General features: G+C 39.7%; 1 protein-coding gene across 1 annotated transcript; it reads right to left on the bottom strand.

Annotated features, from left to right (window-relative positions):
* Positions 1 to 34,377: 34,377 nt before the first annotated feature.
* GLIS3 (GLIS family zinc finger 3) lies at positions 34,378 to 212,217 on the bottom strand. Its single transcript, XM_030005895.2, has 10 exons — positions 211,813 to 212,217; positions 172,646 to 172,853; positions 166,436 to 167,561; positions 86,688 to 86,849; positions 85,112 to 85,222; positions 66,076 to 66,217; positions 56,276 to 56,438; positions 45,526 to 45,707; positions 36,415 to 36,597; positions 34,378 to 35,210 (listed from the first exon to the last, which is right to left on the bottom strand). Exons 1-10 carry the CDS (start codon positions 212,195 to 212,197, stop codon positions 35,074 to 35,076), a joined length of 2,799 nt encoding a protein of 932 aa, XP_029861755.1. The 5' UTR covers positions 212,198 to 212,217; the 3' UTR covers positions 34,378 to 35,073.
* Between the last annotated feature and the right edge of the window lie 65,384 nt (positions 212,218 to 277,601).

Below are 277,601 nucleotides of genomic sequence, written 5' to 3'. Positions count from 1 at the left end.
CGTATTTCTTTCTCATTCAGTTTCTGCCTCTTATATCTCTTCCTGTTCTTTATTCCTTTCCTCTCTTGTGCAATGTTACTGTTTCCTCTTCTGTCTTAGTAAGAGAGTTAAGAACTTGAATTTTGGTGTTAGCTTATGTTCTGTTACCATTAAGTCACAGTGTGAGATAGCTGAAGTTATTGTAGGTCCACTGACCCCTAGATGCTACTGCTCCAGAAGAAAATGTGGACCCATTGCTAGGGACTGTAATGAAAATGAGGACAGTAGTCTATTGTCCACTGCAGTTTGATTTAACAACTTCAGAAAGGCTCTGGAAATTATACTATTACATCATTAGCTGTTGAACAATTCCTGAAGTTGGTGGGAATTTGGCGCAGAGAAGTAATGAAGACTAAACTTCTTAAGTAAGTTTACTTTCTACTGCTTATCGTATGACATGTCAAGAAAAGGAGAGTGCAAAAATTATTTCTGCATACGTTTGTAAAAATCCTTTTTCTTTTGTTCTCTCCTCCTCTCACCTCCCAAAAGACATAAGATTTTGTGGTTTTATTTGATACTCCGACTTTTCCAGGCCTCAGTTTCTTGAGAATCTTTAAACTACCAACAACATGAAAATAGTTTGTTTAATCTGAAATCATATTTGAAATAGGTGACAAAGAATCACACTCTAAAGTGTGTACAAATTCTAAAGTGTGTACTCTGTCATTGTTTAAATTCCCATTTGATTTTCTGTTTTGTTTCCCTGTTTTATTTTTTTCCATTTTTGCACATAAGATTGTTGGTTGTTGCCATAGTAATTCCAATTGATTTCTTTTTACTGTTTTTGCAGCCTTTCAGAAGAGAAGCCCTTGTTTATACCCTTTTTAATTACTGTAGAACAAATGATCATACTGACTGCTATTCAGGTCTATAATGTGGCACCATCTTCAGCATAGTCTTTTGTTTAGATCCCCAAATTCTTGTTACGACTAACTCTTGCATACACTTCCTGAATAACATCTGAGGTAAGGCCTTTCTTATCTACCCACAGAGGTAAGAAATGTCTTTTGGGACTCAGAGCCATCCTCATTTTCAACTGTAATTATGTCAACACTATTTTCTCTTAGAGCAAAGCAAATGTTGTTTCCGCTAATATCCCTTCAGCATGCTAATGCAAACACACTTTTACTGACTTGCGGTTTTAATCACCTACCTGTGCCCTGCCACACTCTGGAAATCTGTCTCCCTTTCATGAACCATAAAATATTGTTTTTCTTTTTTATGGCTCCTTCCAGTCTTACCCACCATGTTTTACTTCTTCACCCTCAGGAATTCAGCTCCTTCATCTAATCTGCCCATAGTAGTAACCTTTGCTGTCTATTATTTACACATACAAATAAACATTTTCACATACTTCCTTATGCTTGGAAAGAACTTTCAGTAAACATCTAAGGCTAATCTCCATTGCAAATGTAATGATAAAACTAAGGACATCTTCACAAACCTCTGTAGAATTGTCCTTTGTCATTCCTGGTTTTAAAAATGCAATTAAACATGAGTATTTTTTTTTTGGTATTATTTCAGGCATCAGATAACAGAAGGGAAACAGAACATCTTGTGTTGTGCTGCTGTCCACACTTTGCAATCAATTGTGATCAGTCAAGCACAAGCATTCTAACTTTGTATAATGTACACACACGCATATATATAATTGTAGCTACTAATATATGTGTATATAAGTATATATCTAAAATATATCTCTATGTATCTATTTTTAATTTTTTTAAGTTCTATTTTAAGTATACATTTAAATGTTTTTATCTCAGCGAAGGAAAAATATATGAGGAAAGTGATAATTTTCTTATCCTTTTTTGTAAAAATAAAAAGAATAGAGCAGGATTCCTCAACAGAAGAGCCTAGAAGTTTCTTGAAAAGATGTTGTAGTTGCAGTAGCATAATAGCACCAGAAGCTGTGGAAATGGCTTTGACGATAGGCAGCATTTTTTTCTTCATTCATTGTCTCAGAAAGGTGAAACAAAACCAGGGGAGTCTCGAGACAGCTCCACAGATCCAAAACCAAACCAGTACAGAAACCAGCTCTCTGTCTCTTTGCTAAGCCACAGTCTTTGCTTGCCTCCAAACCCATCAACACAGGTTTATGTTTGCTTTTCTCCTTAGCCCTATCAGACTGGTGCAGCTCCATTTCAGAGAACTGTCTACCTGGCTTTCATATTCTCAGCTCTCACCATGAATTAGCGTTACCTCTCTTGTGCCACAGCAGCAAAATGGTAGCTTGTGAGCAGCTTGCAAGGGTAAGTGTGGTTAATGTCCTTGTGCATGTTAGCTCACTGAAAAAATTCAGGACTCCCTTGTCGCTTCCCACACAGAAAGCACAGAGCACAACAAATCTCTTTTTGTGGCATATTGAGGTTTTGCTGCACTATGACCCCTCTAGTTTTGTTATCTTCTATTTGTGCTGCAGAAACACTCTCTGGCCAGTTATTGCATGGGCTCGTTTAGAACAGGCAATGAAGAAGCTTTAACACCATTAGTCACATTATTTTTCAATATGTGAGGATAATTCTTTTAAGATTCACAAAAGTTAGCAAGGGGCTTTTCTAAATAGAGCTTGAATGTCTTAAAAATAAATGCGAGAGTTTAATGCTCTGTAATTATCTTGTCTATTATCTCATCTGCCACTTAATCTTTCATACTTTCTCCTGATCTTTTAACTATATTGGGGGGGGGGGTGTGCTGTTTTTAAAAAACATATATCTTCAAACAAATTCTGGGCATTTTTGAAGGTTTTTTTTTTCTCTTCTGAAGCTTCATAAAATTCACTTGAAGGAAACTAGTTTTGAACCTTCATACAGAGAAGATCACTGACTATTTTAAACTCGAAAATAATACCTATTTATGTTACAGCATAAGAGTTCCTGAATTTAAGGCAAAAATATTTTTCAACTTGCCTAAACTACAAAATAGTAATTCTATTACTTTCCTGTGTTAAAATATATACATAGTTTTTCTGCCAAGACATGGCAGCATTAAACTGACTTTGGAAGGTAGGTTTGTGGGGGTGAATTTCTAGATTTGCATTGGTTCATCAACCTTGTCTTAGTGCCAACACATCTTCCAAGAACCATAATGTGGCTTCCTTCTATGTTTTAGTGCATTTTTCACTCATATTTTATAATAGGTAATCTGTAATCAGTGATAAGTTCATCAAAGCTGTTGTTAGAAGTGTAAGGGGCCCAATACTTGGTTCCTGGCTTATTTTGACATGGTAGCCCTTCACAACCATGTACCTACTGAGATGGTAGAGGGAAGATTACCTTCTGCTTGCCATTTTCTTCATGATACTGAAGGCTAGAGATGGTGATTAAATGTATAGACAGTTTATTCGACAATTTCCCAGTCTAAGACCACCCTCACGGTAAAAAAGGTTCGTCTTATGCTTAAATGAAAATTTGTGCATTTCACTGTGTGCCCGTTGCCTCCTGTTCTGTCACTGGGCACCACCAAGACAAGTCGAGTTCCCTCTTCTTTATTCCCTGCATCTGGTATTTATAAATAACGATGAAATCCCCCTGAGCCTTCTCTTGTCCAGGCTGAACAGTCCCAGCTCTCTCAACCTTTCCTTGTAGGAGATACTCCGGTCCCTTCATCATGTTTGTGGCCCTTTGCTGGACTCTACCCAGTAGCTCTGTGTCTGTCTGTACTGAGCAGGCCAGAACTGGACCCCAATACTCCATGTGTGGCATCACCAGTACTGAAGAGAAGGCAAGGCTCAGCTCCCTGGAACCGCTGGCAGCACTCCTCCTGGTGCAGCCCAGAGAACCGTTGGCCTACTGTGCCACAGGGGCACACTGCTGGTGTGTTTTCCATTTTGGTGTCGCCCAGGACCCCAGGTCCTTTTCTGCAAAGCTGAGACGGATCACCTGCAGAAATGCTGCGCAGGGGCCTTGAAGGCTGCAAGGGGGGTCTCTGCAAGCAGGGCTAGGGGAGTCCTTGCAGGATGCAGGGCAAGAGTGTGTGGGGATGCCCAGACATCATGAGAGGATATTGTTGAGGGGCCTGTGGAAATGTGCAAGGCTGGTGCTGGTGTGTCTGGGCAAAGGCTTAAAACCCAGAGACTGGGATGGGTCCAGCAAGATGCAAGGGGAGGCAGCATGTTTCAGCCCATGGCACAAATGTGCTTTGCTTGAGTGGCAGTCTGCTTCTGGATTGCTCCTGGAATCCCAGGATCCTGGGGGTTTAGAGCTTTGCTGTCGCAACAGAGACCAAGCCAAAGCATGCAGATCAACAGATGGGCCTCATGCCCCTGCAGTGTCTTTTGTGAAGCAGGCATCCTGTCCCCAGAAGAGAAGAGCGACCCCTCCTGCCTCCCAGCCATGACCATGGGGTTTGGGGCTGGAGGGGTCAGGCTGCTTTTGTAGAGAATTGTCAGAGAAAGGCTCAGAGGGCTGTGACTGGAGGATGACAGGAGGCATTTTGGTGTGGAGGCACCAGCAGGAAGCACCAGCAGGGAGAGGGCTGTCGGCATGGCTTCTGTCCATGGCACCTGGCTTTGCTTCAGGGAAGGTGGCCTGGCTGATGGCCAAGGTGCTTGGACAGCCTTGCTCTGGTGCTTGGAAGGGGGAGGCTGGTAGAGTGTGAGTGAAAGGGGCCGTGTTGCAGCGTTTACTTTAAAGAAGTTCATGGCACACTCCAAGACATTCTCCCCTTTTGCTTTCCTACACTGTTGAGACCCTGCTAGAAAGCATTGCGTGCAATGGCCTGTGCTTTGATTTTGAAAGAAATGCACTCTGAAAAGATTCTGGATCTTTATTCAATGTCCATGAAGCCACCGATGTCAGCTTGCAGGGCCAGCATGTCGAAGCGGAGAACAGGTCCATCAGCATCAGCAGGGCTGGCTGGGTGCTCCCCTGCAGCCTGCTGGGCAGAGGCGTCGGAGGCCCTTGGAGGTGTGTCCCCCAACACCGCTAGCTCTCTCCCCACAGGCCCCCTTCTCCCAGTGGCGGGCTCATTGTTGATGGGCCTTGGGCGCAGGTCGTAGCGCCGCTGTGGGGATCTGTTGTACACTCTCTGCCTGGCCGCGGTCCTCTGACGGCGGGTGGATGAGCTGACCAAGTACTCCTGGTAGTCGTTGTCTGCCCTCACCGTGTGCAGGATGCGGTTGAAAGGCCACCTGCAGAGCGGGCATGCAGCTGTCATGGCAGCCCACTCCCGGATGCAGTCAAAGCAGAAGACGTGGAAGCAAATGTCGACATAGGCTGCGTTGTCCACGGTGTCCAGGCAGATGGGGCACCGGCCACCTGCCACTGCCTCCTGCTGCCTTGCCTGCTGCAGCTGGCTCGTGCTGGCCGTTGTGGCAGAGCTGCTGTCCTCCAGAGCCTCCTTGGCGCCTGATGCCATGTCCTGCCAAGAGATGTGCAAAGTGCCTGAGATTTTCTGGCGCCAGGAATGGAACAGCAAAGAAAGCTCCCAAAAGCGGTGAGAGAGGGGAGGTAAGGGCCACCCGAAGGGCTTCCTTGCAGGCTGGAGAGTGGCCAACCAGCCCCACAGGCTACCCTCCGCATGTGCCTGCCCCCCTCGACTCCCCCAAGCACGCTGCCTCCGTTCCAGGACCCCCACCCCCTGCACTCCCCCCCAGACAGCCAACATGACTCCATCTAGCACAGGGTACCTGCAGGAGGTGGTCAGGGAAGGCAGAGGAGCTGGCTGGGAGACTTCAGTAGTGCCAAGGGCCCCTGCACCCTCCTCAAGCCCACAGCCCTGGGACAGCCACCATGTGGGACCCGCAGCACCCACGCCAGCCAAGTCTCTGCACAAGGGTAGCACTCCGAGCAGACGTCCACAGTCCTGCTGGAGGTTACATGCTGTGCATGTGCACTTGCAGGAGGCCTGGACCAAATGTGCTGGGACAGAGCCTGCAGCTACTGAAGAGCAGTGAGGTTGGGGCCATCACAAATGTCCCTTGGCAACATCACGGGAGTCTCTGGGGCTGCACCCCATCCACCACCTAGTAAGGACAGCAAGCACCCCAAAGGGGGAAGGCCCTTGCTTCACAGGTTGTTGGCCATGTTTTGGTGGCTTTAAATCCCCCAGTTTAACTTCAGGCTCATCAGATCCTGTGATGAGAGGCTGGTGCCTCTGAGCCTTCTCTTCTCCAGGCTGAACAGTCCCAGCTCTCTCAGCCTTTCCTCATAGGAGAGATACTCCAGTTCCATCAACATCTTACTGGTCCTTTGCTGGACTCTGCCCAGTAGCTCCTCATCTCTCTTGCACTGGACAGCTCAGAACTGGACACAGCACTCCAGGTGTGGCCTCACCAGTGCTGAGCAGAGGAGAAGGCTCACCTCCCTGGACCTGCTGGCAGCACTCCTCCGAATGCAGCCCAGGAGACTGTTGGCCGCCTTTGCCCACAGAGGCACACTGCTGGCTCATGTTCACCTAGTGTCCCCCAGAAGCCCCAGGGCCTTCCCTGCCAAGCTTCTGTCTGCCCAGCTGGCCCACATATTGGTGCATGGGTTTATTCCTCCCTAGGTGCAGGGTTTGGCATTTCCTTTTGCTAAACTGCACAGGGTTCCTGTTGGCCCATTTCTCCAGCCATGTAAGTAAAATTGTTAAAAGAAAACAGTTGTTTCAGAAAATGCGAATGAGAAGGCAATGGTAAGAATGTCTAAATTAAAAGGTATGATAAGGTGGGGAAATACTATCTTTTCCTTCAAGGGAGACCAGAGGAAAGAGGAACAAGAATGTAGAATTTATTTTTCGTTCTTTTCATAGGCAAAATGGTAGAAGGGTTTGGGATCCAGCCATATTCTCTGCAGGGTGAAACAAAGCAATTTTCCTAGTATTTCATTGCTTTCTTTAACCTGACTTTGAGAGAGTTCTTCCACCTCACATTTGGCCTTCAGAAGACAGAGACATCACTAAGTTAGACACTGGACCCCCTGTGTAAGTGTCTTCCTTAGACCTCTCCTTCTTCTCCTGTTGACCTGAAATAGGAAAACAGTTGATTATGTCCTAGATGCCATTGGGTCTTTTGTTACGGAATGACAGAAACTCACTGAGCTCTACACTGTTTTAGAAAAAACAAGCAGGGATGCAATCTCAGTCAGTTGCAACACATGTTATACCAGCTGCTGCTCCTAAATCTAACATCTGCAGTTTGGGTGACATTTGTTTTAAATCCAGTAGTACCAATCTTTTCAGTAAACAAAACCCAGTTTTGCTCTGGGTCCTATATCTAAGAGCTAGAAGTCCAGACAGACAACAGTGAAGGTGTCCTGCAGTGAGGATCACCCCCTCCAAGTCAGGGCTGATGAACACAGGAAGGGCCATGTGTAGGAAAGCTGTTAAGAATGAAGACAGAAATACTGCAGCTTTCAGAGTACAGTCTGTCACCTCTCATAACAGTAAATTATCAACAGATTTTTATCTATCTATCTATCTATCATATATACAACTTTGGTAGTGCAATCTTCGATGAGTGAGGCTGTCTACACTGAGAAAAAGCGTACATTTTGTGTTAAAAAGAAGCACCACAAGTTGACCATCTAAACATAAATCCTACTTGAGACAAGGCATTTTCAACCTACTACCTAAACTGTGATAAAGGCAGCCTGTGTCATATTTCCTGTGGGACTTTACACTGAGGCAGCTAATTTGTCTTAGCTCACTTAGAATTAAAGCACGTCTTTTGCAATAAAGATTTGATGTTAAAGGTGATAGAACTCCAGGTAGCCCACAGCGCAATGGTAGCTTGATAACAGTTAATAATTAGGATGATTTAAAAAAATGTTCATAAAAGCTTTATGACAGAAACTCAGAATGAGGGAATTCCAACAAAAAGCTGATGAAAAAAAGAGGTTTGACAAAAGGGAAAGGAAGGGGAAGGGGAAGGGAAAAGGGAAAGGGAAGGGATGTTTTTTCCCAGATAAATTTAATTTTTTCACCAAAATCTGAAATTTGGGGTTTGGGGGTGGGTGGCTTGTTTTCTGTTTTGTTTGGTTTGGGTTGTTTTTTGTTGTTTTGTTCTGTTTTTTCCTAAAAGCTAAGACATGTTAATTTTTCATTATAAAGATTTTTGGCAGGGGGCAGAATTTCTCACTAGTTCAAATAATAGGTTTAGCCCCACCTATCAGATGTACCTTCAGTCTTCAGATCCTCCCATTCTATTATCACAGCATGATCCTTTTACAGTTACAATTTATGCAAATTAATACTGTTAAATACAATGTACATCAGTGACAGTGGTAGATTATACCTATAGCATGTGAGTCATTCTGCAGCCTGTATCCTGTAGTGAATTCTTGAACTGGGCTTACAGTCTACCATATATTTTGAGGTTTAAACTTCATGAAAATAAACCTGAATGATAGCAACTGACAGGGAAAAAGCAAACCTTTTTAAAATATTGTTATACATACTGAAAGATTTATGCAGGCTTAAGGTTGAACCCAGATCTTTTTCTAAATAATAAGCATCTATCTGGAACAGTGTTCTGCATCTCTGGAATGTTCTTGCTTCAGAAAAAAAATCCCTTCAAATTTCAAAGTTGATTTCTGAAAAGCATTTAGATAATGTATGGAAGTCCTGACTTACAATTTGGCATGCATCACATGAAAATACAAATTTGATGATTTCTCCCTGAGGTTATATAATAACAGTGTCCCAGACAGCTACAAGACCATTTATTACCTGTATTCCAAGAACATTGTGGGTGAGTATTAAGGTGCCTTCTGCATGAGCAATGGCCTCATAATAGGAAACCATGTTTCTTGGCACATGCCAATGTACCGATCACTTTGGAGTGACTTACAGATGACATTTCATTTTGTCCTGGAGCTAAAAGCAGAACATTGCAGCTGACAATCAAATAAAAAATTTATCATCACCTTATCATGGTATCTCAAAATTTGTTAAGTTGCATTTGTTGTCTGTCTTGTCAAAAACTTCTTGTCACTTAGATAGTATGTGAAAAAATCCCAGACACATTAAGAAGGCATGAGAGAGAGCTAGTTTTAAAAAGAGGGGGGAAAAAGGGAAAAACCACGAAGTACTTTCAGGTACTACAAGCAGCTACTGATACACATCACTAATTCTTGTAGTTTTGCAATAACAATTTCTTATCCATTTTAAGTACTCTGTACAAGTTCCATACAATCAACAGGGGAAACTGAAATCAATAATGAGGAAAACAAGGTAATAAAGTAGGATAAAATATATCACAATAGTGAAAAAGAGTCTTTCTCACCTTGCTAGTTTAAAGGATATTCAATGATACTTGCAATAAAAATGCATTAACATTTGGGGATTAATTATAATACGTATTTAGAGTTTTAAAATATTTGAAAAACAGTTTGTAATAGTAGAGTGTATTGAAGGTAAACATATTCCTGCAGGGGATTTCAGCTCAAACACCACAATATTGTATTACCACGTGAGACAGCATGTTAAAATGAATACACACAAAAATGAGGCTGCCTGGTCTGCTTTTATTTTTCAAATTGAATGAAAAAGAAAAAGAGAGAGCCAGCAAAAGTGGTGCAAATAAAAGGTATTTTTATTATGGAAGTTTTTACAATAGATTTTTAAAAATACGGGGTTTAGTCTGACAGTGTGCCTTTCAGTTTGTGAGATCAGGCAAAAAAACTTCTTACACCTACACATCCTTATAAGTATCAACACAAATTACACTGCCCTGAAGGGTGGTAATTGGTAAGAGAAGTAGATTTCCATTCGTAAACATGTTTTTTCCACTTTGGATTTTCTAGAAGTTTCAGAGAAAGGAATTATCTATATGACTGAAATATTACATTTTACTTTTCTTCACCAAGTAGAGCACACTATAAAAGAAATTGAGGGAACACTATTTTTCTTTTCACAGTGGGCTATAAAGACAAAAACTAAAACTGATCTACACAAGTCATATGGAGGTGATACAAATAGCTTGTATCTTAGGCATGCTTAATTCAAACTACTACAAAATATAAACCTACTGTCAAATTACAAGAGAAAAACTCTTTCTAGCTGTAAGAGAGGCCTAGCATCTATTCAAGGTAATGGCTGCCTTATCGAGCAACCAGACAATATTAATTCCTGTTACTAGAAGCATCAAATTGTTTCTCAGAGTAACTGAAAACAGTTTGGTGTTTATAAACATCTAACAGTGTGTATAAATATCAACTCACAGTGTGTTTGGTGCATGAAAGAAAATTTATGTGCAGACAGATACAGATCTAAAAAATATGTAAGTTTTTATTGATGAAGATTGCTGGGTCTTTAGGGCCTTATTTCATGGCATTGGGCTGCAATGCTTATCTAATTTAAATGTGGTGAGATATTTTGGTGAGGCCAGCAAAGAGATCTGTTTGGAATCCCTCTGCCTTTTCTTATGTATGTATCTGGAAGTCTTTTACCTTTTTCCTATTGGTATTGAAAAACTGCAAATTCCTGTATCTTCACTGATTTTGCTCTCATCCTCAGGTGGCCCAGTGCCTATCCATGTAAATTAATCATGTGGACAACATATTATTAGTGGTGCATCTGTATCCTAAACCACTGGCCACATGATAACGCAATCCTAGCGTCTTGATTGATGAGGTACTTTCCCGAGGCCCTTATTCTCACCTTTTAGTTATGCCACTACCTCTGCTAGTAGGTCAGTGCTTTAAGTCACATGATGTAACTGATTCAAGTTGGAAAAAAAATCCTTAAATATAATAAGAAAAGGTTTCTTCATCACCCTTATTACGTTATTGATCTGTTCTTCAGAACATCGGCAGGTCTTTCTTGTAACACTTTTACACATAGGGTTGGATCACGTGTAACTATTACCTACAGCGTCAAGTGACAGCCCAAGACAACAGTGGCAAATGATGTATATACATATAGCATCACAGGCTGTCTTTGAATTGTTCCTTACAGCTGAAGGACACCCAATGGTTAATAAAATTGGACAGATTAGCCTGATGTAGAAAGGTTTCTTTTATGTTTGGGACTGGCTTCAGTGTTAATTTTTGGAGTCATGGTTTTCTGAATCTGAAACACTTTGTGTCTAGGATAGAGGCAAATATGTTGTATTTTGATGAAGTTTTGACAGAAGTATGAGCTTCTTGTGTTCCCTAGAGCTGCCCACCTTGAACTGGTGCTTACCTAGGACAAAGATGGAAGGCAAGCCTTCCTCAAGAGATGTGGGAAACTGATGCCCCAACACTCCTTTCCACAGTTCAGCAGAGCTAGAAAGGAATATGCTTTTGCCCTGCCATTTCAGGGATGCTCTCCTTCCCAGCTCCACCTGCATACCTTCTCCTGAAAGGAGCTGCTGGGCTGGAGGTAACAGCATCTTCCATGCTTTTCACAGCATCTGCTGGAGGTGCAAATGATCCTTCACCTTTCCCAGTTCCTGCCTTCCTAAACAAATTGATTAATCCCATGGTTTATTCCTTAGCTTTCTTTAAGATTTCTGAAAGTCTTGGTCAGAAATAAATTTGTCTGGCTTTGTTAGACTGGAGTCTAAGACAATGGAGAAGAGAGAGAGGAGGAATTTAAAACCGTGTGTAAAGCTCAGAATTGCCTGCAAAGATGTTATTGACACATTAAGAAATTCTTCAGTCCCTTTACTAGTTTGAATGTTATTGATAAATTATACAAGTGGTAAAAAGAAGTGCTATGTCTAAACTTTGGTGCTTTAGTGCTTCCCCTTTTGTTCTGGTGCAAAAGTAATCCTTCACTTCAGCTTTAAATTAGCAGTTAATCTTGTGTCTTCTACTCATGGGCTAGATTTCATTGCCAAAAGACCATGAATGGTTGAGAAATCTCTATGTCTGGTCTATATTGTACATCAAATACTTGAGTTTAGGACTTATCAGAAGCAAAATATATTTCTTACATATAATAAACTATCTTAGATATAAGACAGACATAATTTTGATTTTTCTGGGTAGGTCTAGGTTAAACACTTTCTACTTTATATGCATTTCCATGACAAAATTACAGCTATATGTGATTAATTCTCACATTTCAGCTTCTTTCTTAAAAAGATGAGATTAATTTAAATTTTCATTCATAGTGTAAAAAATTCCAAATGGGTATGCCTTTGTTTACTACAGCCTATGCAGAGCAGTTTGTGAGACAACAACCTACATGATGGCGTCCTTTTAAAGAGGAGTTTATATTCTGTGTTATTTTAGTCATTGTAGGGATTGGTATACTTAAGGAAAAAGTCAGAGATAAATAATTCTGTAACTGCATTTCACTTAACTATTCTTCAGAGCAATGCACAGCCTTATTTACAGTTACTGAGTCTGTTTGAAGAAGGACTTTCCATCACTAACACACTACTCCAAAAGCGACAATTTAACACAGGCTTAGCCCAGAGCATATGCAGAAAGAGCTGGGATGGACGAGGACGGTGTGAGCCTTCTCAGTGCCCTGAGCAATGTCTGACAGTGCAGGAAGTGTCTGGTTTCACAAACCTCCTTGTGATTGCTGTACTATTTAAAGCTTCCCCTTCCGTGGGTCATAAAAGAAATAGGGTATTTGTACAGTAAAATTATTTTAATCTGATAAGCTGACCCTTTTTTTTTTTTTTTAATAGGGATGCAGGAATGTAGTTCATTAGCTTTAGATCTGCTTAAGATGGCCTAATATCTCATACATCTCTCAGGTCTGGTGCTAGTCCAGCTGCAAAAGAGCTGTTTTCTTTGGCATGCCATAAAAGAGCTTTGTCCTTTTCTTTCTGCTTTTTACGGGAATAACTTTTCTTTGTTTTTTGATTATAGTGAGAATTGACTGGACTATTCTTCCAAGTACATCTTCAGCTATCATTTCAATGCAGTGCTTAGTTTATTCACCAGGGGTCATCAAAGGTCTGGGTTTTCTTTGTCTGTTGAGACGAACTGAATGGTGGCATTTCACAGCTTGCTTTGGGACTTGGCATTTGGAAATGTTCGTGTACCCTCTTGCTGAGCCCTCTTGCTTAGTCTGTGATAACTATACAATGCACTCTGAAGACTTATTTCAAACATTTAAGACCACGGTGGTTGTTTTGGCAGACAACTTAGTCTAAGAGTCACTTTTTTATTCACTATTATTATTCTGTTAGTGAGTTTAAATTTCCCTTGTGTGATATTTAAATGAAACTACTAGCAAATGCAGGAGCAATAACAGCTATTTGTTCCTTGCAGATATTTGTAAAGCAAATACAGGGTAAATACTTGCATTAGGTACAAATCTGGTTTTCCTCTGAACCCTGGACTGTTTAGGGAGCAGACTTTTCAGACCTGCCTACATTATAGCCTCTCACAAAGGCAGCAACAATGAAGAAAGCAAGTATGAATTTTCCTAATGAAGCACTTCTAGGAATTATTTTTTCAGCATTGGGTAAATTGCATACTGCTGTTGATAAAAGATTCAGTATAATCTGAGGATAACTCATGTTATCTATAGACTTGGTTCATTAAAAAACTGTAAGAAGTGCATATTGTCCTGGACAAAAGTTGTCGATACTGAAATATCAGGTCAAGTATGCTCTCCATCAAATTCAAAGACTTTTGGACATAAACTGAAAACAGTTTACTTCGCTTTGCCAGGCACTTCAAGATCTACGTCCTAATCCAAGCCAGACAACAGAGTCAGTGAGAGGTAAGTGCTGGGTGGCAAGAGCAAAACCAGCAGCTGCAGATACTGAGTCTGAGGTGCTTTTGTCTCCCTGTTTCTGCCAGTGAATAATGGCAACTCCCTACCCCAAGAATCTATTGTACAGAAAATGATTTCCAAAACGCTGATATAGTCAGGTAGTGTAATTAAAAGATGCACGTTTGCATGTCAGGTAGAAAAACTATGTTGGAGATTCAGTGACCCTGACAGGCCATTGTTCAGAGGGTAATAAATGTCCTGGCATTACTCTGTCATGCTAAAAGTCTGAGGTAACCTACTGGCTGCTCTAAACTTTGTCACTGCTTCCCCTTATAAGTGTATTTAGCAATCACCTCACTTCCATTAGGCTAAATACCAAACCTGTGTCCCATGGATTAGTGTCTTTTCACAGGATCTCTAAATTCTTTGAAAATCATACCTTCCTCCCAAGTAATCAGCCACTTTCACAATTTCCCCACTTTTAAAGCATCCAGTTCCACAAGCAGTAAATCATTGTTTCCTATGCTTTCTGTTTCATGCTTGTATTATCATGTATCTTGAAAGAGATGCACTCATATTAAAACTTGTCCTATAAGGAGAGTTTTTCTCGTTCATGCTGTATCTTGTCAGTGGGTCACTGGACCACTGATATGTTTTCTCTTCCTTGCATGATTTTAAGTGCATCTGGAAGAGCTTTTACTATTGGTACCCATGTCACATTTGTTTGAAATTGACCAACAGAGTTCAAAAACTTTCAGGGGACACTTGAGTGACAGAAACATTTACAGATAGCTAAATTAGAAAAGTAAAACTTAGTGTTGCCATTACTCCCAGAAAGATGCCTCAAGAAAGAGACATCTAACACAGCTACACCGTTGGCTGAGAGGGAATTTTTACACTCATCTTTTTTGCACTTTTGTGCTCTCATTTGTAACATATTCATGACAATTACCATATAAATGCTTGCTACCACTTTAGGTTTCTGTCCTTATCTACCTATTTATATATTTTTGTCTTCATATATCACTAAAATCTTCAAATGCTTTTATGATAGGAAGCTTGATAGGAGAAAAAATAATTTAAATAGTAAGATAAGAGAGCCGTGTGTAAAGGAATACTTAAAATATGGAAAAAAACAACTAAAATCTTGCTTTTGAACACAGTTGCTCTATGTTCCGTATGTTTCATAACTTGCCTTGTGGCCTTTTTTAAAGTCTTAAAAAGACGACATACTCTTATGTCTGATTTACAAAGATGATTATGACAGGCTTAAGGTAACCAGACAGAAAATTTACATCCTTTGCCTGAGATCAGTGCAGCAGTATTGATTTAGGCCAGCTGATTAACCATTCCTAATTCAATAAAGGATTATTAGGTCTGTTTAATGAATATTATTAATGCTTATTTCTGGACAGTGTGTTAAGTAGTTTTCAAGAGAAAAGCATCTACTTAATGGGCTAGACCAGGAGTAAGAGAACCGAGGCAGGATACAGCAGTGTGAATACCAGCACTGATACTGTTACACCTCTCTTTTAAGACTAATTTCAACACCTTTTCCAATAGATAATCCACTTTGTTGGAAAGATAATGAAATATAATTTAAGTAAAAATCTAGAGCTTACCTGATTCTAATTTCATTTTCCTTAGTATGAAATAAGTATGTCATCAGAGACATAAGCAAGAAGGGGTTCAGCAAACACAGTCTCTGTGACTGAGTAGGTGTCATGAAGTACACTGAATATGTATAAGAACACCCTAAGAATTTCCCACTGGTTTTTCCCATCTGCTCTGATCTTTACCTGCTCAGAATTCCCCTCTTACTTTTCATATATATCTATATCTATCTGTATCTGTATCTATATCTATATCTATATCTATATCTATCTATATATACAAATGGTAGCAATACAGTCTCTTGTTCCCAAACAGGGAAACACTAATTAATGTACTTTTAATGCCTTTAATGCTCTAAAGTTAGTGGTCACCTTCTTTGATGCTGTTGATAGACAATGACATCTTTGTAAGCTTAAGCGTTTTCCATAGTAACCCTAAGAGAAGACCACTGGAATACTCCAAAATCACACCCAGGAAAAAATGTTTTGCCAGCAGTTTCTTACCTGGTTTTATCTTGCAGATCTCAGAATAGTTACTTGGCAACACCAAGGAAAAAGCTTAACGAGTGTCAGTACTCCTTACACACTTGTGAAGCAATTTTGCCTCTTGATGGATAATGACAGCAATTAGATATCTGAAGACTCTGCTACTCTAATCTTTTGTAAGCAGGCCTTGGTCAACTCAGCTGTGAAAAGTCACTGTTTATAAATTTAATTTTTTGCAACTATGACTTGCAAAAGTTGGGGATAGAGAGAAGGCCACAAGCTATTGGTGTATCTGCACTCAGCTCAGATTTAGCCTGCCTCATTTTGTACCTGAAGAACTTCTACAGTCAAGGAACAGATACACATGCATGCCAGGCTGCAGAATCAGGCTCACCGAGTTTACCATAGTGTCAGTCTCCACAAAAAAAAAAAAAGCTGTATTGCATTGTTTAATGGATACATCTGTCAGTCACACTATGCTGTCTGGTTTCTTCTGTTGGACCTAACAAAGCTTAGACTGAATTCTTTCACATACATGTTGTGGAAAAACATTTCTAAGAATAGGAAACATAATGAATGACCAAAAAAACCCTCTTTCTCCCAGTCTAGCTGCACAATATTCTTAGTCATATTCAATGAAATATTCCCTTCTCACCTCCTTCTATATTCAAATAAAGTGAAGAATGGCAACTAGTTGAAATAAATTTCTTTTAGCAAAGGGAGAACGTCGTATTACTCTTTGTAACCATCTCCGAGGCAGCTAATTTGGAGCAACAAATTTGATCTTTGCCCTAGGAGTGACTCAAGGCAACTTATTATTAACATGTGTATAGACATTTACAAAACATTCCTAATTTACAAACACACAGATAATCTGGGGTTTGGGTTGGGGGGGGGGTGGAGGGTGGGTTACTTTTTTGTTGTTTTATTTTTTGTTTCCTGACAGGCAGGCAGTCTGTCTATAATTATCTTTCATTTATGATAATGTAAAAAACTCAAAAGTAGCGCACTGATTCACTATCAGTGTTATCAATTTTACTTACCTATTTCATTGTAAGAATGGGATACATTACAGACAATGTGTCCTAAGTTTTGAATTATCCATTAAATTTGGAGTGCAATAATACTGAAGTTGACAAATGGAGGCATAAGGATGCTTCTGTTTGGGGCTTTACCATCCCTTGCCATCTTTGGAATGGATGTAAGTGATTCAGTATTAATTTCTTTCTTCAATCTATTTAGAAGACTGTTAAAAGAGTTGAGTAACATTTACATCCTTTCACAAATAGGTATACTAGTATGTAATCCTCTGTGCACTCCACAGAGTAAAAAAAGTTTCTCTGTTAGAGCAGGAAAAAAAAGCGGAAAGAAAACTATAATAGTAACACAGTATAATACCTGCTATGATAAAATGACTCTCTCTGATTAAGCAAGTGTTTCACAATGCCTTGCATTGCCTTGCAGAAAAGCAATACTACAAGTGAAACTGCTCTTCAGAAAGAGCAATGCTATGAGACCAGACTTGTTTAGATGCTGTTATCTATTTTGTTCTGTTTAATAAAGATGTTACAGTTTTCTTAGTTGAAGCTACATTTAGAAAGCAATTAGTATATTGATTTTAAGACTGCTGTTTTCCTTGATTGCCTTTAGAAAACTGCTTAAAATTATTCAACTTTACATTTCATACACATAATTTTTTTTAACTGGGATAAACAACAACCATAAGTGCAAGGAATCAGACTAAAAGTAGCCTTTAAATTCATTGCTCCAATTCTATGCAAACAAGTAGAGTAGAAAAAGATTTGGAAGGTTTTCGTTAGAGAAATGTGGAAGCCAAATTAAGCAAAAGAGTAAGTTTACTTTTTAAAAGTAATTAAATAAGTAGACTATTATCCCTATAAATGGATGGATTATATGAGGAATAGGTAAATATACCATAGTAAAACCTTTTGAAGTTTATAGGCGGACAAAACAGATAAAATTACTTGTCAGAAGCAAGCAATAGCATTAGAAACTATGATAGCACAACACAGTAAGTAGTCATAGTACCACTTCCCATTCACAATCTTTGCCGACTCTTACAGAAAAACCCTCTAGGTTTTTGGCTTTTTTCCCCCTATGGTATTTGTAGAAAAATGTATAAGGTTCTCTGAAGTACTTGTGAAATCTGTTCATTTTATGCATTAAGAACCCATAACTTTGGTTTGAAAGTTTCATCTTAAGTTTTAAAGAAAGAGGAAGGGTGAGAAGATTTTTAGTGCTGTAAATCTGGATTCTGCCATCTATCTTTTGCATGTCCTTTACTTGAAGTGCCGCATAATTCCCCTCATTAAGTGCTATACAGTACTGGAATTCCTTCAGCTGACTGCTAATACCTGGCAAACATGCAACAGCACATTTTCACATGCATCATATATCCTTACCTTCCTTTCCAGATAACTTTGAATATAAGGTGTTGTTGAACTCTGACAAATCTTGGGTTTTCATAATGTGTTTAAAAGTAATTTTCTGAGGCATTTGCTTTTAAAAGCATTTAGGCACCTATCTGCTTCTTGAGTTGACTTCCAAGGCAGAAATGCATTTAGAATTGAAGATTAGTAGTTTATTCATTAAGTTGTAATTTAAGATAGTCAGTGCAGCTGGTGCCTTTCCAACTTGCGCTGTTGTTCCCTCCCAAATGTCCTCTTTGACTGATAGTTTACTGTTAAGGTATGGCAATTGTATTTCTTTGCTTTTAAGTAGTGCTTCAGTTAGAATCTGCTGGAGTTTCCATTAGATTTGCTTTTTTTCATAAACAATTATTAGTTCTGCTGTTTGCAGCACTGCAGGGTCCTTTGTTATTTGCTTACTAGCTGACAGAGCCTGTATTTTAAAAAACTGTTAATCAGGAAACTGAAAATGTCTCTCCTAATTTGCTGTTATTATGCCAAGCACTGTTTGTGTTAACTCTGTCTAAGCAAGTTTTTCATAATAAATCCAATGGCAAAAGTGAGAAATGAGAGACTGGAAGGTTGATACCAAACCCTACATTGAAGCTCATTGTGTTTGCTTTAAAAGTACTTGCTGTACCTGTATGTAAAGTCTCGACATTGTTAATTGGTTTTGCTAGCATGTAATAACATTCCAAGTTGTTTCAGGGATATGATGTTCATAAATTTGATAAAGGCTCTCAAGTGCTTTCTTCAAACCCAAATGTCTATGGTGAGACATTTTTGCTATTCAATGCTGTCTGTTATTAATATTGCTAGGATGAAGATGTTCTGGGTCAAAAATCTAGCCTGCTCTTCACCTCAGCTACTTCTTTTATTCTGCTTTAAAGAGTTTTCCTGGTGCTGTACTTATAAGATATGAGTGATTTTCCTGTTCTTATTGTTGAAAGCTTTCAACGCTTCCCTAATCTTGATCTTCACCTTCAGCTTTCCCAGATTTTAATTTTCTGTTTCTATTTTTACCTCCTTGTGACTTGAAACAATGCACTGGTTTGTTTTGGACATTTAAATTCTTTTACAGAAGGATCACAGCATGTTAGGGTGTTGGGTATTTTTACATTGGGCATTTACTATTACTTGAAAAATCTGTTTGTTGCTTTCTTGTTTAAGGTGTTTCTTGATGTGGTAGATAGTGCAAGCGTGCCCATTAAAAACTTGCTAAGCTAGATTTTACAACTTCACAGCCAGAACTTTCAGTAATCTCTTCAACATCCTGGCAATACGATTCATTGGTGTCTGATACACAAATGTGCCTACAGAAGATGTGCCATTCAGTGAACAATGAGAAGAGAAAACTAAAGTTAAGAAAAAATTAAAAGTTTCCCCGATTTATACAACGGAGGAAAAATGTGATAAAAAACTTGAGCTTCTGGAGAATGAGATTAAAGATGAACACTTTTTAGCTGGAGTCACCAGCTCACAACCAGGAGTCAAGCTTCTAAATTTGTTCAGTGGGAGGAAGCTGCCTGCTTGCCTGAAAACTGTCATCTAGTTTTATTTCATGAAAGGGGAAGGAGCATCACATGAAGGAGCATGCTGAGTTATAATTCACAGAAAAAAACAGGTCTTGGCATCCCTAACAGAGTGTGCTGGCCACATTTTTTGCTTCTCATCCAGAAGAAATTGTACCTGTGTTTTCTGTCACCACTGCCTGTTTACCCAGCCAGAAAAGTCCCTACTTTGACATCTGTTTCTGATTGCACTGCATCTATCCTGCCTTCTTTTGAGAATGTCCTGAAGCCCAGGGCACTTCACAAATCCAGTAAAGGTTTTATTCCATATTTTAATAACTCTATATTTTTAGGATACAGCATTGTAATTAATAATTCTGAATACTGATGTAGCTTGAATATGGTCTGACTTGGGGGTCCTGACAAAACCTATTTGCCATGGGGTTTTTCATTTCAGGGATTGTCCAGGGAAGACCTTGAGACTTGGTATCTAGCTACCACTGGTTACTTGATATCCTGGGGTTGACAAGTGGGCCAAGCACAGAGTTTCAGTGACAGCAAGTAGGTCCGCCCTGGACTCTGCTCTGAAGGGACTGACCAGGGCCACTCTCTAAGGTGCTCTACAGCAGCTGGAAGAACACATTAGCAGGAAGCAGCGTGTTTGGAAGGCTTTTGGGGCCTATTGAAGTTATAATATTAGAGCAGAGCTATACCAAGTGAGCTGATGGTTTGTTTTATTTTTAAAGGAAAACCTAGACATTTTCCACTTACAACAAAATGGTAGAAACACCTCCAGCCTACACAGCTTTAAGGCAGCTTGCATTCCTTCTGAAGCTCTTCACACACTAAACTGTGACCTGTACCAGTGTGTTTTGGCATCTTAACCACAGATCAAACCCTAGGGTGTCACCACTCTGCAAGGCATAAAACCATACCAGAAAAACACTTTGAAAAAACTATCAATAATAAGTCTTACATGAAAAAAAAGAAGTTTCATTGCTTTCTCATGGTTTTCTTCTTTGTGTAAAGTCAGCCACCACCAAAAAATGCCTGTATGTGGATTAGTAAATAGCTTCTTGAGTAACCACTGATGTGCTGTAATCTTCTGGCATGAGGTAGAAGATTCTGCAAAAGAAAGACTGGAGAGACTTTTTATTTAATATTTAGGTGTATTCCAGTACTAAATTGTTTAGGGATTTTAAGTCTCAGCATTAATCATTTTTCATTTGGTTTGTTGGTTTTTTTTCTTCGTGATGTTTCCTCAAAAGTGGGGGAGTTTGTTGCTTTTTAAATCTCTTTTCATTGCTTTCCCAGATAAAAATCTTGTCCTCTTCTCACAAGGAAATCGAGCAGTCTGGTATAATAGGGACAGATCAGAAAGAGCAGGTGTTAAAAGGTTTAAGAATGAAACAGCAGAGTATAACAGTTTGATCCAAAGATCCATTATGACACAAACTCCCTGGGATTTCAATAGTCTTGTTCTTTTGTTAGAAACTGTAAATATAGGAAGGAATTAAGATTTGGGTTTTGCACTAAGAAAGATCAGTTAAGAAAAATAGTGAACTGATGTAATTACATTCAAGTGGTTTAAATGACTAGACGTTAAAAAATCATAAATAGTGTAGGAAACAGAGTAGAAAACAGCTATCATTAGGGAAAGGCTGTTGCAATTAAACTAGACCAAGTTTAGGGTAAGATTTAGTCTTGGGGCTTAGTCAGCATGAGTTATGCTTACAGACCAATGGTAGTAAAGTACCTCAGAAGTTTCTGTGAAGCTTTTGCCAGTGAAAGATAAAAATCTTTCATCACATCTTGAATGATATCCTTCATGGCTGAGAAAAAAATATTAAGTGTGCTTGGTCAACATTTGCAAAAATATGCTTACGAATAGTTACAACTGTTCAAAAACTACAACAGAGAAGAAAAATAATAGGCTTTATTGTTTTGAGATAATAGGAAAAAATAAAAGTCCAGCATTTCTTGGAAGTTTTGGAGTGGGGTCAGAATGCATAATGAAAGGACTGGATCCAGGTTTACTACGGCTGATCAGGAGTCAGCCAGAAATTTCAGGAAAAAATTATAATTTTCCCATCACTTGTCATATTGGAGATTTTTATCTTTGGATTCTCTTCCAGTTGCAGCCATCTTACGAATACATACAGCCAATTTGCACTGCTTTACAGTACAAACTGTGCAAGAATATGCCTGAAATTAAATCTAAACAGCTCTTAGAAAAAATAATTGTGTTAAATTCTGCTCCAAGATGCATGACTCAAATATTCATCAGCATCTATGGCTCTTTCTAAATCTCTCTTGCAGAGATTTTGGCACAATGAGAACTCATTGGATTTGACATCTGCATTTTCAAATCCTTTTAGTTTATAGTTAATGGATTGTAGACAAAGATGTAGGATGCCCAGTGTAAGTAGTTTCTCTCAGCGTTTCGAAGAGAATTACTTAGACATAGCATTACTATCATACAGTGATCACAAAAATAGGATTAATGATTAGCCATGAAGCATATGAGTCGTGAAGCTTTCTTCTGGTGCTTACTTTAGAGCCTGTTTTCCATTGGTGTAACATATGAGAAGAAATCTAATTTATGGGATCCCTATCTAAGGATCTAATTAAAAAAAAAAAAAAAAAAAAAGGACCAGTAAGAGAGGTCTTTGTCTCTGAGAAGAAATTACTAACAGTTTTGATATGAATTCTCTTTCTCAGCTGAATTTAGGAACACATAATCATGTCAGTCCGGACTTCACTGTAGTTTCACTGTGGAAATGAACCCATTTTATCCCCACCTCACCTCACTTTTTAAGACTGTTAAGCAATAAATTTCTCACTTCATTCACTTTTAAGTCACCTTACGCTGCCACATGTTCCTGTGGCAGGTTTGCTTTTGGGAAGTAAAGAACATGACATTGGTGACAAATTTCTATGCATCTGCTTGCAAATAGTTTGAAGTTTCTTTATACTCTCTCTATGTTGTTATCCACAACATCATCGAGAAGATTCTCAGAGCAAAGTATAACTGCTACCAGCCATCTTAAAGACCAGAATTCATCTATATATTTTTACACTAGAAGGAGTGTTGAGTACTTAGAGTCGGCACTCCAAGGGAGTGGATCTGTACAGACTTTCCAGCACAGTCACCCTCTGAGCCTGAATGCCTGATTCTAACTCTGCTAATACTGATTTATGTCAATCTAATTCCAGGCACTTCAGAGAAACTGCTGTGGGATGATAACTGCCCTCATTAAGCAAGTACATACATGGTCAGTACCAGCTTAACACGGAAAAGAAAAAAAATCCTGTGAGCTCATTTTAAGATATCTCCTGATGTTTGACTGTACTTTCCTTGTACTGCTCTAACCTGTTTTCACTTCTGGGGAAAAAGAAAATGGATCCTTCAGTCTATTGGTACTCATAGGTACCATATCAATTTTCCCAATCTTTTTATTAGTGCAACCTTTCAAACATCAATAAAGCACTTAACACGTTTGTGCTAAACAAAAGCAGTCTATGTCTTCCCAGTGTAAGCATAGAATTAATTGCTTTGCAACAGATAGACTGCCACCACTTCAAAAATAGGGTAACTTAGCTCAAAATCAGGACCATCAAACATAAAGAGAGGATGTCAGCAAACAAAATTACCATTGTCGAGCAGTACTTGGGACTGAGAGGGTCAGCAAATTTAGAAAGATCACATACCAATTAGATGAGGCACATTAGCAGTTTCAGGAGTGATGGCACAGTTTCTTGGAATTCTTGGAATTCTGTGACTCTGCAAGGTTATTTGGGTTGGCATAAGATTGGATTTTTTTAAGAATTTGTATATTTTTATGTATCTTGTGCAACTGCCACATGTGTTACCAGGGCTATTGCTCTAAAACAGATAGGGGCCTTATCCCCTGATTTGTTGATGTGTACAACTTTTTTCTTGTTTTTATGTAAAGTAATAAAATCTCTTGAATGGTAGAACAAATGCTTGCAGTTGATCTGCTGCTGGAAACATGCCTGTTGCTAATTTCACTTTTTCTTTTCAGCACAGTATTGAAGTAACTCAGTGGCCAGTACCAGCTCAGAGGGGGCTTTTATTCTCTTTGTTGTGGATGCTTTTAAAATTGTTTTACAGAACAAAGAGTAAGAGTCTCTGTAGCTCAAAAAGGCATGAAGAGACTTTTCCTGACATTACCAAGAATATGCTAGAAACCCATGACCCCAAGGGAATAGGCAGGTATGGGGCCTGGATCCCTCCTCAGCAAATGCAAAGCCTAGGCAGAACTTGCTGTTACTTTTTTCGGTGCTCTCCTCTTACTGCGGCCAGTTGGAAGGTATAAAGCCTCAAGGTAGTTTCACTCACCTCCTGCATTTTAGACAGAAGTTCTTACTGTTTCAACATGTTATTCCATAACAGAACTTAATTACCTTCACTGAAGAGTAGCTGATACACTCACCAATGTCCCTGAGTTTTCTTCAGCTTCTAACCTTGTAGTAACATGAGTGGCTCATAAAAGATGGTTTTGTTATTTTTAGAGCTGCTTGATGGTGATGAGCTTGTATAAAGACACTGAGTCCAGAAGATAATCTGGGCAATGTGTCTTTCCAATGTATCCTCACTCAGTAAATGCACAATGGGAGTCATCTTTGAATCGGGTCTGGAGCATAACTTGATTCTGCTTTTCTTTTTTTTTTTTTTCAAGCTATGGCATATATATATTTTGGGAGACCATCACACTTATGCTATGCAAAGAATTCATTAAGAATGTGACCTCTTGGAGAAGTGTGGTCTGGCATCCTTTTTCACTCTGTTGTTTCTGGAGTGCCCTTGCACCCCATTACATTTTGTCACTGTGCAAAGATGCATGTTTTGAATTCCCAGGTACAATTTCCAGGATTAATTACCGAAAGCTGTAAGGAGACTCAGTGAAGCAAAGAACCTCCTGATTCTTGCATGTAAAATACAACCCTGCAGCAGCAAGGCTTTACACAACTACGCAGGTTAAATGATGTACAAACAGGTAACACACTTCTAACACACTTATTAGCTGCAATTTTTCACCAAGTACTTCATCTCCTTTGCTGAGAAATAAGAGCCTATTTCAGAAGCTCATGAAACGTTATTGCACAGAAAGCTTATGTTATCCTAGACATCTAGGTGACTTATTAACACAGCATCATGTCAGGTGCTCTTTGTCCCCTTTTTCTCTCACTCCTGATAATTAGTTGAAACTCAGCATTCAAGAATACTGCCTTTGTTAAATGCCTGCAGGATGAGGTAAGACTATAGGATTAATTTCAACATTTTATAGATGCCCACACATAGTCTAGCAGGGAGCAGCCTTGAGAGGCAAAAAAGTAGATTACTTACTTTTTCTCTCCTTTTCACCCAAACCCAAGTATATGAAATTTAGATGAGCTTTTACTGTGGCAGATACTAGGCCTGATTGGGTATTCATGCTCATGACATGCTCTATCTCTATAGATTTTAGCAGAATCACTCCTTGTTCACTTCAGTGCAAATGGGGCCTGAATTAAAGTTAACATTTTGGTCACTCTTTTATAGACTTCTCTATTAACCCCCACTCCAGAAAAAAACTGGAAGGGAGGATGACAGATGTTCTTCCTGACTTTGGGGTGAGATTTTCCCTTCTTCCTGTATAGAGAGAGCTTGACAGTGAATCTCAGGGTATTCAGTAACTCCCAAGGCAATACCAAGGAAGACTGCATAGCTGGTATCAGTTCTCTTTCAAAGAATGTGAGACAAATAATAGAGAGGAATAAAAGAATAGGAACCAGTGAATGCAAAATTCTCCTTTGCAGTATAGTTTGTGCAGTCACTTATGTCAGGGAAGAGTGGATGTACAACTCTGCTGTGCCAAAATGGTAGTACTTTGTGACCATGGCAACTTGGAATTAACAGGTACATATGGTACAGTGGCATTGAGAATCTGCTCAAGAGTTTACATGGAAGTGGAACAAGGCTCTCAAGTGCTGTGAGCATAAAAGCAAGGTGAGTAAGACAAATTTAGAAGGCAACAAACCATCACTGGAAGGTCTTCCAGATTATAAGCAATATACACCTTCCAATAAGTCCTAGTTTCTGGTTTTGATGATGTTTGCAATGGCTTGACCTGGATTGAAACTATATTATTGATAGTATTATAAATGTTACTGACAACTACAACACCAAATTAAGGTTTATGATGTATTCTCCTCTTGTTTTAGGAAAGAGAGCTTGAGAGCTTTGAAAGGCAAAAGCTTTTCTCAATTCCTGCATGTCCTTGTGTCTCTGTACATTTATAGTTTATAGGCATATTGTACTATGACTGTTTTTATTCTTTCCTTCACCATTTTTTCCTGAAAAATTAATGCTTATGAGCCTTTTCAATCAACATTTAAAATTAGTTTCAATTGCCTGTGATCAGTTCCCTGCTACTGCTAGCTTGCTATAATGATACTTCTGTTTGCAACTGAAACCAAGTTATTAGGACCTTTTCATTGCAGGCTAAATGTTACTGTATTCAGGTGAACTGGGTTATATATCTATCATCTTCTTTTCCCTTTGATTCATTAAAGACCTATGTGTTTACAACCCACCTCATCCTCATCAGAGCAATGATGCCTCCTATGACACAGCAGGACACACTTCACATACTGAGCAAGCAAGGGGATGTACTTTTTCCATTCACAGGACCACTGTTCCCAGTGGATCTTGGGAAGAGCAGCATAACACTACTCATTGTGTTTGGGGTTTCTAACAGCACGCTGAGCTTGATTCCACAATTAGCTTAAACTGTATAAAGTAATTGGATAGAAATTCCATGTCTGCCTTCAGGTGATTTAGTCGTAGTATGTTTTGAGCAAATTGGCAAAAAGCACCTGAACACGTCAGTGACTTCTTCTTGCTTTTAGGTTAAACCCAATCTTCAATTCAAATTTAGACTTGAGTATGATTCTTGAGCAGGACATACAACTTAGGGCAACATCCGTTATCCTACTTATGTTTTTTTGCAAGCAGAGAGGGGTAAATTTACCCTCATTCACATTTGTGCAGCCCGCAAATGAGTAAAATGTTTAGTACACTTTGTCAGGAAGATTTTCTGAACAACAAGAAGAGAAAAGATACTATAGGAAAAGCCTTTTTCCTCTCCTTTCTTAGTATTGATTTCAGCATAAAAGAATATCCTAAAGCCATTAAACACAAAGAAACAGCAGTAATAATAATAAATATTAGACTGTCCAGTGGGAATTCATTTGATGCAATCTATTGCATTAGTTGGGCAAAAAACAGATAGTAGGCTTCTCCTTCAGTTTTTCCTTAGTACAGGTGGTCAGAATTACATCCAGCAGGTTTGGCTTTGCTCAATAACCATGACACTCCCAAGTCCAGTGTAAAACTCAGCTGGTCAGCTTCCTGAGGATCTTTTCTGTGGTGGGATTCTCAGGTGGCATAGACTCACCAAAGCCATTGATCTCTGTAGAGATCATGTTTGGGAGAGGCGCAGGCTGCTGTCAACTCTGGGCCACAGTGGTCTCCAGTTGCTTCAGCAAACCTCTTGCTATTAGAGTGCTCCAGCTTGCATGACCAGCAGGCCCAACACCAGTGATCCCTTGGTCCAAAGGAGCATGAAGATCACTTTTTGTCATAATTTCCCTTAAGGCCCTTGTTTCTCTGCTAACAGCTTTCATTGTGTGTGATGACTTGAACAATAGCCTTGCCTAAGGCTATACTTCATACAGTGAAAGTAACAACTCCATCAGTAAGGCATGAAAAACTGCTTAGACCAAGCAGTTTGGCTTCAGCTTGTTCCTGGACGTTAAATGTCCTGTTGGAGGTCACACAGTGATGTGAAACTAAAATGAGGACCAATGGGATTGGCAAGCTCAATTCTTTTTGTCCTTTGCGCCATTGAGCATTGAGCCTCATTGACTGTCATGTTGGGGTTAGGGATCAAAGACGAAAGTATAAAGTAAATGCAATGAAGCCACTATTATGTAAGTCCCTTTTAGCTAACAACCAACCACTCCCACCTTTAGTCAAAGTAGGTTTGCTCAGCAATGTACATAGCATGCGGTTTCCATGAAGAAGGCCCACCAAGATGAAAAGCCCAACTGTCAGCACAAATTCTGCATCTACCACTCTGTACAGTGAAACAGGGCTCTTGAGTAACTGAGACACACAACTGCAAGTTGTAGAAAAAGTGTAGAAACAAGTAAGAGTACTACAGTGGATTTGAGTGCCACTTTTTTTCTTTCTGGTTCAACCTTTAAGCAGCATTTCCATCAGTTAGGTAGTCTTGCCTTGTTGTAAATGTTGGTTCAGCTTTGGTTTGAGTAATTATGATAGAAATTACTGGTATTGTGCAGATTCTATTTCAGCAGGTTCCCTAAAATTAGTTTAATCATTTTAATACAGTTTCTGTTCAATACGTATCTAGATCACAAAATTGCTACCATATTTAATACTTTTGTAGACTGTCTTAACAAAGTCCCAAAAGAGATAATTGGCATTGAAACCAGGCAACTTTTACCCAGCATTCTTTGGCTTCTAAAGAAGGATTGAAAAAAATGTGTATGATGGAATGCAGCTTCCACAGATTTTAAGCTTCCAGGGTAAATAATCTCAGTTTTGCAGAAATGTTTTGACTTCTTATTGTGTAGAAGTCAAATTGATCATGAATAAAGGTTTAGTGCAATAATGGTGCCACGTAACACTATTGCCACTTCCTTGATGGATAAGCTAGTCCAGTATTACTACTTTAACTTTTGCCTAGGATCATCACTCAGGCACTACTAATTTAACCTCCATTAAAGCAAAGTGTCATTCCTCTTTCTCCAACCAAAGATAGATACAGCATAATTACAACTGTGTGCTATGCAAAGTGGTGGGTTAACAAGTGACATCACAATGCTGTCAGTCTTGTCATTGTGATTGTAAATATGTCAGCCACAGTTCTAGCAGCAACTTTATTTTGTGTTTTTCCAACAGATTTATGCTGGAATTTTCAGAGAATTTTCAGGGAATGAGATGCCTGGTCACCCTGGTTTTCATGAACTTAATCAACCTCACTGTGTCCATTCCTGGAATAGCTGAAGTCGGATGATTACGTGTGTAGCCAAGCCTGCAGTTTGCCCACTGATTGGCAGGTTCAAGTAAATTTTTGGTCAAAAGGGAAAAATGCATGTTATTGAGGAAATGGTTACATTTTCTTCTGTCTACCTAGATCCACTTGTAATGCTTTATCCTGTGTACCTAGTTGCAACCATGCATGAGATTTGCATTTTCTAGTTATAACAAAGGTATGTTGGAACTTTTAACTAGACACATAGAAAGGTGTTCTTTGTTACAGTTCACTGAACTAGCCTATCTCATTTGTGAATCATTAATGGTACTGACTGCTGGGTAAATTTACTTTGGTTGTAAATCTATAAATGGCATGGGAAGATGTGGTAGAATGATTTTTCATACTTAGCTTTTAGATGAGAACATTATAGTTTCAAGGAAGGTAGAGGTAAAATATAAATTAACATTTTGGAAGGAGACACAGCAACCTTAAAAACCTAACATTTTTGTTCTCTAATATTAATTGTACCATTCTGTTTCCTGTAGCTATATATTGCAGTGAGTGAGTATACACAGTCATGCAGAAGTTGTTCACTTTAAGACTGTCCCTTATGGGAGAAGCTTTTTAAAGCTGCATCCTGGGGACACTTATTTACAGTGGTTTGCAGAAAGAGTTTAAAAATCAGGTAATTCAAAATGCATTGGATGTTATTCGGGGTGATAAAGTGATCCAAGGTAGCAAACAGCAAGTCTGAACCTGAAGAAGCATTTTCCTGAGGATCATGGCCTGGGAAAATGGACAGCTTTATTTTCATACAGACATAGTGTAACTTCAAATACAAGGTATCCTGTAATTAGGTACAGTAAATATGAATAGATTCATATTAAGAATGGAAGAATGCTGTTTGTTTTTTTCCCCTCTTATTGAAGGAGGTAGCTGCATAGGAAACAGACCTTTATTGAATTATTTTTCACTATGGTAGAGTTGGTATAAATTCGGGAGTACACTGTGGCTTTGGCACAGGTGCATGAGAGAACCCCTATAACTACATACAACCAAAGAAATAATAGCCTCTCCCCTGCCCCCCGCCCTGAATTTCCATCTTCTGAGAAATTCTGATGTTTCAAAATGGGTTTTGTTCTCAAATAGGAAAAAAACAAACACCAGCACTGCATAGAATAAAATGTTCAGGCAACTTTCGTTCAGAAATTACCAGTTCTTTGGAGGAATATAGCTGTCACATAATTTCTTTACTACACTTCACTATTTTTCTACAGGAGGGTTTGCAGGACATAATGGAAAACTGATCTAGCTCAGGCACCCAGAGAAATGCACATGGCTTTGAGGTATTTCAAGCCATGTTACTCCCCACTGCATATGGGATTTCTATACTTCTCATTTTAAGGGCTCTTTCTCTCCATCAAAAAGAAAAATTAAATTCTGAAACATCTGAATTCAGCAACTCTCAGTTCTTCATGGTAGCTTGCAGGATTCAGTAACAATATTTGCTAAACCATGGGGCAAGTTTCTTACATTAAATTAAGATGCAGTGTAAATAAGAATGCACTGGGCAAAGTTCATTTTTAGAAAAGCTCTACTAATCTCACATGTATACCAGTCAGTGAATTTGGGCTTACTAGTTTTTGTTCAGCTCATGGCTGACTCAGAGACAACCTTACTAATAATTTCATAGTAAAATCAGCTTGGACCATTATTTTCAAAGATCTCTTTGCAAACATATAACAGGATTTTTTTGCACTTAATTAATTTATTAGTTTGTATTTTGTCCTTAGACTTCTAGTCTAATTTATGGGTGTGGTAAAAGGTAACCTTTTATTTCCTAAGCATGCTGGATTCTTAGGAAGTGTTTTGGACAATATGGATTTTACCATGCATTAACTTCTGTCTCTATCTTTTGCTAGCATTTTGCCTAGTGCACAGTAAAAATAGATGCTCTTTTCCTTACATTAAATGCTCTGAAATAACTTAATTGGTTGAGTATGTTAGAAACAATAACCAGACAGAAAAGCAAAAGCCCTTTACATGTTGTATTGTAGAACCACATGAACAAAGAAACGAATAAAAATTATCACAGCACAAAAATGTAATTAAATGTTCTTCTTTTATTTGTGTCTCCACCCAGGGTGTAAACACACACTGAGGCATTCATTTATCTCTACAAATCTCTAGCCTCACTATAACAATAATTAAATCCAGACTTAAAACTCTGACCCAAGTGTTCTTTAGAAGAAAGCTTTGAGATTCTTTTTTCTATTTCTGTTTCTAATTATACTAATCCATACAAATACTAGTAGTTTTATGGTGAAGGACAATGGCTGGAGCAGTCTTCTTTAAAGGCATCTCACAAGACATTCTACTGGTCATGTCATTGAGTTATAATTTTCCAGTTTTATTTTGTACCATGCACATACATCTTTCAATTTTACCTTTTACATAAAAAAGAATTTTATGAAACAGGACAAAAATAACTTATGATTACATGAAAAATAACTGTAACAAATCACAGAATTATACATACTAGTAGAGAAAATAGTGTAACTAATTCTTTTGAAAATTTATTTTTCATGGTATGCAACAGATATGTTTTTAGAGCAAATATCAGCCAGATATACAGTATGGCAAATGGAGTTCATATGTGTATATGTAAGCATGTATAAATACGTAGAATACTCTGTAAGGTTTAGGAAAAACATACTCCCACTTTCTTTCCTCACCAAAGTGCTTTGTGTAAAGAATATTACACAAGATGCTGCTTTCTGTACCGAATAAAGGGATTTTTTTTTCTTTTTCTTAAATAAAAACCCAGTCCGCTAATTTTAAATTGTGGGTTTTTTTCTTTTGCTTTATCTGTTCCTAGGAAATATTAAAAAAAAAAAAAAAACCAAACAAAAACAACCCCCCAAACCCAACAACAAATCCAAACACAAACCCCCAAACAAAATTTCACACAAAGAACAAAAAAGTGCTGCTTAAAAAAAATCTGCTGTAAAATTACACAGGGAAAACAGGGAATAAACAGTTAAAAATGTAATTTTTATACTCATTCACACCTCTTCAAAGAAAGTTGAAAACAAAATACAATGTAACAGATGGCCATAGCACTGCAATACTTCAGCATCCAGTATTAGTAAACCATAATGCCTATATATATGTGTGTATATATACATGCATATATATATATAGAAAGAGATCCAAATACACACATGCACTCTCATACACTCACACATGTACACATGCACTTTGAAACTATTTTAAACTCCAGTGTAGAACATTTCTAATGCAGACATAAATAGACCATTTGAGTCTGAAAACAAGAGAATTGTATAAAAGAATGATTGTAAATAATTTTGTTAGAATATTGTTTAATGTCCATAGTCTAAAATAACTTCATCTCTTAGATATGAATCCCTTTAGAAAGTTAACAATCCAGCAAGTAGAATAACAACACAAAAATCACCGAGGCACAACTATTCGCATATAAGTCAGTAACTGGCATTACGCTATGTATTTTCACAGGCACCATTTTTCATTGTAACATGTGATAAACACGATTCCTTATTTAAATATCTAAAATACATGAGATAAAATGGTTCTTTTTCATACAATTGCTTATATCAGTGATATAAGCTTATCCCCCAAAGTCAGTCTGACTCCAAATAGAATAATGAAATAATCACGAAGAATCCTCTTTGTCTTTGATACAGAAGTAAACAAAGGCATACCTTTTTACAGACTGGTAGCCTACTCTCATGTGCTTAATTTAACTGTACTCTACCTCCTTCTTTTTTAAGATTAAGGCTCATAGAAAGCTGTAAATATATATATTATATAAGTATATATATGAAAGAAAGAATAAATGACTTGCAAAAGTTTCCTTTTTTAAATGTAACTGATGAACCCCCCCATTATGAATACTCTTTTTGAATTCTGCATTCCCACTTTCCCTTTGGTCAGGATCTTTCAGGTGTATAAGCCCCCTCTTTACTGGACAGCTTGTATATTCAGATACTAGAAAAAATATTTCAAAAGATTTAAAAGTCAAGGCGGTACAGATCTGAAGTCAGCAGAGTATTTCAGTTTTGTGCATAGCAACTAACAAATTCTGGACAACCATGTGGTTAAAAGAAGCTTGAAGGATTTCTAGATACAAAAGTATGTATGTACATATACGTGCATATGTACACATTGGGCCTGATCCTGCCCTCACTGACTTCGGTGGAACAAAACATAGTCCTACACATTTGAAACTGAAGTGTTCAGCATGCCTAATTACTGCTGCTGAACCAAGTTAGGCATGTGCAGTGACCACAGAATGGGCTTTAAGATAGCACAAAATTAAAGCTTTCTTAAAAAGCAAAACTCGCTGACAATGCACTGGGCCAGATCATACATTAATGCAAAAGGACTGCCTTTTTGCCTGTGTATGTATAGCTGTGTAGAGAAGCCTGATGTCATGTAACTCAATGCAAACCACATATAGTAACAACCAGACCTACTATTGCAAGCTGAAGCAGAGGGACACATTCACTTGTGATGTGAGAAGCAGAATAAAAGGGGGAAGAATTTAGTACAGAATTATCTGTGTTTAAGCCATATTACTTCTTTTTGCACATCATTTATGTGCATGGTTTATCCATATATTCTTTGCATTTATTGGATGAAGATCTCTCCATTAAACATATAAGCACATATGGCTGTATATAAGCATATACTTCATGAATATAAACCTACAAAGATTGCCAGTGTTTATAAACATCTGGACATACATTCATCTATGCAACATAATCACAAATTAAATTATGAATTTGACCCAAACTGCATTCAACAACTCTCAAAAGCTTCTCAGGATAAAAAAATGTTTGTATAAACATTTTTTTTAAATTCATCTCTCTAGACAAGTCATTTCAGAAGCATAGTTATGGTCTAGCCTGTAAGAATGAACTTTGGATTTTTGTCCTTCTTATTATATCATGTCATGAGAATATTAAGATGCACACTACACAGTAAGAAGTCCACAAATGGATGAGCAGGGATGAATAACCTGAAAACTCAGTCTTACGTAATGTAAGGGTTGCTCCCAGGTATATAGGATCATAGTGATGACACATCTCCACCGCAAAATACTGTTTTTAATTCATTCCCTTGTACCTTTCATAAAGGGCAACCTCATTTGCTTGCATCCTGGACTAAATTCAAGGTCCAGAGCCTGTCATTGAGTAGAAAAATCAAACCCACCAAACCAGTTCAGTTTTACATCTCTAAATAACCAGAGGGAACATAGCAAACTTAAGAGTAGGTCTTCCTCCTGAAAATGTGTTATGGAACTGAAAAATGTTAGGGCAACAAAAATTTAATTGAATCAGTACAGATTGCTTTTAAAAAAATCTGTGGAATTTAAGGAATAATCTTTTCTACAGGGTATTTTAAACCTTCCTACGGAGTACTATAGCACATACAGCAATAAAGCTCTACAATATAATTAAAAATCAACAGAAAGTTAAAGCATACTTATTCTTATCTAGCTGCTGTGCTAAATATAGCTAAAGTCTATGTACCTTCTCATGTAGTGCACTTAACCCTTCTTATTCATTGCATAAAGCACTGGGTCAGAAGAAATATTGGAAAAATAGCAATGGCCATATTGTATGGCTTAAAATACAGAGGGAAGGAACAGACACCTAAACCGAGGCCCGTAAGAAATCCAGTACCAATGATCTTTGGCTCCAAAAAGAAGCCACACCAATGCCTCCAATGGGTAGTGCCAGGATGTATGTCTAATTTCTCTCCCTTTTTGATGCTGGTGTGTGTTTAACTTTGGAAGCATCACATGCGAACAAGTTGTGCAAAAAGCTGTGTGCCTTTGAAATGTTTGCAGTATGCTCTGGTTTTACTTCTTTTCCTTTTTTTTTAAAAAAGGAATTTTCTAAAGCTGTGTTCTTCAGTAAGTCCATGCATTCAGCTTGAAAGGATTACAGCCAACAAGCAGTTGCCTTATTCAGTTTGTGAATTCCCTTTGAGAAATTAAAAGAAGAAAGAACAAAAAAAAGTAGAGTTGCTGTGCCACAGATGAAAAGAAAATAAACAATTGCTAAGGTTTTGGCAAAGCTTGCTTTCTCCAAACCTTCTCCTTCTCAGTTGACTGCTGATTACATGATGAATGCTCGGTGATTGCTTTTTTTCCTCTCCATTACGTATGTATATCAACCCATATCCCCATACATACATGGCAGTTTCATGGAGAGAAAAATTTTGTAGAGAAATATCAGATGGGCAAGATGAAATGGAATAAAGTTCTCGTAACTAGATTTATATTGCTTTAGCCTTCAGTGTAGACAGAAGAAAGCTGGCTAGAACAATGATCCACAGCATTTATTTGTAGAAAACTGCTATCCTCTGGCATGCTGCGAGCTGAATCACCAAAGATACCCGTGGACCCTGCTGGAAAGTCATAAACTGGAAAAAATACAAAAATAATTAATTAACTAGGATAACTATATCATGGAGAATGTCCTAATACTTATGCACAGAACTGGAAATGGCTTTGAACCAAATAGACAAACAAAACAAACAAGACAACATATGTATGAAATTAATAATTACATAACTTACTGCTTACCAAGGGATAAATCTCAGTTCTGGCAGAATCAAGTCTGAAGTACGGCAAATTTCATCACAACTAACACTTGCCCATTTAATGGGTGCAAAATTTGTCATAATTTTAAAAATAAACTTCATGCTTGCTTATGAAATTTCATCATACCCAACATATGATAAGAGCCAATAAAGTATTGCAGAACTCATCTGCTGTAAAGCAGACCCTGGAGCAGAAATTACTAACTTCTACAAGTGATAGTAGTAAGCACAAGAGTAACTGTTTGCAGAAAATTCCCATCATTTGGATTACATCTTCACATACCGTGAGATGCCTGTTAGATGTTACAGGTGCCTTGGCTTTTTAATGCAATACTGAAAGACCAAGATGTAAAAGAGATTTCAAAGCACAATAAATGTTAAGTGAAATCATCCTGTGTGGGAGGACAATAAAAGACTTGGGCATCACTTGTGCTTAGGCCCTAAGATTAGGCCCACTCTCTTGTGCTGATCCTCCGCTCAGAAGTAACTTCCACCCTTCCAGAGCAGCATGCAAGCCCTGTATATAGTTTTCAGCTAGGCAGAGACTAAGTCAAGTGTGCACAGAAAAGCATGCACCCAGGCAGTTCTTATCACAGAAATGTGAATAAATAAAATTCAAGACTAAGAAAAATCAAACACACATAAAGAAAAATCAGTGGTTTGAATCATCCTGGGTACCTGCTACAATACTAGAGCAGAGTGTAGCAGCTGGGCAAATATCACACAGGGCTCAATGGACTGTATTTCAAAGCAAATACATGAGCTACTGACTGTCTGAGCCCCAGAGGTTAGTACCCTGACAAGCCCTCAACAGTGTGCAGTCTGCACAGAGGCCAGATGTTACTGTGACCCATGGTGATCGGGTCCCAAGGCCAACTACTCCACAAAGGTCTGAAAAACATCTTCTCTTTGTGAAGAGTCAAGCCTGTCATGACAGGTCCTAGTCACATACACAGCTCAAGCATATCTGTCAAAGTCCACAAACTGTACACAACCATCCACAAAGTCCCCAGCTGTCATTTACCTGTAATACCTGAATGAGCTGAAAAAGTTCGATGGAAAATGCCAAGCCCTGCCTGGCCTGCTGATGTGGGAACTAAGCAGTCTTCAAAAGGAGGAACCACATTGCAAGAAACACCATGATGTACATTCTTCTGAGTGTCAGCATAATGTGGAGGGCAGAAAGTCTGAAGCTGCCCATAAAAACCTACAACAAGGAGAAGAAAGTGGTCAGTAAGAGACTTGGACAGAGTTACAAGAGATAGCATGTGGAACTGTGGCCATGAGAATGATAAAAACCTTGACTGCAGTAGCACCAGGACTTCAATTATTTTCCACCAATAAAGCAGCTTTGATATGAAGCTCCCTAAGACTTGCTCCAGTTGCTACTAATTCCAAACACAATCTGCAACATGGACATCCTGATTCCATTATGACTTGTGAGAGGCACTGACTGGCTAGAAGCTGAAATTTTTCAGAAAATTTCTCCCTTTATTCTGCAGTCCTGCTGTCTGAACTGGTACTCTCCAGATTTCACACTGGGCTGCTGCCTGAAAAATCTAAGAAAATGCTTAATTCAAAATAAATGAAGTTTACTCAAGTAAGGTCTGAATAAAATCTGAGGGTCTGTCACTGATGCCAAGACAGCTGGCTAATAGTGGGGCGATAATGAGACTCAGAAGGGTGGTTAGGTGATGATCCATGGGGCCTGCCCATTGTAAGGACAGGGTGAGAGTCTAACCCACTCATTGGTAGCAATGAGTCCACATGGAAGAGAACTAAGACCAGTGTGTTACATGACATGAAAGATCCCCATCAGTTTTTTTTTTCTTTCAGTTGGTTTTTGTTCCTTAAGTGACATTGGAGAGAGGCATATAAGCACTGAGTAAATTCACATTGAAGTACATGCCAAAATATGTACTTATATAACTAAAACCACTTGTCTTGGTAAAACAGGGACATGTATGCAATCTAAGAGGCACAAACAGATGTTCTGCAGTAGGCTGGCCTGAATATTTTTCTCATGGAAGCAAGGTCTTTTCTCCTCCTTAAAAAATTGCTGCTAAGTCTAAGCTTTGGAGATTTTGCTCAGAGTCTGAAGGATGGCTTTCACAGGTATAAGACTGTGGTATGCATTTAGTTCTGTTTTCTGTAGTATATTCTTAGAGTATATGTCACAAATGAAACCATTATAAATTCAGTATTACAATATATACATATCTTTCTTTTAAGAAAAACTGTGAATCAAGCTCCTCTCTGCCACTGCTTTGGCTCCTTGTTCTCACCACTCTCTTTTCATGCATAAAGGAAAAAGACAGTGCATTACCTCTAAGGTGTTATATAGAAATTGTAGGCCTAGGAGTGATACAGTCTCTGACGATTTTATTAGCAAACAGCTTATTGCCTAAGGGCTGGTGTGCTATTCTCCTGATGAAGAATATGTTATGGTAAGTCATAACAAAAAGCCACTGTCAGAAAAATGAGCCCCTACCTCAGAGAGTATCTTAAGGAATTTCCTGTGTCTCAAGTTTATTCCAGAGACATTACTGTCAATAAAAAAAGCTGATGTGCAGGGCTGTCTCCTCTAGCCAGTCTAGTTAACCAACATCCATGTGATAAAGTCCTTCCAGCTGAATTTCCTTTTAGTGTAGAAAGATCAATAAAAAGAAACAACAGAACCTTGCCTAAACCCTTAAAACATCAACATCAGAAAACAAGGAAAAAAGGTGAAAAGAGGGATTGAAAAACATCTTTTAATGCATCTTCTATATATAAACTCTATACTGCTGATACTGGCTTACAATTCAAGAACTTAAATGACTCCCCTCCCCGTAGGCATCTGTTTATTTTCTTTCGGATATTACAAAAAAGGAGGAAACCTTGTTACTTTCAGTGATAATAAATGTTCACAGATTTGACTTCAAAGAGCATTTAGTACTAGGAAAGAATAAAGTATCCTAATCTGGATAGTTACAGGGACAGCCAGCTCAATTTCATCCTTCCACATGTTCAGGAATTAGCCTCAGTACATCCATACTGTGTACTTAGGAAAGCATATTTATACCACACATTCAGCTTTCATGCCTGGGATCTACTGATGTCCACGAGCAGCAACAAACCATGAGCAGTAAGCAAATTAGTTGACAGGATTAAAAACTCATCTCCCTCCCTAAAGGTAATGGGATGTTTGGGTGAGCAGCATATGACAAAAGGCCTTTGGGTACCATTTAACAGTTCAGAAAGGATCAAGGAGATATCCCAGACAATAGGAGATTATAAGCAGAGAAGATCCTTTTATGGGAAGCATGAAACATGGAATCAGAACCCATCGATATTTGAGAGGGCGATGTCTAAATATCTTGGGTATTATATGATACCTGAACATAACTATTGGCCTATTCATTCATTACTAGCAATTAGAAATGCCTTGCATGGGGCATCTAGTTTTGACTTATGAATAAAAAGTATATTAAAAATAAAAATTTTATATTGGTGCAGTTCTGCACCCCAACCCAAACAAACATTCCAACCTCAAATCCCTTTACAGTGATAGTCTATGCTTCGAAACATGTTATGAACATAAGGCATTTGGCAAACTTTTTCTGGATTGTGGCTAGGAGCTAGGTGTATTTCCATTAACTTTCCTATGGAATTGTGCACATGGGACCATTGTTTGCTAAAGCTGCACTGAGTGTGTATGTACAGGTAATGCATTTCATAAATAATAGGGATGGAGAAAAGAGAAGGACGCACTGGAAAACATGCTGTATCACTTTCTGTGATGTAACTGATTTTCTGCCAAGCAAGAGGAAGGATGCATGATTTAGGAGTTTCATGATTCTGATTATTTTTCCTTTGAGACTAATTTCTGTGGTCTCCATGAAGAAACATACAAATGTTGGCATGCATAAGATGTGCTTGAATTCAAACAGAAAACTCAATATTTAAAAGCATGAGAATAGGCCAGGACTATGGACAGAAAAAGACAGTCTGAACCTGCACCCGGGAACTCAGAAGAGACCTAATGGGGAGGTCTAGGTAACAATGGTGAGTGAATGGTCTTTGCATTTTATTTAGTAGTCTTGCAAGACACTTCTGTGTGCACACACAATGAGATAAATGCCTAGTTTTCACATACATAATGAAAGTTTAGATCAGGCAAATAGTTTCATGAAAGAGCACTGAAATACTTGTCAGTGTTGTGTCTGAAAACTTCCATGAAAAAAGAATATTTGATTTCACATAAAAGAAGGGGGGGGAGGGGGGGGGCGGAGAAAGAAAAATAAAAAGCAGAAACATTCTTCGTCTTCCACAGCAAGCACAAGTTGCAGACTCTGCTCACTCTAGGGAGGCTGAACACTCACAGATTTCATTGTCTTTTGCAGGGGCTGTGGGCACTTTGCAGCCCTAGCTGCAAGATGACCATTTCAATCTTTTTTTTCTTTAAAAGTTTAACTGCAACAAAACTGAGTCAGACTGGAAAGCATGTTAGGAATTTACAACCTGGCAATCTTTAAATGTTCAGTCCTGACATTTAAGAATCAACTGCAGTAAAATAAAATAAAATGAAAGAAAAAACAATAGCCATCCAAAACTTGACTTAGAAGCTACATAGCTATTGACAGTTTTTGCCTCCTTTAAAAATGCTTTTAAAATAAACTTTTCTCTCAACCAGCAATAAGACACACTGTGCAAGTTTACTGTTGAATCAGACTAGTTACCAGAAACAACCATTTCACCCTATAGTGGTCTAAGCCAGCTGGTGAGACCTTTCAAGACACATGCTAAGATGTCCTTTCACGTTGCTCTGTGCTCATTCACTATTTGTGCCTTTCTCACAGCATCCTGTTCCCCATGCAGAATGATCTGGCGGTAACTTTGACTATTGCTCCCTGAAATCTGCCAGAAAAACTACTTACCTTGGGGTTGAGCTACTGTAAGTCACATCCTCTTCCCTACTTAAGCAAAAGAATATTGTCTAGCAAAGTCTTACAAGCTTTGACCCATTGGTATGTTAACCACTGTCTTGCAGAAAGAACACGGGAAGTGCACAAAGCACTTTCATTAACTGATGAACCCCCAAATAATTTTTTTAAGATGGAAAGAGAGCACAGAAAAATAATTCAACTTTCCTAGATACATGTTCTGCTTACAATTCAGTGTCATAAATATCCATCTTACAAAACGGAGAGCCATAAACAGGAAAGAGTAGAACAGAGCATACATCGCTCTCTTCGCCTCAGTTATTTAGCACTATTCTAAATGTCTTTGTCCACGTCTGTAGTGCATCAGGTCACAGTGCAGAGGTCTTTGAACTGGAGCCCAAACATGATACAGCAAAATCTCCTAGCTTGGTATCAGGAGCTCTTCCCTTTATTCACATGGTGCCATGCCCAAGAAAATCTGCACTACTGCTGAATGTAGGATAACATGGAACCATATGCAATTCAGGCCCTAGACCCTGACCATAGCTGGCCCCTCATTCGAGATTATCTGTTAGAGAACTACCTGTAGTATCAGTTTTCTGTGTTTTCACGCAGCACTGGAAAAATTAAAACGGCAAACAGGTTGGCTGATGAAGTTCTGGCATTTCTTCTCAGGACTGCAACTCTGGATTGTATCAGTTGCTCTCTTAATAAACTATTTAAAACACACACATGCACAAGGTTACGTTAATTGTGTTTCTTTGAATCAGTACACTATAGCCAAGATCCATGACGTCAAGATACAGAATAAACAGTTACTTCTCTGTATGGCATGACAGCATTATTTCCTGAGGAAAGTGAAATACTTTAAAATATGATAAAATAGCTGTATACTGCAAGAATCTCTTCTAAAAGCAAGAAGCTCTTGCTCTTTATCACATACAGAGCCTCATCCTGAAACATGCTGAGCATCTGAAAATCCCAGGTACACAACCCATCTCAAATTCACAGCTGAAATCATGGTCCACATAAGTTTGTGATAGAGTCCTGATCCCATTGAACTGATGTGGACAAAGACTTCATTACAGATATGTAATGCATGATTGCCACAGTTATCATTTCCATAAGGTAGGAACTTTCTGATGGACATTTATTTCCTCCTCAGTCAGCTCGCTGCCTGGCACCACGAAGAGAGAATATTTTCTCAAGAAAATCATTATAACTGCTATTAAAAAATATACATCATGGCTGAGTAGTCTTTACTGCTGTAGTATATAAGAATTCCAGCTGGTTTAGGCCTGAACTACTTCAAAACAGTGCTCCTCTGCAGTATAATTCTATAGTGCCCACAAAGTGAATTACACAAACGTCAAGTAATCATTTGGTACCATCTGAGCATGAAGAACAAAAGGAAAAGAAAGAGTAAGACAGATGAGTCACATGTACTGCCAGACTGCAAATGTGAAAAACTAGAAATATTTCTATTTACTTAAATCTGATTATTTGTAATTAAAAGATAACTGTTACTAGTAAAGCTGCCTGTATAGATACACTAGTATAGCTAACTCATATCAGCTAGCAATTTTTTTAAGGAAATGTTGACTTTTATTTTTACTGAATATTTTGCATGACTTTTTATTTCTTCCATTACTCAGCCAGCATTGGTCATCAGCTTAACTCACAGACACATATGACATGAGTTACAGGCAAAATTTTAAGGGAGTGTCAGCTTTCTAGTGCAAAAATGTTCACAGTATCGGAAGTATCCAAAATCAAGTCATCTATGTCCATGCCTAAAGGAGCTTTACCTCACTCTATACTATAAACACAAGGAGCTTGCTCACTATGAAGGAGGAGTTTCTATTGCTGTTCTTTTCTTTCCTGTCTCACACACCTCTTCTGACTTGTCTCAAAGAAATACGTTATTCTTGCAGCTGCCTGCGTGCTGCAGATGCCCGTGACTTCAGGTACCTCTGCTGAGATCCCTGTAGTCGTTCTTGGCTGTAAAGACTCACCAGTACAATACAGGTCCCGGGCCAATCGTTGCAGATTTCCAGGACCTGTACTGTCTTCTGTTCTGCCTACAAATATGTAGTACAATGGTGTACAATGGTGTCAAGCTGGGAACTCGTCAATCCAGTCTCCCATCCAGGAGAGTTTCAGATTTACTGCCTATGGTAATCCAATCCAATAAAATCCAATCCAATAAAATATACTACCGTCTAATGAAAGGGGAAGAAAAGCTCCACTTCTGCAGCTCAGTGAGTCATCTAACATCATGACTTCCAAACACCCATGCAGCAAAGGAAACTGTGAATTTCACAAAAGGAAGGAAAGGGAATATTTAGTCTATTATATAATATTATCCAAGGCAATAAAAAGCCCTCAGATATTACTGTGTATCTGATGCTGAAAATCACTCAGAACAAGTAATGAAATCTGAACGGTAGACAACGTTCTTCCAAGACAAAGCAGTTTCACAATACTAGTAGCTATTAGATATAAGAGGCTTGTCAGTCTTGGATCTCCTATGTAATTTATTTCTAAAGGATAGTGCTCTGAAGTCTCCATGAACTTTTCAGATGCTCAGGCTTTCAGTAAGGGAGTTTGTTTAGAACTTGTTTTCTTCAAAAAGCTTTTGGGCAATGAAACTCTTTCTTCCTCAGTACAGCCAATTTAAATGGATTTGACAAGTTTAAGACTACACATTGAGACAAAAATGTCACCATTGTTTGGTAGCGGACTCAGCTGAAGTGGCTATAGCTACAGCACTTTAAGTAATGAAAAGGCAGGTTATGAACTGCAGGAGACAGAAATTAACAGAGCTTCGCACAGACACTTCTTGTATACCAAATAGTCCAGGCTGGTGAGATAACTCTGTGGTGTTTTTCTACATTATAATGATGTGACCAAGGAAGATGGTAATCTTTGTATTGCTGCTGGGAAAACATGACCATGAACTCTTGAAACATTTGCTTTTCAGAGAGAGAGTTTAGGCAAGCCTTTCAGGCACACAGGACAAACAAAGCTTTCAGTGTAGCACATAGAAGTGAGACAGCTGTGCTTAAGTTGGAGGGAGTACATTCTGACAAAATACCTCTTATAGTGACAATAGGCTATTTAATCTTTGAAAGAACATTTAATACCCAAATGTAGCTATTGTATTGCAATGTATTATATCTTTCAATACTAAAAAAAAAAAAAAAAAAAAAGAAAAATATTAGAGTTCAGCCTGCATTGTCTTCCTACCAGTTTTAAGTGCAGAGTTCTTTACAATTGCAACTTTGAGTTGCTATCTATGTGTATATAATTCCTGTCAGCAATGTCTATTTTCAACAGAGGATTTCCTAGGACAGGGAGGCAAACACACTAATGCTAATATGGGACTAAGTAAGGTATGGGTTTAAGGTCCCAGCCCTTGAGGTTATCCATTTTTTGATCCACTCAGAAGATAATATTAAGCTTTATCTTAAATTTGGATGTGGAGTGGGGCTTCAGCCCACACGTGACATCCGCCTAGGTAAGTCTCTATTGGGCCTTCCTCTTATAATGGTTTTAATGATGCATGTCTTTTGTCCTTTTAAATCCTCTTTGGACTGTAGGAGGGGGAGATGGGAACACAGTAGCATCACTCTGGCCTGCCCTAAAGAGAAGATGCCCAAGCAGATATGGAGCTAGCTGCACCAGCCAGTGCAAGTCCTGTGTGGAGCAGTAACTAATCTGAGGTGATCTGGGAGCCTCTGGGAGGCACGATTCTTTGGAAACTGTTCAACTTTGGAGCAACTGGTTGTGATCCCAGATTCTGCAATTACTGAAGATCCCATGACCTTGAAAGGAAGAGGTTGGTAAAGCCATCTATGCACTCAAAGACAATTTTTGTTTCAGGCAAGAAGACAGACCTTAATGTCTGGACGCCCTTCTGGAAGACGAGTTCTTGCCAAATATTCAGCAAAAAAGGAAATTGAGTAAAACGTATTGTCCTGTGGAAATAGGAAGGCTAACCTGATCCCTTCATGCCCCATATGCTAGAAATTTATTGGACCTGCACTGGCATGTCTTTGCATATGTCATATGACAATGAACAGTACATGAAAAAATTTCATCATGTACTCTGTTGGCCCTAGATTATTAGTGACACTTTAATCAGAGAATAGAGAAAGCCAACAATAACTGTTTACATCCATTGGTAAATTGCATGTTCTTCTAGTACTGATCACAGCTCTACAGGATTACCAGTGCTTCGAAGAAAAGCACCTGGCTCAGATCCTGCTCACATGTGGTCTAGTATGATAAGAAGAACAAAACAGGACTGGCACCTTCCTTTCTCCTCTTCACACTCATGAACTCTGGGAGATGACTTAGTGTCCCTCTCATCCCTTTGACTAGAGAGATGGCTTCCATCAGTGCAACAAAATAAAAGAAGCTTTAGTTTTCTCAAGATGTTTCCTATGATATCTACTATGATAATTCTCAGGAAGCCTGATCAAAAAGCAGAATCCCAAGGCCTATAAAAGTCCATTATGCTATGTACCTTGTGTATGTAAATACGGCAAACCATATATTTAAACAGTTGAGAGGAAACAGCATTACTGGTGTCAACACATTTCTGAAACGTTAAGATAATTACCATTCAGACTCCATACCAGCTAGAAGAAAAACCCCCAAACAACCCAACATTGTTTTCAGCTGCTGTTTATTTTCTTCTTGGCTACAGAAGTTTATATTTGATTGAACAAAGAGGGAGAGAGAAGTCTTGTTGAAGCTGTTTACACAGCACAAGTGGGAACACAGCTGTAAAAGACATCTATGCTTATAAACAAAGAGGTCTCCATCATTCCACAAGTGCAAGGGAGAAAAATATTACACCTCTTGAAAACCTGTTAACACTTTATGTGTAAAGTCAGGCAGGATTAGAAGCATAGCATTAGAAAATCAAAAGCAGAGGCCATCACAGAATTATTTGCAGTTCTATTTCTACAACAGCTCTGAAAATCAGTCTGAAGAGAAACGTGTAACTCCATAGTAAGATGAATAACAATCAGCTAAGCTAAGAATTTTAAGGAAGTCTGAAGGCAGGGTGTTGAAGGCCAGAGTCTTTCAAAAGGAAAGGTGCCTTAAAAATACAAGCACCAGCCCTTGAAGCACTTAATTTTAAATGAAGCAGCAGTGATAAACAACTAACATCAGTGATGAAGATTCTTCCTTCTTACCTTGGATGTGGAGGCTATTTGGTTGAAAAGAAGGGTTTGCTGCTGGCTGGTATGCCTTCAGAGGCATTTCCACAGGCTGTTGAAGGTGGGGAGGTTGTGGAGTCCGTCTCTGCATCATGTGATGGGGAACTGAAATTCTCTGGGGGCTGATGTGGTGAGGAGAAGGAGCCAGAGCAACAAACCTAGGAGTTCAGAAACACAAACTAAAATCCCCAATAGATAAGAGCTAAAGGTTGTTTCTATTTTACTTAGGTCACTATAATGTTTAGCAGTTTGCATAGATACAGACTTCCAAAAGAACAGTGTGCAGCCCAGATACAGAGAAGACACATTTTCAAGTGGTGACATATCATTAGATTGGACAACTGGGAAATTAAAAGGCTGAATTGCACCATTATCATGGAAAACTCCTTTTAACTTCTGTGGGTGGGTTTAAATCTTACTGGGAGGACATACCTCATGTGGATCTGATTTCTGAGGCACTGCCAGCTGTCTCATTGTAAGGCTTTGTATCAACTGTATCTGTCAATAAATAGTTGTCCTTCCTCACTGGAAGTGAGCAGTCAGTTCTGGTCATTGGACATTGAGGAGTTAGATATTAGGTTCAGGTCCAGGTTCAGGTTTCAAGTTCTAAAAATCTTTGTATGTTACATAGAGCTATTTGAAAATAAACAACTGAAGTCAATATAATGTATATAAAGGGATGGGTTAAATTGGTTCCAGTTGGGCAGAGTCTGACCACATCAAAACTTTGATCTGGACTCAAAGTATAAACTTACAAGCTTGGCAGAGGAGGAGAACCATTCAGACTGAACCTGGTGATGCAGCTGCCACAGAGGTTCATCACTTCAGTGGTTTGTTTTGCATAGCTGTCACTACTGGCACTACAAGGATACAAACTACTTTGAGGTTTTTATACAAGGGTTTTACAGACTTTCTAAGTTTAACTTTTTTCTACATTTCCTTAATATTGCATATCCCAAAGTACATTACAAATAGGTGCTACAGTCATTTTCACAGAAGGAAAGCTGAGATTATAAGAGCTCTGGTCCATACCCCTGATGACCAAACTACCCACTAGACCAATGGGATCTGACTAGTAAATGAAAGCTCAGCCTGGGCTCAGGAATAGCTCAGGGCCTCTCATCCATGAGACGAGAGCCGGGAAGGCCAGCAAAAAAGAGCCAGGATATTTCTGCAAGAAGGTGCATGAAAACTGATGTGGTATTCTTGTCACAGATCAGCCTCTCTCTCCACTCCTAAAAGCAAGCTGCACGTCTGTGCCGAGCAAGAGCACCCACCTACCCTTCTCTGTGGTGGGGGTGCTTGGTACCTGCTGCTAGGAGGGATTAGTGCTTGCAGTTAACACAGTCTGCCAGGATCCTAAAGCATGAGTCTGGTCCCTGTTCTCCTGAGACTGGACCTCAATACAGTAAATGACTTTTTTTTAACCTAGCAATAAGAATGTTTTTCCTGCAGAAGTGTAAGGAAGCTGTAATCTCGCCCTGAATACAACAGCAGGTGCAACTGTGGTAGTAGCTCTACAGAACACCTCTGGACAGGGTCATCATACAGGTTATAACCGCATTTAAATCCAAGACACCTGAGCTCTTTTATGCTGTAGCTCAGAATCAGTATTTGCCACACATTATCTGTGTGATTTTGACATAAGTCGAAACCTATATTTAGTACATTTCTGGTAGATCCATAATTTACTTTTGGAGTACAGCAAGTGTCAAGATGAACTTTGGATGATTTACTGCCTATTCAGTTTTCTTTGAGAATTGCATTTTTAGGCATATTAGATAGGGTTTGGATGGTCTTTGTGCTGATTTCATATTAACTTCATAAACACATTCATTACTTCATATATGCTATATAGACAGAGAAAATAAAGATGTCACTACTGAGTCACTGAGTCCTTAATGTGTCAAATATTTCATTGTTCCAGATAACTGATGCAGTGTAGACTTAAAGACATACTAGGGAGGAGGAGAATAGAACAAGCCTGTGTTTCACAATAATACTAGACAGTAATTTTTTAAAAAAGAGAAGTCAGTAGCTATATAGTGATAAAAATATCAGAGGTTTTTAAAAAGTGCTACAACTACGTGGTTATATGTCTCCTGAGTAAGGACTGGAGTTAGTTTTTTGTACAGCGCTCACATGGAAAGACTGTTATTTGCTGCCAGAGATTAAGAGCAATGTACTGTCTTTTATTACTACTATTATTTAAAAAATCATGGGAAATCATATTCTGTGTTTGCAAAGTTAATTTGTGAAAATTAATCTCTGAAAAATGTTTTTAACCAGCAGCGAACAACAGGGAAAAAATCCTTTTCAAAACACAAAGTGAAAAGCACAGTTTTAAAGGTTTCATATTTGATTTAACATCCAAAAACCCCTCTTAGTAATAATGCACTACTTTGTATAGATAGACAGGACTCCTTTTTAGTAGACTTTAGTGGTCTTTATAATGATTTATGAATCACTTCATGAATTCCTGGCTTACTTATATGGGTGACTATAGTTATCTACTTTTAGTTCCCTTCTGCCTAACAAAAGAGAAACTTGGACTTGTCTTAGTCCGGATTTGTCCCTGAACAAATCATAGTGTGTTACTGGGGGAATTGCAAATTTAATTTTGTTCCTGAAACAATCAGGACCAGCTTGTAACCACTCGGAAACTGCCATCAAGAATTGTGACCAAGCCCTGGAGCCAATGCAATCAGGAACCAGCCAGATTTGTAGAAAGGTGCCCTTCCCTATGCTTGCTGGGCACAAGATCAGAGCAAGAACATTTCCAGAGCCATCAAGTAGCCTCTCCCTTTCCAACAGTAGCTAGGAAAAAGTGTCCTGCTGGGGAATGACTAGATATGGTAGTAAGCAAGATAGATGACAAAGTTACCAAAGCTTACCCGGTTTGATGAGCTAGTTAAAATGGCACATAAATAGGGTTTTTGTTAATAACCAGTACTGGTCATGGCTACATGGAAAAAAAGATTTTACTCTAGCATTTGTTAACTGGAGCTGGCCCAGATGTAAACTACATGTACAATCTAAGCAATGTGTGGAAAAGGAAGGGAAGAGGAAAGCTAATAGTAATCGTGTATTTAGATAGTATAAATAGTGTATTTATATAGTATTTATAACTATGCACATATTTTATTTTAGCATGGTTGGCCACCTTTAAACGAGCCTTTGGTGTGGGGAAACAACATTTCGTGTCTCTGTAGCAAGTATATATATACACAAGGTGTTTATTTGCCTAGAATCTCAAGTGCTTTGAGACTCCTTGATTGAAGAACTGGCTGTGCCAAATCGTCTGGGCATCAAAGGGTTGAAGGGATTATTTCTGTAGGTGGAGAAAATACAGAGAACTGGATGGTAGAGAAACCCTTATTTGTTAAACTTCCCACCAAGCAGAACTGCCACTGCAATCCAACAGAGTCAAGACAGGTATTATAACTGTGATATCAAGTTGTCACTGTTCAAGCTGATTGGAAACAAGGAAAGGAAGAGAATTATCATTCAAAGCTCTGCCTGACCTACGGCTTTTTGATGTTGCTCCCATTTTTCCATGGGAATTGGAAAGACTCATCACCTTAGAACTATCTTGGCTGCTGCTCTTCTAGGCTGGCATTCTTTCATTTGATTTCACACTCCCGATCTCAGGAAGCTCATGAAAGTACGTGACTGGCCCGGCAATATTGGACATTGTGCTTATACAGGAATCGCTCGGTGGGTTTCTCCCACCTTCACTGCTTGATGTCTCCAAGAGTTATCACCTGCATCCACTTCACAGAGCTCTCTGTTGCTAAGTAGCCAGCTCCCCTTCCTAAGGGGAGAAGGGAGAGCAGGAAATTGGTCCAAGACTGGGGCCAGCGTGCTGATGACAAGAAAAATTCCAGGTTTCTCAGGGATTTCAGTCCCATCTTAAAAGGAAACCCTTTTGACTCACTGCCTGCTTCACTTACCCACCTTCTGAAAGAGAATAGCAACTCTGAGCTGCGACAAGAAGCTGAGTTTTCCTTGCCTTTTTTTTTTCAGAAGATAGGAAAAGGGCAACAGAAAGAACACAAGGCAGCATCCCAAGTCTTTCTGCTCTTCTATCCTCCTCCCTCAATGCTTGAAACCTTACCCAGCAGAAGCAAGGAGCACAGGAAGGATGGGAAGGATGGGAGATTGGCATTTTGGGGGCAGAACTGGGGAATGATTGATTGCAAGATAGACTTAGAAGTGAGAACCACTACAGCAAAGGAAAGCTGGAGTTACATACCTTCTTTGTGAGGAAATCTGGAAGAAGTGGCTAAACTAATTGCTATATATGCACACACATGTACATATACATACATGTGGTGGAAAGGAAAAGTGATACCAAGAGTTCAAATTTCAAAATGCAGACAAAAATTGTGTGCAGTCATTAAAAAAATCTATAATTTGGCAGCAAATCACATTGATTTGGCTTCTGAGATATAATTTCTGAACTATTGTTTTTAGGACTAATGGTACCATGAATTCCCCCTCATGCTTCTGGCTTTCCTCTCTCTCAAATTCTCCTTCCAATGTAGCCATATTCATAGGATATCAGAAAGCTCATTTCTCATGTGGGTATAAAGATTACCTTGAATCACCAGAGAAAAGTGTAAGGGCAAACTACTTTTTTTTAAAAAAAAGGTGTAAGGTAAACCTACTCTGACTTCTTTTTGTAGTCAAAGAGAATCAACTTTTCAAATCTTTGAGAGCTGCTAATCTATTCTAGGAAACAAGACTTGAGACTTTTTACCACCTTTTGGTAAATAAACCAGATTACACCAAAAATGTCTGATACAGACAATTTCTCTTTTTAACAGAAAAAACTTGTTAAGAATGCAAATACCAAATAACCACTTGGGCTGCAGGACAACAGCTCTGTCAATTTCATATTGAAGCAGGAGTTAGTATATTCCTGCTTTTGCTGTTTGTACTGTTTCAGAGCTGTAGAAAAAAAAGTTGATTTTTGCTAAATCTAGCAGAAGATCATAATTTCATATTACATCAAATTCTGTGTATCACTTTTCCCACCTAGTACTTTTCTGGGAAAAACGTTTATTCCAATTATTCTACAGTTTCAAATAAATTCTGCAGGGGACTAGGAGCCTGACAAAAATAACGATAAGAGCATATTGTACTATAGTAGTAACAATAGCAAGTGAAGGGAGTATTTTCTTTTCTTGGGTACAGCAAAGAAAATATTTTCATTGCAACTAAATATTTGTTAAAAATATATTGAAAAGAAAGGAAACTGCATCTGCATATAAATGAGGAAAGAGGAGAAGACATAGTTTGCCTACCACTAATCCATGCTACACTATGGCACAAAATGCTACTAGCAGGAATTATTTGAGATAGGAACTATGTAACTATGTTGGATGCAGCTATGTTTTCATTCTCTGTTTTTTCTCAACTTCACACTGAAAAGTAAAGCATGTGCCATCATCTAGACAACATCAATCCTTTCGGTTACTCTCAATATGCTTCCAAAATGGAAATGGAACATTAAAGTTGAATGCTTTGGTCTTTTTTTTTTTTTTTTTTCAGAGGTCAGAGTTTTCATTGAACAATTTTAAAATACAATTTATTGGGTTGCTGCTCTGTTAACTCACTGAATTCTAATCCTTTTTATTGGGCCGCAACAGTTTGGGAACATATCCAGATATTATGCAGTTGACACAGCCAGGAGATCAGGCTTTCATCTTATTACAGTTGAAGTTTTGGCTGGAAAGAGGACAAAACCATAAGCTGCCTGTAGCAAGTTGCTGTCTCCAACAGTGTCCTGTACAGTGCTGCACTTTCTGACAATGTTCAGTGAGAAATAATCTATGCTCACTCCCTCTTAATTGCCTTCGTATTTCTAGGCAAGTCCAGAAAATCTGGGGTGATCTCTCCATTCTCTGCTTTAAACACCCCTGTCATTCTGCTGTGATCTCACTTTTTGGTTTGACTCCACACTTCATGCTGTGTGCTAGTGACTTTGCAGCTTCTCAGTCCACTGTCAGTGGGGGAAACATTCTGTTGTAATACAGTATTCTGTAATTTAACATCTTGCACTGTAAGTTAGTCCAGCTAGCTATCAATGACAATCAAATAAACATGGTTTAAAAAAACTTGTAAGGAAAGCATAGCTTTTGCCAAGCACAATTTTGAAAAAATCAAATGTTTTCCCCAAAAGTCTTGAACACATTCATTTGACCAAAATAACAAAACCTTACATGTTTTACCTACCTGTAATGTAACATGTTTCTCTCCAATTATTTTTCTGTTACAAATAATTATTTTTTTTTAGGGAAGGGAATCTTCTCCCATAACAGAAATTTTATGGCCAACACAAAACAAAATTTTTGTCCATAGTTTTGTTCAGCCACCAAATTTGCACTCAGGCTCTGCCTTAGACCCTGCACAGCAATGATCCCACAGCAGGTTTCTATCCCTGTGGTGTCTTGGGGGAGTACATTGCATATGCCAGCAGACTTTACTTTTATATCCTTTTCAGTCATTAATAAGTGTCTAAAACTCCTTTTCATGCTCAAGCTTTAGGAACACAGGAACTGCTATTTCAGATCAAACCAGTGTTCCACCTACACCAAAGAAGGGACAGCAGGAAGAAAGAACAGCCCCTCTGACCAGCACCACATGCTCTTTGGTGAGAAGTGGAATTTAAGGAAGGAAGCTGTGAGCGGCCACCTCAATATACATATTCTCTAGAGACAGAGATACGTAACTTTAAAATCTCTCGGCATTTTCTGTGGCTGTGTTGTATTAGAGAACTGAGTTTCTTGCAAATGCAAAGAAAAGAGTGCCTTTGGAAAAAAAGAAGTGTGGAAACAGGCTGGAGAAAAATTCCAAGCTTTGCTAAGTTGGTTCTGAAAGGAGGTTGTAGCGAGGTGAGTGTTGGTCTATTTTCCCAAGTAACAAGTGATAGGACAAGAGGAAATGGCCTCAAGTTGTGCCAGGGGAGGTTTAGACTGGATATTAGGAAAAAATTCTTCTCTGAAGGAATTGTCAAGCATTGGAACAGGCTGCCCAGGGAAGTGGTTAAGTCACCATCCCTGGAGGTATATAAAAAAGGTGTAGAAGTGATGCTTAGGGACACAGTTTAGTGGTGGACTTGGCAGTGTTATGTTAACGGTTGGGCTTGGTGGTCTTAAGGGTCTTTTCCAACCTAAATGATTCTATGATTCTATGGCTCAGGTTCAGGGTTAGACCTGCTGCCACCTCCACTCTTTAGCGTCTGTCATTTATATGTGTCATTTGCTCACTAACGAAAAAAGTGGTAATGTTTTAGGAGACAATACTCTGAAGTATCCCACATCTGGGAAGAAATTACTGTACTGATTACAAAACCTCACTGTTAAGGTCTTTAACTTTGAGGCAGCCCCTTGTATGCCACATACAAAGGGCTTCATCATATGTGAAGATTGGATGTCCTGACTTCTTAGAACTACTCAGAGGCTTTTGCTTCTGGAAGTCTTGCTTAGAGCTACTTATTATTTTACAGCAAAAGCATAAAAGGAATATAATCACACACTCAAATAAGGAGAAAGAAGCACTGTTGCAGAGCTTATTACAGCATTACAGTAATGCCAAACTGAACAGTTCAGACCTAGTTCTTTCCAGCTTTACCCAGTCTCTAGAAATTCCTGTCAAGCCAGGATGTGTCATGCTTCAGGGACATACCACTAGGCCTTGTTCACAGGAAGGTGAAAATCATCTGGAACATCAAGTCCAAATGAAAACTTCTGTTCTGGTCTCACAATGGTTAACAGGCTACTTCCTGCACAAAAGCAAGCCTTAAAAAGTAAAATGCATATCTTGCATAATTCAATTAAAAAAAAAAAAAAATCCAGCATTTGGCACCATCAATTTTGGGGCACTGAGCTGCACGTTAACTACGCCATATAAAACCAACATTTTTTATCTGGGTGTTCTTTCAGCTTCTTTGAATGTCCATGTCTTCTTTTATTACAAAAATGAGTGAAAATGAAGCCAAGTACATATTCCCTTTCATACGTATGCTTTTGGGTACCATTACCATTTGGTACCTTCATTGAACAGTTGCGGTATTTCATATTAGGGGAGCACTGAAAGTTAGTATAAAAAAGCTGGAACAAAGAAAGTGTAAATCTGCATTTTTATTATGCATGTTCTCTCCTTTGATAAATGAAATTGCTTCTTGCATCCAAACTCTCTATCTGACTTGCACTCTCTGTACATTGAGTTTTGTACACAGAATGAAAGCAGTGTAAGATATGTCCCATGTTTGGTTCGGTTTCTCACATAAATAAGGCTTAATCAAGTCCACACTCTCCCTTCCATTACCTAGGTGGAGAAAGACACAAAAGAAGCCCTCCAATTATTTCTCTTCCACATGGTACCTGCAGATGTAGGGAACGTGCTTATTTCCTTCTGCTTCTGTCACTGACAAACCTGAGTCTGCTTTTCAAAGGGGCACATGACTGGCTCTAAGAATCGCCAAAGCAGCCAGGCCAGCTTGGATGGGTTTCAGCCCAACCAATGCAGGCTATCACAGGGGCGAGTGCTAATCAGCCAGTCCAAGCTCTGGAATGACCCCAGGCATGCACAGCGTGTCAGGAACCCCACAGCATGGGGGAACAAATCCCCCGCTTGCAGCCCTAAATCCTGCAGTCCTCTCAGTGACAGGATTGGGATAAACAGGGCGATTCACACCTTTCGAAGGCACTATCTATCTCTGCCACTTTGTATATTGAAGTGTTGGTTTGTTCAGTTCAGGTTTTCACAGCTATCATCACACCCATGAAGTGGTGTAAATGACATCTTACTTGCAGGGCCCCTAGGGGAGTGAACTGTATTCCAGTCAAGATGCAGATTCTGCTTTAGTTTTTCTTTTAAACATTTCCCACAATTTGTACTCTATGTTCTGTAATCAAACCAACACTGCTGTAATACTTTTTTTCTTCTCTGGATTTAAATTTCCACTTGTCAAACTACCTAAATGAAGCTACTGGCACCTTTTTTTTTAATCCAAAGTAGCTCCACGTATGGAAATTAGCACTTAAAGCCTTTTTAGAGACAGTGTATACGGTTAACATATGAGAATGTATCGCACTAGCTTTTTATTATTGTTATTCTGTAGAGTACTCTGATATCCTGAGGTCTGTAACACATTCAAGAACTTAGAGTTAAGTCATACTCTAATTGTGTCTGCTATGGTCCTTACACCACTAACTGCCTCAGAAATGGGCTAATGAAAAGAACACTGTCTTTCATAATGAAATTTCTACCTGTAATAACTACTGATCTGTCCCTGCCTGTCACCTCGTGTTCTGGCAATTGTTGGATATGGATGTTGTGTTCATGCACTGGACAGAAAACTATACTGGGAAGGAAAAGCCTCTGGGTCAGGCAAGAGAGCACGGGCAGCCCCCGAGTTTGCACAGAGGGCCGTAGCCAGGACAAGGCAAAGAGTTCAGGACCATGTGGCCAGGAGCAGGGGGGAAGGACTGAACCACCAGATGAGCTCCAATGATCATGAAATGCCCAGTTTCATCTCAGACTGGTGTACAAAAAGGTCAACAACTTCCAGTGGCTCCAGGACTAGCTGAATTCACACATGCAGTCCGAAATCAAAAAGTACTTTCACCTGTTGTCAATTCCCCGAGCCATCATGTTCTTCCATCTTCCTGATACAAGGCAGAGTGAGTACTGCTTTCCTCCAAAGAAATTATGCTCATTTATAAGTAATTAAAATCTAGTGAATGCTCTTCTCAGGTTTATAATCGGACACTTTGTACTCTCCAAATTACTGGCATTTCTGTCACTCAAAGAAATTAAACACTTTGAAATACATTAATGAAATACAGCAATGTATCATTTAGAGCACTGAAAAATAGGGAAATTAACAAAATAATGTTTAAGCATCCATATACATATAGTACGAATCCAGTATTTTGTGTTATGGTGCATCTTTCTGACTTTTCCACTGAAAACCTATTTGCTTAGGCCTCTTCAGTCTTGTGATCTGGTAGACTTCTGGTTCAATGAACTAAGCGGAAATCTATAATACCATACACTACATAAATAATTGGAAAGATTGCTGAAAATAATTTAGGGATTGGCTAAACTTGAAAATTAAACCACTTCCAAGCAATCTGCTTTCACATCACTGGAATATCTAAAAACATGGAAACAGCAAAGGTCAAGGGGTTTGTTAAATAAATCCTGACTATAAATCAAGCTCTCAAACCAGTGTATTAAAAATTCTTTCATTATCTCTTGGTCTTAATAAAATGCCAAGGAAAAAAAAAAGTAAATTTCCTGCAGAAATATTTAGTATTGAGAGAATATTGACAGAATATGACTCTCCTACCACAAGTAAACAGAAGCATGAATCTCAAGGGCCCCATTCTGTACAGTATAGCTGGGCTCCTCTGAAGTTTAGTGTCCCAGCCAGTATGACTCTCCTTGCTCGGGCCATTGGTGGAGATCAAGGGGGGATTGGAGGAAGTCCCTGAAATGGAGATGGATGGAAAGCCTCCTTGCCCAGGCTGGGATAAATAGAGTTCCCTTCACCCCTCCTTCCCCTGGTAAATCCATATCCAGAGCAATTGTTACCTGGTGGCTTCCACCAGTGACTTTCAGCACACCAACAATTCAGTTTCCACCCATCCTGGCAGCTCTGAAGGCAGTCCTGCCACAGGCTCAGAGTGAGAAAAGCAGGCGCTGGTCTTACCTCTCTGAGTCCGCAGCTGAGAGAACAGATAACTGGGGGGGAGGATGGAGAGGACTACCCTGTATGTTACATCCTGGGGAGGGGTGGCTGCTGGGCTGGGACAAGGGCACTGCCCCAGCTGCTGTTGCACTTCGACTTGTCCGTGTGCTGGGGAACATGGTGGCTGAAAGCAAAAGGAGAGAAATAACCCTCATCAGGCAGGCAACCGCATTCATAACTGACCAAATACTAATGGGTAACACCTCCCCTAAAGCTGTAGTGCCAATTCTTAGCAACTAACTTGTTTTTCTCAAGTGTTGTTTTCTGTCTGAAGAGAAGAAAAAAAACGCACATAAAAATAACCTTTGCTGCTCCCAAATGACACTTTCATAAAACTAGGAATGACATAGCTGTACTCCTTGTCTTGGGAATTTTGTCTGAATAAGGCTGCAAATCATCTATAGCTTCCTGTTGTGGAAGAGGTGTCAAATACTTCCTAAGATACATATTTTTAGATCTAGTGAAGAGAAAGCACAGTTTTGTAAATAGTGAAATACTTTCTACATTTTCCCCTCAGCTGTAAAAATCCCAGATTTCTTGAAGAGGTCAACCCAAACTCAAATATTGCTGTTATTGCCCCTAGACTCCCCAGTAATCCATACAAAAATTTTGAACTAGCATTAACAGTTTCATGATTTTCTATGAGGTTGCTCTTGTATACATTCCAAATAAGGAAAGGTTCTGGATGATTAAACAAAAAGCAATACAGGACTCCCTCCAAATGTCCTAATTAGTTGACCTCAAATGCTGTAACCTTGCTTTCAGAAGTTCTTTAAATCAGGCAGTCAGAAGGTAAGACACTGATTACTATATCCCTCTGAAAACCTAGTTCCTCAATTATTTTTACTGACATCTGTGTCAGGTAGCTTATGTCAATGTTGAATGGCAGCCAAATACATGCTCTTAAATATTTTATGAACCCTGAGAATGAATTAGATAGATAGGCTGTCTACAACATGAAACTGATCTCTCACTGTTTGGTTGTCATTTCTTCCAGTCTCTTTATAAAGAAGTATTGCTTAGACCTAGTTTACAGAATAAAAATTTACCCATAAAACTAATGTTAGTGAATATGTTGGAGCTAATGATTCAAATTTATTGATGTAATCCTAGAATTTAAACCAGTTACCCAAAGAGCATTGTCACTGGTAAAAGATCTTTCTAGTCTAAAATACCTGCACGGATGCTGCAGTTCTAGCAGAACAAACACTGCTTTAGGAGTAACCCCACCATAGATCAGTCTTCAAGAAAATGATTTCACAGGTCACAATTTTGAATGTTGCTACCCAAGATCAAAAGGGTGAGAAGTCCACCTCATCTCCCAAGTCCTCTGGAAAGTCTCTATTCATCCTCACAAGCCAGCCTTTGTGACACACTAGATATTCACCAGAGGCAGAGTTATGGAAAGGCTTAGGAGTTTAATTATTCTGTAGCCTCATTAAAGAGCAGTCTTGGACATCTTTCAGCTGGTGGAGATGACAGACAGTGCAAGGTGACAGATAAGGAAATCACTTTGTGAAGAAAAACGTCTAATATAGATGCTGCAGAGGTAATGTCAAAGTTTAGGGAAAGTTGGCATGAGCCACACTGGTGGGCAAAGCTGGAGCAGTGGAGGCTGCCCTACCATATGGCCATGAGGACATGAGGACAAAAATGCCTGCGGCTGGCCTCGGCACTAGCCTCTACTGTTTGCTAATTCTTGGATGGACTAGAGCCTCCTAATCACAACCCAAGTGACAACAGACGTCTGATAGTAGAAGGCATCCCAAGCCTTAAGAGAGGTACAGAGGATGCATATCCCACAGGGAGATGAGAAATCACTTAAGCCAGCAGAGTAACTCACTAAGAAAGGGCCAAGGAAGAACCCCTGCTAACACAGGGGAAGGTAGCTTCTCTTGTACTTTCACTTTGCTCACGCACCCCAAAACCCACTCTCTCCACAACCATCTCTCAGAGTAGCATCAAGACAAATGCAGAGGGGAAAACAAAGGAATGACCTTTTGAATTTATTATTTCATGCTTACATGCATCATGGAAGAAAATACTGAAAAACAACCAAATGCACATGCTGGCAGAATAAGAAGAGAGAATATTTAACAAATCAGTACATTGCAAAGGAAAACCCTCATTATCTAAATAATAACAGAGGCTATTTAAATTATTCCTTGCAAAAATAGGGTAACTTGCAGCATTTTTCCATGAGAAAAACAATAAAATGTCTAAGAAAATACAATGACTTTGTTTCCCAGTACTGTGATCTTTGAGTTTAAAACAAATTTCTTCAAGGCTGTGGTTGATCATGAGTAAAAAGGCTGGACTATGGCTGGGTTCCCAGCATAAGATAGCAAGGGTTGTTCTGCCCTGTCATAGCTCTTCTCTGCCACAACCATGGTAAGGATTTTAGGCAAGTATTTTCTAGGTTGTGCTTGCACATTTCTAGCTGGTCCAGGCTGCAGAGGTAGCATGGGTTCCCACAGCACTGCCCAAGACTTGGTGACTTTGTCCCTGGGAAAAGGTTGTCTGCAGCCAGGCATAGGCAGCCATCTGTCCTTTCTCTGAACTAGAGCAACCTAAAGCTTACTGTGATATGCACCATCGTAGCAGTGTCTGCTACTTTAGTACCTTTTGGCTTGGTTTCCTAGCAATTTCTCTGTACTTTTTTTCTGTTTCTGATGAAGAGACAGTACACGGTGTAAAGTAAGAGCTAACTATGGCAGGGACCAGAGGTGCAGGTAGGATATTTAAGGAAGAAAAAGCTGCAAAATATGTATTAGCTGCAAAAACGTATTCCTGTACACAGGGTAAGTTAAATGACCACAGCAGAGTGTACCTGGGCTCCCACAGTGCCTTGTAATGAAGCCTCAAAAAGCAGCACCATGAATGATGATGTGGATCCATATAACACCCGTGAACAGCACAACACATCTTTTGTCACTGTAGCTTCTTGGTCCATAGAGGTACTGTGCTGACAAAAGCACCTCTGTGGGCACCCTGTGAAGTGAAATCGCAGTGCTGGCAGCTGCTTCCCAGTGGAAATGCTACTACTAAAACTTCCTAGTGTAGACAAGGCATTGGTCCAAGCTACTACCTGAATCTTGTAAATACCAGTTGAAAGGAAATATTGTCAGCCTTTGGCAGTCTACAGAGTTATGGCAGTCAGCAAGTATTGACAGTGACAGGTCATTTCACTAGTAGAGCTAGTCTTAAGAGATTGACAGAAAATTTTGGACACTATTTAAGAAACTGCTAGATAACTTGACCACTTTTTCTTGGGAGCTGTGTGTGTGGCAAGGTTTTCTAGTGGTTTAGCTGTTAAATGTGAGTTGCTTGCTCAAAGTGCTGGCAGGAAATATCTACACAAAGGAATGTCTTTTCAGTGCCTGATCCCATTAAACACCTGATTTGAATAGTATGAAACTGAACAAATGTTCATGCTCACTAACTCCAATATACCATGACCAGGTAGGTCCACACAGAAAGATGCAGAATCAAGTGTAAGTATTACTTAACAAAAAGGCTTCCTACAACAAGGCTTTTCTCCCTATCAATACAAGATAAACTAACACACTTAAAGTAATTTTTAAAAGATTCAGATATTCTGAAAAAAAAACCCAAACAAAAAAACAAAACAAGGAATTGTTGATGCTGTTCCTCTGTGTACCTTAAAAAGCCCAGGCTACACCATGATTTACAAGACGGCAAGATGGTTATAACCTGTTAGTCCTGAATGTGAACCTTGGATTAGGTTACACCCACACAGTTTCAGCCGCAGAGAGGGAGGAGCCATGTTTTCATTTTTGGAGTCTCATCACAAATCAATTTATCAACATATAAGAATTTTCCATGAAAATATCTCTGCAAAGGCTTCTCTATGAGAAGCTAAATTCACATGCATTCTCATGATGCATAGGAAAAAATTAGGTGGTTAGAAGAGAAAAAGCTGATTCTGAATAAGGTTCCTTTTAAAAAAAAAAAGACAGAAAAGCAGTATTTAAAAAGTTGTAGAACCCAAAGCCTAAAAAAAAATTTATTTTTGAATGGAGCCAGAAACCTGTAATTTCATGGAACATTTTTTAAATGCAGAAGAATCACCCTCCCCTTTGCAAATTACCAACAATGGTATAATTTACTATCTTGGATTCATTACTGTCAAATCAGCACTCTGTCAATCTATTTCTGCCCCCAAAATACCTCTCCTCTTACCACTGCCAGCATGAATTTGGAGTATGGCTGAGAATTCTCTCCATACAGAATAAGGCAGTGTGAAGGTTTCAATTTGTAGCTCAGTCAATTAAAATTACATACATACATACATTTGCAAGAGTGTTTTTTTTTAATTACTATGTTTAACCTTCCATTTCTATAACAAATATTTATGCAGTCCTTGTGAACAAGTGATTTACTAGTGCACAGAAGGAAAAATCTGAAACGCATTTTGCACTTGGGAGCATCACCTCCATATAGTCTCCCCTCTCAGCTCCCCTAGGGAGCCCACAATTCCCTACAGGATTTTGTGGCCAGGAATATGTGGGCATGTACTGTGTTGAGCCATAAGTTGTAAGCCCAGCAAATGTAAAACATGCTGCCTGTGTTGCCTTGATCCTGCCCAGCTCATCTGTAAATCTGAAGACTCCAGTATGCATGGAACTTAAGATCCCATCATGCATTAAGAAGTAGAGCAGAAGTCAAAATCACATTATGAAGATAATAAGCCTGTCTCCAAAGTGGGTCTGTCGCATGGACCATCTGCATTGATGGTCCCTGTATCTTTCTTCAGATGTTCTGTAGGCAGATCAGATATACTGGAAGCATCCAAGTACTGGAGGCACCTAGAAAGCTGGAGAGTTTACAAAGTCCACCCCCTCAAGACATTTAGATAGAAGAAGAAAACAAACTGGGAAAAACTGGGAAAGCACTTTCTACAGTAAATCCAGTCTCATTATTTGGAGACCTGTTCAATCAATCTCTGTCTTTTGAGATCCCTTACCTCAAATATTTAGAAATCGAAATGCTTAGAACATAAAGTGCTTTTGTGGTAAAGGTCTTCCACGTGTAAAAATTGTCCTGAGACACCACACCACCTACAAAGAATCTTTTCCCCTACTCCACAGCTCAGAAAATAAGAGAGGAAAATTAAGAAAGTCATTGAAGAACTCCAGCTGAATCAGAATAAAAATACCAGAGTTAGTTTATAGGTAATTATAGGCCTCTCATAAAAATGGTAAAATGGTGCTTGCTAAAAGCCTCCCAATTACTACCCCAGATATTCCCAAAGCAGCCTATAATATAAATAAGAAAAGGTGTGTGATTCTAATTTTTTAACATCCTTTGGTCTCTTCTCTGAGCTGGACACAACAAACATTTTCTATTCTTATTGCTGGATACTTGCAATGATGGGCAGCTGGACTGATTATTAGTTGAGAAAGGTGGACATCCTGAAACTCCTGTAGTTTCTGAGATTAAGAAATAATTAAGTCCCTGAAGCAATGAGGTGGGGTCTGGACTGGGATTTAAAGTTGTTGCTGCTATGGCATCTTCACATCACATCCCTGCCTTTCGAGACAGATTCTTCTCTTTCCATGGACTGCAGTTTCTGAAGTTCTGTCTCATCATGAAAAAAGGAACTATAAATCGTACAGTTGCCTTGCTGCTTACAATGTTTGTACCAATTCATCAATAAATGGTCTCTTCTTCACAATGTGAACCCAACCATTACATCAATTCTTGGAGAACCACTAAGCTGTCTCAAAATGGAAATCATAAACTCATTATTAAAACTGGTGAATAAAAGGACAAGTCTGAAGGGAAATAAACTATCCTCCTTAAAATAGGTAAGATAATAATATTAACACTTTTCAACCCTCTGTAGTATGTGTATGGTCCTACCTGGTAACACTTCTTTAGCAGGAGTTCTGGATATGTATGCCATACTTAAACTGAGCTCCAAAAGTGACAGCAGAGATCCTCTTAATTGTTGCTTACCCTACATCACCTACTCTTTTGCATCCATTCCCTATGTGTCAAATACAACTCTGTTTTTCATTCATATCTCAGTTCTTCTCATCCTTTTTTTCTTCCAGTAATGAGCCATAACTAATTCCCAAGGCTGTCAGCTTTAAAAAACAGACTGCTTTTTCATCAGATGTCTCCCACACTGCCCATGGTGGCTAATGGTTAGGGAGCTCACTCACTGGGACAATTGCTTTAATAAAATTCTTTCATTTTTCCTGTGTGAATCCTCTATCCTCTACCTGCCTCTTGTATCTACCGACTGCCCTAACATTATCTTAGATATAAACTGCTTTGGGAATGAATTCATTCTTTCTTATTATGTGTGTAGACTGCCTAGCTCAGTACTATTTCATTGGGAAAAAAACCCCACACAAGGAAAAGTGTTACTTAAGTAAAGCACGTCTTAAGTCACAGGCATAAAAGTAGTTAGGCCAAAGTTTCACAGTACTGGAGCATAAGATATTACTTAAAATACACTTAGAATTGCAAAATCTTCTATAACTTTCCTGATGCAACTTTTAATTTCCAACTTGCAAAGAAAATTATGCACTTGGCAAGCTTTAGTAATATCGTTTGCTTGCCCTGGAGCAGAGCAGAGTGTGGTATTCAGTAAATATTTATAAATGAATGACACATTCTGGTTTATTCTTAAATATGAAATTGTCAAGTTTTAACCAAACAGCACAGTAAAACCAAAATTTTTTTGTATTGCATTATTTATGATTCTTTCAGCCTTAGGGATTCTAGATTGCACTACACAAAGGAAGCTGATATGATTTCATAGTAGAAAAAACATCATTCTTATATTCTTGTTATGAATGAATTGCTCATATCTTCATTCTATGAACTGAATAAACCCCAAAGCCTATGTATTTTTAAAAATTAAAACCTAGGTGCTACCAGAAATTTCATGCTTCAATACAAACAGACTTTGAATTTCTGTTTTACAAAATATCACTATGCTTAGCCCTAGAACAGTATGCATGCTTGCTTAACTTTAGACCTGTAAATATAATTTTGTGTTAGTTTATAAGCAAAGGATCTGTCATGTTACTGCACTGTATTAATAAGATTGTACTCAGTTCAGATTTCTTTTATAAAGTCACAAAGGCCACAAGATAAGAAAAAATATTTATGCAGTCTTAACTTTAAGTGATAGATACGTAAACAAAAAGATTATTGTTGTATTTCATTTAAATATATCTGTGTTTGCAGATTCTGTACTTTAACAATACAGAGAAATGGTGATCATTACAGGCATTGTTGTACTTTGGTAAGTGGAAATGGACTAGCACCTAAAAGTCTACTTTTGTAATCTTTTACATATTTCTAATAGTTTGCTTTCAAACATTTATTCTGTAGATCTCTTAGGAAAGTAGAAAACCTACCTTTGCTTTAAATGTGCATAAATGGTAAGAAAAGTATCCTTCAAGTGAGAAAAGTTTGATTTAAAGGCATTGGAAGAATGGAAATCTGTTCCTGTTTCTACTTGAAAAGTAGCACAGACATTTCAGCTAATATGCTCTCTCTAACAGTTCCCAGTAAAAGTTACATATTTTATTTTTCAGAAAAGTCTCAAAGTTTTTCTTTATAATTAAAAAATATGTTCTTTTCAGAGAAGTTTAAAGGGTAGCTTCTCTCAGGCAGGACATTTAAGCTTTTGTGTTTTGTTTTTCTCTCCTTGGGGCATGAATAATTTTCATGTTGCCATTTCAATAAAATAATTCCCTCCCTGTTGGAGTTATCTCACTTATTTACATAGTATATTATTATGTAGCAGCTGTAATGAGTAGTTAATGAAACAACTCATTTCAACTGGTTGTCAAAATGAAGTGACATGGATTCATCTATACCTGACGTAATACCCTTAGTTAATTGAAGTGAAACAACACAAGCGAATAAACTACGAGAAATTTACCAAGTTATAGATAGCTGTGAACACACAAAAGGGAAAGCAGTTACAGTTCACTTACAGAGAAATTAATGCTGATAAAAGTATGTTGATCAATGCTATAAAAATTGCTGCAAAATAGAAAGCAGTGCCAAGTAAGAAAAAAACCAAAATAATTAGATCAAAGAATGTCCATAGTTAGTAGTGCTGTAAACCCCAAGTATTGTAAGACAAGGCATGAATGAGATTACAAAAAGTAATGCCACAGTCTCAGAAGCTGTCTATGGGACATTGTGACTGTAGACAATTGCCAGCTAAAGGCTGGCTGGAGGCAATAGCTTTACTTGGCTTAGGATCCTGAGATGTCATGGAGCAGCAGCTTGTTCAAGCTGCTGTCATCCTAGGTTTGGATTGACCCAGCAGCTGGAGTTTGACGCTTAATCATAGTCTGGAAGCTAGACTGGTAGAAGAGCTGAGTGCTCAACAGATTCCAGTGGAAATCTCCTGTGAGAATGTCCTAGATTTCTGAAAACCTGGTCTCAGCTCATCTGACACACTGTCCCCACCCAGTTTTCACCCCATCTAGGGAATTGAAAGGAAAAGGAAAAGCTCAGTCTTTTATTCTCAGTTTTGCACATTACACTGGGTAATGCCAGTAAATAATTTTTTAATTTTCAGCATTCCTCACTATCCAACTCCCTCTCAAATTACAATATAAAATAAGCAACTGTAATGAACACCATGTCGCTGGAGGTTCCCTGGCCAAAATCAAATCTTTAAAATCTGAAATTTCCTTTAGCTTTCAAATAACAGATGCCACACTCAGTCTATACTCAGACTAAGGCATTTAACAGTTAACAGCATACAAATAATACCAACTATTTTATAAATTAGGATACAGTCAATCACAGCTTTAAATTTTCTGATTTTTTGTAATATAAACCTACATGATCACCAACTAGCATGTAGCTCACAACAGGCTTGACAAAAACATATTATAGAATTGATAGGTTTACAAGCCTCTCCGTAAAATAAAGCCACTTATTGAAGTGGCCACTTCATATAATGTCATTTTCAGCTCTGCATATAACATTCAGCCAATTCTTTCACTTCCTACATCTGGTTCTCAGTTAAAGGTTGAACTGCAAGAAGATGTAACACATTCTGCCTGAAAGATAAAAACAGATGTCTTCACAACTACTAAAATACAGCATTAAAAAATGTTAACATCCTGCCCATCATTGTCTTGAGCTCTGAGAAGTATTATCCTTCATAACTTATCAAATATTTTAAATTTAGCTGAAATGTGAACAACAATTGTACATTTAGGAAGGTATGACAGTTACGTATTTTAATATGAAAATCTCAAATACTTAACTGTAACAATAAAATAGGATTATCACATTTATAGCATAAATGTGTTTATTGGTGTATTTATAGTCATAATATGACAGCTTATAATGCAGCACTTAATTTCATTAATGTAGATCTATTGGAAAACTCATAAGTGATCCACAAATAAGGAAAAGGAAAAATACTCCTTTGACTTTAAATGAAGCTTAATGAATTCAAGATATCTACAAGGAATGGTAGAAGTGAATTGCTAGCAAAGTCAAATGCCTATAGAGCAAAAATATTGGTCTTTGTTGCAGTAGGTCTTTTCATGGATAAAATATGATTTGTCCTGCCTTCCTTAAAAAATGTGTAAAAATCTGTTCAAAATCTATCTTTTTATCTTTGCAGATCCTACCCTTCTCATGAGATATATACAGATTTCAGAGTACATTCTACTCTGCAAAATCTTCTCTAATCTTAAGAGCGCAACAATACGACAGGCTGTTTCTGTCTTTTTCTATACCTGGGTAAATACCGTGAGCAGGCCCTGGGGAGTGTCCCATGGTATTATCTCCATCATCATGTGGTGATGGGGCTGGCTGGAGGGGCTGGATTACGAGGCAGTCATTCAGGATGTCCTGGCCAAGCTCTGAGTTCAATCGCAACTGAAACACAAGAGATAGAAAAGGAGAAATGATTATAGCCTGGGCAAAAAAAAAGGAAATAAATCACAGAAATTCTTAAGACACTGAAAAATTACAATGAGGAAATGTTGAGGGCTTAGAGAAAGAAATGGAGCACAAGCAGAATTCTTCTCTTTTAAATCCTGGTTAATATCCTTCCATTATAGCAGGCATTTTTCAAATCTGAGGAAGGAAAGTCTTCCAGATGCTTAACAAGACTGTACTCAGGACAAGGGCTATTTGTACAGAGGACTTTGGACAGATGGACTTACGTGTGTTCTCTTGTCATACACTGCAAAAGAGAGAAGTTTGTCCTGATTCATGGATAATGTCTGACATCTCTTGTATCAGCAGAGGGGTACTATAAAAAATAAAAATATTTTCCTGCTGGTTTAGTGCCCTGAACTAGCTCACTGAAGGACCAGAAAAGCAAAGATGCTCATGGCAGTGGAAACAAGTGACTGGGAGCGAGCAGCCAGGAGTAGTATCATTCAGGATGGTCAGGATGGAAGTGGTACCACTTTATATGGACCAAAGCTGTCTCGAGTCCACATTGCTAAAGTGACTAGGACTGCATTTGTTTCACATTATGGCTGAACTGATCTGAAAGTGAGTGCTCCATCACTGCCACTAATCCCAGCTGCATGCATGGCCACTTGCCTGGTACCTGATCCATCAACAGCAAGCCTGTTTTTCTGGCTGATCCAGCAGAAAACTCACTCTGCAAACAATTAATAAACAAATTCATAAAAAGAATTTTCCTTTGGACGAACAATCTCACCCTAAGGCTACAATACAATACAATACAATACAGTAAAACTAAAAAAAATACAATTAAAAAAAAATCTCAAAACCAAAATATGGAAAAGCACCCTGACACAAGGCTGTCCTAGCTGTAATGCAAAATTGCACCCTGAGTTTTCTGACAGATGGATGCTGCTGCAGGGTGCTGGCACTGCTGCCTGTCCCAACCCCCTGCATGATGTTACTGCTATATGTAACAAAAATTTGCCTGTTCCTTAGGGCCATCTCGGCCATCTTGGCTCACAGGCTGGTGCATTCATATAAAAGCATGAAAAAGGAGGGTGTGTGCTTATACGCAAGTGGGCCACTGCAGTGGCTGAGATGCAGCTAAATATCCTGTCCTGTCACCCATGCTGATGAAGAGGTAGTTCATGCAGCATGATGGACAGAAACCTGACCTAGTGCTGTAGGATTTGCTGCTCTCATGCATCAGAGTCCCAAGAAGCAAATTTCAGAGATGCAACTGAGGCTTCTCCTCTCTGGTGCCATGAAAAGTGAGCAGGTAACAGTAACTAGAACATAACCTAGCACCTCTAACAAATTCCTAAAGGGAGGAAAAGCAACAAGAGAGAATTCTGTCCATCCTTCAGAAATGAAGAAAAAAAGAGTAAGAGCAAATGATTCTGAATGCAACTGTAGAAAGACCCATTACTGTGCCACAAGATGCTGATGATCATTCAAATGACTTCTGATGATAGGCATTAGTATAAAACTGTTGCAACAGAGTGGAGAGTTGGTCTTACACATCATAAGCACCTGAGGCTGGGTGACTCTAGTAAGAGATACTACACAACCCATGATACCAATGCACAGACTGTGCGTGCTGTAGATTATTCCTTCTCTTAAAAATTTAGTGAGTCATTATTAAGCCCAAAGGTATGCTACATTTGTGAGCTGTATTTGTTATTGTAGAACTGTATAGAGAGAGAGGGAAGGGGGGGGAGGGGAGGGAGGAGAGAAAGAGGGAGAAAAGGGAGAAAGGGAGAAAGAAAGGGATGAATACACTGACAAACGCTTTTCATTTGTTATCGATATTTACAACCTGCTGTAAGTACAAATATTTCTTCCAGTGTAGCATGTATCATTGTCTCCTATTATCCACTAATTATTCTGTTTTTACTGCTATCACTAGTAACATGGCTTTTTCATGAAATTAAAGTGAAAGTAATGCATGTGAAAGTAAATGCCAGATATATCCAGATTCAAATTCATATCAGTTACATTATTAATGAGCATTATGTGACTTTAAATTTCTATGGAATCTAAGATGAAAATAAATATGAAAAAAATCTGACTTCTATTAAAAAATCAGGGTTCTATCACACAGAAAACAAATTTACAGAGGTTGCCTGTGTGAAGTTGTTTGTTTGTGCAGGGTTTTTTTGTGAGTAAGAAACTGATCAATTTTCTATGATCAGCTAGCACTCATATAGATGAAACAGTGAGCAGAACAAGGAAATGAGAGCTAAGTATGTACACATTAGTTACAAGTATAAAATAACAGCAACTGCCTATTTTATACTTTTTTATTTTGCACTGTTCAGGAGGTTTGTTCCGCATTTGCAAATCCTTTGATACCGAGAACACATCTATCACGACAACCCATGCTGACATAAATTTCCTAGCTTGCCCAACAGTCAATGCTTATAAAACCAACCAAAACCCAGGATCAACAACAGAAAACCAAAAACAGTGAAACAAGCACTGGGAGACAGCAGTGATCTCATTTCTGGAGATAGTTCTTAATCCATGCATTGGCTGTTATTGATTCATATTTACAACCACAAGGGCTAGAAATACAGATTTTACAAACTTACACAGACACATGCATACACATATCATAATACCTAATTTTAGAATGGCAATATATGTATTTAACATTCATATAATGAAATATTCTGAGCAAGGGGTGGTATTACACTGATTTGTGCAACTGCAGACACACACTGCTAATTCAAATTGCCACTAAAAATACTACCACAGGCCTATAAACCTCACCAGATAATAGGTGCTGGGAATAACTTTACTCTCCTTTACTACAGGGTATGTATGCGAGTTGCTCTTTAAGAGTAATTACTGTTGCAGTATTGGAAAGCATAGGGAGCAAGGGGTAGAGGACCTCTTCTCTACTCTACTGCTTAGCAGAGCAGGACCAGAAATGGGTAAGCTTCCTTTAGCAGAACCAGCCATTAAATCACAGCTGCTTCCCAAACTAGACACAACTTCTGTAAAACTCCTGCTGGGTCCTCCTTCCTCTGCTATCTAAAGCTCATACTCTGTGCAATGTTTTTCCAGATGTTCTGTATCATTAACAGGGCTGGCATAAGCTGTGGCCTTTTTGGAGCAAAACAGACTGCAAAAACCAGACTGGTTCAAATATGGCAGATTAAGGCATTGCTTTTTCCTGTAAAGACATTCAGGGTAAAAAAAAAAAAAACCTCTATCTCAGTCAAATATTGTTGCATATTTTAGAGAAAACTTTTAGTAAAAAGTTTTAACTGAAACCAATGTTTTGCATTTTGTCAAGAGCAGGGAAATCTGAGTTACAATTTGTCTTTAGTATCTGAAGAAACAGAACAGACAATGAAAAAACAGATGATCTTAAAAACATGCAAATAAACCAACCATTCATTGCATCCATAAAATTTTATCTTCAGTTAAAAAAGCTATAAAGGAGAAATAATAATTGACCAGATCTAATTGCTGCAGTCTGTTTCTTGCTTTGCTCTAAACAAAATGTATTTCTTTTCTGGCCTAGACTGTAGACTCATCAACCAGCTGTAGAAGACAGTTGACACTCTCTTCAACTTCTGTATAAATCATATCCCAGCACAAATCTCCCAGGATCCTGGCTGCAATAACTTGCTTCCCCCATGATCACCTTGCTTCCCTCATGATCACTCAGCTGAGCACCAGTACAATCACACTGGTACTGAAAACTTGCCAATCTATTTTTGAGAACTATAAGGTTAGGAAGTTACCTTGTTGAATGATGAAATCAGTAACTGACAGTTTTGCCATGCTGAGCACTGACATTTTGTGTGTGCTGTAACGTAGCCTAAATTTATGGCTGGCCAAGGTGCAAGTTAACAATCAATGGCTCAGCTCACTGATAACTTCCCGGTATGAAATATTTGTTCTAAATAATAGATTTTCAAGTTTAATAGTTCAGTTGTATGGTAGACTAGTGAAGTTTTATATTTGAAAATCTGAGACATTCCCATTATCACAATGCGGCAGTTTTTTCTAATACACAAAACAAATCACCGTCAGTCATGATTTACAATTGTTTTACTTCTGTGACAATCAACTAATGTTTATCAGCTTTCAGAACAATGGATGGAAGTTCTACTCCTGTACATTTTAGATATGATTAAATAATTACCCAAGATTAAATGTTACAAGGAGAAGTAATTAGAAGGGAGTAAGATTCTACATTCTTCAATTTTCAATTTTGTTATATTTGAGTCCAAGAGCAGAGACATGCTGTTGATTTGATGCATGACATAATTCCAGAGAAAATGTCTCCTTAAAAGAAAAGATAATTTGTTTTCTATTTCTCTAACAAATGTGTGTTTTATCTGAGATCTGCATGTTTTTGTACAACCTGGCTAGTTTCTGCAACATTATTCCTGTTCAATAGAAATCAGACACCATCAACAAAACATCAGAAACGTGTGTTTACGAACACACTTAGTCAGAAGAGTAGTAGTTTAGGATTTCTCAAACGTTACTAGTTTGTTTCCAAACCACATAAAATAGGATCGCAGTAACTTCAAAGCCTGCCTATATGTACTTGGATTAACTCTACTGATTCTTCAGCAAAGTCTGGACTCCTCCAGTCATTCAAACATGCCAGTTATGTCATGAAATTACAGCATTTTAAATCTTGCTTTTGTGATAACAGGTTTAATGGACTTTACGTATACTGTGCACCTAGTAGAGTACTTCCTTATGTAAGGGAGACACTGGTTGTAGTCTATTTATTTTGGTGCAGGTTAGATCTGTGTCTGCCATGTCTAAAACCAGCAAAACCCCCTTAAATACTGCCATGTTTCATTGAGAGGAATTGTTTTACACTAACTGTAATAGCTTTATAAATATGTTTCTGTTTTCATTATAAAGCTAAGGAGGAATTTCTGTTATTCACATAGTCTGTGTATTAAGTTTACTAAGTGCTATTTGTCAAGTAGAGAATAAGCCAGTAGTCCTCCATGCATTTTTATTGCCCGTAAATTAAGCTGGCATTTGGAGAGGGAAGTATGACCTGTCTACATAGAGCTACATATCGTACTAGTTTTTCTGAAGGAGTAGCCAGAATTTAATATTTGCTTGTACAGTTAGAGTAAAATTATGTCCTGTTAGCATCATGACACTGACATTAGACAGATGTGGCCACTAGAAAATTACAAATTCAGGATGAAGACATGCTATGTGACAGTGTTTACTCATATTACAGGTTTGCTTGCTAGATCATCCCTTTACTCATGCAGATCAGCTTCAAGGTCCAGTGCTTTCTTGCACAGTACTAAACCTTTTTGAGAGCAGACAATAAAAGTTTACACTTGCTAGAAGTTTACGCTTGCTAAGTGTCCTAATTCTTGCCTCTGGAGGCTACAGACATCTTGGGGCAAAGAAGCAATGCAGACAGAAGAGATTCCTCAACAATCTTTGTTTCCAGTGAGTCATCTCGGCAGGATTTCTAGAAAGCCATAGCATTCATTATTCTGCTAATTGTCTACCACAGCTTTCAGATATGTGTGCATGCTATTTGCATCTGCTCTTATATTCTATTTCAATTAAATGTTTGGCCAGGAAAACACAATAAAAATCAAGTTAAACTAGCCTATCTGCACAGTAGGGATGTTAGGTTCTATACAAGAAATAGTTAATTTTGCTCCTCTCAAAGTTTTACAACAAACATTCGAGTTCAAATACAAAAATGGCTTTCATCTTTGTGACATAGAGTAAATCAGGAAAACATACCAAAAATGTTTTTCAGCTTCTTGCACTAAAAATCAAAAGGACCTGGAACATACGCAATCAGCAAATTTCAAGTCAAGAAGAAATTCTGGTTTTGAAGCAATACTACAAGTGGAAAGCACTGTTAAGTTAAGATTGATGAGACTGAAATGAATTCTACCTTTATTACATATAGAACAGAGAGTTTTCTTTTGATTGGTATTAAACTAATATGAGGAATAGTTTGGGTTATCTCCTCATTAAAATTATATAGAACACCAAGAACACCATTTTAAGGGGAAAAAATGCAGCTGGGACAGATCTGAAAGGAAACTTTGAATAAAAAAATCAAACTGAAATCTTACTGTAAAGAAGGGAAGTACAGTTTGAGTGAGATGTATTGTAAATGGCCATTTTCTGAAATAAACAAAAAAGCTGGTTCAGTCAGAGTTCTGTTGAAAACTGATTATAATTTTGCTCTACATAGTTGGAAGTAATATGTTTTAACATAAAAGGCTCCTAAAGATGCTCCTTGTTGTGACATCTGCTGTCTTAGAGAAGTCCACATTTTCACGAATTTTACTTTTATTTCTTTCTCACTCTAGTCATAGAACTGGAAAGCACCCATATAGATGCATGTGTGCGGACACATACACACACATATTACATCTCTCCCTGCCCCATATCAGATTTTATCAAATCTGAAAACATACAACTATCTTATTAAAAATGCTACCTACATTATACCTGTGATCCTTCCTATTTCATCCTCTTTTTCTTGCAGTTCTTAGAGGCTTGTAGCTGGTTTTTGTGTGAACAGCAATCTAAGAGCTGAGCTGTGCCATTTGAAAAGCAGGAAAAAATCACTCTTTTGTGCCAGACTGATTTGGAGATATAGCTAGTACATGATACTGCTAAACATCAGCTTTTCCAAGTAAATGTGGCTTGACAAAGAAACCACTTGTACTGCAGAATGATTTACTGTCCCTTTCTGAAACTACATCTGTTTGGCAAATTTTCACTTCATGAGTGGAAAAATGTAGAAAATAAACAAGCACTCATCCACCTGGTGCTTCATTTACCACAAACATATTTCTTTCCCTGTCACATGTTACCAAAAATTGCCATGAAAATCTGTAGATAACATCAGCAATTTTTAGTATACAGAAACAAAGATTTTCAGATTTCACATTCTTTTTTTAAACTCTGCAGCATCCTTTATATAACACTGGCCTTCACTTTAAATATTTGTTTTTGTGTTAATCTCCACTGGAACTTAAGTTCATGCATGTACCAGTTCCTGCAAGGAAATCTTATCTGTTCAAAATAATACCTTGATTAGCACCTAAGACTAGAACTGAAAAAAAACTCTGCCAGCTTTACCAGTAAGAGATCCAAATTATCAGCTTTCAGGCATATGATTTTCACTTTGCAAAGATTCCTTAGGACATCATTCTACAGTTTCACCCACTGTCTGTGAGTTGTCTGTTTAGTGTGTTGCCTGGCTAGATGATGATGTGATGAGATGGCTGGGCTGGCAGTGCTAACTTTCAGAGTTGCTACAGCCTCCCATTTATTGTGGGGCATTTCTGTTTCAGGTTGGGGTTTTTTTTGTTGTTGTTAAAGCCTAAATTCAGCTTACAGTGCAGTCTCACAAACAACTGTGTCAGCTGATGGGGCAGAGCACTGCAGCACAGGGAGGAAACAAATGGGCAGATGGAGGCCCTCCTCATAAGGGACTGCCAGTGAAGCCAGTGTATCATGGCCTCAGGAGCAGTACTAAGGACTCCAAAATCAGTACCTGTCAATGCAGGCCAGCTGCCAATTTCCAGCAGTGTGAAATCTGCATGCCAACTACGGAGGCAGAGGAGGTCCCAGCCTGAACAGGGACACTTAATGAGGACAGTCTTAATGACTTGAAGGGTGTTTGGGCTGCTATCAGGGCAGTTAACTGCAACCTCTTAGGCACGCTTTTTACAGCTTCAATCTTTCTTGGTCAGATACTGGTGATGCTTAAGTAGCATCATGGACAGGATAGCACATTTAAAGCCCAGACTGAAGGGCAACTGGGTAATGAGAATCATAGAATTATAGAATCATTTAGGTTGGAAAAGACCCTTAAGATCATCAAGTCCAACCATTAACATAACACTGCCAGGTCCACCACTAAACCATGTCCCTAAGCGCCACATCTACAGGTCTTTTAGATACCTCTGGGGATGGTGACTCAACCACTTCCCTGGGCAGCCTGTTCCAATGCTTGACAGCCCTTTTGGGGAAGAAATTTTTCCTAATATCTGTTCTAAACCTCCTCTGGCACAACTTGAGGCCATTTTCTCTTGTCCTATCACTTGCTACTTGGAGAAGAGACCAACACCCACCTCGCTACAACCTCCTTTCAGGTAGTTGTAGAGAGTGCTAAGGTCTCCCGAGTCTCCTTTTCTCCAGGCTGAACAACCCCAGTTCCCTCAGCCACTCCTCACAGGACTTGTTCTCTAGAAGCTCCATTCACCAGCTTCGTTGCTCTTCTTTAGACATGCTCCAGCACCTTAACGTCTTTCTTGTAGTGAGGGGCCCAAAACTGGACACACTATTCGAGGTGTGGCCTCACCGGTGCTGAGTACAGGGGGATTATTACTTCCATAGCCCTGCTGGCCACACTATTTCTGATACAGGCCAGGATGCTATTAGCCTTCTTGGCCACCTGGGCACACTGCTGGCTCATATTCATCCAGCTGTCGACTAACACCCCCAGGTCCTTTTCTGCCGGGCAGCCTTCCAGCCACTCTTCTGCAAGCCTGTAGCATTGCACGGGGTTGTTGTGACACTTAGACTTGTTGAACCTCACAAAACTGGCCTTGGCCCATTGATCCAGCCTGTCCAGATCCCTCTGTAGAGCCTTCCTACCCTCAAGCAGATCAATGCTCCCACTCAACTTGATGTCATCTGCAAACTTACTGAGGGTGCACTCAATCCCCTTGTCCAGATCATTGATAAAGATATTAAACAGAACTGGCCCCAAAACTGAGCCCTGGGGACCACCATTTGTGACCGGACACCAAGTGGATTTCACTCCATTCACAACCATTCTTTGCACCTGGCCATCCAGCCAGTTGTTCACCCAGTGAAGAATACGCCCATCCAAGCCATGAGCATCCAGTTTCTCCAGGAAAATGCTGTGGGAAACGGTGTCAAAGGCTTTACTAAAGTCTAGGTAGACAACATCCACAGCCTTTCCCTCATCCACTAAGCGGGTCACCTTGTCATAGAAGGAGATCGGGTTAGTCAAGCAGGACCTGCCTTTCAGAAACCCATGCTGACTGGGCCTGATTGCCTGGTTGACCTGTACATGCCACGTGATGGCACTCAAGATGATCTGCTCCACAACCTTCCCAAGCACCGAGGTCAGACTGACAGGTCTCTAGTTCCCCAAATCCTCCTTCCATCCCTTATTATAGATGGGTGTCACATTTGCTGACCTCCAGTCAACTTGGACCTCCCCAGTTAGACAGGACTGCTGATAAATGATGGAAAGTGGCTTGGTGAGCACTTCCACCAGCTCCCTCAGTACCCTTGGGTGGATCCCATCTGGCCCCATAAATCTGTGTGTGTCTAAGTGGTGTAGCAGGTCGCTAACCATTTCCTCTTGGATTCTGGGGGCTTCATTCTGCTCCCTGCCCCTGTCTTCCAGCTCAGGGGGCTAGAAAAAATGGTCTTACTCTTAAAGATGGAGGCAAAGAAGGCATTAAGTACCGTAGTGTTTTCCTCATTCTTTGTCACTATGTTTCCCTCACATCCAATAAAGGATGGAGATTCTCCTTAGCCCTCGTGTTTTTGCTAACGTATTTACAGAAACATTTTTTATTGTCTTTTACTGCAGTAGCCAAATTAAATTCTAGTTGGGCTTTGGCCTGCGTAATTTTCTCCCTGCATAATGTTATGACATCTTTGTAGTCCTCCTGAGTTGCCTGCCCCTTCTTCCAAAGGTCATAAACTCTTTTTTTCTTCCTAGGTTCCAGCCAAAGCTCTCTGTTTAGCCAGACTGGTCTTCTTCCCTGCCGGCTCCTCTTTCAGCACATCGGGACAGCCTGCTCCTGCTCCTGTTCCTGTTCCTGCTCCTGCTCCTGCTCCTTTAAGATTTCCTTCTTGAAGAATGTCCAGCCTTCCTGGACTCCTTTGCCCTTCAGGACTGCCTCCCAAGGGACTCTGTCAATCAGGCCCCTAAAGAAAGAAGGGTTCTGCTCTCTCAAGCCCACCTTCATGCATGTGCTGTGGCAGGGAAGTGAAGACATACAAATGGAGAAAAAGATATTGTTTGCTACCAAAAATGAACCTGAAGAATAGAAAATGCTATGGGCATGCGCTGACAGCTGTTTACAGAGTTTTGAGACAATCTGGATATTTTTTGGCATATGTGTAAATGTAACAAGGGTGACAGCACTTATTCCTTTTGGTGTACTTTTCAGCACATCATGCTGCTGAAGCTCACAGGACTACAAGCTCAGGGCAGAAACCAAGTGCAGGGAGGAATCATGACGTGAAATAGAAAATGTTAACATCAGAGTGAACCAACAATCTCCTGGTTATAACAACTGCCACAGCTGCCAGAGCACCATGAAAACCATAGGGGAGTTTTGACGTTTCCTCGCTGGAGAGCACAGACACACACCACTGGCAAAGCATATCCGCCACGATGGAGCTTCCTTGCGTGGTACGCCTCATGCATCCCACCACAGCACACAGCACTGCCGCTGCAGTGGCGGGAGGGGGGGTCAGCCACAGCCAGTCCTCCATCGCTTTCAGGGTCTGTTTTCCTGTTTCTCACTGACCACACTCAAAAGAACTGGTCATTCGTAGTCTCAAAAGTTTTCCAACAAATTGTATGATTAAATTCCTTAAACACTGCTGCCCATTCCTAATCCCTTTTTGCCAACATCCCTTTCAGGAAAAATTGCTTCACACCATGGTGCCTGATTTATATTTCATTTTGAAAACAGGAAGTAAAGGGATTAAAGTTGGGGATTAAAACACTTACTCTTTACTGCATTTTTTCTGCAGAATAGTTTCTTAGTTGCCATGGGCACTGCTCACTGACCCTTTGCCCCTGAATGCACTTCTTTTTGCATTAGTGACATCTTTTAAATGGACTCCATAGAGAACAAATGAGGGAAAATATCCTTACACTCTCAAAGCAAGAAAATAGATTTGCTTCCCTTTCAAGCCATTCTCTCCCTTTTGCAGTTTTAACAGTGAAATCTGAACTAAGAGTTTGAATAAGGGCAAGTGAAACCTGAAAGATGTAGAAGCAAACTGGGCTCATACTGTAGGATCTGGCTGTTTGCTCCCCATGAGGCAGGTGTTCACAAACAGAGCAGTTTCTCCAGATTAATATAGTCACATAATGGACAATGTCACTGGTAACTAGCTTAGTGCCTGAATAACCTGCTGATGTAATATACCAATTGTGTAATGCTCTAACCCTCGACCCCCTCTTTCCTCATCAATTAAACATTCTGAGTTAGAAAAAATAAAAAATAAGTGAATTTATTACCTGTAACAAACACATTAAGCATTGTGTTTCTTGATTCACAAAGACACCTAGTTGAAATACTGAGAAATGAAAGGAAATGAAAGGAAAAACTGGAAACAAGTGTTGCAAAATTAAATAAACCAAAGATACTAGCTAAAGAATATCACCAGACATTTTTTTCTGTTCATGTTCTCCACTAAATCTAAATGCTGGTGTAAAATTTTGTTTATTCCAAAATATTTAAACAAACTGGTAGCTTCACCGATTGTGTGGTAAAATCAACATGTAGTCATAACAAAAAAGCCAGCTTTTACTGTAAAACAGTATAAACAATGAACAACCAGGAAGTGTGCAGCCCTGTAAGAAGCAAGAGCTCTGTATTATTTTGCTGACATGACTTACAAAATACAAACGTAGAGAATCTCTCAAAACTTTACAGAAAACTCCACATTAACATGTAATGGAAATAACTTGTATGTCTTATTTCCAGGGAAATACTGTTCAATAGGGTGATATCATGTCTTTAAGCACTTGGGTCTTCTCCCATTTCTCTTAATGTTTTCAGTGTAAGACGGACAGGTTTATAAACATTAGACATAACAGGGCTCTAAAAGAGAAGAGGTGAACTGTTAGAAAAGGGATATAAAATGACTAGGCTTCAGAAGAATTTGGTTATTGATATCTGCCTCTAAAGGTGGAGATTTTATATCCCCTTTTTGCTACTATGGGGTTTGCACAGTGGTAGAAGAGCAATACCTGCAGGATCATTACTAGCTGTGCAAGGTGGCTTCTGTAAAGCCCCTCAGTTCAGATGGGAACCCTGGTCATGGTCAGCACAGGCCACTCTGCAAGGCAGTTCCAGGAACTGCTTTGGCCAGATGATCCATATCCTTATTTTATTATTTCTGACATTCTCCACACCTAGTGTGGACTGCTATGCTCTGCTAGCCTCTGCTACAGTCCAAAGTAGTCATGGATATGGCTGAGGTTTCATACAGCCTGCTTCATCTCAAGCAGTGCAGTGTAGCACCTTTTTTCTTTATTGTAATCAGGAAAAGTATTCTGAAAACTTCCAGACATTGCCAGCTGATCAGTTTTCAAAAGAGCAATAAATGCAACATGGAAGAAATCATGCACAAATACCAGCAGGATTAGAGAGACCCTGATTGCCTTTCCTTTATTCCTCCTCACCACAATAACACCTGAAAAGATCTCCTTCCAACCAGACAGCACAGGAACAAAACTTGGAAGAGTCCATCCTCACTGGGAGAATGTTTTGACAACTCCCCAAAAGCCACTGTTCAGCCATCATTTTACTAGTGGCCAGCCTGTGTCAAAAAGGAGTATTATTAGGCAGAAATGAATCAAGCCGGAAGCCTGTGCGCATATCCCTTATCTCCTGAGGTCTCGCCACCCCCCTCACTCCTTAGTGATTTGGTAGATGTACCATATACACTACAATTTGAAAAAAACTCCACCAAGTGTAGACAACCTTCAGAAATGTCCTTTGGACTGCCTTTCCCAAAGCTATGCCTCCATGATATTTGCTTTCTGCCAGAGACAGTACGAAAATTCTGTCACCGAAAAAGCCAGGAAAATAGACACAAGCACAATTGCTATGTTAGACTAAGACTAAGTACAAATTGAATACATAAATAAGGAGCAAAATATAGTTAAGACTAAACACGCTTTAGCTGATCTAGGCTCCTCTGCACAGTATTGAAAAATCCAGTAGAGACCTAAGAGTATCACCTACTATGTTAAGCATGTGCTCAGGTGTTAAGCTATGTGTCCGCTGAATCCATGCATGGTTTCCTCAACACCCATTTGAATGAGCTAAGGAGACAGACAGCTTTCAGAGGCAAATGTCAGGTAGGCATTCAATATCTCAAAGCTTGTCTGTATAATGTATCTGATCCATAACTAATTTACAAGAGATCAAAGACAGGGTCTGGGCACTGTTAAAACTGCCAAAGAATCAAAGACTGATCAGCTGAAAGATGGTATTATTTGGTATAAATTGTCTTTCAGTTCAAGGCCCAGACTAAGATGTTTACATTCCCTTTAGCTGGTCTTGTTTATCTGAACTGCTCAAATTATCTTTTCCTTTTTTCCACAAAGATGGAGCTAACCAGCTGTATCCTTATCTATTACACTTTCTTGTAATTAAGTGGAAACAATCTTTTAAATCTTTTTTTTTTGGCAGGACACACTGGCTTGAAGAACTATTATACATGACAACAGCTGTTCACTGGTATAATTATGGATAAAATTAAAACCGTATCTAAAAGCATAGCCACTGCTATGATAAGGTAGATGTTACTGAACTGATCTTGTCCTTGCCAAACAGCTGTACAAAATCAAAGCAATTTTTTGTCCTTTTTAAAAATTATCTCTTATCTATGTGAAAACGCACTTTTTAAAAAGAGAAAACTTTTTAAAAAGGCATTAGACATTGCAGATGTTCATGACAAGATCTACACACCAGTGGAGGGTTCATTCCATTCACAGTGGGATTTGCACTTTAATACTTAAAAGTGAATTAAATATTTTCTTTAGATTTACAAATACAGATTTCTTCAGGAAGACTCCTGCAAAAATAGCAAATTGGTTTTTGCGGTATACTTGTATGAAAAAGATAATGTTCTTATACTTGTACAAGGCTGAGTGCTAGCTTGCACAACAAACAGATCTTCTTGAAGAGCATAATGGTAATATTCACCTTCTATATAGGTTTCAAATCACTGGATTTGTAATAGTGCAGGCTCTGGATTTTGTTAATGATATGATGCATAATTTCATTTTCACTAATGTCAATAAAAAGACTTACAAACTAAAAGACCTATGGACTCATGTTTTCCAATACAGTATTGTCAGTTAAGAAATGAAAGAAATTTGCTGTTTACTGAAAACACAAAGTGTAACCAACTGAAAATAAGCTTACTTGTGTCAAGTAGTGCCCTACTTTTTGGCTAGTCAGAGACTCCACAGGATGACTCATGGAACAAAATTACTCAGCCCTCTTGAAGATACCAAAGCAAAGCTCTCAACTGTAGCCCTCCTTATTAAAGCTGTTCTACAGATAAGAACTATAGGATCTAATAGGCATAACGATTCACCCTGACTTCATGTAGACAATATTTCTACCATTAACAGCTGCACTTAATATCGCAGGCTGGCAATTTTCAGAGTCAGTCTATACTCAGAACAAAAAGTATCAATGCATAAATGGTTTTCAGATTTTAAGAAGTCAGAAAATAGTGTTAGTGTTTGGTAAGAAGAATAAATAATATGAAGATTAGCTGAAGCAAATACTTGCCTCACTCATCCTTCTGCTGAAGCAAATACTTGCCTCACTCATCCTTCTGTTTTTCTAACATTTTCTTCTGATTCCCTGCAGTTCCACAAAGCAAGCCAAGTAACTATATTGCTTTTACTGGGTATTTGAAAGAAGAAATGGAATACTAATTTCAATCCATGAATTCTTCCTCCTTGTCCTTTTCTTTCAAAAATCCTTCATGTTTACCATTGATTCTGGGAAACAATCAGTTTAGGCTGCTATAGCCCCTCTTCATATTAAAGCTGCTAGTTCAGGAAATGACTCAGCTAAAAACTGGATTTCTCTCCTTTTTAGAATTTCCCAAAAAGAAAAAAACCCACTAATTTCTCTTCATGGTCCTGGTGTTCCCTGAAAATGCATGGAAGATTGAAAAAGCTGAACCATTGTTAGGTAATTATTGATGTGAGGTGAAAAGGTAAAAGGTTCATGAGATCCTAAATTAATATGAGTGCCAAGCTAGATAAAGATTAGCAAACATATGGCATGTCAAATGTTTAAGTGGCATTTGCCTGTATGTACCAATATGCTATCTAAATTGACAATTTAGTTGAACTCTGCATGTGGAAAAAATGAAGGAAAGAAAGAGGGTGAAAGATGAGACAATATAGGAGTACCTGGGGTGGAAGAAAGTCCTGGGACTTGTCTTACCATGGCATACGCACCTCAGCTGCCTACACATGTTCAGTCTGGGTTGCATATCCTAAAGACCCAAAGCTACAAAGGTGGAAGATAGAATAAGAAAGGAAACTGAAAGAGAAAAGGATTATAAAAATGGAATGAGAGAAAGAAAAAAGCAGGAGAATACATAAATTAAGACTAGGCAGCCTGAACGTTATTTAGTATCAATTTAGAAGCAGGTGCATCTTCCAGATCAGGCCCAAGATACATTCAGACTGCTTTATGTACACTGTGTCCACCAGTGGCTGGCATTCCAGGAGAAAGAGTAAGAAACTGCAAATAAGCAGTACAGAATAACCACACTTTTCCCTAATCTATTTAGCTTGATGCTGACTTCTACCTTGAAGCATGATCTTGAAGCATTGATACCCCTTGCTAATCTCATGTCTATTTTTTAACCCTGTCTCATTACCCACAGAAATATTCAGTTCCCTTTGAATCCCACATGGCTCTTAGCTTCCATTATGTGTTGTAGTAATAAGCACCACATGGTAACTGTTCAACTTACAAAAAAATCTTTTAAGTTTGTTGTCCTTTCAAAGTTGAAAAGAAGAGATGACTCAGAAGAGGGCAGGTTTTAAAAGTAATGGTAGTCCAGGGGCATGTTGTGCCTTAGCATTCCTCTCAGCATCACTTTATGCTCTCATTTTGGGTGCTGCCTAGTTTTCTATCACTGACTTCCCTGCTTAGAAGGAGCTCCATCCATCTTCCCCAAGGGAAGATGAAACCCAGGCACAGTCAGCCATTTTTACTTTTTAAAATAAGATAGGAAGCACTGCTTTTTAATCCACCAAAACATTTTAAAATTTTTTAAAATTTTAAAAGTACAGACTGTATATTATGATGCAAACAGATTACACCTAAAATGTTTTGCTAGACATTTTCAGCACCTGTTCCCAGGTGTTTGCATGGTATTTGTGTACATGTTTGCCCTCATGTTTATGAAGAATTTTACAAATTACACAAAGGTGATTAAAGCAGGCATGGCGCTCTCTACTCTTCTGCTTTCCTTTGAAAAGAAAATGCAAGTTTATCATACTATCCACTAAATTGCTTGCATTAAATGTATTTGTGTTGGGATCCTCTTGTTCTATAGGATTTCATCCCATTACCTGGAGAGATTCCCAGTTAAATGTATTTGGTGGATGGCTGGAGGTTGGGAGGAGAATAGTGGCTGGGAGGTTGGGAGGAGAATAGTGGCTGCCTTACAAGATTTGCAGAAAATGCACTTTTGCCTTACAGGGTAAGCCATAAACATGTATCAACAAAGGTTGCTTAAAATAATTTAGATGGAAATTTATCTATATCACATTGCATAATCTGGCCCCACCTTAGAGGGCCAAGGAAAGGGTCAAAGCTTTGAAAAGAGATCTAGAAAATCTGGGCTGAAGACTCAATGTAATTTTTAGCACAGCAAGTAACTGATTCTGCTGTTATGAATATACTTCATCCTGCTATTTTAAGTCTATGCAACATCAAAGATACATTTGCAGGTACAGTCTTGGAGAGCCAGCAACTTAAGACACCACAATAATGTCACTTGGTGTGTAGGGGGAGGTTAAAAGGAGGATTAAAAGCAGTCAGGCACGATATATTAAATGAATCCATGACTAACGGGGTGTGACAGCAAAGGGTTTCATTCTTTTCAACAGAAGAGATCCCTAGGGCTGGAAGTATTACTCCACTGTGCCTTTACCACCTTGGAATTTTTATGGTTATTTTTGATGAATTCACATTTTTGTAAAGACTTTTTTGACATTAAGCCAATTTTCACTTTTAATTAAAGCCATAAATAACCTTAATTCTGCATTAAAAGGTTTATTGTTTCTTACTTTTTATTATTATTATTGCCAGGAAATATTTCAAATGCCAAAGCATGATGTTAGTTAGCAATTATAAGTTCTCAAAGGTCCAGTAACTATGCTGTGCATTGTAAACATTATACACTGCAAAGTTTATCCATTCTTTAAGTATCTGCCTTGATAGATGCTACAATTTTTCTTTTCTTTTTGTGGAGGTTTGGCTTATTTCCCCTTCCATATATCAACATACCTCAGGTGACCAATAAGCATAAATAAATCCTTATCAAACAGGGATGAAAAAATAAGCAATTTTAAGTCTAGAATATGCCCACAGAGAGTCAAGTGAGGAGTAAAAAGGGCCAGGTTTAAACTGTTTGGCACAAAGAAGGAATGGAAAATGAGCAAAATCAAATAGTGAATGAAATGCAGGAAGGAAAACCCCACATAGTATTGCAATCTGACAAAATGAGAGAGGGGAGATAACACATTATTTCACTTTCAATGACAGTAATGTTACAGTGCAGTTTAATACCTGTGTTCAGGTCCATTATGCCAGTTTTAGTTGAGGCACCACACAAGTTTCTCAGAATGCAATGTCTTGGTTGGCATTTACTTCACATGCTTGTAAAAGACAGTGTCTGGATAGCTGAGTTGCCCGCCTGGGATAGGCAGGACAGGGGTCACAGACCTCCTTTGGCAGTCCTGCCTGTGGGCAGCGTGCACACAAGCAAGGGAGCCAAAGCACTACTTATTAAGGTGAAAATGAATGCTCAGTTACTTTGTCTCTGGTACAGGAGGGGGCACTCATAGGTTTAAAGGAAATTCCTCGTGCAAGCTGACATGCAGGTCTCTGCTGTCATGTCCTGCTTCAACAAACTATTGAATCAAAACTTACTCTTCAAATTTGTATACTGCAGCTTTAAAGACTGCCACTTAGTGCTTCCAGTGCTGTACGAAGCAGGTTTTTTGCTTCTTTCTATGAATGGCTGTGCATTTACTTTTAAAACTTCTAAACTATAACTTGTTTTACATGGGGCTGACATGTCAAAGGTTTATCTATCCCTACACCAGTTCACACATGTTCCCCTTTTATCAGGACCAGTTTCCTTTAAAATGAAAGCTTAGATTTTTATCCTCAATGATCTAAACATCTAATGAAATACTGCCAGTGATTAATAGGAGATATGATGAAAAATGTTCAGAAAAAAAAAAATCATTCCCTTAGGTTGCAACGCAGCTCTTCAAAGATGTGCTTACACATACAAACAACTGTTCACTCATGGACTTGACATCCACAGGGAACTGGTGTTATGAAATGTCTTGGTATTTGGAAGTGTCTGGCATATGGAAATATAATTTAGAGCTTAATATCACATACTGTCCATCTGCCCTCAAAATCCATCCTTCCATCTGAGACTGGCTATGTAAACTGGATTTTGTATTCCTATGTATTTGCCAAGTGGCAGAACTTTAAAACCAAAAATTTCTGTTTTCAAAAATTATTTTTGATTTGCCTCATTATGTATCTTTAGTGATTAATCATCACATCAAAAAATAAAAAGCATTGAAGCAGGCAGCCTAATTAAGTCAAAGATGAAATTATTTACATAAGAACCATACCTGTTATTTCCCATTAACATTTTTTCTAATCAACAGTCTGAAATCGGCACAGGTACTTGAAGGTGCATTGAAACATCTAATATTAGAACACTAAATTCTCCACATAAGCTTTACACCAGTCAACACAGTAGAAAATTTACCTTTTTCCTGACTTGTTGGTCTTTGGAAGAATGAGCTTTCACATGCTTTCTCAGGGAACTTGGATCTGTGTATCGTTTAGTACATCCTTGAATCTGACATGCATAAGGTTTCTAAGTCAAAAAGAAAAAGGATACAGCAGCTGTCATATCACAGATTATTTTAACTCAGGAGAATCCCTTTTGAGCCTTGAGGTGCTACAAAACACATTACTACATAACACAGAAGTTGTACATTATTACAGGCAGAATGCTTGGTAATTTATTAGAAAGGGAAAGGAGAAAAGTAAGGATTATAAGGAAGGCAAACCAAAGGAAAGCTTTCATTATGGCACCTTCCATTGTTACCTTTTTTTTTTTTTAATCAGTACAATTAATATTGCTAGTTATACTCACAATTCTTCCACCCTCAGAGCAATCTTTGACTTAATCAGAAATTACATTCTTTAGTGAATCAGGTAAAGAAACTGCAGTAAAGGCCCAGATAGACTGTTTAGGATTATAGAAGAATCTGCTTCAGAAAAAGAGAACAAGAAAAAGTGTTAGTTTACTACATTACAAAGAGAGCAAGCAAAAACCAAAGCGAGCATTGAATACTGAAGTTTCAAAAATACTACACAGAAAACCACACATTTTAATGTGAAGTACAAGACAAACTCCTCCAGCTGACATTTTCCAATAACACATGTCATTTTAGAAAGATACCAGTCCTATAATACCTTTATAGTTTTCTTAAAAGAAAACCCAATAAATCTAACTTAACAAATAAATACGTATCTCTATAAGTATCTCCTTCTGACTAACCTGTCTGCCTTCCCTGATGACTTGTACGTCTGCAATACAGAGTATTAAATGAACATTAGGTCCAACTAGCTGAAATTAGCTATTTTGCAATTTAGCCATTTACATTTCACAAAGCATTTCCAAAAACAAACTTGTACAAATGATTAACTTAACCAGCCATACTATCGACTATTTGAAATGGATAGTTTAAGTTTTGTGACAGCCATTTAATTCAAATGGCATTGTTCTTGTTTTCTTTCTCAACTTCTGCCCTTTGGAAACTGCTTGTCTCTGATGAAACATGATCTTTTGTTACAAAACAAAAGTTTTTAAACAAATCTCAGCTGTGACTCAAATTCACAAGCAACAATTTATAGGCATGAAAATTTTTAGATTTACAAAATTATTCTTCCTCTCTTGACTTTCTGCTACATGCTTCAGCCTTAAGTTTAACGGAATTTTTGTCAGAGAATAGCAATTATTATCGCAGGTGGGTTCTGTGTCTTTGCATAGTAACTTCAGCTTCCCTAAAGATCACCTAAGTGGGAGTAAGTTACTGCCTCTACCTGCAGCAAAGCCCATGGAGCTGTGGCCTTTTTACCAACTAGTTTGGTCCATCTTCATCTGTGCTTACATTACTGGGTCACTTCTGACACAGCTTAAACACCCTCATCAGACACTTCTCATCAGACACTCCTATCTCTAAGGTTTTGGGCTACCTGCTGCCACCAAACTGGAGGAAAGGAGCACATGGCCTAATGTATAGGGGACTGCAATGGGACTTCTGCTTCCTTACAGTGTCCAAGTGTGTCCTCTGGTGCTTGGCGCGGTCGCTGGAGTTGCTGAATGCTTTCTGGCAGCCAGGGTGCTGACACAGGTACGGCTTTTCACCCGTATGGCTCCTTAAGTGAATCTTGAGATTTTCTAGTCTGGAAAAGGCTTTCTTGCAACCCTCAAACTAGAAAAGAGAAAGAAATTATTTGAAAGGAAAGTACACACAGCAAACTGCAACAGCAAACACCGGGCAGGAGGGTGGTAGGGCTTGCAGAGACCTCCAGCCTGCTATGGCTGGATGCCTCTTCAGAGCTGAGGAAAGCCTGGCTTCTCAGTGTGGGTGCTGCTGCAGTTTGAACCATTTAGACCATAAGAATGTATTTATCCTCCCTGCACATGGCTGAATCAGGAAACTATGTCCCACTCCCATTTTACAGATGGTCTTATCACTAAGACCCCAAGAGACAGGTCAGCTCAGAGTGCAGCACCACTCAGCCTACCTGGGAAACACAGCCCCAGCTCATTCTCCCAATAGCACACAGAAAGCAAAATGGTCACTGTAGGGTTCCCAAGTCCTGCGCTAGCTGCCCTTATTTCAGCTCTGGGCTTGTTTGGATATTAGCAACTGAACCGAACACAGGCATCTCCCAACCTACCAACCCGACCTACAGAGCAACAACAAAATCATGCAGGGAAATTTCAGTCTGTTCTGCCTTGCTGATGGTGATGTAAAAAGTAAAATGATTTTTGAAATATTTCTTTACCTTTCTGTCATGAGTAAATGTATGAGGCACTAAAAATAATGGGAGCCCATCAAAACAGGATTTAATCCCTACAGGTAACCAATAATCATGTGGCACAGTATTTCTAACCTTAATCAAGTACTGCATCTGCAGAGAAACCTATGTGTATATCAGCAGAAAACCAGGTCTTCATCTATCATGTTCCCGTAGCATACTTTATCCTAAGGGAAACTAAAAGACATCAGTTCTATCTGACACCAGCATTTTAATGTACATTTGATTTCAATCAGACTTGAATATTTATGAATATTAGTTAGAAGTATAGACTTCTTGCAAAAATAATAATGCATTAACAGAGACGTCAATAATTTCTAATGATAACACAGAATTTTCCACCATTTCTTTCCCTATCCATTTTACTCACTTGAAAAGAAATGGGCCATTTTTCACTGATGTTAGAATAACACAAATAAATTTTATAATATATTATTCAATGCAGGTATGTTTACAAAAGTACAGGTAGGAAAACACTGACATAATTCTGATAATAATTAGCATGCATTTCTTACAAATCTGTAAGACCATCAAAAAAGAGAAAAACAGGTTATAAAATTTTCATCACTTAATTTTAGGCACTTCAGTTTTTCGGATTAAAGCAAGAGAGAGTTACAACTTTGAAGAATAAAGTGCAGGGAGAAAATACAGGAAAAAAAAAGTTTCAGCCTCCCCAGACAAACTGGGAAGGTTGAATTTCTGTGCAGCACTCCCTAACAGCTTTTGTTTAGTTTTAGCAACAGAAGGAAATATAGACTGAATGTTGCCCAGGAAAACAAAGTATATATGAGAAAACATACATCACCTGTAAAATAGCAATATTAAAATTAAGCTTAAGAAATTAAAGCTGAAGAAAGGGGATGAACCACCCCCCACTATAACATAACTGCAATTTCATCTTTCACACATATCAATTTCAGAAAATTTCTCCACCCATGAAGCTTTTTACTTATATCCTATCCCTTTATCCAAAGCAAACCTACAGTGCTTTTCAGATTATCCAATTTTGATTGCTAAACATTAATTTATTCTTGTACACATAGTATTGCCTTTATGTTTATGAAGGTTTAGTATGCAAGCAAAATATTGTTGCAAGTGTCAAAATATTATTACTTTTAGTGAACCATTATTAGAACATATTCCAGGATAAATTAAAAAAAAAAAATTAGACAGATATCTCTTACAATTGCCTGGCTAAAAATACCATGCTTTTTTAAGGAAAAAGTAAAGAGTGGAGAAAGCATAAAAAAATTAAGAGCTAAAAGACTGATATAACAAATGACCTTTGAAAAGCAAAATAATTCAAGAGCAGCTATGTTAAAATAACAAAGAAACCTACTGATTAGCCCATCTTATGTGGACAAGTTATTATTTCTTATTAAATTCATAAACAAATAACCACCTATTCTAATGACAGTAACTAAGCTGTACGTAAGTATGAAATAAATGGTAGTATCTCAAGCAACCTTCAATTTCATAGGGTAAAACTCAGCCCAGTGAAAAAGTTCTAAAAGCAGGCTCTCTGTTTTGTCCATTTCACAAGTTATTAAACTTTGACTCTTCAAGCAAGCAAACAAAATTAAATATTTTTAAATAGTTGTTTATATGATTGTAAAATTAGTGTTGAATTTAACTGGGCAAAAATCTTTAACTGAGCAGAACTGGGGAACGTTATCTTACAAATTTAAGAATTGTGATTTCTCATGACTCCTGCATTGCTGATCATAACTTGGAAGCAGAGAAGAGAGTCTGAAGTTCTCTCTCCCCTACACAGCCCTAAATTTCTGTATGTCATATTCTCAAATCTATATATAGTTGTGTATTGCAGAAAAGGTTGTTCCTGCAAACACAGAAACTACAAGCCTGTGTTATTAGAAAGACCATCTTTACACAACAGTTAATGAATGTTTACTCTGAAAACTAGACTTTGTGAAGCCTTGGGAATCTCTCATGCATAAGATAAAAGGAATGAAATTATATTATTTCCAACAACACAGAACATATATTCTTTCCTGATAACCAGATTTCAGTGAATTATTCCAGAGAAAACACAATTACCTATGGGGGGAAAAAATCAGGTGGATGGTAGTTGTATTTTGAAATGGAACAATTCGTAGTTTCTAAGTTATTAACTGTTGTAGAAAAGGAGGATGTAACACCTTTATTACAATTACTCACTTAAGTACATGGCATGCATGTGGCATTCTGAAGCTGTTTAACACATAAACATACTCCTGATTAAACCATATTTTTTGGAAGTATTATGTGGAATTAATTGTGTAATGTTTTCCTAAACTGCAATACAGAAATCATAGTTACGGAACATTTATTTTTACTGTTGCATGCAAATTTAAACAGTTAAGTAGTTCATAAAGAAAATTTTGTCTCTGTACTTCCTAAACTTGGGAGTTCTTTTTAAAATATATTCATTGGGGTGTCCATATCCATGTTTACTTTATCTTTTTATAAGGATAACTGTCAAAAGTAAGAAATTATGTATTTACAGTGAAAGGTAACTGCAAAAGCAGTGCTACGACTTTAAAACACTCGTGTTCCCATGAGTGTGCTGTTCATGTTTGTATACACAGAGACAGTGTTCAGTGTACCGGGCAATCATCCTGTAAAATTATAATATAATTACATAGATCTATATAAAATGATCTGTGCAGCATGTAAAGCCCTGCTGGATGCACCATGCACTTCTTAGCCCTGTCTGGAATTAGACAGCAACCTTCATTGTGAAATACATTGAGACCCTTACACTGTATGAACAGCATGGTAATACCTGTGTGAATACTTTGTTAGTAGCAGATATTCAGTGGCCAAGTGTTTAAGAATTAAGTCAGTTTTCACTGTAGAAGGAACTGCTCTGATTATCTCAGTTGATCACCAGTGTAACAAAGACTGAAGACCTTGCTCTGGCAAACAGCTGTGTGAGATCTAATTCACAGAAAAGTATCTAGTCTTGATTTTAACAATGACAGACAGCCCAGCTTCCTCTTAATCCAACTATCCCCTAATATTATCTGGTATTAAACATCTTCACTTTTTCCTATCTGAATTTGTTTTGCTTTAGCATCCAAACAGTATATTTTCTTTTGTCTTTTTCTGCTATACTAATGTGATAAGTAATGTAAAAGATAACTTCTGATTCTAGATATTTTCTGTTATTAAGTCATTTAACTTTCTCCCAAATAATTTATACACATAAAAATTATTTGCTTTTTCACTATAAACAATGCTTTCTCAGACCTACTTTGAAATTGATTCTAAAACCAAAACAAATAAAATTAAATATTCTTAGAAATATTGACACTTGAGCAGTATTTGATTTTACAGTAGTGTTCCATCCAATATACAACATAATGTTACTGTCCTATTCTGATACTCTCACATGTAGGCTTTTAGTATCTTTTTTTATTTGAATCAGTTATACACAGTGATCCTCAAATATTTTTCAGCATCACTGCATTTGGGGAATGATCATCTTTTATTTTTTAAGTGTGAAGGATAAGCATTTCCCTCGTCTGTTGCCATGTGTGGGGAAATATTTATAATGAATGAATGAATATGCTTCATTACATGTTCCCAATCTCATCACTCTCTAAAGTTACGGGGAGAGGGGTGTTCTTAATTTTTAAATTTGACTTTGCTAAACATTAACTTTCCTATAACCATTAAATTACAACAGGTGGCTTTCTGTGTATCAAGAGCTAGCCAGTGTCCAAAGACTCAGTAAAAACCCTAGATAGTTCAGTGACAGAATACATTTTGTTCTTCAGTAAAACAGGATACATGCCTCAGACAAGAAGTAGAAGAGACTGAGAGGCCCCCAAATGGGTGTGATATAGGGAAATGATTGGATGAGATACACCCAAATGATCTCAGAAAGTTAGCTGTGACCTATGCAGACAGAAAGGTGAAGAACTGTCCAAATCTCTGCCAAACTGACTTGAAGAAAATCAACCTAACCCAATGTACACACCCAGGATGTACTAACTAGATGCTTTAAATATGTTCCTACACAATTGCAGAATACCAGTTCGTTTGGCTTAGTAGCCTGTTCAGCCATGGTGAACCTCTGATGATGCAAAAAGAGAAGAAAAAAGTGCACTGAGAAACTAAGATACATATCAGAGGGGAGAAATTCCCTGATTTTACAAGGTCAGCAAGATAAGAAGCTTCATCCTAGCAAATATGCTTTCCACGAAAAAGTACTGAAATGATCAACATCTCTACCTTCCCTGTCTCTTCTTCATTAAGCACAATGGATGCTCCTTCTGGTCCAAGGACACATGGCATCATAACAGTGTAGGACTGGGCCTTCCCCACTACATCTGCACAGGCAGGAAAACTGGCAGTTTCACAGATGTACAGTTCAGATAAGACATAGCTCTTCCTTTGCCAGCTAACCCATGATTAACCCACATTAATCCATGACTGATTGCACATGACCACAGAGATGCATACTCTTAAAACTCTTCACAAAATACGGTTTGGTTTTCCATTGATAATTTCTGTGGTCCCCTTCTCACTACTCCTACATTCACCTGGGATACAAAATACAGGATCAATATTTCAGTAGCAGGCTTACCAGTGCTAGGCATTCAGGTAATGTCAATTTTCTGAAACAAACCCTCTTTTTCACTCATTCAAGGATTGTGTTAGCCTTGTTTAAGTCATAGCATTTTACAGAGGGTTTTCATTATGGTTGGTAATATTAAATTCCCACTCAAACTCACTTTTTGCTAGGCAGAATTTCTCATCTTGTAAATATAAACTATATGCCTTCATGACTGCTTGTATTGCTTTGCATTTGGCTGTTTTACAGTGCACTTTCTTATAACGCAATAATTCAGCAAAGTCAATCAGATCATCTCTAACAATGTGATATTCTCAGGATTTGTGGCTCTACTAGTCCCTGTTAAATGTACAAAGTTTACCTATGTAGCACCACTATTTTGAGAACAAGTGAAGCACTCTTTATCTAATATGTGCCCTACTAATGGAATTTAATACAAAAAAACTTAAAATCATAGAATCATTTAGGTTGGAAAAGACCCTTAAGATCACCAAGTCCACCCGTGAACCTAACACTGCCAAGTCCACCACTAAACCATGTCCCTGAGTGTCACATCTACACATCTTTTAAATACCTCCAGGGACGGTGGCTCAACCACTTCACTGGGCAGCCTGTTCCAATGCTTGACAACACCTTCAGTGAAGAAATTTTTCCTAATATCCAATCTAAACCTCCTCTGGCACAACTTGAGGCCATTTCCTCTTGTCCTGTCACTTGTTACTTGGGAGAAGAGACTGACACCCACCTCGCTACAACCTCCTTTCAGGTGGTTGTAGAGATCTCCCTTCACATAAGGTTCAACAATGTCATGTACTTCAAACATGAAAAGCCTTGGAGAAACCCAATTATAGTGTGTACTGTCTTTTTCAAAAAGAGAACCGCAGGTGTTTCACCAGCAGTTTTTCATATTCCATTCCACACTGATCCCCATCAGCACTGGGACAAAATTCAGTGCAAAACCTCCTTTGGAAACAGCATTATCTGCCTATGATTGCAAATTTGAATTACTTTTAAGATCTATTCATTAATAAATTATTAATAAATAATATTGGACTATTTTAAAATATTCTGTGCTTATCATTTACAATTTTATTTAAACTTTTTTTTCAGTAAAATAACAATACATAAACATAGTACTGTTTTTCAACTTTTTCCTTCTTCCATCCCAGACTGTAGAAATAACAGCTTTATAACACATGCTCCCTCAAAGAGCTGATGGAGATGGGAGAAGAAAACAAAACAAGTAGGACTCTACAAAGGCAAAGAAGGACTCCAAGATGTTTTATGTAGCATTCTGAGTCTTTGGAAACAGCGAGGTAACTTGCTATAAGGTGTGCTGAAAGATCCAAACTGCTATGAGTCTGCCTGCTTGAAGACAGTATAAAATGTTGCCACTGCCTCATGCAGATGTACTTTCTGGGCACTGACCTGATCCCATTCACAACACAAAGTTACTGTCTGAAATTGCTTTGACAAGCTGCTTGACTTGCTTACTTTAGTAATATTTATAAGCTGATCATAAGCATGACAAATATAAGTTTTAAATCCTAGACTTTGGAGACAGTTATCTGAATGAAAATATAAGCCATTTCTGAATTTTAGGGAATGCTGTCATATGTGAATGCATATACACACAAATGGAGGGAATGGTATCCCTAAAAACTGTAAAAGAAAAAATAAATCCAGAGTAGCATATATATATAAGGCTCCAAACCAAATCTTTGAATTGTTCGATAGTCATGTAGCATTTTTAAAAGATTTATTAGCAGATAAAGGGCAAATTATTTAACAATGTTTTATGCCTATCTCTCAATTAATTTTGAATGCTCTGATATGCTGACCAGGTAGGTTCTTCTGTGTCAGCACCAAGGCAGGTGGTGTGACAAGGACAAAGCATCTTACCCCAGCTTTGCATTTATCACATGAACAGATATAAAAGCTGTTCTTTATATGGCTTTCAAACAAGAGATGTAAGGGCTTTCAAAAAATTGAGAGTAAGGCATCTTATGAAAACCTTTAAATAGGTTTTTATTCCCCCAGACTCTCCTGCCTGGCAATCTTGTGAACGGCACATAATTAATGTCAGACATCATTCAAACTGCTGACATCAGGTGCTCACCAACAAGGAGTGCCACGGCTGAGATTTAAAAGTCCAGGTTCATTTCATGGAAAATAAGTGCTGTGCTTTTAACCCTTAAAGTGTTTAAATGGGGGAAAATGTAGCATTCATAGCAGACTTCATTACAGTGCAACCATTTCTATCTGAACAGAAAACATTTTGTGACATGGTAACTGAATGCTTTGGTGGATGTACTGTACTTATATAAGGCTATATTTTCCTCAAAGCTATGCAAAGGCTGGGATTTATTTTCTGCTTTTATAGCTAAGCTTATGAAATGATACAATGTCTTGGAATTCTTTGCTCCAGTAAATGATGACGGACTATGTTTATATGTGTTGCATATGATTATAGTAGATGCTTGTTTGCCCAACCATTCAATGACAATTTGGTCCAAAGCTTATTAAGTCAATAGGTAATTACTCTCTTTTTTTCCTCTTAAAAAAAGAAGGTCCCCTCCACTGCAATATCTGCACTTCAGGTATTTCTGATAGATTCCATTAAAATTTTACGATCCAGCATTGCATAAGTATAAATGCAAACAAAAGATAATTACAGACCATGACAAGGCCTAAAGTAAATTGTTATTTATCTTCTTTGTACTTCCTACTTCAAGCTAAAAGACTTATTACACTCAACAGATGTACAAGAAAGCTCGTATTATGAGTCAGATGTAAGACTTATGGGACTAGTCAGTGCTTATGGCTATAAGGCTTGTATTTTAAGAGCCTTTGACTAAGAAGCATATAATGCTTTTTCTGTGTGTGTGGATAGAACAAGATTAATAAACTATAGCCTCATCTGATTTCAGTTTTCCACTACATCCATCTCTTGGGGTATATGTTAAGTAAGAAGAGCTACATACTGCTGCTGTAACTGAAAAATGCAATGAAATCAGTGGAAAAAAAGCAGATATTAATGCAGAGCAAAAAGTTACACATTGGTTAACATATGAAAAATTGAACTGGGCTACTTTTTCAGACAGACACACAAGAGAGGCTAGTCTTTTGCATTCTCTTTGAACAAAATCTCACTTTATCAGTCACACTGTACACACTTGGCTGAGTATTTCCATATGTAGACAGATTACTTGAATTTATCAAGAAAATTTAATTTTAGTCTCCTTTCCAAGGAGATCAGTATTCATGGAGAACACTCTGGTGTCAGCTCTGACAGGACAAACAGGAGCAGTAGATTAAGGATGCCACCAAGTCACAGTAAAAGTGGAAGAGGAAAACAGGTAGGAACTGTCCCCACCCACAGTACTCTTTTATTGGTGAGAGGTCTCTTTACACATGGCTCTTTTTATTTATGTGCTCGTGATAAATACAGCATGCTCATTTCTCTTTTTATTTCAATACTCTGGAGATCTTCATACTTCTCACATTCTAGAGATCTGCACCACAGCGTATATTCTTACTTTCTAGGTAACACCATGCCTAAAGACACAAATACCTCAGCTGAAATGAAGCACAGTACATTGAATGTTGTTTATCCCCTGAAATAATGGTGTCAAGAGATTCACTCACCATGGAAATGTCTCTTGTTTTCATTAGTTTTAGTAAGCATGGCCATTTCAGCCTTGGAAGCTATTTCTGTTGCTGTAGAGAAGGTAAATATTATGACAAGTCCCTTCAAAAGAAACTATTACTGAACACATCAGCTGCTACTGATTCAAAAACCATATGGTACAGAAACCATTAGAGGAAGAATGAACAATTTGGGAATTCTTCCATTGCTTCCTTTTGGAAAACGGTGCTCCTGATTTTTTCTGTTTTTTCTCCTTTCTTTCTCTTCTTCCTTGGCTTTTCTAAAAGGTTGTCTTTGATCCTCTTGTAACCGAGGTCACCATCTGTATTCATGCAGATTTCTCTACTAAAAGTCGACACAGTTCTAAAACTGTTCACTGTTAAAGCAGCTACTATTATTGCTAAACTCCAGAGAAGTCATATAGATTTGAATACTTGTTCCTTCTAGTAAACTTGCAAGAACTAAATAATCTTTTGTCAAGTAAAAAACCAGTTATTTCCTTGCAGGTATTTTAAAAAATTAATGCAGGAACACTATCTTCCCCTCCAATACAAATTCAAACATGTAGCTACATCTCATTTCTGTAGTTCAGATCTCTATAGGATCTCATGCCAGAGATATGTTATAAATTGAGACCATAGGCTTTCAAACATGGAGATGAGGGAGTGTAACCCACATTCTCACTGGGAAGATTCTGTTGTTTTAGAGCATTTTGTTCTTTGTGAATTTCACAAAGGACTAAATTTTGTTCTCTATTACACTAGGGGGAAAAAAGGAATAAAAGATCAGGGAACCTCTGAAACCATAGAGCAAAGAAAGAAACATGAGTCTAGACGGTTCTTCCTCACCAAACTCTGTGTCCAAATTCAGATTATTCATGATTTATTCTGTTTTCTATATATAGAAATAGAACAGAATTATCTATACATAGAAATTGGAATATTCCACTCTGTTCTATTCCATCCTATGCTATCCTATGCTATCCTATCCTATCCTATCCTATCCTATCCTATCCTATCCTATCCTATCCCATCCCATCCCATCCCATCCCATCCCATCCCATCTATAAACATGCAAACCGGGACTGAAAAATTCAAACAAACACGCAAGCTGTTCTACAAATACTATTGAAGTATTTCTTCTTACAGTTATTTGAAAATATATCACTTGATTGCCATTTTTCACAGATACACTGACATTAGAGACAGGAAAGCACTAAGACAATCCTCTAGACTAGACTATTTGTAAACTCTCACACTTATGGTACATAGCTCACAGCTGACACTGTAAAACTTTTAGCACAGCTTTACAGACCTGGGTATGAGGCTCTTTCTACCCCTAGCATATGTACACAAGGCCAGGTGCTATGTGGCATAGGCTTTCTTAGTAAACTCCATCTATACTTTACAGAGCCAAAATTAATTTTTCTTAGAATTTTTTTTAATTGAAAAAAGCCATATAGATCACCGCCAAGAGCAAAATAGGCAGTGGGAGATCCATCTGATCTTTCATGAGCGTAGCATTTGCCTAGAGAAAATATGCTAGAGTACAGTGGAACAAGTCCATAAACACTAACTTCATGTCCAAAGAAATTATGTACTTAAGTCATCCTGGGAAAAAAAGTTTGAATGGCTCCAATTTTAACAAACTGACACTGATGTTAACTAAAGGTCCTAGTTAAAGTGATTTTATTAAAGCAAAAGCACAAGGCATAATTTAATTGGTTGCTTGTTTATGTAAAGTGCTGTTCAACTTAAAAGTGCCTAAGACAGAAAAGCACAATGCATACAGGAAGCATCATTAGGAGAAAGAAATATGCTTGGCCAAACCTTGAACTGCATTTAGAGGTTCAAGATTCACTGGAAAAATGTACCAAACTATATACTGAAAAAGCCAACTCATCCTATTTTAATACAATATTTGCATACCTGTTGCACTTTTTTTCTTTTTCTGCCAAATTGGCTCAATCATATGTAACTTCTTGCATCTTGCAAACACCATTTTAATTTACACATATAAACAGAATATTTTATTGTTAACAGAAGATTAAACTGTGTTGCTGTTCCAATTTGTAATGGTGTGAGGAGTATCTTTTTCCAAGCTGTCTCATAAGGATACACAGAAGCATACTGTTTGATTTCAAGAAGTCTTAGATTCTCCATTATGCAACAACCACCTCATCAGGGGACAGAATTTTTTGCAAATTTCATATGACGGAATTTATTTGACATTTTTCCATCAGGGAGGTAATGTTTCTTGAATGACTCTTGTTGAATTAATGAGAAGTTCATTCTTCATAATGTAGAAAGGACTGTTTCTGTTACTCTCTGGCACAACCAAGAAATTTTCAAAAAGACAGAAAAACCTCTTGGATAATAGTTCTTTTTTTCTCTGTATTATTAACAATTTATAAAAGCACGTCTGTGAACCAACCAATCTCACTTAACTGGCAAAGAAACAATAAGAAAATTAGAATCATGCCACAAGTCTATGAAAAAAGTAAAGCTAAAATTAGGACTTTTTTTCATTTTAAATTCTATATTTTGACAAAAAGAATATATTTTCCTCTATATTTAAAGGAAATATATTATTGTAGCATTAAGTCCAAAGAACAGGCTTCCCAACCTTCTTCAGCTAGTTTCTTCAGAAGGATGAGGGAAACTTGAAAACATACATCCTTTTCATTGGATGCAAGTACTCTCTTTTATTAGAGGATTTAATTTTTTTAATTCATTGAGTAATTCAGGTGTTTCACTATGGAACAGAAAAAGGAATTTAGCTGCAATGTCAGAGCCACAATGCTGTTTTAAGGAAAAGCCATAGAATCACAGAATCATAGAATCATTCATGTTGGAAAAGACCTTTAAGATCATCGAGTCCAACCGTCAACCCAACATCACCATGCCCAGTAAACCATGTCCTGAAGTGCCTCATCTATGCATTTTTTGAACACCTCCAGAGATGGTGACTCCTCCACTTCCCTGGGCAGTCTATTCCAATGTCTGACAACCTTTCAGTAAAGAAATTTTTCCTAATATCCAATCTAAATCTCCCTTGCCGCAACTTGAGGCCATTTCCTCTCTCCTATCTCCAGCCACCTGACAGAAGAGACCAGCAGCCACCTCACTACAACCCCCCTTCAGGCAGTTGTAGAGAGCCATAAGATCTCCCCTCAGCCTCCTCTTTTCTAGACTGAACAGCCCCAGATCCCTCAGCCGCTCCTCATAAGACTTGTGCTCCAGGCCACTCACCAACTTGGTTGCCCTTCTCTGGACACACTCCAGCACCTCAGCGTCTTTCCCGTAGTGAGGGGCCCAAAACTGAACACAGTACTCGAGGTGCAGCCTCACCAGTGCCCAGTACAGGGGAACAATCACCTCCCTGCTCCTGCTGGCCACACTATTTCTGATACAGGCCAGGATGCCGTTGGCCTTCTTGGCCACCTGGGCACACTGCTGGCTCCTATTCAGCCGGCTGTCGACCAGCATCCCCAGGTCCTTTTCTGCCGGGCAGCTTTCCAGCCACTCTTCCCCAAGCCCGTAGCGCTGCATGGGGTTGCTGCGACCCAAGTGCAGGACCCGGCACTTGGCCTTGTTGAACCTCATACAATTGGCCTTGGCCAATCAATCCAGCCTGTCCAGATCCCTCTGTAGAGCCTCCCTACCCTCGAGCAGATCAACCCTCCCTCCCAACTCGGTGTCATCTGTGAACTTGCTGAGGGTGCACTCGATCCCCTTGTCCAGATCACTGATAAAGATATTAAACAGAACTGGCCCCAATACTGAGCCCTGGGGAACACCACTTGTGACCCAACGCCAACTGGATTTAACTCCATTCACCACAACCCTCTGGGCTCGTCCATCCAGCCAGTTTTTCACCCAGTAAAGAGTACACCTGTCTAAGCCATGAGCCTCCAACTTCTCAAGGAGTATGCTGTGAGAGACAGTGTCAAAGGCCTTACTAAAGTCCAGGTAGACAACATCCACAGCCTTTCCCTCATCCACTAGGTGGGTCACCTGGTCATAGAAGGTCATATAAGTCTATGCCTATGCAGTTGTAACATTTCATTTCATAGAAGATAGTACTTTTGCACAATTAAAAGGAGGGGACTGGATGAAAGAGCTTTCCTTTAAAACGATCTGTTCACACACATGATTTTTTTTTCCCCAAAAGATGGATTGCTGAATCATAAAACAGAATAAATTACACCTGTATTGTCAAAAGTATTCTTTTAAAATTGAGAATGGCAAGTAACCAACTCTAGCATAGGAACTTCAGGTGTCTAATTAAATGAAATGTATAGTTTATTTTTCCAATGTATTTAGCATTTTCCTTTTAAATAACATTTTGGATGTTATTATATCAATGAATCCCTCCAAAGTTTATGTGAGAAAAGAAGGAAAACGTTACTCTTGTCCTACACAAAGGACCTGAGGCTAAACATATTAGTGGAATGGATATGGTCATACAGTGGGAGTGAATATATATAATTAAGCTGAGCAGCCTTACCTCTGCTAGTAATAATATTTTATAATACATGTGCAGTGGTGACCAAAACATTATAGGGGTTGTGGTCCCAAGATAAATCTCCTTTTCAATAAACTATTTCAAAGTTTTATTCCTTGCACTGCCTTTTAGTAGAATTTTTTTGAAACTTAATCTGTGCATTCACTATACTTGGATACTAAGCTATAAGGATTACTTTGCTATCCTCTAATTGTACTATTAACTTTTAATTTCCATCTGTTTGGTGAATAGACATGACAAACACTACTTTTTTCTCCCTCCTTTTCGTAATACTCACTCTCTCCCACGATAATGTCATCTCAGTGATTTTTCATAGGAAATTTTAATCCTGACAATTTTACATAAAAAGCAAACAAGAGTATGTTACCTTGTGATATTTCTAACTATCTGGAGGCATGTAAAGCATACAGAAGTTACACTCATGGCCATATTAATCAGTAAATATTCAGCACTTTCTAACACTTCTGGTGGTTAATTTGGGTTCACAGTTGTATCACATTCACTTGAATGGTCTAAGGCATCCAGAATACTCTCTGTAGTATTTAAAATCCAACCCACATACCCCCAAACTACGTAAGTAGAAATTAAAACCCCATCACATTATAATGTTCATTTTGTGAATTTCAGAACTTTTAAAAACTACTCAGATAAAATTTGGCAATTTTCAAAAGAAATATGCTATTGCAAAATAAAAATTGAAGTTTTATACTGAAAGTGTGAAAATTATGTTTAGACTTTTCCCATTGCTTTCTTTGTAATTCAGCTGAGGCAATTTGCTGATTTTGACATGAATCTGCTTATTGCTTTTGCTAGTCCTTAGCTACATTTCCCAAGAAATAAAATATTAATCAAAAATACTAGCTCAGAAACAGCAACAACAATTCTTACAGACATCGAAGTGGGATATCCCTTCCCAAATAGTTTTCCTCCAAAGAAAAAATGAGAAATAAACACACTAGTTTCAAATCAGATTAATTGATGCTTTATTAAAATGTGTTCAGATTAGTATCTGTATGGCTACTGAAAAAATATGGAAAACTCCCTCAAAGTTACTATTCAGCAAAATGTAAGCAAATGAAAATAGAGCAAATGTGAATTCTTAAACAACCTTAACATGGCTGTATTACTGCCAGCCCATATTATAACAGTTCTGTCATAATAACCAGGTCCCATATTCTGCATTCCTTGAATATGCTCCACTTCCACTGAAGTCAGTGGGAATTTTGGATATGCAAGGAATGGAGAATTAGTTTCTTAATCCTTAGGCCACAATCCATGATAATTATAGTGCCTCAACTCATAATATTGCTGGCTGAACAGCTCTGTAGCACCTTTTAGGGCACTAACAGTAGGATTCTGCTGATTTAGTCTAAAAATTGTACCAGGACCTTGCCACTGCACTCTTATCTGTAATAAGTAAATTAAACTAAGCAACCAAAAGTTTAAAGTGAAATGCATTTTGAGCTGTTTAGCAGTGTAGCCTTACCTCTTCTTCCCCATTTGTACCCTGTTAAAGGGGAAATCAATAATACAACTCAGCATTTAAAATTCTAGCCTTCCCCTGTTCTGAGCAGAGCTACTTACACAGCTCTCCTTTCACAGCAAAGCACAGGAGAATATTCACCTCACAGTTTAAGAGAGATGGACTGCTGAAAAGAACAGTTGTAGAAAACAAGGCAAAAGTGCTTGCAATGTAATCAGTGGGAGTCCATCACAATAGCAAACGGCAAGTGGATGGTTCTTTTTTACCCCACAAGTAAACCATATGCAAATTTCCAGCAACATTCAAAACGCACTTCCCAGCTCAGTAAATGTTTTCTATTCTTGGCTGCTTAGCACCCTCAGCTTTTTTCAATTAGGTCCTGTTTCTTTAGTTAAAAAAAAAAAACCTCTAAGGAAAGGATTAAGCCCTGTATCTTATGAAGAAAGAACATAAATTAGAAATTCTTTTCAAATCTGGAGTATGCATTCTTTAATCTTCCATCCTGCTGGGAAGTGTAATAAGAATAAAGGCAGAAAGAAGCTTTTTTGCTTCATTTGATTTGTTCAGCTGAAAACATGCTTTTGACAATCTGCAACTAAATCTCAAAATTCATGACAACTCAGACAATACTCCCACATGTTATAAGCCTGTGAGTTAAAAAGAGAGCTGGGAAGGCTTACAGAAATCCACCTGGTGAGCAAGCTCTCCAGATTCAAAAGGCCAAGACAGAAGGCCATATGGATGTGAAGCAAGCAAGCTGTGACTGTGAGAAGATGGTGACAAGAGTTTAGGTGCTGGCAGTGCTTCAGTGTGGTGTGGCCTCAGAAGGAAAATAAGTTTCAAAATGACCAACAGATCTGACTGATGGGTATGAGTTAGCTAGCGATGAGAAAACCAATGGAACAGGACAGAGGTTGGAAAAGCTAATGTGTTAGTTACCATCTACTATTTCTTTGCAGTAAAATTAACTGAAATGTAATGATTGTGCTTTGAATTTAAAATGAAAATGAAGAACATTTGCTGAAAAAGAAGTCAAAAGAGAATGCTAAAAGCAGAAATAGGCACCTTTTTCTTTTTAGGATAGAAAATCACCTTGCCTGTATGTGCCATGTCAAACTGTGAAAGAATTTTGCTGTGACCCCATGCCAGTAAACAGCAGAATAGAAAACTCTGTAAGTTATTTTCCTCCTTTTAGTGCAATGTACCCAAGTGCAAAGAACCAATATGTACAAATACATACAAAAGGAAAGAAAAGGAGGCTACTGTTCCTCCCCTTCCTCCTCCCTCTTAGCATCAGAAAAGACATAGTAAGGAAGCAGTAAGGATCACAGTAAGTGATCTTCAGACAATGGTTAGGGTTTACAGCTTTCTGACATCCCATTTAATGTCACCAAAGCTCATCATCTCTCAGTTTCAACAAACGAGTTCATACTGCACCAACTGCAACTCAATTTATGTGCACAGGAAAGCCTAGCCTCTTGCAGACATTCCTCACAGCAGATAGAAGAAAATGTGGTGTCAGCAGAAATCACACTGTGAGGGCAGTTGGGGCTCTTCTTCAGGCAAGCCCTGGTCAGAGTAGGACCGTGAGCCTGGGTTAGGCCATGGCTGCAGTGAGGACAAACAGAAGTCACCAGTGAGTTAAGGCTAATGCCTGAGACAAGAGTGTGATGCAGAATCTGAGAGTACAAATATTAGGACCGGACCTTGCTTTGGAAGCAGGCAGGCCCACAGCTAAATCAACAAATGCGTCCAGGTACCAGGAAAAGGACTAGGGGTTCAGAGCAAAGGCTGAGCACACAGGACACCATCTGAAGGACCGGGCCAGGCCTGGAGCTGGGCCACACCCATGCTGGCATGTACTCCTGGCTTGTAAAACTGTGGTTGGGGCACAACATGTTTTTTTTTCTAAAGAGCTCAGCAGTCAACAGCTTCTGCCTAAGGGGAATGGCCACAGCTGGTCTTTTCTGACTCACTGCAGGGTTGTTATTCCTCCTGCCACACGGACTGTGCAAAAAGGTTCAAGTTCCCCAAACCAGAAGGTAAGGTAATGCAAAACCTATGTGGATCCCCTTGAAAAGCTGCACTCATTTAAGTCACAGGCATGTAGGGCTTTTTGGTCCTGTCTACTGAGACGCCACCTTACACAGACAAAAACCTTGTAACAAAAAGCCTGCGGTGAAGTGACGGTGAGGGATTAATGCAGAGGAGTTCCCTTGGGGTGAGCCAAAAAAGCTGCTCATCTCTGAAGAATTTAATACAGGAGAAGTTGAGGAATACGCTAATAAAGATACTGTGGTGTTGATTATTTTCTTATCCTCCATCTTTCTAATAAAGTTAAATCATTCATACAACATTTACATCCCATGACCAACCTTTAAAATACCAAAGACATCTACATAGCTCAATAAAGCAAGCACTTATTTATTTCATGTCAGGCATAGCTTAGAGGTCTGCTGAACTCTCTTCTTTCCCTGGGGCTCCTGAGAAAAGTAGTATGGCAGTGATGCAGAAAAAGGATTACTAAATAATTTAGGAGTAAAGCAGTTTCTCTGCTCTGTAGCACAGGTCCTCCAATGCATCTAGCAATGCACTTCTTTGCCCCAAATGTGTAAGCAGATGAGTCTCTTACGTATCTTACACACGAGTGGTTCTCACCATGCAACTGGGGCTTAAGCTATGATAAACCTTAAGTGATCATTATAGAGGAAGGGCAAGAAAGAGTAAATAGAGGAATTCAGTAATAAAAGTAGGGTGTTATTGGAATAATCACAGGCCTTGAAGGATCTAATAATTTTGTTCCTATCATGCAACAGATGTCATTTTCAAGGGAAGCCTTGAAGGGTTTACAGACTTTACAGAAGCAGAACACTTTGGGAATAAATCCAGGGCTAGTATGAGAGAAGCCAATCCAGAGCATGCAAAGCCAGGCAGAAGAATGAGATGCATAAAATAGGGACAGGAAGAAAAAGAAGATTGCTAAGCATGGCATATTACTAAAGATAAGTACATATGCCTCAACTGCAGTGTTTGTTCAATGAGTGAGTTACAATATTTTCATTTATTTATGCAGTATGTCTGGCACCACAACTGGTTGTGGAACACCTAGAGGACATTTTAGATAATAACAGATTAATGTCTGTACCTAATTTTTACTGCTTATCGGTACAGCCAAAAAGAACAAGCCCCCAAATACCTGCAGGTTCAGAGGCACATGTAGGGGATGAGGTGTGCAATTTTCTGAGGGCAAGGCTAAGAAGCTTTGAATTTCACCAAAGAAAAATAAAAGATGATTCAGTAAATAACTATCCTTAAAACATACCACTAGTGCATGAAGTTAAGGGCTTTTTTCTCTTCTCCTTGGTGGACATTGCATTATTCGTAGTATGTATTTCCCCTTGGCAACTTAACATTTACCTCATTCACTGTGAATCATTACAGCATTCAATAGTCCTTGAAATGAATCTTTTTCCACTGTGAAAGGATGTCTTAGAGAAGCTACAACAGATAGTAGAGCTATATTTGCACTTTTGGCCAAAACCATTGTGCTTGTTTTTAACTGACAGTAAAAACTTTCTTTTCTCTTTTAATGGTCTGTACCATTAAGACAAAGCAAGATGATAAAAATACAGATAGCTGCACAACACAAAGACTAATTGAAAATGAACAGCAGATGAAGCTTACATGAGCTAACGGAAACAGAAGACTAACTCTGAGCCTGGATTTATGCCCACCTCCTTATCAACTGCAATGCTAAAAGTGCATGTTGATGTGCACCACAAAACCAGTTGAAAACATCAGAATGGTGCTTTATTGCATGTCACCTATCTGGAGTTTCTGTTTCAAAATAACTTTATGTCTACACTGCTATTGAAAAGGTCAACATCTGGCTGGACACATGTCCAAATGCAGGGTGACTAAATCTGGTGTCTGTATCATACTTTAAGGCAGACTGGTAAATTTGATAGGTGTTTGTTATTGATAGCTTTGTACAGAGCCCTGATTATCTTCAGATAACTTATCTGTTAAGAGTGTGGGGAAAGGAAGGAATGATGAGTGAGGAGAAACACGGCATGGTTTCAGAGACCTGGAAGAATCAAGAAACTGAAGTGAATGGGCGATCTCAGGATGGGTCCTGCTGGACTAAGCACTTACTGACTCCAGTCACACCAGCAGCACTGTAAAAAACATCTGTGACATCTGTATTCTGTTCTTCCCTTTGTATCCTATCTACCAATAAAACATTCAAACCAGAGTGGTTTATCTTTGAAGATCAGCTGAGTTTCAGATCTCAGAGATGACTCAAGGAGGGCTCAGTGGAAGTTCTGGGTCTACTGCACTGGCAACTTTTATTTCCTCTAGAAAACTGACCACTTGCAGAAAAAGTGAGGGTTTCATTTATTTATTTTTATTTTCATAGTTAGTCAGAGGGGGAATCAGAGCCCAGCAACAAAGAAGGATGATAGTAATGATGATATTACTGGGAAGACGATGGTGCTACAGATTTTTTTTTCCTCTGTTAGTGTTTGCTCATAAGATGGCCCCACATCTAATCACCTTTGCTAGCCCTGCTAGCAGTGAGCTTTTGATGCTTATTAACAGCATACACTGTAATTCCAAAACCAACACACATTACAGGATCCTGATGTTAAGGCTACGTCCCTACAGTGATTATATTATCTTTTCAAAAACTATGTATAGATCGAATATTAAACACTCTCCATTAAGTGCATGTCAGCTGTTACTCTATTACTTACATTACTTTATCACTTGACTTTGGTTGCTCCATCCTACAGTCTGAAAACCTAGGGAAAACCTGAATAAGTCTTTTGCATTTAGCTAATTCAACGTAAATATGTATACACACTTACCTGAAACATTGCAAGACACTATTGTCAATAAAGGTCTAAAGGGCTTTTACAAAGATTTCCCTTTGATTTCTGCTTCAATTTATAGCATGAACACTGCTTGAAAGGCTCAATTGTTTCCTTCAGTGTCCTGATGTCCCACTAAACAAAACTGAATTGATTGAAATACAGCCCATTGATGCTTTTGTATCACCATAGAAGCTAATGGCAACCTTCCACCTCTTCTGCTGAATGGCGTAATTGGCCTACCAGAGAGGATTTGGGATTTTAACACATTCCCTGTTTGGCTGAGCTAACCAATTATTCTGCAGTTGCTATCAAGGCTGCAGACTTTTCTTCTTTGGGGTCATTAAGCTTGTCAAAACTAATTTGTCACCACAACTGCTGACCCTCATTGCCTCTGACAGCAGCACAAGTGTCAAACTAAACAGGCCTTTGCATTACAAGAAAGTAAATGACTGATCAGAGCCCACCAAGCGTCCTGACCGTATGCCACAGTCTGGCCTTCTGACCCCATGAGAGGTGGAAACAGTACCAGCTAAATGACGTGGGGTCACCAAATAACACTACTAATCATTTTGTAGAATAAGTAAAAAAAGTCTCAAACAGCTAAAGTGAAAGAACAGTCGAAGGTGGTATGTGACCTGCAATGATGATGATAAAGTTTTGGGTTGTTTCCTTTTTAATTAAAAAGAGACTATGAAAGTCACTTACGCTGAAACAAAATTCTATGCAGGAAGTTACCAGCTGACTCAGGCTCCATTTTTTGAAAGCTGCTCAGACACAGTAGCTGGCAGTGGGGAACTTTGAGCCCAATCCAGCATATCATTACTGTGTAATCCTCTGTGTATTCTTGACCACCGCAGTGACATCTGAATCAGGACAGTGGCAGGCTCTTCATCGGATGTAATACTAGCCACAAAATACTTAGTATCAGTCCACACTTACTACAGTGGTGTAAAATTTGTCCCAGAAACATCTACATACACCTAGAATTTGCTCCACTGAAGGTACAGGATAGAAGAGTCTTGTAATGGAGTTAATCCCTTCTAATTATCCCTATCACTAAATTGTTTTGGTGACAAATAATTCATAACCTGATTTTAATCTTTCCTTCACTGTTGCAATTATATTCATGTAACTTGGAATTGGCACCATATCTTCAGTTGCTATAGGGCATCTGACAGGAGAATAAACTTGCAAAAATAAGGGAAAACATTCAGAGGAACACTGTCTCTCAGCACATTCCTAACCATTCTGGAAGGTTCTAGGAGGGCCTTTATCCCCAATACCGTTAGAGGTCCTACTTGGTTCAATTAAGATGACTTGTACTACCATTAGCTCATCCCATGAATAAATCTTTGCAGTGTCAGGACCTTCACTTTTATGCTACTCTGCAGTACAAGAAAAGTTCTGTAAACACAGTGACAGCAAGAAGTGTTTGGTTTTCTCCCTAGAAGCCTTCAAATGCCATCAACTTTTCTCCATGCTTTTTGTAAAGCAGTATTTTTCTAAGTCTTTGGAAAGATACCTCTTTAATGAAAACAGGCAGATGCAATACACCTCAGCAAACAGGATCCAGTCTTAAGAGACAATGACTGCTCTTGGGTTTTTTTGCTATGTGAATGTTGTGGTTTAAACCCAGCCAGTAACAAAGCACCATGCAGCTGCTCACTCACTCCTCCCAGCAGTGGGATGGGGGGGGAGAAAATACAAAGAAACGCTTGTGGGTCAAGACAAGGACAGGGAGGGATCACTCACTACTTATGTTCACGGGCAAAAGACAGACTCAACTTGGGGAAAAAACAAAATCAATTTCATTTACTACTAATTAAATCAAAACAAGGATAATAAGAAGTAAAACTCAAATCTTAAAACACCTTCCCCCCACCCCTCCCTCCTTCCTGGCTCAGCTCCCCTCCCGATTTTCTCTACCTCCTCCCCCCAGCAGCACAGGGGGACAGGGAATGGGGGTTGGGGTCAGTTCATCACACTTTGTCTCTGTTGCTCCTTCCTTCTCAGGGGGAGGACTCCTCACTCTTCCCCTGCTCCAGCGTGGGGTCCCTCCCACGGGCTGCAGTCCTTCATTAACTTCTCCGGCATTGGTCCTTTCCATGGGCTGCAGTTCTTCAGGCACAGACTGCTCCAGGATGGGCTTTCCCATGGAGTCATGGCCATCTTCAGGGGCATCCACCTGCTCCAGGGTGGGCTCCTCCAGGGGCTGCAGGTGGGCATCAGCTCCACTGCTCACCTCCATAGGCTGGGGGAGGACAGCCTGCCATCTCACCATGGCTGCAGGGGCATCCCTTCCTCTGGTGCACCTCCTCCCCCTCCTCCTGCACTGACCTCGGTATCTGCATAGGGTTGTCTCTCACATTGCACTCCCCTCCCCACTGCAGCTTCCCCTTCTCAAATCTGTTATCCCAGAGGCACTACCACCATCACTGATGGGCTCAGCCTTGGCCTGAGGCAGATCCAACTTGGAGCTGGGGAAGCTTCTAGCAGCTTCTCACAGGACCCACCCCTGCAGCACCTCCACTGCTACCAAAAACCCCGCCACATGAACCCAAAATAGTGAATTACACTTATTTAAACAAGGCTGAGTGACTTAGGGTTCATCAGCAATGTAATGACTTTGAACACCACTGTTTCCATTTAAGAAAGGAAAACTAAAGAAGGAAGAGGAAAAGAGACAAGGAGAAAGAAATGGAGAGTAGTGCTACACAGGATGCCAGGATTTTGTTGAGTCCTAATGATGTCATTCAGTATTTAATCTCTGGTGACAAGAAGGCTTTTTTCTCTCCTTTCAGCAAGAAAGCAAATTCAACATTAACAAAGCCCTGTATTTGAAGCCAAGACTGGATGTGAATCTTAAGTTGTTCCTAGCCTTCTCTTTCCCTTCCCCCTGGACTTAGAGAGTAGCCACAACTAAAAAAATATGCGTAAAAAGCCACATAATAATTTTGAGCTTGTTTTTAATTTATATTTGGGATAGGGTCTTACAAAAAGGCTATTACATTCATTGGCAGAAAAACAAATAATGGCAGTGGTCATTGTCGTATGAATAATTGGGGAACTGCCAAATATTGCAACTTGTCAAGCATCACAAACAAAAGCTTTTAAAAATATGCACATTCTTTGACTAGCATATTTTGTTCTTAAAACAGGCATGGGTGAACCAATCAGAATAGGCGAAAGGGAAAGTAAGAGTAGAGAAGGAAATGGGTATGTCAGTCTTCATATTCCCTAACTACTCATCACTTCTGGAGGGACACACTCCTCATTTAAAACAAATTGCATTATTTCTTGATGCTTTTATTTCATGGAACAGCATTGACATTAAGAGTTGGTATAGGCAAAGAAAGGGGAAAGATTTTTTTTTTTTTTCGTTTTGTTTTACTTAATGGTTGGCATCCACAGGCAGCCTGATAAACTATTGCTCTCATGTGATGTACATAAAAATTTTACAGAGTCAATATGTTTGGATGCGTCCAGTAAATACCCAAAACCAGTATTGCCAGTTTACATCAGTGAAGCTTAATTCTGAATTTTTTTATGATTGTCCAGTAGCAGCCTAAAGCAGACAAAGTTCAATGTAAAAATAATGGCTAAGAAGTGCATATGAACTGTTCCACAAAGCTTCGAAGTCAGGAAAGCAGCTTCTTAAGCTGCAAAGCAGATTTTTTTTTTTTTTAACGATTCCCATAGAAAGGAATGGAAAAAGAAAACAATTAGTATAGTTTTTATTCTCTGTAAAATAAAGAACTATACCCACTAAATGCAGATTCTTATCATACTAAGTGTAGTTTACCTTATGTCATCAATAGGTGTCAGGGACTGACAATAGGTGTCGGAGACAAAGAAGAGGAAAAGATGCACCATGCAAAAGATGCAAAATAAACCACCTACATGCCAATAATCCTCAGACATCTTCTCGTAACTCCCCTAATGTGCCCAGAACACATAACTGCTCCAGGATGCAACAGGAAGGAATCACAGTTGTTCAGATTACTGTAGCAATTTTAACCAGAAATCTGGGACCCATGACTCCTGAAGGCACAGAGAGAGAAGGCCAGCAGCAATCAAAATACTGCATTTTGATAGTAGCTTTTCAGACCAGTCATTTGTTCCAGAACTAGACTTACAATTTAAGTCTCAAGGTCAAGTCACCATTACCTAATTAACATTCTGCAATGTAAAAACACTCTTGTTTCCTGTTCGTATGGGGATAAACAAAATTTTTCAGTTTTAAACTTACAGATTCCTACAAATCCATCCCCTTACTTGGTAAGTGGATCTGGCTACTACAGGAAATCCACGCTTTATAAATGTCAGAATGGCCAGAAGCGGACTAAAACTGCAGAGTTGTGAAAGACAGTGCAGTACAGCTATGCATAAGGACTGGGAGTTAGGTTTTAAAGTATTATTTCTAGTCAAGTTTAAATCACATCTCTATTCAGTCTGAACATTCCAGTAGTCAGCATACTTTAGTACAAAGATTTATAAAAAGCTGATTTCAAAGTGACATACATGAGTACCCAGGGAAAACAAACTTTTATCTGGATATTCCTAAATGTTCGTGCTGTCCGTACAAGAACATAAATAATTTTAAGTAAAAAAACACAGCTTGTGTACCCAGTCAGAATCATATTAAAAAGACTTAGAGAAAATAGCTCAATGAAAAAGCTTAGGATCAGTATGCAGACATGAGTTAAGAGTTGTGAGTCACTGCTGTTCTCGTTTATGCAGAGAATTTCACCAGTGAGCAATTAATGTGAATAAGATAAAAAAACTACCTATAAAAGAAGAGGCATTTTACATTCATTTTAATTAAATAGAAATATTTACACAAGCACAGGAGCAACAAGAATCAAACCTGAAAAGCACATAAGAAATATTACGTAATATTCCATATTACAAAATACACCTGAGACTATAATGTGCTATAGGAATGTGCTGTTCTATGAATATTAAAAAAAAAAAAAAAGATGCACTTACAAGCTAGTCTATACTTAGTTCTAGCTATATAAGAAAAACTACATCCAAACCTGCTTTTTTTAGAATTATCAAATCATTTAGTAGTGATCTGCACTGAAAAATGGTTAAAGATCTTTGTGAAAAAGTTGTCATTAAAGAGACACCGTTTGCACCTTCAAGCATACAAGCACAAACCAGCAGGCTGTAACTTTGAATCAAAAGTATACTTTGCCAGTTAATTTAACCTAGTGATTTTAGTATTCAAATGTTCTCACTTGATTGACATATATGGATGAATTCAGTGAGATGAGGCTGCTGATGTGTACTGGTGCCAGCCAACAATGACTCCAACTTTAACTGCACGGTGCTGCCTAATGGTTTGCTAATTATTCCACCAACACTGCTGGTGGATGTGATGACATTACAGGCAAAGTCAGGCAGGTTAGTTTATATCATTAGTATTTCAGCAAGATGTCTTAACACATATGCACATGATTAGGGAAAACCTATGCTATTAGATGACTCCCAAAGTCAGCAAAACATAGGGAGAGTAAGTGCCAGCAAAATGCAACTACTGGGGAAAGCTTTGTTTTCTGCCATACCACTGTCCACAAAACATAGTATTTCTATGTCTGAGCAGCCTGGACTTTTTTCAGTGGTATTTATGTTTTCAACTTGTTAGTACTTGTACTGTATTCCCAAGGAATACAAATCCCTTCCTCAGCATTTTGTAGTCACATGTTTTTCAATAATTTGTCAGCTGATAACATCAGTGGAGCTGTCTCAAGCAAATGACATGGTCAGAAGAACTATTCATCAGCTTTTTGTGGGTGTGAATTTACAGTTTCATCCACAGGCATCAGAAGTTGACAGGTTTCTTTCCACAGATGATAAAAAAGAAAAGGAGCAAAAATGAGGAAAGATGAGAAATCTGCAAATTTCACTTCCAGGGAAACTGTAAAATTTGTCCTCAGATTCCAGTGCAAGTTATTAAGCTTTCACTCTTCAAAATACAAAGTAGAATTTTGGAAAAAAAAAAAAAAGTCAGCAGAGAAACTTCATCTCACTCAAGGCTGGAACCTGGCATCAGCAATGCAGTGAAACATCTGCAAGGATCCTCTCCCCTAATACTCCTATCTAGGCACAGTGATAGTTCTACGTTTGTGTGTTTCTGCTGCGTAAACAGTGATAGTTCACCTGCATGTAAGTTTGTATGACTTAACAAAGTTTTGTGTCAAAGCTAAGTTAAACTTTTCACTCATTATTGGCTTGGTTGTGTTCTGTGCCTTGCTATCATAGGAAACAACTCCATACTGAATTATACAAATAATGTATGCAAACAACTTGGTTGGTTCCTGCCAGCTGCAAATTTTGAGCACTTGACAACAAGAGCTTTATCGCCAATTTTGCCAGTAGCAAAACGAGCTATGGCATAGCATAGTTACCAGACGTTGCTTACCATTTTGACTACGCAACTTGAAAAATCTCCCAGGCAGTTCTTCAGAGATACTTATGACCTGTTTCCCCTCAGACACAAGCATCCTGGAGTTTTGAAAAGCAGGTCTTCAGCAGTTAAAGTTGAGCACAAACAAGCATGATGTACTCCAATTTAGGAGTTCTTTGAATATTTCTGCTTACGGGACATACTAGTTTCACAACATAATTTCTCCACAGAGCAGTGGAAGAAGTGACAGGTTGGATATCCAGGCCACAATGAAGGCCTGTGATTTCATTAGGCTTAGGATTCCACTCCAGTCTCCCCGTTCAGCCCAATAACCACAGCGCCCACTGATCTCTGCTGTTCCAGTACTCCTCCCTCCCTAAAGATAACAGTGCACATGGTAGACTAATACACTTTCAACTTGTGTAAACAGAAATTAATTTACTAATATTGTTTTTATTGATTTTCCAATTGTGTCTTACAGTATCCATGTCTCATTATTTTCCACTTTAATTGTATTAAATTCCACTTTAATTTTAAAATTGTTTTGATAGTGATTAATGTGATTAAGATTTATCAGACTGCCACCACCTATTGAAATTCTATGCTTTTACCATAGGTTTTGTGTTTCATAATTAGCCCTTCCCTCTCTTGCTTTCTGTAGCAGCCAGCAAGTCAACTTTAATTTTGGTTTTCTTCTACTTTAAATGCAAGGAGAATACCATTAAGCTAACCTGAAAACATTTACAGTTTTGGCTTCCAGTAAGAGGTTAAACACAACCATTGCTCTGGCACTAAAGCTCAGAGCAGAAATAAACAAGTAAACAAGATCGCAAAGCAGGTTCCTTGGAAGAAGGGGAGAAAGAGAAACAAATGTGCTACCACAATCTGAATCACGGCTTCCTGGCATCTATTTTATCCACCTGTGATGGAGGAAAAAATTTGGTTTCTCATTAAAAATATGCAGGACGTGTATCAGAACAATGTAATTTTGTTTTCTTACTCAATTTTGTAAAATTAAAAGTATTCTGTAATGTTTTTAAAGGGCGCCATTAACCATTAGCTGATTATCACAACGGAGTTAAATATCACTCCTGTGAACCAAATTGATAATGCAATGAAAACATACTGATATTCAAGAAAATGACAGCTGGGGCATCGTTTTGATTTTTTTATCATCCATAGCCTGAGACTTGGATGATAGACTAAATCATATGATTTGATAAAATGTACATAAGGCACATGCCTTTCTAAATCCTCCATTTTTATCACTTTATCACAAAGTTATTCTTCTCCATCAAGCAACTTGGACTTGATAATCATTATTCTAATCACCTTGGTATATGCATTCTCTATAAAGGTAGTAGTAGGTTGATGTAACCTAAGGTCACTGTCAGTTGTATATTGAATACTGTACCAATGTAAGTATCAATTATATTTCCATGACTGCGTGATTACACCATAGCTAAGCATGCTTCCTTAATGAACAATTTTTTGTTATTGTTGTTTAACACTACTTGCAGTAAAAAAAAGAAAAAAAAATTACCTCAGATCTGTAATGAAGACCTGTCCACAACTGAAATCATTCATGCCTGTTGAATTTACAAACACCAGATTGCAATGCTGAAGTCAAACATAATATGCAAAATTTCTAGGTCAACACAACCAAATGAGAGGTCTTAAGCTCCCTGACTGGTATCTTCTAAAGCTTTGGCATGTTGGTATACGTAAGTACATAGAAGCCAGTAGTAGAACCTTCTTCAAACAGCTTACTCTTTGGAAATGAAGATGACGCACAACTATAGGTGTTCTGATAACACAACAGTAGAGAAGAGAGAAAAGATGCAAGTATTGCTGACTTCTCACGAACTTTGTAATTTCAGAAGTAGTTCTTATTTCTATTCCAAAGCTAGAAAAAAACCGTTGACATTTTCCAAATTCAGTCTTCAAATATTTATTAGTAATAAGAGACTATGCTTGCTGTAAAGGTTACATAATTTAATGAAACTAAGAGCCTTATGTTATAATTGTGATTGTCTCTAATTAGAATTGTATTTCTTTTGAAAATGTATGTCCTAATCTTCTCTACAGTTTGTTTGAAAGCATAAAATTTTATGAGTTTGACTACAAGTCAAGAACAGATTTGGAAAAACTAATTACTAGTGCTTAAGTAGTCTAAAATCATGCTAGGGTTTTTTTGTTAATCTTCATTATTTAGGAATTCAGTCCTTCTCATTATGTAAATAACAAAAAATGTTGCTGCTATACTCAACAGAAATTGCTAGGTTTTCTTTGATTCACCTTTTACCATTAATGAGGGCTGCCTTTGACACACAGTGAATTTCAAAGGAATACCATTCTAGTGAAAACTCCTACTTAATAGCTACTGTGGATGCAGCTGATGCACTTGGTGAAAAATGGTCTTTCTTTTATTACTAGCAGACAGATTTGGCTTATGCTACTCTCACAAAGTCAATCAGCATTGTTGAGAAAAACTTTTTTTCAGCAGTGGGGAGGTCTGAAAGTTCACAGAGGAATTTAGAACAGGATTGTTATAAGGCTTAAAAGAACAAGTCAGAATTTTTTTCATATATGGGAAGCTAGAGGACAGACTGCAGGTCAATGAGTTCTTAGAATCTCGGTTTACAGGACTTTAATGTCCGATGTAAAAAAACCCCAAGAACATAATAGCAAAAGAATCTAATTTACTGAAACAATTTCACCTTCCCTAGGGTAAATTAATTGCAGTCTCTTTACTTGCAAAATAAAGTGTGTATTTTTCCAACCTTTTCAATGTGGAAAGACAGCTGGAAAATCAAGACTAAAATAAGCAACATCAACTTTTCAAAAACAGGGTTACAGTAACTTATAAATATTTTGTTTTCCTCCATTTACATTATGTAAGAAATGAGAGAATAAAGACTCAGAAGAATTTTCTAATTATGGCATTTTAGACCATAGACCTGGATTGCAAATCACTGTTTTCTCTCTCTAATGAGAAGGCAATGGAGTATTTCTATTTACTTGAGTGGGGCTCCCACTAACAGGAAAGGGTCATGCACTGTTGATCAGGTATATTTTAGCTAATAAAATCACTACCTTAAGGATGAATCTGTACAGAAAAAAATACAGCACTTTGTGGACAAAACTAGGCTATATCTCAACAAGATAGCGCTGATGATGGAAGACATGTAGTGTTGTCTTTCTAAATAATACTCTCAGTTTTCCTTGTTCACTACTACCTTACTGATCCCCTATAGATACGCTTTAAGAGTTTGTTTCTGAAAAAAGCTTCTTCCAAGGTCTATGGCTGTGGATACTCAGCTCATTAACAGATGGCTGAGTTTTGTAAAATCTGCCTCAGTTTTCAGCCTGATTTGGCTGGACAGTCTCTCTAAAAAAGCACAATTTTCTTTAAAAGTGAACTGAAAAATCTCTAATTACATTTATGTGGTACTGCTGATAGGAATAACAAACAGTATTCCTGTTAGTTGCTGCAAAATACCCCATGTGAAGAAAGTTATTTCAAAATAAAAAATGGGAACAGTAATTCATAGCCAATACTTAGTGACAGGTATTGCCAGTCAGAGAGTAGGATAGATGTTACAATGTCCTGTCATCCTTTCAGACTTAATGCAGCAGTACTAAGTGCATCATACAGCACAGAAAAAGGTCTCCTCTCTAGTTTCCTCTTGGAAGCCCAGTGAAACATGGACAGTAACATGTATCAATATAGTTCATATCAACACAGAATTTATTTATTCACCTTTCCAAACTCCTTTGAAAGCAACTTTTTCTCTCTTAATTTTTTTCCATGCTGGCATAGCCTATGGTAGGATTTAACTTGGTTTGTTAAACTTGGTTGCCTTTTTTTTTCCAAGCAGAGATGGATTTCTACTACAATTCCTAATTGCAAAGAGTATTGGTGTATTTTAGGGAAATGTAAAGCAAACGCTAAAGAAAATTCACCTGCAATTAAAGCCAAAACAAAGACACTGTCAAAGAACATGATATGCTTAGTTCCAGGGCCACGTCAGCCACTGGTTCAGACTGGATCAAACATCATAATTTTAGTCTTGATTTTTAAAATTCTCTTGGCTGATTGGAAGAAAAGTATGAACGTGTGCTTCATATTTTGTTAAAACACAACAAATGTTATTCTTAAGCTTGAATATGATGAAAGCAACAATCCAAAAGTGTATTTCTGCTACTAAAACCTATTTTAAATTGTTTTAACTTACTTCTTACAAAAAGTTTAAAAAATTTTAATTTTATACTTATTTCTTATTTTTTTTAATTACTGCAACATCTCCTTTCTTATGACAGAAAGAATTGAGGTGAACCCTCTGAGCCTTCAAAGGACAAAGAGCAGATGTCCAAAACTGAGAGGGGACAACAACTTATCAGCTGATAAAGAGAAAGACCATGATCATAAACCAGAATGGAAGGAGGCTGGTAACATCACCATTTTCCCACCTGTTACAGAAAAAGCCCATCATGAGGCAGGAAAGCTCCTCCCAGGCTAGACAGGGTGCTTGCAGCCACATTAACAATATTTTTTAGGAATAAAAAGCTTCATGATCTGGATGCTTTGTATTTTCCATGAGTGAGTACAAGCTTGGTATTGCTGAAAACTTCATACATTGAACATACATCTCAAGAAAGTTTACAGCATCTGTGGAAGCTTAGCAGCCCCAGGAAACAAACAAGCCCACAGCTTTCTGTAGGTTTTTAGCCTTCTTTTTTGCAGCTATGGGAATCAGGAGCTGAGACAGCTCACCACCACCACCACACCTCTGGCTGGGAAAAATGGTGCACAACATCAGGATGCCCATGACTAACCTGCATCTATTGGCTCCACATTGCGATGCTGCTGCCTACGCACTGGCAGCAAAGGATGCTTTTGTAAACAGCTCAGCTGTTGGAGAGTCTAACACAAACAGAACGGAGGTGCTAATACCCCTGCTCTTTGCTATGAGTACTACATTCAGTTACTTCACTGTTTCACTGCTCAGAGAAATTTCCCTTCCTTTATCAGAAATTATGGACTACTTATTTGTTTCATTCAAACCCATTAAAACCTAAGGACATAGAAATCTTGGTAAATTCATACTAACAGTTGCTATTTTTGAAATTATCAAAATTACTCTCACAATGAATTTGATACTTGGGCACTGTATCTGAACAATAATTACACATACTGAATCACAGAGTTGAAGATACAAATTCCTAGATAATTATCATTAGTCAAATGTCAACGATACATGTGAATAACTGAAGGCTCAAAATGATAGACAGTTTTATTCAGAAAACATAGACTAAAACCCTAGAAAATTCAGAGTTAAGGTCAGAACTAGCAAAATAACTTGAATCGGATACAAATAAGAGCAGAATTTACTGAACATGAGCTCGCATAACTAAACGTCTCAGAAATTTATAGAATTTACAAATGTGCTGAGAGGCACACTCTCCGATTCAAATGACAAAGAAATATTTAGGAAACACATAAGATGTCACAGAGTTCTCTGTGGAATAACAGTGAATGGTAAGAGATCCTCCTTCATTTTCTAGGCTCTTCTAGGAGCTTCACAGATATATGAGTCTGCGAGATAAATCTCTGTGATCTTTGAATGCATGGAGCTAAACTGAAGTCAGTCTAGTTTGTTCCTCAAGAACATTACTATGCAAAGTTTCTTCAAGGTGTCAGTTATGTAAGAGAACATAATCTTGGCCCTCATGTGCTCTTTCAAGCTAAATGCTTGAAGTTTATAACAAGATGCTTGCAGCACAATACGGTTTTGACTTCTAGCATATATTATGCATGTAAGCCTAGGGAAATGAACAGGGACATCGTATTCAACAGCAGTTTAACTCTCACCTCAGCCATCAGTGAAAAATGAGGGTCAATTGTTTTAACAGGATAGAATATCTGTGCTGTTTAGACCCGTGCTCATAACATGATTTGTATCTGATATCAGAAAGTAGAAGCGTTCTGTAAAAGACTGCTGTGTGTGCATCAGTTCAAGAAGAAATATTTCTTAATTCATGTTCTGTAATCAAGTCTATTGAAAATGGGCTCATGGAAAAAGCACTGCTAACCCTATCTTCTGTCTGAATCGGTACAGACTGTCTGGCTCTGTTGTTCTCCTGTTTCTTGCTTGCTTTCTTTCAGAATTTTATTCTTGCTTCCCTGTAACCGGCTTCCAGCAAATCAGCTAATTAAATACCACAGTGGTGACAGTGAATTACAATGAGTACTATGTGATTACTCTGTGGACTCTCGCCAGCCTCCTAGCTCAGCCAACAGACAAGTTCTGCGCTGTTCAGCGGAAGCAAATTCATTGTGTTTCTGCATATACTGCTTATTGACCCTGTAAAAGATGGGTTGGTATTATACTACATGCTGTATGAACAGGGTAGCTAATCATCCCTGCAAGTACTTGCCATAAAGAAAATAAGCAATAGAGGAAAGGGTATGGCATATGGAATGAAAAATACCATTGTTGCAAAGATGTCAATGTCATGATTTTTATTTAATGAAAAAGCTTCAGTGAGGGGATAAACTAAAGAGAGAGAAAAGTGAAGGGAGGAGGCGAAGAATGTAAAGGATCGACAATGGAGGTAAAAAGGGGAAGACTGGAGGAAACTTGATTTATGCAGGGCAGAGAAAACCCAGGGAAAATTTTCTGTGAAAAGAGTGTCTTTTTTAGCTGTTTCAGCAGATGTTTCTATCAGGTCGAGTATTTGAAGGCAACTTTTTCCTGAACTAGATTTGTTTAAATTGTTTTCTAAACTGGATTTGGAGAAAAGCTGCTATGTAACTTTGTGCCCCCAAAGGGGTGATATATATCTACTGCAGGAGTTGGGTTTAGATGACAAAACTGATGCAAAGACAACGCTGTCTGAGCCATGGTTTATTCCCAATTGTCAACACTGAGGTGGAAGACCTAGAAAAGATTTACCTGGAGACCCTGCAGCCCTTTGATATCAGATTTCCAAGTTCCAAACCCTGGGAGGTGTTCACATCCAAGGACTTTTACAAAGTATCATCCCAGATACACCCAGCCAGATATGATGCCTAGTTTTTAGGGGTGACTTAGTGTACAGCAGTACTGTTTGAGAGCACTTCTGTGAATCTTAAAAGCAGCAAGAAAACAGGAATTTAAGGAAATAGGATGATCAAGACAAGAAAAACATCCCACTCCCAATTTCTTGGTCAGGTTCCTGGGCATATTTATGAAGCTTAAAAAACCAAACAAATAAACAAAACCTACTACAGTTAAGGATAAATTATCCTCAAGTTTCTAATAAATTGATATATGGTCTTCCAAAGAATCAGTGTTAAAGTCCCACATATGTTATTATACTACAAAAGCATAATACTTAGATACTCTGTATGCCATTAGCAGGGGCATATGTGTGAGTAGGGGATAACGACAGCTTTAAAATTCACAAACAAGGATCCTCTCAGTCAGAAAGCACACAGTGCCCTTTCCAGGGCTCCAATTTTAACACTTCTGACTATGATCTAGATACAAGTCATTCTGGAGCTGAAAAAATGAGACTGTAATCCTTAAAATTATTTCTTTTTCTTTGCAATACAACTAAACAATATCCCTCTGATTTGTTCCTTGGAATGGAAATACATAACTTTGAACAGCTTCTCTAAATAAATACCTGAGGAGTTACAGGACAAATTTTTTTACTTGCTCCGTTCATGAGCATTTTGTTACATAGATGCTGTATCACCCTTGCAATTACTGTTTAAAAAGAACTCCCACACTCCTGAACAGACAAAATTAGTGCTCTTAACGGTATTCCTGCCATTGAACACTCACTCATGTTCCTTATTGTGATTCTTGTAATTTTAAAACCAACTTGCTAAGTTGCAGTTTTTCTTTCTTCTAACGTATTGCACATGAAAGCAACAGGTTTATTAACACCGTGCTGTCCAAAGTATACAACTGCTAGCAAAAGCAATTTATCATGCAGAACTTATCAATTCACAGTAATATTATCACTGTAAATTCTCCAAAATAATTTTTTTATGATGTTTTGGATAAACCTAGTATAAAGATAAGTGTTATTGTTATATGTCAGTTTCATATGTCAGTACTGAGTTCTTTGAGGAAAGAAAAGTGTTATGTTACTCTTTGATCAGTATATAGACTCCTTGAGCGGCTAAATACATCTAGCTTCTGCAGTCATGCACAGTAAAAACAGCTTCACAGACTTGCAGTGTTATTTCCTGTGCCATTAGTATGATGGCATAAGGAGTTCATACATCATGGATGCTTCTTCATTTTAACAGAATTCAGAGTATAACTGAGACAGAGAGAAAGAGAAACACTGTTTTTATTTTTGGCATATTTGTGAAACACTCGTGGAAAAAGAGGGTCAATATAAACCCAGCTTAGGGTGCAAACAGTCCACATAAATGGAGTACTGTCTTCATGGATGGAAAAAGTCAGTGACACAGGTCTAACTTTGGTACAAACATCCTACATTTGGACATTGTGATTTAGCAGAATCAGCCCTGGAATGATTACAAGAACAGACTCCACATTTAGTCATTTTCAAAATACCATGTGTGAGAACAGCTTTCCACTTGGTATCCACCAAGGATCAGCTTTTAAACATTTCAGGAGTTTTGTTCCAGTACCCTGCTGTTCTAAATCAGTGATACTGGGCTCATGCAAAAACCTGGATCTTTATTTCAACTGCAGTACAACTGGTTTGGGGTTTTTTTTTAAAGTTTTTCTGAATTGTTCTCTGTGAGTTCATTACTACTTTACAGAATAGCACTCTTTAATTCCTTTGTTTTGTTGCAGAACTATTGTATTTACTTGCTAATGCAGAGACAGAAAAGAACATGACATTCCAAAATGCACTCTTTCCCATGATTTGTTCTGCCTCTAACAGCAAGTGGTAAGACTACTCTGAATTTTAATACAACTGCATAAATAACAAAATAAACATGTTTACTATAGTATCTGGATGGATAAAAAAAGAAAAAGAAGAAAAGGCTAGCATATGAATTATGGCCCACTTCCAGGAGCATCTCAATCTGCCATTTCTTCTTGCAGTGAAATGTTTAAACCTTTGCAAGCTGACATGTCCTTTAACACTAGTAGGTTTATTGCCGCCTTCTTTTTCAGAGTCCCTTTACAGAATAAAGACAACCTTTTCTTTTGTCCCTGTGGGCCTCTCCTTCTACTCATGGTACAAAACTGATTCAGGAAATAATAAAAACATAAATCATACAAAAGCTCCAAGCAGCTGAGGAATTTTTTTTTTCTGCAAGACTTTGCTGATGGTACATTATATGCATAAGTTTGAAGTACTGTAGCCATCAGATTTGGATTCACAATACCATTACCATCCCAAGTATCTCTCCAGTTGCTACCCAAAGCATAGCTAAGAACGCTTTAGTCCAAACACTAACCTGCTTCAGTGCCATCAGCTGAAATGCATGGCTTTTCCTTCTAACTCCTATGCTGGGGGTGCCCTTGTGTTTCCTATTTTTAATGTCTATAAAATTAAAAAATACCAACTGCACTCTTCAGCTTAATTTTGTTCATGCTACAAATACACAAATAAACATTTTATTCATCATAAAAAAGCAAAGAGAAAAACTAAGGGTAAGATTTCTAAAATGACGTGAGGTCTAGTCTCTTAGGTTAAAAGATTAAATTGGTTTGTAACAGCAAAATTTATACATATGTAACTGTGCTTAAAAGTAAAAAGTTTTTCAATTAGGAGCATAATTTGTATTCTAAAAAGTGAATAATGCAACAAATCTCTGTAGTTTAGCCTAGTGCTAAATATCTGCTGTCATATCTCAGCCTAGAATTATAATTTCATACAATTTTATCATCATTCTGTTTTAAATTCTATAGCTTGTATTTAGCTTATAAATCTGAGGAAAATTATTTAATGGGAAAAGGGAGCAATTCTTCATGGCCTTGTAATAATCTAAGCAGGAGACATTAGAATAGCTATAGTGCTAAAGACAAGTGTCCAGTTTGAGCACAGAAGTATGGGATATGGAGTGAACCGCAGAGCACAAAAATTTATTGCCCATACAGGCAGACACTAGAGTGCTTTCATAAATAAGCATCCTCATTTGCCAAGATGTTCCACTCGGGTGTTTGGTGGTGGGGTTTTTTTTCCCCATCACCTCCTCTCAGCACTTCAGATATTACTTCAGGTGCCTGTGACCACCATACCTTCCCCTCCTACCTACCCTCTTCAGGCCTTCCTACAACTCCAGCTCCCTCGCATGATCTGCCCCTCACCATTGGTGGGACAAATGGCAACCTGTGGCACAACAAGGTTGGAATAAAGTGCACTGACTGGACAGGGTGTCTCCACCAGTCTGAATGGATGCCTTATAACTGCCTTTCCCTTGACAGAAGTAATAATGTCCTACTGTAATAATGCTCCTAATGTATCCAGTCACTAGTTTTCATACACGCTACAGGAACTTCAAATGTGCTTCTGGACAGACCCTGCCCTCCCTGGTCCTTCTCTGGATGGACAGAAACTGCAACAGAGAACCTTTTCTTCTACTGAAGAGGAGAACGAAAGGAAAAAAAAAAATTGAGAGAGAGTGAGGATCAGAAGTTCAGTCTACTTGCAGATTCATGAAACCGTTTTGTATATGTATGAGAAATTTCACTTTGTATATGTACAAGATCTATCTGTTCTCCTATATTTAGGCTGCATACATCTTAAAACCATTTTGATTATCTGCAGTCTATAGCTCTTTATCCTATGTATGAAGCCCAGACAATTATGAACTGAAACAGTCATTCCTTTTATAGAGCTATCCAACTGTGGTTTAAAATCTCTGCATTTCTTGGAAGCTACAATGCTCATTGGTAAAGTATTTCATCACATCTTTATCCTCATAGTCACATTAATGACTCATTTAAGGTTAGCTTCCATAAGTTCAGCTTACCTAAATGAGGTTTTTACTTTGTCAGCTAAATTTTGCTTGCTGAGTAATGCCAAATATTTATTTGTACGGATAACTGCAGGATGTGATCTTGCAACATTTTAATATTCTTTCCAGCTGTGTTCTTTCAGTCTCCCTTCTCACTGTGAAGAAGTCACATGCGCTGCCTCATTCTCTCCACTGCAAGGCATGTTTTCAGAAATGTGTACAGTATTTCACAAGCATTTTCCTTCATGCCGTGTTCAAGCTCTGCATCATTGTAACGAGTGGCACATTGTATTTTTTCAGCCAGGATTGGCCTGGAAAATCCACTTTGAGGAGTGTACCCTTTTCAGGGGATGACAGAACAGGTGACAGGAGAAGTACGGAAGGTGCCTACAGAGAGCATTTAGTTCATGTCCCTACCAGAGAACATGAACTTGCAGCTTCCACTTAAAGTATTGCTGACTGGCATTCAGCTATTTTTCTCAAAGGCCTCCATATCTACTATTGCATAGCTTCTGCTGGCAATGTAGTCCAGAAACACACTGCAATACTGCTCTTACTGATACTAGGTTTTCCTAACAATCTCCCTTCCTGAAAAGAAGTCTCTATATCCATGAGGGAGAGAACAAGAAGAACAGATTGTTCATTTTCAATAACATTTTATGCACTCGAAAATTTGTACCTGCTTCCCACTCTTCTTCAGTCCTCCCTTCCTTAGCTAAAGCTAACGCAGCCCTTGCGTGTTGTCTAGGTCACATTTTCTGAATCTCTGATCATTCACACTGGTGTTCCTGGACTCCAGGTGTGATGCTTTTCAACTGGTCCATGTCTACTTGAATTGCAGTGTTAAACTGGACAGATTATCACTGGACCAAGAATAAGCTAAGGATGGTATCCCATGTCTTACAGACCATACTTTTACCTGTAAGTCCCTGTGTCCTAGAAGTATCATTTGTAGCAGAACAGCATTATTAATAATATTCAGGTTGAGGACCATTATTGTATTCTTCCCCCACCCCCCGAAAATCTGTTACGTCGTTAAATGTTACCGGGCCCCTACAAGGTTCATTATTCCTGCCTAATTACAATCCCCTATATTTATTCTTACTGAATACCAATTGAAAAAAAAAATTTCAAGACAGCTTTGTATTCTGATCCTAATCCTTCAAGATACACACAGTCTTCCAGCTTCATCTGCAAACTGAATAAACATGTCATACTGCTAAGCAAACTACTGACTAGACATGACAGATCACTGTGAAACCCCACTCAAGATATATCCCTCTCTCTGACATAAATCATTGGGGTTTGCTGACAGGCTACCTCTGGCAGGATTACTCAGCCTGTTTGGCATTCACTCTTTGGCAGTTCTATGATTACATTTCTCCAATGTTTATAACATGTATCACATGCAAGCATCAAAAGCTTTCATAAAGAACAGTCACAGCACCTATGAACTCATAAGTGTCCTCTCGTAAGTGGTACTGGGCTTAGGGAAAAAAAAACCCAAACAAGCACAACAAACAATTGCTCTTTAGAATGAAGCTGAGCCTTTAATAATAGAGCAGATATTCGAGAACAAGGATGATGTCATGGACGTGTCTTTGCTCAGTTGAGAGAATCCAAATTATTTCTTCAGCTGTCTGACTGGAGTCCTTATTTGCACACACTGACTCACAGATAAAGGAATTTGTGGAGGGAGGAATCACTTGAATCATGCAGTCTGACTCGGCATCATCCACAGAGCTAGTCACTGTATTTTCCTGAAGTCTCAGCTCAACTGTATGTACATGTCTGTAGTGATAACCTCTGCTGCCCCCTTGTCTGTCTAGTCTGCTACCACATTATTCATGCCACCAGGATTTTTTTCCTACCTCAACATCTAATGCCTGAGTAAATACAGAGTGACCAAGTATGAGTCAAGTTCTCTAAACGTATTTTCACTTGGTGTCAAAGCATACTTATCCAGTGTCAAATTACTGGCCTATTTTTGGACCCCATACATTTTCACCAAATTTCTTTTTGTTTTTAAGAAAGAATTTTTAAAATTAAAAACTCAGATGCTTAACACCCACTGGAAATACCAAACACTATGTACTGAGGAGACTTAGTCAAAGAAAACCTTCTGTGGACAGCAAAATGTCATTTGATTGGCCAACTGAGCTTTCTCTGGTAAATATGTCCATGTTTATTCCCATTGACAGGACCTTACAACAGTATGTGAAACTGGAATGGATGTCCCTAGTATGTTTCAGCATAAGTAAATGTGATGATGTATAGTTTTAAACCTGCATTCATTTACATATAGGGGTTTGGGGTTTGGTTTGTTTTTGTTGGTTGGCTGGGGTTTCTGGGGGTTGTGTGTTTGGTTTTGGGTTTTTTTTGTAATTTTAGCTAAAGCTTCAAAGCACATGGACTGAAAGTGTAAAAACGAAATTGGTTTTCATCTTCCTTAGTTTTGATGGTCCCTGGTCAAACACAGGTGCCACCAGCAAGTCCTGCCTCGTATGAAGACCGACTGCAGCTGAAGTCCAGCACTGACACTGTTCAGAATTGACTGCAAGGTTTAAAGCCTCATTCTGTACACTGCAGTCCTCGTAAGAATTAAGCTCTTCTTCCCGACTACTTTATGAGTGTGGCTAAAACTGTGGTATTAGAGGCTTGATCCAGGCACTCTTCACATGTTACATGTATTGTGAATCACACCATGAGACATAAAGAGATACTGAACCTGCAGTTGACTCCTGCTGAGCAGCACCTATCATTTACGGCAAACAGCTTACAGCTGAAATCAGTACATCATGATTCAGTGAAGTAAGGGTCAACAGACCCAAACAGGATCTTCTGCAAACCATGGGCACACACAGCTCAGGAGACAACTCATCTCTTTTTTAAGATCTGGAAATCTGTATCTGCCTGTGAGGTTCAAATAAACTGTTATTTTTACGTATTCAAAGATCAAGAGGCCCATATATTAAACAGTAGAACCTCAAATATATTACAAGGGTCATTCAATGACCAAGAAGTTAGACTGTAGATTTCTAGAGAATTAATTAATTTTTTGGCCCAATGTTAATTTAAGGAAAGAGCCCAAGCTCAGATGTAGGATTTCTCAAACGTTAAAGAAAAATGCCAGTGGAAATCAGAATCATAGTAGACCATGGATTAAGAAATAGCAATTGCAGAGAACTGCAGATCTTCAGGATGGTCTTGTCAGACTAGTCCAGGCCTAAAGGCATACAAGAAAAAGAGCTTATAGCAAATGCTAATAAAGGTAGTTTAGAAAACTGACAGGGCTAGAAGGAAGTTCATTAAAAAAAAAAAAAAAGTTTAAGAATGACCAAAGCAGTCATTGAGCTGTAATTCTGTAATTCTTTACTAGGGGAAGGGACACTGAAAACAATTAACATGAGCACCCAAGGTGGGGGGGGGGGGGGAATCTTGAATGGGCAATGATGCCTAGCAAAGGTATCAGATACAGCATAATGCACAGACTGCTTACCATAACAATTGTCTATAAACTGTGAGCATGGGAAGAGCAGTTCAAGGAAAGGACTGAAATCCCACAAACAGTGCTACACATCTGCAGGCTGTTTAACCGTGCTTTTGCAATCTTCAGTGTTTTCCTGACTGCATTATCTAAACTCCATGAGTTCTTCATATTGCTTAAAAAAAAGTTTGCCACTTTCTAGTTACTTGCCTGAAATCTGCGCTGTAATTTAGTCTCACCTATGGATTTGTCCTGATAATTTTGAGAAACTTTGACCTACATACATGTATCTTACATTACCATCCAGGCTGTAAGGTTAGCCCAGCAAAGAGGGGCTGGGCACCTGTTACCTTGTACTAAAACCTGCAAAATTTTGCCCTAAACACCCACAGGTTTTAACATAACACACAAGTGCAGCAGAGGTACAAAACAAGGTGGGGGTTTTCAAGCAGGTGCCATATGCCACAGCAACTGACCCTCTGCTAGCGCCTGGGAAGCCTAGTTGTGTCTGAAGGACACACCAGCCATCCCCAGTGCCACCACCCAGGCGTGGGGATGTGGTGACGGCACTGCGGGAGGGGGCCCGGGCTCTGCGGTCCCTGGGGCGCTGCCTTAGCCTGTGATTACAGGCTTGCTGTCCCTCTTCGGCAACCCTGCCAGCAACACAGAGAAGCGCTGGTTTCCCTGAAGTGAATCAGACGTTCAAAATACCCAACTTCTATTTCTGTTGTTTGGGTGGTTTTGCGGGTTTTTTAAAATGAAATCTCAAATGAGACTGTGAAGGACAAAGGCATACCTGCGTCCTCTGAAACGATGAAAAGCCCCGGGGAAGCAGCACAGCTTGCCCCAGCCATGGCGGGGAGGCAGTGGGACGGCTGCCTTGCTCAGCCTCCTCTCTGAACCATGCTTCCTGGCAGGAACCCGAATATAGCCTTCAGGTCTAGGTTGGGCAAAATGTCTAGTACGTGGGTGGGTAGATGAGTGGCCTCTTCAGGTAGCAGACTCTAAAATTTGGACTCACCAGCCTCAGTTATATTTTTGTTTAAAACAACCACTGATGGGAGACTTGAAAACGCTATTTCAGCCAGGATGTTCTCTCTTTTGTGTTTCAGCCTTGCAGACAGGGCCTCAGCCTGGGCTGCAAGTTTTGAACATTGCTGCTGTATCTCATGCTTCAACCAGGCTGGTCAGGAGCATTACAGAAAAAAAACAGTCAGACAACACCAACCAGCCAAACCAGAAACTTTTCACAAGAATAAGCAGGTCGGACTAAATGCTCCTGTGGCAAACCCTTTTTTCCAGTTGTATATACACTGTTTCCATATCCTCATGCAGCATTTTTCCATTTTCAGTTTGAAACTATTTACTATTAAATTATTATACATGTAAATGGGAATACCAGAAGCAATTTTTTAAAGTTTAGAAATATTTCAGTTTACTGAATTTTGAATGTTCCATCTAAGCTCTAGATGCAGCTGTTCAGCAAAACCATATAATCCACCATGGTCTGATACAGACCATAATGGGATTTGTACTTAATTGTTTGTGTAAAGAATATATACTTTTGGCTTCTAAGCTACATTTCCGGGTCATACATAATATTGGCTAAACTGTGTAAGCTCTGTCATTGCAGCCACAAATTTGTGAGTAGGCTAATCATAGCTACTGTGCTGCTGTAGGTTATGTCTGGCAGAGGACATGACTAAGAAGCCAGTTCTGGCCTGGAAAGTCAACAGGAGGGATCAAAGAGCAGACAGACAGCCCCCATCCCGGACTTAAGTACAGGCCCTTACCCCGACATAGGTGTGGACCAAAACACTAGCTTAACCACTGACTATATTTGGCAAAGATGTGGACTGTGAGAACCACACCCCGGGCCAGATCTCTCTGCTCCAATCTAGTTTCCAGGAGGAGCGCTCTGAAGAGGTTGCTCTGCTGTGCTTAGGCTCGCAACATTTTTTCCACCTATACAAACTTTGCTAGGGAAAAGAAAACGCCAGGCTCCCCTAGCCTGGCAGCATTGTGATGACTTAGTGGATTGCAAAATATATTAAATAGTAGGTGCTATACAAATCGCAAGCATGGACTGAAAAAGTAAGTATGCACTAAGTTTGCATGAGGCTACTTCATCCTACATGGAAAGAACCTCACCAAAAACCTCTTAGAAAAATCTTAAGAAAGTGCTATCCTTATGAGGAAACAAATTCCACATAAAAAAGGAATGCACTGCTGCATGTCATTGTTACACCAGAGCTCTCTTCAATTCTGGCAAGTAAGTCTGAACCTGCAAATTTCATTCTCTATTTACTTTGTGGGCCAGAGATGTACTTACGAGGCCCATGACACACGAAGACTTGTTAGGCTCCTGCTGAACATAAGGAAATACTCAACCTCTAGAACCTATAGTTCAAACACAAAGTTAAGAGTGATTTTCCAGAATCCTAGACAAGGTGCAAGAGATAAAGCACTGTACTGACAATTTATAGATGTGCAGGAGAAGCCAAGTTTTGTTTTAGATTTAAATTTCAGCAGCATCCTGTAAGTCAGACTTTTTAACCAGTCTTCACCTGTTATTAAACACCTAATGTTCAACTCCATGCATGTATGTAGTAAATTACTGATTTGTACTTGTTGCTAAGGCTTACAGTTCAGCATATACAGGATACTATTAATTAAGTCAAACAACATGTGCTTGTAAAGCTAACTAAAATGGAAAAATAAAACCCCACCCCATAAACAGCTAAATACAGGCTTCAGATCAAGACTTACGTGCTATCTCAGTCTTGCTTTCAGCCCCCCCTTCCTTCCTTACAGGAAAACCCAAGGTGCAGCTGGGACAAATGTTCTGGGATCATACTCAATTCTTCACAGGGAACAAGGCTAATCTCCCATTTAACCTAAAGGGTGCAGGTGTGTAGCAATCAAACTGCAGAGCTTTTCTTAGCCAGGGGTGCACCAGCATCTGTGCTCACTGCCCGTGTTTATATGCACTGGCCTCAGCCCGTCCTGTGGCATCCCTGTGCACAGCAGGAGGCTGCAGGAGCTGATGCCTCTAGCATGTTCTTCCTTGTGTCTTGCTGTGAAGGACTTCCTTCCTCCTCCTCCTCTGCTGCTGTCACCTGGCCCATTGTTACCTGTTGCTCCAGCTCAGCCTCTCCGGGATATGACTAAGACAGGAGCACGTGTCTGTGCTTCTGTGTTCCTGTTCATAGGTTAAATGCTCACACAGCGGGTGCTCTTGTTAGTAGATCTATGGGTAACTGTTTACCCTGAGACTCAGGGAAACAATCTTCTAATTAGCTGGTCATTTTACCTTTTGATACAAAATACATTTAAATATAGATTTCTTGTTACTGCTTTTTTTTTTCTGTGCTCAAGGGATTAAACACAGGGGAGCTGGGTGACCAAGTTAAGCCTTCCTAAAGAAATCACTGCTTATGTATTCTGCAACGAGACAGGAAAATCCAGGCAGAAGATTACAATGTGGGCTTACAGCATTATACTGCAGACCCCAATTTAAGCACAGACTGTCCTTCCTGAGAGTTATGTGGTTCTGCACATACTTTAAAACTCCCACACAAGGCTGTGCTAAATCACTCTCTCCTTACTAAGTGAAACATTGACGAATACTGCCACTCATTATTTGTCATATCTCTTGGGGTTTTTGATGACTATGCCATTGTTCAAAGCCATTACAATCCCACCACCAGATGGCAGATAGTCACATAATACCACCACCACCACACAGAAACACTTAAACACTGGAAAGGATTGAGGTCTCCGTGGTAGAAATTTTCTGATGTATCATCTGCAGCTACAGTTCTCAACAAGCAACGCTTCTATTGTTGAAGAAATAGCATACATGAGCTTGCTCTTACAGTCATGTAATCTAGTCTTGAGTGCTGAGAGGGATACAGACCAGAGCTTTTTCTCTCTCTTCAGGAAATACTGTGCCATTCAAGTAGTGTTTCTTTGAGTCACTTTCAAAGTTGCATACTCTCTTACTAAGACTATGTGTGCCTGAGAGAAATACACTAGCCTAGGTGATAAAGAATCACGCTAGCTTTGAATGATTGCTATTTTGCATACATTTTACTTTCAATAATATGACCATTTGCCATAAAGACTGTAAAGAAGATACACTAGTACATTTAATCCATTAAAAATAATAAAATGTCAGATCTTCTGTGGCATTTTTTTCCTTAGAGGAAACAGTCATTAACTGAATCTAAACAGTTAGTCAGAGACAACATGATCAGATATTGAAAGCACAGATCAAAAGTCAACATCTTGTCAATCCATGAATCCTTGCAAATAAAATATTATTGGACACTGAGCAAGTCATTTAGTACTACATCTAACCAGGGACATAAATACCTTAACAATTTCAATGCTAAGTTTTGGACTTCTTGTGTTGCATGCAATCCACAGGGAAAAGAAGGGAGCCAAGGCAACAGCTACCATTGCATTTTCTGTCAGACTCATATACAGATATGATTGGTATTCCCCAAAAATGCCAGCTTGGCTTAGCCCTCAAGGAACAGACTACAGGAATAGAAGAGTATCTATTTTCTGGACTTGACTGGGAGTCAAGAATGAAAACAGGGCTGAGTCACTCAGCTCTGTCAACACCAAATACCTGCACACATCCTAAAGCAGAAATGCAGGTACCCATGGGATTTCAAGGTCAAGAATTTGTATGCCTATGGACCTGCCCAAAGCCAGGCAGTAGTTTACCAAGGGTTTTCAAGACTCTGATGCCAACAGGGAGACAGGGTTTCTTCTTCTGGGTCTGGGCCACTTGTGTCTGACTTGCCCTCTAATAATGCTCTGTGCCACTGAGTAAACGAAATGCTTCATAGCTGCACTGAAGGGTGACACAGCATTTCCAACCCGTAAAGAGAAGCAGCTTCCTTCCTGCCTCTTCTTCCATTCCAGCGCTGAAAATTGTCAGGCTTAGGAGGTAACTCTCCAGTTATTTAATAACACAGTGACAGGCAGAAGATAAACCCAGTCCTGTGAATGAGGTATTAATTATCACTATGCATTAGAATTGAAGAAGTCATGTATAAATAAAATATTTTCCACTCAAACGGAGAAAGGGCAAGAGGCATATAAAAAAACCCAAATCTTCATATGTTGGCTAGTTTACATGGACAAATGGTAAAAGACTAAATTATGTTTACACACATTGATACCAAGAATAGCATAACTGCACTGCTTCCCCACTTACAAGCAACAGAACTCTCAGCCATTTCTACCTGAAGTAAAAATCCCTACTTCAACAACAAATTCTCTTCCACATCTGTCCTTACACGCCAATCTGTCCTTTCACCTGAGCTATCAAAAATACAGATGGACACCAAAAAGTACATGAAGATGGGAGACTACAGAAGCTGTTCAGAATAATAATCTTCTCCCTCAACTTAGAAGGGAAGCAGCAATTGCAAAAAATAGCTTACACATAGTTTGTAACAAAGGTTTTGAGGTTTTCCAGTAGAGACAACCTTTTACTTCTGAACTGAGTACAGTGATTAAAAAATCTGTTACAGTTAACCTATCACAAATGCCCCTGAAAAAAGCTGAACTAAACCTTTGGGAACCCATAACCCCTCCCAAACACACACAGACACTTGAAAAGGCACATACATTAAACAAGATAACATGAAAAATGGCAATTTACAACCAACCTATCAGAGATTTTTCAAGATGGGAAAATTACTTATAAAATACTGATTGGACAGTTGGAAACTATTAAAAAGAAAGATTTTTTTTTCCTTATTGATTTAATGTTCTAAAAAACCCATTTGGTTTCAGTATTTATTTAATTATAAAAGATCTGTCTCAGATGTAAAAAAATTAATTTTATTTCAAATTTTTTATCTCAACCTTTTAACTTTTAGCTTCATTACTGTAGGTTAATCTCCCTCTTCAAATGAATATTTCATCTAATCTCACTTGCTATTTCACATTTTAACTTAACGAGTATTTATAGATATATTTTTCTTTTTCCACATTTCTGAGACAGGAAATACAATTTAACTCAGAAACATTATTATAAAACAAGCCAAAATAAGTGTCTTGTGACTCACTGCAGTTATTGATCCCTTTTCTGCACTAGAAAGGACATGGGATCATCAAGCTCTTATTTTCAGGAGCTGGATGTTTACCCAGTTCGGTAGGAGCTCATGCCTTTTAATGAGGCAAGCCCGCATTCAGTTATTACTACGAAGTAGAAAACCAACTGGTCAGTATGGGCTGCATGTTCTCTTTGTGACCCCATCTACAGAGTGATTCGGAATTAAAGAACTGAGTTTTGTGACAAGCTGTAAAGACACATTATGCTGCAGCATTCCCCAGATCAGCCCTTGTTGCAAGTGATGGCAGTCCTCAGAAAAGCATAAATGCTGGCCTGAGCCTTCCAGCAATTTAAATCTGCTGTTCTAATTAGTATGAAACAAGTTTTACAAGTTGGCAGCAGCAGCAAATTAATAATGGCTGCATTGCACCAGCAGTAAACAAGGAACAAGAAAAGATGCAGAGAAAATCTGTGCCTGAGTGTTTTTGTCCCAGTTTGGATGGGAACTTTGTTAGAAGAAGAAGGGTCTAGAATAAAAAAGCACATGTTAAGGATTCTTTTCCCCCTAGTTGTTCAGTTTCTCTGCTAAAACACTAAAGCATCAGTAGGAAGATTAAGTAGTCACAAGAGTCTGAATAGTCCGGTGGGCAGTGTAGGAGCAGTGTCCTGTGGACAGTTATTTTTGTATCGTGCTCACACAAAACTATAGTAACAGGTGACCTCAAAAAGCTACTGGTTTATGGCAGCCAGCATCTCCTCTACCCACCTATTTGCTGGAAAAAGTTAGCAGAGACGTTGCAGAAAGATCAAGATGTCCCAGCCAATGACTCGTTTAGGATCAGATGAATCGTCCCTTTGGAAATGTCTGTGTCTGCCTGTGTTTCTCCCTCCACTGAATTTGGAGAGCCTAGACAACTTGCTGAGGAAAGACGAATCCCACCACTGGAATGCAGAAATTACAACAGGGCAAGAACAAATGCAAAGAGCTGTATGACACAGTCCACACCCTCACAGGGGCTTTCATCAGCATCTGTGTAATACAAGAGCTCTGGTTGCTAACAACCACAGATTTCAAGTTACATAGGCAAATAAAAATGATAAACAGGTTTTAAAGCATACTAACCTACTGGAGCTGTTTCTAGATAAGATTCATCTGCTAAAAGCGACCCAAAAGGGCTTTCAAAAATCACTCACCATACATTTTTACTTGCTTTGGAGAAAGGCCAAAGTGCACATATTTCTGTAGCTTAGGAAGAATATCAGTATTCTTTCTGAATAGAAAAGAATGCACAAATGCAAATGCAAATGCACATGATGTTGCCATTCAGAACATATTTTGAGAGGTACTATTTTAAGTTTATTTGAAGTTTGCCTAATACATTACAAATATATTCAAATTTGCAACAGTGTTTAAAACTTAAATAAACTAAAAGGAAAAGTCTAATATGGTAGAAGAATCTGTGTATCAATTTCAAAGCACACTGAAAAACAAATGCTATAGTGCACTAATGTTTAGTACCTTCTGAACTCTCCTTTCACTCTTTAAAATGTAATATAATTTTAGTAATCTAGACTTTGGTGAAAATTTAAAAGTGACCTTGTTTTTTAATTATTCATTGCTTCAAATATACTTTAGGCAATAACAAAGTTATATAGACAAACTTTCCTTTTATAACAGCTGAGTGGCCCTGCTGAGAAACCAAATTTAGTGCAGATATCCCTCACTTACTCCTGAGAAAATGAAAGGGAAATCAGGCTTTTGGGCTTTTACATCCCTACCCATTCAGGTAGTTGATTTTACAAACTTTATTGTTTCAGTTACTGCTGACAGGCTGGTACATTCCTGCATGCACTTGAGAACAGAACAAGTTCTGCTTCGCTTTAGATGGAAAGACACGTTAACTTACCAGGAGCCTGGGCAGGGACAGCACTTACTCAGACTGGTTACCACACAACTGAGCCCAACAGCTAACTGGTTTCCTGCTAAATCCAGTCTGCTGCTTAGTGACACTAACCATGTATTATGGAGCCTGGGGAAGTGGAAGCCTGTAATTGCTGGTGCTCAGATCCCTGGATGAAAGCAAGGGTGGCTGGAGCATCACGGCACCTATAGGACTGTGGGACTCAAGGAGAGCCTTGAGAAGTGCTCTAGGCTTCCCAAATCCGAAAGCAAGACTGAATAATATCATGTAGATAAAGAAATCTCTCATAATGTAATTATGAGTGGGAATATTTTTTGAGGTGATTAACATGCAGTCATCTTCCAGTTTTGACATTCCATAAATATTATTCCTTCAGTGATTGTTTCTCTTGAAGTTCAAAAGAGAGTTACACAGCTCGTTACCAAGCAGTAAAGATTACTTTTGTTGACACTCATGGAAACCTCTAATTACATGAGTCAGTGGAGGTTTACAACTGAATAAACAGTTTAGAAAACTGGAAAAAAATGTTACAGAAGAGATAACTTCTGATGAAAACTGTGATGCTCAGCCATTTACTCATGTCTTACATGAAGCATCTATTTACAAAGGAAATAATGATGTAACGTAAAAGTGATGGGATCCTATTAGGATGAATTGTTTGGGTACATCCATCAGTAATAGCATTGTATTCAACAGTCTTTAAAAAAAAGTTAAAAAAAAAAAGGCATCCCTTGAGCTTTTTACAAAATGAATGGCATATTCTGATCAGAAAGCAAGGCCCCTTTTGCACACAGAAATCTGTATTTTGCTGCTCCATGAGCTGTTGCTTTTACTGATATGCTGAACCACTACTTTTCTGTATCTTTAGCCTTGGCCTTGAGGACCAGATACGGCATTTAGCTTCAACAACAGTTTATTTTAATGGCAGAAATAACTCAAGAGATATTTCCTGATAACTATTTGGTGTTATGTTGTGAAGCACCAAGATCTTTCTTCTCACTCAAGGAACAAAACAGTAATTTATTTTATGCTAAAAAAATCCTTACAGAAAACAGAAGTCCCATTACTGAAAATCAGAAACCAAGACTCTAAAAGACTGTATTTTTCACGAGATCAGGTATAACACTGAAGATTTTTATCATGCTTATTTTACTGTCTCCTCGTGCTTGAACTAGCTTCCATTAGGAGGAAAGGCCAAGAGGGTCACCTCTTCTCTGGCATATTAATTTGTATCAGCCCTGACTGTAAAAGTGTTCCATCTGACCAGTCAAAAGACTACACTGGTTTCCTAGAGGGCTTTAAGTCAGGGAAGTTCAGTTACCTTCAGAAAAACCTTGTCTTGTTATTGATTAAATCACGTGCATTCCGCCTTTTCAGCTCCTCACACTTCTATTTTCATGCAAGCAAAAGGAGTAAATTTCTTCTAGATATAGTAAAGTGTTATAAAATTCTCAATTTAAAAAAACATATTAAAGGGCTGAATGTTGCTGGTATGTATTATCTACAGCCGTGCAAGACACTAGTCTGACCTGCAGCTGTGTTTTTTTGCTGCTGGGGAGCAGGAGCAATGTGCTACACAGGAGGTCATACCTAGCCTCAGCTATCAAAGAATGAGGTGGGAAGTAGGAAAACTGAACTAACATCAGTTGAGATATGTTTCACCACAAGATAGGGACATACAAAACAGAAGTTTAGACAAGCTACACAATATGGTAGATGCCACATTAACACAGCAATTGCTTTTAGTACTACTAGAATAAGGCATTTCTGTGCAGAAAATCATGCAATATTGCCCAAAGTCACTGTTGATTTCTGGTGTCCATCTTAAGTAATCTCAAATTATCCCCACTTCCAGGAGGCAAGAAAACAATCCTATGACAAAAAAGCTTCTTAAAAGAGGCTCTAGTTAGGTACTGAAAAGCCAAGGCAGCCCAAGCCATTAGGCACTACTAGTCCTTCCTACACTGCCAACAGAGGATAAAACACCAGAACAGGCAGTGCTCAAGTGCACACCAGCACACTGCAGCATCCTGGTCTCTCAACCAGGAGAGAGACCTAGGTTCCTAGGTTGGGAACTAGAATGTGCCCCAGATCCTTCTGCCCTGGTTTCAGCTGGAATAGAGTTAATCGTCTTCCTAGTAGCTGGTACAGTGCTATGTTTTGAGTTCAGTATGCGAAGAATGTTGATAACACTGATGTTTTCAGTTGTTGCTAAGTAGTGTTTAGACTAATGTCAAGGATTTTTCAGCTTCTCAAGCCCAGCCAGCGAGAAAGCTGGAGGGGCATAAGAAGTTGGCACAGGACACAGCCAGGGCACCTGACCCAAACTGGCCAACAGGGTATTCCATACCATGTGACGTCCCATCCAGTATAGGAACTGGGAAGTGGGGGCGGGGAATCGCCGCTCGGGGACTAGCGGGGTGTCGGTCAGCGGGTGGTGAGCAATTGCACTGCGCATCATTTGTACATTCCAATCCTTTCATTATTGCTGTTGTCATTTTATTAGTGTTATCATTATCATTATTAGTTTCTTCTTTTCTGTTCTATTAAACCGTTCTTATCTCAACCCACGGGTTTTGCTTCTTTTCCCGATTTTCGCCCCCATCCCACTGGGTGGGGGGGAGTGAGTGAGTGGCTGCGTGGTGTTTAGTTGCTGGCTGGGGTTAAACCACGACACCTTCCTAGACTGAAATCCCAGGAAATCAAAGTGCTGGAGAGCTGGGGAAAGACAGGCTGATGCAGATGGGAAACTCCATCAAACTCAATGTCAAACTACTGTTTCTTGGTATGATAGTGGCATTAGCACCTCATGCTATTGTAAGGTGATTAACTCATTCTCAAATGCTTTTCAGCCAGAAATGTTGCTACCCAATAACTTATTGTATTCATGCCACTGAAACAGTTTTCAGTATCATTAGTATTTTCTATTTTTTGAGCATGCCCATTGTGAATAACTCTAAAGTTTATAATAAAAATAGTTAATCAATCTTCAAAGCCTGTTATTTTCTACTATGTGGGTCCTGTTTATTTGGTACCCCATACAGCTGTATAAAAAGTTTGATATGGATTTTTAACATACTTGTTTGGTTTTAACTACATTTTGAAATCCCTACTCTAGCTGTTATTATTTATTTAGCAAAAGAAAACCGCACAGACTGGGTTGATTTTTTTTTCTAGTCAGAAACTTCTTAAAAAACGTGTTTCACCAGAAACATTCCTATCAGTATCGCCTTCATCACCCGCAGGTGCTGAGGAGCACACATCCTGTCTTTCTGGAAAAAAAAGGAGTGCCTGCTGCCTGATCCAACCCAGCCTAACTTGTGGTCATTGCCTAGGAGGTATAACTGACTTCACTGTTTGTAATCTAGGTGATTTCCCTTTCTGATCTGACCGTGTATATTTCTTCTTTTTTCAGACAAAGGCACTCCAGGATTATGAATACTTCTGGTAATGACAACAGGATTTTCATCTCAGCTTTTGCTGAAAGTATCCATTCCTCATCAAAGTACCTTCCTTCTGTCCCACTTTGGACTGCCAGCTGCAACACCATGATATTTCACTTTGTAAGAGGGCAGCCTGGAAGTCTCTTTGATACCGTAAGGGTTTTCTGCGTGTTTTTCATAAAAAAGTCCAGGCCTACTCCTCTGAATCGAGAATGGGAGTCCAGGAACAGCATCCCTCCTAAAGCACTCTTATGTCCCGAAGACTGCAAGAAAATTTTTCTGAAGTGAGCACTGAGTAAAAACAAGTTTAAAACAGCATAATAATAATAAGTCTGCCAGAATTATTCTTTATTTCCATAGCTGCTAGCACAACAGGCACTGGAATGACTGAAGAGATCAATGTAACAAAGACAGACACCACAATGTGTTTGTACTTCTGCACACGCAGCCTTTGCTGAAGATAGGGAGATGTGAGTCAGCAGCTCCCACAGTAGTTTTCAAACCAATCTAAAGGTTTATGGCCAGTCCCAAGCAGCAGCAGCAATACAGTACCAGAAAGGTGAAAGTGTGGCTGAATGGCTAAATATTTACCAGGGATACTGATGTCTGCACCAACACTTATCTGCAGTAAATCTATTTTCTAGAAGGCAAACATAATTGTACTGTGCGTTATGGACACACAGGGCTGCAAGGAGACAGCCATACTTCTGGTTTTCAGCAGAATAGGGCTAATTTCATCCCATTCCCAAAGCAGAAGGGAAAACTAAATAGGGAAAACAACTTAAACTGCTGAACAGAGATGGTGACATTAGGCTAGAATGGCCTGCTCTTCTTGAACCTGAACAATTTCTTTAATTCCATAAAGCTGCAGGTGTACAAATAGCTTGAAAACAAGTGCTTTTCCTTCCCAGCTTATTGACAGTGATGCAACAAACACCTAAGCATGTGCTTTACCCACATGCCTCAGCATCCTTCCTGAACAGGGCTGCTTCCCCAAATCTGAACCATGGAAAAATACTTCTCTATTTGCACACGAGCAAGCACATAATTATCTCAGCTTCTATCTTTTTGACTGACTGCAGAAGGCCCACAAAAAGCCATGTCTCTCCCCATATGCAATGGTTATACTTTGTCTCCTTGGTACTGATAAAAAAAGAAGACCCTCTTTAAGATGTATAAATGAAATACAACAGAGAATTACAATATCTGAATAGAAGAGAATATCTAGGGTGCATACATCTATGTTGGTATGTTTAATTCTACAGAAAATTGAAAAAGAGTAATAAGGATGCAATTCACCAGACTGCTAAAAAGAACAATTAGTTTTTTTGATAAAAATTTGCAATGCTTCAGCTAATAAGACACATAAATGGAAATGATCGTGTCCCTTCATGGAATCATAGAATGGTCTGGGTTGGAAAGGACCTTTAACAATGATCTACTCTACCCCATCCCAGCCATGGGCAGGGACATCTTCCACTAGGTGAAGTTACCTAAAAGCCCCATCCAACCTGACCTTGAACACTTTCCAGGGATGGGAAAGAAGATCTTGATCTTTCTAGGTAAAGAAGATCTTCTGTGAAATGTGATTGACCAGTGGCAGTGTTTCTTTCAAGGTCTGTCCCCTCTTCATACTCACATTATTTTCTGCCTTGTGTATTACCCACTTTTTTCTTTCCTTTTTTTCGGGGGGGGGGGGGGGGGAAGCTGTAACCATCCAGCAAGTACCTACTCTGCTTGCAGTACTGAATATTAAAGAAATTAATTACACAAGCTGCCTTGCCCTTTCTTATTTTAAATTCCTCTTCCATGGTTAAATATGAAGTAAGTTTTAATGTCTGTCTTCTCATAGTTTTTAATGTCTCTCCAACATTCTCAAGCAATGAACATGCTTTTGTTCTACCTTCTCAAACATATACTAAGACTTAAAGAGTTTACAGAATAGCATTCAATTATCTTCAAGAACTGGTTTCTAACAGACTGCACAGATGAAGTAAGTCTTAAATGTCAAATTATTTGATCATTAGCAAAAGACTGGGATGCATACTTAGCAAAGAATTACCTCACATACCATAAAGATCTGATTTAATTCCTACTTTGCAAAATGAGAAAGGTCAAGATAAAAGCTCTTATTTTTATGCAGCACAACCTGTAACAAAAGTAAGTTTGGATAGATGCAGTAGACAAAGTCCTAGCAGGGATCCTGGAAGAAGTGAGTCAGAAATGGACCCACTTGTTCTACTAACTCACATCAACAGCTGCATTTCTGTCCTACCAGTAGCCTAAGTGCACATCTGCAGGTACATAAACAAAGAACTGAAGCTGAAAGTTTCTGTGTGTTTTTTTAATGAAAATGTTCCCTGTGGAAAATAACACTGTAAGTTATAACTGAAGACTACAGCATAAACAGAAAATCAATGATTTATGCAACACCATCAACCTGGCCAAGCAGTGAGTCCCACAACAGTAGTAAAAGTATGTTTATAATTAGTGCCTAATGTGTTGTCACAGAAGTCTGGAAGTTAACCAACTCAGAAATAGTTTTTATCTATGATCATGCATAGTTAAGGTGTGATTTGTATGGTATGTAGCAAACCATTTCTATATGTAATACTGGTAAACTACTACTCTAAGACTTTTCTAAATTAAAAGTCATTTTTAAGCATGGGCCATTATCACTTCCTTGTTCTACCAGAGCTAGATATTCTGAGAGAATAATTAATCTGAAATTATATACTTTCAAATATCCATTTGTAGTTCAGAAGCTCCACAGATGAAGTCAAAATGTCTTCAAACCTAAATAAAACCCACCTGATTTCCAGCTGAATCCTGCTCTCCTATAGTACCTGCATCAGCTCACCCGTATTAGCCAGAAGGAGCTTGGAAGTGTTATGAATGCAGGAATCAGCTCTGGATAGAAAGAACAGGCAGATGTGGCCTGGAAAACTTTGAAGGGAGAACTGTGTCCCAGAGCATCCTGTTCTCTCACCATGTTTTCAGGCAGAAAGAGAATACAACTGTTGTTCCATCCTTTTAAATGTTCTTTCTGCATTCAGTAGGCCTGTGTTGTTCTGGGATTACAGCCGTGCTGTCCCTTTAAACAGGGCACACAAAAGACCAGGATATTCATGCTCTTCCCATACAAAAGCACACACAACACAGGGGTCAGGGACAACCTGGTTTGGAAACTTGTTAGCCTTTTTTGGAATGACAGTATAAATAATGTTTAATGTTTTTTTTTTTTTAAATATTTGTTCAACTGTATGCAATATCAGCAGGTCTCTGACATATTGATTAGTTCTATTAACATTACTTTCTCATTCAATGAAGTAACACTGTTAGGAGCAAGGTACTTTTACACAAACAAAATAGTAGTTTCAGTTGAGAAGAGACTGGAAAGTTCTCTAAATGGGAAAAAGCTAAAACATCTCCCAGTTTACCTGTAACAACATCAAATTTGACAGACAAATCTATCCAAGGCAAAAATTTTATAACTGATGTGGAAGAAATGAACAATGGTAGCATTTTCAATACACAGACCTGGTTAAACATCCTGCAGAAGAAGCATGCATGAATAACAGTAATGTGTCTCCAGCTTTTTGGGCGACAGCAGGAGCCAGTTTGAAAATTAAGAAGTGGGGGGCCAGCAGCATGCACGTACACACACCTGATACAGTGGAGCACAGAAAGAGGTGTGGGGGAAAGAAACCCAGCTGCTTCCTTACCCTTTTCTAAACAGTCATTGACAGCTGATTACATTCGCAAAACAAAATGAATGTATACTTCTTCAGAAGTTAAAAAATCATATCACTTTGTCCATCAAGTAGAAATAGCTACTTATCAGTGTTGCACAATTTAACTCAGGTGAACAGAGAAGTTAAAAAAAACGTTGAGCAATGATAGGATATAGTGAGTATGGTCTTTGCTGACTGGGAAGAAAATGCAAGACTGGAGTATGCTTAAACAGGCCAGCTCTTTGGGAGTCTATTTCCCAGTCTCTCTATTTTGGGAGCCTATTCCCCAGTCTCTATTTTGGGAGCGTGCCTGGGAGTTCAGGTAGCATGGGTGTTACATGGTGCTACACACAACCAGAGTAACTGTTTGGCTTTCTCTGGGAATCTGTGTCTATCTTCCGAGGACCAGAAGTAATCTGCAGCAATAAGAAGCCTGCAGCCACGAGGAGCACGCCTTTCTGCAGCAGTCCGCAGTGCACAGCATGTCAGGCGCAGAGAGCAGCATAGAGCCCAAAGACAGCAAAGCAAGTTCAACAGCAACACTGGGATAGTGCTGCAAGTGCAAAGCAGCACACGGTTTATTAGCACGATCTTATTTCTGAATTGATGTGGCAAAACTGGCTGGGTGTGTGGCAGTTTACTGCTGCTCATTACACAGGGTAGAAATACCAAGTGGCGGTCCAAGCTGAAATCTCAGCTGTGTGGAGTCAATGGCTAAATAACTGATTTGAAAACTTGAGCTGCTCTGCAAAAGTGACTGTCCGTTCATTTGTAATTTTGCTTCCCAGTTTGTTGATATGCTGTCAGGCAGTGGTCGTCTTATTTATTCTGACTGAATACTTTAATATGCAGTAATGTTAAAACTCTCCTTTCCTTGTGCTGCCTGTATTTTCCATCACATACGAGGAAACAAACTGAAGATGTGCAATTACAAGACACTTTGGTGTTCAGTGTAAACATTTTAGAGTATCCAAAACATGGCTGAGATTTATATATTTTATATGGATGTTTTCATAACACACATAAACTTTCAAATATTAGTATTCTGAATGTTAGTTTTCTGACCCAGCCAACTTCTTTCATTCATGTGTGAATAGACACAAGCAAAAACTAGTGTTTAAAAAGTTTACAGCACCACTTGAATACCAGTTGAGCAATTCCTAGTTTTTAAAGCACGATGGGACCATCACCTGCATCCACACTGGCATCCTGAATAACACAATACAGAACCAGTTATTTCTTGAGTATAGGAAGTTATTCATGCTCACTTTCTAAGTAAACTTTACATGTTCCACAAACTTACGATTTAAGTAGAAAATATGTTTTAAAAAGTTATCCAATGTCAGTGGTGGTGTTGGAAATCAAAGGGGAATTGAATTTAAATAATCATATAAATAAATAATTTTCCCCTTTGATTTCCAAATTCATTCAGTTTAGAAGTGAAAGCATAAATTCTACTTTAAAAAAGGTAGAATTCCTCATGGCATTTTTTTTTTTTTTTAATTTATTTGCTACCTAATATTGACTTACAGCATTGGATATGTGCCACAGAAAAGATGTGAAAGTGTCAGAGCTCACTTTCCCACAGCAGGGTTTGTTGATGTTACTTTTGCCATCATTGCAGGTAGGCATTGAAAAATGTCACTGGCCTTGCAGGTGGTGCACAAAGAAGGTGGCTTTGACTTCCGCTCTCACAATCCTAGAGGACATAAAAAGGAACAGAACTATGCATCTACACTCTGCTTCAAGATACCACTTGTACAGAAGGAGTTTGAAATGCGTCAGTATTGGTCACATTACTGAGCCAAATACATTTGTGGTGCTTACGGATGCACATATCACAGAAGCTGTGGATAAATTAGTTGGCCAGTGAAATAGCAGTGGAGGAGAATACAACTAGAACCCTACAACACATTTCAGGGAAGGTGCTTAATGGATACAACATATATCCTTAGAAAAAGAAGAGCACTGATACAGGAAACAACATTATCAAGACACCATAAAGCTAAGTATGGACAATTTGGGCCTGTGCTGATCCAGCCATCCTACAGGCAGCCTGCCCTGGCAAGACCTCTACAGTAACTGAGCTAACACCACTTACAGGATGCTAAGGGGAAGCAGAACAAGACTCTTTGTCCTCCTTCAGATAAACCCCAACTCCTCTCATGGAACAGCACCAACCTTCTACAAGAAGAATGAACATCATATTAGAGTTTTGACCATGAGAATCCACATATTTAGCCTCTCAAGTCAGGATTTTGTAAAAATTAATTTCTAAATTAGTGACAAGTCTCACTAAGATACACACCCCATATTACCCCCTTATGAGAAAACTCTTTTCCCAGCAAACACAAAAACAATGCAAGATTTTCCATTTACTGTCAACAAGCAGAACAAATAAGCAATGCATCCTTCAGTGAATTGTATTTACTCAGTATATCTGGACTTTGCAACAACACAAGCAGTTAAATTGCATGGAAGAATAATACACGATGATGTATTATAGTTTCAGTTAGATATATACCTAGTGATCATGCCTACAGAAAAGGTCTTGATATGCAAACCTTCTGTCCAATATGTCAGTAAATATGGAAGGCCACTGTCTATATAAAGTTCTATCAAGTGACAACACAGTATACATCAGCTGAAGATTTGTATACCTCTCTACATTGTCATCATGCATCCTAAACAGAAACCATGTGATTAAAGCAACTGCATGTAATCTATTACAAGGCAAACAACAAAACAATTCAAAAAATACCTGATGTAACAGCACATGATTTTAATTTGTTTGCATGGTAAACATATGGCCAAATTCTTGCCTTGGATATACTGCTTCACCACCACTTACCTCAACCTATTTAAATAGTATGGTAGTTCTAATGTAAATTTAACCACTCAAACTGAGAATGTCACATCAGAGCCATATATCATTCAAACCTGTGTAACCATAATAGAAGTCAATGGGTTTATCAGGAGCATTTAGAATTTGGTGCCATGCTGTCAAAAAGCTAAACAGTCAGTTATATGGCTGAAGGAAAAAAGCCCCCAATAGCCCTTAGTAACACAGCCTGTGGCATCTTTGACACAGTTTGTAAATATACGGTGGGATGAATTAGCTTTTTCTTAAGCATTTAAAATCTATTTTAAACACTGTCTCGGAGGTCAAAGCATTTTAAAATTATCAGATTGCAACTTCAACTTTTAGGTGATGAAAAAACATTGTTAAACGATGCTTAAAAAGAAGGTATTTAGACAGATATTACCATATTTTCAGAAGAATACTATGGTAAGTAAAGAGAATCAGACATGACTATCTGCAATGACAGATTACAGAAAACTGTTATCCCTCCTGAACAATTGAAACACTCTTTTTAATAACAGACTGTAGCCCACATATTTTATTTGATTGAAGCTATTTAACAGCTTGAAATTTTAATTTCTTCAGGAAAACTTATTTTCTAACTCTGTAAGCAAGACTGAAAAATATTTTTCTTCAGCTGCATCATACAGGACCCTAGTAACACAATACAATGCTTACAGTTTGGTCTTAAGTTCTTGGAAGTATTTACTTGATATTTAAAGTACACTTAATTTAGAACTTCATTTGATTGATTTAGAGGAAGAGCATTAATCTATGTCCAAAAGCTGAAACTCTACAAATAAAAATTAGAAAAAGGGCACATTTTTAACAGTTAGTTTAATTAACCATGCAAATGAGTTACCAGCATAACTACCAATTCCTCCTTCCTGAGATTTTCAAGATTAAATGTCCTTTTGTAAGGGATATTTCATTATCCAGAAGTTATTGGTTCTAAGTTTAACTATATGAAATACAAAATTCCCCAGTAGATAGTTAGGGCAGATTATGTAACAGTCTGTTTTTACTTTACCCCTGTCCCACTAACACTCTCTCTTAAAATAAAGTCCCTCTCACCAAAAACAGAGATATGTCCCTTTTGTCCTGTGGTCTTGAAATATTTACTCATTCACTTGAGAGTCTGCTGTATTGCTTCTCACCTGTGAATCACGACTGTATCATAGAGACAGCACTTACTCAGAATTTATTTAACACATCAGCTGCGCATCAGCTGAACTCTTAATCTCACTAAAAATCCTTGTTTGTGGACTGTTTCCAGGTTTCACTGAATGTAAACAGGAATGCATCAATGCATGACATGGTAAAGATTTATACTCTTCCTTATGTACTTAAGGAGAGTAAGAATTTTAAATATTGGGGACATATAAACAAAGGGCTTAATTTCCACCCTTCTCCACACTTTCAGATTGTTATGCTCTTATGCCTTCAGTTGTTAAAAGTGTTTTGTTTTTTTTTTAGACCACTGGAGTATACTACACACTAAGCATTCTGGAAATGTAACTCAGTCTGCTCCCCCTTAAAAAAAAAAATTTTTTTGAAAAGACATGTTAGGCATTAAGGAATGCAATTCAACAGTCATCTTTTGTTTTGCTGAGTTCAAGCATTTCTGGTTTCTCTCTACTTTGAGGTACAATTGCAGACATTAATTTTAATGCTGCTGCCGCTTTAAGTGAGATCTTTAGAAGCAGGTAGGTACATACACTAGCCACATTAGCAAAAATGTGCTAAAAGCACCCAGGTTCTCAGTTTATGTGTTTCTAATTTGATGTTGCAGCTTCATTTGCATTGCAAATTTTCCAGTACTGTGTATGGTCTTCTTGGGAGCCTGTGATTACATATGCATCTGTACTGATGTATCCCATTAGAGTAAAGTGTACCTTGGATTCCTCCTCACATAACTGATACAGCACTTAACCAGGCATCAGTAGAAGTGAAGAATACTACAGCCATAGTTACAAGAAGCTTTTAAAATTTTTTTTTAAATAACAGCTGTCAATTCAATACTGTCCAGGATCCCTCCTACAGTGGGGAATCCCCAGCCAAGACAACATTGTGGACCTTTTGTCCTGTCATCATGTCTAAAGAACTGCCTTCAAGTTGAGAAAACAGCCTCAAAAGCACTTCCTGAGACTAAAGAGCAAAAGATGCTTGAGGATCTACTCCATTAGTTATTTTTTTAACATGACAGAAAACACTCTCATATACATAGGTAAAAAAATCACGTTAAAATACAGCATTGCCTCAGAAATAGCATAGGGTTACATGAAATGTCACCAGATGGCACTATTAACATAGTCTTCACGTTCTTTCAAGCATGTGAGCAAGTTTTTAGCCTTAAAGAAAGCATACCTATTTTTTGTTGTTGTTTTGATTGTGAGGTACAGGGAAGAAGTCCTTGCAGACAGCAGACTCTTGTTATAGCCTCGGGGACAAAGTTCCTTCCAGAGAATTAAGCAGTAGCAAAGGGACAGACTATGACTCCCGGGTGCAAATCTTCTGCTGTTTACAGCTCATTCAAGGGAGTTGTGCTTGCAAGACTTCCCTGAGGTTACTGAGGACCACAGACCTCTTTTCTGAGTCTTTCCACAGGGAAGACAGCTGTCTTCAGAGCATGGTCTGTTGTCAAGGGGCAGCTGTGACAGCAGGCTTGAACTACCATGTATGTCAGTGGAGCTGTAATGTCATTGCTTTTGCACATATGAAAAAAATCTCAAATTAAGTACACGCAGACTTTCATCCCCGTGTCCTAGGAGAGAACGCGTTCTTTTCACTCTGAATATAAAATTCTAACAGTGACAGAGAAGGTATATGCTAGAAACTAATCTAATTTAGTCAACTTTTGCAGTGATGTGAGGTGTACAGCAAATCCTCCCTTAAAGTGACATAACCTGGTACTGCCATTCAGTGTACAGGCAATTCATGTACTTTAAAAATTTGAAAGAGATTCTGAAAATTATATAACCTTTTCTTTGCATGTCTTGCATAATGAGTCCTAAATTATTCTGTTTATGCAGATGGAAAATTATAGAGCTAAACATGGTCAACTGGATGGTGTAATGACAACATTTCAGAGAACTCAGATTTTTGTGTTACGCAATTAATTCCTGTTTTAATATTTCATAACCCTGAGTCAGAAACACTGTAGAGGAAAACATCAATTAATATCCTGCAAGTACAGTCAGCTACTTCTCCTTGCCTCTTAAACACCTTTGCATAGTGGACTCCTCAGAAAGATACTCCTGAGGTTCCAAGTTTTGAAAAGAATTTTTTAAAATCCAGACTGCTATATATAGTAATAAAGATGTTCCATATTTCTGTGGAACACTAGCCACTAGTCTCCTGAAAACCATCATGCAGAAATATCAGGTTACCACCTCTGACTGGGAGTGATTCTATGTGCTTCAGATTTATTATAGAAATCCCGAATCTTCTGACAATCCTCTCAAAGAATGTGCTGAGGAGTGTAATGAATAACTCTTTGCATTAGAAAGATTCACAGGACTTTGATCAGTGTCCCAGGAAGCATCAGGTCACAATGAACTGTACAAGCTGATTAGGGTCGACCATCATCAGTCTATGTGTAAGCACTGCTGTTGTCGATTGCCAAGTCAACCATAGCAAAATATACTCAGTAATAACCATTCATAGCTGGTGTGCTAACTAGGAGTTTAGCTACTTAATCTGTATTGAAGTAATTTTAAGACTTTTCATCTATCAATCTAATTGAACAGAAAATTAAATCAAGCCATAGTATCTTGATTAAAGAGACTAATGACTTGCATGTTAGTGGTTCATTTTGTTGCTGGTTTCACAAAAGAAGCTCAGAACTCATATCTGAAACTAGTTGGAAAAATTTTTGTATTTTAAAAATCTGAGTCAACAGCCATATGCATTTTAAATTAAAGGACACAGTACTTCTATTCTGTGAACTTTCTTTTCCATTCCATAGTCAGGCTATGAATTTAATTACTGTGAATTAATTAAACAGATGAAATATTAAAAAACCCTGAACCTACCCATCTTCTCCTTCTCCCTCCATTAAAATGGTCCAGTATTTTCATTATATTTGGTCTTGTACATCACACTGAGAATACACAAACCTGTGCAAACAATCCTCAGAAATGGGTAAGGCACATGTCCTGTAGAGTTCCTTTTCTCTCCCTGGATTAGGCACTTAAGAGATCGTAAACCACTGCAGCAAATCACAATTCTCAGACATGCTGAGAAACTGAGGCCAAGGTGAAAGCTACGCTTTGTCAGACAACTTAAGAGCCTCTCAAGAAGTTCTCTTCTCTGTCAGCGCTTTATCTGTCCCAGCCAGGCAATCAATTACATGATGCCACATGGCAATGTCTCTTTTTTAATTAGGAACAGTCCAACCTAAATAAAATAACCAAGATACAGCTGGCCACAGCTGTGCTCCCATAAATTAATATTCCAGGAGATGAAGAGCAAGCCTGTGAAGCTGACAGAGTAGCCTGGAACAACCAGGACACAGCTCATAGGATGCAGCCCCTAGAATACAGTGGAGATCCTCATTCACTGCTCAGTCCTAATCCCTGCTTACCCTGCACCAGTCTTCATCCTGTATTGGATAGGAATCACAGTCCTTACCACTCTCTTCTAGTTACTGCTTTTTAACCATTTGCCGATGGCCTGCTTAGCTTTCCATTCTAGCCCAAATCCAAATTTTCAGCACAGGCTCCTCAGATTGCTGTTTCAGCCACTGGATGCCAGATGCTCTTGACAAGGTTTTTGAAAGAGAGCATTTGTTGGCTTCTTTGATCTGGACCATAATTTAACCTGATCATGATACCCAACTCTACCCATGACCATTGCCTAGGTCTGACCACTAGAACTGACTATGTATATTGCCAACAGAGATTTCCCAGACAGTTCCATTATTATAACTTTAGGGACAACATGAAAGTTACACTTTTTTTTGTTTGGACTGGAAAAACGCACTTTTCTCTTGCCTCCCCTGTACTCAAAAACACCTGAGTTAATTCTGCTCAAATCTGAATACACACTAAGACTATAAGCGTAAATGATAAATGTTGTTGATGTATCTACTCGGGAATGATTCTGTTTCTTGTTGTATTCTGCTTTCCTCTGTATTCTGACATTTTTTATTAGATCCACCTGATGTTTGTGTAGATAAGCACCACTACAAAAGACCTTTGAAGTGCAAAATAAAGCCAATTATAATATAGAAGCACATGGCAGTCTGATCTATAAGATATGTGGATGTCAGTTTGGTAAAACACAGAGTTTAAAAAGAAACAGAGACCACTAAAAATGGGAGCTGCCTCTCACTGCAAACAGAATTCTTATGTGGATCATATCATCCAGCTGCAGAAAGATCTAAGATTTTGGAGCAACAACACATGCAATGACACATGCCCTGACATAATTATAATAAGGTTGTTTTCAACACATGGAAACTTCTGGGGCAAAAGAGTGCTGGCTGCTTATGTCTTTCCTTAAGAACTGGACTTTTAACCTGACGGCTGGACATTTTCTTTTTTTTTTCTTTTTTTTTTCTTGTGGACTGCTTTGAACTATTTAATACTTCACTGTTTGCAATGGGCAAGTTACTCTCTTGTTAACAAATGCCTTTCCTTTAGGGTACCAGACATCTCACACTTCCCACCATTGTTATACAACTCTTCAACCAGGATAACAGAGGCCTGTTCATTTCTAAACTGCTTAAAATTAGACAGCTAAAAACTGCAACTTACGGCCAACCCTTCAGGTGGCTCAGTCCTGTTCCATGTCAAGGGCTTTTGAACTTCAGCTGCAGTTTGCTGGAGCCAAGCAACACTCTCTTCACTCAGCATCTTACTGCAAAGAGCTAAGCATCGCATGGTATGCAGTTCAGAGACTTCAGATTGTTCATTTACCTAACTGTGAATTCCTATTTGTGAGTCAGAACTGTTCAGCTTGAAAGCTGCTGTAATTAAGCTGACATGCCATTCAGTGACCTTGGCATAATCCTAATGAGATCTAAGTCACAGACAACAATTACTGGAAAAATAGAGGTATGGTTCAAACAAAGGAGAAAGTACTAACATTTTCCGTGAGCAAGATCAATGTACTTTACAGCAGAGAAGCATAATAAACTGCTTTATCAGTTAAGTCTCTTTATGCACCACAAAAAGTGGCTTGTACCTGGATAGTACATCTGGCAACAGAATCAGGCAAACAAATTACTCTAAGAGATTAATTAACTGCAAACTAAGGCCTTTACAGGATTTCTTTCAACAGACAAAACACAATACAGGCATGCCTTTTTTAAAAGTCAGCAATCAATACTACTCTAGGGTCAGCTGAGTTTTGTAGTTACCATTGTACACTGGCAGATGAGGAAAAGCCACTTATCCATGCTGTTGTCATTCCCATTGATGGTCTCCTGCACAAAGTGAGAAGTCAGGTTTGTTCTCTGTTTCAGAGATTATCAGTCCTTGAAACACAGAGGTACTCTCCTCTACTTACAACTAACTGAAAAATGCATTTTAAAAGAACGGTACCATTTGATGGGTTTGTACAGCAGCACTGAAAAAGCTTCCATGTTTAAGAATGCTTTTATATCACTGCTGGCAGGTTTTATATTAAAAAAGGAAAATACATGTTAATGTCTTAATAAAACAAAGAGTTGTTAAGCAGAAGCTTTTATGCTCCTTTTATACTTTATACTCCAAGATTAGTATACAAAACTAATGATGTTGTTAAGCAATAACAGCCATTTTTATCAGAAAAAGTCAAATGACAGGACAGCATATGCTGTTCTGTTATTTTGGCCTTATTTAAAATGTACAAATCCAGTTGCCAATTGGAATTTCAATCCAAGTTTAGCAAGATGAAAGTCTTGTTTACAGCTGTAGCCCAGTCAGCTTTAGTTATTCTTAGAGGGCATGGTGATACTTGGGACTTGATTTCTGTTCAAATATTTCTGAATCATCCCAGTTTATCAAAAGAAATCTGTTATTCCTGTGAAAGAATTAGTGTCTTGCAACTTAGCTATTTGTTTGTGGCCTAAACCTGTGTTACTTTTCAATACACCTCTAGCAATCTAATTAATGTTCTGCTATCTATATGCCAGATGGTAGAATTCCTCAAAAAAAATGAGAGAAAAACTTGTGAACTTCCCCAACATGTGGGAATTCTGAAACATCACCACTTAAACCAAAGGGCATCCACACTAAGGCTAACGTATTTTTATTACCACAAACCATGAAGGTCCATATACTTGTCAAGTAGCCAAGACTGAGATACTTTGTTTGGTGTTCTAACAGGCAGCAAATGGAGCCAGCATGTTTTACACAAGAGATATTTTATGAAGCGATATCTATGACAAACAAAAACTGAGCTTTCTGAAATTGCTGTTCTCAAAAATCAGAATGTCTGTTTACACACACCTTATGAAGCAAAACTAAGCAAAACAGGTTTTAAATAGCTTCTTTACATAAGAAAATGATTCATAACTAGCTCCAGATTCTAACACATGTACTTTTGTGGAAAGCCAATGAAGCCAAACTTCACATTTCCTGGGATGGATGTCCTGTGAGATAGGTGTATGGGCCACTATACACCTGCATGCTTCCCAGGATGCATCTCATTAACTTTTCTTGAATAATGAAACAATGGCACGATAAAATCCACCTGACCTCCTGAATACCACCAATAAGTTGTTCCAAGTGCTAATGACATTTTCACCAGGAGGCCACTTCAAGGACAGTCAGGTATTTCACTGTGAAGTGCTCAGCGTCCTGCAGAAAATACAGCAGAAATACCCTGGGGATCTTTTCTGTAAGAACAATGATCAAGCTCTTTGCTGCTTCCTTACCATTCCATCCCATTTCTCACCTCAGCCACAAAGTTCTTACCCACAATCAACAGTTGATTTATAGCAAGGTTCAGGTTTTGCACCATGGGAACCAATGTATAAATTTAATAGATTCAAGTGCATTTTACAAGGTCATGATTAACTAGGAAAAAATACTTCAATTTTAACAATTTTTTTTCCCTAGCAATTACGATATGCTCCAGAATTTTCCTGTCAAAAAATGGGGATAATCTACAAAAATTGCCAAACATTTTAAAAATCAGGCTTATTGAAAACCACCCAGGATGTTTTATGAGTTCCGTCTCATATGCAGTCAACAGGTACACTTGCAAGCCATCAAGATACTAACACTTCGCAAGTTACTACCTATTAGTTGAGTTGTAGTACACCATATGTACATAACCAGTCTATTCCAAATGCAAAATAAAATGCATGTCTAACCTCAGGAGCTGTAGTGGACTAAGTGTTCAGAAATTATGATTTACCATGGCTTTGCAGGTGGCCAGCAACATGTAAAGCTCTGGTAAGACAATCATTTGAATTTGAATGCCCATACCCACAGATTAGCTCATCCTCTGACACTATAAAATCTTGTATATAATTATATCAGCAAATGAAGAAAACTACACCATTTTTTCCTAACTTGAGAAGTTGTTCATCAGCTCTTCGCATCAACAACTCAAAGAAGCTTAGATGACCAAACATTGCTAGCAACTCTGATGTGACCAGAACCAGAAGACAGAACCTCAGAACACAGCATTTTATCTTATCCTGCAGGCCAATACAGATGAAAATACTCAAAGAAAATAAATAAATAAAACTAACAAATAAATAAATACAACACACTTTGCCTGCTCCTTAGCAGGGACAGATGTGTTTCATTTACTGTTTTACGTTTCCCAAAACACGTGTCTTTTCTACACAGATCAAATACTTCACAACTTCCTGTGGAACTTTAAGTAACATGTTTAAATTATTTTCTTCATCTGCATTTGTTTTTGAAGTGATGACTGTTTGGGGAGGAGGGTGTTATGGCAATGACACAATGTTTTATCAGATCATGACCTTGAAAAAATTAGTATTACCGTGAATTTATAGAATGGACAATTATTTTTCTGGGACTCAAGTCAAAACATTTTTCTTTGTAAAGATTTTAATCAACTTAAAAAGAAAAGCCTATCTGTTAATAAATTAGGTCCACCATTCATTAAGAGAAATTGCATTTTGTCTAAACTTTTAACTTCAGAAAGAAAAATATGCAGTTTCTGGAAAGTCTACTGACAAAGCAAGCCAAAATACTGAGTAAGTTCACACAAAGAACCCCAAGTACCATTCAAAAATTGGAAGAGTTCGAGCTACTTAATTCAGGTTACTCTTATCATACAAAGGGATTTTAAAAAGTTGTTGTTTTTTTAAAAAAAAATTGCCTTCAATAAAAATGAAAACTCATGGAATACATAGCACCAGAAAGTATATATACCAAACCCACAGTAATGAGTCAGATTCTAAAACACTGACAGAACATTTCTTGTATCTTCCCCAGTGTCACTCAAGAGGTAAAATAACTGAGTTTGTGATTTCCTTCAGAACTTAATAAAGATGACCTTGTTGTTTGTATGGCTAATGTCACTAGTCCACTGAGGGAGGCTCTCAGGATCACTAAGACTGTACCTATACAGTCTTACACAGACAGAGGTGAGCTGACTCTGCCTAAGCCCTGAGCTTGCTGGATACATGCCGGAATAGATCAAAATGCCACATATCCATTATTAGTGTTGTGGACTGCTCCCACTGCACAGAATCTCACAAGGACTGTGAGGAGAAATTTTCACAACTAATACAAAATTGACTTAACCCTGTCTATAAAGGTTGAAAATTGGAAAAAAAATGCAAATTGCAGGCATGCATAAAACAAGAATAGCCAAAAAAGGTTTATTGTCCTCATCACATATGATGTAATGCCTGCTAGCCTAATTTTCTTCTCTTCCTTGTGACAGCATGTCAAAGTCATACTACATACCCACGTCCTTCCTCCTTATCCTCTAGAGAAACAAGCAGCAGCTGCAAGAAACACCCCATGCAGGCAGCAGGTTGTCTAAGAAGACACACCACAGCATCTGTTTCCAGTCTCTGCCACCAGCATAGTCTGTTACAGAAATGTTCTACATCCACACACCCCCAGACATGCTCTCTGTATCCGCACCTGAGACACGATTCCCCCATTACATTTAAAAGCAAATATGCAGCTGCCTCACCCTGCTGCAACCTTGCCTTGTGTGCTCTGAGCCATTAAAGGCCTCATCCTTCTCAGTTATATTAGATACTATCTGAGGAAAAAACAGTATCTCAAGATAAGTCTTGAGAGACAGATAACCTACTAGTTTTTCTCATTTTCTGGGAATATAAATAGAGCAGAGTTTTGTCTCACTCTCCTTCCTTTATAAAGACTGCATTTTTACTGCAACAACTTCTCATAGTTATTCATCTTTACCAAAGCGGTTCATTCCCATCTTTTGCTCCTCTTCAGAAACTCCTAACATTTTTGAGCTAAAATTGTATTGGAACTTCACAGTCATGGAAATCTCCAGGGCCTGGATGAACAAGTCCTCCTTCCTACAGTCAATCAAGAATTCTCCTTATTTAGCTCCCTTTAGTCTTCTCTGTCTCCCTCAGGTTCAGAGAGTGACCAGTTATACCGTTTCCTTGCTGACCAGACACCATTTTTGCTTGATGGTAACAGAGGGTCTGTCACACCAGCAAAATACAGCATAAACTAGAAGGATACTAACATTTTAGCCTTAGTTCATCTGCAAAAACCCATGGTGATGGATTCAGTGACCCACCTCTTTTTACATAATGGAAAAAAAAATAAAGTACCCACACACTAGTATAATGAAAGAAGTGTAAGAACTAAAGTTATGCTATGATGAGTTCATTTTTGCTGTCTTCTAAGCCTTGCAAAGACTATCTGCAACATATGACCACCATGCATCCTGCACTGATAGGCGTTAAAGAAATGAAATAATTAACTCCAAAGCTTTTCACTGTGGGTGGCTGAAGGATGATGGGAGAAGTTGAGTTTCCAAAGAGACCATCACCATTTTTCAAGATGTGTGATGACTCAGACTCAGTACTTGAGATTAGTGTTGCATTCAGTGGCCCTTCAGCAACTCCTGACAACCTGAAGCAGAAGCAGCACACCTCTGCCTTCAGAGGAAATGTAAGCTCTCACAAATAAGCATGACAGACTTTTGAGAACCTCATCACAATTAAAGCAGATCAACAATCTTGCAGATGGCTTGCTTTTAATTTGGAACCAAACTATCCATTGATTCACGGAAATGCCACATTCCCAACACAGGCTTCACAGAGATTCATTTAACTGAGTTTAACAGTCTGAGTTTAACTGGTGATATGTTTTATATTTTCAATCACTCTGCCTGCAGAGCTATCAATTATAATGATTTCTATAGTATTTGCTCAATCTGTATGTCTCCTGCCGTGACAAGTTATGTGATAATGGACCTGCTTCACTGGTGCAGACAAAAAATCAGTGTCACAACTTAGCAACTCACATTGTTAATTTACACAATGGATTCAGACCACATTTGTCCAGGCATTCAAAAGCCAAGAGTCCTTGTGAGTCAGTCAGAGCTGAGCAGCCTTGTTTCTCAACAGTGGCTCATTTTTAAAAAAGGACTCTCAATAATCTCAGCAGTCTCAACATAAATATTCCTTAGTTCAGTTTATGCATAGCCCACTCCTTTAAACAAACAAAGCACACCTCACGTTCATGCCATCTACCAACTTCTGTAACAGATTACCATCAAATACCTTAAACAAGGTTCGACAAGTGTGTCTGAATCACTTGGAAACTGTAAGATCACAGGACTGAAACTTTGTCATACCAATTATGTAAAGCCACTGGAAAGAAATCCATGTATTTTTGCAAGCAGGCAAAGCAGGCTTTTCATGGAACAAAAGAAGCCTTGTCTTTTTCTATTATGTGACAACTCCTAATTAGAATCAATGATTTTTTATTGTTGGCCCAGATAAGCTTGTTTGCATAGCTGTAATTTCTTAAAACAGAAATCTGAATGTTACTAGGAAAATACATCCATCGGCAGTACAACAGACCTTGAAGAAGAACCCTGGCATTGCCTGATATTCACGTTATTAACCCTAGAGACAATTCTGCAAATGTTGAACAGTAAAGAATACAGTAAAGAGCCAAAGCAGTTTAATTTTGTTTCAACGTATTTATAGAAATGTATGAAGAGTACCCATAAAGGCACGTTGTCATCTTTTTCTTGAGCTTATGCCAGCTGATGACCAATAGAAAGCATTCAAAGAGGGAGAAAAGAGAGGGAGGGAAATTATTTATAACTCTTTGTATCAAGCACACTGCTTCATGGACAGATGAGGAACATTACATTTCAACATTTCATGCAGAAACAGCTCTTAAAAAAGAATTTCCTACCACAGTGACATCTCTCTAAAATGATTCACTTGTGATCTTGAACTTTGTAATGATGTGTGCTAATTCTCCAGAGCTGAGTACTCATGGAATAAAGTTGCTATAATAACCTTAAATATGATGGTAAGAAAGTATCAAACCTAAATGAAAATACTCTTTAATAAACAGGAAAAACAAGCAATCTGAGTAGATAAAGGTGATACCAGAAAACAGTCACCATGTGGTTATACCAAGGTTTAGCAAACCCAGATGCATTGAAGAGAGCCGAGTCCAATGCTAGTTCTAGACAAACAGTCACAGCATCCTCACTAGCTGCTCTTTCTGAATTTCATCTTCTCAGTTAGTTCAGGACTCTACACAGACACAGACTGGGCCTTCACATTGACTACCTCTAAAAAGAACTCCCTGTTTCCATGCAGCCTTGTTCAGAAAGATTTGTTCAGCAGTTACTTAGGCCCTGTTAACACAAGATCAACAGCAATTGCATTTCTGTAACAGAGGACTCCACTGCACTGGCTGTATTGGTAATACCCTTGTCCAGGAAGCCTATTTCTGCTACTTATAGGGAGAGCCCACTATCATCATCTTCTGGACAGTGCTTAATCCTTACACTGTCCAAGTCCTTTGGAAACCTACCTTGCAAGTACCTATCTGTAAAAGTACACAAGCTTTTAGCATCTGCTAAATGCCACCTCAGCTAATTGGGACTACAATGGCAGTAAAACAGAATTGCTTCAGGGATCTGAGTGAATCAGCTGATTCTTGTCTTCCTCGGTCTTTGGGCTACTGTGCTGGAGGCTGAGGGAAGACCTTATTGCTCTCTACAACTACCTGAAAGGAGGTTGTAGCCAGGTGGGTGTCAGTCTCTTCTCCCAGGTAGCAAGTGATAGGACAAGAGGAAATGGCCTCAAGTTACACCAGGGGAGGTTTAGAGTGGATACTAGGAAAAATTTCTTCACCAGAAAGTTGTCAAGCATTGGAACAGACTGTCCACGGAATTCACCATCCCTGGAGGTATTTAAAAGATGTGTAGACTTGGTGCTTAGGGACATGGTTTAGTGGTGGACTTGGCAGTGTTAGGTTTATGGTTGGACTCGATGATCTCAAGGGTCTTTTCCAACCTAAATGTTTCTATGATTCTATGTAAATATGTGTATAAACCTGTGTTCAAGACATGCTGTTGAAATCAATGGAATCACTGAGTTGTGTGTCACTGACTTCAGTAATCTGCCTGAAAGAATCTCACTAAAGTCTATGAGACCATTACTCTGCAACTTACCCTTTAAAAATTCACAGGACCAGTCCCTTCTGTTGATTACTTTAAGCATTAAGTCAGTAAAACTATCATAAACTAAATCTGAACGCTGAAAAAAAAGTCAAAGAATACTTTAGCATGTCCAAATGCTTCAGAATATATTTGCAATTGGTTTGCAACATATTTAACTAGTGCAATCATACTTGCACAAAAAGGTACGTGGCATTTTTCCATTTCTTAATTACTCTGTACAAATAATCCAATGACTGTTCTATGATGCTTAATTCTCAACATTTGTTTTTAAAGCCTATGTTCACAGATAAACCATCAGACTTAGATGTCTGGGATGTTCTCCACAGAGCACCAGAAGCATTAATTAAACCTCTAATCCTTAGGAAATCAGTGCCAATCACATGAATAAAAGCCAACGGTGTGTTTACCTTTGCTTAAAACTGTATTTCCTTTCTGAAGAAGTTAACATTGCAATGCACAGTATAATCTATTAACTAGTTCCCTCTACTTCTCTTTTCCTTTCTTTAAAACCGAATCATGTTTTCTGGGAACGGTTCCTGTCTGTTTCTGTTGTGACTTTATCATAACTTGCATTTTCTGTTTTCCCATCAGATATTGTTAGGCTTTTCCATCAGTAACTGGAAAGCTTCATAGTTTACTCACTCTGTTCCTGATACAGGTCCAGCCATCAATCAAACAGGGATGCTGAAAATGCAAAGTAAAACTGGCAGAAAAGTGCAGAAGCTATCTAAAAAGATTTTATGGCTTGGAGAGTAATCCAATTTCCAAATACTTCAAACAGACGTGCTCCAGAACTACAACCTTAGCATTAGCCCCCCAGCTTTGAGTTCAAGTAATTTTCTAGTTTAAAACCAAAACCAAAGATCAACCTCTAAATTTTCTGTAATGGAAATTTTGGCAGATACAAAGTTTGATTTGGGATTCCACATTTCAAGTAGATGAAATTTTTAAAAGTGCTTCATTTTTTAGCTTACCATTTATTTACAGTTTGATACAGCAATGAAAAAAAATCTCAAAAATGTTCCATTAAAATCATGCTACAGGGAAACAAAAATAAATAAAACATAATATTTGTGCCTATCCATAAGCACAAAGAGGTAATAAATTAGAAACTCTTCCACACAAACATAAGCGTTTGTGCAATTAGGAAGGTTCACTGTTATTATTGGATACTTCACAGTCATGTTCTGGATTACAGCGAAACTAAAAAGATGCCTGTTTGAAAAAGTTCATTAAAAAACTGTCTTAAATTTTCCAAATATCTAAGTCAAAAGGCAAGATAAGCTGGTTCAAATACTTAACAGGAAAATCAAATTATTCATTAGAAGAACAAGAATAAAATTAGAGGTTTCATAAATATTATTCTGTAACATAAAATATGGTTCTCTGGCTATCATTTTTCACTGTCACAGTTCTACATCTAAATGTAGAAAGGAGTTTGCTTTGCATTTTTGAAGCATAAAGAGATACTTTGATATTAAAGGTCAGTACTTTGGATACCACAAGACTTCAGGTGCTCACTGAATTCAAGTGGAAGTTGTGCATCTTAAGCAGCCACAGGAAAAGCACATATCATTTCATTTTGAACTATGGACGCGTTATGTATTTTACACTGAAAGAATAATATGAAAAGCGCATTAATACGATTGCTGAGAGGTAAGATTTATTAGCTTGGGCTAGATGCCGTCTGATGCAATTACATGAGTTTGAGCTGTTTGTGGAGGCACACTCACAATTAATAATTTGCTTGTCCTTTAAACAGCTAAAACATCATAACCAAAATCAGTGGGTTACTAAGATTGCACAAACTTGTGAGAGTTAGGAAGTCTTAGCTTTATGGTTGCAAATTAAAACTCAGCTTTTCTATGTCCATACACCATGATATAGCCTAATTACTCACACATCTCTGCCTTTTCCATGGTAGTTGTGTTTCAGTTAGTTTACTGAATTAGTGAAAAAATGGGCAACAGGCAACTATAAACTTGGTGTTTTCTAACTTTCAGTAACTTGACTCTACAATTAAATTACTGCTCTTTTAACAGTAAGACTAGGTGCTCAATTTCTACTTTAGCATAGTGAAAAATTCTTCTGCAAGCATGTAAGCAAAAACAAATTCAAACATTTTTATAGTTTCTATTTTGTCAAGATTTCAGTGCAATATAGGATTTGATATGGTCTTTCGTATCATCAAGAAACAGTGGCATGTACTGTACATAAAATACATAGTACAGGCCATATGTAACACACCATATGAAGGCACACTGCTGAAGTCTGAAGATGGAAAAAAATTCCCAATCATTTTTACAGAATCCATTTCTGGTTTTAATCAAAATTTCATCTTGAACACAATCTTCCAAGCACGTTCTTCAAATAGCACACACACATCTATCTAAATACTCATGCTCACCTAAAGATGTTTACTCGTGTCTCAAAGAAGCATTATATAAGCGTTTTAAGTTTTATGGTCTTTTTTTTTTTTTAACCATACCTTCTGTTTTATGTGCTTAGTAGACTGATGTGCTGTGGGATAATTTCAGATATTTAGCAGATGTCAAATGGATGTTGCTTCAAATCTGACAGGAATACTAGCAATTTTATTGGTTTAAATCACATCAAGCAGCTGTGATAAAAAGTGCAGTATATGTATTATTATCCCATACTTTAAAATAGTGATGGCATTGTGCTGAACCATAGCTCAGAACTTTCAGAAAGCAAAAAGATTGAATTCAGTTTCAAAAGGGGAAGCATTCTTAGTGTACCTGAATGAAACTGCAAACAGAGAGCCTGAAATTGATCTCTAACAACGTGCTGTTGCTATTTACACCAGAATAAATATATTAAGTTTATTGTTTGCATAGCATGACAATAAGGCTAATTAAGTACCTTTTATTGCAGCTGAACTTGAAAAGTACAAAAATACTTACTACAAAAGAAGGAACGAACACTGAGTAGAAAATAAATAAGCTCACAGGTACAGCCAAAGAGAGCAAAAAATCAGCATTTGCCAATTGCTGCTGTGGAGTTTCCACAGCCACTGGGAGTTCCCTTTTCTTCTGATCCAGAAGAAATCTAAGGGAACCTTAGATATCATTGTGTGGTAACTGCTGGCAAATGTTACAGATTTTATCTTAACTACTGGCGTACTAACTGCTTGCATTTCAACATAAATTTTTCATTCACCTTTTTCTTCTTTAACTTATTCCTACAAAGTACAAGCCAATGCATAGATTAATAAATAAATACAACACATTTGAACATGCCATACCTACTTCATATAAAGAAGTTTAGGAATAGACACTAAATATATATTAACATGTCATGAATAATTTTTTTTAGTCTTTAAACCAGGTCATTGAAAAGAAGAATGCGTTCCAGATGCAGTAAGTTGGAACAGAACCTGAAAGATGTTTTAATGAACTGTAAGGGAGCTCAATACATTTTAATAGCTTTTTAATGAATTGCTATTCCAAACAAGTCAACTTCAGGTGAGGCCTCTTGCATGCAGGTACTCTTCAACTTCACAAATTTCTGTGTAATAAAGCAAGGCCAAGCATACTCACCTACTTTGGCTTCCAATATAAAACAAAATGCAGGACTCCATGAAATTAATGCTTTTTAAAATCAAAGTGCATTTTTCAGAATAAGAACAAATCTTCTAAAAATGTGCAGGAATGAAAAATAACACCATAATTTTTCAGTACACAGAGAAAGTATATTGGATCAAATTGCCAACACCTAATCTGAACATGCAGCTTCGGCAGCAAATTCAGATAAAGCTGGAAAAAGAGCCTGATTCACAGAAAAACAACAATACAAAACAAATCTATCACAATCAGTATGCAATTATTTTCCACTCCACCCTACTTACCTTTGTACAGAGTGACAAGTATGTTCTGAGTTTTTGACCTTAAGAATGCTTGACTTCAAGTTTGGATCTGATTATCATGATCATCACATGTTTTTATGTGCTGCTATCATATTAATACTCACCCTACAACACTTTATCTTCCAGAATCAAAGACTGCTCATCCAGAACAGGAAGGAACTAATGACTAGAGTATCGCTTGTAGCTATAGTTTATCACTTCAAATTTTTGTTACATAGATAAATAGAAACTAGTCCCTATGTGGCAAAACAAATGCTGAGGTCAAAGGAATATTCTATTTTGCTCTGGTTTTAACTATAAGCACATCCAGTACTGCAGTCCTAGCTGCCCTTCAAGTCTCTTCTCAAGTATATGATTTCATCATCACAGAGCAATTACAGAGAATATTAAAATTATTTTATCAAGTTCAGCTTATGGTTAGCTGTGCATCTGACTCCACATTATCTCTATTAGTGTTACAATAATGCAACTTAGAAGTAACCCTGACCTTGTATTACTAAAACCTTGTAAAGCTTGCTGAACTCTCACAGCAATCCATTGGGATACACAACACAGTATATAATAATACACTTTCAACACTCAGCTGCACAGAAACAAGTACTGCATGATAAATATACCGACTAGCACCCATTGCAATATATGCTTAATGAGAAGATTGTCTCTTGCAAAATGTTAGGAACCATCAACACATACAATGCTCACACAATGACTGGTGTATGATGTCACTAAGGTGACTAGTGTAACTGGCTGTCTTTGATTATAGGATGTTTTGATATGTTACATTAAGACCTATTACTTCTGCTATGTTCTCTGTAGTAAATCTGGTTGGTTCACATAATAGATGTGTATGTGGCATTTTTCCTTCCCTGTTTGGTCTACTAGACTGCCTCTTACTAGTGTGCAAACTGCACTGGACATAAGACCTTTATAACGATTTTAGAGGAAGAGGCATCCTACATGTAAAACCAGAAAATAAATTATAGAAAGACCTTAGGTGGACAAATAAAGATCAAGAAGGGATTGTTTTGATTTACCACTTAAATGCATAAATTCATACAGGTTTGCTGAAAAGTTTCAGATTTCTTTTGCATAATTTTTTGTTAATTACAGGAATAATACTTCATGATTACCTTGCCCAAAGTGTTCTCCCTAATACCTCACTTAAAATCTCAGTTTAAAACCTTAAATTGTATTGATATGATTGTAAATTTCACTGCTTGGTGAGAAAGGTATGAAGTCTGGCTGAAGTACAGTTTCCTAAATACATTGAGAGACTTCCAGACCATGGCCCCCTGACATTAGAAAGCCAAATATGTTTTTCCAAATTCACACCATTTGTGAAATGGTAAAGGAAGAAAGCAGCAAGCTGTTTCACTCAAACCCTGCTAAAGAATGTCATTTCTGCATGCTTGTCCCAAGAAAGGGGGCCTATGTTCCAGATTTACACTGACAGTATAGGGGTTATCATGTCACCCTGAGTATTTTTGCAATTCATTAGACTTCTACACATGAAAGCATGATAAGCGTGTGGCTGCTGCTTCTGATATGCAAACTTCATGGCACTTGGCACTATCCAGCAATATTTGCTGAAGTTCAGCAAAATTAATCACACTTTTTAATGTTTATGAAAGCAATCACTCTTTGAGAAGCTCATATAGACACCTCTCATTTTTTTTGTGACACAGCATGACTTGACACACACTTTAGTTTAGGTTTAGTAATCTCAAAAACGTTATCAAATGAAGTACCTTATCCATTTAAACATTAAGATATTTACCATCAGTGAATGATGATTCCTTCAAGGCTAAGGACTCCTCAAGGAGGCCTCATACTCACGAGAAGGTCACTGTAAGCACCCTTTCTAAACAGGCAGGGCAGGGGGTACAGAGTGCTACTAACACAATGTTTTCCCCAATCTCACTGGATCCCTCATTGTAACTCTCCTACTAGAAGGACCCTGGGTACTTGCATTATTCTTTTTCCAGTGCTTTTTCACCATTCCTGCCCAATTTCTTCATATATAGTCATCTGTTCTCACTCATCTGCTGATGTCTGTCTCCATCTCTTTTTTTCCATGTCCTATTCCCTTGAAAAATCACTTTCTTGACTCCTAATGGTTCTTTTTTCTCCTTCTCTCTCTCCCCACAAAGCTGATAAGAAATCCCTGAGGAGGAACTGAAATTAATGGTAATATATCTGGAGAGCAGAAAAGAGAATATTATGGAATTAAAAAAAAAAAAAAATACTCAGCAGAGAGCCTGAGTTCAGGCTCTGGTGTGACAAAAGGGAAGGATAAAGAGTCTTCCTAGCATCATGACACAATCTCTACCAGGTCCTTTAAATTCAAGAGAGAAATCTGGGAACATATCCGCTATCCCTGAAGGAGATTGGTCCTTTGAAGTAGCAAAAGTGAAACAAAAAAATTTCCTCTGTCTACCGAACAAACAAACATCTGCATCTTATTAAGAAAATTATTCAACTAGGCACACACTGAAATAGACTCCTACCACCAATTTATATTTCACAACATATAAACAAATATGTTGTTTTTCAAGTGAATAATAATCAGCAGTTATTCCTAGAAATTATATATTCATTGTTTTGTTAGGTTATGCTGAGCACTGGAAACAGCACTGGTGAGGCTGCTTTCTGCTGATACTCAAAAAGCACTTAATAAGGGTAAGCTAATCATCATCCAAAATACAGACTATATGTAAGGCCAATCAAGAATCTGAATTACAGAGATTATAGATGGTTCACTGGAGTCTAAACATAAACTGATTCTAGGGTTTACTGGCTAGATTGCTACCCCATGTGATTACATATATGTGAAACTGACTTGCAGTGACCCTAAGAAAAACAGCAAGAAAAACACGACTTTGGGGGGCTGAACGCTCACAGCTAGAAACAGAGAAACTGTTATGTGTTTTATTCCTACTGTATTCATGGAAAGAGGGCTGTGGGTCTGTTTTTTGTTAGTAATAAAACAAACAACTGCTTTAAAAAATACCCAACTCTTCTTAGTTTCTCATGGTAACATTATAGAAGATCCTGAAAATTCCTCAAGTCAAAAAGGAGTAACACAATGCAACAATACTTCAGGATAAATTGTGCCATTTATTCAGCAGCACTTTTCCTGCACGTATCCTCCATGCAGGATGGTAGTTAAGTTTTGCTTTATGACAGTCTACCATGTCACTTTTGCAGTCTACAGTAAAAGTTTATAAATTTAGAAAATAAAATTTTGTCTAATCCTATCTGTCAGTACATATCAAATTAAAGAATAGCTTTGCTTTCTATCTAGGTGGAAAGATGCAGCAGTCATTCATTCACACAGACTAGTTAAAAAAGCACACCATTAACTAGGAAAAACGAAGGCAGAATTACAACTTCTCTATATTTTCATGAGTAATATAGAGCCTTTTATTGGTGAGAGAGACAGAATTCAGACTTACTGTGCATTTGTTTGGCTTCTCTCCTGAGTGGACTCTCATGTGAATCAGCAGTTTATAACGGGCATTAAACGGCTTGTGCCTTCGTGGGCACCCTGCCCAGAAGCAAGTGAAGTCCTCTCCCTTCCTCTGGTCTATATGGATCTTCTCTATGTGCCGCACAAGTTCCTCTTGGTGGTCATACAGTGCACCGCAGTCAACCCAGCAACAGCCATGCTTGCCATGGAAATCATCTAGTTCACCATCTTCGTCAAGCAGGGAGCCTGGGGCAGAAGGAGGCACAGGCAGCGCGTGAATGCGACTGGGGAGGCTGTGTGGGAGCCGGTGCTGGTGAGCATGGTATGGTGGGGGTGGTCCTTGTGGAGGAAGCGGCGGCAGCAGGGGTGGAGGAGGCATGTCCACTGTACGGCCTGAGAAGTCATCCAGCCGTCCATTTTTCAGGACGCCCACCACCTGGTTGTCCATGGGTGGCACACCCTGATGGATCAACATGTTACTTGTGGCAGCCATCTGCAAGCTGGCTTGCTCCAGCTGCTGCATCCGCTGGTAGTCGCCAGCCCCACTCTCAACATAGCCTGGGAAGGTGACGTTGCCATTAGCCATGAGAAGGCCTTTCTGGGCAGTTGGAATAGAGCAATTTGGGGGTATACAGCTTCCTCTCACTCCCAAAAAATGTCCATAGACCTCAGGCTGTGGGGAGACGTTTGCTGGTGATGTCCTAGAGCTGTTGATGTAGGCCACCAGAGAGGTGGGGGACGTACAGATGATTGTATTGAAGTCGATCCCAATGCCGTCAGACAGAGGAGACAGAGAGAGTGCTCTCTTTTTGGAGCGGGCTGGTTGAGACCGGGCTGAGGAATGGCAAGGACTAGAGTAAGGGGAATGCTTATTTTCCACGCCATATAAGTAGGATGGTAACGAGTTAGAGACGCAGTTACTGGACACAGATGTTCCAGGTGAAAAATTTAGTAAGTCCCCCAGCTCACTGCCATTTTGTAAACCTTGGTCAGGAGGAACAGAAGGAAGTGTCCTGTACGCATGTGACCACTCTTGCTTAACACTCAAAGTGGACTGACTCTCTGACAAGCTTAACGTTGTAGAGGCCAGAGACTCACGTGACAAGAGCGACCTGGAATAAAGGCACAGTAAAGTAAGTAAGCAGTTAGACAACGCAGCAGTCGTTCTTCTATCTTCACACACACATAAAATTAAAGAAAGGCTACAGGTGAGAAAAGTTTGCCCTAATTTTGGGTACTCAACTTTAGCATTCTCAGTTAATGTACCAGCAGGCATATACAGGCAATACATACGTAACGAGGTCACTTAGGAAACCAACTTTAAAATGTCAAGATTTTGAAGAAAAGTTGCTGCAAAGGTTCATAATACTTCACTGCAGAAAACAATGCAAACTTTTTCATCAACTGGTGTAAATACATTTGAGCTTCTGAAGTCAAAGCATTATGCTCCTGCCTTGTATGAAACTTATATTGATTTCAGTTCACTATTATTTTTGCTGGCAAAGAACAGAAAGAAAACTGATTAATAAAGAATAAATATTTAACCTGAATGACTTTGCTAATTGTAATGCATACAAATATTATTCTCTACAGAAATAGCTCAAGTTTATAAATACAGATAATATCTAACTTTACAAAACAAACAAAATAAATTAATAATGTAGAAGAACTGGTTGAAGGGGTTTATTTAGTTTTGATTTGATGATGTAGCTGCCTCCAACTCAGCAATCAAAATTTTTGATGAAAGTGTAATCTTGCTGTTTTCATTGTTTTTTCACAGAAATATTATGAAACGTGTTTATGCTGCAAATGTCCTACGGGTAGCTTAAAATAAGAACTCATAAGCTCTTAACAATATTGTTTTCTACACAAGGGTATAAAAAGGAAATACAGGGACATCAGGGTCCCTGATTCATGGCTGTAAATGCTGGGTAGAGGCCAAGTGGATTTATGTTGCTACAAACTTCAAAAATATAAAAGAGAAAGTATGCATCATAAAGAAAATTAATAAAAACAAATCTCATCTCTTTCTTGATACAGACACAGTTACAGCAAGCACCTTCAAGGAGGCACTTCCACCTATTTTACTTGTTCCTTTGTTTTTAATAGGGAAGCAAATTTTGATATCTACTCAGGGTAAGCAATACTGCAGTTGCTTCTGAGTTCTGCAAGATTTTCTTATAGACACTGCTACAGGAAACATGGATCCATGGGACAGATCTGTTAAGGCTCATAGTTGCATCATATGTCTGCACCACAGCCCTGCTGCAGTGACTGCAGCTTCAGTGGAGATGCATGAAACTACTTAATTTAAGAAATGGTGGTAGGCTAAAACTGGGGATCTGAATCCTGTTTAAAACAACATCAGTCAACCCAAGAGGGCAAGAACAGATCCCAAAAATGGCTCTGCAGATATTTCCAGTTAATATGGCAATATTTACCAAATTTCCATGATTTTGCTTGGTAAATCAACTTTTCACCTCTGAGATCTATGGATTATCTTTCAGTTAGATCAGTGATGTTGAAAGAATATATGAAAACACTAGGTGAAGTCATTCAGGCAAGAGAAATGTATATAGCTTTCCACACTCAGTTCTAGCCACAGAGGTTAAAGCTGCAAAATCAGTGTGTCTTTGTTATCTTATTCTGCCCACCACATGAGCACTCCCTCAGTGATGAGGTTTTTTTCCTACTTGGTAATATTACAGCATTTTCCAGCACTTGAGAGTCAACCAACATGAAGTAAGAAAAGTTGGTTTACAGTGACTTTAGTTTAAGGGCTGGATTGTGCTGCAGGAACACAGCCCAGTCATTGCTGAAGAGCTGGAGGAGAGGAATTGGTGCTCAGGGCACTGTGGCTGTCCCCTCAGCCTTTTTTTCTCTAGAGGGGAAGTTTGGCACAGGCTTAGGGAGAGAGGTTTGCAGGTGCTATGTCTGCGCACTGAGATAGCTCACAAACAGCAAAAACATAGCTTTAAATATCACCCAGCCTTGCTGTGGTGACCTATGGGATAGATGGGTAAATGGTCTTTTGTTCAAGATGATACTTGCTTTGTAATGGATGGCTGATTTGCTGTATCAGAACAAGAAACATCCTGTTCAGATTGAATGTCAGTATAGGGTACTGTTATGGAGGTTATGTTACTCCATTGGGGTTTAAATGGGACCTTGAAAACAGAGCACTGAAGAAAAGCACAATTAACATGCTGACTACAATTTGCATTGAGAGAAATGAGAAAAATGGGATTGCTATATCAGGTCAATCTTGTGTAAGATTTAGATCTAAAGGGACAATTATTTCTGAAAAAAATTGATTCAGGCTGTTGGGTCTGTTATCAATGGGCTTTGTTAAAGCATAGTTCATTATAGGGCAGTTAAATCATGTTAGTATGCTGTAATTCCAAATACATCCTTCAACAGAGCAGGAAGAGTAAGTAAGGTTTGATTTTTCCATGCCAGGCTATACGTATTTATATTGGGAAAATATAAATAGGGTTCTTTTTACCAGTTTGATTATTTAAAATTTCTTTTTTTCTTTTATAAATAAGGAAAAAAAACCCATGCATCAATATAACAAGTCTATTTTTGTAACGTCAGGAATTTTAATCAGATGCATAGTAGGACCAGTGTCATTCAAAAAGCTATTAATGCCTAACACAAAGGGACATACTCATCAGTGAAGCTGAAGAAAAACTGCATTTTAAAAGTCTCATAACAGGACAAAAATAAAAAGTTGGCCCAGAATTTCAAGTATACAATAAGTAAGAGCCAGATAATCTGAAGAAGTTTGGTTCTCACTTAAGCCTCTAAATTCAAAAGTAACAAAGATTCCAGCTCCCAAAACAACAACAAAAAAATTCTTTAAAACCCAGCCCCCATTGTGACTAAGTAGTTTTCTGGGGGAAAATAAATATACCTAATATGAAAATGAAGAGCCAGCTATACCACTGTGCCAGATTCTCAGATGGTATTAATTGGCACGCCTGCTTACTGTAATCTAAACCAGCTTGAGTTTGGACCAGATCTTTTATGAACATTTACAAGAGATTCCTGCAATTACTTTCTTTTCTCCCTTCGTGTACAGAGGCCACAGTGTCAAGTATAACCCAGAATCTTAAAGCAAAACATGGAAGAGTGAAAACTATGTTTTCTCATCTTTTTGCATGGTCTTCTGTTTTACTAGCCAAGAACCCTTTGCTCTTTCCTAGGTCCTTTGCTGACTTGCATCAAAGTAAATGGCAGTATTACATCTGGTTTCAAGCAGCATAACCGAATACTCCGAAAAAGTTTTTGGGAACTCTTAAAAAAGATGGGGAAGGTTTTATCCCTCATGGTCTATATACCAAAATCTGATGTTATCTGCAGCAAAACTCCTATTTTGCCAACTTCTTTCTTTCTTCCATTAGTAAAAGTCAGGACAAGTCTGGTTTGGGTAAATTCAGCAAATAATCTGGTTTGGACTGAGCTGCCAGAGCACAGATCATGATGCCTGAGAGAAACAATCCAGAGAAGGCACTCAGCCCATAAAGGATTATGGAGTCAGCTTAGGCAACCAATTTAGGCATATGCAGTTTATTGCTGAAGCAAAAAAAAAAAAAAAAAAAAAGTGTTTCAACAATCTGTGAATTAAAATCTGACTTAAAACTTGTTTTGCCCTATAAAATAGTCAATTTGAGGGCAAAATTGCTGAAATGGACATTCTTTGTGTTATAAACTGATTTTATAACATCTTCATTGATAAATCATTAAAAGAGACTCTAGGGACACTACAGCCTTAATTCTGCCAGAGTTTCAACTTCAGTTCACCCTTAGTAAATGTTTCTTTAAAATAAAAACAAAAATGTATAACTCAGTACTGTCATAGTACACCCAACCACACATTCAGATAAAAATAACAGTGTTTGGAACCATACAGGCACACCTAAAACTTATTAAGTAAGTAAAAATTACTTTATGATGTTTTTATACAATCAGTTTTGTTTTGTCTCAAAGGCATGTCTCTGGATTTGTCATTTGTCATCATCTCATCTGTGAATGGTTTTCCCTGACACATTTACATAGGAAGCATAATTAATTTTGTAAATTGTCCTAGGGGACTCAGTCTTCACAACTGAAGTAACAGAAATGTCACAAATTATCTTCTAGTAGAGTAGAGCAAGGTTTTCTTCCAGTTACATAATACCAATTATAATTATTTCAAGAATGTTCCTTGGCTTGTAATAAAGGGATATAGTAAAATGTAAACTGTTTTGAGAATATAGACTCTTATGGCCTTTTGTATATAAGAACAGTTACATTGCAACTCAGCAGGCAACTATTGCATGAGTCACATCTACAAAAGTGGGAATGTAGCTTCTGAAATAATGCACCAGAATGTTTTCTCACTATATGTTTAACTAATATCCAGGGATATGCTTAATGTATTTCTATGAATGTTGTCAAACAACTGTTTTCACTTCGTTCATGTTTGTTGACAATACTCATAGCCATAATCTCAAAAGTTATTTAAGCATTTAAAAATTAATTAAAAAATATTTATCTGTGCTTTAGTGATACAAAAAGGCAACATTTGCAGGGAGAGGCCATAAATTTTATTAAACTACCCACCAGAACTAGGAAAATGGACAAGTTTTCAGGGACACAAGTCTAACACAGATAAAGTTAACTGCTGGCTCGGTGCAGACTGGGAACAATCAATCTGATTTACTTAATTATGTAAACAATTTGAAAGCAAAGATATTTGATGAGGAGAGAGGAACTTTAGGAGAGCATTTAAGTGTATTTTGTCTGACATTAGTGTTACTTGACAGGCACCGACGTAACACTCTTAGCACTATGGTAAGCTTAAAACAGGTCACTGCCCCTGAAGATGTAATGTGGACTATTTCTGCTTTCATCCTCCATAACACTTCCTGTCCCTAGTACAAAAATATAGTTAAGTGTCTATAAAAATCTTTATCTAACAAAAAAGCCCTATCAAACATAGAAAATGTGTGGCCAAATTTCACCCATGATTTGAATGATCCAAACAGTATGATTACAGCTGATGTGAATTAAATTGTGTTGAATTAAATTTCCTGTGGCATAACAAAGCATCATTTAGGCCATTTTAATCATCAGAAAAGTTGCATTTAAATTACAGGAGAATTAAAATACCCTCTTTTAAAGTACTGAATATCAAAAAGTAACTCAGGACCTTGTATCTGATGGAGAAGCGCTCAGGCTGGAAGCATCCATAGACCTCTGCAAGACAGGGCTGATCTGGTTGCATGCTATTGAAACCTGATTAGCAGGAGGTGAAACAGGTCCCAGCTGTTGAACCGTCATGGGATGGCTGGTGAATATGACATTGTTGCAGCTGCCTTTTCCAACGGACTTGCACTGGGGTCCATAACCAAGACCTCCTAAAAATAAACAAGGCAAGTTAGTATTCATCTCCCATGAACCCATGATGAGGCCACAGTACTCACATCCCTTTGCGAAGTAGGAAAACTGACTAGAACTGAGTATCTTCAGATGAGGACAAAACAGGGGACCAATACAAGGATTTTGCAAACTTCTCCAAACACAAAAAGCAATATTCTAAAGGGGAATTAATAAACTATGCACATTTAAAAAGTGTGCTGAAGTACATAAACTAAAGACCAGGTATCATGGATAAATATCAGAAAAAACACCACCACTGGAAGAGTACAGGTAAAAGTGCAGCCGTCAGCTGAAGGACAGACAAGCCATAAGCACTTCTCTGAAGGTAGGAAGAGAGAACCCAAGGAGGCTGCAGGAACACCACTGTGCCTTGAATCCTACCAAACCCCACAGCTCCAAGCCTCTGCAAGCCCTTTCATCACTCCTACCACTAGCCATCCAAAAAGCAAGGGGACTGCAGGCATGCATGCAAATTGCAACCCCTGCAATAGGTCTGGTGTGGCAAAGTGCACAGGCTGCATAGTTTCCCTGGCAGGAGAGAGTTACAGCTGGAACCCAGCATTCCTCAGAGGTCTGGGGAAAGGAATTTGAGCTGGATCAAGCAGAGAAGCATTCTGGACTTTCTTTAAAAGGCCACAATCTGCTCTCAATCACTGTTGCCATGACTCAGACTGATGGCTATTACACACTAGCAAGAGATGATTACAGAGGTAGCTGGCAAGTGGGACATATCTGCAAAATTCTGTGCACTTCATATTCTGATTTAGGTCACAGATGGTGGTTTACAAGATTCCCTGCATTAAAACACATCAAGATGAAAAAGTTAAAATGTAGGTCATAATATGGAAGTTGTTGGATATCTAGCAAATTCTCATCACACCTGGAAATTAATAATTACATGATTCACATTTCTAGCTGCTTCCCTGCGTTCAGACTACTCTCCAAAGCAGGATAGCAACATCAGGACAAATAGTGAAAAGTACTTCAATTTAATCCATTTTCTAAATTAAACCTACTTCTGATTTGGTTGTACAACTCACATACTAGTTTTACTCAAGGATGTTCAAATGGGTTGCGAACTTCACAAAGAAGTACATTAAGGTATTTATGGCCCTCATAATCATAGGAGGAAAATCCAAATCCTTCAATCTCCTCCAGATCAAACAGGATTATCTTAAAAAATTGCAATTCACCCTAGATATTTCAAATTATAGCTTTTATTTAAAAAAAAAAAGAGATAATATAGATATGTTTATTCCTCTTTCAGAGGTCTGTGCCTTCTTTTCAAATTATTCTTCTCTTTGACTAATTAGTAATATCTCACATATATGTGAGGAACACATACATGATTCTCAGTCCACTGCGATCCTAAGTGGTTTGTAAATTCACATACAGATGTTACAAGTTGATTGCATGATCCATCACCAAAGTGTACTCCTTAGGCTGAAATATGGCAGCCCTTTGAGAAAAGCAACTTACTCATTGCTATTACTTCGAAACATAAGTGAAACACAGCATCTGGTTGAAAATTCAAGGGTAAGGAAAGAAGAAAACATTTTATAACCCATCCTGAAATTTAGCTAGAAGGACTGGAAATTTCTGAGGATAAACATGTAAGGAGAATTCCTTGTACTGCACTCAACTCCATTGTGGATACCAGAAAAAAAGCTTTTAAGCTTTGTAGGATTACCGTCTGCTCTCACTAAAGGTGTCCAATTAAATCAAAAGAATAAGAGAAGGCATTTTATTTTCTTTCCTGTGAAGCAGTTTGTATTTTTAACTTACTAAAGCTGAATCAGTGTGCTACTCAGCAGTTGCTTTTATGTTACAGAGTGCTAAAATGGAACCAGCCAGCAAAAATTAGGCAAAAAGTGTAAGTTGCCTTGGTAAGAATATCAATGCTACTCCTCTTAGCAAAAGGCTGGTTGGGGTGAAGTTAAAAATTTACATGACGCATTCAGATTTTATAAAATACATAATACTACATCATATGCCTGTATGTATGTGTATATTACGTATGTTCAGTCAGCTATTTTTTAGAAAAGTGTCTTTAGTATGTAAAACTAAAGGCTTTCTTCACCAAAGGATATAAAAGACAGGGAAGCATGCTCTAATAACATATGAAATCCAACTGGTTTTGACACTGAAACACAGTTGCAATGCTTGCAGAGCCTGTATATATTGACTACTTAATAAGATGTAAACCTAATATTTAGCATTGAGAAAAGCAGCTCTACCACAAACATGTACTAAATATATACTGATACTTCCTGGGATGACACCATAATCCCCTTCACTCATAAGCCACTTTCAACAGATTTCACCAGTAACAATAACATCTATTTTATCATATTCAGGAAATCAAGGGCTGTGCGCTTGTAAGATTTTCATTTAGGGACAGGCCATATGTCGGTTCAAATAACAATCTGCAACCATACAGTGAAATTGCTATTTATACATGATTAAACCTGAGCTGCTTAGAACTTATATGTCAGAAAAAAAAAAAAAATCCCAAAAGCAAAAGCAGAAAAGGGAGTAGTGTCAAACCAGTTAAATACACAATATTGCATGCTTAATACATCCTGGTTTCCCTTTCAGTTATAGGGTCTGCTCTTATTATCTGTGCATAAACAGCACCTCAGTGATGCTGAGAACAGCTAAGAGAATTTGTTGTGTAAGGATAAGGATGAAGGACAAAGATGGTCTAATCACTGGTCACTGAAAGGAAAAAATGAGAAAAGGAGTACTTTGGAGAGATTGTATTACTGGGATGACAGACAGAAGTAATGCAAGACTCTCGTCCTTATAAACATTTGCCTGGGCATTTCTCTGATACAGAAGTGGAAGGAAAAGGTTTTGTTCTTTTTAATCATTGATAAACATGTGCTGTTATGGGGAAAAATGACAATTCTTCCCCTTAAAAGGCTGTGGGTGAAGGGGGACAGATTATCAGAAATAATCTATCATCAGCTCCCACCATTGAAAGAGGTTGCACAGTGAAAGACTACTGCTATGAAAAGCAAAGTCGTAACATTTTATCCACTGTTTCATACAGGTGTAGATGTGCCAAAAGACCATCATTAATACCTCATCTGTGCCCGGCAGGTCACCGAACAGTATTAACTCGATCTGAATCAGGTGTGAGCATGCAACCACATGTCTGTTGAGCTAAGTCAGAGAACAAGATAGAAAACTTATGCTGACTTTGAGACAGCTGCATGCACACAGACCACATCTGATCTAGCATAAAGTTAAATGGGTGCAACATGGACATCTGCTATGTCCTGCAAGCTATCAGAAAGTGTGTTCAAAAGCACTGAATAAATGTGAACTGACAGAATGACTACATCCCACATCAGCATTTGGCATCATATACCCACAGTGCAAGAGGAGCCCTCAGTCTAGGTTTCCTGTACCAATGACCCGAAGCCTGAAAATTTCAGACAGTGAAAGGACAACAATCAATTCCTTAATGTCTTGAATCCACATCAGCTGAGATAAATGGGAACCTCTTTGGAGGACATCATTAGGTTTTGAGTGAGGCTGTAGATTCTAAGAAAAATACGTGGACCTAATATTTTAAATGAACAAAAGAAGCAATTTCTTTCCTTATACACTAAGATATAAATCAGGAGATAGTCCAATAAAGGCAACAATAGTTGAGGAGGTGGAATCAGTCCTGAGCTGGCTCACAGGAAGATCTATGTTTAATTAGCATGTCATTTATTCCAAATAAACATATTACACATAATCAAAACTGCCTCTTATCAATAGCTAACAGTAATAGTTAACAAGTACAAACAGTGAAAATGTTTTATGGAAATATTTTAATCCATTCACTTCCTCATTCGTTAGCTTGCCTATTTTCCCTGTTTATTCTCTATAGTTGGTTAATAGCTAAGCTTCACTCATCCTTGACATGCAAAAATATTTTACTACAAACTTCTGAAGAACATTCAAAGAATACAGAAAAACACAACTACTTGAATTTAGGTACACTGAATTTCAGATGAGATTCTCTTAATTTATATCACTCTCGTACTTTTTGGAGGCAGAGTCCAATATGAAATTATTTCCACTTAAACACATTTTCTTTTATCAGATATGGATTGAAAACCAACCAATGCCTTTGTCTACTTCTCCAAGTCAGGAGTAGTAACTTGTTAATTCTGCCAACTAACTCAGGTTATAAAATGGAACTACTTCACCAAACCTTTGAAATTGTAAACTAAGCTTCCCATGTATAAATGATAATACAACAAAAACATGTAACAGCAAAACCAGTTTTAATTGTTTGGTGTTCTGAAACGCACAACATACCAAATACATAACACCAGATAAAATTCAATCATCTCTTGGATCAATAAATTCTGCAAATAGCTGAATTAATCAGTATGAAAGAAAGCTATTAAACTTATCTGAAAATCTGTCCTGTTGTTACTGTTAGAATAACAGCTAGAAATAAAAGAATTGCAACAAAAGAGCAAAAGGTAATTTCCCTCAGGGATTTTCTGTCCGTTGATGTACAGTAATTAAGAGCTTTGGAAACGGTCGGTTTTAATGTTTCCCTTGTAATTGGCTTCCAGTCTTGTTTGCATGGATTCTGTATTCACCAAAACAGGGAGAAAAGGGCACACCCAAAAAAAGCATATTTTAAGACAATAAATACTAAAGATGATAGAGACCAAGGCAGTAATTAAGACTGCATCAATGTATTCTTCACGTAGGTTAGACATAAGTCACCAAGGCTTTTTCAAAACAAATTTGGTCTTTTTCCACAACATGGTGAATCTGCTGGATGTTGCAGTCCCCAGCTGCCACGTGCATCTTTGCTGTGTGTCACTGTAACTGTGGGGTTGTTGGCACCCTAGCTGGAGGGGCTTTGCAGCAGCTGCTGACTGAACAAACTCAAAGGTTTGCTGAGGAGACTTGTTTCCAGGTGAGAAATATCCCAATCCCTCTCTCCTTGGGGCTGCCAAACCTTTCAGGCTTCCCCTCCACCAATTTTATAATGACTTATTATTAATGACTATTAGAGAGCTAGCACTTGTCTCTTTGTCCTTAAACACGATGGCCACTCTTCTATTGTTTCTACAGCCAGCTAAGAGGCACTATTGCACGCCAGCTATGTAGAAAGAGACACCAGCTGTGGGGCAGTAGATATCAGGCTCCTTGAAACCCTCTTTAAGCGTGTTAAACTGGAGATTCAAAGAGGAAAAAACAAAAGACAGAACGGGGGGAGATTGCCACTTGCCTCTATTAGCATAGTATCAGCCCAAATCTTTGTCTGTTTGGGAATCTGGGCTTCTTCACACTGGTATCATCCTCTGAGCCCAAGTCTTTTTTGGGACACCTGAGGCTTGTAGGCGAACTACGCAAGAATTCAGTCAAAACTACATTTGGTATGAGCAATTTTTGTATGGCTTGCAATCTGGAATTTTTCAGGGTAAAAGTAGATTACTAAACTATGGCTCAAGTAAACTACTAAATTTAGTTTACTAAACTAAATTATGATTCTTATTGCAAGTCCTATGAAATATAGTATTTTCTCAACTACACTACACCACACAGACACTACATGTAAGTTGAAACAGTGATTCTTGGCCTTTATTTTCTTAAAAAATAAATTTTTTAAAAATCAAGGCTTTATAGTTAGAGAAAGAATTCTGAAATTGAGATCCTAAAACCTCCCCAGTTTAACCTCATGGGTATGATCTTAGCTCATGATTTTCTTAACACTTACAATTAGCAATGCCTTGTTAGTAAGAAATTTCCTTCAAAGCCTCTGGCAGTGTCCACTCTGAACAACGAGTTAGACACACCATTAATCTGACTAGTATTGGCAATTCCCATGTTCTTAACTGTTTGCAGAGACTTAATCTTTACAATCAAGGAAAATAATCTGGAGGAAATCTGCTTTGAATCTCAGAAAGGCAGTTTCTTCACTATCAGAGTGCACTTGGTAAATTAGCTTGCACTAATTTCCAATGCTCTTTGCCATTCATTGTATGAAGTAATCAAGCATGTACTTCCAGCAACTCTACTGTGAGACAAAAGAGAGTGACAAAGCACAATGAAAAACAATGTCTCTCTTCAAGTGGAACCAAGGTAAAAAATTATCCAGAACTGACTAGTGAAAACAATACCGCACAGGTGATTAACTTAGCTGGTTTAAAGCAGACAGCAATGAGATCACCTACGTCTATGGAACACTTTAACCACTAAATTTAAACAAATGAAAACAGTAGTCTTGTAATGACTAAACTAAGAATATATTATGAAACGGTCTGGTTCAGAAACTTCCAGGAGAAAACGCACACTGTACAACAAAGATTTTCAGTTAGATTTGCAGACATTTATAATATCTCTCATTAATTTTGAATCAGTTTTATTTATATCAGGGAGGCCTCCCACTTATTAAAAAGCTATTTTGAAAGCTACTTTGTATTCTTATTTTGCATAAAAAGTAAGAAGTTATCAGTTAACTACTGCACAGATCAGTAAATGTTTAACTGAACTAAAATACAAATGTTTTAGCTGCCATGGGTAACTCCTTATTTGTTATCAGTGACATTAAATGACTTCTGCTTTTGTCCTTGTTAGGACAATATACAGTATGTGCTCTTCTATTGCAGGAAACATACAGCTTTACATCTTTAGTTTATGCTATCTCTTCTCTATAGCATTACTTACTCATACCAGCTTCTGGTAAGTTTCTACCTAGAGCCTGACCATTTAGTTTGTATTTCTGAAAAATCAATATATTGTGCAAGCCTCATATTTTTCTCAAATAACTGGTATGAATCAAGAGAAACTCTACTAATAGTGTGTTATATTACTCTACTGGTATATTAATCTAATAGTGAATAATATCAGGTGAAAAAAACCCAAGTTTCATGTTTTAAATTTCAGTATTGGCCAGGTCCTTAAAATACCATTACAATACAGACAGAGAGAAAATTATTATAATCAAAATAGAAATATACAAATATTTGAAAGAACAAAAGAGAACTGTACTGGAATTAGAGATAATACCTTCCAGTTCCAGTGCCATTGGGAAATTACTGTTTGAATCTGACCTAAATGAACACAGAGCATACACCTGTCTATGTGTGGGAGCATGGACTGTCATTTCAACTGACTTGCCAGTGGCATTACTTGAGGGGCAAACCAAAAAATATTGTTAAAACTTCGTCATACATTATGACTGTTAGAACTCAAATGACATCTATAGGGAAACTCTTTGCCCATTAAACAGTGTTGCACTCAACTGCAAAATAAGTAGACCGATTCCAGCAGTGTTTTTGGAATACTTATTTGCTGATACCACCTGACTGCAATGCAGAACAGCGAACTATGGAGGGGCAATAAGAAAACACTTTAGAAAAATAATTCTCTGGGCTCTGTAACACTTCATCTCCCACAACATCTAGCAGTGTTCAACCTTCATTGCACATTTGTGCTTTTCTTCACGCTAGAAATACATAGGTAGCGTTTTTTCCAGTAATTCCTTAAGTTTTTTTCTTCAATTTTAATTAAAAGATGCGCAGGTCAGATAATTTCTGTTATCTCTATATCCTTAGTGGTTTAGAAAATACCTTTTCTAAAGTAGGAGCTTTTTAAAGTAGGAGCTTTGGTATCTGGAACCATGGGCACATGTGGACCCATTACTGAAAAGGCTTTTTCGGTCCATGTACGGAAGCAAAGCAGCATAGCAATGTACCACCCCCTGTTCACATGGTAATTTCGGATTTCTTGCTGTGTTCATTGGACTACTATCTAACACGGAGGCAGCCTTCCTTGTGCACACCTTATACTCACTTCTCCTGTCAGCCTAGTTGCATGGGCAGTGAGTAACACCGGGAAGAAAGAAGCAGACCCCTTCCTTTGTCCAGGCCCCAGGCAAAGGGAAGATCTTTTGTCTCCTTTACCCACTTAGACACAGGGATGCTAGTTCTGTCCAGCAGAGCACCAAGAGTAAGGGGACTGATTCTCAGCAGGTTTATGCTGCCTTAACTCCAATGATCTATGACAACTTCCCCCTAGTAAAGCCTGCCAAGAGCTGTGCAGGAGTCCTGAGCAGAGGACAGAAGAGCAAGGAGGTTGCTTTCTACCTCCAGCATGGGCCAGGTCTCAGTCTCTGCACTGTAACACATCAGTGCCAGACTGCATTGCATGTCATGATCCAGCAGGAGACATCTGTTCAGCAAAAAATCATGCAATAAAGGCTTTGCTGAATGTTAAACTGTAATCCCATGTGAGGCTCTCTTTCTAAATCTTTACAGATAACCCAAGGTATTAGACCACTGCTTCTCAGAAAAGCATCGTTCCTCCTTTAAGAGACTGAAATGCAGAAGCAGGAGAAAACAAGAATAAACACCAACCTGTTGAACAGTGATACTAATTGAGAACAGGTGGTAAATGTTAACGTGGACTAAAGGGTAATTTTTAAAACTGCATTGTCCCTGAGTTTCTGAGCAGTACAAACAAACAATTTTCTTTTTTTCCTTGCACTAAAAACAAGATATTGTTTAATGTTGTTTCTCCTAAAAGATAATATGAGAACATCATCCTAGTTGTCAGTTTAACCAAACAGAAATAACAAGCATACAGCCCACATAACGTATGTATTCTAAGAGGCTTTATACTCAGTTAATTAGTTTAACTATTGCTTTCATGGTTCATTTAAAAGTTTCATGCTTCATTAAATATCAATATATTTTATCACCTCAAAAAACTTTTCAGTAAAAATACAATTCTCTTTTCAAGTGATAATCTTGTTAACTGATATATACATTTCAAGCATGTCTATCAGACACTATCAAAGTCTGAATTGCTACAGTAGCAGTATCTCAAAGCATTATGCAAATCTTAGTCCACACACAATGGAAAGATTTTTTTTGCCTGAAACAAAAGTACTTTGTCAAGAAAAAGAAAATGTTTTTGACACATGTTATTTTCATCATTAAAAAAGTTCCTGCACTGATCTCTGGTTGTTCTACCTTCACAGCTGAAACATACCTTGGATTCAGTAGTTGTCACTGTTTTGTCAAAAATCCTTAAGTTCAGAAAGTCAGAAAGTCATGTCCTTAAGCAAGCATAAAGATCAATGAAACTAATAGTTGCAAAGATACAGAGGCCAAAAGCCAAGTGCAAATCATAAAAAGAAACTCCTGTGGTTAAGAGAACATTTTTTCTACTATAAAGGTTTACTTACGCAGAGTATGCATTTTCTCAATTCAGGATATAAGATTACCTCAGAGCAGTTTAGAAGAACAGTTTCCAGACTGAGAAATTACTTCTTAAAAGTCCACCTGCATGATTACCACAACTTCTCTGGAAATTTCTACTATTATCTTCATATACAATCTTGTTCTATGAAATATATGGTCAGTAAGGTGCATTGCAATAATACAATGACAGCAGTTCTTATTATTTAAACTGACTTTTAGACGAGGCCACTATCAGCATCCTTCATGTTATAGCCTATTTAGATTCCTTAAAAGCTGAAATGTTATTACATCACAGTCCAAACAAAACCTTCCACTTGTCTTTCCAGTCTTATCTCTTCAAGTCAATGAGAGGCAAACCCTGGGAAAATTATACAAACAGCCACAAGTATTTAAAATCTGTATTGTCACTACATGCTTCCACTCCTCTCAAAGCTTTAGAAATTTTTCTTTCAATTTTATTCTCTCATTAGCCCAAGGCATGCTAATTAATTGGAATTTCCCAGGTCTTTTGTTGTTGTGACCAAAAAGGAAAGACCAAAAAAAAGCTCATTCCATCTTGTTAAAGTGAGTCCATCTACCTTCCACAAAGCCAGGGTAATAAGAGGGAGGATTAAGGCCACTTGAATGGCTTAGGCCCCATAAAGACAACTCCATCTCCTGCCCTTAGCCGTCATCCTTGCCAAAATTGATTTACGGAGAATGACATCTTAACCACAGCTATTACTTTGTGAAGAGGAGGCTGTTGTGTTGGCAGGGTTTGGCATCCAAAGTTGGCTACTGAGTAAGGTCTGATGTGAAGACACAGGAAACCACACTGGCATACCAACGCAATGGTGCGTGTGCCTGTCTGCAAGGGCTGTCTGAAGGGTGGAAAGAAGTGTTCATGGACAAAGGCATAAAAAAGGTAAACGTATGCGTGTTCTGCTGAGCTGAAGCACCTTTGTTAAAGGGTGGAAACCCACACAAATGTCCTGATGGAGACAAATCTTTTTAGGAAGCTGGTCATCCCAACTATGTATCTCTCCTCCATACCTCTAAAAAAATCAAGCGATACCCATATTTACATTAGTTTGACAGAGAGAATGTGCTGTATAGGTAAGAATAAAATGTACAAAACTGATTATGTAATTTTTGAGGACTTCATCCTATTGACTTTCAGTGAAGTTAAACTCCCAAGTACATAAGTAATTTTTACAAACAGAACCTGGCCTTATGATCCGTTTAGGTAATTTTTCAAACTTTTGTCATATGCAGGTGTTCATGTACTCTTCTTCATACAATTTGTTGTGTGTTTCTTTAGTATTCTGGTGTGATTTTCATTAAATTTCAGGGATTCGATTCCCTGAAGTTAATGTGACTAGGATATAAATCAGCACTTCTTACAGTCAGCTGTGGTTGTTATTTTGTTACTACTTAAATCCACACCCTATTCTACAGTTTGTAAAACTCTATGTTAAAAAAAAACATGTTTGCTTTTGAAGTACTTCTGATGTGCAGTGCATGCTAAAGATGCAAAACAAAGCCCATTTCACTTCCAAAAGACTCCAGAAGACTAAACCAGGCCAACAAAGAAGAGTTAAAGTGCTTATAATTGAAGAAAAAACAATAAAGAGAATAATGGTTATAGTATTTTTCCTTTTACGTGACTAGCTCCTCTTCTTCATGCAACATTGAAGAATCAACTCTGCACAGGCAGGCTGAATGAAGAAAGAGTGTGGACTTGCAGTCTGGATTTGGGAGAGTTTTCAATGCCTAAATGTAGTAGGTTGACCTTGGCTGGCTGACAGATGCCCACCCAGCCAGTCTCTCACTCCCCCCTTTCAATAGCATACGGGAAGAAAATAAGATGGAAAAGCTCCTGGGTCAAGATAAGGACAGTTTAATACAAAAAGCAAAAGCTGCGTGCAGAGACAAAGCAAAATAAGCAATGTATTCACTACTTCCCATCAGCAGGCAGGTGTCCAGCCACTTCCTGGGCAGCAGGGCCTCAGTACATGTAGCAATTGCTCAGAAAGACAAATGCCAACACCACAAATGTCCCTGCATCCTCCGCTTTTCCCTTGGCTTTTATTGCTGAGCACGACATTATGCAATATGGATCCCTTTGGTCAGTTTGGGTCAGCTGTCTGAGGTGTGTCCCCACCCAACATCTTGCTCACCCCCAAACTACTGGCCTTTTTTTTGTGGGGTGGTGGTGTGCTGGAGAGCAAGCCTTGACACTGTGCAAGCACAGCTCACCAAGAGCCAAAACACTGGAATGTGTGTTCTCATTGGTGTGTTATCAACACTGCCTAGTCACAAATGCAAAGCACAGCACCATATAGGTTGCTATGAAGAAAGTTAACTGCAGCCAGCCAGACCCAGTATACTAGATACGCAAGAAACCCAAAGAAATGTCAGGAGACTGCTCTGGGAGAGGCAAATGCATGGGGAACCAGCTCAGCAGGGTAAGGAGGGGAAGTACTTCCAAGTGAATGTCTGGACTTCAGGCTTCACCCCAGACTTCAAATTTACTTCTAAAAACATTATCAGAGTTAATTTTGAAAAGAGGACTGCTTTCCCATTATGATTTTATTTTAAAATGTGTGAGAAAAAGGAAAATTAAACATTGGATAGGTATTAAACATTCAGTTTTCTCTTCAAATAATGTAGTTGTAGGATTTCACAAGGCTTGCATTTTCAGGAAAGTCACTAGTTTCATAACCAGGGATGTCTTATTGGTTTCAGACAACAGCGAGAACTTTGAATATTTTTACTCTATTCACTCTGAATAATTCTTTGAAAGCCAATTTCTGCTTTTAAATCATCATTACACAAAGGTTGTTGCTTTTTTAATCAGCAGGCATTTTTTCAAAATTATGTTTCTGCTTGAGAAACCCAAGCAAAAAGGAATCCTAAAAGGCTCAGCCAAAATTGCAAACTGAGCTAAGTGTTGCAGGCACCACCGAGGTGATCCTGTTTCCTCATGCACACCCTTTCCAGAAATTATATTGACTAAAGCACCACAATTCCTTCCCCTGCTCTTCCTAGCTGGATATGACTTGGATTTATAGGAGGAGTTAGTTACTTAGCCAAGATGCCCTGAAACAGACAGGCAGAGGGACAGTAGCTCCACTCTACAGAATTGGGGCAGTGGGCCAAATGCAGTGGTGGGATGAAAAGCTGTGACATAAATTGCTTCTCCCCCAGGACTAAGAGAAGGACCCAAACCACAGCCTGTCCTCTCGGTTGCTCCAGGAGGACTTCAGCTCTGCACCACAGATACAGGCACAGACTGTAAGGTGACAGCCTATCATACAATTTACAGAGGGGTAAAAGCTAGGATGAGAGGTGAGCAGCCCAGAAAAATAACTATCTATCTCATAGGAATATGGATGTTCACAGGGAAATGTAAGCCACCAAGTAAATTTCATGTAAAACTTCCAACAATTGCTCAAAGATCTCTCTTTAGGTCTGGCTCTACTTCCATGTAAGTGCATGAAAGGCCTAGGTGCATACACCAACTAGGTATCCTTCCTTTTGGTAGCTCTTCCTGACTGTGCTTAGTATCAGAAAAGAAAAGAAACTTAACAACTGAGACTGCCCTGTTCTTTCTGCCTAACACGCAAGACAATTCCTACTTAGTTTCCTAGGCGAAAAGGTCAAAAGCGTATATACTGAGACAGTTTCAACGGGCTTAACAACTGTTGGAGACACTCTAAATTTGTCAGCTAAGACAAGGTTATAGGTCCTTTTACAATTATTCTTGTTAAAAGTCAGGTGCTGAAATCTGGAAATCAGCAGTATTTTCTACAATGCCAAATAAAAATATCTTAAACCCTACCCATATAGATTAGACTGTGAATTTTTGCTCCTAAGCCTAACCAGTTACCTACTCAATGGTCCCTTTGATTTCTGGTCCAAAATAGGTACCAGTCAGTTTCAGCTCTAATTTTTGCCTTACGTTAATGAAAGTAAAATTTTCATCAAATTATCTTAGAAAACAAGTTCTTGGGTCATTGTTTTAATCTCATTCCACAAGAAGGAGTGCAACACAGTCATAGCCTCCCATAACAAATATCTGCTATACTAATGATGTCTTTATTTCTCTTTAGGTATTATACCTGGGTACTACCAAGAATGCATGTGAAACTAAACCATATTGCATTTTATCACAGATTAGCATGTTTCACCACCTAATGTATACATACAGAGGGGCAAAAGAACAGCTACCCACATCTTTAACTTCGCCAGTTCTTAAATTAACAATTCACAAACAGGCATCTATAAAGTCTGAAGTCTTCATGACTACATTTTGATCTTCTCCATGGTTTTGACTCGTCTAATCCTGTTATGATCATCACAAAATTTTTAAGTAGATTGCCACCATGTTTTTCAAAGGGCTGCAGCTAAGGGGCAGGAAAAAACCATAAATATTTCTAAAGTTATCAACGGGCTAAAGCAGGATGCTTCATTGAACCCACTATGCAATCTTTGTGGTATTAGTTTGAAAAGGTACAATGTGATCAGCCAAATGGATGAACAGCCCAACAGCTTGACCACAGAGAAGTAAATCCTCTGGAAGAGGGTATCTCACATCAGTAAAGGTGTGTATATTCTTAAGTATTTAGGGGACTGGATCTTAGCTATGATCAGAGTAAACCTATATATTTTATTAACCTAAACAACCAAAACATATAAATCTCAACAGCCACATCCAAGTTTTCTATTTTAAAGAAACAATGAAAGACACTTTATTGAAAGCACGTCTGTTAGGATTGTAACTTACCCTCTGGTTTCTTGTTGCAACTCTTACAAAATTATTTCTTTCTCCATGAATTTATTAAAAGAAAGAAATCTTAGTCTAGATATCACATGCTAGGCAGTCACAAAGGAAAAAAGGAGATCATTATCATTATGTTCAAGTCTGGTTTTAACAAACCCCTTGCAAAAGATTCCAGCATCTCATTTAAAAGACTCATTTTAGTGATCTGTGGGTAAAGAACTATTCAAATAATTCAGTTTGACCATTAATGAACTTATAGGTTAGTATACAGTGAAGGAATTCATGACAAGAGCAATCATGTGGAAAGAATCTGCTCATGACTATTTGCTCCTGTTTTGCAGAACTTTTTTTTTTAATCCAATCAACGTGGATTGGCTCTTTCTCATTTAACCTACTACAAAGTTTCTAAAGTCTCCCCAGAGACTGAAGAATTCAGAATCTTTCTTGAACCAGAATCCCCAAAACTGAATATAAGAAGAAATGCAGAATGAAAGATTAACAGTTATTTTTTTGTTTGTTTGCATGGAATCCATGTCCTAATGTTTGATGTACGACTGTACAAAACTAGGCCTATTGCTGTAGCACTTGAGAGCATTTTTATTAGTCAAGAATGGGAAAATATGTTTCTTGCATCCTCAACCCCCCCAATTCTATTTATAAATCAACACCTCTCAAAGCCATTTTTTATAAACATGAACTGGGAGGAAAAAAAGTTAAAGATCACACTCACTATACTGTTCACTGCAGTAAAACCTTAGGTCAGAAACGTATCTTTTTCCTAAAAATACATACACAGTTTCACACATATCTTTTTCTTGATGATTCTGCTGAGTTACTCATTACTACTTCTACTACATAGAAGAAGTGATAGAAGGCATTGCATGCCTCAAATGGTATTAACGACCTGACATTTATCAACATTTTTCAACCACAGAGCTGTCTGTTAAGGTACTGACGTACATTTTCTTTTCACAGTCAGGCTAAGAAGGACTGGCAAGAGTATTGAGAAGACCCTGCTTGCCCTCCACCCTCAACAGCAGGCACGCTGTCCCATACATTTCGAATTGCCACTTGGTATTTGCCAGCTTACTCGTGCTCTTCTGCTATCTGCCATCAGGAGGCAAAACATAAGGGCAACCTGAGAGGGGTCTTGGCATGGTAAGCCACTTGTGTGAACAGAGGGGGTCTAGACTCACCAGGGACACACAGCCCGGCAGCACCCTGCACATCTGCAGATGCCCACTGTGGACAAACCACTGATGGACAAAATAGGCTCCTTAACTCAGGTTAAATGAAAAAGAGCTTTTTTTCCTTGGTTCTAGCTCTTGCAGGCAAATTTCAGCACTGTTCTTCAGAATATTGTCTGGACTGAGAAAGCATGTATGTCAAACCACCTGCAGACACTGAAAAAATCTGAAACCTGCGAAAAAACTACTACAGCTGCAAATCTTGTTTTGATGAGTTTACTTCTCATTTCTTTACCTAAAGCCTCAAAAGCTGGTATTCACAAAATCTTCTTTCCATGGTAGCTCATAATCAACTTATCATTACACATTTAAAAAATGAAAAGGCTGTGCAGTGCCTTTACAAAGTTTTGCATGGTGCCAACAATAGCAAAACACACCATTTTGTTTGTATATACAATTATAGAAACCAATTACATAATTAGATAATGTTTGCACAGTACTTTAATGTACACAGCTGGTTTTTTTTCCAAGAGTTGCTCATGTTTATCAGCTGGCAATGTAAGAAAACCAAGATCAGGGTGTCTCTGCTGCACTCTGCAGTGCAAGAACCCAACTAAATGTGACCACAGGAGACACGTGCTGTCTACATCAGGGAACTTGCTGAGTCCAGCTCCCTACCTATAGCCGCTCCCAGCAGCACTTGAGTATGAGCTTGTCTCACACCTGCAGTGCACTCAGTCACCACCTCTACTTCTGTAAATGTAAAATATTTTCAAAAAGTTCCAATAATTTTTTTATTCATTTCCACTACAGTCAGACCTCAGGACCAGTCAAAGTGAGAGTATCGCTGAAGTTCTTAAAAAAGCCCATCAATGAAATGTGCAAGCAGCTATAGCAAATTCAAGTTCATCATCATGTAGTCAGTGTTTTGAGACTTGATTTCCCTGACAGGCTTTTGTGAAAACACAAGAAACAAGAAAAATTCAAATACTTTCTAGATGCTTTCACACCCCATACACTGTAAGATTAAGAGTTGTACAATGTCTGGTAACACTCTGATTTTTTTCTGCAGGGTAGGTTGTGCTTTACGCTGTTTAAAAGGAATAAACCAAGTGCAGGTTGTTTTGTTTTGTTTTGTTTTCTTGCAATGCAGATATTCTAACCTGTTTCATTGTCTTTCCTTTACTCTTGTTTTCCACATAGAAATTATCATCCTTTATTTTCTGAAGGCTAAAGAGGATTGCAGTAAGCCGGGTCTGGAAATTTTGTTTTCAGTGGTCTGTCTTCCCCTTTCATGTATGAGGCCATAAGACAATCACAATTTGTATTTCAGAGGAGCAATGACAAGATGCAACAAGCAGTACCAGACTAACACAGCTATGCTCTTCTCAGTGTCCAATAACAGGACAACAAACAGTCCAAAAAGACTGACCCTACAGTCTTTGGTCTAGACAAAGGCAGACAACAGTGAAGTAAAAGTAAAGAAAATAAAGTGTAGAAAAGAAAGTAAAGCAAAACTGCATCTTCCTGGTGAAACCTGTGAATTTTGAGGCACAATGCTTCCCAGGTCTCTCCCTCAGGAAGTACAGCTTTGCAAACCTTCTCAAGTAACCTGAATGTCATTTACACAGATTTGGTCCTTGGTGTTCCCCTTGGCTTGTAGCAGGGCAATTAGCAGCGTATTCCCTTTGTCCAGCTGGCAGAATTCTACTGTGGTTAAGTAAACATGGGGCATGTACACTTTGTTCTCCCTCTTCCTCCCACAGGTATCTCTTCACACGCTTTCCAACAGCCAAACGAATTTCAATCAGTATCAGTTTTACCAGAAGTAAAAGGCAAAGTAATAAAAGAAATCTTCATTAAAAAAAACCCCAAACATTACCTCCTTGTGCAAGACGATGACTTGAATTATTCACACAGCAGATGTTTCCCACCGTAGCTATACCTGCTCTGTATCTATGTCTTTCTTTAGCAGTATGTAAAGTGTGTATTTTTCACACTAGAACATTGTTGCTTATTGTGAGCGCTGTCACAGTAGCTCTTCATCATTCTCTAAAGAAACTGAGGCAGGATTTGAACAGCGCTTTGTAAAGTCTAAAAATAAAAGGTAGCAATGATGGGGAAATAACCAGAGCACAACGAGGATGGGAGAAGATAGACTGGAAGCAAGAACATAATCACTGAGAGATGGAAAGCAAGAGTTACACTTATCACTGCCCTGCACCTCATTTGATTTCATTGCATCTGTTAAAGGACCCCGTCCCCAAAGGAGCTTCTGACATGTTCTGCGGGTTTGGGGAAACGACAAGGACTAACCTGTGTCTCTACTGAGTTATCATGCCTGCCACAGGCACTAATTTAGAGGTGCTACTACTCATCCTTGCCAGGAATTCACCCTCCACATACAACTACAAGCCTAATGCAAAGAATCATGTTGTAAAATTTTGAAGAGGACTCAGCAGCATCTGGAAAATGTTTATCAATATTCATAGACCAGATACACTTCAGACAAAAAGAGACATACTGAAGACAAATGACAGGTAATTGAGAGGTACGGCCACAGGGACTGTGCAGACATTAAGACACTTCTGTAATTTGCAGTTGTACATTTTTTGTACCGTAACAGCAGCTGATTTTGGCAGGTACAGTATTAGCAATGACTCAGAGTACCTAGAAGAGGAATTGCTAATGAGAAAGCAGCAAAACTGGAGATCAGGGAAAGAAATGGTAGTTTTCCTCAAAAGCTAACAGACATGAATATACTACAGGTATATCATTTCATGCTTTTGGGTTTTTTGTTGGTTGTTTTTTTTTTTTCAGTTTAAGGGGGAAAATCTGGCATAAAGTCCTACTGCAATACAAAAAAGCAGCTGATGTGTTTTTTCACTTCAGTGATGACAATATTATCACAAACACACAGCAGTAATCAGTGGCTGCTACTTTTCTCATCACAAGTTAGTCAGCTACGCTATTTGATTCACTTGTACATAGGAATATAGTAGGTTTGCATCTTGTATTTTGAATTTGTCTTGCATTAATCATGAACATATAAATTTAGGATGCGTGCATACATTACTATGTAAATAGATAATAAGCAGAAATATTGTAAACAGTTAGAATATTCACCAGAAAAATGGATGAAAATAGATGCTAAGAATCAAACCCTAAATCTTATCATACTGCATTACGAGCAGCAAATCACTTATTTCAATGAAGTCATCTGAACAAGTATTAGGTATGATCAACTGAAAATACTGATGCTCAGTTTTTTCTTTTAATAATTCAAAACAGTATTTAAAAAATGTTTGCAGTTGGAAAATCAGATGCTTTGCCAGTCTTCTACACCTTATTATTTAACTGTCTGGTTTTCCTGTTCTAAAATAATCCAGGGCTTTCAAAAAGTTTAGAGAGAATACACTTAGACAAAAAAAAAAAAATCCTATATACTCTTTTTCCCTTATCTTTCAAAGCTACTATTATTCTTTAGTAAGTGACCTATCTTTGGCTGTTTGTAATCCAAACTCAATTAACTTTCTTTCAACAGTATTTTTACCACATTAATCTCAACAAAATCTCTCCTACGAAGAATACCATATTATGGAATTTAATTGGAATGAAAATAAATCAGTCTAAACCTCTAGAATCTACATTTTTTTCCCCACACTTTCAACACTTCTGCAGAAATATCCAGTATAGACATAGCTTTCCATTAGATTCTATAAAATTCTAGCATTTTCTAATAAAACTTCTATGACTTGTCCACAAATGCTAAAAAATAAACTGCTCCAGCAACCTTTCATTCTGAGTTTCAACTTCACCCATTGACAGGGAGAAGTTGTTACCATCTAAAAGGAATGTCTTTCCAGCTGCACAGACCCTACCACCTCTCTCAATAGAAGAGGTTAATTAAAAAAATTTCCTGATTAAAGAAACTCATGTTGGAGTCAGGGAACATTCATGTAATATTTTCTGTTAATAAGAATGTACAAACTCCTGCTTCCATGACCAACAGGGGACACAGACATGTAGAAAGAGCTTCCCAGCTTGTATTTTCAGAACTCCCTCAGACAGCTCTGGCGCTGATCTTCCCACTCACAAGGCTTTATGCAGAGTCACCAGCCCACAAAGGTCTATGTTTTCTCCTCAGTCCACTTTCCTAGTACCATACTTATCAGTGATTGTGACTGTCTTCTACAGAATACACAAAAAGGAATGCCCTTTTCCTTCTTCTGAGAGGAAGACTTGTGCATTGTGATCTAGGTTTGGAGGCTGAGAATACTTCAGCTGTTTGCCTTCCAAAAAAAAAAAAAAAAAAAAATCTTAACTTTTCCCCTTACAAATGTCAGTGCACAACAATAAGAAAATCCACAAGTCTAAACAGGTCCTTCAATCTCCAGAATATTAAGATCTAAATCTAGGAAAATATATTTACAAGCGCGCACAAGAACTGAAGCCAATCTGAATGTGTTACTTATAAACAAAACAAGTGCACAAACACGTGCTAAACGAATCAAGAGCGGTGTTCATAACAGAATTATGCCTGTATTTGAATTACACTTTCAAATTTCAATCCCAGTTGCCCTACATATACTGACATTTTCATCTTCTATGGTCCAGACCATGATCCTTTACTCCCATTAGCCCCTACCTTTACACACTGTAGTATTTAGTAGGCAAAAGGGGTTCAGGCTCTGTCACTGTAATGTTTTCCATATCAGATAATTAAGTTTGTCAAAGGCAAAACTTAAAATCAAGATCTATTTAGACTTATTTTTCACGTTAGACTCATCACTGGAGTTGGGGATTTGCTTTTTTTTCCTCATATGTGAAAGAGACAGAATTCTTGCAAGCCCCAAGTTTCAGTTTCTCCACCTCACAAAAATACGACTTACTGTACTTGCTCTTTACATGAGCAAGTTCTCCTTTTCCATCAGTGCTGCTCAACATAACTGATAGGGGCTGAGCTGCAGGAAGGTAAGAGGAGTGCAAAGGAGATACAAAAAAGGAGAAGACGGGTACAGAATGAAGCTCGGAGGCACGCCCTGCACATCTAGAATGGCTTGCTGACAGAGTAGACATAGAGGGAAAGGAGACAGAATTGTGATGCTGGGGACACCAGGACTTACCCATCATCCCAGCTGGTGGAGACCAATGGCCTTTGGTAACCACCTGTCAGGGGACTATGTGGAACAGGCATGGGTGAAATGTTTTCCAGTAGCTAACTAGACACACAGTCTGTCTCATTTGTTTTTCAAGTATTTCCTGGGGCAGACTCAAAGCTGTTCCACCTTTCAAATGCCCAGTAAGTTAAACAGCCCAGTGAGATATCAATCCTACTTAACTTCTGCACAGGACTTGTCATGAAATCAATAAAAGTTTCAAAGCCTTCAGCAGCTTCCATATTTAGCAAGAAAATGATCTTTCTTTTCTGAGAAAAGAACTCAAAACAGCCATAGGAAAAAATGCAAAAAATTAATGGTGTTGGTCTTACACAAGATTCTAGGCAGAGTTAGCAATCTGATTATTAACTACACAAAGCCATTTTATGAAACAAGTGCTTCCGATCCCCATCCAAATTAACAGTAATAAACAGACTGACCAAAAATTGACAGTTTCACCAGGTTTTGAGTACTGCCCAGAGTTTGTATGATCACAAATGATCGAATGTATGTGAATATCAATCCATCCCACTTCTACCAGTTTGGCGCCGGGGCCAGCAACAGATGCCCAGAACCTGGAGATGGATCATAGGTCAGCAGGAGAGCACCGGAAGAGCAGCACAAAGAAATTCCAGCCACTCCAGCCAGTAAGTCAGCTTCATCGAGGGCCCAATGTAAATGCCTCTATGCAAATGCAAACACATGTAGCATGGGGAATAAACAAGAGGAGTTAGAGATGTGCGCACATCTGCAAGGCTATGATCTTATTGGCATCATGGAGACATGGTGGGATGGGTCCCATGACTGGAGTGTTGGAATAGAAGGATACAGGCTCTTTAGGTAGGACAGGCAGGGGAGATGAGGAGGGGGTGTCACTCTTTATGTCAATGACCAGCTGGAATGCATGGAGCTCTGCTTGGGGATGGATTAGGAGCTGACTGAGAGCCTGTGGGTCAGGATTAAAGGGAGGGCAGGGACACGTGACATTACAGTGGGGGTCTGCTACAGACCACACAACCAGGAAGACCGAGTGGGTGAAGCCATCTATAGATAGATAGGAAGAGCCTCACATTCACAAGCCCTGGTCCTCATGGAGGACTTCAACCACCCTGATATCTGTTGGAGAGACAACACAGCAAGGCATAAGCAATCCAGGAGGTTCCTGGAATGCGTTGATGATAACTTCCTTCTCCAAGTGATAGACGAGCCAACGAGGAGAAGGGCTATGCTGGACCTTGTTCTCACCAACAAGGAGGGGCTGGTGGGGAATGTGAAGCTCAAGGGCAGCCTTGGCTGCAGTGACCGTGAAACGGTGGAGTTCAAGATCCTTAGGGCAGCATGGAGGGTACACAGCAAGCTCACTACCCTGGACTTCAGGTGAGCAGACTTTGGCCTCTTCAGGGATCTGCTTGGTAGAGTACTGTGGGATAAAGCCCTGGAGGGAAGAGGGGCCCAGGAAAGCTAGTTAATATTCAAGGATCACCTCCTCCAAGCTCAGGAGTGATGCATCCCAACAAAGAGGAAGTCAGGCAAAAATGCCAGGAGGCCTGCGTGGATGAATAAGGAGCTCCTGGACAAACTCAAACACAAAAAGGAAGCCTATAGAGGGCAGAAGCAATGACGGGTATCCTGGGAGGAATACAGGGAAATTGTCCAAGAATCCAGGGATCAGGTTAGGAAAGCTAAAGCCCTGATAGAATTAAATCTGGCCATGGATGTCAAGAGCAACAAGAAAAACTTCTATAGGTACGTTAGTGATAAAAGGAAGAGTAGGGAAAATGCGGGCCCCCTCCAGAAAGAAATGGGAAACCTGGTTACCCAGGACATGAAGAAGGCTGAGGTACTCAGTGACTTTTTTGCCTCAGTCTTCAACAGCAAGTGCTCCAGCCACACTGCCCAAGTCACAGAAGGCAAAGGCAGGTACTGGGAGAATGAAGAACTGCCCACTGTAGGAGAAGATCAGGTTCAAGACCAGCTAAGGATCCTGAAGGTGCACAAGTCATAGAATCATAGAATCGTTTAGGTTTAAAAAAGACTTTTAAGATCATCAAGTCCAACCATCAACCCAACACCACCGTGTCCACTAAACCATGTCCTGAAGCGCCATGAAGTCCATGAGGCCTGACGAGGTGCATCTGTGGGTTCCGAGAGAACTGGCGGATGAAGTTGCTAAGCCACTGTCCATCATACTTGAGAAGCTGTGTCAGTCCAGGCAAGTTCCCACTGACTGGAATGGGGGAAACGTAACCCCCATTTTTAAAGAGAGGAAAAAAGGAAGACCTGGGGAACTGTAGGCCAGTCAGTCTCACCTCTGTGTGTGGCAAGATCATGGAGCAGATCCTCCTGGAAACTATGCTAAGACATATGGAAAATAAGGAGGTGATTGGTGACAGCCAACATGGCTTCACTAAGGGCAAATCGTGCCTGACAAATTTGGTGGCCTTCAACAATGGGGTTACAGCATTGGTGGATAAGGGAAGAGAAGCTGATGTCATCTACCTGGATTGATGCAAAGCATTTGACACTGTTCCACATGACATCCTTGTCTCTAAATTGAAGAGACACGGATTTGATGGGTGGAACACTCAGTGGATAAGGAATTGGCTGGATGGTCTCAATCAGAGAGTTGCGGTCAATGGCTTGATGTCCAAGGGGAAACCAGTGATGAGTGGCATTCCTCAGGGATTGGTATTGGGACCAGCACTGTTTAACATCACATCTTAGCCACTGACATGGACAGTGGGATTGAGTGCACCCTCAGCAAGTTTGCTGATGACACCAAGCTCTGTGTTGTGGTCGGTGTGCTGGAGGGAAGGGATGCCATCCAGAGGGACCTTGACAGGCTTGAGAGGTGGGCCCATGTGAACCTCATGAAGTTCCAACAAGGCCAAGTGCAAGATCCTGCACATCGGTTGGGACAATCCCAAACACAAATACAGACTGGGCAGAGAATGGATTGAGAGCAGACCTGAGGAGAAGGACTTGAGGGTGTTGATTGATGAGAAGCTCAACATGATCCAGCAATATGCATTTGCAGCCCAGAAAACCAACCATATCCTGGACTGCACCAAAAGAAGCATGACGAGCAGGTTGAGGGAGGTGATTCTGCCCTTCTACTCTGCTCTCATGAGACCCCACCTGGAATACTGCATTCAGCTCTGTGGCCCCCAACATAAGAAGGACATGGACTTGCTGGAGTGAGTCCAGAGAAGGGCCACAAAAATGACCAGGGAGCTGGACCACCTCTCCTATGAAGACAGGTTGAGAGAGTTGGGGTTGTTCAGCCTGGGGAAGAGAACGCTCTGGGAAGACCTTATTGAAGCCTTCCAGTACCTTATGGGGGCCTACAAGAAAACTGGAAAGGGACTTTTTACAAGGGCACGTAGTGATAGGACAATGGGTAATGGCTTTAAACTGAAAGAGGATAGATTTAGATTAGATATAAGGATTAAATTCTTCACCATGAGGGTGGTGAGACACTGGAACAGGTTGCCCAGTGAAGTTGTGGATGCCCCATCCCTGGAAGTGTTCCAGGCCAGGTTGGATGGGGCTTTGAGCAACCTGGCCTAGTGGAAGGTGTCCCTGCCCATGGCAGGGGGGCTGGAACTAGTTGATCTTTAAAGTCCCTTCCAACCCAAACCATTCTATGATTCTATGAATATACAACTCTATGTAAAATTAATTTCTTCATTCCTTTTCCCTCTCCACGCATTTCTAAAATGCATTCAATGACCCCAAAATCTTTCATTATGACTTCTGTGCTCCTTCTCCCACCTTCACACCAAAAGAAGTGTGGTTAAATAACAATCACTTCCACTGCAACCAATCAAGATGCGGAAAACAATATTCCCACAATGCGAACCCCAGTAATGTCAAAGATAAATACTCATGGCTCAGGGCAGAAATTTCCCTGTTCTCTTATGAACACACATGATCCATTCAAAAATAAATGGCTTTTCACATGGAAATAAGACATGTAACTGTATTTCACACCAATGAAGAAAGCAGTTGAGAAAATATATGCAAGATGGGAAAGATGCCAACACAGCAAGAAGTCAAAACAGAAAGCCACTTCAGATGGTGCAGCAAAGCTAGCAAGAATCTGAGTATAGATTGAGTGGGCAAAAACCACAGCCTTGCACCTCTATGGGCAAAGAAGAGCCAGGCAGTAGCATTAACCATCCCACTGCTCAGGAGGTGGCCAGGAAGGGCACATATGATATCAAAAGTGGTCTTCCAGCAGGCCTCAAGGTCCCAAAATGAACAGCATTTCTTACAAAAGATTTTTTAAACATTTCCTCTTATTTGAAGGCAAACTCATTTTATAGCTACATGCTTAAGCAAATAAATATCCAAGCAGTTCTCTCTGACTGCCAAAAGCATCAAAACATTCACAAGAAACAGTGTGGACTGTTAGAAGATACATTTCACTAATTAATTGACACCAATACTGGGTCAGTAGTTTTTTAGAATGTTTATTTGGGAATGCTGATTGACAGACCAATTATAGTTTGGTAGGCTGGAACTTGAAAGCCAACTGCAGATTTATTAACAGATGTTCAAACGGTAGTATATAATAAATGTAAGTTCAATCTAGATCAAATACACTACTGCTGATCTCTTGACTTCTCCTCTGAAATAAGCCTTTGAAAACACCTCAGTAGGACAGAGCAAGGATGTTAAAATGTATGTTATGCAATTAAGAACTATATTTAGCTGCCAAAGTAAACCTCCTGTTGATAAAGTCAGCAATGATGATGACTGCCTGTCATACTAAACTGGTATTTGAATAAAGCATGAATTATAAATTCAGGCAAATATTAAAATTTATTCTGGGTTTTCTCAAGGGCCTTTTTAGTAAAGGTATCAATTTCCTTTTCACCTTTCTAAGTAAAAATTATTAAACTGTATACAGAGTTTTGGGTTTTTTTGGTTTGGGGGTTTTGTTTTGTTTTCACTTCTGTGCTCAAAACACTTATTTAGGATATGTTTCCAAACCATTCATAGTAAAATTATTGGTAACCCCAAAACCTTTTCAGTGGCCAAATCTTATTCAAGTCTCAGAAAAGGACAGACTGAGAAAAACTATATTCCTAAACTGTAAAGTTAAGCTAAATTTTTTGTGTAAAAGGCAGGATATAACATTAGTTAAAAGCATTCTGTTTAGCCTTAGACTCCTCATTCAAGTAACAGTAAAGAAAAGAGGCGAAATAAAGAAGAGAGCCATTCATGTGAAAAAAAGAGAAACATTTTTCAACAAAATCCTATGATTTGAGGATACTAAAAGCAGACAGAGAACCTCTTTATCACTGTATCTCCATTTTCAGTCCAGTCAATACCAAATACCAGCTAAACAGAGGAACTCGTACAATTTCATGGCTGCTCAAACGAGACCATCACTCTTAGTGTTCATAACCAACAAAACCTGAATACATTATAATGCTAATAAAACACAACCCAGCCTAAAAATTCACTCTCTGTTTGAATGGAACCCCTCTTTGGAAATGACATGATAACATTCCTTCTGCCTTGAAGCTCCTAGAGTGGTTTGCAGGTCTTTGATCCCACAGCTTCTGAAAATGCAATGAAGCTGTGACAGCCTGACCTGAGCAGTGTGCTCTCAGTCGCTTGCACTTGCTGTTAGAAGTGGCAGGGCCATGGGCAACCCTAGGGAAGACAGACCCTTCCTCGTTTTGGGAGCTGCTGGGCTAGCGGAGGGAGAGAGGGCTGGAAAGACCGCAGGGTACAGCACAGTGCCAGGATGGAGCTGAAGAGGCAGCAGTGGGTGAACAGACAGTCACATCTCAGGGGGGACAAACAGAAAGACTTTGTGAAGGACTGGAGAGGACCAGGCAGGGCTTGCCACCACACCCAAACCCCTGCACTGGTTGCCAGCAAGGACTCCATATAAGAACATGTGGGATTTATGAATAAACATTTTGATCTCTCCTCTTACTACTTTCACTCATCTCTTTTTACAAAGTTAGCCCTACTTGTTATCCTGGTTTTTAAAATGGCTCATTTAGAAAACTTACCTTAAGTCTTGGCATATCTACTGTATAATGGCCAACCAGCATTCTCTATCACAGGCATTAACAGCTGTTATCTCCACTAACAACTGGGGAACTGAATCAGACATTGCACAGAGATGGCATTCCTGAAACTTTCTTGGGGCTCTTCAGCTGAGCTATACCACTGACAGCCCACAGACTCAGCAATCACATCTGCCAAATTTAGTCACTTACATCTTTAGTATTATCTTTGATCAGTAAGAAAAGTGAAAAACATTTGGGGGGAAGAGTGACTTAAAAGCTCACCATTTCCAAATGGCATTTGCCATTTCCAATCTGCAAGCTCTTAATACTTGTCAGTGTTCTTTTAGCCACACTGTAAATTTTAATCTACTGGGTCTTTTTAATCTAGTAGTTTTAATCTACTGTTAAGTAGTTTAGTAATTAATTCTTCAAATCTTGATTCTGTAAAGGATTTTTACCAAATACAAGGTAGGAATCACACTAAAATTTTTTGTAAAAGCAGAAGAGCCTGGATTCACCTGCAGATAAAACAGTATCAGTTCCATGAGACTTCAGGGAAAGAGCATTATCCCACTGCTCTGTTGGAAACCCAAATATAGCTTCTGCAGTGGGAGACAGATTTTAGTCTGATGGAGCTTATTTGCCTGCAGATGAGATAGATACAAATCTGATAGCAATGGTCAAGCACCTCCAATGCCTTTTTTTTTTTTTTTTTTTTTTTCTTTTAAAAAAAAGAAGCAGACACTGCAAGGAAGTGAAAATGGAAGAGTATGTACTTACAAAGTACTGTATCTAGTCATCATTGTTTAAATATCTTTTCTTCTTCATATTCATCTCCCATAAAAATCTTCATTTTTTAGGGCTTCATTTCATTAAAAAGTAAATAGTACTACAGCAAAGTCAGTCAAAGCAGCCTTTCCTGAACAAAAAGGAATGCCTCCTGAATGAAAATAACATTTCACCCTACCGATCTGCCCTCAAAGAAGCACAAGCTCTCTCCAAAATAATTCTGACCATGCAGACAAGAGTTACATCAATGTGCAAAGTAATCCCTTATTAGAGCCCAAATATGAAGTTCTGAGTGCACCACTGATTTCAATAGGAACTTGGCTGGAGCAAGATTTGGTGTCATTTCAGGGAACTAAATTCATGAGGCTTTTGGACGCACTTGCAAGGGGAAAGTGTAGTGAGGAAGACAGAATTTTCCTCACCACTGCGCACAGCTACCATGGGTCAGCCAGGACACCAGTTCTTCTCACTGTCTGAAGTTCACCAACCTCAAGCACCAAGAGATCCCCTGGAGATGCCCCCTTGGACACTAGCCGCCTGCCATGTGAACACCTGCAGGGCAACCTGCCATGTGAAAATTCTTTCCAGAGCTTTTACAAGGGAAGTGTGATGCAGCAACTGCTTTGTTATAATAACTAAATCTGGGGAAGGCACGTCTCTTCTGCTGACCTCTCAGCTCAGTGCTGTCCTCAGACAAAACGTCAGACTCATGCTTAAATTGGCATACCTGAAGAGATGGTGTCTCTGCTCTTCAAAGCGTAATAGTCCACTGTAGACAGACTCTCTTCACATTATCATTTGAAACCACTTATACAGGAAGATAAACGTTGTCAGGTCGATACCAGACAGATGCAGTAAGTCACTTAAACCAGTATCAGTATTAGTATTACACATGCTTGTATGCTTTTTCACGACAAACATTGGCTACTGTCAAGAGAACCAGAGCTACAGGGACTGACTGATGGTACGTTTCTCACATGCACCAGCCCTCTTCTACTTTCAGTTGCACGTATAGAGGCCCAAAGAAGATGCCCAATTTTAAGGTGAAATTTTACAGAACTCTACATGTGCTTCTAAAAAAAGAACAAACAAATACTCAAGTGTACAAATTGTGTGTTTGTATTGTGAAACAATACCTGCATGTAAAAATACACACGTGCCATGCTGAAGTTACACCCATATATGAAATTTTAATCAATCACATGCTGGCACACACATCATCTGAATGTAGTTTGCAAGCAAGCAGCTGTAGGTTTGCACAAGAATAGTTTTCATCTGAAACCTAGCTCCCAACTTCAAAAAATTTCACTGCAACAGTTTAGGGATATTTCTGGATACAGACATAGGAAGACAGTAAGTTCAAAAACACAGGACTAGGTCAGTGAACCCAGTTGCAAGAGTGACCAATCAAAGAGGAAAACATTTTTCATTATTTCAGAAGCATCTCAGTAACTGTTTAGTTAACTAACTTAATTTCTCCTGAAGGTCAATCTCTAGAAATGTCATGTGTACAATGTACAGCCTTGTTATAGGGCACGTAGGATAGCTAACTGCAACGATTGCCAATTTATGCAGTTTAAAATAGCCTGTCAGAAGAAACATACTGCAGTGCTCTCATTCATTCACTCACTGAAATCTGAATGATATGCACCCACAACAGAAAAAAAAAGTATAAGATACTCAGTCAGCATTTGCTAACGTCCTCACTCCTCAAATACTGGTTCTGTCTGAGCAGACAATAAAATTAATGATAGGAGTTGAATGGAACAACTGCTACCACAGAATAGGGTAATTGCTCCAGAAAGGAATTCCTCTTTCTGATCAGCTTGTAATAACGGCTTTTAAAACGCCTTTTTTTTTGGTGAAAAGACAGCAGTAGCAAAACTGAACCATATTCTGTTTCAGCCTTTTAATGTGTCAAATGGTTAGACTAAATAAGGATAGACTTCTCTATACAGCCCAGGGAAAACCACTTAAACCACTGATTTTATCAACTGCATGGTATCTATAGAACTGACCGCATAAAACCCCAATGACCTGAGATGTTTATGACAAGGAAAAGTTCCATTTCATCTGTTTAGAGCTGCAACTAGAGAATATTGCCTGGACACGTGTTTTTGTTGGTTTTGTGGTTTTTTGTTTGGTTTGGTTTTTTGTTTGTTTGGTTTTTTTTCCTACAAGGGCCTAGGTATCAGCTGTATCCTATATCACAGGACTGAGGGAAAGGGGTCAGAGAAGGAAAAAGCTCATTCCCTGCTCCTGCCCCAGGCTCTCCTGCCTTTCATGATGTAAGGTGCGTTCCTTACACCCCCTTCCCATTCTGGGGGGACTATGGAGCTGACTTCCAACCTCTAGAAACAATTCAACAGTTAATCAGCTTCAGCATCAAATGTAGCCCTGTGACACCCAAAACCTACTAGTCCTACCTCCTAATCTCTCTAAAACCACCAGCCACAAAACAGCTGAAGGGCATGTTTTCCACCTGCAGAATTTCACAAACATAGGTATAAAATGGCAATATTTGACTTAGCCCTATAAATATGATGGTTAAATGCAGACAACAAACTTCTCTAGCTGTTCACCCAGTCTCAAAAAAACTTTCCCCCTCTATGAATAATCTAGATTTTATAACAATGAACAGAAAGGGTTAATTGGTTTTGCAATATCAACTGTCAAAGATAAATTAGGAGATCAAAATCTCAGCTAGAGCCACCAGAATTGAAGAAGTTTCTTTGCTCAAATACAGAAGTAGTACCACTTTACCATTGAACAAGTTTCACTGGTAAAGTCACAGCAGTCGGTAATGACTATTTTGCCATAATTCTGTTTATCCAACAAGTTTACCATGGGAGACAAAAGATAAAAACCACACTTGGCTGTTGCAGTTCATATTAATACAGTTTAAAAGAGTACAGTAAGCATTTCATGGGAGTACAGTTGTCCTGGTACCTTACAGTTAATACCACATTTAAAATATTTTTGTTTGTTCAAGAGAGAATAATCTCCCCATTTACTTATTCACTATAGACAGTTACATCACACCCATCACTATGTATTATATTTTCATCACTGTCATTGTGACTTGCGTTGCAGTAATGCCCAGAGGCTGCAGTAGTGATGGTGTCTGTTACTGGGCAAACATAAAATAAACTCTTCACCATGAATCCAAACAGAGAAGAGAGACAAACAGGAAGAGTGAGAACAGGGGGACATAGAGCTAAAATAGGACACAATAGTTCAAAAAGCTCCAGCAGCAAGGACCACAACAGAGACCAAAATAAAATTCTGCCATCCTGATGAAAACACCAAGTTTTGACAACAACATCAATTGAGCCATATTTTTGCATCTGCATCTCTGCATTCCCTGCCCAGTGCCCCATCTGCTGCAACCAATACATACTGAGCTGGTATCTCAAGTCTGATGAAAAGATGATCTACACTCTTACAAGTAGCAGTGAAGGACACACTCCACTAATTCAAGCGTAAGTAACATGCAATGCCCGCAAACACCTCACTGGCCTGAGATGAAATTTGCAGTGGAAGGGATGAGTGGTACAGAAAAACAAAGGAACATGTGCAGGCTATTTATAACTCAGTTAGAAACAGGTCAGATAGATACATTTTAAGACAGTTTATTGTCCAAGCTAAGCCAAAGTTCAAACATGTAAGCATTGTTCTTTAAAAAAAGTCATACTAATGCCCCTAGCTTCCTTGAACTCTGAGAGAACTAATTATCAAATTCAACTTCAGAAAGACCAGCCATAAGTAAAACAGAAAAGAAAAAAATCTCATTGGTGCAGACAATTCCTGCTTTTATTCACAGAGAAACTACAGAATCATAGAATCACTGCGTATCTCGAGGTGGAAGTGTCCCATGAGGTTCCCTGAGTCCAACTCCCTGCTCCTCGCAGGACTACTGGAGGTATTTACAACTGTGTGAGAACCCTGAAAGTCAATGAAAGACCATTTTTGCTCTTTATGTACAGAATAGATGTCAGAAGAGCAGCTTCTCTTCTCATTGTTTTCCAGGGGTGAGGGGTAGGACAAAGCAAGCACATGGTATGCTTCCTGTTCACCATCATCAAACAGGTCTGCAGCAGTGGGGTCCAAATGAAGGAATGCATTACCATGCTGAAGATCATGTTATAGAACTGCTAGGAAAGGCAATATAGTTCAAGAAGAACACAATGGCAATATGCAGAAAAGCCAAATCCATCTGCAAAATTCAGTATTTGCATACATCTATGCTTAACTGTGCACCAGGCTGCTTTTTGGCCCCCTGCTCCTCCATGTAAAAGTACAAACAACCTGTTCTTTCTCTGTAGGTGCACATGCAGCCCTGAAATTAATTTTGTGTTTGACATCAATAAATTGCACTTCAGGTGGAGATCTCAAAGCACTGTATAATTTAAAAATAACTTATCCAAAATTTGCCAATGAAAAGAATAGAGGCACAGCAAATTCAAGTGACTTACCCATATTCACACCAAAACACTCAAATCTTAGTTCACTCAAAGGGAGAGGTGGCCTCATTGCAGTTTTCAAGAATTTTCAGGTACAAAACTTCCAGAACTTTCATATTTCAACTGGATTTTTATTCCAAATTTTCCCTATAAAAAGATGGGTGAAACGTGCATTTCTCTGTATTAAAACAGATCTTGTTAGTGCCACCTCCTGGTGGTAAAACAAAACTGAAAAATCATGCATTAAGCTGAAGATTCTCAAACAAAGTAAAATGAAAATATAATAATTTAGCCTGTTTGCTTGTAGTTTGCTTGCTTATGATGGCTTGACCTGAGGCATCAAATTTTCCTGTCTGCAGACTTGAAGGAGGATATAAAATTCATTAGCCATTTTTAGGATGACATAAGTGCAGATGCATAAGCATCCTTTAATCAAGTGACAAGGGATAAAAAAAAGGAAGTGCTACATTCCCAGAAGAGTTACGCTCTCAGGAAGGTACAACTACCTTTATTTTGCCCTCCAGGGATTTTGCTGGGAGGACATTCTAAGGCATACTGAGATCTCCACCAGAGGTTGCCCATGGGGTCGTGAGTTTGGTGTAGCGTCCCCCATCCAGCTTGCCCATGCTTTCTTTGCAAACTTCCAGCTGGCGATACTTTTTGGATGCTACTGACAACAGCAAGCTGTCATGATTGTGAAAAGAGATGTCACAAAGCTATTGATAAATACACTCCATCACCTTCATCTGGTTTGCCCCAGTCTGAAAGAATAATATTTGGTCTAAGAAAATTATAAAATATGAGCTTTACTTAAATCTACCCTTTCGCTATACTGTATTTTGGATAGCTGCAATTTATTTTAAAGCTTACTATCCAGGCCCACAAAGCAGAGGATAAAGGTATAAGGCTGGGTATGAGGGAAGTTAAATTACACTCTTAACACAGAATGGGTGAGTGCTGGCAATATGCCTAATACTCTTGAGGGATTTTACAGTTCCTGTGTAAAGTAGATCCTTTTTGGCATTAAGCCTAACGCTCTTCAGGGAATTTTTGTAAGTTGCCTGGGGCCTTTATAACACATAGTCCAACATGCATTTTGGTATCACCAGCAATTTTTATTTTCTTAAACATTTTGTTCTTAAACAACATTGTCATGGTTTAATCCCAGCCAGTAACTAAGCTTCACACAGCCGCTCACTCACTTCCCCCCAACCCAGTGGGACGGGGGAGAGAATCGGGGAAAAAAAAAGATAAAACTCATGGGTTGAGATAAGAACAGTTCAATAGGACAGAAAAGAAGAACTAATAATGATAATAACAACAATAATAAAATGACATTATTAATAATAAAAGAATTGGAATATACAAAGCAAGTGATGCACAATGAAATTGCTCACCATTCACTGACCAATGCCCAGTTAGTTCCCAAGCAGCGATCTGCCCCCCCTGGCCAACTCCCCCCAGTTTATATACTGGACATGATGTCACAGAGTATGGAATACCCCTTTGGCCAGCTTGGATCAGCTGCTCTGGCTGTGTCTCCTCCCAGCTTCTTGTGCCCCTCCAGCCTTCCTGCTGGCTGGGCATGAGAAGCTGAAAAATCCTTGACTTAGTATAAACACTACTTGGCAACAACTGAAAACATCAGTGTGTTATCAACATTCTTCTCATACTGAACCCAAAACATAACACTATACCAGCTACTAGAAAGAAAATTAACTCTATCCCAGCTGAAACCACGACAAACATTCTGAATGCTTCAGATAAAGACTCTAAAAGTACATAGTCAAAGTCAATGTAAATCACTGCCTTCTATCATTTGTGTTCAAGAGTTGCCTGAACATCATTTATGTTCAGGAGTTGAACCATGCCTGAAACATGACAGGTAGGAAAAAAAAAATTTAACCTGAAATAAGCACTCTAAAGGAGTGTCTTTCAACAGGAATCTGTGCACCACCTTTTCCATAAAAATGAAGTAAACCTCTTGTACATTCTATGAGAGACATACCAAGAACCACAGTGAACCTTATCAAACCTGACCAGGATTGCTGGTCATCCAGCCCCTAGAACTAATTGCAGAATTAAACTTGGGGAGTCTCATGTTCTCAGCTGTGCCCTTTTAGGAAGTCCTAGACAGGACAAAAGAATCCACTGAGACCCATCCGTACTGTCTTCAGAACGGATTTCCCCAACAACTGCCAGAGCTGCAAGTAATGATTTCCTTGCCTTGATGGATCCTGTGTTGTTTTTCAAGCATATAAAGGCCACTGAGGCATATGCAAAGCTGGAAAATGTGTCATGCTGGATAAAACTAAGATCATTATCACTTAATCACTTTGCTGTACCTAAACATTGTCAATAACCAGGCTTTAAAACTTCTGACAATTGATTATAGAAAACAATCTGAAAAAGAAAGTAAGTCTTGAGTCAAGCTTTCTGTGTAAGGAACTGTACAGAATACTGATGAACATCTTTTTTCAGATTGTGCCAACCGACACATAAAAACAACAGTACTAGAGAGCAAAATAAGTATGTTAAAGAGATTTCAAGTGTGGCTCAAGCTGCTTACTGATTAACACTTCTGCATACAACACTCCTCACAGACCTGTGCAGTTATTGTTTAAAAGTGAAACAAGGCTCTCTTGGCAACTGGAGACAAATGATCCTCCCTGACCAAGTTCACAGTTCTCACACAGCTTACCAGCATTTGAGGTGCTTCTTCCAGAGGCTCTAGGGGAAAAAAAAAAACAAAAACAAAAAAACCCCAATCCCAAGATTTAATGCCTATCAACTATTTCCAGGATAAGGAAGAGCCTTAATAATCCCCAACAGGAAACATGCTCATATTACACATAAACATTAGCTAACTGACTCATTTTACTAGAAAAAAACTTAACAGTCACATTTGCAAGAATATAGGAAATCAAATACACTGATTTTTCATGTCAAGGAACAAAACTAGCACTGCAGGAACCACAGAAATGGAAGATGACAGCTGTCTTTCAAATTACCCTGGAAAGGAGAACAAAAGAGGTCCATGCCTATATGCACAAGTTTCTGCATTTCTTACTAATAAATGTCCAGATCTGCTTCTTCAAGTCCCATCTCAAGTATTTTCATGTCGAGTCTTCACAACTACAACATAGTCTTAGTCACATACCCACTCACTGACTACACTGGTTTGAGTGGAGCAGTCAGGGTGGAACAAAAGGCCAGACCGGTTTCCAAGCCTTGAACTCCCCACGTGTGCAGTGTCACCTGCTGCCAGGGAGAATGAGGGATGCAAGGAGACGGCTATGGCTCTCATGACTGAGAGCTGCTCACAATTTCCGGAAAGTCTTGCCAGGCATACCAGCTCAAACCACAATTACAGTAAGGAAGACCAAAAGCCAGGCTGACAGGCTGCCTCTTCCCTCCCCATGTCCATGTTGGACCTCTCCACCAGCTTAACGAGCACACTGGATGGAGGTGCAGCAGCTGAACCACCTCCATCCACCAACAGCACCTTCAGCACAGAATTTCAGTCACAGTGGAAATTCTCCATCAGCCAAATCCAAGCTGCTTTAAGACTACAATATATTGTGTTACAGGACAGGAAAATCCACTCCTAAACTTTGAATGAACTGCCATAAGCATGTTAAGTATAATCACAGCGATTCAGACGAAGGATCCAACTCCCCCAGCAGGACCCTCCCCCCAGTGGTGCTTACGAATAATGCTGAGGGAAAAATACAAGGTGTTCTCCTGAAATACTTCCACGGTCACCTTCCACAACTACCTACACCCGCAGGGAAATGTTTATCTTTAACACCTCTTGATGGACTTCAGAAACATGTTTTCATTCACTGAGTAAGAGAAACCAGTATAGGTGTTGGACATATGGGTTCTTTCAGAAAATGTGTCGTTTTCAGAAAGATTTGGGATTTTCATCACTACATGAGACATGAGCACACTCAGGATATGCCTGAACATTGTCCAGCTCACACTCAGAAGTCCATTGTCTGCACAGAGAAATGAGTAAGACAAGCAATAAGAAAAGCTACTAGGTTTTCTAGAAAACAAAATACTATTCAGATGTGTATAAAGTGCAGATATGCTGGTAATAAATCCTTGAATACCTAACTTTTGGACATCACTACATTTATATCACAGTTCTAACTTGAACTATTTGAAATTTACACACTTTAAAAAAATTTACCTTCTTAACAGAACACTCGATAGAAAGCTGGATTTATTAAATTATATTTTTTTTCATTACAAGACTTCTGTCAAAAGATCTGCATTGATGAGAAAAGCTGAAGACCAGGGCTGGCCAGGTTATGGTCTTGTGTCTTTCTTTACTGTTCTCACCCTCTTCCCCTTCCTGCTCATTCCTACCTGATCTCTCTCTAGCTCACTTTCATCTCAGCAGATACTGTCACTAAAGATGTCTTTCTAGGCCTGAGTAAATCTAAGAGGTGTGAAACTGATTATTCACAAAAAGTGGTCAACAGTGGATACACATATCAAACAAATTGAGAGACAGTAGATTTCCAATGCCAAGTACGTGTACTGTTATGACTGCATTCTCCACCTAATTTCTGTGTGAAAATATCTAATATGGGTACACAAAAGTGTACACTCCTGGCGGGGGGGGGGGAATCACTGTACTAGCACATTTTTCTGTACTGAAAAAAATCCAACATTATACTATTTTCTTTTTCATATGCACAACATAGTACTACAAAGCATATTATACCATTAGTACCACACAGGAGGTGAAGTAACTGAAGTCAGAGATGTACACCAGTGAATGTTCAGACTTGCTTGTTTTCTCCATACAGTAACACAGGACAATGTGCTTCAGGTTCTCATCATGCACAAAAGCTAATAGTTTCTCTTAAGTTGACTTAGGTGGCATCGTTTCTAAAAATCATCTTCTTGCAAAGCTCTGTAACACTATGCAAGATAAAGAGAGTCTTCATGCAAAGTAAAGACTCTCTGTGTGTTGTGGTTACTGTAAATTATTACTGTTCTCTTGTGCACTCAGCACCACCTCCTGTCAAAAAAAAAAAAAACTCTGTAAAAAATAAGGCACACAATTGGATTGCCCCAAAATATTCTGTTCTTTCCTCCATTCCAAACTGAAGCTCCTGGGTTTGTTTGTTTTTTAAAACTGTTTTATCCATTATTGAAAGAATGCAGGAAAACTATTCCAAAACCACCACCAAGTCATTTTCTCGTGTATCTTGCTGATTTTACTATTCCATGAGTTTTGAAGTAAAAAACAAAAACACCCCAAAAAACTACTTTGAATAATGCAAACCTCTACAACTGATACTGAGACAACTGTAAAAGGAAAACCGTTGTCTTCCTGAGATGAAGGTTTAACTAAAATAAGTACCTACCAAAAGACATTTTGCTCCATGTACCCACCACTAGAAAAGGATGAAATATGAAGAAGCTGCAAAAGCACAAACTACATGAATAGTTTTATAGGGTTTACAGTCTTATTTACATACATGCTATGGTTTACACAGCATAGCAAGGTTCAAAGTCTTAGAAAATTATCTGGACATGACCAAGTGAATGAGACTTAGCTCTTCCATAACGGGTACGTTCCCAGGGCACATAATCTTCAACTCTGCAAGTGGTCCTGCTAATAACAAGAACTTTAAAGCATGAGGATTTACTAATCCAAATCCATAGAAACACAGAATCTGAAGTCCATCGTATCTGAAGTCCACAGTGTCTTGTCTAACCAGCACTGTTTATACATCAGCTTCCCTAATGCCAGCCCTTCAGCTGAATTCTCTACTCACTATCCCACAAAATAGCAGACTACTTTACATATGTGAGAACTAAACAGGCCATGAAGGAAAGATGGAAATGACAGCAGCTAGGAACAGAGCGGTCAGGCACAGCAGATCAAAATCCCCAAACCAAGGACATTAAACTAGGTGATGGTCTCTTCACCCTGTGATGCTGCTTTGCCACACATACTGCAGGTGGATTAGCTGTTATGTAGGGCTGTTTTAGAGATCTCACCATGGATTCCGTTTTCAGGCATGTAATTTTGAAGGCAGCAGGAATCAGGCTCTACCTGTAGTGAAAGGTAAATAGAAAAGTTCCTCCAAAGCTTATCATGTGAGGAGTCCAGCTCTCTTTGCTGTAGCAGAAGCTTAAAGCTATATGCTGTGAATTACACCCACCACCACCACCAAAGCAAGCAGCAGACAGGTGATCTCCGAGGTCACCCAATGAATATGTATATGTACTACCACTGGTCTGACTCAGCAGAGCACTCAAGCATGCAGTTAACTTTCAACTTATTCTGAAACGATACTGGTTTCAAGCCTGCAAGCCTTGCTGAAGAGGGATGGACTTCGTAAGTTTTCAAAGGGAAGAAAAAGAATGGAGAGAAGCAACACATTTGGAATAAGATGGAAGATCTCTGTCTCCTTTTCTGCACTTTCACTCAGATATTAACCCAAGCTTCTCTTGGTATTTTAAACTATTTAATTCTTTTCTATGCATTAAATTCTCATTATCTATGTACATTCAGTTTCAAAAGTGTGATACCAAAACTCCTCCGAAAGAGTATCCCGATCTTCAGCATGACCAGCATCAAGAAGTACTGAAAACTTAGAAGTTCTGTTTTGATTTCAAAGACCCAAGAGCAAACAGTCAAGTACCTTCTCACAGATAGGTAAATCCCTGATGCACAAGCACTTAACTCACAGAGGACCAGCCTCCAAATTTTGTGAGGGCTATGCATCGTTATTTTCTACATCATAAACAGCGGTTCCAAAAAATGGATTGCAAATCTGTGGTTGAGACATGCTCCAAAGTGCTTTACAGCTTGTCCAGCCTGAGCACTCTAAAAAGCATGACTACATTGCTGCTTTCATCAGTAAGCAGCTGTTAGTCACCAGTGGAAAGCTGTGTTCATGCATCCAAGAAGGAGTGTTTCTGATAGCACTCACAAAATTCTGGTGCCACAGAACATAAAATGACTATCCGGATTTGTTGAGTCAAGAGGTTAGGTTAGCAAAGCAAAGGCAAACTACACTGTTCATAAAGAATCCTAGGACACCTCAGGGATTCTGAGCAACTGCTGTGTAATACAAAGCCCCCTGGGAATAATCAAACAATGAATTACTTTTGTGCAAAACAGCAACACATTTTGTTTCGGTACCTCTTCCTTTGCAGTAAAAAAGTGGTAAAGAAGAGACTGGATTCCATCTACTAAAACCAATACCATCTGGGTATGTGATATTGGAGAAGAAATGCTATTACTAATAGCAATAGAAAAAGTGAGTCTTACCTTCACCTGTACATGGGGAGAAAGTATTTCCAAATTCTTGCTGTTTTGGCTTTAAAGACTGTGGGGCTGGCAGTCCTGGGGGCTGTGGGACTTGTAATAAAGGCTTCCCATTTGTAACCACTTGTTTCCCGGGACTTAGAGCAGGAAGGTGAATAGTACTGTCAATGATGTTGCTCGGAGGAACCACCCCTCCTCCAAGGGGCATCTTTAAGTGTAGGCTGGCAGACAAGTTTCCAATAGCTGGGCTTGGGGTGCTGCTATTTGAAGACGGGCAGGGCATTCCTGCATGAACTCTGATAGGTGGGATCTGCTGTCCACTGATCATCCTAGGTCCATGAGGAATACCTGTTGTCCGACGGCTCATATTGCATGACCTCCCATTCATTTTTAAGAAGTTAATGTAATCAAAGAGTGTTTTTACAGACCCACAGCTATGACTGATACCAATCCAAAGTCAGTCAGTAATCCATTGCTCATTATGCCTGTTCAAAAAAATACATAAATAGAAATAATTTATATTGTATTAAATAATACATGAAAGAGGACTGCGCGTGACTGTTAACTTTGTGACATTACTGGTTACAAGAAACAAAGTACAAGCACTGTATGGTCTGTCAGGGAGAAGGAACAAAGCCAAGCAACGACTTAAAGCTCTAACACGGAGAAAACCTGCCTCTTCAAAAGCTGAAGTTTGCAATAAGGTCAGTTGCCTTCACATTAGCTAAACCAGCCATGAAATTAAGTGAATGCTGACCAAGTGCAAGAAGGCAGCCAGGAGTGAAAAGACTCTCTAATAGGGAGTTGTCATTAGGATGAACACAACTATCGCCCCCTTTTCTGCCATCTCCTCAGTCTATTAATTAAAATGGTGCTGAAAAGCACACACAGTAGGCCAGCACTATGCAGATATAGGCAAAACAGGAAAGATACCAGTTCACATTCTAAAGGATGTGCATACAACAAAATGAAGAGGGAACAGCAAAACCACAGAAATGCCTCTATGGTCCTTCAGTGTAGAAAAGTATTGCAAGAAAGCACAGCGTAGAAGTATTCATAAACATAACTGCAGTCACTTCAGAAGTGGATGCTTATTGCAAGCCTACAGATATGCCATAATTTAAATGTAATCATACAGTAGCAAATTTTGAAGGACATCTTTCAAATTATACCACTAATTTTTGAACTCTGACTTTTTGTCATTGACATTTTCCTGTTATTTAAATCTTAGAAGACAAGACTGGTAAGGGGTTGGAGAGATCATCTCAGCCACAACCTACCCCAAGGCAGGATCAACTAGATCTAACATTTCCTGACATAAAAGATTTGTAGGCAAAAGCTGCACTTGTCAGTGTAAATCACTGAGCTAAGAGATCGCACAGATGGGGTATTTCAGCCCTAACTCAGCTGAACAGCACATGCCCAACTTTCATCACTAGGTTCATATGTTTAACATTAAGCACATGTTTAAGTAGTTTGTTCAATCATAGACTCAGTGCCTAATTAACTTGTTCAGACAAACAAACCAAGTTGACAGAAATAAAACTGAAGTACGGCTTCAATTATGGTTTTCATCCATGTATACATCAAGGTTTTAATTAAGTATTATGATCTTGCTGCAGCAAAACACTGAACTGTAATTTTTACCTTCAGCACATGAGATTTTCAACACTGAAGCCAATAAGATTATAACCTGTATATTCGTGATTGAATTTCATGTAAAACCTTCACACTTAACCCTTCGCTTACTATGATTCTGCAATGTCTTAATTTTCTCCATCTGTGAACTGTCAAAAAAAACCCAAACAAAACATACCTGTTTATTTCACAAAACTGCATTCATAGCACACTTCCAGATTAAAGTAAAAGCCATCTAAGTGTCTGTGTAGACATATATGCACAGATATTCACACACATTCTCCAGTTAAAACTCACTAATAATGAAAGGCCTAAGCATATTATATTTAAAGGCAAGAGCAAAATCCCTACTGACATTAATGAGAGATATGCCCTAACCACACTTAAATGGTCATACAAATTTTATTCTACATACTATTTTTCATTGTTATATTTTTATATTATGGGAATAAAAATTGTAAAGCACACCAATTAAAAGCAATATTATTTATTTTCATGCCTGGCTGAAGCATAAATCACTCTCCACAATTCAACCAAGGGCAGGGAGAGCTCAATGTTCTTAAATTCTCAGAGTTCGTTTTAAAAGCAGAATGTTGTCCTAACACAGGTGACTAGATCCTTAGAAAAGGACATACAAACAAAGGCAGCTGTTTTGCTGGCAGGGCTATACACCATGTCACTATAAATTGGCTACAAATAAAAATCATTCTTGCCTGTAATTCTTGTCTGCAATTTTAACTACAGTAGAAAAGTACTAATATAATCAAGAAAACACTATACAAGACAAATGCATTAGCTTTACTCAACAAAAGCACCTTTAAGTTTAATCAACAGAAGAGTATTTCTACATAGCTTACACAGACCTACCAGCCCTATAAAATCCTGGTCAATATACAATTTGTGTCGTTAGTAGGTTGGTCTCCTTTGCTATTCTTCTCCGGTAACATTACATCTTACAATGAGTAACAGTGTTCCATGCTATCGTTGTCTCAATTTTATCATTGGCTACTGCTGGGTTTTTTACACTTGAAGAAAGGCCTCTGGACCTGTAAGTTCTTTCCTCATGCTAGTAAGCTGTCTTTTGAACCGAATGACCAGAAAGTGCAAACAAAACAATCTTTTTTATGAAAACAGAAACAAGTTAAGTAATTTCTTTATTTTTTCTTCCTCTAGTCTCCTTCCTGAGTCTGTCGTGAAAATGTATAACATCACATTAACATATAAATTAGAGCTTCCTTTCTTTAAAATATTAAAGCACCTTGGAGAGCGTAACTTTTCCCATTTTTTTCATTATTATTTTGTGGTATTTTCAATATTATTTACTTGTTCCTAGTGGCTTTTCATTAATTAGATTTGTTTAGCATCACCTTCCATCATGACATCAGGATCTTCTCATGTCAAAGTCAGAGTGGCCAAACTGATTCACACCAAAACAACAGATTACCTAGAGGTGCATTAGAGCATATATAACAAACTAAATGCCAATTGGACATGATTTCTATTCTAAAAGTCAAACTCACTTTTGCATCAGATCCATAAATAGCTCCCAATTATAGCTACCTGTAATAGTAAAAAGACATGGTAAATTTCTAACTGAAGAGAGCTTGGAAATTGTAGGAATACAGCACCAAATACAACAGGTTATTTAGAAATAAGCTTAGAAATCCTGAACAGGGTTGAAGCTCGATGTACTAAGTTAAAACACACCAAAAAAAAAAAACCACAGAAAAGAATACTATCCTGAGACTGAATGGCTGTGCTGACAAATTCTTTTGTTCTACAGAAGGAACACAAGCACTTGCCACCTTTTAATGAAATACTTCTGTCCATCAGTGAGCTATTGTGGTGACCTTTTCATGCTCCCACAGATGTTAAAGGAAATACAATTATGTCCACCGCTTCTGAAGTCTCTTTTTTTTAAGCTGACATTACTCAAAGCTCTATGACTCTGCATCTATCAATAACAGCATGACAACATAATTACTCAAAATCCGTAACAATGATTCATAAATTCACTTTCAGAAAGCTATGTAGTAAAATTTAAATTCAAGCTGAAGCCCTGGAAAATCCAAACACTAATCCTTCAGAAAGCAAAACAAAAGAAGAATTCACAAATCTGTGCCTGCAGCACAGTATGCCATATAGTCTACTTCTACAGTGAAGTTTTGAAAAGTAATCAGAGTTGGCTCACCACTTCACTCACTGAAATAAGAGGCAAGATACATTTCAACTTCAATACAAGCTGAAATTACTCCACTACAGAGATCAGTTTAAGGAATCATAATAAATCCAGCTCGGGAGACACTTTCACAAAAGTTGTTATCAGACACTGACACTTTGTGCATAGGGTGGCAAGCACCATCACAAACCAAAGAAAACGACTAAAAGACAATGCACTGAACAGTCCCTCCTTTCTGTTCTTCCACTGGAGACACCTCACCTCTAAAACAGCTACCATACATGGCAGAAAGCAAACATGAACCATAACCCCCTCCCCTGGGACTGTGCACTCCGAGACTGTGAGTGCCTTCCCTCATCCCCACCATGACCAGGGTCAGCCAAGTCTCTCCCCATGTTCCCCTCCACAACCTCCTTGGCACAAGTCCAGGAAAACATCTACTTCCTACCAGGGCTGAGCTACTGCAAGGCCACCCAAAGGGGCTACCTCCCCTTCAAACTCTGCTCTCCCCTGCTAGCCCTTCCCTCCTTGTGTGGCCATGGTATTTGGATCATCACCTGACAGTGGCACCATGGTGAAATACTCACACCCCTGATGAGTCAGTCTGGGTGGACTTGAGGACTGGGATGGAGAGGGGGAAAGGACAGCCACCAAAAGCTATAGGGATGCTTCACCTCACCCTCACTGACCACTGTGCCTACAAAAATGGGGCCTTGGAGGCTCCTGAGGTTTTTGTGTCTCGCAACTGCTTGTGACAAGGACACACCCTAAACACAGGTGTAAGCCACCAACTTAACAACTCATTTTCTAAAAAGCGTGCACACACACATAGTTAGTGCTGGTATTACAGCTTTTGTACAGTTATCTGGCTATAGCTCACAGGCCAAAGCATGGTAATAAACTCTTCTTGGAAAGGAAAACCACACAGAGATTTAACTAGGAAAAAAAATAATAGCTGAGAGCTTGAAATTAGGCTTGGAACAATATGTACACTAAGAATCACAGCTGCAGTAAAGGAAGACAATGTGGCTTCAAAACTGAAACTACAAAATAAGCTTTCCGCTCAATTTATAGAGAATCTCTTCTCCACTCTCCATGCAGCATGTCAGAAATCACACACTACTGAGAATAATCAACACCTCGCATTAGCATCCACTGTTTTGGTCATTTGTATCCATTTCTTGACAATTGTACTCTTGGACTACCACAGGGGGCTTCATTCCCAACTGCAGTACTCTGAAAATATCACTTTTTTTTTTTAAGCCCAGGTGGTCAGCCAAGGAAAACTAGAAAAGGGTCACACAATCTGAGAGTTTCTAGTTCTCAAACATCAGCAGAATGCCTTCTTGATACAACATCAACAAGCAAAGCAAATGAAAGCTAAGGGAGGTCCTCTACAGCACTGTGAGACAACCAGCCCCCAAACACGATTGAGTTACACAATTGAGTTACACGATTGAGCGTAATGAAATATACTAATTACTTATTACTTGCATCACTATAATTCCGAGGAAGATTAGTCACAGAAAGGAATGCCTTTGTGCAAGGGACTGTACAAACACAGTGCAGGGCACAATCACCGATACTGCTGCAACTGCCATCAAAAGGGCAGCCGTTATCAGTGGACAGGATGATGTATATCCTAGTGTAGTTGGGACCAAGCATTTTTACCATTCTGCAAGAAAAACCTGCTCAAGTTTTTATCACGGTAATTAAGATCTCCTGAGCTTTTTCTCTGTTAGGACTGTGTCAGAGCTGTGCTGTTGCAAGCGGCTGCTGTAACAGAACAGCACAAGCCTTCCAGGAGCAACATTATTCTCATTAGGGCTAGACACAAACTTCAGACAAGCTGCTTGAAAAGCCCAATACAAATCTGATGACACTGAGTACCAGACTCGGAGGCATGCTTTCTGACATGCTGTCAATAGCTGCAGCATCCTTACCCAGTAACCAAAGGCTCCTGCAAACCCTGACTCGTGCACCCTTTACTCACGCTGTTGCCCTGCTAGCTTTGCCTATAATGACTTTGGACTTTCCAGGAGCGCAGGCACAATTGCTAACGTTGCAGTGTCAGCAATGGCAAGAGCTTCAGTGCAAGCAAGGCATGGGAAACCACCAACAGTGTCCCCATGCGAGCCGGTGGCAATGAAGAAGCAGAGGCACAGGGCCACGGGCACCTGCCCTGCCCCAGTGCCCTCGCTGTGACCGCCACTTGTGGGGCAGTGTGGGCAACGACCACACGCTGCCAGGCAGATGGCCTGGGAGATACCTACCGCCACCCTTATCACACCCGTGGCTCATCCCACAGACCTTGCAGCTAAAGCGTTAGCAGCGTCACCCCGGGGCCATAAGCCAACCAGGGTCTCAGGAGAGAAGGACACAGCTGAAAGCGGTGAATTTCCAGTCTATTAAGTTTAAGAAGCTGCTGTCGCTAGCATCACAGAGACCCGCAGGTGAGGCAGAGCTGTCACCTCGGTGGGCACGACGGGTCTGGTTTTTTGCCCGTGGGGACGCTTGCCTGGATGACGGCAAGCCCCAGGCAGGACACGACGAGGCATCGGGGCCACAGGCATCCGCGGGGCAGCCCCGCGGGCCGCGCATCGCTCTGGCCGGCGCCCCCGGCCCCCCCCGGGCTCGCCGCCGGCGGTGCCCTCCGCGCCGCCCGCACTGCTGACACCGCCCGCGCTGCCCGCCGCACCGCTCACGCTGCCCGCCGCGCCGCTCCCCGCTGCCCCGCCGTGCTCCCGCCGCCGGAGGGGCGGCCGGCGGGCAGGCTCTCCGCTCCGCAGCCTCCTCCTGCCGGTACCTATCTCCGCTTATTCATCAGCGGGATGACAAATCTCCCGGGCGGGTGTCTGTCCCGTCCTCCCAGACGGCCCTGCGTCCTCATCTCCGCGGCAGGCTCGTCGGCGAGGTGAGTAACTGCGAAGTAACTTCACCACAAGAGGGTTTGTTTTGCTTTTTCTTCTCCTCCCGCCCTCCCCGCTCTGACACGGAGGCCGGGAGCCGCCGACTCACCCTCTCCCCGCCCGGGCCGGCGGCGGGGGGCACGGGGCAGCTCACGGGAGCGCAGCAGCGCCAGGGCCGGGGCCGAGGCACACGCACGCCCCCACCCCCCCCCCCCCCCCGTCACGGGCAGCCGGGCCGGGGCGCGGAGCCGCCGCACACGCCCCGCGGCACTCACCTCCCGCCTCCCCTGCCGCCGCCGCCGGCAGCCCCGCGCCGCGCCGGGCCGGCCCGTGCCCGCCGGCTGTCATGTGCACGCCGGCCCCGCCGTTAACCCTTGCCTCGGCCGGCCGGGGCGGCGGGCTGGCCGCCGCAGCTGCGCTGGGCTCACCGCCGCCGCGGAGCCCCCCCTCCTCTCCCGCGGAGCGGCGCTTACTCCGGCGGAGGGGCTCGGGGACTCGGTCCCGCCGCCGGTGTGCCCCACCGGGCTGACTTGCTCCGTGGGGCTGGAGGGGGCTTGCGTGGGGGGGCGGCTTTAGTGAGACTGGGGGTTGCGCAGGTGGTGGAGGGGGGCTTGGTGGGGTGGCTCTGCAGGGGCTAGAAGATGCCCGGGGGGGACCTGGGGCCGGTGCGTGGAGGGTGCGGCAGGGTAGAGGACGGGGCGGGGGGACGGGACTGGGGGGTGTCCCGAGGCTGGATGTAGTTGCATAGGGGACCCTGTCGGGGCGGCGGGGGGGCGGGGGGAGCTGCGGGAGCTGCAGAAGGGCCGGAGGGGGGATGTTTAGGAGCTGTCTGGGGGCTGCAGGCTAGCTGGAGGGGAGCCTGGGGGCTGCAGGTGGGCTTTATAGGGACTGCATGGGGGATTGTAGGGAGGCTGTAGGGGGCTGTACGAGAAACTGTATGGTAGGGCAGAGGAGCATGTAAACAAGGGGGTACGGTACCTTAGGGGTGGGAAAGAGGATGAAGTGCCTGGTGGCACTTTCCTGTGCACGTCTTAGAAATGTGGTGTGGAGGCAGGAGCTCTTCTCTGTTCTAAGGTGGGGATCCTGCTTGCAAACACCAGAGGACTAGAAATGGGATAAAGAAAAGTTGGAAGGAAAACACTCGGGCAGATCTGCTGCCTCCATTCCCCTCACCCAGAAAGGTCCAGGATTATTTAGCCGCCAGGCTGATGATCAGCCTCTTGCAGAAACAGTTGTGGCCCAGAGGTAAGTCCCAGGAAGAGTAACTATTGCTCAGGAGCAGCCTCCTACACATGGAGGGTGAAGCCCCAGTAATTGAAACACTTTAGTTGTTTCAGTTTGGGTTGGTTTTATTCCCCTCTGCTGTAACTGGGGAATTGAGAGTGTAAATGAGGTGAAGATAAGCAGCTGAAAGCCAGGCTCAGAGAGCGGCAAATTGCCCTATTACTCTAATGGGCACCAACATGCACACCTTGTGGCAGGGCACCCTGTCAGCAGAGAAGGCTCCGAGCAGGGGAGCCCACCTGCGTGTGTGGGCACTGGAAGAGCGCAGCAGGCTCAGGCCCTTCATGCAAAGCAAGATCAGCCCAGCACTTAGAAAAGATGTTAATCCTAGTTCTCCAAGAACGAGAGTGGCACTGTGGCTGTCCCGATTGCTTCTTCCAAGGAGAAGGGGAACCTGTATCCCTGCTGCCCTGAGAGCCATTAGGTGGAGGGTTGAGGAGGGGGGACACGTCGTGGTGTACCCACATCACTGGGCTCCTCAAGACCGGCCTTGATCTCCTTAGCTGAATAAGCTCTTCTGAGCTAAAGCTCCTTTCCCATTCACTCATATTACACCAACTTAATGTGACTGTGAAGTTGGTAAGAACAACACTGTATGTTCTTTACACACCCAAAAAGCATAGTGGAGACCTTGAGGCTTCAGGGTTTCTTGTAAGGTTACACTGCTTTCCAATCTTTTTGTTTGTAAGTGTATGGATGCTTAGGCAGTGAGTAACTTCTAAAAAAAAATTACTATATATAGCGTATTTAAAACAAAAGTATTTGTAAGCTGTGCCTCACTTTGAAAAGCATATTAAAGAACTGACAACTGAAGAAGGGGTCTCTGCCACATGAAAGCACAGAATTTACTTGTGAGCCCAATGAGTTAAAATATCCATTTTGTTTACTGTTTCTTTATTGGTACCATATGCCAGAATTTTCTATGCAATTATATTTTAATTGCAACTCATCGCTAAAAATTTCAAGAATTGTCCCTGGACTGACACAGTAGCCACTGTAATGATAGTGGTAGACTCACATTGCAAATGAGTAATAACAGGTTTAGCCAACAAAAAAGGCTCATTAAAAAAAGGAAATTGTCAAAATACTCATTGTAATTCAAATCTACCAAAGCAACTAAATAAACAATAAAATTGCTTTAAATGGTTTAAATAAGTACTGATGATGTCAGAAACCAAATCTGACAGCCATTAAAAATACCTATTTTCTTTATTGAGTCATTCTTATCTATGGGAAGCAAATTGCCTCAGTTCTTCAACTGAAAAACGTGATGGATCCTAGCAATGTACCACCTTCAGAAATGCATGGTCTAAAACACAAGGCAAAGGCAGCCTTTACACACAGGATAAGAGTTTCTGCTGTCGTGGTTGAAGCCCGCTGAGAAGTATCTTGAGCAGGGAGCAGAGGCCAATGAAGATCTCATATTACCAAAGTTAACATTAGCCACTGCAACTCACATCTAAAGATCATCCTTAATTTTTGATGTGCTGAAGAAGCAAGTGAAGTTTGTGCAAAATAAACCAGATAAGACTAATAAGTATATTAAAAGTGAGTACATCCAAAGTTTTCTTAGTGGGTAACACCGTTGCATGTTCATACCTGTCATACACCGTTGCATGTTCATACCCATCAGTATGAGCCTGTACTCACTGCACACATAAAGCATCCATCTTGACGATGAAAAGGCTATGCCTTAGTCCTTCAGAAAACTACTACTCTGTTTTACATTAAAATTGTTTTTCTCTATTGCAAATTTTCTCCCTTCTAGCTAAAAGTGTGTTTCTAAAAGATACATTGAAGCTCACTGTGTCAAAATCCACAGCAACATCTGTGAACTTATTTTGTCACCCAGCCACAACTTGAGGATAAATACTGGGTTTTGTCACTTCAGTCTCAGTTCACTTCTCTTAGTTCAGTAAAATCTTTTAGTTACCTCTTGAGGAAATGTATAGTTACATGCTATATGAGGGTACAGTAAGCCTTTAAATTAAGCCTTCAGTTTACAGTCAAACACAGAAGCATTTTTCCAAACATTTTTTTGAGAAAAAAATCTGCTCGCTCTCTTCTTTTTCTCTGTCCCTGCACCCCTCATGGGCTGTTGGAATAACACAGTCTCCAACAGTTCCACTCTAGCTTCTTTCTAGCCTGATTCTGGTCACATTATGCCATTGGGTTTGTCGTCCAAAAGAGTGTTACTACCAGGCACGCTGGAAAAGACACCTGCTCATATAAATCCTTGTTTCCTTTGTCCTAGAAAAAGGCCATCTTTCTGGGTAAGGCCTGAAAGGAGATGGTGAGTGGCTAAAGATGTCTGAAAAGAGGTCATTCAATGAGGAGAAACTGCATGAAGAGGAGATTATTTATTTTGTTTACTGTATTTTTGGAGGGCTTTTTGGGTAAGGGAATGACTCTCTGGGCAGTGAAGCATGATTTATGGAAAGTCAGATTATTTCCCTCAGGGGCCAGAGGAAAGCCATTGTAGCAGAGGGAATAGAGAACAAGGAACATGACAACCTGGGGATACAGCTGGTTTTAGTTTTCCTCATCTCTCTCTTCTGTATACCACCAGCAGCAGTACTGAGTTCTTAGGACAGAAAACTAGGTATAAGACAAATTAATTTTGTTGCATTTCTGTAGCAAGACTGAAAAAATGTTTTGGACCCAAATACCTTGAAAACAGCGGTAGTCAGTTTAACTGGAGGACAAGATCACCTTTGAAAATAGAAAGAGTGCAAGAGAGTAGCTACAATACAATGATGCTTGGTTAGAGAAAACTAACAGAACTAGAAGAGTTTGCCTCTTGATGCCTCAGACATACTGACTAGAATGAACCTAAGTTTGAATATTCAGTTCTCAGATGCAAACAGATATGCAGAAGCTTTTTCAAGATGTTTTTGTGGCAACTAATAAAAAAAATCTTGCTAACTAACCATTTCAGTCTAATTCTTTAATTTTTCCTCAGATCCTCCATATCATATCTATTCTACTTCCATAGTTACTGTGTAACTGAAACAATATTTTTGGTAGTTAAGGTGACATGACAAAAAAAGTAATCACTGAATTGCATCTTGGATAATCTAATGTATAACAGGCATCTTGTACTGACACTAATATATTCAAATACCCTAGAATTGGGCTTTCCTGGTTTAGCTGCAAAAGCAAGTCTTGCACTTCCCCCATCTCAGCTTAGACTGACTCCCTGGCAAGAAGGAGTTCTGCAGGGTGCTCTGTTTCCCATCATCCATGGTCTGGCATCTCAGGACTGATATCTCTTTCTGTTTAGTACGAAGGTGCAGCACAGCAGGTGAGATCTGGAGATCAGAGGTTTGGAGGAACAAATCCGGTATTGTAGGCATGAGTTCTGGGGCCAGGTTTTTGCATTTACCCGCTCCTCATATGACACCAAGGAGGGCTGTCTGACACCATCATGACACAGCAAGGCCACCGAGCTTTGTTTTCTATGTAATTCTATTTCCCATTTCTGTATCTGGACTTCATAATAATACTTATGTAGTGGGGTTTACTTGCTACACAGGAGACAAGGCAACATATTTCTCCTCCCCTTTGCAATACACTAACACTATGAAAAGCATATTGCTAAAATTTCCAAAGCTCCTAACAGCATCTAGAGATCTTACAACAAATCAGTTCCTCTCCTTGCAGCTTCAGCAACTCATCCTACACTGTGATGTGAAGAGATGTATGAAGAACATTCCATTCACATTTTTAAATGTAAGCTGGCAGGTGGAGAGAAAGCTGTCCATGGAATAAATATTAAAAAATATATGCATTCTACTTACCTCCTCAAAGAAACAGAGTTTGATTCTCCAGTATTCTTATACAGGCAAAACTGGTGCTGGTAAACAGGATTCATTTAACTAAAATGTAGACCAATTATATATGGTACGAATATATGTGCAGAACCGTTTCAGAAGAATGCAGTCGCTTTGTATAACAGCATGTGGTGATACCATGTAACTGTTTAAGGTCAGAAACTAAAATTATTGGATGAAAATTAATTGCAGGGGAGTTCTAGGTTCCTACAATGCACCTGAAGAATCTGGAACTGAGACTGATGAGTGGAATAAATTTTCCAACTCTCACAAAAATTTTATCAGGAGAAGACTTAATAATAGCAATGCAGGTTAGTTAACATAGACAGATATCAATAGTTAACTGACGCTTTTCACTAGGTATTTCATACACTGGGGTTCAGGTCACAAGGTGTGAACATCACGTACATCAACAAATAGGTGAAGAGAACAGAGGGACCACATTTGCCTGGGAAGTTCAGTCTTCATGCCTTAACAGAATTTGAAGTCAAATTGAGTTTGATGTGGACCAAATTATAGTAAACCATACATGCCTACTTTCGATTCAGAGAGTGTAAGGGATTTCAGTATCAAGAGCTGGCATGACATCCATTCCATTCCCTAGTATCTACTGATGACTGACACTGCTAGAAATAACATTATAGGTAGGACGCTAATTGAGGGTGAAGAAGCAAAGAAGGAAATTTCCCACAGTCCGCCTAGAAACCTTAGAAGAAAATGCTGTGATAAAGTGGAACCACTGTTTGTTTGTCCTCCAGTAAGATCTCTGATATTAATAATGATTTCTTTTGTAGGCCCCAGCAATTTAAGATTGAACAGCTGATAAGTGCAATGTTGAAACTCACTTTTCTTGTTTGGGAGAGTAAGTATTTTATTAATCACTTCTGTGGTATGCACATGCCACTGCAATTTTTATCCTACTCTTGTTTCTGTACCTACTCATTTCAACACTGATTTTTAATGTTGAATTATACTTCATACCCTGTAATAGATACATACATGTATGTAGTTAACTTTCATCACTATACTACCTTAGGATTTCCACCCAAGGAACTAACAGAGTTCAGAAAATACTGGTGGAAAGTACATTAAAAAGTAGGTCCTTAATCAATCCACTGCTGAACGATTCACCCCAAACCTGCAACACTCACACGCATGGCTACTCAGGGAGAGATCTCTTGCCTCCTTCCAGGTAATGGGCTTTCTGTGGCAATAATACACATGCAACAACAATGGCTTCATGGGTGTGCCTCCCCCAAACCCTTTTCTAAATTCCATGTCATCTTTGGGAAGAGGTACGCTGACTGCTGGAGCCCCAGATCTTAAGAAGTCTGCCTGCTGACAGCAGGAGAAAGTTCTTATGCTTCTTTTGCCCTAAGATATGTCCAGTCTGACTGTGCCCATGTAGCATAGGTTTTGTCCCAAGCCATAGAAGGGAGAACAAGACTGGGCTGTCACTTCAGTAAACTGATTTGAGATGACTGGTCACCTTTCCTGTGTTTAAATACAATGGGAGAGGAAGATGTGTGCACCATGTAGGTCACTATAATTAGTGAAATCTGGTAGAAGAAAAATTTAGAAGTTGTAAAGTTCGAATTTTTGGTGGTTTAGGGCAGGAAGAGTTTATCCTCATTATAAATAAATATTCTTTCTGAAGCTTGTCCAATCAATGCTAAAACCCAAGTAAAAGGTGTCTTGACTTTGTACTTTCTACCATGTCTTTAAGAAAAACACCCAGACTCCCTTATTTTCATTGTTTAGTGTGTGTCCACCATGGGAAGATGTGCAATTAAGAAATAAATAGTGAATAATTTGATGCTGCCTTTTTTTTTTTTTGGTTCAATTTTACAGGCAATTCATTCTCATAGATTAGAAGTCTAACTTTTTCCTAGGATCATGTATTTCACTGTCAGAATGTGTTTCTGTCATGTATTCTGCTTCTGCACAGTGGAATATACTTCCTAAAAGAGTATTTCCCTACTTGGGGTCAGATAAAGATTCCTATAGTCTTTACTGAAGTTAAATCAAGGTCCAGATATAAGGCTGGTCACACAGTATTCCCACAAGTTTGTGTTTAGACGTATGTTAGAAACAAGAAAGATGTCTACATGCTAGCCAAGTGTCAAAATACTGACTTTCCTGACTTCATTCTTACAACAGTACACACTCATATTCCCAGCCCTGTTCATATAACTGTATACATATATCTTCACATTTAATTAGCTCTATCCATATAAGAATCTTAAACTACAGGCATATAGTGGATTAGAAACTCATATCCTGAGTCCTGCCTTGATTTTCTGTAAAGCAACACTAACAACAAGTCTCTTTTATATCCATTTGTAAAATGGATGTGAAACCAGCCATGATGATCTAGTTCTACAATCTTTACTTAATTCCATTTGAGTTTTGTATTCTGAGCTGCAGTAGTGTACATTGCACAAGCAATGTGTAGCGGTTGCGAATTCCCTATTATACTACTCTGTTCTTGTTAAAAGGACCCTAAACAGAAAAAAGTAAAAAGATGTCACATGCTCCACTCCTGCTAGAGATATGATGTGTCTCAGAAGTGATCAAAAATCCACAAATGCACCTAAATTTATTAGTAAGCTATGGCTTATTTAGTGTGACATCAGTAAATTTGGAGTATTTTTAACACTGTTGTATTATGCACTGCAGAATTGCAGAAACATAGTTTCTGTAAAAACATTGAACTTAGACAAGTGTCTTCTTTCATAATAATTTCAAAAATACCTGAAACATTTAGAAACCCGTTATCTCAAAATTCTGTATTTTTTCCAGTCCCAAAGGCTTATAGCTTGACTGTGGTTCAGCACATTTGCTTTACAGGAAACGTTGCAGATTAGATCCCACTGTTCTACTTTCTATTTTCAGATTTCTACACCTATGTTCAGGCTATAACCCTGAGAGGACATGTGGAAAGTACTTCCAAGTGTTCTAGGCGACAGCATGAAACCAAAGGCTCATGCTACCTTGAAAATTTATCTTGGTCACTTCAGCTTTTGAATGCTTCCTGCTGCGTTGTTACTTATTATTTCTTACACTACATGAAATTCTACTCTATGATATGCCTGTGCATTTCACTAACCTCTGTGAGCATGACAATACAAATCCATAAGCATAAGTGATTTAGGTACCTTTCTATACATTTTCTCCACGTTGCTAAAAACATATTGTTATCCTCCTGATATACTGCTTTTTTATGTACTTAATTTATTCTGTAAGGACACTTAAAGCTCCCTTTTAAAAGCTCTTCATTCAAAGCATAAGTTATTGATTTTCTGTGCTCTGTAACTGAAGGGGTTTGCACTTCCACAAAAGCCTCTGGCATTCATAGATTTAAGATGGAGCTGACTTGGAAAAAATGACATTGTCAGAAAAATTCTGCAATATAAGGATTAAAGAAACAAATCCAGCAAGCTTTAGCTTTAGGAGAAAAATCTTCCAAGCTCTCCAGAGAAGTGCTGTGATACTTAATGAGATCTCCTACCTTTCCTTTTCTAGCTTCCCAGTTACACCTGTAAGGAAGACAGAGTCCTGACTTTCAGAAACTCATGCAAATTATTTCTTGTGCAGCTGAATTCAGACTGCCTGTTGTTGCTGGGTTAGATGCAAAGTGTGATATGTGCTAAAATGGTTCTTTTTTTTGACAACACTATGTTGCATAGCCTAGGGATACATAAATTGTTGTGGAAAAACTTGACCACAGAGAAACAGGAAAATTAAATACTAATAATCTTCAAGAACCATTGTGTCATCCTTTTCACTATGAGCATCCAAGAGCTTTGGCACGAGCTATTTTTTTTCAAGAAGTGCCATATCTCTAGAGAGAATATATGTACACACATATACACATATATACACTCCAGAATCCAATCACAAGTAATCATATCGATGTCTAATGCAAGCCTGTACCCATTAAAATAAAACAATTTTGCATGTCAGTAACAACTGGCAATACTTATGAGTATTTTTGTTGCATTGCATTGCTCATATGCTCTTTTTTTCTGGAATTTTCACAGCACTGCATGTTACTATTGCAGGGAAACATTTCCAAGACCTGAAGAAATAATTGAATTGTTTGGATTTCAATAGAAAAATTTAAAAATATTTAAAATCAAGAAAGTTTTGAATGTTTAGCTGGATTGCAGCCATGATTTTCTGTGCCTCACAAGGTAGAGATGCTAGAAAAGAAGGAAAATACAGAAAGAAATGCAGTCTATCTAGAAAGCATTGGTGAACTGAAGGGCTTTCCTCAAGCTAATGATTTTTCAGAGCATATGCATTTGTGTACTGACCTCTCAAGTAGATGCTCGTTAACTTTCATTGCTGTGCCATGAATACGTTCATAGGTGCTTCTTGACTCAATGTTATAGTGGCTGGGAGAGGGAAGACTGCTGTATGCCTTTTCAGCTAGCCTCTCTCCTTTGCCGGGTATATTTGTGGTGTTTTGGGCTCGTCACTCCATGGCATATATTTGTCCAGTCAGGACTGTCCTACAGGCCCTGATATTATTGTGAAGGAAAGAAAGTAAGAAAAGGGCACCCAGACATGAGAATGAGGCACTGGGTCTTATTTACTGAGAGCTTGGCATAACACTTTTTCATTCAGGTCTTACTGGAGCTCCTGAAAACCTGTACCTTCAAAGACCACACCACCTCAGGGTTTAATAGAACGAAATTTTACTCTCCTTTCTCTCTTCTTTGGATGAGGTATTTTGGAAGTTGGACATCTATTAAGTTCAATGGTGAATCTTTGTAAAATTACAGATTAAACTAATAAATTAGTAATATAAACTGCATGGAAAAAAAAACCAGCCACCTCTGTCTTCAATTGCCATATTGTAATTGCAGCTCCTAAGATCATTTCTGTTACATGGCATAGTAAGATCATTAGGTGATTTCTTAGGTTCCTACAATTATTCAGCTCAAGACAGAACAGCTGTTATAACATAGCTTCACTCTGAGATTAATCTGCTTCTTACTATACCCCCTTTACTGTATGGACAACAGAAGATGGTGATAGCTCAAATAACAGGCATAAAATCAGTGGATTTATTTTTGGCTGATATTCAAGCATGACAGATGCTGGAGTCACCTTTTATTATTATAAAGTGGCTGTATTGAAGTATCTTTTTTCAAGATTCTGCATTTCACTATACATTCAGGTTTTTTCTATACTCTAAAGCAAATCAACAACCGGGGGGGTTTAGTTAGAATCACAGGATGATTTTGCTTGCAAGGGACCTTTAAAGATTATGTAGTCCAACCCCCCTGCCATGGGCAGGGACATCTTTCACTAGATCAGGTTGTGAAACCTGACCTTGAACAATTCCAATGATAGGGCACCCACAACTTCTCCAGGCAACCTGTTGCAGTGTTTCACCACCCTCATCGTAAAAATTTTTTTCTTATATCTAGTCTAAATCTACCCTCTCCCAATTTAAAACCATTGCCCTTTGTCCTGTCACTACAGGCCTTGCTAAAATGCCTCTTTCCATTTTCCTTATAAGCCCCCTTAAGTATTCAAAGTATGAATATGTAAGTATTGAAAGGCTGCAATAAGGTCTCCCTGGAGCCTTCTCTTCTCCAGGCTGAACAACCCCAACTCTCTCAGCCTCCCTCCATAGGAGAGGTGTTCCAGCCCTCCGATAATTTTTGTGGCCCTCCTCTGGACCCACTCCAACAGGTTGTGAGGGACTGGAAGAGTCAACGTCTCAAACACTGTGGCAGGGCAAGCCCTGCACAGCAACGGTGACCCACAGGTGAGCAGCCGGGATCGGCAACAGGACGCGGAGGTCGTGCTGGGGGGTGCGCAGTTCCCTGTGCCGGTGCGGTGAGCGGGGCGGCTCACCATGTGTGGCCAGAGGTCATACAACATTTATGTGAGGAAGAGGCTCAGGGCCGCCCGAGGGACCTTCACCACCACCACCCCCCCGAAGGCACCTGCACACAAAATGGAGAGTTACAGCAGTCCTTAGGGTGGTAGGCAGAGAACCAAGAGGGGCGTGATTGATGTGAGAAATGTGGGCACTAGGCTGTAAAAGGCACCAACATGAGGAGCCCTGCGTGCCCATCATTGGAGGGTTACCATGCCTGTTGGTGTTGTCGACCGTTAACTTCATAGCAGGATCCAAGGGTGGTGATATCTATCTCTTCTTTTCTTGGTTTCCTCTCTTTTCCTTCTCTTTCTCCTCCTTACCTTTGTAGACATTTCAATAGGAACCATGCCACCTACTATTACGCCTTCGAGGTTTAGGTTGCTGCTGCCATAAATAAAATGTTTACCTGATCATTTGGTGTTGTTTCACCTTAATTTAGCCCAAGGGAATTCTGAACTCACCACAACCCCTCCCTGGTCTGTCCAGCATGGGTTGTGACATTTTTTGGCATAGTTGGCAGGATTCCCTTGGTGTTGCTAAAGTGATCATTGGGACCAGGTCTTTACTGTGGCCCCTTTTTGAAAGGAGTCATACACAAGGGGAGACAGTTGTCGCAGGACTAATAAAGGGATCCGATCCCTATAATTGTGTGCTTATTATGGCCTCCCTGGGAGGTCCAGCCGTACACTGTACCCCTCTTCTGGAGAGATTAGAGGGCTACAATGCCCGGCCCTCTCCCCTTGGTATGACTTGGGCCCATAATAATTGGCATGATCCACAAGCTGTAGCAGACAGAATCTCCGTTTTGGCTAAAGAACGAAGGTTGAAGCAAGGGAAAGGGGAAGGCGTTGGTCTGTTTGGTTTTAGGAGACACCTTGGTGGCAGCACAATAGGACAAATGCGTGGCCTGACAAGCAGAACGACAGACAATAAAATCCCTTTAAGATTTAGTGAAGGCTTTGCAGGAGCAATTGGAAGACAAGAAAAGAGGTCTCTGATCAGTTTGCCACCGAACGAGTGACTAACCAGACACTTCATACCATTTTGACGGAGGCTTTGGAGCAGGAAAGGGTATTAAGGGAGAAATTAGATGAAACCCACTCCCAGATCAATGTAGAAAATGTGGATTCAGACTCTGACGAGGGAAAGGAATCAAAATCATACCCTTTTGAAGATCTAGGACGCATAAGGAAAATATTTTCTCTTGGGAGGGGGGAAGCCATGATGCGACCTTTGATTAAGACTGAAACTGTGGATGGTGGTCAAGGAGGAGCCCAACAAGTTACCACCCACATCGTCCCCTGTTCTGCCACCGATTTGGCTAAAATTCAGAAAAAATATTCCTGGGGACCCTGAGAAACAGAAACTGAGTATGTGTGGACAGTATCCCTTACCGGAGGTGACTGTACCCTGCCAAGTGAGGATGAGGCAAGACGATATTGGAGACTGGGGTTTTTTCTAACTACAAATGAAGACAGAGAGCCCTGGTCCCTGACCCAAAGAGTAGCATATTGAGTGGGTGGACTGGATTCTATGGAAAGGGGAGACCCCTTCTCAATTAAAACACCTATGGTGGGTCACATTTTAGAGAGCGTACAAAAAGCCACATGTTGGTTGATGCATGATAGATTCCTGGTTCTGCAACAGCCCTTCCACATGCAATATGTGGCAGACCCCAAAAGGTTGCATCCTCTTATAAGGGGACTGCTTGATGCCTTGACATTATGTGCAGTGCAATTACAAGGTTGCTTGAGAGCACCCCGACCCTGAAGAAGGGGAGGCCCCGCAGAGATGACATGGGGAGAAGGGATCACTTCGGTGATAGCTGAATTATGGGACCCAGGCATAGTAGTCCCCACACACTCACCTTATAATTTTCCAGTGTGGCCAGTCCGCAAACCAAATGCAAAATGCTGGTTAATAATTTATTATCTGCGTTTGAATGATAATACAGGTCCCCTAACAGCTGTGGTGCCTAACATGGCCGAGCTGATCGCAATAATACAAGAACAAGCCCACCAGATCCTAGCTACCATTGATGTAGGTACCACTGATGTTTTTCATGGTCCCCTCGCAGGAAGCAGATAGGGATCGCTTCACTTTTAACTGGGAAGGGGTACAATTTACCTTTACATGTCTTCCTCAGGGATACCGCTGCTCACCAACCATCGCCTATTACGCACTGGCACAGGAGCTCACCTGGATTACCCCAGAGGAATGAGTTAAGGTATGTCAGTATATTGATGATACATTGATTGGAGGCCCTGATACCAGTGTAGCAGAACAGACCTAAACAAAAATAATTACTTACCTGGAGAGTTTAGAGCTCCAGATTCCAGCAGAGAAGGTACAGCTCCCCTCTTCAGAAGTGAAGTTCTTGGGCATCTGGTGGAGGGGTGGGACAGCATGCATTCCCCCCAAAACCTTGATCACCCTTGAACTAGTGAAAATGCCTGCAAACAAGAAAGAACTCTGACATGCGTTAGGCCTGTTGGTGTTTTGGAGGAAACACATCCCCAACTTCTCTATCATAGTCTGACACCTGTACAATCTAACATGAAAAAGGGTCTCTTGCGATTGGACCCTGGTCCATGAAGAAGCCTTAACATTGCTAATTTTCGAAGCTGGGGTATACCAGGCCTTGGGGCTAATTCATCCAACAGACACACTCTGCAGTGAAGGGGGTTTCGCCGTCCATGGGCTATCAGTACATATGTGGCAGCGTGGACCTGAAGGCCCGACTCAGCCTATTGGATTCTATTCATGTAGCTTTAAAGATGCAGAGAAACAATACCCAGTTCGGGAAAAAGGCCTTTTTGTGGTCAACCTAGCTTTGCAAGAGGCGGAAAAAATTATACGGCAAAACCCAATTATCCTAAGAGGGCCTTTTAAGGTTTTAAAACCAATATTGGTGGGAACCCCACCACCTGTAGGAGTCACACAAGAAACTGTAAGGAAATGGTATGCACAGCTAGATCATTATTGTCACACACATCAAATAGAAGCGGGAGCGCCTAAAACACTCCAAATACAAGAACCGCCTGATAACCAATTAACTCAAGAACTTCCTCCCTCGTATATAAAACCTGCCTCTCCATTCGAATCTTATCTAAAAAACATGTGGCTCACGGACGCATCTTCTAAAAGATAGGGAAGGATCTGGAAGTACCAAGCAGTAGCTCTGCATGTTGGCTCAGGGGACCAAATTGTAACAGTAGGTGAGGGAAGTGCCCAGGTAGGGGAGCTGATAGTGGTTTGGAGTGTGATTAAAAAGGGAAGCTGAGAACAGAGAACCAGTAGTCATTTATATGGATTCATATGTGGTGTTGAAAGGGTGCACTGAGTGGCTCCCCTTCTGGGAACAGAATTAGTGGGAAGTTAACCAGGCACCTGTGTGGCAGAGAAAAATGGGAGGAGATATTAAATATCACCAAACAGGGGACTTTCTTTGTGGGATGGGTGGCTGCACACCAAGGGGGAAATCAGCCAGCCTACATCTGGAATAATCAGGTAGAGTCACTAACTCACTTAGCTATGATGGCAGCAGGAGCCGAAGAGGAAAATTGGGGACACCTGTTAGAGTCGTTACATGTGAAGCGTGGTCATTCAGGGGTTAAAGATCTTTTCAAAGAAGCTGGTGGAAGGTGTTGGCCTGTTACCCAGGAACTGTGTATTGTGGTCAGTGCCATTCTGGACTAGAAAGACATCCCTTACAAGAACACCCTCTCCACTTACGAGACAGGAAGGGACTCCAGGAGACGTGGCAAATTGATTATATAGCACCCTTCAGGAAGTCAGACGGGAAGCAATATGTTATTGTCAGGGTGGAAGTGGTGTCAGGACTTACCCAAGCAGTGGCTATTGCCAGAGCAACTGGGGACAACGTGGTGAGAGGATTGAAGCTATGCCTAAACCCCAGTTGATCCAATCAGACAATGGTAGCCAATTTGCTGCTGGAGTGTTTGCAGGAATGGGCAAAGGGCAAAGGAATACAGTGGGTGTTTCACACTCCCTGCTATTGTCAAGCTAATGGGATAGAGGAGAGGACAAATGGATTGCTAAAACATGTCCTTAGGCCCCACAATTCCAGATGCCCCGCAAGTCTCCTGGATGCCATAGGCAAAGGTGAACAGTCGCTGGGGAATAAATGGATGTCCCAGGCTCGCTGCATTTTGCCCCAACCCCCCCTCCCTACTCCCAGGGGAAAGGGAAACAAAGGATCCGGTAAAACCGCTCCACTATCTCGGACAATCTGTTTGGTACACCTACCAGACGGTAGAAGTACCTTTAACCCTAAAAACTCCACTCAACCTTTATGCCTGAATAGCCACTGATGCCCATGGATAGGAACACAAGATTAATACCAGATGGATTGTCCCATCCTTTTGACTACCAATTTAAAAGAATCATGATGTCTTCCTTTGTTCTTTTAACAGGTCTAACTACTGGAAACATCCTCCACCTTAGAAGTAGAAGCTGATGCTACTTTGGGGAATTTGTATTATTGCTGTATTTTTGTGCCTTGTAATCTTTGTATTTTACCTCTGTCAATACTCAGAATGCTGTTTTGGAAACCTACAGTTTAGCATATTGCAGTCTGATCCATGTGATATGGAAAGATGCATAATCAAACCATAATTGTCAGTTTTACTCAACACCAGCGATTGTGGATTTGGTCATATGTCCTCTGTCTCTTCCTATGCGTTATAAGAACCATAAGCCAAAATGCCTCAAATCTGGCTTGGGAGTTAGTTCAAGGTTTTGTTAGGATGTGGGGTTACCAGGATAAAGGTCTGTGTATTGCCCTGCCTAGATCAGCCAAGGAAGGCTTGAGGTTTTTTATGTTGCATGTAAATCTGTCGTTTATGTTTAATATGACTAATGCGCTACCTCTGTAACGATGTTGGCAAAAAACTGGACCGTTAAGAATAACTGGGTGTATTTTTGACAGCAGCCAATGCTAAGATCTAATATATATAGCATTTGGAGTAAGCCTCCAAAACAAGCCAGAAATGCAACATTATCGTCAGCAGCGGCATGTAACACTACCAGACCACTGTTTAATGTCTCTATTCCCACTCCAATAGGTGGATCAAACCTCTTATTTACTAGCTGCAAAGGAAACATACCTACTGGAAATGCCACTTTTAACAAATACACCAGGACATACTCCTGTAGTCTTTATCCATGGGACCATTGGCAAAACCTGATTTCTATGAAGCAAACTATTCTGTCTGATGGGACCCAAAATGGTGTACCCTACTCCCAAATAAGACCCATATAACCTTTTAAGATAGAAGTAATTTGACGTGGGCTTGGTCAGGGGCCAAAGTGGGACGGGTTTTTACAGAGCCCAAGTTTGATTCACCTGTCAGGGAAGTTGAAAGCTCCCTTTTTAATTGTTCCAAAATGATCACTTGTGATTCAGGACCAGGGGATTCTCCCAAAACCTGTTTTATTGGTAGTCTCAGAACCCTAATTTGAGATATGTGTACATGCTGGGGATATCCTTCAAAAGGATTGCAAAATAGCAATGAACCTTGTAACATCACTTCTCCTGGCAGTGAAAGTCTTTGTAACCAAGAATGGTGTGGAATACCCTTTACTCATTATTGCCTACAAGGGACACCCTTAAACACCAGGCCTATTATATGCTCTGTGAATTATATGGATCAATATACTTGTAAAACTAGCATATATCCAGCTCCTTTGGGGTTAGCATGGGGATGCTCCAATGGAAAATTTTATTCTTTCTTAACATTGGAGTAGCAAGCCAGCTTGAGTTGTGGATTGGGTATCCCTTCTTTGTGCCCATCTCATGTCTTTGATTTTACAGCACCTCCGTGGCAAGTGCATAGGGAGGCTGAAGGGTATCCAAAAGCCCACCCTGAATGGGTGATTAGTGGAGTCAAGATTCCCAATTATTATACTGATAGACAAATAGCTAGCTGCTTTAATGTTTGAAAATATTTTTACCCCTTACATAACCTTAAAATGACACCAGTTTGTCCTAGAAAATATTACTTGGCAGGTACATTTTTTAAGTAACTGTATGTGATATGCCTTTGGACAATTAAACTTACAGGTACAACAGGTATTGAAAATGACACTTCAGAATCACTTAGCCTTGGACATGATCTTGTTGAAAGAACATGGAGTCTGCAGAATGTTAAATCTCACTGACAGAGAATGTTGCATTACCATACACGGTGCTACTACCTCAACAGAGGAGGCTCGAGCAAAAATGAAGGAGATAGCAGATCAAACAACGGAACTTTCTCAACTTGTGCAGCTGAAAGACTGGTTTGATGGCTGGACCGCAAGTTCTTGGTTACAATCCATCCTATGATCCTGGGACTCATGGGATCGGGGACATGGTTAATGAAAATAGGACTAACACTAGTTATTGGTTTCATGTTTTGAGTGATTGGTGTAGCTGTTTTTCACTGTATGATTACCAGTGCCATCTTTTCCCTCTCATCTCTCTTCTCTCCCTATTCTGCCTGCTATGTACAAATCACAATGGCTGAAGATCTTGAAACATCACAGTAACCCTACAGCATTCTTTAAAGTTTTATTGTGTTTTGTACTGTTTGAAGTTTTGTACCATTCGAAGTTTTGTACATGTTCTCTCTCTCCTTTCTTGCTCTCCCCTTTCTTTACATCTGCAGCAGTACCCTGGATGAAGATTGTATAGACAATGTTTGAGCCACAGGGTGGTGTGAGGGACTGGAGGAGTCAACGTCTCAAACACTGTGGCAGGGCAAGCCCTGCACAGCGACGGTGACCCACAGGTGAGCAGCCGGGATCGGCAACAGGACGCGGAGGTCGTGCTGGGGGGTGCGCAGTTCCCTGTGCCGGTGCGGTGAGCGGGGCGGCTCACCATGTGTGGCCAGAGGTCATACAACATTTATGTGAGGAAGAGGCTCAGGGCCGCCCGAGGGACCTTCACCACCACCACCCCCCCGAAGGCACCTGCACACAAAATGGAGAGTTACAGCAGTCCTTAGGGTGGTAGGCAGAGAACCAAGAGGGGCGTGATTGATGTGAGAAATGTGGGCACTAGGCTGTAAAAGGCACCAACATGAGGAGCCCTGTGTGCCCATCATTGGAGGGTTACCATGCCTGTTGGTGTTGTCGACCATTAATTTCATAGCTTCATAGTTTAACTGATAGTTTGGTGTTGCTTCACCCTAATGTAGCCTGAGGGAATTCCAAACTCACCACAACCCCTCCCTGGTCTGCCCAGCATGGGTTGTGACACAGGTCCATGTCTTTCCTGTGCTGAGGACTCCAGAGCTGGACACAGTACTCCAGGTGGGGTCTCACCAGAGTGGAGTAGAGGGGCAGAATCACTTCCCTCAACCTGCTGGCCATGCTTCTTTAGATGCAGCCCATGATTCGGCTGGCTTTCTGGCCTGTGAGCACATATTGCCAGCTCACGTCCAGTTTTTCATCCACCAGTACGCCCAAGTCCTTCTCTGCAGGGCTGCTCTCAATCCCTTCATCCCCCAGCCTGTATTGATACTGGGGGTTACCCCAACCCTGGTGCAGGACCTTGCACTTGGCCTTGTTGAGCTTCATGAGATTCACACAGGCCCACTCCTCGAGCCTTTCAAGGTCCTTCTGGATGGCATCCCTTGTCTTAAGCAAATCAACTGCAGGACTCAGCTCCTTGACACCATTTTACCTTATGTCACAGAAGGCCTGAATTTCATGCCAGACTGAGGTCTGTGGCAGTTTTAGAGTGCCAGAATCCGAAAAAGTCACATCTAGAAGGAAGGGCAAATGTCCAAGGGGTCAGCTGTATGTTTTCTGACTATTCTTGAGCAGGCCTCTGAAATTTATGTGCCTCACATCCCCACAGGTAAATCACATTGCTGTGGCTCAATTTCTCTAGCTAGACTGTAGGCTAAGGCAGGAATACATCTTACCACATGCCTAGAGTTTGACCAGGGTCACTCTGAGAGGTGCTGAAGCTCTAATCCCAGGACTCATGCATGGGAAAACAGAGTTCACACAGTCTCTCCAAGCAATGCCTGCAGAGCCCCACCAGAGCCAAAGCTGGGGCTTCATCAGCTCATGAACCAAGAAGGTGATAAATCAAATATCATGAGGCCCTAATCTGGCTTTGAGCCTGTACGTGCTCCTTTAGTATAAATTTGAAAGACTAATGTAGAATGTAGACAGAAGCATGAACTGGGCTTTTTTCCTAAAGCTTACTTCAGTGTTTTAGAAAAACTGTTCCTAAAACAGCATCATGGGAAAAGGAGCACCACATCTCCTTTCACCCCTTGCACTCCAACACTGCAGATAAACACTTAAACACTCATCTGAAAAATAAATCCATTATTAAATATAATCACATTGCTGTTAAGTGAGGGCTAACATTTGACAGAACTTTTTGCTAAAATGCAATCTTAGGTTCAATCCAAATGTTGAAACTGGTTTTTCAAAGCTACTATTAACATTTTTTCTAATTTGAAACACTTTATTTCACCACTCTTAAATATTACCGAACAATAAAAATCTTTCACCAAAAATCATAGAAAAAATGTCACAGACATCTTTGAAACTGCAGATCAGCTTAAGGTAGGAGAAAATCAGAAATTCAAGACTCTGCGAGTTTTATTCTAACTTGGAGTTCAGGATCTATCTTTAAAAGCAGAATGATCTGGAGTTCTAATTTTTTTTTTTTTTTCCCCTGGCTCAGAGAAGTTAAGTCAAAACACAATGTTTGCTAATGTCTTGCTCTCATAGTTACATGGAATCTGTCTTGAAGAATACATGACATTTTTATTTGTCACTGTGCAAACAGGCATGAGGTATAAATACTGTTTATAGACAAAGAGCCTTTAGCCAGCATTCAGTGTTAGTGTGATGGTATTGGGAAATAGCACTGCAGCTGTCTCAGAAGTGGGTTTGCAGTGACCTCTGTAGGACAGACCTGAGACAGGGTTCATTCATGCTCCAGACTCACTTTTGAGAAGTCATAATCATGTTGGACATAGCTGCAGCTTCTCCAGCCTAATCACGGTACAGATCTTCTGCCTACCCATACCAGGATAAGAAACTGCCGAACTTCAGCCCATGATACCCTGAGCGCCTGACAACTTTGCTATGGCAGTGTGGTAGAGGTGTCCCCACTGGTCACTGGAGCCTTTAGATGTGTAAGTACCAGTTGTGACTACACTAAGGTTTCTGAAGAATAATTTCTGTGAAACCACCTGTTTTGCTAGGTTTCAAGGTTTACAGAATGCAGAGATCCCCTGGTGACCAGGCTCTGGATCAGCTATTGCAGTGAGGTACAACCACTAACTACACAATATTCAATTCAGTCTGCCTATTGGGGTTATTTCTTTGGTAACTGTGCTGCAAGACAGGGACAGTTTGTGCAGGTTAAAGAACATTTTGACCTCTGGTGTCTTGAGCATTTTTCACAGAGCAACAATGTCTGCCTGTTCCTTCATGTAAAAGTCAATGGGGAGAAAGCAAAGGTGAAAACACTTGAGTTATGACTCCGCAGACTTCCAATCCCAGTCCCAGTTTCTAAACCAGAGACAAAACGAATTCCAGTGTGTTTTCTCAGGCAAATCACTCTGACTAGTTCAGAATTTGTGCTCCTCACTGATCCAGACAAACTGCAGTAAATTACTATTTTTCATGACTACCCTATGCAGCAGTACAGCCTTAGGGCCAATCACCTGGGAAACAGAACTGCAGCAAAGAAGCCCAGCCACATCTTTGGCTATACTGGCAAGGGCGCAGACAGCAGATCCAGGGAAGTTATCCTGACCTGCTATTCACTTAGCACTTGCAAGGCAGCTCTGGATTGCTGGGTGCCCAACTACATAGCGAGGACATGGATACACTAGAGCAAGTTCAGCAGAGGCTCCCAGCCCTCTGTCAACCTGGAAAAGGGATGGGAGATTTGGGGAGATATATTGCTTCTTCAACTTCACAGAATCATAGAATAGTTTATGTTGGAAGGGACCTTTAAAGGTCATCTGGTCCAACCCCCCTGCAATAAGCAGGGACACCTTCAACTAGACCAGGTTGCTGACAGCCCCGTCCAACCTGACCTTGAGTGTTTCCAGGGATGGGGCATCTACCACCTCTCTGGGCAACCTGTTCCAGTGTTTCACCACCCTCATCATAAAAAATGTCTTCCTTATATCTAGTTTGAATCTACCCTCTTTCAGTTTAAAACCATTACCCCTTGTCCTATCAGTACAGGCCCTACTAAAAAGTTTGTCCCCATCTTTCTTACAAACCCCCTTTAAGTACTGAAAGGCTGCAATAAGGTCTCCCTGGAGCCTTCTCTTCTCCAGGCTGAACAACCTCAACTCTCTCAGCCTTTCCTCATAGGAGAGGTGTTCCAGCCTTCTGATTGTTTTTGTGGCCCTCCTCTGGACCTGCTCCAACAGGCCCATGTCTTTGCTCTACTGAAGACTCCAGAGCTGGACGCAGTATTGCAGGTGGGGTCTCACCAGAGTAGAGTAGAGGGGCAGAATCACTTCCCTCGACCTGCTGGCCACACTTCTTTAGATGCAGTCCAGGATGTGGTTGGCTTTCTGGGCTGTGAGCACACATTGCCAGCTCATGTCCAGTTTTTCATCCACCAGTACGCCCAAGTCCTTCTCCGCAGGGCTGCTCTCAATGCCTTCATCCCCCAGCCTGTATTGATAGTGGGGGTTGCTCTGACCCTGGTGCAGGACCTTGCGTTTGGCCTTCTTGAACCTGATGAGATTCACATTGGTCCACTTCTCAAGCTCGTCCAGCTCCCTCTGGGTGGCATCCCATCCCTCAGGCGTATCAACCACACCACTCACCTTGGTGTCATCTGCAATCTTGCTGAGGGTGCACTCAGTCCCACTGTCTATGTCATTGATGAAGACATTAAACAGTACTGGTCCCAATACTGACCCCTGAGGGACACCACTTGTCATTGATCTCCACCTGGACATTGAGCCATTGACCACTACTCTGTATGTGACCATCCAACCAATTCCTCATCCATCGAATAGTCCATCCATCAAATCCGTATCTCTCCAGGTTAGAGAGAAGGATGTTGTGGGGGACCGTGCCAAAGGCCTTACAGAAGTCCAGATAGATAACATCAGTAGCTCTTCCCTTGTCCACTGATGTAGTCACTCCATCCTAGAAGGCCACTAGATTGGTCAGGCAAGACTTGCCCTTGGCAAAGCCATGCTGGCTGTCTCGAATCACCTCCCTGTCTTCCATGTGCCTTAGCATAGCTTCTAGGAGGATCTGTTCCATGATCTTCCCGGGCACAGAGGTGCGGCTGACAGGTTGGTAGTTCCCAGGGTCCTCCTTTCTACTCTTTTTAAAAATGGGTGCTGTGATTCCCTTTTTTCAGTCACCGGGGACTTCACCTGACTTTTCAAATATGATGGAGAGTGGCTTGGCAACTACATCAGCCAATTCTCTCAGGACTGTGGGATGCATCTCATCGGGTCCCATAGACTTATGTATGTTCAGTTTCCTCAGTTGGTCTCAAACCTTACCTTCTCTTACAGTGGGAGGGACTTTGCTCCCACAATCCCTGTCTTACAGTCCATGCTTTTAAGAGGTGTGGGAAGAGACATTCCCAGTGAAGGCTGAGGCAAAAATCTTGTTCAGTACATCAGCCTTCTCCTCATCTGCTGTTACCAGTTTGCCAGTCATGTTCATTGGGGGGTATGCTTTCTTTGACCTTCGACTTCCTCATAGGATAATACAGAGAAGGCAGAGGCAAACTCTTTCCAGAAGTGCACATCAATAGAGGAAAAGCAAGAGACACAAGCAGGAGCATGGAGAGTGCAGACTAGAAATAAGTAAAATGTTTTCCACCATGAGTGTGGTCAAACACTCTGAAACAGAGAGTTTGTGGAGTCTGTCTGCCTGTACAAGGCTGTGAGTAACTTGTTGTAGTTGGCCATGGTGGGTGGACAGGGTGATGTCCAGAGATGCTGACCAGCTTCAGCCACTTGTGGTTCTTTGAAATGGTTTCTACACAAGATCACGACAAGAAAATCAACACTGAATTTTTGAATTTGCTGCTGTTTAGCGCAAACCAACAAAAAGCAATACCTATGCAGTTCCTAATTCTAGATTCTCAGAACAGAAATGCTGCACTGGTGAGTACTGTGTGCCTCATGGTTGTGAAATGCAAAAACTTCAGTCAGCAGTCAAAATTCTGAGGGTATAACTGACTAAGACAAAAAATGTTGCATACTTTTTCCAGTTGTAATTACCATGAACAGGCACTTAATTTCCATGAAGATACCACCAAGATATACTGAACTGAGAAATGCATATTGAACTGAGACATCTATATCAATCTTTCCTTTACTTCAAACAATATTTATCTTGAAAGATAAGTCATGTCAGTGTGGAAAACCCCCACAGTTAATAGATGTATTTAAGTGCTTTTTATGTTGAGATCACATCAGTTAATGGCAATATAGGTGGTGAAATGATGATCTCTATTTACAGATGAAGAGCCTTGCTAAGCCTGGCTGTATTTACAGCCTTTAAGGTCAATACTGCAGGCTTTGCCTTGAGAGCTGCCAATGAGCAGCACTTAAGCAGTCACCTGGAAGATGAGCAGGAAGAGAAAAAGCTGTTTCCTTGCACCAGCACTTACCTCACAAGTGCACATCATCACGCTTCACAAAATACATTGCTATTCCCACAGTAAACTGGGTGATTATCTTGCCAAACCAGGAACAGGGAGCATACCAGGAAGAAGGGCTTCCTGCACCAGACAAGAAACCAGTGCCTGAATCTCATTAGAGAAGACCATGTATCTGTTCTTGAATCAAACTCTGACTCACCACCTCCATAGACAACCACAGCAACTCCAGCACTGCCCACCCACCAATCTGGATTTCACAGTCTACCATGTTTTCCTTTCTGCCCGGAGTCCCAACTGGGCATGACCAACACAGCCCAAAGACTTACATCATCAGACAACTCCAATCTCCTAATCAGCCATCAAGGCAGAAGCCCACAATGACACCCACTGAACACAGCCCGCTTGCATGGCTTGTACTGCATGAACAGAGTTGCTTCATGCCATTTGGTTCATCTCCAGCTCCTGTATGGGACACTACCTGGTCCCTGCCCAAGCACATACCTATCCACTCTCCCACTGGAAGCAGAAGGTGCTGTACCAGCTGCACCACTGCTGAACAGGCAATGAGCCCTTCACACAGCTGTTGCTCACCTACATAGAAACCTACAGGCCGGTTGAATAATAGGGCTTTTTTTTTCTGAATAAACTGTAGGCCCATGCCTCCCCATACTTTCTTGCAAGTTAGGCAGGGCTCCACATACAAGGGCTGACTGGTGGAGAGGGGTTGTGTATGAAAAAGGTAACTCGGGAACAGCCAAGATCTAGAAGACAGTGGCAGGGATGCCACAAGGACTAGTGAAATAGAAGGCAGGACAATGTGCCACAACAAAGGATGCACTGTATGGTACATAGTGTTGGCATGACTAGGGTGGCATAGAAGACTTTAGGGGCTTCAAATATGAAAAACAATTTCAGCATAAAGCATTCTCACTAGGCTGGAATTGTGATTGAAAAAAGAAAGTGTGGACAGAGAAATGCTTATTTGTCCAAGGCCGTAACCTTAATAACCATTAGCCCAATTAACATAATAGTGCAAGAGATGGAATTCAGAAATCCGATCATTTTCTCAAATACTCCTCCAGTTTGTTTGCACACCAGTGATTTTTAAAAGCCATTTCTCTCAGAGCTTCCCTTTTTTTGGTGAAAATAAAATGTTCTCTCATCTTATCAATAAAATGAAGTTAGTCAGCAGATCAGGAGCTTCTTGGGAGAAGAATTTGGATCTCTGAGCATAATTTTCCACATTAGAACAACAGATCTACTAATATATTATCCTACCACAGGTGATACACAAAAATATTAAATCTCTAGTTTTTCTTCCTTTGACATTCAAATAGCCTGCAAGTAGAAGTGCTTTACAAACAGCTTATGGTGACCATGGTATCTGAGACTGGGCAATGCCTTACTCAAAGTTCCTACTGTAGAATAATTGCTCAGCTGATCCTGCAGCAATTTTTAACATTTGATTCACATCCTCCCTTCTGAGTGGCTGCCTACAACCCTGGAGAAGACCAGAAGCTTTACTTGGCCAAGTATCTGAAGTCTGTACCCTAGCCATGCTCTGATCATATTTATATGGTGTACCTGTAGATGTTTCAAAACTGTTTTCACAGAAGGTGTTTCTCTGCTGCTTCAAGTTACCTGTAAGACAGCAGTAAAACCTTCCCTAAACGCTGATAACTTTTCTTGAGCATCATTGTTCCCAGAGACAATCTTACACCTAATGCTCATTTTCACGGCAGATCTGTATAAAAAATCTTTGTAACTTGTCAAACATTTAAAATAAAAAGTTTCCATTACTTGTTTTAGGCTTTATTTTTTTTTAATTTTGTATGGAATCTCTGCACTGAATTAATGGCTTTAAGGCTAGGTTGTCTTTGTGTGAAGAGGTTAGAAGTGATGTTAAATTTTCTTTACACAGAAACTGAGTTATATCATAGGTGTAGCATGAATGCAGATCCCTGCAGGGACAAATAGTGATAACATGCAGTGGCAGAAATTTGAGATATCTGCGATGGGAAAGACACTTCTGGCAGGTAAAACAGTCCCTTTGATAGAGTAGGATGGGGAAGATGGCCAGTCTGAAGACAGATTGTTCTGCAGCAGCTACCCGGACATTCAGTATGCTTCAGTCAAGATTCTGTTGTTTCACTTTAATTTGTTGCTGTTCCCCTATTCCCTTCATAGATTTTTTTTTTTTTAAAAAAGGGGGAAGAAAGGAAAAGGAAGGCAAAACTTTATATAAATCAGGTGTTGAACAGTTGGGGAGGGAGGTAAGAGTTTCCTTTTTAGTCTAAAGGAGGAGGAGAGTAGCATGAGAGGACACCAGAATCTGCCATTTAGCTAGAGATTTCTTACTAAAACCCTCAGAGACACTCCTTCAGTTATGTGAAAAGTAACAGGAACCCAGGTATTCCTGACTCATTGCTAGCTCCTAGCTCTCTTACTTAGTCCAAAAGGAAACACTCGTACCTGGCTTTGTACAGCTGCCTACTAGGCAGAGTTTTCCCTCTCCTGCCTCTTGGAAGGGGCAAAGAACAGCTAACCACTGCAGCAGTTGCTTTCGCAGCTGTAAACTTGTTAGCAGGCCTCACTGATTAAATAGGTTTGGAAATGAATCTGTTAGTTTTCAGCTGGTCTGACACTGGAAATATCTTGAGGTAAATCCAAAAATCCTTCATATGTGGTGCAGGTGATTGAGTTAGTGGCATTTCTTCCCTTTTGAATGGCACAGAGTGGGACACTGCTGTGGTATCTATTGGTGTAAGCAGTCAGTGTAAGAGAAATGCTTAAATCTGTATGTGGGGTAACATATACTATTGTTCTCAGTGTTACACCTTCATAGAGCTTCAGCTCTACAGCTTTGGAGAGCTGCTGTCAGGCAAGGAGAAGGTAAAGGGGGCCACGAGGGTGTGGTCACAGGGGTGTGGTCACAAGGAAGCTGTGGCAGCTTCTAATGAGCATGATCAGCTGCTCTTGACCCAGTGTTCTGAAGTCTTTGTTGCAATGGCCTGTTCATTAGGCAGGGCTAAGCAGCCTTTTAGCAGGTGCTCAGGAGAGGCCCCTATGAGAGCCAGGCCTAGGCCACAGGTCCTGCAGTACAACCAACAGGTACAGCAGCTTGTAAAGAAGGGGGCCTCAGCTGGATTTGTACCACTCTAACAGCCTCAGACATGGTATTGACATGCTTTCGCCAGCAGGTGTTGGAGTAGTTGTCCCTGCTAGGGTAGAGGCTTTGACACAGACTGCGCTCTGGATGGTGGATGCAGCCCTCCAAGGCTGTAGGGAGTGCTTGTGGTCTCTCTCTGGTGCTGGGTGACAGGGCTCTCTTCTGGCAGGAGGTGTGCTGCCTTGGAGGATCTGTATTGCCAAGCGGAGTAGTTATGGGAGGAGGTCAGCAGGCTGCGCAGCATCAGGGAGGAGGAAAGAGAGATAGACAGGATCTTCTCTGAGACTCAACAGCTTGAAAAGCCACCACCCCCAGCTGCAGTAGAGAAGCTGGGCGTGTCCACCCCTAACATTAAAGTAAGTGCAGCCTCTGGAGAATGGAAAGGATGGGAGCTGGTGATTTCTGGCACAAAGAGGAAGGCTCCTACCTCACCTAAGGTCTTGCAACTACAGATTAGGTTCACTACCCTCGAAGTTGAAGAAAAGCCTCGTGTGCCTTCAAGAAAAGGACCTGCTCCACCTGACCCTAAACTATGCGATAGCACCAGGAAGAAACAGTGATGGGTCACTCCTTGCTGCAGGGGACAGAGGTGATAGCATATTTCCATACATTCCGTGTGGTATGTCTAAATATTTTAATGGTTTTAATGTTTTGTACCAGCCGTGGAAACTGGTTTGCTGCTAGGTGACTGTATAAGTGAGATTTGGTAAATAATTATTAGAAATCTTACACTAACACTATGATTGAAACAATAGACAAAAGTATAGCCAAGCAATTAACTAGTAGAGGTAGTTACTCATAAGTTTTGCAGTTCTTTGCTCTTATGACTAGGTGTTCCTGTACGCTAGATTGAAACAATGTTGAAACTGACCACATGTGATTGAAACTGCGTTAAGCTTCAAGATCAAAGAACAAGGGCAAGAATAAAGACTTCAAGGACAGCCAACAAGAACTTCAAATGGGTCGGTGGTCGTAAAAGCAGCCCTTCGACTCAAATGGATCCTTCGTTACGTGTGATCAGATGTAGGCAGTACTATGACAATCAGTTAGGATCATTTTTATGTGTATGTATACTAATCTGATTAATATGCAATTAGTTATTCTATATAACCTGTTTGTGCTAAAGCTGTGGTGTGCACGCTAGGTGGAACTATCCCCCGTGCATCCAGCGCTGCAATAAAGAATGCCTGCTTTCTAAAACTCCAAAACGAGTCTTAGAGCGTTTCTTCGACTGGCTTTTTGGTATCAGAGGCACCCATCTGTTGACCTGACCTATCAAGTAGAGAGGTTTGCTGCCTGCCAGGGGCCTGGATCCAGGATATTGTGTAGGGACGGCTGAAGCTTGTCTGACTTTCTGACTACTACCCCCTGCTGATCTTCCATGTGGGCACAAATGATACTGCTAGGGGAAATGTGGACAGTATCAAAAGTGACTACAGAGTTCTGGAGATGGTAGTCAAGGGTCTGGGGGCCCAGATAGTGTTCTCAGTCCTGGTGGTGAAAGGAAAAGATGTGAGGAGGAAGGCACTAATGGTACATGTCAATAATTGACTGTGGAACTGGTGTTGGTGACAGGGTTTGGAGTTCTGTCACCATGGGACCCTGTTTGCAGATCAGTGTCTGCTTGGGATAGATGGGATCCACATCACTAAGTGGGTCAAAGCTATTTTTACCAATAGGATGGCTGACCTCATAAGGAGGGCTTTAAAAATCAACAAAAATCAACAAGTGGCATCACTTCCAGGATTTGCATATAAGTAAGGAAATGGCTACAAGGCACAACTATGGAGAAATCCTCAAAACCCCTTCTAGGAAGTCAATGTGCTGGAGTAGCTCTCTAAACTGCATACTGATACATGTAGTGTGGGGAATAAACACAGTGAGTTAGAGATCTGTCTGCAGTTGCAGGGCTATGACCTTATTGGGATCACAGAGACATGGTGTGATGGCTCCCATGACTGGCGTGTTGCAATGAAGGGATATAGTCTCTTTAGGAAGGATGGGAAGGAAGATGAGGAGGGAGAGTTTCCCTCTCATGAAAGAGCAGGTGGAGTGCACGGAGCTCTGCCTGGGGATAGATGAGGAGCTGGGAGAGACTGAAGGAGTTAGTTAATGTCTCAAACATTACGATGGGGCAAGTTCTGCTTAACGACTAACTCTGCATAACAACGAACCCTGCCTAGCAACGAACCACAGGTGAAAAGAAGCCGATCAGCACAGGACATCAGCAACAGGATGTGGAGGGAGTGCGGAAGGGTGCACAGCTCCGTGTTCTGATAATGCTGTTCTGATATGCTAAGCAGGGCAGCTCACCATGCATGGCCAAAGATTGTGTCTGCAGGGAAGGGGAAGTTACTCCCCAAACGACACCCAAGACCATGGACCTATTTCCTAAAGGCTCACAAACTGCTCCTGACGCCTAATTAGCCTAATAAGTTCAAGTGCCCACCTGAAGGAGGGGCAAGGATGATAAAAAGACACAAACAGAAGCCCCATGTGTGCAAGCCCACCAAGACTGGACCCCTTGGCTGACTGAACCAATGCTGGACCCAGGACCAGTGAAATCTTTCTCTTTTCTCTCTCTCTCTCTCTTTTTTTCCTGTAATCCCTACACCTCGTCCCTTTGGACATAAACCATTGACCAAGTCTGGGACTAAGAGCGGATCCAGCCACCTCTAGGATCCTCTCTGAGAGGTAGTCTAGAAAGCAAGGGGGTCCGCTCTGAACCTCATGACTTAACAGGAGGGCTCTCCTTATTGTCTTCCCTGAACCAATTCCCAGATAAGCAAGGCTTGTAGTATATGTTTGCTGATGTATAGTTAGCACATGTTACATAGTTTACTGATAGTTTCATGTCAATTTTTGTTGTAAGCATACCAATTTTTGTGGTGAGCATGCCAGTTCTTGCTGTGAGCGAATAAAAGTTGAGTTTTGTGAGGTAAAGGATCCCTGGTGTCATTTCACCTTAATGCTGACCTGGGAATCAGCAAACCTGAGTCGTCATCCTGAGAAACTGGGACATAACAGGAGCCAACTGAGAGCTTATGAGTAAGGATTAAAGAGAATAAAGGTAAAGGTGATGTCATAGTGGGTGTCTGCTACACACCACCTGACTAGGAAGAACAAGTAGATGAGGCTGTCTACAGACAGATCAGAGCAGCCTCACATTTGTGGGCTGTGGTCCTCATGGGAGAGACTTCAACCACCCCAATATCTGCTGAAGGGACAACACAGCAGTACATAAGCAATCCTGGAGGTTCCTGGAGTGCATTGATAATAACTTCCTCCTCTGAGTGACAGAATAGCTGACAAGGAGAGGTGCTCTGCTGAACCTCATACCCACAAACAGCTTGTTGGGAATGTGAAATCAAAGGCAGCTTTGACTCCAGTGACCAGGAGGTGGTGGAGTTCAGGATCCTGAGGGGAGGGAGGGGGGTAAAAAGCAAGCTCACAGCCCTGGACTTCAGGAGAGCAGACTTTGGCCTCTTCAAAGATCTTCTCGGAAGAGTCCCATGGGATAAGGTCCTGGAGGGAGGAGGTGTCCAAGAAAGCTGGTTAATATTCAAGTATCACCTCCTCCAAGTTCAAGAGTGGTCCATCCCAATGAATAGGAAGTCAGGCAGAAATACCAGGAGGCCTCCGTGGATGAACAAGGAGGTCTTGACCAAACTCAGGCATGAAAAGGAAGCATACAGAGGGTGGAAGCAAGGACAGGTAACGTGGGAGGAATATAGAGATATTCTCTGAGCATGCAGGGATGAAGCTGGGAAGCTAAATCCCAATAAAATTGAATCTGGCTGTGGATGTGAAAAGAACAAGAAGGGCTTCAATAAGTATATAGGTGACAAAAGGAAGGCCAGGGAAAATGTAGGCTCATTGCTGAATGAGATAGGGGACCTGGTTACACAGGACATGGAAAAGGCTGAGGTACTGAATGCCCTCTTTGCCTCAGTCTTTACTAGCAAGACCATCCTTCAGGAATCCCAGAGACCAGGGGAAAAATGTGGAGCAAGGAAGATGTATCCTTGGTGGAAGAGGACCATGTCAGACAATACTTCAGCAACATAGACATATGTAAATCCATGAGCCCTGATAGGATGCACCCATGAGTGCTGAGGTAGCTGGCAGATGTCATTGTGAGGCCATTCTCAATAATCTTTGATAGATCATAGGGTTTGGGAGAAGTGCCCAAAGACTGGAGGAAAGCAAATGTTACTCTTGTCTTCAAGAAGGGCAAAAAGAAGGATGCAGGGATCTAAAAGCTGGTCAGCCTAACCTTGATCCCTGGGAAAGTTATGGAGCAGCTAATGCTGGAAACCATTCTCATGACGAGAAAATCATCAGTAGTCAGCATGGCTTCACCAAAGGGAAGTCTTGCTTGACCAACTTGATAAACTTCTACAATGGAATGAATGGCCTAGGAGGCGAGGGGAGAGCAGTGGATATTGTCTACCTGGACTTTAGAAAAGGCATTTGACACTGTCTGCCGTAAGATCCTCATAGAGAAGCTGTTGATGTGTGGATGGGTGGACTGAAAACTGACTGAATGGCTGGTGTCAGAGGGTGGTTATTAGTAGACCAAATTCTTGTTGGAGGCTAGTAACTAGTGGTGTACCCCAGGGGTCAGTAGTGGGTTCACTCCTGTTTAACATCCTCATTAATGATCTGGATGATGGGGTAGAGCGTGCCCTGAGCACGTTTGCGGATGACACAGAGCTGATGCACCAGAGGTCATGCTGCCCTCCAGAGGGACCTCAACAGGCAGGAGAAATGGGCTGACAGGAGCCTCGTGAAGGTCATCAAGGAGTGCAGGGCAAAGTCCTGCGCCTGAGAGGGGAACAACCCCATGCACCAGGACATGCCCGGGTTCACATTCGCGTTCGACCCCAAGTTGAACGTGAGCCAGCGATGTGCCCTTGCGGCAGAGGCGGCAAATGGGATCCTGCACTGCGACAGGAGGAGCGCTGCCAGCAGGTCGAGGGAGGTGATCCTTGCCCTCTCCTCAGCACCGGTGAGGCCACGCCTGGGGTGCTGCGTCCAGTTCTGGGCTCCCCAGTACAAGAGAGACGTGGACATGTGCCAGCGAAGGGCCAGTAAGATGTTGAAACAACTGGAGCACCTCCCCTATGAGGAAAGGCTGAGAGAGCTGGGACGGTTCAGCCTAGGGAGGAGAAGGCACAGGGGGGACCTCATCCATATATAGAGATATTCGAAGGGGGGGTGTGATGAAGACAGAGCTAGGCTCTTCTCAGTGGTGCCCAGTGACAGCACCAGAGGTAATGGGCGCAGACTGAAACACAGGAGGTGCCCCCTCGACATCAGGAAACACTTTTCTACCCTGAGGGACACTGAGCCCTGGCACAGGTTGCCCAGAGAGGCTGCGGAGGATCCTACCCTGGAGATATTCACAAGCCATCTGGACACCGTGCAGGGCAACCAGCTCTGGGTGGCCCTGCTGGAGCAGGGGGTTGAATCAGATGACCCCCAGAGGTCCCATCCAACTTCAGTCATTCTGTGATTATGTGTCATTCATAGGGCCAATCAGTTCTATGTCTTGATAACAGAAATGACAAATAGCTTCCATTTTTTTTTTCAAACTTAGGCCTCACATGGTGATAAATTGCCTAATGCACCTGCTGAAAATGTCTCTAGAGTGGTGAAGTACAAGTAGTAATCAGGTTAAAGCTTTTTAATCAATTTAAACTTCTATAGGAGGGAGCAGAATTAGTCCAGTGAGCAATCCTTATCAGATGATTTTGCCATTGCTTTCAACACGGCTAGTATTTTGAAGAAGCACCTCTGAGAACTTATTTTGTAATTTACTTCTGCTGTCAGACCTAGATCAGCTTGTTCAAAATATGGGCAGTTCAGATATTTAGTATTCTGCACTCAAACTCTAAGATAGGGAATCCCTGACTTTTCTAACATTTTTTTCCCTTGTAGTCATGCAAAATCTTTTGTGCAAATGTGTATCTTAATTCTTCTGGTGTTCCCAGAGTAGGGTGAGGTGCTTGCTCATCATATTATTTCTGTATATTTTATGTTCTCTTACTCATAAGGCTAGAATATTTCATCCCTAGATGCACTGATGCTTTCTTTAATGTTATGATGCTACTGGTACCAGTGCAGACTGCTATTCCTATGAACAGTGATCACTTGCATTGGTTCTGCCCTGGGTGCTTGGGCTGTGACTAGGTAGTGGAATCTCCAGAGTCCTCCTCATTAAAATTTCAGCACCTAACTGAAATCCAAGACTACACTGATGTTGCAGGCATTACAGTTCATGTATTGCTAAGCATAATGCATCTGTGGAGCTCTTAAAAACACTTCTCAAAAACACATTGTTTGCCCTTGTATTAAGCTACTCACAGGGTCAGGTTTCCTTGGCCGGCATTCCTGGGAGCTGCAACTTACTACCCATTTCGATTCCTAGCCATGCCACATACCTTTCTCTTGGTATATAGAATGCCAGGGAAAACTGGCTAGAACAACAACAAAAAACCTCAACCACATTTCCTGCAAGGGCCAGATAAAGCTATCCATGTCACTATGACCATGCTAGGCACCTTCAAAGTTATTTCACTTGACAATTTGGCCTACTCACTCGCTTACCTTATAGTGACATTTCCTTCCATGTTAGTGATCAGGATAATGTATTTTGGTTTAAAAGGGCAAACAAAACTGTCAGATTTTAACACGCTTCGTCAGCTGATGTCTCTGTACTGTACTAATGCTGATAGTTCTGGTTTAACATTGGACTCGCACTGTAACTTTGGGGAAGACAAAATATCCAAGTCATTTTATTGTAGCCAGATCACACACAAGAGAAGAGGCTTAGGACTGTGACAGTTGCAGTCCCCTTGGTCTGGCAGTTGCATAAATACTTCTGCATCCATCCCATAGCTTTATTAACACTCTTCTTCAGCAAGAAGTGTTTAGCTTTCCAGATGTGAATCATGAACTTTCTGGTACACACTACTTACAACTATAGCTGGTTTGATTTTTTTTTTTTCTCCTTTCTTTATGTGGCTAGAGTATGACATTTCTTTTGATGCAACTTACACAGAGCTATAACAAGCCAAAGGAAATTTAGCAACATAGCAGGCAGAGAAAATATATTTTTTCCCAGTGACTGCTGACTACTACAATTAACTGGCAGCCGGAAGGATGAAAAGTTTTGCCTAGACCGAGGACATAAAGATGCAAAACTCATTTAGTCATTCCCTGCATCAAATGATCTGTCCCTTGAAGTTATTTTGGTAGCATTTCCTAGCAATCTGAAAAACAGAAATTCTAGCAGAACAGCAGTGGCAACTTCAGGTGTCTACAAGTATTTGAAAAGCCACAAGCTGCCAGACTGCTGACTGACTCAGCTGCCTTCCAAACCAAATGGATTTCCTATTGACTTAGATGGGAGCTGGATGAAGGTGGTGCTGAGGTGATGCTATCAGTGTTGAGCAAATAACCAAAAGAGATAATCTTTTGGTTATCTTCTAACCAACACACAGAGATCTAGAGAAGTCTACCAGCAATCACATGGCCCATGTTAGCATGTTAATATGTTTATACTAAAATGCTGACAAGTTTTCTGTCCAGGAAAATAACCAGTATAAGATCTTAGCAGTTTTCCTATTACTAGTACTTTTCTCTTACACAGCTTTTATAGTATATCTAGACAATCCAGCCTGGTGGCCTAATAAATACCAAACTATGGAAGAGACAAATCTGAGATTCCGTTTGGATTACTTTCCACTAAACACTGGCACTTCCCTGTTGTTTATTCTGGAATAAAAAAAAAAAAAAAAAGCATGGAGAAGACTGTAGGGTGCTTGCTAATACAGATGTCAGAAATTGGCTGTGAGGATTCACAGCCAATAGAAAGAGCTGAAACTTGACATATGTAACAAAAAAAGCATACTGAGACACTTAGCTGGGTCTTTTTCTTGCCAGTGACCTAAACCAATTTTACTATGGTTTAATTTTGTTAAAATATGTAGTATCTCTCCAGTGTGAGGTTACACACTACACTTTTATCAATTGCAGAATGCCATCACACGGCAATAAGCATGTCTCTGCAGATCAAGGACAGCAAAAGCAACCGGTGCTATTTACCGTGAGTTAACTTACCACAAGATGTCACCAGTGTCAAATACAAGAAAGTATAAAAAAACTTCATAGGCTTATTCGGGAACTGTATTTCCAAAGCTGATTTACAAAATACACATCCTGTCAAAATCATCACTGTTGTAAAAATTTGGACTGTTAAAGCAAGGTTTTTTATAATACATACAAGTGACTGGTGGTACATCAATGTATAATATTTCCGAAATCTCATCTACCACTGTTACCTGTTTAGTAGGCCAAAACTATTATAAAAGTGGTGTTTGCTATTTATGCCTCCTGCTGGGTACGTGCACATTATGCCAATGATGCTGTTGCTGTGAATAACACTAGAATAACTAAAAAACCACTAGTAATGGAAGTTCAAGAGATTCAGGCACATGAGAGGTCTTTGTAAGCTAAGAGGGGAAACAGATTCCCATCTGCCTCCAACTTTAAGTAGAAATGTTCTCTTAACTGCATTTTGTGACTTTGAAAATTTACCTTGACAATGCTGTAAAGTGAAACAAGATTTTTTTTTTTCCTAGTATTAATTTTGAAAGGGCAAAGCATATTCCTAGGCAATTTTTAGGGATAAGGTGTGAAACATTTTTCAGTGGTGCATTTTGGCACATCCCATTAAGGTAACCATTGACTATTCACAGTACTCATCCAAAACAAACTAAATGCTGTTTTCCTGAGCTGTTTGCTGGTTAATACTGCATTCAGTATCACTCACATTTATTTGGAAAGCACAGTGTTGCAAGGCAATGGAAAATCTGTCATAGTCCTGAGGTACTCAGCATGGTCACTATGGCTCAACCCCCATATCTTTACGGGGAGGCATCAGCAACCAGATACTGTCTCTCAGATTGGCAGTCTCAGTCTTTTTGCAAACCAGGCAGGGCATACAAGTCTCATGAACAGGGAGAGTTGCAGAGGTGCCCCTTTTCTTTGACATTTGTCTCTTCTGTCCCATGATCTGGTTTGGTCTTCTTTAAAATTTCTTTCTCCAGATGCCCCAGTTACAACTACATTGCACAGAGCACAGACAGGCTGTTTGCTGTTTCCCTGTAGCAGCTCAGTGAAAGTCTAATTCTCTTGCCCTTCCCTTATGTCCTAATTACTCCAACATCATTCTTTCCATAGGATCTGGCATTAGATCTGTTTCCTTTCTTGTCATCTACTAATGAGCTAATCAGACATCAGTTTTTCTGACTACAGTTGTCACAGAGGGCCATAATGTACCATGAATATTAGCAATACTGGAACTAATTGCATTTGGATGAATAGTGGAGTGAAAGTATGAGCACCATGAAAGCCCACTTGTAACTTCTAAGCATAAGTATTCAGCTCTGCACTGTTTAATGAGGCAGTAATAACAAAATACCTGGGTAGTGTAAAGTGAATGTACAACACAGCAGTATGTGTTCTGTTGTAGTCAAACTGTCTTAGCCTCACTTTCCCATCTGCTTCATCTTCTTGTTATACATATGATACCGCAAAGCACAAGCCTCTCACCAGTGCTGCCAGTTTCATTATGAAGTAGTAATAATCTCATTTTGGAGAATGTAAAGCAACAGTGTAAAGAGAGCTTTTGATGACATCAGTGGCAGACACAGAGAAGAATGCAAAATTTGCAAAACTCCCAGATCCAATCTCCACAATCTATTACCTAAAGCAACTCCTGGCATTGGCTTAAGCAGTCACCAATCTCTCTCTCTGTCTTTTCTTCTTACCTAAGAGGGAGTCTTTTTACGAACTCATCTTCTTAAAACAAACTGCATACTGCTTGGATGAATACACACAGGCAGAAATACTCTCCCTTTTCTGCAGATAAAACTGTTAAATAAATGTATAACATTGACACAAGAGAGGTCTCTTCTTTTTTATTTGCATTGTACTGGTTTCTGAATTTATTCTGTCAACAGGTTACTAATGTATTAAATAGCAATATTCAAAGTTCTGTGTTGTTTGTTTAGGATGAAGCTAAATGTGAGAATTCAGAGACTTTTTCCAACTTTCTTATTCACATTGTGGAGCTGCCAAATGGAGATTTGATAAGATAAACATCTCCTCAATAGCATTTACTCATCAGAAAGGAGGTACATCAGTCTCATTCTGTGGCCAGTCTTTCTCCTAGCTTCTGACCTCAGAAGGTAAAATGTTAATGCATTATTGTCTGCAGTGAGACAGAGCACAGAGGAAAGAATACTGGAAGGAAATAACTGAAATATGAGATAAAGGTGCCAAGAAACTCAATAATTAGATGCAAAATTAACATATACTTGTGAAAAAAAGAGAAAGAAAATCCCATCCACACACTGTACAACAAATCTCAGAGAAGAAAGAAGGTCTTGTAGCTACTGTGCCATTTCTTATCAGCTTTGACTAAAAGAAAGGCCTCAGCCATTATCTGTTGAAAGAGTAGGTTCTGCAGTGATATCTCTGATCTTCCTGAAGGAAGAAGACAGCAGAGCACTGTGAAATCCAGCTACTCAAAAGTTGAGCTTGTATAAAGAACAGAATGAGAAATTTTCTCCTTTTTGCAGAGCAAGAAGCCATTCAAATTTTCCAAGTCAGTGCCAGTAATCACTGGATATTAGTTTTAAAAGTTCTAAGAGCTCATCAATCACCGTTGCTGATTTGCAGGATTTTAAATTGATGGTTTTGTCTAACTTGCCTCATCTGTGTCAAGGAAGAGAAGTATGCATGGTCTGATCAAACCTGTCATTCTGCTTTTCTATATCTAGATATGCGTAGCAGTTCATTTCTCAGCATTGCAGGTAGCTAGAGCAAGGTGAAATCATGGGGTCTTGTAAATTCATTGACTCAGCATTTCTAGATGACTGGTCTGATCTCAGCTACCAAAGCTGTGAGGATACTTGGTCAGCACTAGTACTTTGATGGGAGAATGCCAACAAACAGGTCTTTGTGAGCTCATTTGCTGAGCACCATTAATTTACTAGTTGAAGTCAAAAGGGGTTGGGATGTTTGTGGTTATTGTCTCAACAACTCTACTGCCAGCCTGCTGGTGTTATGTCAAGACAAAAGATGTAATGTTGTTATCAGACTGACATATAACATTGTTATATGCCCCTAAATTCATGGACAAAGTGACATAGCATGATTGCTATGACGTTCATGACTTCCTTCTCTGATATAAGACAAGATGCAGTACCAGCTTCTTTCCTATTGGGCTCTTCAAATTTGCACTGAAGTTGTTCAGCCTTGAGTTGAAGTTATTTCTTTCAACCTTGAGTTAATCTGTTATGTCCATTATGTCCACTTTCCTAGGTTTTGGTTGTTTGTTTGTTTGGTTTTTTTTTAAAAAAGTCTTGTGTGAGAGAAACACAGTTTAGGAAATACACAGATTTGCTTACAGCAAGCATGCTGAAGAGTGGCAAAACATTATGCAATATATTCTAAGCAACTCTCCAAACTAGTTCATTGTTACATAAGAGTCATGCGAGCCAGTGACATCATTTGTAACACTTGATATTTCCGCTTTCCACACATGCTATTTTCTTTGCTTGTTATAAACAAGGATTTAGTTTATGGTTGTTGCTTGGTGCTTGCATCTAAATCAGTTTCTTGGTTTTGTTTTTAACCTTTTATCACTTTTCCAAATATGGCTTCAAGACAAAATATTGATGTAACAGTTCTTTGAATAGCCCATATTCTTCCTGAACGTTGTGCGCTTTGTCAGTAAATTAATTTCTTAGCATTGGCTATGTGCAAGATTCTAAGATCAATTAGGAGGATTTCCAAACTCATATTATAGTAGGAAAGACTTTCTTTTTTTGTAGTTCTGTCGTGGTTTAACCCCAGCCAGCAACTAAACACCACGCAGCTGCTAGCTCATTCCTCCCACCCCGCTGGTGGGATGTAGGAGAATTGAAAACAAGTAAAACTTTTCAGTTGAGATAAGAACAGTTTAATAATGGTAATAAAAAATATAATATAATAATAATAATAGTAATTAAAAGGAAGATAACAAAAGGAGAGTGAAATATAACCCAAGAAATACAAGTGATGCACAATGCAATTGCTTACCACCTGCTGACCGATGGTTAGCCAGTACCCGAGCAGTGATCTGCCCCTCCCGGCCAACTCCCCCCAGTTTATATACTGGACATGACATCATATGGTATGGAATATCCCTTTGGCCAGTTTGGGTCAGCTGTCCTGGCTGTGTCCCCTCCCAGCTTCTTAGGCCCCTCCAGCCTTCTTGCTGGCTGAGCATGAGAACCTGAAAAATCCTTGATTTAGTATAAACACTACTTAGCAACAACTAAAAACATCATTGTGTTACCAACGGTATTCCTATACTAAATCTAAAACACAACACTATACCAGCTACTAGGAAGAAAATTAACTCTATCCCAGCCAAAACCAGGATAAGTTCCTTTTTTATTTTTAAAGTGATCTATGCTACGTTTGGAGACACTGCTTGACATCTTGCATTATAAGTAGTTTACATCAGCAGAGTTTAACACATTATCCCTCTAATCTGCCAGTGGTTTACATCTGCATTGTGTTAATAAAATGAAGAAGACGTAATGAATACACAAGGTTGTGGAGTAGTAGTCAATCTCTTTAGAATTTCCTTCTTCCTCTTATATTGGTTTCAAATGGGAGCAAATTCTGTGAAATAAATGCATTAAGTTTAAATAACAGCCCTTAGCTCAAAACTGTACTCATTTGTTTAAACTACAGAGTTGTTGGATATGAAGAGTCATCATCACAGTCATTTTAGTGGCAGACATCTCCATTTATCTTTGCTCTCATAAAAAAATAGGGAAAACAGGGTAAACTGATCCCAGACAGATATAGACGGGGCCCTGTCCCCAGCATTGATCCATCAAATGATTTGAAGGGGGGTGGTTCTTATTCCACCAGCACCTTCAGTAGCTAAAACCAACAAAGTTAGAATGCCAGGAATGCAAATATTGCTGTTCTACACCTACTCCAAACTCTTCTCTTCTTCCATACTTCAACCACATCCAGTCACATTCATCTCAGTAAGCCTCAGACTTTTCAAATCTCTCCCCCTGGAGGGTTTTGATTCTTATTATCCTCCTTGGAAAGCACTTTGGAAAGCAACTTCTCATGGGGCTGTGCACCTCTTTCCATGAAGGCTGTTCTCGAAAGGCATGTGAACATTGCGGCTCAAATGGAGGTTCAGCCATACACATTCCTGCCACCCAGAGGGGATGTCCCTGCTCTCCCATTTGGGCGACATGCTGCGTTATAAACAATTGTCATCATATGATTATGTTGATCCTTAGATATAATGCTTAAGACTTAAGATATTTCTCCTAATTTTAGAGCTACATGAACCACTCAGAGAAGATGATCAAAAGACCAAAAGCCAGAGAAGCTTCACTGAAGCAGGAAGTGCAAATTTAATATCTGAGAAAAGTTGGGAGCCTACACTACCAGCAATCTTCATATCTAACTGAAGATCCTGCAGTACGTGACTGGCAAGAAGAGGTAATACAGATGCCTGATTTCATACTAAGATATGGGGCAAAACCTTGCATGAGCCAAGAGCCAGGGACCAGGGCTCTTGGCTATGGAGGATTTTGAATCTTTTGCGTTTTTCATCCCATGCACCTTTATGCCATGTCTCCAGAGCAGGGTCATCTGCTCCTTGCACGAGGGCTGGAGGCTAATCTTTCCTGTCCTGAGCCTGGAGTTCTCATTTGGAACTGAGTTCACTGGGGATTGGGCTGAAGTGGATGCAATGATGGCAAATCCACCTGCAGTGTGATCACTGTCACAGACTGGATCACTAGGAAGAGGGTTTTTTGGCAGTCATGTGCTAGTCAGAGCTCAATGACTGTCTTATTTCTTATGGGATTGCTGCATGCTACAGTCCTATTGCTTTTCCTTATTGTTGCCATGTGCATGTTCTTCTAAAGCTGGCATTTTATTCTGCTTTTCCATTATTGCAGAAAGCATTGCATCTTGCAGAACCATACAAAGCCCCAAGTCTGCTATAGTAGCTCTGCATGACCAGCCTGTTGGGCCAGGCCCAGATGTGGGGTCTTCCTGATTCAGCTCACTTTTCACATAATGGGATTGCACCAGAGGCCCCTTGGTGGCCTCCTGGAAGGGGTCTGTAGTCCTCAGGTATGTTCTAACATGTTCGTGTCCCTCCACCTATTCGTGGTCCTCTGCTCTCTTGATGTCCCTCCATCCCAGACATGTAGGGCTTGTTATGATGCCTGGTAAAGTTCAGAGGCCTGAATCTGCCTTTTACTTTTCCTTAATTACTTTCCATTCACACTTGAACTTTAATTATTAATTTCATTAACTATTATTAAAGAATGTTTTATCCATTTTATTTTTATGCTTTATAGTTACATGCACATAAAAGTTCTTTACCTTTATAAATATATATACACATACATGTATAGAGGTGTATATATATAAAATAGTATATCTAAGTATAAATAAAATATATACTTATACTATTTTGTACATGCCATTATATACATACCTTTCTATGTATGCATATATGTGTCTTGGGTACTCATGTGTCTCATTAGGGATGTGGGGGCACAGCGGCCCCTTGACACACAGTCATGACTAGTTTGGAAAGTCCAAAGGCCCAGGCTTTACTTCAGAGCATGATGTTATATGGCATGGAATAGGCCTTTGGTCAATTTGGGTGGGCTGTCTCAGCTGTGTTGCCTCCCAACCTCTTGCCTGTTCACTCAGGGACACACAGAGAGAAACAGAGAAAGCCTTCACACTCTGCATTAACCACAGGGTACCCAAGTACAGTGCAAAGAATCTGATTGTGGTAAAGATTGAACTTAAACCGGGAGTCCAGCCGGTAAGAAAAAGACAATATCCTATTAAGCTAGAAGCCTGAAAGGGCTTAGAACCTATGATAAGCTCCTTTTTGGAATATGGGCTGTTAAGAGAATGCCAATCAGAATATAGTACTCCAATTTTACCTGTAAAGAAACCTCATTCTTCTGAGTATAGACTGGTACAGAATTTACAAGAAATTAATATGAGAACAGTAGATGTCCACCCTGTGGTTCCGAATGCATACACTCTCCTTGCTTCAATCCCTGACAGTAATACTTATTTTAGTGTTGGACCTAAAAGATTCTTTCTTTTGTATTCCTGTGGATAAGCAAAGCCAGACCATCTTTGCCTTCAAATGGAAAAATCCAACTACAGGGCAAAAGACTATTTATGACAGTCTATGTTGGACTGTTCTTCCCCAAGGATTCAAGAATAGCCCCACCTTGTTCGGTAACATACTGGCTAAAGAGCTGGAACAATGGCAAAGTGATAATGATGCTGTGACATGGTTGCAATTTGTTGATGATTTGCTAATCAGTTCTGATAGTTATGAGGCATGCTTGGAAGCCACCGTTAGTTTGCTTAACTTCTCGGGCCAGGTGGGATATCAAGTTTCTAAGAAAAAGGCAGAGATTGGAAAAGAAAAGGTCTAATACATGGGGTTTGAAATTATGAAAGGTCAAAGAGCATTAAGTAATGAAAGGAAAGAAGTGATTTGTAGGATCACTGTGCCTACATCAAAAAGACAATTAAGAGGATTTCTGGGAATGGCTGGATGGTGTCATTTATGGATCCCCAATTTTGGACTCATTGCCACCATAAAGGGACCTGAGGAGATCCTTGAATAGACACCAGAATGTAGAAAAAATTTTCATGAGATTAAGAGAAAGCTTATGGAAGCCCCTGCCTTAGGACTTCCAAACTTAAGAAAGCCCTTTTATTTGTATATACATGAAAGACAGCATGTGGCACTAGGAGTTTTGACACAAAACCTGGGAAGCTGGAAAAGAACAATAGGACACTTTTCCAAGCAATTAGATGAAGTCAGTAAAAGATGGCCAGCCTGCCTGAGGGCAGTAGTACTGCTATAGTGCAAACACTACTCCTAGAGCATATTTGGAGTTCTATGTAGATATCAGCGGTTTGATTTTCTGCCAAAACACATGCTCAAGTTAATACTGTTAATTCTGCAGCTTGTGCCCTGAAGCATCCCAGAAGAGCTCTTGCTTCCAATCATAAATTGCATGGCAACAGCATATCCTGTAATTCATTGTTCCTTTCCCTAGTAGGATGAACTATTGCAGAATAACACCAAGTCCAGGTTATCTAGGGGTTGTTCCTTTATGTTTGGCAGCACTGTTGCTTTCAATTCCAAAATTTGAATTCAATTTCTAGGCAGTTGTGAAGGGATCCCTGTTCTGGCTGTAACATTTCTGGCAGTAGGGTTGCCGGATTTAACACAGCACACTGTTCTAAGGTAATACTTGTTTCAGTTACTAGTATCAAGTCATAACGATGCAGACTTTGACGGGTAAATGGGTGACCCCTCCGAGTTATTACAGTTTTCGTTGCATGGGACACCATTACCTTTAGGGGGTGCCCCAGGACAGTATTTCTTGCTTTCTCAATCATCAAAGCTGCTGCAGCAACAGCCCTAGTGCATGAAATCCTGCCTTGAATTACATACAGGGTCTAGTTGTGCTGAGTAATATGCTACGGCTCGCAGACGTTGGGCTGTTTTCTGGGCTAACATGCCGCAGGCTATTCCTTTCTGTTCATGTAAATACAATAGAAAAGGTTTGTTGTAGTCTGGTGGGGCTAATGAGGGACCTTCCATGACTGCTTGCTTTAGCTTGTTAAATGCTTTTTGGGTTTCCAGAATCCGTTAAATTTGGTCTGGCTCTTCATCTTTAGTTAATGTTGTTAGGGGTTTTGCTTTTTCCCCAAACCCAGGTACCTAATAGCTATTAAATTCACTTGCACCTCAAAATGCTCTGATTTGTCTCTTTGAGGCAAAGGTATCTCCTGTATTGCCGGTATTCATTCTGGTGATATCCCTTCCCCTGGCGAAATTATCATCTCCAAGTAATTTACTTGTTGCTGGCATAGCTGCATCTTGGCAAAGGAGACTTCATGACCCTTTTCTGCTAAAGCAAATAACAATGTCTTAGTGTCTTGTAAACAATCATTACAGTCTTTGCTTGCAATTAACAAGTCATCTACATATTGTATTTATTAATACAGTATTATTCGACAGCATTATTGCCTGTAAGTCCTGTTTCAATATTCACAAAAGGAGTATGAGAGAACCAGTGAATCCCTGCAGCAGTCTTATGCAGGTATATTGTTGTCCTTTCCAGGTGAAGGCAAAAAGGAGTTGCAATTCTTCATGAAGAGGTATGTAAAAAAAATCAGCAGCTAAATCTAAAACTGTAAAACAATTTGCTTCAGAAGATATATTGTGAGTACCTGGATTGAGTATGGTACCACAGGGCACGGGAGATCTGCTATTCTGTTTAACACTCCTAGATCCTGTACAACCTGGTGCAGAGGCTTTCCATCTGTGCTTAGCTTTAGCCTTTTGACAGGTAATATAGAAGTGTTGCATGGGGATGTGCATCTACCCAAAATTCTGGGCTTTTTTACAGGTTCAATTCCTTTTTCAGCTTCTCAAGGAAGGGGTATTGTTGTATTGGTGGCTGATCATAATGTTTTACCAAAATTTTTACAGGCGTAGCTGATTTTAATAGTCAAGCCTCAGTTCCAGCTGTAGCCCATACTTACTCTAAGGACATCTTTAAATTCTTGAGATGGGTTGGAACTCCTCAGCCATCATTATCTGACCAATTACTTCTGGCAGTTCCAGCACTATGCGCTTGTTTTTAAACATAATTCCTGCATGTAATTTTTCCAGTAAATCCCTTCCCAATAAATTACACTGCCTTCCATTATCACAAACTGTTGGTATAATAAATGTGGACCTACTCCTACTAATAAAGAGATTGTTATCGCCAATGTCACGAGGCAGCCCTCAATTCCCTGCACTTGTGATTTCTCTTGACTTAATTCACCCAAGTGTTGATTTAGCATAGAGTAGATTGCAACCCTGTCTATCAGAAATTCTAAAGTGTGTTTATTGACTTTTATCATGATTTGAGCACAATCTCCTACCCTGCAGCCCGCCAACCACTGAGAGAATGTATGGTTGCAGTTCCAGCAATGGACCAAATCAAATGGCCAGATTTGACAGACCCCAAAACCATGTATGAAAAAGACTGTTCAGCAGAAGAAAAGAAACAATTGGAAAAGTGGGAAGCAGACCAAGACGGTGACAGAATATGGACAATTGGGGGAAACCCAATACTACCAAAGAAATATGTAATTACTGTGGCTAGATGGTTTCACAATGAAAGTCATGGGGGAGCGGAGGTGGTAGCAAGTGCTTGGAAAATATCTTGGCTATCCCTGCAGCAAACATTTCCTAGTCAGTGACAAGTTTTTCCTAATGAGGCTGTTTTCATATTCCAGCTTTAGCTGTGTATTGAGGCAGGGAACAGCACCACCACCTGGGAAACACCCAGTCAGCCACTGTGATTTACTATGCACATAGTGATACTGGTTTCAATACCTGCCATCTATGGAGAGAGTTTAAATGTTCATTTCTTTGTGAAGATCACGCTTCACTTATTTTTATCCTTTTATTTATTGTGTGCACCATGGAAGGTGTTCACATTCATAAAGGTCACCCTAAACTTATTGCAGTGAGTAAGAAGGGCTACACTGCCTTCAGATGCATCAGAACACAGGTTTGGTGCAGGTTGAGTTGCAGCTTTGTCACAAACTCTGGATGTAGGCAAGTGGCTTTTCAGTCACACTTAAAGGACAAAATAATAGAGGTGAGCCCTAGGCAAGGCACAAATAATCTCCACAGACTCTGAGGGCCCCAAGCGGTAGCAGTACATCTCAGTGTCTTATACCAAAGCTTTTCCTTCTGCATTCTATCAGCTGGGCAGGAAAGGCAGGACCATGCTGCTGGGAGACAATAAGCTCTGCAATGCAGGCAGACCCACCAGAAATAGGCATTTCATATATCCCTTACAGTCCACAAGTGAGTTCCTAGGTCATCTCTGATCTTTCATCCCACTCCTTTCATTTGAGAAATTACACCCCACTCATTTCAGGTTGGGTGAAGACTCCACAATACAGGATGCCCTGAGGAAATGAAATGGAGACAGCATACTAGTCTTTGAGGTTGTACACCATTAAGTGACAGTACAGCATTTTATTATAAGCATGAGAGCAAGCACATTTTTCTTACATGCATCAAGCTTTTATTAAATTCTACTTAAATAAAGACCAGTTGTATAATGAACCTTTTCAAAGAAATAACTCTGTCTAAACAAGAACTGGCTTTTCCCAGCCTTCAGGCACCCTGTTTTGTACTAGCATGACATTAGACACAGAGCTACAAAAAAAAGAGTATGTTAGGTCATTGAGTCAAGCCTTCAAAAGCCAGAAAATAAACAAACTCAGGCTGATAGCGTTGGCAGCCATTTCTGTAAAATAGTGATGAAAAGTTTGAGACCAGGTGCTTAGTTGATGTCAGGCTGCTTGTATGCAGCCTCCTACAGTGACAATTAATTTTGCATCGAGCCAAACAGACTTCTCACCCACTCTGACTGTCTTTCCTATCATACACTGGTCACATGCAGTTCAATCTTACGGAATTTTTCTATAATACATGAGGGAGTATGGCAGTATTGTAATTTGGAAGGTTATAAGTTGCAACATGAAGTATGAATATTGTGGATAAACAGTTGTGGGGTACAGAATGCATGACTTAGGGCTTTGCTATTGCGCTGCTTTTGTACTAATTAGCACAAAGATAAAGAATTAGAGTAAATTCTCATGTTCCAGACAGTTTTGTACTACAATCACTGATAAAGATGGAACTTCAAAGGTATTGATATGAATATCTAAAAGCATAAAATATTTCTAAAAGCAAAACTAGTGACACAGTGCAGTGTGTTGCTATTCTGTTCTGTTTCCTTTCTAAAGATGGTTCCAGCCTGCCTTTTTGTAGTACCGATGTGACATTACAGACCAGTTCAGCCACTTAACAGAATGCCACAATAAGGAAAACAAACCAAAACCCTACATCAAAAGAGTTTTGAGATGTGAATCTCCAACACTCAGCAGTCAGGAAATGGCCTGATTATAGTTACCTGTATGGCCTGATTGCCTTCACTGTGGGTGTCCACACTAAGAAAAAGCAGCACATTACTCTGTGATTGAAAGCACAAAAGTACCTAGCCTTTCCCCCCTGGCTGTAGCCTCTTTTCAAACCCCAGACACTCCTCCAAGAATGTGGGTGTGGAAGTGGCCCAGCATGCCAAACACTGTGCATTTTTCTGTGCACTGTGTGCAATGATCCACAATGAACAGCTTCAACAAATAAGCAAACCTTGACAACATCACCTCTCTCTTATTTTTCCATTAGCTTTGTAGATATTCTGAGAGTTGTCGTTATAGTGTATTAACAGGTACTCAATGTTTAAAATTGCAGTATACCATTGGCTTTGCAGGTCACTATGAAGATAAATTTTAGTTTTGGCTGAATTTCATGGGCTCACTGTTTAATTGCAGCCTTTCACACCAGACAGCATGCAAAACATCCTAAAAAAGTTGCTAAGTCTCCAGACCCATGCATAGCTTTAGTACAAAAGTTTGGGAGAATAATCAGCCCCCATGTTGTCTCCTACTCCCAGAATTGACAGTCATGCATGCGAAAGCCCTTCCAGTTCTGTTCAGCAATCATGCCTCTTCCCATTTTTCTATCATCTGGTTTGCATACCAGTGCAGGAGGGGCAGATTAGCCAAAACTAATGTTGTATTACAAATGTTGGTTTCATATGAACCCTCTCCATTTGCAGCCATCTCAAGAGAATTGCAACACCACCTAATCTGCTCTTTGCACTGTCAAACTATAATGGAAGGATACTTTCCAATGCATCTTGTGACAGCAAGAGGTGATGACAAAGCTATATGCAACAAGTTGAGTTTGCTTTCAAATACTAATACTGCCTAATTTTTGTCTGCTGCAGAGAAACCAGGAAGAGCTAGGCAGGATTCCTCACATCCTTGTGCCTTCCAAGTGCAGTCTATCTAGTCTGGAGGTGTGACAGACCACAGGGCTGACAGGGAGCTCAGAAGGTCACGCAGTTCCCCCTCCTGCCCAAAGCCAGGATCAGCGATGCCTAAACCACAGATGCCCATCTTGAAAATCTTCAGAACAGGTTCAAAAATGAGCTATCACAAAGGAATGATAAGCTAGCTGTCAGAGCCTCACTGGTACAAGTTTAGAAGCTTGGCTGTTTCCTCAAAACATGCAGCTAAAACCGAGAGGGTATGGAGTAAACGCTGGCCAAGAACCTACCCTCTGGCAAGAATCCAGAGGCTTGGATGCTTAACACTGTGAAGAGGGTGACACTGCACTTGGAATTAGTTGCACAGCCCTACCATGGCTGAAGGTGTAGCTTTATCCTCTTCTCGTTCAGCATGTTACCATAAATTAAACAGCCAGCTAAGAGCAGCAAATAATTTACTGAATTTTGCACAGTATAATACAGCCTTTCTTGTCTGCAGCTCCTGCTTTTGGTATTTTCATAGGAATTGTGACACAAAAGAGATTTTTATGTTTATTTGGCAACAGAAGATATGTCAGATGGATGAATCATGTGGAGATAGTGGAGCTGTTATTTACTCTGATGGGAAGAAGTGTTTTATGTCAACAGCAGCATCACACAAAGCTCACAGGCCAAAGGAAGAATTGATAGCATTTGAAGACAGCATCATTTGGTTCAACCGGTGAAAGTGCAATAACATCCATCCACGGCTGACTACACATTAATTTGTCTCTGTATTCCTATTGATGCACAACACTGAACTGTCACGATCTCTGCTCGCAGAGGAATAGCACCTGCCACACACTCTATGTGATTGTGGTGTGGCCATCTGCTGAGCCCCACATGACTTCCCCTGGGAAGGATTGCAATGGGACAGCTCTGCTGCCACCTTAGTGGTGAGAGGATGAGAAGAAAAAAGTATCTGACCAAAAGCTATTAAGAGCAATTTTCCCTGTCAACTTGCTACTGGCTTGTATTCCTCCTCACAGCATCTCTTGTGAAAAGAGGTCCTTGGGTGATTTCAGTTTGCTGATACTATTTCCCTCTCGCATCCAATAGGGCAAAATGAATCAGTGGAATGGGCAGCAGCATTCACTGTAACTTTTGGAACAATTTCACTGATGGGGAAAAGGGAGGAAGCAGACAGACAAACTGCAAAGATTATAGAATCATAGAATTGTTTAGGTTGGAAAAGACCCTTAAGATCATCAGGTCCAACTGTTAACATAACACTGCCAAGTCCACCACTCTACCATGTCCCTAAGCACCACGTCTACACACCTTTTAAACACCCCTAGGGATGTTGACTCAACCACTTCCCTGGGCAGCCTGTTCCAATGCTTGACAACAATGTTGGTGAAGAAATTTTTCCTAATATCCAAACCAAACCTCCCCTGGTGCAACTTGAGGCCATTTCCTCTCATCCTATCACTTCTTACTTGGGAGAAGGGACCAACACCCACCTCACTACAGCCTCCTTTCAGGCAGGTGTAGTGATAATGTCTCCCCTCAGCCTCCTTTTCTCCAGACTAACCTACCACAGTTCCCTCAGCCGCTCTTCTTAAGACTTGTGCTCTGGACCCTTTACCAGCTTCCTTGCCCTTCTCTGGACACGCTCCAGCACCTCAGTGCCTTTCCCGTAGTGAGGGGCCCAAAACTGAACACAGTACTGGAGGTGTGGCCTCACCAGTGCCCAGTACAGGGGGACGATCACTTCCCTGCCCCTGCTGGCCACACCATTTCTGATACAAGCCAGGATGCTGTTGGCCTTCTTGGCCACCTGGGCACACTGCTGGCTCCTATTCAGCTGGCTGTCGACCAACATCCCCAGGTCCTTTTCCACTGGGCAGCTTTCCAGCCACTCTTCCTTCTCCAAGCCCGTAGCGCTGCATGGAGTTGCTGTGACCCAAGTGCAGGACCCGGCCCTTGGCCTTGTTGAACCTCATACAATTGGCCTCGGCCCATCGATCCAGCCTGCCCAGATCCCTCTGTAGAGCCTTCCTACCCTCGAGCAGATCAACACTCCCATCCAACTTGGTGTTATCTGCAAACTTACTGAGGGTGCCCTCGATCCCCTTGTCCAGATCATTGACAAAGATATTAAACAAACAACTGGCACCAGTACTGAGCCCTGGGGAACACCACTTTTGACCAGCCGCCAACTGGATTTAACTCCATTCACGACTGCTCTTTGGGCCTGGCCATCCATCCAGTTTGCTTTTTGGGGATATTTTTGTTTTTTGGTTTGGGTTTTTTTTTGTTGTTTTTTGTTGGTGTTTTTTTTAACCAAAAAGAGAAATATTTTGCCCCTTATCATTTTACCCTTTTGCTGCATACAAAATAGCTGTGTTTTCCAAAGTCAGAAACTCTGCCCTTTTTTAATTGGTGTACACAGTCTCAAACCGTTTGTTGACACAGCTGGCTGAAGGGTTACACTGGGGAAAAAGCAGGACAGTGTCAAACAGCTACAGAGTAGAGATCAGAAAAACTTACCATCTCCCTAGGTGCTTGCACTATACCCCTCTGAGCACCCAAGCTGTTTCAACACCAGTACATTTCAGGGGGTGGAGTAACTTACCTGTGCTAGGTTGATGCAGCACTGGAGCACATTTGGGTGGTTTGGGGAACCTCTGGTGTACCCAGGCGCAGACATTCTACATGACTGTGCATGGATGGTTTGCTCGTGGTCAGCGATCACTTCTGTCACTGGCACATAATTCAGTCACTGTGAATGTGATGGTTAGGCATACGTACACAAATAAGTTTAATATGGGAATTTGTCTCATATTAATAAATAGAGGTGGTAAATTTGCCTTCCTGGACATTGAAAAGTCTCAGCCTCTGAAACTTCAAATGCTTATGCCCTGACAGGTCCCTCAGAGAGGGTGACACAGGATGTTTCTCAACACCTCTTCCCTGAGGAGTTCCTCAGCAAGATTGTCAGCTGCATGCATGCAGGACTTCCTGGTAGAGCAGAAGGGATGGACACATTAAGCCGCCATAGAAAATATCTTTGCCAGCCCTGTATCATGAAAGCAAACTCTGTCTTGTTAAAGGACAGTGTGTTGGGGACATTCTTCCTTCCCCAAAGTCACACATAACATCCTCTACTCAGTGCAAATCAGATACAGAAAGAGCCTGTTTGAATATGAGGCTGAGAGTACAGATTAGTTGACCAGCTACCAGGCATGACATCAGAGCATACTAGTCACTGTAGCAGCAGGCCCCTATTAAGCAGCATAATTGCTCTGATCAGTGAAAAATGCTTTCAGTTCCTACACCAAATATTCAGTAAAAATCTAATCACCACTTTAAAAATTATGGCTCATGACTTTCTTACATCTTAACAGCTCATCATATAGAGCCATGTTCTTAATACTCTGGTTTTAATTCATAGCATGTATGTAATCACTGTTAGAAAAACATGTTAATTAATTAAAATAACAATTAGACTACTGACAACAAATCGGAAATCCCGCGCTTACTCACTTTGCTGGATACTAAATCTAGAAAATGGCTGCTAACTTGATTCCCACTATCTGGCATTACTTTTTTTCCTGATATATTCTCACTTACAGCATTCTTCTCCTACGCAGCATGTTATTTGTATTTTGTTCCCTTATACCATCTTGCCACCTTGCCTTGTAACTTCATCACCAGAGCCATACAGACCAGTTTGCACATACTCAGTGCAAACTCTCACTTGATAGCAAACCATTCCTCTGCTGTCATTGCATTGGGATTTTATGCTGTCATCATCTCTCTGATTAAGAATAAAACAGGTTTTCCTCCCTTCTCTTCACAATTCTTCTGATGTTGCATCAAAAGGGTTATATTCTGCATACATAAGGGCCTAGGTATCCAGTCTGTACTTAGGAAAATACCCACCTAAATAGCTTGTATGAAACTTGTAATATTGTCTCCTGCCTCTCTGCCCTGCATTTCACCCCTTTGCAGAAGGGTGCTTTGCAGCCATCTTCCTGAAATGGGACTTTGTGTGTCAATGCCACTGACCAGCCTGGTGTGCCAGTGCTGCCTGGACAAAAAGGACAAAAACCAAAAAGGCTGGTTGTGGCTCTGGTCCATGAGTGAGGGCATGATACATATGAGGGTCTGCACTCAAACCCCACCAGAAGACTCACTCCCAAGGTTCCAAGGCAATAATTCAGGCACCAATTTTGCTATAATACTCTGTATCATTAGTAGAAAGTGGTTGTCAGCTTTCTCTTCTAGCAGTGGCAGCTGTATGGGCCAGTGATGGGTGGTAGCATCCCCTCTGAGCAGCAGCCAATCCTTCCAAGCACAGAGGGTAGACTCAACATTTGGGAAAAAAAAATTAAAATATAGGTGATGATATTTGATTTACAACACTCTAAAAGAAGCACTGACATTCTCACTCATATACACACAACAGGAAGAATCTTGTCCATAAGCTTATTAGAGAGAAGGATTTCTAAGTGACCTTAACTGCAAGTGCATTTTTTTTCCGTCTGCCATATAGTTTAGAAATGTCAATGACTTAATCTTTTTTAATAATAACATATGAATTATAATGAATGTTCCTTAATGAAAGCAACATTTATGAAACAAAATATGTTGCAAGGTAGGGCAGAGTCAACATAGCATGAAGAAAAGCTCTGCAGACCAACAATTTTGCAAGCTAGCTAAGCTCTGTTTACTTAATTGAAATAATTTTTAAAGATGTAAATCACCACAGATTAGGGTTCTACATGTTTATACTGAAAAAAGGATTTGAATGTCTGAACAGTTTGAGTTGATCATTTCAGCCAAAATAATTGTTACTTCGCAAAAAAAAAATAAATAGTGCTGAAGACAAGGAAAATGCTTAAGGCAAGACTGTCATATTGGAAACAGTGCTCGGAGGAAAAAAATGAACCCCACTCTAGGATCATACAAAGTTCTTCAAGGGCGAAGAATTTCACCCTCTTTGAGGGTGAAAGCAAACCATTAAGGTGATGCCAAGGATACACCTATTAATAGAGTAAATCAAAGGAGAGAAGAGGATACATACAACTGGCATATCCAAACGCAAGAAGTTCAATGATCCAAGTAACTAGTGAACCCTCATTTCTTATGGATCTGTGTCTTACTATATTTCCTCAGCAGGGCTCTGATGATGTCTGTCTCACACAGACACACAGCATCATGACTCTTGCAGGAATTTCATATCTTGAGACTGTCTTGGCATGTAGCTGGGATCCTCAAGGTGCAAAAGTCATTCCAAGAAGAGAGGGAAACAAACAGACATGCAGACACACACAAACACTTTCACAGACAAGAATGCAGGATCAGGTAAGCCTCGTCCTCTAGGAAACAAAATAACAAAAAAAGTTCTGGTGATAAGCTCCGCAGAAGCTCTTTTAAATTAATTAAACAGATGAGCTCTCCTACCCTGATTTTGATCAAAAACTTGTCCAGTTGTCATCTGATACCTGTTTAGTAGCTTCCAGCCCATTCCTACTGAATGGTGGGTGCTGAGCTTCAAAAGACACAGTATGTAACCTGTTAACAGTTATGGCACAGAAAACAGAAAATTAATGCAATGAAAACTCAGCTCCCCTTTGCCCCAACATGTCAGGCAGCACAGGGTTGCTTGCATTGGTTGATGTATGTGCTGGACATTTTTGTTGTAGGTAGAGTGCTTCAGCTTCCAAATGTGTCTGCCTGGTATCTTTCATGAGAACTGACATGGAATAAAGAAAGAAAATCTTGCATTTGTTGTTGAGCAGAATTAACTGCTCACCATCTAAATGGCGTCTGCTGAGCAGTAGGTAGAAATAATGAACAGCAACATAAGAGGAGCAAAGGGAGAAAAGATGTTCCTAATTCCACCCTTTTGCCTTCTTCCACCCTTTGCATTAGGACCACATAGTATGGCAGAATAAAGGCTTGTCCTTGCACTGCTCTGGTACCTCTAGAAAGTCCCTGTGACCACAGACATTGCATATCTATGCTTTTTAGGTTGCACTTTAAAAAAAACAGCTCTGACAGAAAATTACATTCTTATTTAGGCTGCCTCAGCATCTCTGCTTCCATCTGTCTTCTCACCTTTTTACCATAAACAACACCAGCAGACCGTTACTAGCAGAACTGCAATTACTGTTACTGATTTTCAAAGACTAACATGTATCATAGCAAAACTCCTCTACTCTCAGATTTTGCTACTGAGAAACCATCCCATTGTCAGAATGTATTATTGTGGCCAAAACCAAATTAGGATTAAAAAAAAAAAAAAAAAAAGATAAGTTAAAAACAAGAGTAGAAACAAGAGACTGGAAGGTAAAGCAACTGCATGCTTCAGGGTGGGAGAGAGTTCACAGGAATAGGAAGCAAATAACACTTTTTCATTTCCTTGATGCTTCTGGTACTGTCCATTACTAGAGACCAGATACAAGCTTAAATGGACCTCAGTTCTGACCCAGAATGGTAATTCCTGTGTCTTAACACAACCATTGACAGGTGGATACAGGGGACGATTCATTTCTACCTGAGGAATGAAAGGACACACAGCAAGACTAATCACTAAACCAAGACCAGGGAGGTGATCACTATAATGGTGAATTTACAAGAATAAGAAGGAAAAGAACATCAGCCCTAATGAATATGGATGGGCTACCACACTACCTGGGAACAGAACTTCTATTTTTCCAAATACGAGATCCGTTACAAAATCTTGATGAGAGGACAGCTTCTGAGTAAAAAAGAAACCAACATGTGCAAGCATCAAGTTTTTATGCAGGGTAAGAGATAAAAATTTGGACCTTTTGAGACACAGCCACCGCTAACCAGTACCTTAAAAGTTCAGCAGGAAAATCTAACCATGGAATTATTAGTTATACACATTAGATGTGTGTTCTTGCTTCAGGGAGGTCAATGGGAATTTTGCTATATGATGAAAATTTTTCATTCTCTTGCATTTAATGGCCGAAAGAAAAATGTTCATTTAATTTACTTATTCTCCATATGAAAGAAATCAGACGCACAGCAGCCCAAATTCTCAGCTACATCAGAAAAGAACCACACAGTACAGCTCCTAAGAGTACAAGTAATCTCTGTGTTCATCTAATAGCACTCTGAACCAAGCCAGAGGTGTATGCAATTTTTGGCAGAAGCAATCAAGCACAAAATTTCAGCAGAAAGCAGTAACTGTCCCCCCCCCATACCCCCAAAACACAGCATGGAGATTAGCATGCAATCTGCTAAATCTCACACAACAGGGGATCTCTGTCCATTAGGAGGTCTTCTCTTAGCTGAGTTCAGGGTCAGAATGTGCTTTGACGGCAGAGTAATTGGCCACACCAGATTACTCTTCTGATGCTGTTATAGCTTTCATTAAATAAACTGATAGCTAAATATCATATTTATGATATTTGCATATGACTGTGCACTTGGCATCACTGGAGATTTTTTAGTAACTGCTTAGATAGACATGCTAATAATGACGACAGCCATAACTAGAAAAGGGGAATGGACTAAATGATTTCTTAAGGTCCCTTCTATCTCTAATTTATCTTATTATTGAAACCACTCAACTCTGTTCCCATTGGAGTTTTATTTCTTGTGCTCTAGTGCCCTGGCAATAACAAATACATTCTAATATTAACTTTATTAGGCCGATTTGTTCTAAGTTGCATTCTGTTTTCAGCACCCTGTAGTAAATGAACACACTTTTAGTCTTTGAGTGTGCAGTGAATTCGGAATGTGCCACATAAACAACTTGATCTACACAACTTGTTACCCCAATATTTACTATTATTCAGTGAGTAGGAGCCAGAGATTCTGGTTTCAGATGTATGCTCAAAACCCTCAGGACACTAGGATTACAGCAAAGAGCAGAATGTGACAGCTGGGAAATATGTGCCCACAAACTTCTAGTGTATTTCTGTATGCAGTAACAGGGATGATGCCATGAAACAAATGTTTGTTCTGGACAGAGCTGAGCATTAATTTAAAATTTGGCCTCTTTAGAAATATCAAAATTAGCTTCTGTTGAGAATCAAAATGAAAATTTGAAGTAGCTAGTTCTTTGCATAGCAAAACACTACAAGTGTCATTCAGAAACTACAGGTCATTTAAGTTTTATAGCAGATCTGTATAGACATGTATTTGTGTCACATCAGCCCTGCATCCCAGATACTCCTGGTACTTATGCTCGTCTCAATAGACAGCAATGTCTGCTTAGACTCCAGCTTCTGTCCTGCAGCACACAGCAGCCACTGAGCCAGGGAGGTATTGCTTCAGCCCATGAGCAAGCGGCAGACCAAGCTGTCCTGCAGGAGACATAGGCCTGCGAGAGAGCTTGGCACATGCAAGGGATGAGAGGTGTCAGGACTCTGAACTCTCAGTCCCTTCAGACAATGCATCAAAACAGGGATATTCGGGTTAATGTCGGATTGACTTGAGAAAAAATATTTTCTTACTTTTTTTATATTTAGAATTCCTTGATCAGTATTTGAGGGGATAAAAATAACATTTGCAAACACTATCTCTCACTTTGTAGAAACTGTAATGATAATAAAAGCATTCTGAAGGAAAACACCTTGAAAGCTCTATTTCCAGACCTGACTGTCTTTTCACTTACAGAGGCATCTTAGGTATTGACTTCAGACAAAATCAATAGAACAATCTTTAAATGAAAGAAACAGGGACTTGAAAATTTTCATGCTTGTTTTAAGTTGTTCTGTGGCTTAAAAGCTGAAAATTAAAAAGAAAAACCCATGTTTTCAAGGATCTACTGGTTTTGATGGAATTGAACTATCAAAATAGCATCTCCCATTGTATTTTGTTTGTATGTCTGAGTGTGCTAGACCTAAATGGTTCTAAGTTGTATGATACTGTTCAGAAAAGCAGAGCTAGAAGCTGGAATACTCCTGTTTTTCTTAAGAATGAGGAATGCATTCCTGTAAAAAAATCTTGTGACATCAATATCACAACCTGAAACAAAAATGGACTTCAATGGGGGAGAGCTAAATCTGGATGTAAAAATCAATACCATGCTTTATAATCACCTGCAGTCAAAAGAATAATTCACATTCTATCTTGTCTGTTAACTGCCAAATAATTGACAGTATTTTTCCAGATACCCAAATTTTGGATCTGGGACCTTTATATCCTTGGACATATTTACAGGCTGTTTATGGCACACTTTGTCAATCCTTCAAATATTCAAAACAAAGAGGCAGCAATGTGGTCCTGGAACAAGGAGAAAATAAACATCTTTCCTCCTTGCTTCCTCTTCCCTACATTCAAGCAGCACTAAAAAACCTTGAGCACTGAATCATTTGGTCAGCTATGTTAACAGCAAAGATTTTCTCCCCTCAAACTGGCTGTAACTGGAGACATCTAAGTCTGGCCCCACTGCAAACAAGCACATGCTGATGTTTACAACATGTAAGCACAGGATGTATTTGCTGCTGCTGAGCATACACATCTCAGAAGTTTAAACTTATTAGGCAAACACTTTTGCATGCTCTTCTGCATTGGGGAAGGATAAGTTTATTATTATCTAGAAAAATTTTCATGATTTTGATCTGGAATTTATAACTTCTGAAATAATTTACATTTAAATGAAGGGCTAAATATTTGTAAAATAGTTTCTTCCCATATAGATAACCACCTTAAAATAATGAATTAGACTTTAAAGAGCTCTTGCTGGTCTTATATTCACCAAGATGGAATTTTTTTTAATGGAAACATCAGAAGGATTTGCATAGGATTTCTGAATTGGTTTCCCTGGCAAGTCAGCTAAAAATACTTTCTGCATGACACATTAAAGAAGCAATAAAGATGAAGATAAATACAACCTTGGAAGAAAGCAGCCATAAGTGGAAAACTTCCTTTCCAAGACTTGTGGTTTCCATGCTGAAAATACTGTCTGTCAGTCTATGCATTCAATTTGTTCTCAGAAAACCTGAGCCAGCAACAGGCAGGAGGATATGTTTGCCACTATTGAACTGAGCAGTGCTACCCTTTGCTGCTTTTTTCCTTCTACTGAAGCACCAAGACATTTAAAATGCAGAGCCTCACTCAGTAGTCCTCATTCAGCTGATTTGGTAATGGAGGCATAAGATGCAATGCAGGAGGTGGCACATAAAGAATATGTACTTAGGTCTGTTCTGACACAGTAAAGGTAAGCTGACTTGACTGTGCATTATTTTCTCTTCCTGCTGTTTCCTCTTCAGCATCTTCCTGAAGTAATTATATTTATAAATAAAAGATTGAAAACCCTTTCCACTCCATAAGTTATCATTCAGCTGGGTTAAGGGGATCAGGAAATCCAGCTAGGGCACTAAGACCTCTCTCATAACATAAATTAAATTACAGCCTTCAGACAAAGCAGCATGTTGGAAGATGATACCGCCTTCTAAATGCTCCGGTGCAGAATAAGCCTGCCCATCCACTCTAAGCCATTACAGATGGCAGGTAACAGCCAAACATCCTTGAGACAGTATCCACTATTCTCCTACAAGTAAATGAACCACAGTTCTGCATTGACCTTATGGGATCCACACAAAGGCAGCTGAAGGATGCAGAAAGGATGCTGTAGACTCCTTTGCTCCACATTACACACCTGCCTGTGGCTTAGAAACAAATAGACTGAAGTTTACCATGTACTGACCTTTTCTCTTGCTTTCCCGTCCATAGAATTTTGATCAGTGTCTATAAATATCAGAAAAAATTACCTCAAATAAATGCCCCTATAGTTGCAAAAGCAATATTAATTTATATCAGCCTGAGTGAAATTCAGCCATGCACACCACTCTCTGGTACAGTGTTTTCTTACTATATTAAGAGTAATTGGTGCAGAAAACTGAGCAGAGGCCACTGCAGTGCCAGGGCTAAAAACAGATGTGCACTCTCTAACCTTCAGAAAATGTCTTAATAAAGTCCAACACATCTGCCCCCAGCTTTCTTTAAGCAGGCTTGACCCAGTATTATTTTCTGTCAAATGATCAGCTCTTTTAAACAGCACAGCTCTCACCTGCTACTCCTTACACTTAAAGCACTTTACAACTAAGCTAATAAGTTCATTCTTGCCACAAGCTTGTTCCATAAAATATATTTTTTAAATGCCATAAAGACATTAAGAGAAATAATAGTGGCC

This window comes from Aquila chrysaetos, chromosome Z (genome assembly GCF_900496995.4).
Source record: "Aquila chrysaetos chrysaetos chromosome Z, bAquChr1.4, whole genome shotgun sequence".
Taxonomy (NCBI): Eukaryota; Metazoa; Chordata; class Aves; order Accipitriformes; family Accipitridae; genus Aquila; species Aquila chrysaetos.
This window is presented reverse-complemented; position numbering and strand designations above follow the sequence as displayed.

What these genes read in the sequence shown, in the direction of transcription:
- GLIS3 (XM_030005895.2), bottom strand. Translation starts at nt 212,197, where the DNA reads ATGAATGGGAGGTCATGCAATATGAGCCGTCGGACAACAGGTATTCCT. An exon ending in GCTTCTCCATCAGATACAAG is followed by an intron (nt 167,562 to 172,645) that starts GTCCTGAGTTAC and finishes CCTTTATTCCAG; the next exon opens with GTCGCTCTTGTCACGTGAGT. An exon ending in TCAGCTGCGGACTCAGAGAG is followed by an intron (nt 45,708 to 56,275) that starts GTAAGACCAGCG and finishes CTGAACTCCTAG; the next exon opens with GTTTGTTGCTCTGGCTCCTT.